The sequence below is a fragment of the Anoplopoma fimbria genome, chromosome 19, assembly GCF_027596085.1.
Source record: "Anoplopoma fimbria isolate UVic2021 breed Golden Eagle Sablefish chromosome 19, Afim_UVic_2022, whole genome shotgun sequence".
In the NCBI taxonomy this organism is placed as follows: Eukaryota; Metazoa; Chordata; class Actinopteri; order Perciformes; family Anoplopomatidae; genus Anoplopoma; species Anoplopoma fimbria.
This window is the reverse complement of record NC_072467.1, coordinates 14128964-14417321: the sequence shown is the minus strand read 5'-3', so window position 1 is coordinate 14417321 and position 288358 is coordinate 14128964. Positions and strand designations below refer to the sequence as shown.

The following is a 288358-nucleotide window of genomic DNA, read 5'->3' as shown; positions in this document are numbered from 1 at the left end:
GAACACAGCACAGGTAAATACTGAGCATGTGCAACATGTTTCAAGCACTCAAAAAAAACCAACCCAAAAAACCCTGCTACATTTCCTTAAAAGAAGACTTCACCCACAAAATGATCATTTGAATTTCAGTTACTCCCTCAATGTAACCTTGAATTCTGTTAGAAAGCTTAGTTTTTGCATCCAAGGTGAACAAAACAAAAAAGTAAGTAAACAGGAGCTGCGTTTAACAACAGCAAAACAAAATCGAAACATCCTTTTACAAACTATCAAAAAAACAAACTAATTACCAAACACATTCGCTAAAACAGAAATAGCAAACTCATGTTCTTCATTTATAAAGCACTACTATTGGAGCCTCCTAGCTACCTTACATCTCTCCCATCAATTTAGATCTAGTAACTTATAGTCTTTCATTCCCCTTGGAGATTGTATAGCTTCATCATCCTTTTTTTTCTAACTTTTTTAAAAATTCCTTTTTTATCATGTAGTTGTGTTTTTTTCTGTTTCCATGAATGTGAATTTTTTTTACCATAACATTCTTTTTGGTGTTTATTGTTCTCAGGTCTCCCTTGAGAAAGAGATCCATCCATCCATTTTCCGTAACCTGCTTATCCAGTTAAGGGTCGCAGGGGTGCTGGAGCCGATCTCAGCTGTCAATGGGCGAAGGCAGGGTACACCCCGGACAGTTCGCCAGTCTGTCGCAGGGCAGACATATAGAGACAAACAACCATTCACACTCACATCCACACCTACGGGCAATTTAGAGTCTTCAATGCACCTAAGCTGCATGTCTTTGGACTGTGGGAGGAAGCCGGAGAACCCGGAGAGAACCCACACTGACACAGGGAGAACATGCAAACTCCACACAGAAGGTTGTCCAGCCCGGGAATTGAACCCTGGCTCCTCTTGCTGTGAGGCGACAGTGCTAACCACTACACCACCGTGCAGAGGATTGAGAAAGAGATCATAATCTTAATATAAAGATGATAAAATAAAGATTCAATCTTAAAAAAAGAATAAGCCACTCTTATAATAGTCCGACTGACCAGAAGATGTTGAAAGACCCCAAAATACTTTGATCAACGTACTCATGCGATGATCAAACGATCCAATATCAATGATGCAAAGTGAAAACATCCACAACCTATCATCTTTTTGATACACCTTTATTTTGAAATTCCCAGGGCGTTTCTGACAATATTAACATCCCTCTTGGGAAATAAATCAGCAGTAGTTTCCACTAATTGTTTTGGAATCATGGCTTCCAACCAACTCCCCCTGGTATCATATCACTTGTTCTTTGATTTTTATCAGATATTTAACATTTTATTTATTAAATCTGTTAGGTAAATGAATAATAATAGAAAGATAAAAAATGAATAACCAAGAACCAAATGCCTGCTGTCAACCAATTTCAAACCTCCCTGTAACGGGTGTGGTAAGGACCCAAAAGCAGTATGACGGACACACGGAGTAGTAGGAAGAAGCTTTATTCCAAGCAGTACACACAACAGGAAATCAGGCTTGGATCGACTCACGTGGAGAAATCCAATCGGTGGAACGCCAAGCCGTCAGGGGAGCAGGCAGATAGAAACCAGAGGAAGCGGAGGCTAAACTCATGGTCAGGGACAGAAGGCTATGGCGATTTACCGGGGCAGAGGCAAGGCAAGAATCTCGTGGTCGGGGATGGAAGGCTGAGTCGTTTACCGGGGCAGGGGCAAGGCGGAGAAGTCCAAACAGGCAGGGTCGGCAACGAGAAATCAGTCAGAGGGTAAACGCTGGAAAGTCTGAGTGACTGGGGTTTAAATACTGAGGTGAGTAGGTGCAGCAGAGTGGGCAGGTGAGAGTGATTGAACTGATGAGGTGGGTGTGGCAGACAGGTGCACTGAATGAACTGATTAGGTGAGTGAGAGATAGAGTGGCAGGAGAGAAGGGGAAGAGCTGTGACAGGCTGGTGAGGTGGGAGTGGCTCAGAGGTGAGTGTGAGGCAGAGTGACAGGGGAGTATGGAAGCAGAACTGTGACACTCCCCTGAGATTCTGTAACTCGTCATCCTTTCATCCATCCATCCATCCATCTCCTTCCGCTTATCCGGGGCCGGGTCGCGGGGGCAGCAAGCTAAGGAGGGTCCTCCAGACGTCCTTCTCCCCAGCAACACTTTCCAGCTCCTCCTGGGGAACCCCGAGGCGTTCCCAGGCCAGACGAGATATATAATCTCTCCAGCGTGTTCTGGGTCTACCCCGGGGCCTCTTACCAGTTGGACGTGCCTGGAAAACCTCTAAAGGGAGGCGTCCAGGAGGCATCCTGATCAGATGCCCGAGCCACCTCAGCTGGCCCCTTTCGACGCGAAGGAGCAGCGGCTCTACTCCGAGCTCCCTCCGGATGTCTGAGCTCCTCACCCTATCTCTAAGGCTGAGCCCAGCCACCCTACGAAGGAAGCTCATTTCGGCCGCTTGTATTCGCGATCTCATTCTTTCGGTCACTACCCAAAGCTCATGACCATAGGTGAGGGTTGGAACGTAGATGGACTGGTAAATCGAGAGCTTTGCCTTTCGGCTCAGCTCCTTCTTCACCAAAATGGTCCGGTACAACGCCCGCATCACTGCTGACGCTGCACCGAACCACCTGTCCATCTCCCGCTCCATTTTACCCTCACTCGTGAATAAGATCCCGAGATACTTGAACTCCCTCGCTTGGGGCAGTGACTCACTCCCAACCCAGAGGGTGCAATCCACCGTTTTCCGGAAGAGAACCATGGCCTCAGACTTGGAGGTACTGACTCTCATCCCGACCGCTTCACACTCGGCTGTGAACCGCCCCAGTGCGTGCTGAAGGTCACGTTCTGAAGAAGCCAACAGAACCACATCATCTGCAAAAAGCAGGGATGCGATTCTGAGGTCCCCAAACCTGAAACTCTCCTCCCCCGGCTGCGCCTTGAAATCCTGTCCATGAAAATCACAAACAGGATTGGTGACAATGGGCAGCCCTGGCGGAGGCCAACACGCACTGGGAACAAGCTCGACTTTGTGCCGAGTATCCGGACACAGCTCTCACTTTGGTCATACAAGGACCGAATGGCTCGTAGTAACGAACCAGGTACCCCATATTCCCGCAGTACCCCCCACAGGACTCCCCGAGGGACACGGTCGAAGGCCTTCTCCAAGTCCACAAAACACATGTAGACTGGATGAGCAAACTCCCATGCACCCTCCAACAGACCTGCAAGGGTAAAGAGTTGGTCCGCTGTTCCACGTCCAGGACGGAATCCGCATTGCTCCTCCTGAATCTGAGGTTCGACAATCGGACGGAGCCTCCTTTCCAGCACCCTGGAGTAAACTTTCCCGGGGAGGCTGAGCAGTGTGATAACCCTATAATTGGAGCACACTCTCCGGTCCCCCTTTTGAAAATGGGAACCACCACCCCGGTCTGCCACTCCACAGGCACTGTACCCGACTTCCACGCGACAGTGAAGAGACGTGTCAACCAAGACAGCCCAACAATGTCCAGAGCCTTTAGCATCTCCGGTCGAATCTCATCCACTCCTGGCGCTTTGCCGCTGAAGAGCTTTTTAACTACCTCAACGACCTCCGCCAGGCATATGGACGAGACTTCCCCTGAGTCTTCAGACTCTGCCTCTTCCACAGAGGACGTGTTGGTCGGGTTTAGGAGTTCCTCAAAGTGTTCTTTCCACCGCTCGACAATATCCCCAGTCCGGGTCTGCAGTTCTCCCCCTGCTGAGCACAGCCTGAGAAAAGCCCTGTTTCCCCTTTCTGAGTCGTCTCACGGTTTGCCAGAACTTCCTTGAGGCCATTCGAAAGTCCTTCTCCATGGCCTCGCCGAACTCCTCCCACACCTGGGTTTTGCCTCAGCAACCGCCGCAGCTGCAGCCCTTCTGGCCAACCGGTACCTGCCTGCTGATTCAGGAGACCCTCGGCCAACCAAGCCCGAAAGGCTTCCTTCTTCAGCTTGACGGCCTCCTTCACCGCTGGTGTCCACCAGCGGGTTCTTGGATTGCCGCCACGACAGGCACCGATCGCCTTCCGACCACAACTCCTAGCAGCAGCTTCCACAATGGAGGATTTGAACATGGCCCACTCGGATTCCATGTCCCCAGCCTCCCCGGGATGCACGAGAAATTGTTCCGGAGGTGGGAGTTGAAGACCTTGCGGACAGGATCCTCAGCCAGACGTTCCCAGTTCACCCTCACTACACGTTTGGGTTTACCGGGTCTGTCCGGCAGCCTCCCCCGCCACCTGATCCAACTCACCACCAGGTGGTGATCAGTTGACAGCTCTGCTCCTCTCTTCACCCGAGTGTCCAAGACATACGGCCGCAGGTCTGATGACACAACTACAAAGTCGATCATAGACCTTTGGCCTAGGGTGTTCTGGTACCAAGTACACTTATGAACCTCCCTATGCTCAAACATGGTGTTTGTTATGGACAGTCCATGACTAGCACAGAAGTCCAACAACAAAGCACCACTCGGGTTCAGATCGGGCAGGCCGTTCCTCCCAATCACACCCCTCCAGGTTTCTCCATCGTTACCCACGTGAGCGTTAAAGTCTCCCAGAAGAACTATGGAGTCCCCAGTCGGCGCCCTTTCCAGAACACCACCCAAGGACTCCAAGAAGGCCGCGTACTCCGAACTGCCGTTTGGTGCATAGGCACAAACAACAGTCAGAGACTTTCCTCCTGCGATTCCCAGTCGCAGAGAGGCAACCCTCTCATTCTCCGGGGAGAACTCCAGAACAGCGGCGCTCAGCCGGGGCTTGTGAGTATCCCCACACCCGCCCGGCGCCTCTCACCCTGGGCAACTCCGGAAAAGGAAAAAGTCCAGCCCCTCTCCAGGAGTTTGGTTCCAGAACCGGTGCTATGCGTGGAGGTGAGCCCAACTATATCTAGCTGGTAGCGTTCCACCTCCCGCACCAGCTCCGGTTCCTTCCCCGCCAGAGAGAATACGTCCACGTCCCTAGAGCTAGTCTGTGATGCCGGGGGTCAGCACGCCCAGGTTTCCGCCCCAGCCTGCCGCCCAGCTCACATTGCACCCGACCCCAATGCCTATCCCTGCGGGTGGTGGGCCCACAGGGTGGCGGCACGATGTAGCTTTTTCGGGCTGGGCCCGGCCGGGCCCCATGTGCCAAGGCCCGGCCACCAGACGCTCACCGGCGAGCTCCCCTACCAGGTCTGGCTCCAGGAGGGTGCCCCGGTTTCCCTATTCCGGGCGAGGTGCCACAACCTTGTATCGTCCGATTCATTGAGGTTTGGTGAATCGCTCTTAGTCTGACCCCTCCCCCGAGACCACTTTGCCTTGGGAGACCCTACCAGGAGCTATTGCCCCCGACAACACAGCTCTCAGGATCACTGGGGCACACAAACCCCTCCACCACGATAAGGTGGCGATTCATTGGAGGAGTTCAGTCCTTTCAGTCTGAACAAAATATAATACATGTTTGTTCCTAGTTGAGGTGTTGTCACATCCAGTAGGCAGCAAACCAAACTTTTTTTTTATGGTACAGACTTCATTCACTGATTCATCTTTTTTTTGGCTTATTTTTGAATTGTGTGATGTTGAGCTACTTTCCTGCACATGTTTCACATTAAAAAGCCTGACAGCCCATTAGTTTCCAAGACCTCGTTAAGTTCTCAAGTGCCTTAATTTCTCTTATATAAGTCTTCCAGAGAGGTGACCTCACTCTGTGCTCACTAGCCAGCTGTCCTAGTTAAAACAGGCAGGGCCTCTGGACGTCCAGTTCATTGTTGTTGACTGTTTAGCAGAGATGCAGGCCGGCGAAGGGCCATTTGTCTAGTTCACTGACCAGCATGAACAATGCAGAGCATTGGGAGTGTGGATCTGCAGAAACTTCATAAGGGCGATAACCTTTACAAGGGCGATAACCTCTGTTATCGCTCTTATAAAGTTTCTCTAACTTTTGTCTGTTAGAGAAATGCTACAGACAAAAGTAAGGCAGCACAGGAAAGTTAATATCACGTGCTGTACCAAATCTGAACAAGAACCTTTAGAAACTGTTCATTTTCCTTTTTAGCAATGCCTGTGATACATCTTTAGGGATCACAGCGATCAAAGTGGTAATGTTTGGTCCAAAACTTTGTTTTTTTCGCCATACATTTGGTTCAGACACTCATGTTCCCCTCAGGATGATTTGTAATAACTTGGAACTTTAACGCAGGACTACGTGCCCCCATCTTCATCGTTGGGATTACAGCAGAGACAGTCAGTGGCTTCAGGTTTCTGACACCATAACAAGGACAGCGAGACAGCGGTTCCTCTTCCTCCGCAGGCTGAGGAGGTTCAACATGGACTCCAGGACACACCGAGTGTATCCTGACCGGCTGCATTGCCATCTGGTATGGCAGTTTCCCCGGCCTTAACAATAAGGCTCTACAGTGCATGGTTAATGGAGGGCCTACACACCCAGTGGCGTATAGGAAGAAGGCCTTTAAGACTATCAAAGACCCCAAACACCAGCCAGCCAGTCTGACAGTCCCGCAGCATCCTGGGACAGCAGAAGACTGCTGAACTCTGGAGCTAATCACTTGGTCACTTGTCACTTGATCATCATAATCTCACTTTACCTTTTATATATTTATATTACTGTTTTACAACCTGTTTTAGATCTTTGTATGTATATAAAATACGATTTGGTCGACTAATAGATGAGTGGATTTGGTCGTTAGATCTGTAAAATTGAGTTTCCAGACAAAGAATCCAACAAAACAACAACCCTTAAATCTTGTATTCACCCAGCACTTTCCCAAAACCAGATTAATTTAAAACCCTGATAGTCTTTTTTTCTGAGAGTGCTGGTTGTCATTTTAAGCTGACTTTGATTAACAGCCCTCCTGCTTCTTCAGCATCCAGTCAGCTGGAGAATTGATCACTGCTGATCAACTGCTGTTCAGATTTCTGATCAATGGTGGGTGAAGAGGTCATGGTCGGCAAGGAAGGCTGTCACTTGAACAATCATTCAAACACATATGCCAAGCTGACGGATGACAGCCAGTCAGTCAGTCCTACAATAATAAAAGTCACCCAACCAAACATCAAGCTAGCATTAAAGTTACATATTATTATACTATGCTAACAGAAAAAAACATTACAGACAGATATCGTACATAAAGGGGTTACATAAAGGGGATCAAATTTCCAGCTTTAAAAGGAAAATTCCAGCCTGTTTTTATTCCCAGGGCAACAAATACTAACGCTTTGTCACAATGCTCTCTTTAGTGTCTGGATGAGACGCAACTTAAATTTAAACCCATCCACGTCATTATTAGAAGCTAAGAGAAAATGCCCTGGGTACACATAGGCAGATGGGTCAAACAATCACAGTACTTTCAACCAGGAGATCAGTGTTCATGTCCCATATAGTTTGACTTGCTGGCCTACACGGTGCGTCGCAAAGTGGCGCAAATGTGTCCCAACCGAGCGTCCATATGTGACGAGTCGGGATGCGGGTATTTATTTAAATCTGGCATATTTCCAATAAATGTGACCATTGCGGGTCATGCTAACTTTTCACTCACCAATTCCACATCCAATGACATCCATACTGATCTATCGACCCGTGAACCATACTCATCCACGCACACAGGTACTCTTAAAGGCCGACATTCACTGTGGTTATACCGTCTTCCAAATAAACTCAAGTCTCAACTCAACACTATTTCATGTGAGCATTACAATATGTGTGACCCTCAAGAAATAAACAAAACCACTTTAACCGACCCCCTATGATCTTAAATGTCCAAAGGTAGCTGTGAGAAAAAGACACAAGTGTGTTGGATACTTAGCCCAAAGTAAAAACATCCCAAAAATCAAAAGAATGGAACGAGATGAAGTGTTTGGGTCAACCTGAGTCTCGCTTTATCGTCCGGCGGTGGTCAAGTCAAACTGTTCGGTTTGCATCTTGTGATTGTGTTCTTGCAAAATCTGAAACCTGCAGGTGCAAACCATTCTATCTCACTACTTTTCTAGCACAAACAAATTCAATGGACAGCAACACCACAGCCTCACACATGTAAACAAACCAATGTGCAAGTTGCTAGCAAAATGACCCATTCCAGGCTAATGTCTGTGCTTGGCGTCAGTAAGGTGTTTCCTGCCCAAGCGGCAAAATATGACGCTTAGGGATGAGATGGTTCAAACAGCCCTCTACTGGAAATCAATTCAGTTTCATATTTATTTATTAAGTAATTTATTCCTTGATCAATCCTAATGGCCTTAAAGAAAGTAAAAGTGAAGACTGTAAACAATGCATTGCCTACAGAGAATACGCTGAACCAGTTTTTTTTTGGATGTCATCTAACGTGACCGAGGGATCCTCGAGGATTGGACAGCAACGGGTAATTTTTCTGCCTCCCAGTCAATCCCAGCTGAGGCCGATGCCAAATCAGCTCATGCAAGCCGACTTCAGCCAGCAGAGGCGTGAATAACATCAGAGAGGAGATGTCAAGCGAGCGCCGCGTGCCACGTGCTTCTGACGTCTCAAGGCCGCAGCACTGATTCACACCTACAAATATAGCCCGAGTAGGTTTTCCCTTCCCCTCCGGGTTCGAGCCGAGACATGACACTATAGTCTAGACCGGCCTCTACCAGTTGATTAACACTGTAGCTGGACTGAGGCAGAATGTTCTTGGGTGCGATTTGAGATGAATCACTTTATTGCCAACTGTCAGGAAATGAGAACTCTCTATGGTTTGTTCCCACAAAGGGTCATATATCCCTTTTGAATGAAGTTATGTAGATGAGTCATGGTCTGGCGAAGAGACAACAGGGGATGGACCCAAATGCAGACAAACACAGGGCGCACAGGGATTCTAAACAGATTTTTTTGTAAAGAAAATACCCAAAGCAAAACTTCCATGGCAGGAAGTTAAAAAGGGATTAGTTTAATATCAAACACTAGAAACTGGCAAAGAGACAAACTAATAGGATCATGTAATTAGGAAAACTTTACAAGGGACACAAGCAGGAAACATAGCAGATGAATCGACAACCAAACAGAAAATACAGGACTATAAATACACAAGAAACCGATCAGACATAGGTCGACAGACACGAGGGCAGGTTAAAAGCTGATTAGTGGAAGAAACACAAGGAAACAGAGCAAGGTTGACTGGATTAATACAACACAGGTGATGCACAAAACATGGAGGGAAGACCACGAAGACAGGAAGTCAAAGAAACACATCACACCAAATAAAACATAAAAAAGAACATTTTGCGTATTCATACTCGATAAGATGAAAAAGTGAAATACAGTTAGAAATGTAACTCAGCAAGCAATACAACACCCAATGGAAACACATGTTTCAACTGTGAAAAAACACCCAAGAAAATGTCCAACAGCTGAATTCCAACTCAAGCAGCGATTTATACCCTACCTAACAGGTAGGGTATAATACAGGAATCATTTGCATTGAGGCAAAGCCTAAACAGAACTGTCCAAGGTGCTGAATGCACTGACATTGCATTGTGCTTCAACCTACGGCAGCATGAAACAATCTGTTGATATTAAAGAGTAAACTGTTGTGAACATCTACTGATTATTTCTCACAGAATTAAACCCTTGTAATCATGTCAACTATTTTAGAATGTTATGTACTGCTGGAAGTTCACCTGGAAATCTGGCTCAGAGGGAATGAAACGTACAGAAGGAGATCTATCTGAGAGAGAATGGCCAAATGAAGCCAAAAGTTGATTGTGTTTTGGTTTGGAAAAATACTGCGGTCCCCGATACATGCATAGATATTGGAACATAGATACAGTGTTGACGATTTGACTGCATGCCAGCCATTGGGGCAGTACAGATCCGCCAGTAAACAAATACAATGAGTAGTGAGATTTGCAGACTTCTCCACAAAATTGACCGTAACTCACAGATTTTTTTTATTTTTAAAACTGGTATTTAAAAGTGACCATGAGCAGTTTAAAACACAAATGAATGTGAAGAGTTGAGCATGATACTGGTTACTTGTAGGACATTTAATTCAGTTACTGTGTGGGTCTAGTCACCTCAATGCCAGACCATTAATCTGAAAAGCCACTAATCTTACCCGCCGACATTTAGGTTCTGATCTTTTAATCGGCAACTTAAAGTGTAAATTAGAATTACAGCTTTCGTGAGTTTCTCCAAAAAAGCAGATTTCTACATACCATTATATTATTTTTTCATAAGGCCACCTTGTTGCTTATTATTTTATTGATAATTAAATCAAATTAATTAACCCTCCTCTTATGTTCGTTTGTCAGGAGCAGCAATAATGTTCCCGTGTCAATGTGACCCGGTGCATGTCTAATCATCCAAAAGTTGTTAGAAATCAGAAAATCCTAATAAATATAGTTTGTACCTCATTACCAACACCATTACTAACAGTTCAATCAGTATTTAGTGGAATGGTGTTATTCACCCCTCACAGATCATAGTTCCATTAGGATAACTCACTCGTTTTCATGAAAAATACATGTTGGAAAAACCTAGATATAAATTGCATTAGTCTTACATAACATATATAACATATCATTTCTTTTTACATTTTGAAACTTTCTTTTTTTAATGGGGTGATGTAGATAAATAGAGATGAGACACCTCTTCTGTTCAGGGTCATATTGACCCACTCACTTAAAATTAAGCCAAATTGGTCGTAAGGATTTGTATTGAAAGCAAACTTTATTTATGTTTATTTATAGTGACTTATAGAACCACAGCAAGGATAAGGAACCCCACATATGCATGTAAATGCGTTTCATCCAGCTGCTTCCACTTCTCCCCAAAAACACGTCTCCCTTCTAGATTAGTCATTTCTAGAATGAGTTTCTGTATTGAGAATGGTGGGAGGGAGTAAGAAATAGAAAGAAATGGTCTAAACTTGACACTTCTGACCCCTTATAGCCTCCACTTTCACTGCCGGGTCAAATTGACCTGAACAGCATCTCTGTAATATAAACTTGCAGGGGGGGGTTGCAAATACATAATATGAACCATTTTTATTTTTAACGTTGATTACACTAATTAAGGCAAAAAGAAGAAGTTTCATACTGAAAAAGTACTTTTTTTTTTTCTAGATTTTCAAAGTTTGAAACGGGTCAATTTCACCCACAACATAACAGGAGGGTGAATAAAAGTCTGGAGCCCTGCCGGGGACGGAGAGTAGGGTAGTAGAAACTACACTCACGAAAAAGTGAAATAACTTTTAAACATTTTTAAATGTACTCTTCCCTGGCTGACTGTGCATTAAGCCAGATGTTTGGATCAGGAATCTTCATTCTTCAGGAGATTCAGTCCCTCCTCTTCTCTCTCTCTCTCTCTCTCTCTCTCTCTCTCTCACTCTCTCCCTTAACTTTGTCACAGAAACAAGATCAAATGTAATCCATTACTTCCACCTCTGAGTTCTCCGACTGCATAATATCACTGTCTATTAAATAGTAATTTCCTTACTTTGAATCCTAAATGTCATCTTTTTGCGCGGTATTCCACACTGTTGTGTGCCTCAGTCGAAGCCAACCAGTTGTCGTTTTGTCTTTCTGTTGAATACATGAACACTGTACCGCTTTTAAAGCTATTATATTCAGCTTTTGTTCTGATGACAGAAAGTGTGCTGTCAGCCCCCCCCCCCCCCCCCCCCCCCCCCTTATTCTCTCACAGACTGGCACCTGTCAATCATCTTGATGAGATGTTGCTGATGTTCCCACAAACGTCTTCATCGGCGTCTCACTCTGCTCATTCTGCGTCCCGTGCATCCTCCGATTCCTGTGTCTTCATCATCCCTGTCTCGCTCTGTCCTCCGTTGTCATGGTGACCCAACCGGTGGGAAGCTGTTGCTGCAGAGCTGATTTTAACGCTCACAACTGACAATCGATCACACTCTAGTCGCTCTGACGACCGGTCTTTTCTCTCCCTGTCACTGTCATGCTGTCAGATTCTCACACACGGGGAGTGCTACAACACATGCTACTTTTTCATTATTTTCTTACACCTCTTATTGTAATATGCAGATAGACATAGATACATTATTGGCACTGTGCAGTGGGGGAAACATGGGTAAAGAGTCTGTTAAATCTTTCGTAGGTTTCTGTTTTGACGCCTGCATTCTCTTTTTTTTCAGTTGATGAATATATTTATAAAATACAAATTCCCTTCAGAATATTCACCATATAGCCATTATCATAATCCAAACTGAACTATTGGTGGTATTAGACTATAGTTTTTACACAACACAGGACATCAAGGTTTGGAAATAGATGACCATAAGGCACTTATCATTTCAGTGAAAGAATTGTGCTTTAGTCTATAATATCAAACACATTTGAAATTAATTGAATCAAACGTTGTCATTGGGTTGAAGCAGCCCCTGAAGGTCTAAGGGCTTTGGGCCAGTGGCATCCAATTAGCCCCGTTCATAATCTAGTTTAGCAACCAACAATCACATATAAAATGCCTTATGTAACATCTCTTTACAGCTGCAGCTGGTAACTGAAATTTTTCGTATTTGCTCAAATTGTCAACATATCCTGACAGTAGTACATGAGGCCGATAATCTGTGAAAAAAATAGGTTCCTTTGCCTCCTTTTAGAGTCACTTACAAACTCTGATCAAACTATCAAACTAAGCTGATCAAATATGAATCAAGATTCTGTTACTTTAAAACTATATAATATTCTATTTAATCTTTTAAAAATGTATTTGTTTCTTTCTTTCTATTTTTTTCTATTTCTTTCTTTCTGTTTTTCTTTATCAAGGATTTGAAGTTTATGCTGGGTTAATTGATTTCCTGTTCTGTTTTGTTGTTTGAAAATAAAAAAAATGTGGGATAACTTTTTTTGTTGCTGCATTTTCTATTTCTTGCCTCAAATGTTATAAGAAACAAAAATAACATACGCGTGCGCCCAGTATTTGGTCAGGTTTAGGTAGCTGGCCTTAGTCAAGAACGTAAGTTACATAACAAATCTACAGTAAAATAAGTCGACACTGACTTGTTTTCACACAGGACACAATCGGTAGTCTGCTGGGTCATTAGCTTTAGTTTGACCCGTCCATCTTACTCCCACACCCCCTATTTCCTCGTTCTTTGTTGCTCAAATCGTCTAACAATGACACGGATGTTATACATTGGAGTTAGTAACCCCTCAAAGTGTTTGCTTACTCCAGTTTAACCAAGATAAGTCTCATAGCTCGTTTAAAGTGTTTTTCAGTGTTTTTCAGTGTTTCTTCTTTTCATAGATTTGAAAACAAGTTGAAAAATGCAGAAACAGACTAGGTTGTATAATACTTGGACTGACACAGTCATGTTTATCCTCTGGGGAACATGAATGTTTGGCCATTGTCATTTTTGGAGCGGCCCCGCTGTTACTGTGAGGCTAATTCAAAACTAAAATACATTTATATTTCAATAATCATCTCTGGAAGAGAGAGTGCTGAAGAAAAACAACCGTTTGACAAAACATGGACCTTTTAGGTATGCATGAAAACGAATGAGTAGCAATAGAAGCAATATTGGTTGTTAGGGTCAGTTAATATACTGTGTGTTTGTTGTGTGTGTGTGTGTGTGTGTGTGTATTTCCCTTCATACACACACACACACACACACACACACACACACACACACACACACACACACACACACACACACACACACACACACACACACACACACACAAAGGGAGAAAGACAAAGACAGAGAGAGGTTGTTTTCTGCCAATCTATCACGAAAACCACAGCCTGGTCACAAGCAGTACATTAACTCGCCATTAGGAATCGATGGTTCATCCATAATGCATTCTGGTCATAGGTACATTAAGAAGTCATGACATTAACATCTGATTGATGTCATCCGAACGGATGGGACCAAACCCTTTTAGCCGAAAAGCACAGGAGAATAAATATAGCTGCAGGAGGCAGTGAAAAAGAGTCAGGAAAAAAGAGAAAAAAAACATGACTGCTACTGTCACATACAGCGTGGCTCTAGAAGTAAATACACACAATACAGCATTATTCTTAAGATATGTATTTTTGCAAATATTGTAAATGTTGGCATTTGGTTCTAACGTCAATTATTTAAAGGACCATTCAATGTTTCAACGGATGATTTCTTAGTTCCACAGTTTTGGCAATCATACCTAACATTTTAAAGGACTGACATATGGGTACACGATGACATTGCAAGCAGACGGATGTGTTATCAAACAATGGGAAATGTAATTATGACAAACAGAACAAAACAAAAAGAGAAGTACATTCCTGTAATTTTTTTTAAAATTTGCATCATAAGGAATGTAAACAGCAGCAAGAAAGACAATTCTCTGGGCACATAAAATGGCCAAACACTGTGTCCACCTCCTCTTGTCCTGCTGTCCGTGTGTCAAGTCCAGCTTGATCCGGGATGAACGATGGATCCAGGTCTCTGTGAAGATGTGGGTTCAACAGTCACCGCCCTCCCACTGCTTTCATCCATATCATTTTTCTGTATGTACATGCGCCACCGTTGCCACACATAAATGAAGATGACGCTCACTATGATGGAGAGCTTCATCACCACCTGCTCCATGGCTATGTAGGCTTTGACAAGGACTAAGACACAAGTATTAATACTTTTTTTTGTTGTATCCTGGGCACAAGGCTGTCAAAGTCTCAGATTCCTGAGCCTCCCACCGACAATGGAACTTACCACAGTACCACTGCTCTACTTTTAGCTCACTGTCAGCAGGCTATCTTACAATTTACAAACAATTTACTACAGTTTTACAATGGTTCAAGGCTCATTGATTGTCATTGAGCAACACACAGTGAAATTAAGTCATAGTCCCTTTATGCTACACAAGGACAACACGACAAAAAGATTAGTGCATTCCTGTGGTGCAGTTTTGGGGAAATTTGCATCAGGAGGTTGGTAAACAGCAGCAACAAAAACACTGGGTTAATTCTCTAGGCAGAAAATATGGCCAGCATCTTTGCATTAAAAATGCAACATCAGGGAAACATTGTCCATTGACCTTTACCATGTTTGAGAGTCGAACATCGCTGAACATTGCCAAAACTCACTGACACTCTGGCGGCGCGGAACAAGAGCCATGATGCCAAGATGGAGGCAGGTTTTTGCAAGTCGTTGGCAAAACAGCCTCCAATGTTGATGAGTGCATCTCTGTCATAGGGCATACTTGTAACAGTAATAAAGACAAAAAAAAGACATACAAATTCAAACTAAAATGTAGCAAAGTTCATTAAATCTATGGCCGCCACATATACAGGGTCCTCTGTCACCATGGGGATTGTGTAAATGTATGTCAATTAGTTTAATTTTCTAGAGTTTATCCTCTCTATTACACTGTGCCTGGTACTGAAATAAGCATTTTTTGCTGTTACACAGCTGGGCCTTTATCAGTCTTTGCGTCCGAAATTGTAATTGATTGCTATCAGAGAATTGTTATGTACTATGCCAAGCAATAAACGATAAGATCTTTATCCAGTGCATTTTCATACGCAGACGACAACGAAATCTATCTAAACATTGCAGCTTGTGTTAGAAACTTGTTGTGCTCTTTTTATTTGGTATCTGATTCATTGCAACCAGAAGTGACACGAGAGGGTGGAGCTAAGTACACCCGAATGCTGAATAAGACATTTTTAGGCGACCAACATGTTTGAATTAACTTTCATGAGAACACGCTGTTGAAGGATTAAAGCACAATGACTAAAACACTAACAACTCCAAGAAACGACAACGCCAATCACAAGTTAGCCACGCCTTAAAAACATACCCTGTTTAATGGTCTATTTGACTCTAAATGGATCATCATTTACGAAATGAAAAATTTAAGAAGACTTTAAACTAGAGATTGAGACCATAAACTCATGTTTACAATGTTTATGGAATAAATCAAGAGAGAAGTAGCGCCATTTTCTCATAGACTTCTATACAATCTTACTCCATTGGAACCAGAGGAGTCGCCTCCTAATGGCCATGCAAGTTTAAGGCACTTTTGCATTGGCTTCACTTTTCAGAACTGGACATTTTTTTACTAATGGAAAGAAAGATGTAAAAATGAATAAATAATTTGAATTGATGTAGCAAGGTTTAGATAAAACTGACACAATCTTTAAAAAATGGTGTATAACAACAAAAACGAAGGCATACACATAAGTATACCTACATGTTAATTCCTGATCTTGACTAAATCAGAGAGCTTTTATTGTAGGTGAACAAAGAATTTGGTTTCATTTTAGAGTTTATTACCCGTGGCTCCTCAGTCTCTTGAGTATTGGAACCCTTAAACCCAGCTGACAGTGTTTATGTGTGTGTGTGTGTGTGTGTGTGTGTGTGTGTGTGTGTGTGTGTGTGTGTGTGTGTGTGTGTGTGTGTGTGTGTGTGTGTGTGTACCTACTGCAGCTTCTCCGCTCCCTGAACTGAACATCAAACTGTTTGCTAAGCCTACAGGTGTTCTTGATCCAGCACAGTTTCATCTGCGCTTTGTAGTGGGGGAAGATTTTTAACCTTTATTCTCAGTTTAAGTGGAGCTTTTAAAAAGCAGCAGCATTATCCCGAGGAGAAAGAAAACTAAATACACAAAGGCAGACAAAGTCAGAGGGAGGGAGCACACACTGTGACGCCATGACTCAGCTATCTGTGTCTGAGGGGATTACTTTGTCAAGGATGTCAGGACTTTGGATTGTCGTTTTAGTATTGGCCTCTCAAAGTGCGTTCAATTTGGTTGAGTCGGTCAATTATGCAGATATTGAAGGAATAATTATTGTAAAAAAACAAAACACATTGGTATTCAACGTTCAAGGACTTTGTCATTTGGGATTTTGGAGAGTCGTTCTAGTTCATTGCTCGGTCTGGCTCATGTCTAAACCCCTACTGGCGGCTCCTATAGGTCTCACTGTTAATTACATATGGTAGTATGACAGTGTTGGATGAACAAACAACACGCTTGTGATGTTGGTATTCTCAAAAGCTAGAATCATAAAAAATCTACCTGATTGAAGTTGCAAATGTGACCCCAGGGGTGTTGGTAGAGGAAACACTTGTGTCCAAAAATAGTATTCAAAGGCAAAAACACAACTTTGGTCTTATTTTATATTATTTGTCCAGCACTCCCATCAATTAAATTGTACTGTTGGCTTGTTTCCAACTTGTCTGGCTGCTCAGAGCTAAAAGGAGGGTGGAATTTGGACTCCAAGCGGATGTGCCTCTGTGTCAGCTGGATGTGTTAAAAAAATGTTTTGCTGACACATTTAACATTATTATTATGTTATATTACATCAATGTTGTGTTGCTCTGCTGCCCCCAGGTGGCCAATAAAATATCCATTGTTATTGATTTACACTTCGGTGTGCCCAAGAATATCCAATACAAAATTTACATTTGTCAGAAATAGACCATATCATGAGCCATGATAAATGTGTGTGCATCATATCAGAGGTGTGGGTCACCTGGGTGTTATAATAATGAACTTGGCCCCAGGTTTTCTGTGGGACTGTTAGTTCAAGGCAGTAATCACAATCATTTTCTACAACTGACCAAGTTATTTTGTTACATTAGAAAATCTTAAAGACAAGTCGTAAATCAGAAGCATTGCTTTTTTTGATACCAGAGAATGGAAGTGACTGACCAGTCAATCACAAAGGTAGCCACGCCGTAAAGCATACTCTGCTTTATGGTCTATTTGACTCTAAATGCACCATCAATTACTAAATGAACATCATGCTGTATTGAAGGAGACTTAAAACGAGAGATTGAGACCATAAACTCATGTTTACAATGTTTACTAAGGTAACAAATGAAGAGAGAACTAGGATAATTTTCTCATAGACTTCTATACAATCAGTGGAGTCACCCCCTGATGGACACTAGAGAGAATGCCAGTTGAAAGCACTTCAGCATTGGCTTCACTTTTTAGAACCTGAGGTTGCAGTTTTGTCACGTCACGAGATTAAATAGAGATTTGACATTGGACAACATTACCCAGAAATCCCCATCGCACATCTATATAAGAGTATTCCTTTAACTGAATCTTTTTTTTTAACTAGTTTATTTATATATAATTTAGTTGAAGATTGCTCCTGACCCCCCCCCCCCCCCCCCAAAAAAAAAAAAGAATAAATAATAAAAAAAACAATGAAACATGACAGAGACAGTTTTGCATTTTAAAGGGAGTATGAACCAATGACAACGCTGAAAAATGTAAGTTCTTCTTTGAAAACAGGTGTATTTACATAATGGTTCTTTGCTCAACTTGTTGTGGGATGAATGTGTGTATGCGTGTGTGTGTGTGTGTGTGTGTGTGTGTGTGTGTGTGTGTGTGTGTGTGTGTGTGTGTGTGTGTTTGGGTCAAATCTTACAATGTGTGTTTAGCTCCTATTATTTCTGTGGGGTCAGAACCATTTCGAAAACACTGCCCGTGTGCGCACCTCTTGTCAGTTGTTTCCTCTCTGTCCAGTAGGTGGGACTTGAAGCTCGGGAGGATGGAGTCTTCCTCTCTCTCTATTTGCCGCCCCGTCTCCTTCTACGTCTCTCCACCATTCCCACCGTCTGGTACCAGCAACAGCGCTAGAGAGAGAGAGAGGGTTAGAGACAGTGAGAGAGATGGAGGGATGACATAAAACGATGCAGAGAGAGGAGGGGAAGAAAGAGACAACCGGACTGCACGCGCCTCAGACCCCTTCATGTCATGGATCTGGACTATTTTCGGGATTTCTTGTTCCTTTTTTTCCTTCCCGGCGGTGCGTTTTTTTAAAAGAACGCACAGTGGAGCCGTGACTGGCATCATCAAAACCCCTGACATACCCCCACACACACACACACACACACACACACACACACACACACACACACACACACACAATATGGATACGCACGGACATTAGGGGGATATGTTTTTTCTTCTTCTTGATTTAACATCTGGACTCCATTGAGAGAAACAGGGAGAGCGCCGGTTACGCATTTGCACTCCCACGTACGCGCGGAGCAGACTATGAACAGGAAGATTTGATTTTTTTTTCTTTCGTCGCTGGCGCACCGCAAAGTTGCGAGGAGATCTCGAATCGTGACAGCATGGACGGCTTCGGCGCGTCGTTTGGCGCACTGGGCGTCCGTCGCCCCCCCGGGGTACGGTGCTGCTGGAAGGTCGTCTTTCTGCTCAGCGTCTTCTTTCGCAACTACCTGAGCTCCCTGCTGGACTGTCCACCCACCTGCACCTGCTCGCCCACGGAGATCTACTGCAATAAGTCCGACAACAGCAAATTCTTCCCGCTGCTGTCCTTCCAGGGCACCGGGAGCGCCGGGAACAGCACCGGGAGCATCGAGGACCTTTTCCAGAACATCACCTCCATGTAAGTGCTGCTGCATGCGGGTGTTGCTTTAGATCAGAGCCGAGGGAAAGGTCCTGTAGCTGTGTGTCGGTGCTCTTCATAATTGTTCTGGAGGTTATCTTCTGATTGCAGAATTTAGGCTTTTTTTAATCTTTGTTTTTTGGGCGGAGACAACCTCCACACTTTGGTGTTTATATTTAGAATGGGGAGAAAATCATGTATTGGATATGCATCAATAGCATATGGGATGGAATCAAACAGATGTCAGTTATTAAAAAAATGTTCCCCAGTTTGGGGGAAAAAAGAGAAATGCATCCTTTTATAGTTTGCTTTTTTGGGGGAGAATTTGTCTTGTGGGAAATAAAATAAAAAAAACTTTGAATAACTAATATATATATAAAGAGGAAGAAGAAGAAAGGTGGTTACAACCTGGGCCTCATTTACATTTTTTACCTAGACTTGAAAGAAAACCTTTGCCAAAATAATGTTAAAATTTAAATAAGGGTAAAAATGGACAATTATGTGTGTGCTACACAATGCAAACATTTGGGATCCAAATTCAAGCCTAAAAATTCTCAATTCACCAATCCATCAACTGGAGGTCACAGGTTACCCTTCTTAGTGTCTATATCAGTCTAAACTGTTTTGATTGTGGGCCATGTAAAGAAAAATATAATGAATCATGGGCCAAAGTGAATGCCTAGTTTTCAACCAGTAACACTGTAAGAAAATCAGCTGATCTTGAAAAAAAAAAAAATCAGTACTGTTAAACTCTGATACAGTGTATGGCCTAAATGCCCCCCAAAATAACAATGTTATGTGTGAATCTGTAAATAAGTAAAGTTTGAAATGAACAAATATTGGTTTTGTTGACTATGCGCCCACTTAAAAGATAACAATGCAAATGTAAGTTTATATCAATAAGACTGTATGTCTAATGTTCAGATGTAACAAACAGAACAGGCAGAAATGGTAAAGATTTCACTAAATTTAGTTGCCATCTAAGATGTGCAATGAAAATTTAATTTATAAGGAATATACTCAAACTATATTCTATATATATTTTTTTTCAAATAACAGTGGGCCATTTAAAAGTTGGCAGCTGGCCGTCGTTTGGCCACCCCGGGACTAAATCCATACATCAACTTTATATTTGTGTACACTAGCTTGAATACTGTATGACCTGGTAAACCAGTACTACATTACACAGGCCATCCTACCTTAAAACGCTTTAGAATGCGTTAACCTTATTTTAACCTAATCCTAATCTATAAACACAACTTCAATGTAGAGGAAAAGGCTCATTAAACTGAGCTCATTGGATCAAGTCAGAGGCTAAATGTCCCAATCATTACTGTATGAGTAATAAGGCAACATACAGGTGTTTGGTCTTTTGATCATATGTCGTCATTTTAAACCTTTCAATCCATGTAAATCCCATCCAAAAATGTTTGAGAAAAGGTAATTATGGGATTCTGTGCCCTTGTCGTGGTCGAACATTCAATGAAATAATCTTTTCCCATAAACCATAAGGTAGATCAGATTTTTTTTCTGGTGGCAGGCAGTCCTTTTCTGGTCAAGTTGACCTTGACCAAAATTACTTAGAATGCTGCAGTTATACATCAATGTGAATCAGATTGTATCTCAAGTAATTGATATTTAAAAACCCTAGAAGTTGATCCTAGTTTTTTTCTTTTTACTTTGAACGAGCTACCAGAAGATGATCTGGGAGGCCCACTTCGTGAAAAAAGTACAGCACAAAAAAGCATTTCCTGATTTATTAACCTTCCCGTTCGCTCACTGCAGTATCTCCCTAAATTCCTTCTTTTTTTGTCTTTTGATGACAGAGAACACCGCAGCCAAAGAGGTAATAAGCCCAGATATCTTCAAACAGCTTTTACATTGGATGATAAAAGCAGTCATGACTCAGTTGCTCACAAGCGCAACTCTTAAGCCTAAATATCAGTTTTCTTGTGATTAACCGCGAACCAGTTTTTCAAATATCCGTGAAAACCCGATATTCCCGGTGTGGGCACTGAATACAAACCACCCGTGGACCCAAATCACTTTAGATACCCTATTTACTTTGGGAGACCAGCCTGAGAACCACAGAAGGCGGAACTTCTCTCAAGAAATCCTTCTTTCTCTGGATGAGAATAGTTCAAAAAGACCCCAAAACCACAATGTATTGTTTGGTTTAATGCTGGGATTTCCCAATAGCAAACCTTTTGTAGTAAATACCAATACCAGTGAAAATCCACAATTTGTGATATACAAATTGATCCCTCCCTTTAACGCCCTCTCTAATATCTATTTCATTCTGCTCCTTCAACCAACTGTGTTTATTCAAGTTTCTTGCCAAAAAAACTAGTTTTACAAGCCTACATTTTAACAAATCATTGTATTTTTTATAAATTATAGATCCCTGAATACAATGTTTTACTGAATAGAGCTTGAACCAATATAATGTAACACTCAATGCAACCTAACAAATTCATGTTGAAATCAGCAGGAGAAAAGCTTGCCCGGTCGGCAACACAGTACTACGGAGCAGCTAACATTAGCAAGCATTCCTCCTGCTAATTTTAAATTTGTTGTTCACAATGAAACATTTTCAGGAAAAAAATAGGGTTTCCTCCCTGGACGCGGGAATAGTGAGTTAACTGCTCTGTCTACGATGGGAAGCCTTTAGTCTTGAGCCCTGACCCTGGTTCTTATGGTACCTGTAGTTCTGACCAAACCAGAGGCGTCTTTACAGTATAAGGTCGATCGAGTCCATCTCACAGGACAGTTATCCTTGTCTGTGTGTGTGTGTGGCCTCCTGCGGGATAGTCCTCATGCATCATGTGTCATCCTCTTAGAAAGTGATCAGCATTCACAATCAGAAGTTGTGTTGGAGCTGAATTCATTAAGTCACACTGAATAATTCATTTGCCATACACTCATGGTTGATATATATGCATTGAGCATTTTCATACAGTCTATCAGTTACAAAACATGATACTTAAAGACACAAAAAATAAATACTAAAGGATGCATCGGTATTTTGACTGACCGCTTAAAGGAAAACTTCACCTCAAAAAAAAAATATTTTATTGATTACTCTCTTAATGTTACCTTGAGTTTTTGAAGGAAACACTGCGTTTTTATTCCTGCATGGCTCCATGGTGAATGGAGAATCAAAAAACATAGTAGTAAATCCTTGATGAATGGAAGTCAATGGAGCAAACTATATCAAAATATCCCTTTTACGAACTCTCAATCAACTTGTGCAGAACAATCCAATTCTAAATCGTGTTAAGTGCTAACTTCCCTGAACACATGAATTTTTAACACTTCCGTTACTACCTTTTGTACGAATAGTTTGCATTGGAAACAGGGCCATAAATTTGACTTTCTTAGACTTTGAGGCAGCTTAAAGGGAACTTGTTCATGGTTTTTGCCTCCCCATACAACTGGAAATTCGGTCAAGTAGTGAAACCAGATTAAGGAAAATCAGTTTAAAGACATATTGGTTCTAACATAACCATTTCAATGTCTGAGCAGTTGCAATCATTCTGGAAGTCGCCTGTGATTTTTATTATCTTGCGCACAATTTCATTGTCTTCTTAAACAGGCCCTATTATGCTATTTTCCGTGTGCATATTTTTATCTCAAGTTACAGTTACAACATGTTTACATGCGTTAATGCTCATAATCCGCCTTGTTTTTCTCATCCTGGCTGTCTTGCACCACCTCTTCTCACCCTCTCTCTGAAATGCTCTGTTGTAGCGCTTGCTCCTCCCTCCAGAAAGCAAAGTCTGCCCTGATTGGTCAGCTAGCCCGCTCTGTTGTGATTGGTCAACGTTTCACATTTCAAAAAACTCTTCCTCCGGAGCTTCAGCTCCGTCTCTCTCTTTTGTTGTTTGAGGGCCAAACTAGCCGGAAGGAGTTTTACGTCACTTCCGTAACATTATGACCTCATAAAGTTACAGAAGTGAAGGAGATAATTCAATGGAGCCGTTTCAGGCAGCTCAGGAGCTTCTGAGGGGGAGGGTAACTCATTTTAGGCGAGGACATTTGGCACTCTACGGACCTTTTACATGTACAAAAATATATATAACACACTAAAGAAGAGTGAAAATTGGAAAAGCATAATAGGGCCACTTTAAGTTATGCAGCCAGCCAGCGTGAGCAGATGTCAACAGTAGTGTTCAAACTGATGCTGGCGGTGTCGCATTCTAACCTTTGTAACTATTGAGTTGTTTGAAATAAAATATATCTAAATCCTTGTTCTGTGTGGAAATACATTCTGAAATTATGCTTAAGCTAAAATGAGGTTTTAGGAGTTTGACTTAGAGAAATCAAGTTGGTATTGTTCATCCTCATTGGTGTGTTTTGGATCATTGCAGATGTTTTGTCACACCTCAGCAATGAAACACTTCCCGCGTAATCTTTAACAGTGTTGGGGCGCTACAAAGTAATGATCACAGCGACCTGTTATTCTCTCAGCGTACATATGGCGTGTAAGTATTATAAATTTAACAAGAACCAATCCTTTTAACAGAAAACAAGCAGAACCATGACAATGCTTACCAATGTATCAGCAGTAGCAGCATGGATAGTTTTTTCAACAGCAGGCAGTGCGCAATTATAAATCTTACTGCATTTCTTGGCAAGACCGGCCCTGGATAGCTGGTTGAGGCCGAGCCGATTGGTTGAGGTCAGGCATTGACCTTGAGTAGGTGTGGTCAGGATGGCCCATTGGTCAGGGCACAGGACTTAAACAAATTGTGTTACCGGTAACTCTGCGAGCATGCTAGTCCTCACATGCTAGTCGTCTTAGCCCAGATAAATTGCGTTAGCTGAGCCCACTTGACAAAGATTTGTGTCAGAACGTGTGCCGACATTGTTCAACTAAAGTCAGGATACGCCTGAACTATTTCATTTGCGATGACATCAACTGAATTAGTCATTTAGCGACCAACAATGTTCAGTGGGCCTCAAACTGCAGATTAGGTTTCAAGTAATAATTTAGTTCTGACAAATGAAGAACCAGTACCAGTTTAAGACTGGTCCATTGGTACCCATCCCTACTAAATTTCCATCCCTTTTTTCCTTTGCCAGTGCAATGAGCTAATGGGAAATAATGGCTCCATCGCGTCATGCTAGAATCTGTGTGTTGTCTGACATTGAGTTTGGGGACGCGCTGCCCTGTACACCTCCGGCTCAGTTCACCTCACTTGGCTTTGGTGGAGTGAAAGTCGAAAACAATGTCGACAGGGCGTCAAGATAAAAGATCAACATTTTTTACATGAGTTTCCTTTTTCGCCACATTGTAGCTGTATTCGTGCATGGATGTGTGTGTGTGTGTGTGTGTGTGTTTCTTTCTGCTCTTAGGGATTTTATATTTAACAACATGTAACCCAGCTCTCAGAGGCTGTAGTCCATCAGGTCATTGTTGTGGTAAGACGCAGAACTGCCACTCTATACCTATGCTCTCTGACCTGTGCTCTCTTATTTAGACCGCAAAACACACACACACACACATGTACACACACAAATTGTCTCTGCATATCAGTGTCCCATCTCTCGCTGCATTCTGCAACTCAGCGGCACTAGCGGTTTGATGTGAGCTGTCACTGCTTTCCTTGAAAGGCCAAAAAAAACAAACCCAGATCCTCGTTCGGATCGCTTCCTCTGTCCGTGTCAATTCAAGCTCGTTGACGCTCACGGTGAAATGAACCCGATCTTTACGCTTCCACACACAGTGACTCATGAGAGAGGGGAGACCCGGGACTGTCAGAGTGCACAGGGAAACACATCACAGTAAAGTGTGGTAGCAGTGCTTCTGATTGAAAGCCTTTCATTCAAACAATTTAGACTATTTACTTCAAAACATTCACATCACTGCTTGAGCATTAACCAAAAGATACAATAGCAGTTATGATGTTTGAATTGGTTTTTCTTTCACCTTCCAGTGAGAGATTGATTTACATTCATTTCAATTTCTAAGGAGATTGAAACTGGCTCGAGATGGATGATCCATCACATCAGACTCCCTGTACTTTACTCATGAAAGGCATTAAGTTCTGAAACATTGAATCCATTAGCTGACTGTTGGTTGAAGAAAACTACTATTATATCATAAAACCACAAAGATGATATGTTGGTACCTGTTATTATATAAAGTAAAGATCTTTAAACCCAAATAAACAGTTGATGAATTGAGAATGAAATCAATTCTGCTGCAGCCTAACCGTGTTGATTACCTACAGGCTACGGGCCGTCCTTGGTGCGAAGGGTGTGCGGCGATTTTTGCAACCCACTTGACCCGTCTTGAAACACGAAGTCTGTCTTGTTTACCGCACATTTTTGGAGCAATTTTTTTCTCTTGTCATCCCCGTTCACATCCGTACAACCAATGTGTGTATGATTACATTTGTTAGGAGAGAAAGAAAATGCCTACAAAGCCACTAACTTTGCTCTCAAAGTGCACCAAATTGATGCATTTTACCTAAACATTTTCATAAAAGAGGACATTTCTTTGTTTTTGTTATCAGTAATAATATATATTAAGACATATTATTACTGATATGTCTTAATATCAGTAATAATATTTAAGTAATAATATATTTTTTTTTACCAATATCGTTCAACTTTAATTGAGATTGTTATTATGTGTTTAAATTGCTACCAGTCGTTATTGTCATTTTTATTTATTCTTAAAAACTCTAAAAATCAGTATCGATCCAAAAACGTCAGTTTCGCTCAACCAATCGTGCAGTTATAATGACAAGTGCTGGATTATGGTGCTGTACTGTAGCCTTTGCTACAGAGTGTGCATTGAAATATTTGCGGGTCTCTGCAAACATCAGGAAGTCAGTATAAAGACTGGCACCCCTCTGTGAAAAGTTCAGCGTGTTGGAGTTCTTTTTATTTTGAACACGCTCGTCAAGTTTTTTCGGGGGGGGGGGTGCTGAGCGTTTCATCCTCTCGCTCGATCATGTGCAGGGATTCACTCCCCCCTGTCTCCTCAGTGTCCCACCACCACCACCATTTGATTCTGTGCGAAGCCTTTCAGCTGGCAGCAGTCAACACACATCACAGTGCATTAGGATCACACAGCACAGCAAATGAAATGGTAAAAAAACAAAAAGAAACAAACAAGAGCTGAAACTGGAAGAAGAAGATCAGTCGCAGTTATCTTTCCAACAGAAGGAGACTTAAAAAGATTCTGTTAGGTGATAGACGCTGATTATTTTGTGAGAACAAAACCTCATTTCATTATTAATCCGTTTTTGCTGCGAGAATATTTGGAGAGAAAAAAAAAGAAAAAGAAAAAGAGGCTGCTGCGGCAGTGATTCCTGTTTCCACCCACCACTGTGTGTAGGAGAGCGCAACACGGGGGCTGCTTCCACACCGAGTGCTTGTTTTTCACGCCAGTCACAGAGAATTTAAGGAAATGAGCATAAAACCCCAGAAAATGAGAGCCGCTCAGCGATAAGGCTGCTTTGTTTTTATCTAATGTCCCCGGGAAGGGCGAAGCGGGAAAGAAAGCGTGAAAATGAAAATAGAGAGAAACAGTTTGAGGTGAATGGAGGGGGGAGAGAGAGGATGTTGGTACATCTGAGAGAAAAGGGAGATGAAAGATGAGAGCAGAGTGAGAGAGTACTGTGCTTTAAAAAAAGAATCAGCACCACATACGTGGACAGCTCCCTGTGACACACACACACACACGCACGCACGCACACACACACACACACACACACACACACACACACACACACACACACACACACACACACACACACACACACACACAGAGTTATTCCCCATCGTTTCTTTTTATTTTCACATACTGAAACAAAAAGCCTCCATTTAGATTTGACATTTGGCAGTCAGCATGTTCAGTTGGCAGGGATGCGGTCAGAGGGTTAACACACTTCCATTTGTCAGTGTAACCTCTCTAACCCTCGCTGCTTGATATAAATAACATGTGCGGCTTGTTTGTTTATGCGATGGGGATGCACAATTTTAGGGCCTCCAAGAATTCTTTAATACAGTGTTCCATCCATCAAAAAGTCCCCCGACAGTGATCTGAAAGCTTTGACTTAATGCTTCACTTCATTTTAACGCATAGCCTCAGTTTTATTTGCCTAGGTTCTGGAGCTAGCGCTAGGTACTTTCATGTGACGCAACTGGACGAGATATACCACGTGTCGTCTTCCACAGTTACCCCTAACCCTAACTGTCCACCATTTCTGCTATTGGGGATAGAAACTGTAAATAACTTAACGTTGATACTCTTTGGTAACTGAGAATATAGCTACCTTAGAAAAACCAAGGCGCTGTTTTCTTCCTGATTTGGTTGCCTGATAGCAAATTTTTAGGGGGATCTATAAAATCCCAAAACTATTATTTGTCACCTGCAATTGTAACTAAAAAAACATTTAAAAGTATACCATTGCCTGGTTTTCTTTATTTGAACGGGAAAAGCATAAATTCATGAATATAGTATATATATATATATATATATATATATCTATATATATATATAGATATATATATATCTATATCTATATAGTGAGTGCGAGACATGATTTAGATAACATAGCCAGCCAGAGCCTTAACAGGAAATCTTTCTCTGGGATTTTCTGCTACCATGTCAGTACAGTGAGAATGGAATTTGTTTTGTGAGGATTAATTCATTGTGAAGTACATTTGACCTTGTTGTTCACTGGAACTACTGAAGTAAACTATAAAAAAACACACATAGTCACGTAGCTGTTAAATTTAGCAAATAAAAATCTCAATATGTTGCGCAAACAGAATTCAGCTCAGCTCCCTTTTTTCAGCACCGAGATCTCAAAAACCTCGGAAGTCAATGATGCTTTTGTGCATTTTATATGATACTATTTTGTGGTATTAAAAGTGGATGTTCAAAAGCACTTTTTACCTTGTGTTGCCACATTATAGCTTTAATGAAAAATAATTAAAAAAAGGATTAAATGCTAAACAAATGCTGCCTTAAATCGACGCCACCCAACCGCTCAGTGCATGTCACGGTAAGTGATCATTTTAGCCTGGCAAAGCATAAAAGCTTCATAAATTGTTCCATAATTCAGGCTCGAGTGTGTTTGTAACTCATGCATTTTTAAATGATTATCGGCGGAATAGCTCTGCAGTGTAATTAACTTTATGATATTAAACAAGGTGAGTGTTCAATGTGGTGACCTAGCCAGCCACCTTGGCACATTCGAAAACAAAAAAAGGAAACACCCCTCCTTAACGGAATAAATGACCCACTGTGCTTACGCTATGTTAGAATATCCAATAACATTAACATCCATTATGTACCACATCAATGTGACAGCCCGCATCATGTCAGCCACAGTGCTGCTATTGTGTGTGTGTGTGTTTGTGTGTGATGATGTGTAAAGGATTAGACAGTCTGGGTTGAGATGCTGTTAAGGCGACACTGAGATTCAGATGGCTATTTTCTTCTTCTGTGCTCATCAGCACTCAGTGGGGGGCAGACTGAAATAATTAAAGAAGACATTTCAGAATCCAGGCTTAATATTACTGGGGCACTGGCCACCCTTTTGCTCTCCCTTATAACCACAATTACTTTCACTGACCCTGACCCATTCAATAAATCAATATAGGTTACTGTTGATTTCTTTATTTCTCGCTGAAGATTTTCTTTGAATGATTCCGGTAACGATGCCGATGTGGTGGTGCAGACGGGGGAGAAATGATGGTTGGCTGACATTTCTTTGTGACTTGTTAAGTGAGTATCTTGATGGCATCTGCTGGAAGGAACGCCAGGCTGCAGCACAAGAAAAAATTACTTACTTGACATTATGTTTAAAAATTTCAACTCAGTTTTATTTACTAATTAATCAATTAAATAACATATACATATATAATACATTTACCAAATGTAGTCTCTTTTTTTTTTTGGGATGAAAACTGTAGCTGACGCATGCTGGGATAGGCTCCAGCCCCCTCTTGACCCTGAACAGAATAATTTAAGAATAGAGGGACAAATAGAGGCTCAATTTCCCTAACTCCCCCTATCAGATACCAAAATGATGCCAGGTGTCGCTGCCGGGTCACTGGGTGAGTGCATTAATGCTAATTTGCAACATGCAGCCAGTGGAGCGGGAGGGAGGAACACTGAGTGCCTGAGAAGGGCCATCAGTGGCTGAATGAAATGCAGTTTTATCAGAGTTGTTTAGCCAGACAAATAAATGTTAGTTAAAAGGATGTCTAATATTGAGACTAGTTAAGCAAAATAAATTATATTAAGTCTATACAAGACTTTAGGGCTAAAATGTTGTCCTCAGTGATTCAGTGGTCGTTCTAGCTGCTCAGCTCAGACTGACATTCAGTTGTAGCGTCTATTCATTGGAATAAAGAAAAATAACACAATGGCAACTGTGATTTCTTATCAACAATGCAGTTCTGAGAAGTGTCTACAGAGCTTTCCATCAGGCAGTATATGGCTCAAACATGCTTCACATACCTGCGGGGCAAAATCAGGGGCCAAAATTGCTAATGCTTACAAGTCCTTGGAGGCAGTATACTATAATGTGTTTCAAATATACTTTGTCACTGCCTGGCCTTTGGTCCCCAGCAATACACTCGCCAAGTGTGAGTGTATGGAAGTGTGGGAAGATATTTCTGGAGATATGCAAAAGACACACGGACGGCTGACAGAGATTTCTTGCTTTATAGTTAAGATGTGTCATTTCAGCACCAGGAGCTGTCCACACTGTGACCTAATGGAGGAAAGCAGCTGGGTGCGTGGCACATTATCAGTTTGGGTGAAGATGGTAAAGCCTTTACATCACTATATTCATATTGTTATTCATATAGAAAAATCAGATATCATTAAGGGGACAAAGGATGAAGGAAAACAAAAGTACCAATGTGTGCTGACATGTACACCTGATATTTATAGTATTAGTGCCATACTGTGTGTGGCTTTTCAATAACCCAAATTACATTATTCTTTTGCAGTGAAAAAACCCATCACTACGGTTTTAATGCACAACTTATTCCCATTCAGAACCTGTTGACCAAACCACGCTAACTTAAAACCATGTATCTAACAGAGCTGTTTGTGAAATGCGTTATGACAGAACATCAATGGCCGAGGGTCGATGCTGCGCTGATATCAATATTAAAATGCTATCAATTATGAAAATGCAAAAAAGAAAAGAGTCAATATTTCCTTCAGTAATGCACTAATGCTGTCTGACAATGTCAATAATTTGCGGCATTATGGATCCCAAACGGCTCAGAGGGGTGTCGGATGTGTCAGTGTTTTTGAGGCCAATGGCACAGGTGGCTTTTAGTGCAATTATCCATATTTAATAGATGAGCAGTTTCTGCTTTTAAACAGCCTTTGGAATAGGCTAAACGTGAGCGCAGTGCTTAACTTTTGTCTAATTCTTTGACTCCTTGTGTTATTTTCTGCCTTGGTGGGACATAGGCGTAGCAATGTTGTCATGTTCCCAGATCTCATAGGAACAATGGAACAAAAACAGTGGACAGATGTTTGGTTTGTCGGCGGTAGATTATGTTATCTGTGAGTGTAGGTTTCCTCACTTGTCCTTGATTACATAAGTATGAGCAAAGCATGTGCATGTGTGTGCGATTGTATGTGTGTGTGTGTGTGTGTGTGTGTGTGTGTGTGTGTGTGTGTGTGTGTGTGTGTGTGTGTGTGTGTGTGTGTGTGTGTGTGTGTGTGGGGAGGGGGACAGAGTAAAGTAGGTCCAGCGTTCTATCTCAGTGATTGCCAGCTACGCGTACTGAGTGCTTGTGCAGAAGGTGATGATGTTTGGTTTATAGTGTGTTAGCATGCTGCACGTGTGTGTGTTTTTGTGTTTGTGTGTGTGTGTGTGTGTGTGTGTGTGTGTTGTGTGTGTGTGTGTGTGTGTGTGTGTGTGTGTGTGTGTGTGTGTGGGTTACGCTGATGTATGAATCCTTGCGGTTCATGGCAATGAATCACTTCCCGCTGCAGCCCACACATAATAGGGTCAAACACATACACACACTCACACAAACACACAACCTTGTGCTTCTATCTTTGTGAGGACCACCACTGACATAAAGCACTCCCAGGTCCCTTACTCTAACCTGAACCTTAAAACCAAGTCTGATCCCTCAAACAGGCATTTTTCAGGTCTGTCCAAAGTGAGAACTGGCTGAAATGCCCTCACTTTCTGAAAATGCCCTCACTCTCAAGGTCTGAAACTCAAATTGGTCCTCACAAAGATTTATTTTTTACTTTTTTTAGATTAGCCTCTATTTCTATCCTTTGGTTGTTCATTCACTCTTAAGAAACTTCATGATTGCAGAGGACCCGTCTTGTAGCTCAACAGAGAACACTCAGCCCTGAGCCCTTTGAATAACAAATAAACAATAACAAAACATATTTATACATGCAACGTTCTGTCAAAGTTTGACAGAAAGTTGCTAAACCCCTATTCATTATTTCCAAAATTGGCCACTGATCTCTGAGGGCCATACAAGCAAAATATTACAATTCATTACATGCTTACATTGATATTATAATATGTTTTCTCCAATTTGTGTTAAAGTAAACCCTCCCCCTTTTTAATTTATTTAATTTACTTTTATTTTATTACACTTTATTCTTACTCCTTTAAGGACATAACTGAATTCTACGTCACTATTTGCACGAGAAACGTGTTGCCCGACACTCCTGTAACTATACTTAAACCTGATTCTAACCTGAACCCTCAAACAGATCTCTCCCAAAGTGAGAGTCAGCCTTTATGTCCTCTCGTCCCAAAATGTCCTCACTCTGAAGGACTAAAACTCACAGTGGTCCTCACAAAGATAGCTGCACAGGCAAACCTACACACACACACACACAGTACTTCTTTATCAGTGATCATGGTTTTCCAGTCGGTGCTATCAATGAATAATGGAAGCTAGAGACACGAATGTAATGTGAACCATAAAGCTTCCATTATCAGCCAGGTCAGTGTTAATACATTTCGTTCCTCAGGGCAAATATAGCTCATTTAACTCACTCCATATGTGTAGGAGGAGTGAATAACAGCGCCCTCTTGTTTATGAGGGTTGACATGAGCTATATTCCTGCTAATAATGGATGTGGTTTGAACTGTGAGGAGAGGTCATGCCTCTTCTTTCTCACCAAGCTGTGCTACTTGGAAATAAAACAATAATTAATAAAATGATCAATTTAGCTAATGCTCACCTTCAGGTTCCAATTTTTGCTGATTCAGATTTCCTCTCTAAGAAATGTTATTGCCAATAAGGCTCCAGACAAACTGTTTTATGACCTGCAGCCAGAAAAAAATATTTCAACCATCCAGAAGTCAGTGTTAACTGTAAAAAAACAAAACCCGTAAATGCTTTCCTTTGACTTTGTTATTTCCATAAAAACTTTTGTTGTATCTTTTAATTATTAAAATACTTGCTTTCATCAAACAAATCTCGGCATTACTAGTTTTAATCATAAGCTGCTTGGAGGTAGTGTTAGGAAGTTTAATATTGCATTTCTAGTTTAACTAGCACAACTGCTATAAGTGCTGCTACATAACAAAGTGTCATTTTAGATTCTCACATCACTTTTAAAGCTCATTTTAAGTCATTGACCAAAACTGCCTTTTTCTTACATGTGCACAATATACAGAAGGAGAGATGAGTTGCTGAGCCAGCAAGATGCAGAAGTGCTTGTTCATGCTTTTGTTTCTAGTCGTCTTGACTACGGTAATATTCTATATATTGACCCACCAAAAGCAGCCATTGGAAAGATATTCATTCAACATTCAGAATGCTGCTGCCAGGGCTTTTAAAGGGGTTTACCTCCTGTTTTAAGGAACCAACACTGGCTCTCTGTACCTTTTAGATTTATTTAAAGTCGTTCTCTTAGTTTTTAAGGCACTCAATGGCACATTAACTATCATTTAATGATGTTCCACCAACGTTAAGATTCTCCTCCGCTGCTCTTTTAGCTGATCCCAGCTTGCCACAAAAACCTTTGGGAGACGCTTCTTTAGGCCACGATGTCCCAAAATGATGGTACACTGTACTTACAATATCAGACTTGCTGACTCAATGGACATTTTTAAATGGCATCTCAAAACAAATCTTTTTAATATTGCTTTTAATCTTTTATGAATATTTATGATTTTTATTTAATTATAGAAGATGGAAACACAAATTGTCCTCCCTTCCTCCTTGTGTATGATTTTTAGACGTGTTTCTGCTGCTAACTTGTATGGTTAAAAAAAATATTTTTTCATTCATACAGTCATACGTTGCACTAATCCAGTTGACAAATTAACAATTTCAACTTTCTTTTTAGTTTCAAAATCAGTCTACAGGTTGCTGTTGGATTTCTGAACACAGAACACAAACTTAAGCTTATATCATATGTGGTCAGGCCCCAAGAGACTGACAAGCACAGACTGACAGAGAATAATAGAAACGGTGAACCTCCCTTTATTTAATTTAGGGTTACGCTGTGGTGAAACTGACCCAGAGAAAGTATGACCCCTGAACCAAAAGCAAAGCTTTTAATGTGAAACGTCTGTACAGGAAGTGAGTTTTGATGACGATATAACACCAAATAAAAACCAAAAGATGAATAGATGGCAAAGCAAAAACAACAAACTTGTAAAGAGAAAGAAAGAAATAAGGAGATTTGCATAAACAACATATCACAATGTAAACAGCTCAGAAAAAATAATATACATTTATTTCTAATTTGGCTCGTTTCTATGTTTCACAAGGTGGTGTGGTCCCCGTTGTTATTTAGAAATAAAGGTTTCAGAACTCCAGCTTCAATTTGTGTGGGAGCTTTTACCAGTATCCATTCTCAGTTTGAATAGATGGAGTGGTTTTTTTTTCTGAGTAATGTAACAGATTTAGAAATAGGTTCACTGTAACGTGAGCATTTTGACTCAAATGCGAGAGGCAGCATTGTATTTCTGTATGCAAGCAGAGACCCTCCATGCCCGCGGCCCCACCCGGCTAAATAATCGGCGGTTCTGACCTGTGTAAACTCTGCTTACACACCCTGGGAGATCTGTGTAAACGTTACTCCACCTATTGAGAGGCGGGTGTGTTTGCTCTCCACTACAGCCCTGCCTGGTCTTCCTCACTGACTGTGGTGTTCCTGTCACATTTACAACAGGCTTTGGGAGTCTGCCGCACAATAAGCAAATAATCACTGCTTGGCATTGTGTTTGTGTGTGGACGTGTTTGGAGGAGGTCCCTCTCAGGCTATTCAGAGAATAGCCACAGTTTTTTTGTGCTTACTAAGAATCTGCTCCCCATGTTCAGGACCCTAAAGCATGTGTTTTATTGTGCGCCTGTGAACTTTTGCATACAAAGACAAAAAAAATGGTAATTTAGCTGGATTTACTTTTCAGCTGTAGCAATTTCTACCTAAAATGGCCAAGACGTTCTCCAGAGCATTGTAAAGCCCAAAAGTTTAAAATGTATTGAAATTTCCGAGATTCACAACATGTCTGTATCTAAGGAAATATTCTGCTTCAGTCCATATTTGTTGGCGTTTAGCCTTTCAAAAACAACATTTTCACTGCAGAAAAAACGGCTCGCTTCTCCAATTTGCTGGATCCTCCCTATGAATAGCAAGCTTTTATGGGAATGGGAGATGACACGCTGATTGGTTTAATTCATGCTATGCACAAAACGCACCTATGACTAATAAAGAGAATGAATACAACCAATTGTGCCTTACTTTGTGACCAGATAATGCAACATTTAACCAGCAAAAGTGGAGGTAAACACACATTTTAAATACACTTGCGCCAGTAACTTTAGAACACTTTGGATCATTTAAATAGGGCCCTTAGTCTTGTCTGTGTGTCAAGTGTGAAGGACGCGTAGTGCCAAATTTCTAAGCAACTTGTAGCAACAACTGTAGGGGGTTCAACAAGTGGCTTTCTCTCCTGTCTCTGCACACAATCATAACCTGATTTCAGCACTATACAGTGGGTACGGAAAGTATTCAGACCCCTTTAAATTTTTCACCCTTTGTTTCATTGCAGCCATTTGCTAAAATCGAAAAAGTTCATTTTTTTTCCGCATTAATGTACACTCAGCAACAACTTGACAGAAAAAAACAGAAATGTAGAAATTTTTGCAAATTTATTAAAAAAGAAAAACTGAAATATCACATGGTCATAAGTATTCAGACCCTTTGCTCAGTATTGAGTAGAAGCACCCTTTTGAGCTAGTACAGCCATGAGTCTTCTTGGGAATGATGCAACAAGTTTCTCACACCTGGATTTGGGGATCCTCTGCCATTCTTCCTTGCAGATCCTCTCCAGTTCTGTCAGGTTGGATGGTGAACGTTGGTGGACAGCCATTTTCAGGTCTCTCCAGAGATGCTCAATTGGGTTTAGGTCAGGGCTCTGGCTGGGCCAGTCAAGAATGGTCACAGACTTGTTCCGAAGCCACTCCTTTGTTATTTTAGCTGTGTGCTTCGGGTCATTGTCTTGTTGGAAGGTGAACCTTCGGCCCAGTCTGAGGTCCTGAGCACTCTGGAGGAGGTTTTCTTCCAGGATATCTCTGTACTTGGCCGCATTCATCTTTCCTTCAATTGCAACCAGTCGTCCTGTCCCTGCAGCTGAAAAACACCCCCATAGCATGATGCTGCCACCACCATGTTTCACTGTTGGGATTGTATTGGGCAGGTGATGAGCAGTGCCTGGTTTTCTCCACACATACCGCTTAGAATTAACGCCAAAAAGTTCAATCTTGGTCTCATCAGACCAGAGAATCTTATTTCTCATAGTTTGGGAGTCCTCCATGTGTTTTTTGGCAAACTCTATGCGGGCTTTCATATGTCTTACACTGAGGAGAGGCTTCCGTCGGGCCACTCTGCCATAAAGCCCCGACTGGTGGAGGGCTGCAGTGATAGTTGACTTTGTGGAACTTTCTCCCATCTCCCTACTGCATCTCTGGGGCTCAGCCACAGTGATCTTTGGGTTCTTCTTTACCTCTCTCACCAAGGCTCTTCTCCCACGATTGCTCAGTTTGGCTGGACGGCCAGGTCTAGGAAGAGTTCTGGTCATCCCATACTTCTTCCATTTAAGGATTATGGAGGCCACTGTGCTCTTAGGAACCTTGAGTGCTGCAGAAATTCTTTTGTAACCTTGGCCAGATCTGTGCCTTGCCACAATTCTGTCTCTGAGCTCCTTGGGCAGTTCCTTGACCTCATGATTCTCATTTGTTCTGACATGCACTGTGAGCTGTAAGGTCTTATATAGACAGGTGTGTGCCTTTCCTAATCAAGTCCAATCAGTTTAATTAAACACAGCTGGACTCCAATGAAGGAGTAGAACCATCTCAAGGAGGATCAGAAGAAATGGACAGCATGTGAGTTAAATGAGTGTCACAGCAAAGGGTCTGAATACTTATGACCATGTGATATTTCAGTTTTTCTTTTTTAATAAATTTGCAAAAATTTCTACATTTCTGTTTTTTTCTGTCAAGATGGGTTGCTGAGTGTACATTAATGCGAAAAAAAATGAACTTTTTCGATTTTAGCAAATGGCTGCAATGAAACAAAGAGTGAAAAATTTAAAGGGGTCTGAATACTTTCCGTACCCACTGTACATATGGTCATATGCTCCACTGTAACCACTCAGAGGTATTTTAAACTGGTGAGAAATTGTTGTTCAACTATATACATTTCCACACAATCAAATGTATATCACAGAATAACCTAAAAATTAGAAGGAAAACACCATTTAATGATTAATTATGCAGATATGGGTTGAAAATCAAATTTCATTTATATCATTTTTTCATCAAAACTGCTCAAATCCCAGTTTTCCTGAGAGGAAAATAAGTAATAATTTAAAAATATAGGGAAACCTTCAACCCAAGTCTGTGTATCACTCATTAGAAAATGACTCCCATTTAGCCCAGCTCTGTAATAGCTATAGTGTGTGTGTGTGTGTGTGTGTGTGTGTGTGTGTGTGTGTGTGTGTGTGTGTGTGTGTGTGTGTGTGTGTCTTGACAGATAGATGAGAAGCTGTCACGCCTTGTGCTTGGGTATAAAAACCTCAGAGAAAATGAACTCCTGTCTGAAGCGGAGGCTGACATTTCCAGCTCAATTCAGAGTCGGAGACGGGAGCTGATTTGACTACACTCGCAGTCCAACGTCGCGTTTTTCACGATCAGCCACTGTCGCGCGTCGCCATCCGTTGGAAAACCCAGAGAAATGGACTGTCTAACTAGTGTCAAAATTCTTTTTTTCAAAGTCACACCTGGCTGTCTGCTGCGGAATCACAGAGAAAACTGAGCCTGGCCTCATGCATGCAAATATCATTCCTGCTTCTACTGAATAGTTTTGTCAGAGAGAGAGAGGAAGAGGAAGTGTGGGCATTTCCTCCCCTCGAATTCAAATCTCATCAGACGTTTTGCTCTTCAATTTAGCTTACTGCTTTTATTCTTTAGCGTAAAATTGTCACGCAACAGAAATGAGGTTCAAAGTGAGTTAGCTTTAATTAATTGATGATTGGTCATGAGCCTTCAGTACTGAAGCCCATATTAGCTTGATTACAAGGTGAACGACACAAAATGATTTGCAGGTACAAGTAAATTATTTTATTAGAAGCATCAAAAGACATAAAGATTATTATTTTAGGAAAAAAATATTGAGAAATAATTAAAATTGGTTGATTTAATTATTCCAAAAATACATTACATGATAAGGAAACCCTGTACATTATTTAGTATTTTTATGGATCCAATCCCTCGTAGTGATGAACCCAGGGAGAATTATCAACTCTGCAGTTTTTTAATTTTTCCAGGAAAGTTCCATTAACATTTCAAATCTCTTTTTCAAGTGCGTCCTTGCCGAACCAGCAGCCAAAATAAATGTACACAAAAAAAGGCACAAATTACAGACCAAAAAAAATAAACAACAGAAAAACAACAGAAGAAAGGCGCTGGGGTTTGTGCTGGCTGAATGCTAGTTGCTATGGCTAAATTCCACTGCCCATAATTTGCTTTAAAAAATGTTAATGAAGTTTTAAAGAGCTTTACTTTGGGAAATGATGGGAATAATAGATACTTTGGGGTAAAAATTCATGACTGTTGACATGCTTGCATACTCAAAACATGACTAAAGTGTGGATAATTGGAGTAAGGCAATTTATTTATTTTAGTTCACTTTGAGCCAGTTTCATAAATTACAGATAAATTAGGTAAATCTGTTCGTCTGCTGGGAATTGTATCTTTAATCTGACTATTCATTCCTCAATGCGTGTTTTGAATATTCTGAAAATTTTCCCAAATTTCCGGCAAGACAATTGCACGTTCAATCCTAAATTATGAATGAGATAACACAATTGCAAGATGGCTTCTTTAGAGTGTAAGGACGGTTGTTCGGAGCGAGAACGTTACACAATCTGAAAGTGAAATCACCGAGTCATGCTCTAAAACTGAAATACCACACACAAGAAAGAAAAACAAGCTCCATATTGTGCCCACTAGTCTCACGTCACCGCTACGAGCACTTTGGAGGTTAACTGATCTATTGGTCTACAAAGTAACCCCAAGTGGACATCCTTATGTGTGTGTGTGTGAACACAGGGATAGCGCACATACATACACACCCAGTGTCCTTGAAGGGCCCTTCTCCACAGAGGAAATGAGGAAATCTTGCTGCAATTGCTGGTCTCTGATTGCCAACACATCATCTTAAAGAGTGACTTTGTGACTGTGTGTGTGTGTGTGCGTCGGTTGCAGTCTAATCACAGTGAACAGAGAAGGCAATTTGTTCAGCTAGAGCCCCTGTTGTGTTGATAAGCCAGTCACACAAGCCACTGTCTGCCATCGGGTCTCTCTCTCCCTCTGTCTGGCTCCCAGCCCACTTTAGCTTCCAGCGTGTTTAGATCCAGGCTGAAACTGGCTGCAAAAATAGCTGAGCCAGCCTTGGTGCAAGACCAGCCCGAAGCAGGCCGCAAGCCTGCAGATACATCCCAGCATTAAAGCTCACTGATTCTGGAGAGAGTCCAGTGTCTGTGTATCGGCCCAGCCTTCATTTGAATGGCATTTAAAGATAGTTTTAGATGTGGGCAGTATTATTTTGAAGGACCGGTATACTGGCTGATGACTGAGTCATGTGTCTCTAAGGTTATCCTTTCACATGTTGTCATGACAACATGGCCTTGTGATGGAATGCCCTTGGTATTAGTTCAGTGTTATTCCAACTTCATTCTCAATGAATAATCCACATTAAACCACTTTAACGCGTCCACCAGGAACTTTCATTTTTCATTTCATTTTGGAGGTCCCTGTGGGTAAAAGCGGTATCGTTTCAGAGCACAGGATCACATTTAGAAAACCTATAAATTTACTGCCGCAGGGTCTGACGGTCTGCTCTGTGCAGTCCTGCTCCTGGTTCTCTTTTGGCTCCCTTGCCTCCAGTGGCCCGGTACTATGGCCTAGCCCCTCAATCCGCGTTGTGTTGGTGTAGGCTCTCAGTGGGGGGCCGATGGAGCAGTGAGGTGAAGCTCTGGCTCTCACTGCCGGGAAGCCCCAAATTGCTGAATAACTTTCTGGTGAAGTTGCGTAATCTCATCTGATTTTGCACCGAATCGGCCATGTGGTACCAATGACAATCATTAAGAATAACTATATAGAAATACCCAATCTTCTGCGTACTTCAGTCCATATTCTGTCATGGCCATGGCCATGTCTCTGGTTATTCCTTGTGTTTCATGTGTTTTCCCTTGCCCTTGTGTCTCCTGTGCTCCCTTGTTTGTTTATCTCTGTGTGTGTCTGTGAGGTGGGCGTGTCACCCCTCTCACTCTACCCAGCTCCCTGATTACTGCCAAGCATACTCACCTGCTCCAAGCCACACACCTGCCTTCAATCTACTCATCAACTCTGCAGTATATCAACCCCGGTCATCCACTCACTCAGGGCCAGATCGTTGCATTTATGTCAGACCTTCCAGCAATTTCCCGTGGACTGATTTCCCGTTGCCGACCCTGCCTGTCTGGACTTCCCTGCCTTGCCTGTGCCCCGGTCAACGACCCCGAGTTTAGCCTCCGCTTCCTCTGGTTTCCGTCTGCCTGATCCCCTGCCTGTTTCCCTCTGTGAGTCATATCCTGCCTGTCTGTCTGCTGAGTTCTCAGCTTTGAATAAAGCTCCAGAACTTTATCTGTCTCCTGGTCGTTCTGCGAGGTTTTGGGTCCAGTTGCTCCACCGCTTCAATCCATGACATATTTCCCCATTGTGGGGTTTAGCCTTTCAAACTAAAATAACAAACTATACTACACACTAAACGATACTACTAACTATACTAAATTATATGAAATGAACGATAACTATAAAGAAAAACCCAATCTTACTTCAGTCAATAATTTTGACTTTTAACTGTTCAAACTACACAATATACTATACTAATATAAAAGAAACTATAACTATATAGAATATGATGGTCTCGATTACTTGTGTAGCTCATATAGAGGCATCAGTACTCAATTGAGAATGTTTCATACCAGGTTAAAAGTTATTCACAGTAGCCTTTACTTAATTTGCTCCTAGCTAATGTCTATTGAGCACTCTATTTATTTCTATACCCACTTCATCCTGTGCAGCGTCATAACTCACGTCACTCACCACGTACGCATCACCTGACATTGTGACGTCTTAACAAGCTTACACTTTCAGTGCTTGAACCTTAACTGACACTTTCAGTGCCAGCACTATTAGCAGTTCTTCGACTCTTTATAGCATTTTAGCTTAAACTGAAACTTCAACTCCTTTCAGTGCTAGCACTATAATCCGTTCTTCAATTCTTTATAACATTAAAGCTTAAACCAACACTTCAACTCCTTTCAGTGCTAGAAATATGAGCAGCTCTTCGATTCTTTATGGCATTTTAGCTTCAACTGGCACTTCAACTCCTTTCAGTGCTAGCACTTCAGGCAGCTCTCCAATTCTTTATGGCATTTTAGCTTCAACTGGCACTTCAACTCCTTTCAGTGCTAGCACTTCAGGCAGCTCTCCAATTCTTTATAACATTTTAGCTTCAACTGACACTTCAACTTATGTCAGTGCTTCTACTTCAACCACAACTTAAATCATTTGGAAGTCTTCTATTAAAAGCAGGTGAGAATTTAGGAGATATTTAATAGTGATAATGGTGTCATTCACCATAATGGAGACATTTCATACGCAATTTGGTGATTTGGTGTCAAATGAACGATACAGGCAATTATTCATATGTTTTGGTCTTGAGAGAGGTGAACATGTTCTGCAGTGTAAATACTGAGCTAGTCCGATCAATTAAGAGTTTTTGCTATGAGTGTTTGACTTTCAGCTTTAAGCCATTTCTCAGCGGGTAAAATTCCGTGCTGGGCTCCATAAATGAAGACATTTCCAAGGCCCGCTCTGACAGGAACGTTAAACTTTTTCTGCTACATGCTCTGACTCAACATTTTCAGCATCAGCCCCTCACAGCCATAAGTGATGGGTTGTAAAATGGTTTTTGCCTTTTTTCTCCCCTCGCTTCTATTCAAATGTGCTTTTTAATTTGGTCTCATTAAGGGATGCCTTCACTTTGCTCTGAGCGCAACTGTGGTCCAATTAAACTTCATTTTGTTCTGTTTTGGCTGGAAGCAGTCCGAGTTGTCCACGGTTCATCCTGGAGTTTCTCATCTGGGCCAACGCTCTGTGTGTTTGAACACAGGAAATTATTCATTTCGAGCAAATTCCTAGATACACACAGACGCACACACACAAAGGACAAAATTCAACAAAACATTTCCAAGTAAAATACAAAGACACAGCTCCATTATTGAAAAAAAGGCATGTTCTTTTCATGTCTCAGGAAGAAAAAGGCTAAAATACTACAGCAATTATAATAAATCAATTCAAACCAGTATCATAAATTGGTAAGCTTTTGTCAATTTAGAAATAAGGACAATGGAGATGCTAGCCCAGTAAAACTTAAAAAATTCATCATGGTATGATACCTTACCATTGGAAAAAAAACAACAACCAAAGGCTGGACAAGCTTCTCGTGTAGTCGAACATGCAATCTGAAAGACTGTTACATTACGTCTCGAGGCAATCATGTATACACCTGCATTAGAAGCTGAAGGGGGTGTGCAGAGGCGGACAGATCCTTAAGATAACCCAAATCCTTGATATTTATCTTCAGCGAGAAAGACAATTAGTGTTGGTCTAGTTTTTCATCTTACGCCACTTAGTACAGTATATACTAGATATTAATTTGCACTGACAAGGGGCAGGATTGCTTTCCATGACTTTTTGCACCTTCCTTTCTTCATGTGTTCAATACTTTTTCCCTGTGTCATTCCATTTTATTACACAGAACTTAATTTCTGAACTTATTTGTTTGGTTTTCTTTGTATGTATGGATTACTTGGTTTGTTACCGACATCTGGTGAAAATTTCATGTCAATAGCACCTTTAGAAATATATTTACTGAGAAAAATGGTTACGTGTTCAATACTTATTTTACCCGCTGTAGAACGAGAATGGGTTGGGAATACAGTTGGGTTGACCCAAGGTTTGAGCCATTTGAGAGTACATTTTACCCAATAATCAAACAATGCAGTATTTGATACATCCACAGTCTGGTGGATTAAGGACAGTGACCAACTCTTTGCCATATAGACAATACCAGATGGTCAACTTATTCAATAGGAACCATCAATCAAATAGCAGCAGCAAAGCTTGTGGTCATTTCACAAGATGTTGTCGAGATATGTAGCTCTGAAGCGTTGGACCAATTGACTGAAAAATAATGAACAACGAGGAATAAAGAAGAAATATACACATGCATGACACCACAAGCCTTTTGGCAAAAATGCAGAATAAAAGTAAAAACCTTGCTTTAGCAGTCTTACTGTAATACATTTATGACAATTTACAGCATGCTATATCATTTCTCTGTGTGAGTTATAAACTGTAACGTGAGGTTTTCAACAATGAGCGCTTGTGCAGTAAATCTTACATATAGGTTAGATATGAACAGGTCTCTGTATCTACCGGCGTTTCTTGAGAGGATTAATGTCTCGGGACAAGACGGACAGCCTCGGAGCTTCGGCTGCTCCTGGTCTCCGCCGAGAGAAATTACACACAGAGCCACATTACGAATTCAAAAGCATGTCCTCCATCATTAACTGAACATCATGTCTGGTGTCTTATATGGACTCCTGTTGAACATTCGTCAACCAGCCACAGTGACTGATGATATGAGCTTTAGCGGACCTTTTACACCACATGCACTAATACTCTGTATATATATTTTTTCAGCCTGGAAACTTTTTCTGACTCTTATTCTCATATTACCCCTGCTCTGACAGTAAGGTGGTAGCTTAGCACTGCATCACAGGTGAGTCATATTAGGTTCAATTCATAAAAGACAAGGTAACTCCAAAGTGATGACATTTTCTGGGCCCCAAACTGTAGGTGTACTGGTTCAATATAAGTTAATATCCATCCATTCCATCCATTTTCCGTAACCTGCTTATCCAGTTAAGGGTCGCGGGGGTGCTGGAGCCGATTTCAGCTGTCAATGGGCGAAGGCAGGGTACACCCTGGACAGTTCGCCAGTCTGTCGCAGGGCTGACATATAGAGACAAACAACCATTCACACTCACATCCACACCTACGGGCAATTTAGAGTCTTCAATGCACCTAAGCTGCACGTCTTTGGACTGTGGGAGGAAGCCGGAGAACCCGGAGAGAACCCACGCTGACACAGGGAGAACATGCAAACTCCACACAGAAGGTTGTCCAGCCCGGGAATTGAACCCAGGCCCCTCTTGCTGTGAGGCGACAGTGCTAACCACTACACCACCGTGCAGCCTTATATAAGTTAATATGTGATATGTGTAAAGAAATAGTGAGGGATCCCATGCCAGATATAAGCAAAGCTACCAGTTTAGATGCCGGTATAACCAAAATGTGACGTTATTACAGAGCGTCAAAGTGTGCAGAAAGGAGGTCGGGTTGGATGGATGGGTAAAAAACAAACATTGGACTTTGACACAGCAGGCTGTTGTCCACTTTCCAACCAAAAGACAACGTTGCCTTTTTTTAAAGCACAACCATCATTGTTCCATAACCTTAACCACCACATTTGTATTATTGTAACTAGGATAATGAAGGTCGAATAACCTTAGAGAAGCTTTCATTTTAAGAGGAATAATATACATAAATTAAAATAATATATATTCTATATTTAGATTATTGATGCATTAATGTGTCCACTTTAACGTTGCTCCTGGTAACGGTGGAGCTAGTTTTAACTACTTGTTTACCCCTTAATAATACATCATAGCTTATTAGTTGATTTATATTTTCTGTTAATAATCTGTAAATGAACCTAACTAGTAACCAGACTGTCAAATAAATCTAGTGGTAAAGAAACAATATATCCCACTAAGATGCAGTGGACTTGAGGTAATAGGTTACATAGTAAGGAAATACTCAAGTAAAGTACAAATACCTCAAAATAACACTTAGTACAGTACTACACAAGTAAATTCACTTAGTTACTTAGTAATTGGAACTAAAGTACAAAGTTCATCATATATCCAGTTTTAATTTTGCTCTCAAAGAGCACCAGGTTTGTGCATTCACCTTTAAAACGTACAAAGTTCAGTCGGAACATGGCCGAAAGATCCCCTAGAGGGTCCGGGTCGACCCACCACAGTCTTACATGGTCCTGTGTAAAATCACTGATTTGTATTCATACGTGCTTCAGTATTTGTAGTGAGGCCAGCGGATCTGGGAATCTGCAATAAGAAGGCAATAAGTTGCTTAATACTGTATGAAGATATCATTAATATTTATAAATTATTAGAATACTAATTGTGTAGAAATATGGAAGAGGACTAGTAACAGCAAAACATTTCGAAAGCTGAGCTGTTTATTTCTAACATCCACCACATCAGTCCTTTAACCGCAGTCTGGCCTTCCAAGCTTTAACTCTGCTTTAATTTTTTTTCTTGATTTGTTATTTTGCTGAATCCCTGAAGGGACTGTACATGTTATTTCAGTTTTATCCCTCACTTCCCTCGACCAGCTTCTTCTACAAAGATAAATTAGTTGCACTTCAAAGTCCTTTCCTTGTGATTAAGGCTGTGGGAGCCTATACTTATGCGGCTCAAGTCAAATTTATCACACGCTCGCTGGAACAGCAGCACTGTAACTAGTAAATTTATAATTACACTAAAGGAAAAAAACCACTTACTTTAAAATCTACAAACTGATATGAAGAGAATGGTTAGAGGGAAAGAAACTGAGGGAGGAGGAGGAAGAGACACTCGGGTGTCCCCTGGAATAGGAAAGGATGCTGGGAGATTGATAGAGAGACATGTGAGGTAAGGCGAAACAGTACAGCTGTTTAGTCAACCCGTTCTTACAACCAACTCCTCTAATAGCAACACTTGATCGGTGCCCCTCGGCGTCTGACATCATGCACCGATGTAACCCTTTAGTGTCTGTATGAAAACACCAGGCTTTCAACTAACCCCAATGTTAACCCGTCAGCGTTGGTACCAGACACTCAGAGCAACCGATGTAGTAAAAAGAGCGAGATTGGCAGCTTAGGGAGGACATCAGGGTTGAAAATTGTGTCAAACAAACAAAGGACTTTCACAAAGAAGAGAGCTGTTCATGTCCTGTGTGAAACCAAGTCAATGTTGACTCATTTTACCTAACTGTCATTGCATAGCTTATGTACTTAACTAGCGCTGCGTACGCAAACGCACTCATTTTGACCCAAACCACAACCATTTCCGAAGCTTAACCAATTACTTTTGTTTCCTTAACCTATGATTATGTACACCTAAAAACTAAGTAAACCTACATTGGAAGTTCATTTGTAAACTGTAATTCTGTAATTTCTCCGTGAACATGGAAGTTTGTTTAAGAAAGAGACAATGCATGTAAGGAGCAGAAATAAGTCCGGTGAACACAGAAGTTTATTTTTATAATACCTTATGGATGTAACAAGTAGAAACTGCTTGTTTCCTATGAAAACAAACTGTCATTGTGAAAGGACACTCTTTGCGTGTTATCAGTGGGAACTGTATGATTCCTGTGAACACGGAAGTTTATTTTGAAGAGACTTTATATATGTAACGAGTGGAAACTGTACTTTCCCTGTAAATGCAGAAGTTTATTTTGAAAAGGCCTTATGCATGTTACAAGTAGAAAGTGCATGTTTCCTGTGAACACAAACGTTTATTTTGAAAAGACTATGCATTTACCAAGCGGAAACTGTCATTTTGTTCATGATATGTCCAAAACTGACGCCAGAGGGTTATCTAGAGCTGTAAATGGACTACATTTATGTAGTGCTTTTCTAGTCTTAGCAACCACTCAAAGCACCTAACTAAAAATCAGCCTTCACCCACTCACACACAGCTGCTCATTGGGGGCGATAAATTCCCACACACACCATGGGGAGCAGTTTGGGGTTTAGTATATTGCTCAAGGACACTGCGACATATAGACAGCAGAGGCCAGGGATCGGATCACCAACCCTCTGATTAGTAGACGACCTGCTCTACCTCCTTAGCCACAGCTGAAGGTGAGAGAGATAAAGGTGACAGAGAGGGAGAGCGAGGTAAGTGAGCTCTTAAATTGGATTGTTACTTTAAACCACTGATTTTAAATGTTTCCAAAAGCCCCCAAATGGAGTTGAAATATGCCGCTATTGCGCTGAAGACTGTGGTAATTATGTTTTTTAGAGCCGCGGTGATTATAGTGCAATCACAGTCCCGAGCAGTGGCACAGCCACAGCCGGCTATAGAATGAGGCTGAATGAGATGAAAACTTTGGTGATGAAAACACTCGATTCGTCCTTCTCCCCGCAGGTGTTTTATGGATTATAGATAGCAGATGAAGCTGCTTGAGAAGTATCACGTCAGTATTATCCACATTCATCTATTGCACACATCGAGTCATTTCAAATTGAGAAAAAAAAACCCTGTTGAATCACAATGTCTCATTCATGGGGTTTTATTTGAGAGGGACAGATATACTAAAGATAGACAAACTGAGGAAAGCTATTATAGTGGATGCTGGTTTGCACCACCGGTCTTTAACAGGGCTTTTGTGAAACTAGGGGATTGGAGGACTGGGCAACATGTTCCTATTTTACAGTAAATGGATTTGGAAGCCGTCCCCACACAACAAGAGGATTTTTATTTTCGGAAGCAGTAGCTTTTTCTGGTTGGTCAGAATATAAAAAAGTGCAGATTTGACTCTTCCTTCGCATTGGCGGTATACCAACTTCAGTAGCCTTTTACCGACAGTTTTTATAGATTTAACATCATTTTAGAAGAAGCCTTTAAGGTCAGTATTTGGTTACGTTTCAAATGATATGACGAAAAAACCTGAAAACTAGTAATTTTTTTGTTTACAGGCTCTTTAAAATAGGATGAGCCAAAAAACGTATTACTTTTTGGAGGACTTTAATCTACCTATAAAGCAAGGGATCTCTGTCTGTCTGTCGGACTGTATGTGTGTGTGTCCTTTGCTTGTCCCGAGAACCGCTCATCCCATCTACCTCACACTTGGCGGCTGTATCGCCGGGGACCCAAGGGAGTGCTTTGTTTAATTTGGATGCAGTTTGGACGTGCAACACATTCGATATAAATAAACTTTGAATAAACATGCGAACAAGCGGGGCAGTTAGCTTCAGCCAAACAGAGATCAAGAGCTTTATTAAGCATAGAAAAGTTTGACGGTGTTCAAAGAAAAGTTGGAGAGGGAGGAGTGGGAGAGATGAGTCAATAATATCAGGGCTGAGTTTTGCCAAAAAATCTGGATATAAAAGTACAAAAAGCTTGAATAAACAGTTTAACTATATTGTCAGAAATATTAAAATGACAGTAATTTGATTTAAAACCTAAAAAGGATTAAAGTACAGTTTGCTCTAACAGATATTCTACAAAATAACTCACAAATGAGTGTTATTGAAAACTATTTCATTACCTAGACAATTTGATATGATTGAGAAAATTAGGATTTCTTGTTTTTTTTGTGAAATATTGTAAATACTGGATTAACACTCCTTATGCACCAAATCGTTGTCTGCCAGAAAAACCTAAAAAAAGAAGAAAAGAAGTTAAAAAAAAGAAAGCGAAGAAGAAGAAGAAGAAGAAGAAGAAGAAGAAGAAGAAGAAGAAGAAGAAGAAGAAGAAGAAACAAGCGGGGACAGGGCTTCAGGGCTCTGCAGATGTCCAGCATGTTTTCGGACTCGGTACTTTTGGCTATACTAAATAGCATCACTCCTGATTTGTCCAATATAAATACAGTCTCAAGGATACTGGACTTGTCCACAGAGGTGGTTTCCTAATCATTTTATTGACCTTCACACTAGGGCCAGTGTCATGTCAAGGTTTCCCCCTCAGACAAGACATTTACTGAGCTCATTCATACTCACCAGAAGAGGATCCTTTTCCCATTTAGGACCCCCTCGAGATCAAAAAGTCAGTCAAGGACCCACAATATCTCTTAATCTACTGTAGAGATCTCCACAGAAAAAGGCTGAGAACCATCATGCTCTCCAGAGGTTGAACCTCTTAAACCCTGTTGAATTTTTTTTTTACATTTTAATATAAATTAGATCTCAGGTAAGCAGTAAGAATAGCAAAATTATCAGCACGTTGTTTGTTCCACTCGAGTCTCTTCTGTGTAGAGATGTGTTCGGAATTATTAGACTCGTAATACATTTACAGATTTCTCACACGGACTAAAGCTCCAGATGGCCAATGAGCGTAATTAAAATCACAAGAGCATCGCAAACTTTTGTCAGCCAATAAATATGGAAGTGTTACAGTGTGAGAGTGCAGTGATATGTCTATATCTCACAAAGTTTCTCAGTCTGTGTATGTGTGCTCCTCACACTTAATCACGCCACTTTTTTCCATCGATAACCTTTTCGTTTCTCAACTCTTGCTGTTTAATACAAGTCTTGTTTCTCCATTCGTTTGCTCGCTACCTTGCCAAACACAAGCATCTTTGCTAAAACCTTACTATTTGAAACACTTTGGCCTGCAAGTGTGAGACGTTTTTTTGCGGCCTTTTGCGTTCTGTCTTTCACCCAAGCTGTAGGGATGAGATCATATTGACGGGAAGGATGGGCTAACAAATAGTGGTTTTCGTCTTTGGTGGGGTTTGTGATAAAAGAAAATACAGCCTCATCCTTTAACTGATCTTTGGAGAGGCAAATGTCACTTACAATTTCTCATTCTAATGACAGTAGCTCAACATTTTGCTCAATTTATTTTGGCTTTGAGCAGACAGTCAAGCTAGAGGAAAGGCCAGGGGGCCAATCCCCTTAACAACAAAAAAAAGAAGCTGTTTAACAGAAGTTTAAGAACTGGAACAAGTACATTCCTCTATGAAGTAGCTGTCCGGATGCCAGACAGTTAGCCCGAAAGAGTTTAGAATGGAGCCAGTAATTCATTGCATCGGCTCCTTCTTGTTTGCACGTCTCTTCTCACTACTAAGGAGGTCTGGATAATGGTAATGGTGATGGCTTTTACCTGGCTTTTCGATCACATTTTAGTGCCCTTGCGTTGCCCTACATCCAGCATCACCTAACCTACAGTCTACACCTATATTTCCTTTTGCTATTAATCGTATGATGATGCCATGCAGGAATTCCCTGATTTCCTCTCCTGCAGAAATCGGTACAGGCTTGTTAATGGCAAACCACAGAGGTTCAGCACTGGACAGCTCCCTTGAGAGGGCCTGCTGCTGCTGGTGCCGCATACGAAGTAACTGTGGAGGACAGCAGATGAAATGCTTATGTGGGTGCATAGTGGTTGCCATGGTTACCTTGGCTTTAGCCCTTCGCATTTGACCAGCTCTGCTTTGAGTAAACTATGGTTGTAACTTGGTTTTCCAATAGGAATAGGTATTCACTGAGGTTTCTTTATTTTTAATCATCAAGTTTGAGTCCCTGTGTGAAAATGGCTCATGTATAGGGCCATTTATCCTTTACTCCTCTTCTCAGTGTTGAAGTATAGATTCCTCCACAGTCTGTGCATTTTTATGTATTTCTCTGAATATGATTCTTGCACAGTGAGAATCAGCAGTTTGGGTTTGAGGACAAGGAGTGAATACAAAGCCGCCGTTTGTCCACAAATGAACAATACACCTTTTGAAAATTTGAGAATTCTCCGGCAGACACTTGCAAACTTTTGCATTTTCAGGGTAATTTGAATGCTCATGCGTTTCATATTGTCTAGTGCCATCAAGATTTAAAATGTAAGAGGAAAGTCTTTTTGCCGTGTTGCTCTAAGTTTTTTGGAGCTTCCGGACAAAAGCCCCAGATCAGTGTGGAAGATGTTTTTGCGCCCACACTTTGCGCCCTCAGCACTATGTGTGAACTGTTGCAGGCTAAATATCCGGTCTATCAGGCAGCTAAAATCAACAAGATAAATAGTAAAGACATGTTGAAACATTTTGTGAACAAGCATGCCTCTGACAACATTGACAAGCATGACTAAGGGCATTGTGAACGTCACTTCTCGTGTGTGTTTTCAGGACAAACTTGTAGTTTTTAGACCAGACATACTCATCGGAGATTCTTCCTGGTGAGAGATCTTGCTGTGTGTGACCCCCCCCATGTCGCTGGTCAGTCGTGTAGTGTGAAAACAACTACGACCTTAACACTCCCCGTTACAAAACAGCTGGTTGTGTAGTGTAAACAGCACAGCGATCTGAGAGCTTTGAAAGTCTTGTAGTGTAAATTTGGCTCTGATCTCTTCTTGTAACCTGAACAGTACAGTGTTATCGTAGCTGATACAATCGAATGAGTCACTGATAAAAGTAAGATCCAAGTTGTGTGCATTTACTTTTTGGTACAAGAACACACATGAGCTGTACATGTTCACTGGATTTGTATTGACTCAGCCATACAATATGTGCTCCTGTCCACTGTAAGACTATGAATATGTGTACGCTGGTGGAAACAGTCATCCTGTGCGCATTGGCGCCCAAATGCATGGGTCCTCCGGCTGAGCATGGGATCTCGAGATATGATCTTAAAACAAAAAGTTGCAATATTATGATATTATATTTGCACCACCGACAACATGGTCATACATTTTTTAATTTCACAAATCATGAAATGGGTTAGCTGCAGCATCGCTGTGCACACAGGCCTCTTTGTCCTGATTTATTGTTGACGTATTGTCTGTCTTATATTATTGAGTTTCATATTGTGTTTACTGATAAGGAGGGATCTCTGTCCATTGACGTGGGTTGATTAATTAATATTGTAGTGGCTTCATAGCAATAAAAGACTTCTGTGCGTGGCATATTGTGATCAACTTGCTTTGCGTATGTAAGTTATGGTGCTGTTAGATTGCTGCTAGAGCGCCTGCTAATACAATGGCGTTCCTCCCTTCAAGTTTTTTGACGGTGAAAATGTTATCTTTGAAATGCTACGAAACCAACAAATATCAATTGGAGCAACATATTTTACTAGGTAAACATATGTTGAAAATTTTGAAACATAATTACACCCGTCTTTTTTTTTTAGATTTTGACTTATGTACTTTTAAACGCTCTGGAGTCTTGGAATTGTTTGGATCACACGAGATGGTAACAATCCTACGCAGTCATATCTGAATTTCTACAAATGGTATAATACTAATAATATAAGTGTAACCTGGTCTTTATCTGACACTATGAAGAAATAAAAGCATTCAAATGTTGATTTAGAATTCTGAAGCCAACGTTGTGAATGAAGCTTTAAAGTGACCAACTATGCAGACCTACATATTACATTGATGAGTTTCCTATTATATGTACTCATTAGTGGGCACTACATTAACTATTTGTCGCTGTTCATTGAAGAGGGGTTCTGAATTTGTGTGAGGGGCCTACAGAACTTAACATAGCTCCAGGGTCTTAAGCAATATTAAGCAATTCTGCATGTGCAGGGTGTAGTCTTTGCAGCTTTCAATGATCTTCAAGTTTGTTAATTTCTTGACATGGATGTTCAGTTGGGTTGAGCTCTTGTGACGCTGTCATTGCAAATGACTCTCATTCAGTTAGCCCTGGGGAAATGTATAAAACCTCTGCAGAATGATCTGTAGCAGTAAATATTGAGTTTCTAGTATGATTTGAACCTACTGGTGTGTCAGCAGCCAATCATTTGTGCAAGTATTCAGTGTCTTTTGGACAGAAACCAGTTTACCCCCACTTAGAGAAAGAGACCGATAGAGTTAGTGTAGCTCTGGAGAGAGAAAAGATGAAATCACACAGCTGCACTGCAGAGATTTTGCTGTCCTCATTTTTTCTCTCTCTCTTCCTCTATCCTCTATCTCTCAGTCTTACGCAGACATTTCCCCCATCTTTGTCATGTGTGGGAATGCCCCGCAGAATCATCTAACCTCCATACTGTTACACTCTGCTAAAGGAATAGATCTTGTGTGTGTGTGTGTGTGTGTGTGTGGGGGGGTTTCTTGTACTTGCTACATAGTGAGGACCGGAACAAGTTTTTAACCACAAAGTGAGGACATTTTTGAAATATGAGGACATTATGGCCAGTCCTCAATTCCACAAAGGCCTGTCTGAGGGTTCAGGCCTGGTTTTGAGGTTCGCGTTAAAACTAGGTTTGGGTCAAAGTCAGGGATAGGGTTAAGCATTTACTTGTGATGGTTAGATGAAAGCTAGGGCAAGGGGATAAGGAATGGTTTATATCAATGAGTATCCTGACTATGGACTACATAAGAACCGACATCGGACGCAGTAAACTCACTATCTACATTTACGATATACAAATACGACATTACGATACCATTAACGTTAGCTGTTAGGAGCCTGTGGGAGGCACAGCCTTGCTTTGCTAAATAAGGGAGCTTGCATCGAGTTACATTATGACACCTCCAAGCTTTATTCAGTGATAAGGAGCTGAGTGCTGGGCGAAGGTAAATTATAACTTTGGTAAGAAACTTTGGTAAGAAACCTGAATACTTACAGTTGTTTGAAGGAGAGGTTTTCACAGCAATATAAAAAAGATATTAACAGTGAAATATGACCTGTTTAACTTCATAACACTAGGTCAGCTAATTGTTTATTGTTTTATTTTAGTTTTTAACTGTGAAATTGAATTGGACAATCGTGGAATTGAACTGGTACTGGTATAGTGTCATCACTAATCCTCACAAAGATAGAAGTACAGGGGTGTGTGTGTGTGTGTGTGTGTGTGTGGGGTGTGTGTGTGTGTGTGTGTGTGTGTGTGTGTGTGTGTGTGTGTGTGTGTGTGTGTGTGTGTGTGTGTGTGACTGGAGCATGAGAGGAATGCAGTTGTTCTTTGAGGGAATATGAAAGAGGCAAGATTTGCCTCCAAACCATTCTCCTCCTCCAAACTCACCCACTTTTTTTTTTTTTTTTTTAAAATTCAAAGCTTTTTTCTTATTATTCATTGAGATGATTGCTTCAAGCAATGGACCTCCTGTTGTTTTAAATATGTTCAGATTTCCCCTCCCGAAATTGGGAACATAAGATATGTTTTCAAACACTGATAACTGCAAAAGTCTATCCCGAGGTTGCTTTGTGTGTTTCCTGCCAATCGCATCATACATGTGCAGTGCTTACGCAAGCCCAGAACATAGTCAGCCTCATGTCTCCTCACAAAGGTCTGTGCAGTCGGTTAGGTCTTTGAAAAATGAAAGCATTGCGGGATGAAAAGACACTCCCTGCTGTATAACTTAATGTCAAGGAAAGGTGGAGGGATAGAGAATGAGGAAAGACGACGAAAAGAAGGCAAGGCAAATAAATAAAGTGTCAACATTCCATCGGCAAACCTGCTTTCCATATGTGTTTTGATCCCTTTCTTTTTCAGAGACCTTTGTTCCTCAGGTAGTTTTGATTGTATGTTGTAGATACGATCGCTAGGTTGATTAGCATTAAAAGTGTTGCCGTATAACATAGGATTGAGAAGTATAAATAAGATAAAAATGCAACTTTTTTGTGTACAGATGGAGAAGCAGGCACATCCTTGATTCAGTCTGAGTTGAAGGATGGAAATGAATCTGTCACCAGATCAAATTTATGTCAACTCTTATAAAGTCAGAGCTTTAGCGGCGTCGAGCTCAACAGATGAGTACACGTTCTATAAACTGTTACAAATTAGGCCAGTGACCCTCCATCATTAACACCTCTCTAACCTCATTAAACTCAAAGTGTGTATACCAACTGTGTTTCTTCCACTATCATGTAAAGTACACATACACATTAAGTTTTCTCACATATGATCTCGCATTATGAGACAATAACATTTTAATGATTTTATTTAATTATTGTTGAAAGCAGATGAGTACAAATTCTTCATACTGTTTTAAATTAGACCTCCATCGTTGGCACTTCTCTCATCTCATTAGTGTCCGAACTTCTGTGAGATTTGCTGTGAAATATTTTGACATTTATGTACTAAGACTGTTACCTTTAAGAAACACAAGTCCTTTAAACCACGTTTCCAACAATCAGTCCGGTTCAGTTTGTTACACATTAAAAGTCTTTTTTTGGAAAAAGTTGTGGAGATTACTTTTTTTGTGCCACCTCCGTTGAAGCTCCAAGGGAAGGTTGCCGATACTAGAAGATGCTGTTAAAACCCTGAAGACCACTGATAGGTCAGAGAAAATGGTCACTAGCTTGACTCATCATGGTTATCCTCTGCATATCTAACCATTTTTAAGTAGCCAAGCTTGTCAATCTGACATTTATTTATTTATTCACTTGACCAAGATTTTGTAAAGAATGTCAGCCTACCAAACTAGGCTAACAACTTGCATGGCCCTCAGATGTTTGCCAATGAAACAACAGTCTACGGCCGTGAATCCCGCTAACACCAAGGTGGAAAACAAATAGAGAAAAACATCTGGCACCAGAAAAGTGACACGAGTCGAGTAGAGCTGTTCGATATAGTGTCTATATACCTGCATAACATCTAACATATATCGTATAAGATCAAGAACATGCAGAATACCAAGTTATAACGGACCATCCTGGTGCAAATGGGAAATCGGTAGCATGTCAGTTAATGAAGGTAAGAGCAGTGGACGGCCGTGTGTAATGACACTGCGCTCTGAGTGGCACTTCTCAAATCACAGGGGGCAGATTTATCACTGTGTGTGTACCGAGGCCTTTAGATGTCTTCAGGGATTTAATGACGTGAAGTAGAACGGTTTCACATAGTGTGTCAAGCAGCTGTGGACAACACATACTGATGAAGCAAGAGAATCACTCATATTCCTCTCCAGATAAAATGCAGTGAGTCCTGCTTTGACCACATTGAACATTAGGGAAGAAAGTCAAGCGTGAACGTCTTATCCTTCAGTGAGGTCTTTATAAGTGCCAATGGCCTTTTTACGAGTTGTTTGAAAAGTGTTGGCAAAAAGTAGGCAGTCGGACAAGGTTGGACAGTTGATTCACTGGTTTATGGCTCTTTCGCTGCCTCGCTTGGGTTGCAGCGCTCTTTTCTTTGTTCGTCAATTTGAAAGAGTTTCAAAGTTGGGAAAATACCAAACTGTGGAAGGGCTGCTTGTGCTGGTTGTTGCAAAAAAAAAAGACACACCCCTGCAGCAAATATAAAGAATAAGAATTAGGAGAGTGATTATGGGGACGGATACCATCCAGATACCCATCTAAATTACCGCTCTTCTTCATTTTGTCACTGTCACTCTCTCTGTGCCGTAGAAGATTAAAGCAGAGACTGCAGTCCATTTCACACCGACTTCATCTATCGACTGTCACAAGACTTCACTAACTAGTCTCGGCTGGTTTTCTCTCTGTCTCTATCTCCCTCGTCACTGCTTAGGTCTCTTGGTAATTCTCGCCTTCTCAGCCCTCCCAATATCACTGGCTCAAATCCTGCAGCTAAGTGAAAGATCTTTGTCAGAAACTTGAGAGACTAGCACATTACATATACCTACTGTGAAGAGTTCACTTATGGTGCACCTTCTGCTAAGCTTTGGTACGTCCACTTGATTAGTATTGAAATTAAAGTTCTTAGAAAACCATGGATCTTCAATTGGCCTTGGATATCACTTGTAGGTGTCTGAAGAGACATTTTAAAGCTTGCATTTGGGTTATTGCCTACTTTTCTTGCTAGCATGTATGCTACTAAAGCCAGAAAATGCTAATTTAGGCACAGAGTAGAGCAGAGATAAGTTTTTGGGGTTAAACAAGTCTTGCATAGCCAGATCTCCATAGCGCTGTCTCATCTGTAAAGAAAAATCTGGCTCCAGATTATGATTCTATTATAGGGGGTAAAAGCCCTTGCCTGTTTGTATTTCTTTAAACTAATCACAATCGCCTCGGGCGGTGTTATGCAGTGACCATGACCTTGCAAAATAGTAATATATAACAGAAGGGGAAGGTAAACCACTGGTAGGCTTATACCCACAGTCTACATTCACTTCGTTGGATTCGGTTAAGACAAGGACAAGGCTGAGGTACAACTCCGTATCTTTCTTTACAAAGTGATCACAGACTTTGCATTTCTTATGATGTGTGTTTTCGTCATTGATTTTGATAAGTGGCGGTGGATCCGGAAAGCTAGTGGTGACAGTATGTCCCTGTGGACACCAGTGTTGGAGGCTGTCCGTCTGCTGAACTTCAGTTGAGAGGTGCAGCTGGCAAAACGACTTAATAAATCAATAAAAAACACTGAAAACCTCCACTCCTAAATTTGATTCACTACCATCAGGATATAAGACATTATTTGTCAACAGAGGATGAATCTGGAAAATTAAGTGAACATTTTCTTTAGTTCCTCCACGAGTCAAAAGTTGTATTTTCATTTTTTTTCTTTTTTTTTTCTTTTATAGGAATCATCAAATTTGAGCGAGAAGATTTCCATTATATTGACTATAGCACATTCATTTTCTCTAGGTGTAAACCCCATCCTCATGGACAATCCATGGCCTTTCCTTTGGCGTAACCATGCCAACAAACTGCCAACTGTCAACTCTTTCTAAAGGTTTCAACTTAGGACATTCTAAATTTCTTTGGGATAAAATCTTCCATGATAACAATGATAAATGTGTAAGCTCTTTTGTAGATAGTCCTAGCTACAAAAACACTAGATGAACAATGGATTCTTTGTAGGCTATTCCGTAGAACCATGTCAATATGAATGTAGCCCTATAATCAGTTTCAATTGAAATTTCAATACTACAGCATCAGTATATTGTTGATTCTGTCACACAAGGGCTCCAAGGGCCGCTAGCTGGTCATTGGAAAAACAAAAATAGATTGCTGAAGGGCTGACGTATTTTTGTTGGCCAACCCCAATTAGCATCTCCCTTGTTCACTCGTCAAAAAGCAGACAGGACTTTCCCATTGAATTTTGGATTATTGCAGAAAATAAACTCAGTTTACGATACTAGCACGTTTTGTTCAGCAAGATAATCTTCACAAATGAACACAATTCTATAGTTTTAAGATTCATTCCTGCGGCATTCTATATAGTACCCACATTAGCAAATTGATATGGTTCAAAGATAACACCTTTCACCCTAGGCTAACATCTATGTAAATAACAGCAACTCGAGGATTCAGGCAGACATATTCGTCTGGGCCATGCAGTAAAAGAAGGCCCTCATGACGTGTCCATCTATCCAGGGAGCGACGAGGAATCCACTCATTTCTTTCCACTCTTAGTACTGGTGTCACACACGCGCACGTCAAAGACAATTTTATATTTAAACGCTTTGTCTGTTTCCATGTCAGCATGTCATCCTCAGTGTTAAATCTGAAGCGGTCCCCCGTATCAGCCCCGCTCACCCTCCCCTATACATACACTCACACACACACAAACATTTGTTGGTCTCTTTAGTAAATTGAGCTTCATGAATGTTTAATGTATTTGAAACCAAACACAGCAATCGATTCAACCCTAACACCTTGCGCACACAAACACACACACCAGGGAAACACAGGTGCAATCACAACCCATTCTCTCTCCTCCCCCTTTGTTTCTTCTTCAATCCATTCTTTCTCTTCTCCACTCTCTCTCTATCTCTCTCTCTTTCTTGTCCGCCGCCTTCTCTTTCTGTTACCGCCGTGCATCTGGCTGAATGTAAATAGCGTGTGATAGCTGAAGATGGTGGAAGCAGCTAGTTGGCCCCCATGGGCTTTTTTCTTTCTTTTAATGACAAGTTGGCTTTCAGAAGGCATGAATACATCAGTGGAGAGAGAGATAGAGTGAGAGTTGGGGGGAGGTGGTTAAGAGACACAGACTGAGAGAAAGAGAGAGAGAGAGAGAGAGAGAGAGAAAGCGATAAAGGATTTTCTGAAGGACACATTCAGAACGTATACATAAATTTAAAAAGATGCGGCACCTGCAGGTGATGCGTTGCGTAGCAGTAACTAACAGCTCCGCCATGTGCTGTAAACAGAATTATATGGGGACCCATGAATTAGACATATGGGGAAACTCTATTTTCACATTGCACCTTCCTCAAGCGCAATTCCATTTTTATAGCGTCTGCACCCATTCGGTCGTTTCCAAATGAGTGTGTCTGCGCCGAGGTGGAATGGCGGCGTGGTGAAATTTTTGGTGCTCATTTGGCACGAAAATACGCTTTTCAGCTAAGACCAAGCCTGACGTACTAGATGATTTTTGTTACACAGGATCATCTGAGAGGCCGTCATTGCAAATGGTTTGGAAAAAGGGCAGGAACTTAAAATAAAATACTTGGCAGGTGATTGGATGAACCATCTGTCAATCAAACTCTTGTTGAAGACAGTGGGAAGAAGAGAAAAAACATATGTTGAGTGTTTTTCTAAACATCAGCCGGAGAAACTTTTACCCACCAATTCCAAGATTGAAAGCAATCATCTGCAATAACGACAAGTTATGGCTGCAAACACCTAATATTGCCTTCTTTGTAATGCCATTGACTGCCTGCTGACTCCTCACTCGCTAATTTTACACTAGTGATAACACATCTCTCTGACCCCCTTGCTGCAATTCTGTGCACAGTTTGTGGAAAACATTTTTTCTCACTTTTGTTATTTTGGACAGTTGTGTTTGTCTAACAGCAAACGGAACTTACAGTTAACACACTGCTGAGTAAATCGGTACCACTCAGCCGCTGCTTGGCGGGCAGCTTTGTAAGTTTAATTTTGTTTTTGGCAAGATTGTATGACCTGTCTTATACAATTAGTTGCATACATTGCTGCTTGTGTTTGAGTTTGAATAGTGTTTTACAACGCCTAGATATTGTGTAAACATCCATCCATCCATTTTCTTTAACTCATTTGGGTCAGAATTCATGGTGGTTGCAGGCTAAGCTACGTAGCACAGAAGCCTCTCTCTGTTCAGCTCCAGTGAATTCTCTAGCTCCTTCTGGTGGATCCCAAGGTATTCATATGCGAATATATGCTAGATCCCCCGTGGTCTCCCACGAGGTGAACATGCATGGACTTCTTCCACCAGTAGACATTCAAGAGGCATTTCGATGACATCCAGCCTCGGGCATGACAATAGAGATCATTTTGATTGTTTTTTTAAGAGCTTGCTAAGATCTTCGGTAATTGTTCTAATGACTGAGCCAGGCCAGAGTGATGAATCTAACTTGCAAGCTTTCGTATGACAGATGTGATAAGATGGCTGTCTAAGTTGTTATATTCTCTAATTCTGTAACAGAAATGCTTCAGGTAGGTGTATTAGTTGCTGTTTTTTCAGAAATAATGTTGGTTCTATTTTTTTTCATTGCTTTCCCCTCTCTTCACCTCCATCTCTTTGGCTCTTACGCTTTGGAGGCAGAGTGCGTAGGAGGCTGCAGTAGTGTTGCAGTTCCTTCTCTTGTCCTGGCAGGCAAACATTGCTGGTTTGTGTGTGGGTGAGGGGGGTCAGTGTCTTCACACACTGCCAAGATCAGGCAGGAAAAGAGGTAGGGGAGGGGGCCGGTGTGTGTGTTAAGGACATGGCCATTGTTCGTCAACAAAAGCCAGTTCTGGAATGGAATTTCTCCCAAACAAGAAGTGGAGATTCATTGAGAGTTTTCCAGTGAAATGCAACCAGTGCGAGACAAGAGGTCCATAACATGACAAAGCATTTCCTTCAGCATGGTTTAGGTAAGCAGTAGTTTTTACGTCCCCAGTCTTGTCATTATACCCCAGGTGATACTGGTGCATCTGGCTCAAGTAAAAAGCAAAATAGAGGATATTCAAAGTTTGGTTTATTAATTGTCACAAAAAATAAATAAAGCTACTGTTTATGGCTGTTTATGGGGCATTCGCATGTTGCGTCAAAAAACCTGTAAAAATGAAGTGATTGGGAGGTTGTGCTACTGTTACTGATCAACAAAAATCTGCACGCTGTGATGACGATGATGCTGAAGTTGCAGTAATTTAGAAGTCACTGACTAATCCAAAGAAACGAAAAGTGTGAAACGAGTAACAGTCTGTGAGACAGCTCGTAAAGATTTGGGCAGCCCCGAACTAAAAGTATTAACTTCTCCAAATTTATCATAGGCAGATATTTACGTAAGAAAGGAACAATATCTGCTTCCGGTGATTGTTTTTCCTCATCAAATAGAAATGACATGTGGGGCCATGTTGTTCCAAAAGTTAGCTATCCTTATCTGGGGAGGAAACAGTCGCGCCCTGTAAAATAGGCTCTCTGGAACAATTGCATGCTGCAACGGTGTCGCTCTCGCTTTTAATCGTGCATACATTGACAGCAATGGATTTTAGGGCGCAAATATTGCGACACTTGATCAAACCTTTATTCTGCCAAAGATAAAGGTTTGACTTATCTTGGTGACTTCATCATTAGCAGTAAAATTGACATCATTTTCCGTTACTCTCCCCTTTCCTCTCGCTCTCTCTGAATGTCACAAATCTCTTTATGCAGCAGCAGAATCTAATCTGAAGTATCTCCATATTTAGATGATGCACAGGCTGCTTGTTAGGACAGAGGAGCCGCTTCAACGCAATTATACAAAACATCTCGGCTCCCTGTCTACGCATGTCAAGCCTGCAATCAAAAACCTTTGTGTAATATCTGACGGTGACCTTTCATTTGAAGATACAAGTTACAAAAGTCCTTTAATCGAGTTTTCAGGAGCATCTAAAAAATCAGGTCTCTTCTTTCTCGGCCTGATCTCAAGGTCATTCATGCTTTTATATCAGAATCTGTTTAACCAAAAATGTTTAATTCATGCCATAAACATGTTTTATTTCCAACATGTCTTGTCTGTATAATTATTAGTATAATTATTATCATTATCATTATTGTAATATTCTTATCTTATTTAACTGTTTTTATTACATATTCTTTTCGTAATTTCTGTTGATTGTATTTACCAAAAACACATAAGCCACTTTGTAACTCCTTTTGAAAAGTGTCAAGTTTATTATTATTTATTATTATTCATGGTTTATTCAGTGGAGGAGACATTATACAGTTTTGCACTCAAGTTCCTTTTTCTCTCGAATGTTTTCAAGCAGAACGGGTTCATTTGAAATACAAGATTTTTACTGACTGGTTGTTTCTTTTCCTTTTTTTTCTTTTCTTTTACCCAGTTTCAAGAGTCTATAGTTTATTTTTATATTTATATTATTTTCATTGTTTAGTTAGTTCTTTCATTCAGGCATTGCAATTGGCTGTTTTTGCCTTGCTGTACTCAATATACAAGATGTTTCTGTTTAAGTCAACAAAGGTCCGGGTGGATAGCTGATGACAATATATGTAATATAATAAGAACAATCTTCAAATGTATCTGCTTGGCAGAACCAGGAAGCGACTGGTTAATCAGAACATGATAATGCACGGTAGAAATTTGTCTGAGCATCCTGTGTTGTCTTGCAATACAGAATAAAGCTGGTGAGTGATTCTATTGTAGCTGATCCTTGTGCTTTGTTATTGTTTTGTAATCCAATAAGGGTGTTTTATTTTTCCAAGTGTGCATCATCAACTGGTTGTGCTTGAGACGAGGTGCTTTGGTGGTTGGTAGCTGGAAGTTTCAGAACTTGTTCGAGTAAAGGAAATAGATCATTAAGAAAGAGAACGTTCGTTGGTGATCAATTTCTTGGTGTTCAAAGGCTACAGGCCTTTTTTTTCTGTAGACATATACATGCATGTGTCAAGATCTTGTTTTTATTTTCCCCTGCTTCTTGTGTCCTGTTTTTTTTTGAATCCCTGTCTTTGTGGTCTTCCAATCCTTTTTTCCCTGTGGATCACCTGTGTTGTATTAGCCTCGTCAGCCTTGCTCAATTCCCTTGTGTCTCTTCCACCATTCAGCTTTTGGCCTACCCTTGTGTCGGCCCGCCTGTGTCTTGCTGACTGATTAGTTTATTTTGTATTTGTAGTCTTGTCTCCTTGTCTGTTGGTTATTGGCTTTTATACTACTCATCCCAGTGAACCCATCTTTTTTCTGGACCTTGGATTTCCTTTTACTCACTTTTGGATTTTGGCAGGTTGTGGACATTTTGTTTCATTGTTTCACTTCGCACCTCCTGCGTAAGTTTTGTTTGGACGTTTTCTTTATTAAAATCACCTTTAGTCATCCTGCTGCTTCTCTTGTGTGTTGCTGTTTGGGCCTCTGTTTTCCTGCCTGCTGCCTTGTGCGGACGTGACAGTATTGCCTTGCCACTTTGAACTCGGTTGGTAAAATATAGGTTCCTTTCACTGTAAAGTTGCCTACTGTACATAAAAATAATGTTACACAGTCTGTTGTAATAAGAAAGAGGTTGTGAGCCGTGTCAGTGGCTGTAATTTATTTAGCCATGGCAGCATTCTGCATTCAGTTTTATTTACACACTGAAGCGGCCCGTTCATGTTGGCACAAGATGCTTTGTATGCCATGCTTGTATGCCAAATGGAAATTATGTGAAACATGCACCTAGGCAGACCAGAAAAGCAAAATAAAAAGTAAAATTATTTATTATATATATACACACACTAGTATAATAAATCAATAAATCAAATGATTCTCTATAGAAACAAATCTTTTGATTTCAGCTTTTAGGTTTTATGTAAAAAGATCATAGTCCTTTGTGTAAGGGTCTGATTTGCCATTCTGTCCATAGTCTGAAAGACTTTAGCTTCCCTTTGCTACACGGCTTTTGCTATTCTGTGATACACCAATAAGGGACCGAGCCCAAGAGTCCTCATTGGTCCGTCCTGTCTCTGGTCTTGATTCTGCAGTGGTAACACACAGAGACCCGCTTTGAAAAATGACAACTTGCATTCACTCTAATTATTGAAGGCAGACATTATGTCTGCTGGGACATGCTTCAAAATCAGGACTGTCTTCATTTCATCACTTACTCGCCAAAACGCCACTAACAGCCACTAACAGCCACTAACAGCCACTAACATCTGGCTTTTGTCTTTAGTGAGAAATGTTACAATCGGCGTTCATTTAGAGACAAATGTCTCTGCGGTAGTCACTATTTATCAACTCCAGCTCCGATCAGCAGTGATGGAAACATGACACCAGGCTGGACACCCTAACTTCCGCCCCTTTTACTTTTTAACTTTGTCATCATAGCTACAAATTTTGTCCGTCTCCTTCCAAGCAGAGCTCGAACATAGTTCCACATTTTTTGCCACCAGGTTTCAAGAGAGACTAAATAAGTAAAAACAATTACAAAAACAAGGGAACAGGGTCTAACCTATTGGGACTATGAATGTGCTCACTACCTCTATATCTCCATATATAGGATATGTCAGGGGATCACTAAAAACATGACTTATTATCCTCTAGAGACCATGAGTAATATAAAGGAAAGTTCAGTAGGTCAACAAAAACATAAAACATAACTTATCATCCTCTAGAGACAATGAATATCTACAGCAAACTCCATTCTACTTGCCAGTAATTGTTGAGCTTTGGACTTAAGAGTTGGATGCACAAAGTACCAACCAACATCACCATTTTTTGCCATCAGCTTGCTAAAATCATTTTCGTTTTCATTGATTAATTAATAATTGTTTTTTTAAGGAAGTGCAGTAATTCACTTCACTCTGTTTGTTAAATCTGTAGTATCGTGTCTTTAAAGCATGAGGAGCCTGTCAGTTATAAGACAGTCTTTTCTCAGTTTGAGTTTGATTTGCTCCAGCCGAGGCTGCTTTTAAGTGTGAGCTGCATTTCAAGAAGGCTGCAGTGTGCTCAGTCCATGCTGTAATCTATGCAAAAAAAGGCAACTTTGTTGCTGCAAGCAAAGAGGATTTAATTTATTACCAAGCAAAGCCGCTTCTTTGACACTGGCCGTTCTACAAGAGCTTATATTCAGAGATGAAAAGCTGCTACAGTGAGTGTGGAAAAAGCTCCCATGCAGAGAGCACTCAATGGAAATACTTTCAGAAGTTGAATTTAAACTGTGATTGTAAATTTGTCCGCTGTGTAATTATATCTAAAAGAATTCCACTTCTGTGCACGTATGTGTAGGCTTACATTTGGGTCAGTAACTGGTGTTACTGACTATTCAGACTTTGAATTGGATGAAGGATCCGTCATTCAACAAGTCAATCAGCAGGCTATATGTTGTCAATGTTATCATATTATGTTTTTTTATACTGATTGATGGTGATAATTATCACAATTTATATCTCATAATAATAGTAGTAATAATACTAATAATGATATTTTTTTGTGACCAATTGTTTCTTGGTTTACCTTTTATTCGCTTTTTGCATTCATTATGGAGGGAGAAATTGTGTTGACATTGCATAATGCATCTACATTTATATCACACATGCATTTTATACGTACTTTAATTTACATTCACGTAGTGACATGGGATGAAATACAAAAATAAATGGTTTACAGTTTCAAGAACAGAACAGCTAACTTCCTGTTAGCCCTTATGCTAACTTCAACGAGGGTAAAATATTTATTGGCATGGCTCTTGTAAACTTTTTCAAACGTTATTAGACAACATTTATCAAATTCTGATAGTGAAACTAGTCATTTGTGCTGGTTTTGGCACTCAAAACTATTTATCGACCGTTTAACAGCAGCTACAGTAGCGATGGATGAGCCCTTTGTCTAGTGTTTCAGGTTAGGAAACTGATTTTTTAAAAAAGTTATTGAAAAGACAGTCATCAATTTCTCACTTTTCTGAAGCAAAATACCAAACATCCAGTTGTTTTTCCTTGTTATATGTAGACGGATTACCTTCTGTATACAGACTGTTGTTGAACAAAAAGTCACATGGGACACCAACCATTTAACTTTTTCTGACATTTTGTTGACTTGATCAATCCCAAAAAATGATAAGGAGATTAATCAATGATGCAAATACTCATGAGTTGGAGCCCTAGACTATTTACACATCCAGTGGGACCATTAGCATTCAAATGGAGTCGTGTGCGTGTGTCCACCTGATGAGTGTAATGCCATCTTTTAGCTCAGTTTTTTGGTCTCCACCAGCTCCTGAGGGAACTATCTGTCTCTTTAGCTGCTAAATGTACCACCGTTTTCACCAGCTGGTCTCTCACTGCGTCTGTCAGCTGCAGAGCAGGTAGCGTACGGTGGCTTTATTGGAACTGGAAACAGCTGCCCACTGTGTTGACGAGGTTGACGGAGGTGGACTTTTCTGCACAGAAGCTTCAGAGTTTACGATCTTTCTCCCCGTGGGTTCATCAATATGAGGGATGCCTTTCTAATGACGCATAACCGTTTGATCCATTGCTATTGTAATTGTTGATGAGTGCAGCTTTAGATGAAATAAAAAGTGAGAGCGGTCGAATTTTTGAGATTCCTTGACTGTAAGCTTGGACGTTTCTGACTTACCATGTGCCACCTGAACACACCATTAGTCAGTTTGAGATCTCAGTGATGCTGTGGGGAAGTCTCATCTGGGCAGAAGGTACAGTTTTAGACTACTGGCTACCAGGCCGCTTAAGGTTCATAGTACTGTACTAGCGTACAGATTTGATAGCTACTGCGTCCTGGCCATACACTCTATATAAGAAATGGTTTGTAGAATGGCGTTTTGAATCCTTGAGTTCGTCGACTTCGCATCGCCATCGTGGAATATGGCCGTCACCATGTTGTAACGGAAGTTACCATATTTGGAATATGGCGGAGTGACGTTCAGACACAGTATATGGCTCTGGTAGCGGCAGCGACCTGTCAATCAAAGTAAGGCCGTCCTTAAGCATACTCGACAGAACTGGAGGTTGCTGCCTGATTCTGGCATGATCGGATGACAAAAATCGCACTGAAAATACTTGTTTAACCGCAGCTACAGACAAGCAATGACTTTAAGAGAGAGAGAGAGAGAGAGAGAGAGAGTAAATATGCAAAGGTGTTTTGGTGTTGAATCAATTCCAGGAAGACAGATGGACAAACAGAACCTCTAACTGATCTTTCCATGCATACCTTTGTAACCGAACACACAGAGGGGAGTGTAGTAGTGTGTACACACAAACAGACACACACACACGCTCAGGGCCAGGAGGAGGTCTCTTGGGTAAACAGATGTTCAGTGTGATGTGATTTGCGTGTTTTGATTTGCTGCCATCCGCTGCCGGATCCAAAATGGGCCACTATCCTGTTTCTGCTACAGGGTGCTCCCACAAGGCCACGCTGCAAAACTTTCACGGCCAACAAACCACAGCAGCCAGTCAGTTCAGACCATGTCTACATGAACACTTAAACACTGTGAAGAACCTCATTAAGGTTTGATTAAACAGTTTACTGAACAATTGTGTTTACTCTGAATTAGAGATGCACATATGCCGATAACAGTTTCGGTGTGCAAGCCCAATTTAACCTAATACGTAATAGCTGTCGATGTTGCAATACAGTATTCATTTCAGCAACATCATCATGTTGTCTATTAAATTTGTTAGAACTGTAATGATATTTTAAAGTGCTCAGATCAGCAGGTTCTCAAATGCTAGTACCCCCAACTCTAAGTAATACGAACTCTCACACTGCGGTACGGTGGTACTCAGCCACCGGTTGCTCCTGTACATTTTTATTCTATAAGCAATACAGGTTTTCATATAACAAAAGCTTACTTTTGTTCAGCAAAATTATTCATTTTGAATAATATCCCAATGTGTTTGTTTTCATAGCTGGATTTTTAGCCTTATGTTAAGGTACGCCATTAGCTGGTATTTTTGGTTGAACAAGTTTTAACCTATATCATAACCGGCGGATTGCAATTGAGCCTTCGCTAAGTACCGCTCATCAAATACAGACGGGCCAATAATAGTGTAGTATTTGCATTTTTGATAATTGTAACAATAAATAAAAACCTACCTGGCTTTAAAGGAGCAGTGTTGTTCCTCAACACCTTTCTCAACACCTTGACCTCATCTTTACCTTTTTAAACCGTTATTACTACTGAATCCCTTTGACATCCTGGATATATCCTTCAAACGCATATTGTAGACCCCTTGATCTGCTTTTCTCTGAAATCGTTTTTTTTTTTACATTTTTCAAAAAATATTTAATTTGAGAATTTCAGACAATAACTAATTAAAGTTCATTTTAAAAATAATTGGCAGAATAATCCACACAGACTACTAATATGTTTTGTTATGTCCTACTTTTCAGACACATTGAGAACTGGACTGGTCTGCAGACCTTGAGGGATGTGGACATGGAGCTCTACACCGGCTTACAGAGGCTGTAAGTAGCACCACACCCTGCTATGTGTCTGTCTGTTCATGCAGTGTTACAATGTTTCTAATGCATATCACGGATAAGGTCTCCTTGCTTGGCTTGGAATACTTCCCTCCATTCCTGTTTATCACACTAATGCCTAAAACACCTTTGTGAATAAGACGTTTTGTACAGATAAGAGAAACGACAAGAATATTGTCAAGAGTTCTGAGCATCTACTGTATATGAAATGAAGCATGAAATGTAGAAATACCGGTACAACAGTATATATTCTATATTATTACATGCAACATAGACATATTTTTTGTCATTATTATTTTCAACTGATTTGCAGTAATTTAATTTTACAACACATAGCATACACAAATACAGCAACAACCCTCCCTTTAGAAGACTGCAGTGACGTGAGCTGCCGAGTGCAAAACCATTGTAATGTAGCTCGCCTTGCTCAGAGGCTTTACATACCATAATAACACTTCTTTAGGAGCAACAGAAGTCTGATGGCGGTTAGAGGTACCATGGTTTTGCATTCACCAAGGTTTAGCAGATCACGTTATAGCAGTTTCACAAGCGTGTCAGAGAACTATAGGTAGCCATCAGGTATTGTAAGAAAGCGAAAAGCTCACTCAAGAGCCAACGTTTGGTTTGTCTATTCCGGGCTACTGTAGAAACATGGCAGTGCAACATGGTGCATTCAAAGACAACCTGCTCCCTATGTAGATATGAAGGGCTAATTCTAAGCTAACAAAAACCCTCTGACTATTGAAAAAGTATATGTTCTAGGAATAGAAAATGATAGATGAGAAGAAAGATCATGAAACATTTCCTGCGTGGTTGAAAGAAGTTTCAAGAAAAACATCTGTATCTCTTTGTAATGCTCAAGAAATAGTCCAATAAGCTGCCCAGACTTCTTGCTGTTAAGGAACAGATTTTCCTTCTCCAAAATGTTGGTCTTGAATAATAAGATGGTCTAGTATACGCCCTCTAAATAACATAACACAAAGGTAGCTGGATGGTCAAAGTGGCAGTCATTTTTACGTGTACCGTTGTCATTACAACCATCATAGAGGGCTGACTTCCGTATAAAACAAACCAATTCACGGCCAGTCCAGGACTTCCTGAGGTGAGGTTTGGCAGTAACTACTACTACAAGCCGTGGCTTAGTATTGTTACGAAGCATACAACTAAACATTTCATCCACACACTCCACACCAGATAAGTGACTACTTAGTTTGTCTCGTTTTATGTAACCAGTTAACTAGCCAGCTTACAACTAACAAGCTAGCTAGCTTACTTATTCCACAGCACTTAAACGCTACACTTGCATTCGTGTACGTATTGTGGAATTAGCTAGCTAGCTATCAAACTAGTGGAAATCTGGCTAGTTAGCCAGCTTGCTTATTTCACCATGCTTCAATGCTAAAGTGGTTGCAGAAAATGAGCCAAACAGCAGGCTGGTGGACAGCGGCATGTTGGTCCAACAGTCTCTGCCTCATTCCCCGTCGCTCTGTAGAAGGACAAGCTAGTTACCTAGCTAACTAGAAACACTGTTTAGCAAATGTCAAATGATTTTGAATGGCCCTGTTTATATATAATTAATTGAGATATTGTTAAAAATATATTTTTGCTCAAGAGGTTTAATAGAATCTAGTTTTTCCTTGTCTCTTAAAACTTGTATCACAGCCAAGTATTTGCAATAAAACAGGAAATCATCACTCAGCGAGGTTAGAAGGGAGCTGCTGTTGTCAGTCAAACAAGGTGTTTGACGTTTCCAGATAACTATTAATCTTAGAAGTTAAAAGCCTTTTTCGAACACGTTTCACAAAGTAGCACTTAAGAGCGGGTGCACTATGTTAAGAGCTTCTTAACATTGGCTGTCTGTGCTTGCGAAGAGGAATGCACTTCAAAGTAACTTGGTGGATTCAACCGCCATGTGCACCGTGCCATACATTAAAACTACTTCAATCATAAAAAGCAGGAGCTGTGAACAATTCAACAGCAATGTAGTCATTTCAACACTTTGGATCATTCAGTGTAATAATGTTGCTTAATGTTCAGTCGGGAGTTTCATCAAAATGCATGTCAGTCATCAGTGTCATTTCAACCAGAAGGGATGATTATAAAATAATTGTCAGGTAAAGATCCTTTAGTGTGATTCAGCTGAAGAAAAAAGGAAAGAGAGAAGGAAAGGAAATCTAGTAGCCTCTACTTTTCTCAGAGTGCTTTGAACTCATCACTGTGATGACGATGGCAGCCTGACATGATGGAAAAAATGGAAATCAGAAACTGCAAGATGTCAATCAGTCAATGGATTGTTCAACCATTGTTTTTCTTATTTTTATTCTACTGTTATCTTGAAACATTGCAGAGGGCATCATTGGTCATGAACAACGTATAGACTTGATACAATTCAACAAACAAAAACAAGGCTGTACATAGACACAGTGGTTCTTTTAGCTAAAGCTAAGGGGGCTCACAATGACAATGCTAACATTCTGATATTTAGATTGTTTTGCAGGCATTTGGTCCTAAATCAAAGTATTAAATAAGTCAAAATGTTGAGCTGCTGATGGGACTATATGAAAAGTCACTGGGTACAATTTTTTTAAGTATCTCGATACAACAGTCGCACATCTACATGTACAATGAAACACTTTTTGGTGGCTGTTATCATTTCTCCTGTCCATCCTGGCCAAAACCCGGTCCTTTCATAAAACAATGTTTTATTTACCCAAAAACTGAATAAATTGATAAATTGAAACCTAATAAAGGCAAGAAACTAAAGACAGATGGGAACATGTACAATGGCTGATCAGGCCATTTTTTGAGCCAAAGGGGTAACATGAAGACAAACGTTACCAACTAAGCAACAAATATAACAAAACAATAAAGTATACTAGCATTATCCCAAACAAAAGCACCAACAACCAAAGCAATATACTCTGAGGAAATCAACAAAATCAACTAGAAATTTCCCCCCACGATGTTGTGGGCACTTGGTACATTCTGATTTAAGAGCTCGGCTTTAAAAAGGGACAACTTTTGCTCGGCCAGACAAGATGTCCTTCTAGCAGCAGGACCTTCAGCACTGATAACTCAAAGAAAATAAACTATAAACGTATTAACTTAACTTATATGATGATGATATGATGTTTGAAACTAAACATGTGTCAATATGTATCTGTATGTGTGGAAAATGTGCATGAGGTCAAAAGCTCAACAAACCCAATGGGGAGAAAATGAACAATGCATCCCTTCTAATGTTCAGCTGAAGCTAATATGAGGCTTCAGTGGTTTCAGTTACACAAAGGAAGCTGCTATCTATGTAAGTTAGGGCCTTGTTAGTGATAATTTACCTCTTTGTTTCCCTTGACAGTGTTTCTGTAGCAACACAGGGGAGCAGAGCTAAGCTATATAGACTTTACTTGATGAAAACAAAGTCCTGTACACATGAGCAAAGGTACTCAACCAGAAGGGTAATGGGGGACGGGTGAAACTAATCAGGGCAGGGTAGAGAATCACACAGGCTGGAAGTATCTGAAACGAGAGACAAAAGACGATTTTCAAAATACACCAGGAAAGGTTAAATGAAAAACCTGGTACCAGTAGCAAGTGACACGTCTTGCTGTTGCTTTGTTAATTAGCTGATAAATGATATAACATGATATTGGATGGGTGCATTGACTCATGCACTCGCCAATACCTGATCTAACATTTTATGCTATATCAGTGGCATTTCTGAATCATAGTTTTTAACAGGTGCCACAATTTTTTGAATGTGTGACATTGACTGAGATCACATGAGGGCTAAAAACAGGCATTTAATATAGTAGAAGAAGAGAAAGTAGGAGAAACAGAAGGACGTTAGTCGCACTGACTCTGAGAGGGGGTGATGCAGCTTATACACTGTTCTGGATGGAATGTTTCCAATGCTCCAGCTGGGCACATACACTGGCTCCTCTCCCACTTACAACTAGCTGATTAAAACTGAGCTGCAGGATCCTCCACAGCTCCGTTTTCACTTTCATATCCAAAGGAGCTATTGTGGGAGATACAGAGAGCACTAATTGGCAACAGTTGGCTGACTGTAGGACTCACTTAAGTCTTAATTCTCAACATACTTAAAAATAGAGCGCAGTAATTTGGTTTTGGACATAGAGCAAAAAATAAAGTGAACCCAGGGTAGCCCCGCCCTAAAACATACTCTGCTTTATGGTCTATTTGACTCTAACTGGACCATAATTTACTAAATGAACATTATGCTGCATTGAAAAAGACTTGAAGATTAAGACCATAAACTTATGTTTACAATGTTTACTGAGGGAATAAATCAAGTGAGAAGTAGAGTCATCTTCACATAAACTTCTATACAATCTTTTTTGCAACCAGAGGATTGGTCCCCTTATGGCCATTAGAGAGAATGCATGTTCTAGGCGGTACCTCATTGGCCAAACCTTTCAAAACCAGAGATTGCCGTGGTCCAGACCTTTGAATCCGTCCACCAAACCGGTTTCTCAGTTGAAACAGCAATCATGTCGAGCACTGCGCACGACTAACAATTAGCCAATCAGCGCCAGGGGTGGGGCTATAACTGACAAATAAGTTACCTTCTTAATGTCCATTTAGATGTCTACTGATCATGTAATATGTCCAAAATGGAAGTAAAAAAAAAAAAAAAAAAAAAATAAAGTATTAGTCACTTTGTTTTGATAGCAAATCTTTCCTTCTTTCGTTTCTTGGGTGATTGTTCCTGTCAGTTTCTTCTTCTCCCTTAACTGACAATAATTCAGAGTGACAGAGCTGACGTTTTTCTCTCCTCTGTGTCTGTCTGCTGCAGGACTATAACGAGGAGCAACCTGCATACCATCCAGGCTCGTGTTTTCTCCAAGAACCCCCACCTGCGCTACATGTGAGTACACATTCACACACACACAAAGGCAAACATGAACAGCACGCATGCATACATAAATAAATACACAAATGCACACAGCCACTTATGCCTGTTCTTGAAAATCTTCTAACATCCCTGTGTTTATCCTGGAAACAAACACAGGGATGTTAGAAGATTGTTTTAGCAAAAACAAATGTCAGCTTTATTCCAATAGCAATTACTGATCTATTTCTTTATATTGAGCTCAAAAGACTAAGCTGAGGTTGGGAGTTGTTGATTAATCAAACCAACGGGAAGCCGGATGATTGAATGTTGGGACGTGACTGATTTTCCCAGTGAGAGAGCAATAGGTTTAAGTGAGCTGTGTGACACGGAGGAGCATCACTGTGACGCAGAGAGGATCCTCCAAATAGTCTACATGAAAACCTGCCTGCCTGAATTATCATCATAAATTTCACTTATTTTAAGCAGCGTTAGTCCTGCCAAAAGCTGTAGAGTCACCAACTTTTTTTTCCACTGCATTCCCTGCAGTCTGCAATTCATTTCATTCATATGTTTGATTTATTCAAGGCCTTACTTTTAAGAGTACAACACTTTAACTCTCTCCACCCCGTGCAGTTTCATGGGGTTTTCCGCTCCTGTCACATTTTAACTCTCTGTGGCCTTGATTTGACACTGCAATATAAAAGTCCTGCACATCTATGGGAACAGCACAATCATGGCTAGAAGTAAAGATAACTCAAACATGTCTTCAGTGCAAAAAAAGTTGAGTTTCTTTGAAAATGTATTTTCAAAGAAATTACATTTACAAAAATTAGAAAAACAACATTGTTCCAACTGTCCACAAATGTTACAAATATTGGAAACAAAAATATAGTGCTATATACATTGATCTATTTACATTTCTACAACCTTTACTTGATGCATCTCCTGTCCTTTTGTGTTCAGCAGCCTGCAGTTTAGTCCAAGTTTCACTGAATTTTTGTGACGTGACTGTTGGTTTCAGCCAAATCAATCATGGCTTTCTAGTTGCGCCGAGGAGGGCATAATTAAATGCTTTTTACAGAATATGTTTAATTCAAATAGTTTATTTTGGGCAAGATTTTAAATGAGACATGTAGGATAAAATGTTTTTGATGAAATATTACAATTTAAGCTTCAATTTGACGCATTTGTCACACATGACGTGTTCAAGGACCGTGGGAAAGAAAAAAATCTAAATATTATGATGTGTAGTTTTGGCGGTTGTTTACAGAAAACATGGATTTTAGGGTTCAGAGGGTTAAAACCATTGTTTATTGTTTGGCCATTGTATTGTCTTGTAATACAATGTATGTGTTCATCTGATTTTGTCCACCCCATTATTTTTTATGGGAAGTGATATTGTTCAAGTGGATCTGCTTTGGTCATGTTTTAATGCTTGTTTGGTTTGTTGCTCTAAGTACCTCTTTTAACACAGCAGGGTTAAAGAGGTACTTAGAGCAGCATAAGAACAGCCTGCCTTCTTCCAGCTCAAGCTTTAACAATAAAATATATTATTCTATTTAATACCTATAACTACAACTCCAAAGGTTGCAGTTGGTAGTGTTGGAGATCCAAAATATTTTTTACATTAAGGAGTTGAAAGATAACTTTAGAAGGGAGCGGTGTTCTCTTGTATCCGGTGAGTTTTTCTGAATTCTGACTTTCTGCTGATCTATACGGACTTTGCAGTGTGTTATTAAATCTTTCATCAACCGTTCTGGTCTGTTTTCTGTGTTGCCATGAATCAAATATGGCTCCCATATGAACAGGATTGTCAACTCTACCATACTTTCTTTCCGCCTCCTCCCTTTATCTTCATCCTACCCTTGTACCATTCTTCCCATCTCTCTTCACTTTTAAAGTCTAAAGTCAAAGTCGCCTGTAAGTGACAAACACAAAGTGATAAAGCTGTGTATGCGTAGTTGTATTGGAGTGCAGTCTTTGCAAACAGCATCTTATCAGTCGTATAAAGCGCTCTGTGAAAATGAAAGTGTTTTTTTATCTCAGGTAGTAAACTGAAAAAAACCACACTCAACGTAAAATTCATTTTTAAAAGCAAACATGACCACTTAAAGTAACGTATTATCACAGTTTAAAGCAGTATTATAATGATATGAGAAAAACTTATAATGTATTACAACTTTAAAATTCTAATATACTATTATCCTAACAAAATAATGTCAGTGAGTGACCAGCAATTATGAAGTATTATAATTATAAAATGCTCTATTGTGTTTTATGATTGTTATTAGAAATCATAATGAATGTTTGAGTGCTTAATACTATAATTAAATAGTGCTTTAAGCAGATAATGCATATTAAGAACTAAGTGTTAATGGAGTTTCTCTGTAAACACAAATTTTATTTATTTATAATCACTTATACTGACTTTGACATTAAAATATGTATTCATGTAGATTCAATTTAAAAATGTTTTGATCCTTATTTCAAATTGTCCGACATCAAACAGAAAAAAAACATGTAAAACCAACATCTTCAAACCAACAAATGAGCAATGTACAAACTTTATGGTGTATGAGAACACAGTAAAGGTGATTACAGAGAGCAGGAGTGACAGAGCGGAGGTTTTACAACCAGACGTATGTTTTCTCTTAGCTTCAAAAGGATTGATTTAGTCAGCGCCACAACTCAGAAAGGTGTTGTCACTTTTGAGGGACAGAACAAACATGGGTCTTATGGATCGAGTTGTTAATGTTGGAGCGCTATCTGTCTGCAGAGAGCACCCTTTTTTCACTTGCATACAGCATCTACCACGTTAACTTTTCATTATTATGTTAGCCTTCAGTATTCTATTCTCCAGCACCAAACGTTGCCAATTTGTTCTACTAATGTGTGTGTTTTAATAAAACCCGTCGACCATGGTAATTTACATCAACTCAAACTCTTTGTCAGCTCATTCTTATCAAGCTGTCACCAAGACATTTCCAGCTAAATTAGACACAAGAGAGAGTGTGCATGTGTGCGTGTGTGTGTGTAAAAGTATGCAACAACCTTAGGGGCTGAGAAATGAAGAAACACTAAAGTGTAAAAAAAGTTCCTTGAAAGGCCACCCCATAGACCAACACAAAGCAGAAATTATTATGTTTAAGAAGAATGAAATTCGGTTATTATTTGATTTTTTAACTTTATAGCACTAATAACCAGGTATTAGTGCCAGCGCTCATCATATCTGTCATATTAGCTTAACACATTGTACTAAAAGAAACATGACAAACAAGTTTTTTTTTTATTATTGATAGCCCAAATTAGCATAGGTAATGTGAATTACGGATGCACCATGCTAACCAAGCCCGTGGCTGGGAACTTGGCGTTTGTGATTCTAACGGCACATGGCCTCGCCAGCTCCACCCTCTTGTCCAAATATGGTCAATTCTTGCTCCAAAAAACCAAGATGGCGACTGCCAAAATGCCCCACTCAAGGCTTGAAAACTGTAGTCCACAAACTAATGGATGAAACCACTGTGACAATGACCATTTAGGATGTACAGTCAGGGTGTAAAGACATACCAGAGCTTATCATGAGAGATTTTTTTATACTTTAAAGCCCACAGGCTACAAAACGGTGCTGACTTGCTGCTGACATTACATCACATCAAGCCAAAGTGCTATAGTGGATTAACCTGTGCAAAGCTGTGTGTCAGCGCACGTTATATTGTAACACATTCACTGCAATCGTGGAAACGGTGCGCGTGCTGCTACTGTATATGCTTGGAATTACATTTCCTTCGTGATTCTTGTGCTGCACAGATTTATGTTCCCCTCCACTTACCTCCACTGCAGAACAGAGGTAACATTCGTCAGGGCTGCCAAGTAAGTAAGCCCTGTTCAAGGTGAGGTGGCCCATAAACCAGGACTTAATCTCCTGTTTCAGTCGGGGGGCTTTAATGGAGCACTGCAGCCAGCAGGGACCAACACCCAACTAATGACGTCTAATAACACAATCATGTGTGAGTGTGTTTGTTGGACGTGTTGGCTGTGAAAAACAGTCCACTGTGATCCTCTGTCCTGCCTTTATGGAAGTATGACGCAATGATCAGCTGCTTTTTGAAGTTTTAAAGAGGAATAGTTTACATACAGATTATGCCCTTTTCTGCCTCTCTGCCAGAATAATCTACCTATGCAACCGCAGTTTGGAAAAAAGCATTTCTTGCCAGTTATTGGATTGGATTGGATCGATCCAGGGCTGCCCCAGTTGTCTCCGAAAGTTACTGACAATCTCTCAGTGCAAAAAAAAGTAAAGCTAGATAATGTTTAAGATTGTTTTTTCTGTGTCACTTTCATGGTTTCACCTCGTGCGTATTTGGAGTAGTAACCCTGTCCGAGAATAGCATGCGAGAGACCTTATCTAGGGCATTAGAGGACATTTGCATGAACTTCTTCAGCCAATTGGCAGGTCACGTAAGTAATTATCAATAGCTGACAGTGTATTGAAATAGACACTGAATAAGAATGTAGAGGAGAATAAGTCGAATAAATGTTTTTTGCACCTAATGCTAAGGGTATAGTAAATAATTTTACAGAAAACAAACTGAAAACTCCACATTATGAAGATGAATGGAAGATTTGTTTTAATTTTGACCACCATGTATTTTAGAATTACTGTTGTCACCATGTCAGAGAGATGAGGACATATGAAGACGAGTTGTATTGAAGCTGCAGAAGAAGAATATTGCGTGTAAAAAAAATAAAAATGAAAAGGGCGGACAAAACACCAGCTTTCATCACAAGCCAGTCTTTCACAATACCACAGTTCAGATTCTAAAGGGTCATAGACATTTTGTTGAAATTTTCGTAATGTTTCTGTCCGTGTTGGCAACTTTCTCGCTAGATTTAGCAACTTTTGTAGCAAGTGCTGCCAGCAACTTCCATTGGAAAAGAGTTAGCCTCACAGGGCCGTGTTTTTAGGTTGGCTAATTTTTTTAAATCTATCGCAGCAAGCCACTAGCTAGCTAAATGCACTGCACAACACTTATACGGCGGTTGTTGCTGACAAAGCCATCCCCTGACCCACGGTGGGGGATTGCGTTGTCGGGAACGTGAATAGACCACTCTCTGGTTTGTCCCAGGGTTAAAATTGTTAGCTCTGTTGCCGCTATTAGCACTGTAAGTGCTGTTCATGCTGTTAGCACTGTTAACTGGCTGCTAGCCTATGTTAGCTGGTAACTTGCTGCCGGCTCCCGTGTGCAGGCGGGCAATCCCAGCTGTATGGGTTCTAGCTGCTGCAGTAGAGATCCATCACGTGTTAAATTAAATTTGAAGAACACCGGATCTGCAAGCTTACAAAAATAATTTGATGCAGGTATCGTTTGACTGGAGACGTTTTGATACTACTTGGTACTGGGTTATTTCAGACGATAACCTTAAAAGTCTTGAGTATCGATACATAGTCCTGCATGCATCAGCTACAAAATATATAAAGTTTTCAAGGTGACATTCATGTTTAACATTAACTTTCCAATCGACACATATCCACATCTGATCAATCATATTTCTACTCAGAGCAGAAAATAACGTCATATTGTGTATACAGGATGTTCCAAATTAAAGAGAGAGCAAACATATAAGCACACATTTAAAACTCAAGCATTTGATTAAGTCTAAAACATAAGGTAATTTACTCTTAATAAGCAAGTTAACACCCCCTTCTTTAGCAACATGAACATGCCTATTTCACGTTTTCAAAAATGCACTAAAACCCAGACACATACTCCCATCTCCCATTGCGACTACAACTGTACAGGGTGTTAATCTACCATGCATACAGTGTGGTACTGAACACTTCACTGCAGCTTCTAAAATTTTCCGTGAACGACCAAAAGAACGGCAAGCGACATGTGGAGGAAAACTGTATGCAGCAACACAATAGCTCTACGTGCTGCTTTACCAACACTGTAGTCACTGTCTTAATAATGTCTGCCCCCAACAATCTGTAATTCTGCCTCAGCGTTTTATTCAGCAACATTAACATAATTGTTAATTTTCACAGTCTTAATGGTCAAAAGACAGCTGCAGGTCTCCTTGCATTTTAACATACAGTGAAGTTACCTGTGTTCATGGCCACCAATCTCAACTTGGACCTGAATTGGTGGATAATTTAATGAATTCACTGTACATGTCATAACAAAAAAAAAAGTGGATTTAGTGTGACGTTCCATTCAAGAAGACAAGCAAACTCTATAATAAGACGCTCCTCTGCCATTGATAACCGTAGACTCATTAATATTAAAAGAGTGCAGCGTGGTAGAAATATCAAAGTACGAGCAAGAACAGTGTTGATTTGTCACTATTCATTAGTGCTGCTAGCTGTACATGCAGCCTGTAGACAAACAGACGGCATTAATCATTTAACACCCTGTAACATCAAATAACCGCGACGCATGTGCCGTGCTGCAATATGCATCGCATGTCTTCGTCTCCCCATGAAGAGATAATTGAAGTACAGCTTTGTGTGACTGCGGCTGATGGAATATTAATGCCTTTGGAATGACTAAACCGACTGTGGAGCAAATAATTTGAATTCCTTTATTAAAGGGTAACGATAGAGCCCTCTCTCCCAGCAGAACATCCACATCCAAGCAGACACATGTAAGCTCATTTTAAAACAGAAAAAGGCTGTTTTTACACACTAAGAGTTTATCAGAAAATCATGTATTAACATCATATGCAGACAAGAATCCATGTAAATATGTGTGCAAAAAAAGAAAGTAGTGGAGTTCCTCTTCAAGCTCAGCGCTTCTCTTCAAAGTTATGACTTAATACTGGCACTAGATATAAGATTCCTTTGACAGAGTGAGACGTTAAAGCTGCATTAAAGCAGAATTCATCACTAATGTACCTTTTAAGTATTAACGCCCATTGGGGTGAATGTAAAATACTACATTTAGAGAGCACATTGGCTGATGTGAGAAAATCATTAGCATTCATTCACCTCCTCTACATCTTGATATCTTGCATCTCCTGGTGTATAGCGACGGTCTCCAAGGAGGAAAACGGCGGGCCAATCAGGGCTTCAGCCGTATTCCTCGTGGGGGCGGCCTTCGTGGTTGCTGCCGAGACTTCCCGAACAGCAGGAAGTGGGCAGATGGTGTTCGCATCTCTCTCTGTGTATGGGTATGTCCATTTGTATGCTTGTGTGTTTCTGTGTGTTGCTAGGAAACTTGGACGTTCTCCCCCCTCTTCATTTCTCTTGAAACAGGCCTATGCCTATTGAGTTTGATTGAAATGTTAAGTATAATAATGATAGAAAAATAATTATGACCTCTTCACTTTCTTAACATTATGCTTTATTTGATCACAATTTCATCTGCATATCTAAAAACATTGGGCATAAGTTAAGATGCGTCACTCCATATTGTCAGAGAGCCAAACTGCTTAAACATATAGCACTGTGTAGCGTTGTTAAGGACTACGTTAAAATAAAAATATTGCTTACGTAAAAATTGCGCACCACTCCTTAATAGGAGAAAATAATAAAAATATGATCAATAATTTGGTAACAAATTATCCAGTCTCAATATCTCAGGCGTAAGTCCTGATTTCAGTGACCTTATAGCTCCCACCTTGAATCAATATGACAACGGCTTGGCGATACATGGGTAATTTATTAAAAAGGGAATTAAATGAATGGATGACAGGATTATTAATTAAAGAACAATACAAAACATGAATAAATGGGTTTCAAATAATCAGGCAATATTATATCAAATAGTGAAGAAAAGTTGAGGTCTCCTCTTTCTCCTATCTGGTCAATCTATATTATTATTCAGAGCTTCTATATCTCCTACACCAACTCTGGATCACAGAACAGTTGAGATGTTCCTTCTGTGTGCCGAGGGGTCCAGATGCCTTTTGCGGGTCTCTGCCGTTGCTTCAGCGGTCCTGGTGGTTTCAGCTCTGCCGTCAGACTTTCCGGTCCGTCGGAGGTGAAGAGGGTGGTGTTGAGGGTTCACGGACCTGTGGCTCTCCGCTGGTTCTCCGCTGTCTCCGGGGTTCTCCCTCAGTCAGCAGGCAAAAGTCTCTGAATTCTTTGTGTCTTGCTTCAAGACGGGCGTTGGATCCGGTCCGGTGTTTGGAGAGGGATGGAGCTCTGAATAGTTTGATAACTCAGGCTACTCGTTGATATTCTCCAACTAACCTCGTTTTGGCCTAAACGATAATAATTAAAGTTGATGTCTCACGAGATCAACAGATGTCCGCTAAAAATAAGGCTTGCTTAAAAGAATGATTCTAAGATGCTCAAAGGAGTTTGAGGAGGAAAAGTATCGACAAAAACTGCTGTTCTAAAATAAAATAACGGGAGCTTGTGTGAAGCTCCCTAACACTTAACAAGATACCTAACACGGACAAAAACGAAAAGAACAAAAGGAAAAAGGAATAAGAGGAATAAGAGAGGAATAAGAGAGTGAACAAATCAAATCTCCTGGTTTTATCTGTTCAAGATAGGTGTGGCTTGATTTTATGGCTTTGTTTTTACCAAGATTTGGGATTCCTTTGTCCCTAGTGTCGGCGGTCTTGTTTAGTGAATTGACTAATCTAACATTTGAAACAAATAACCCACATACTTTTCTTCACTATGAGCTCAATAGACCTTACACACTTGTATGGATGCAGAGATGGGATTTCAGTTACATACATTTGGTATACAGAATTTAACAGAGGTTATGCGTGTCAGATATGTGTTATCACCAATTGACCACTGGAGGGCAATATGGTCACATGATGAGTCCGATCTGAAATATCTGAAAATGAATTTAACTCTGTTTTCCACTCCACAATTGTGGGAAAAAGATGTGTCATCCTGAAATCAAATGACCAATACTTTGGTTGGGGTTATTGAAGGTTTCACAGACTTGTGCAGTATTATACAGGGATACAAGGAATAATTGCCAAGATACTAAGTGTGGTTCCTGTTCTCTTAAGCCAAGGAATGTATTGCTTTGACATCAGTTAGCTTTTTTGGTTTAGTTCCTGGCTGTTGTTTACACATACAAACGAAAGGCATGCTTGAGTGCATCCCTTCATGTTGGCTTTTCCCGACGTCGCGTTATCAGCTAGAAAAGAGAAGGGGAGGTGAGGAAGAAGGTTATTCATTGGTTCGTATTTCCCGGGCTGACTTCGCATCTTGACTTGAGATCTTCCTCTCAGCCTGTGGAGTGTCAGCCCTGATGCCTTTATAGCGTGGGTTTTTTTGGGAGTGTCTCTGCTAAGGTGTATTGAAACCTTCTCTGTAGAGATGAAATACCAGACCTGAAAATATACCACAGATGAAATACCAGAGGGGGGGGATGTCTCGGGTTGTTAGTCACTTCAGGCCTTTCCAACCTCGCTACAACTGTATAACAATTACTTTTGTCCTTGTTTCAAACTGTCCTATATAAGTATAGCATGCTACTTTAGTTCACCCTCATGGCTCTCATAGTGTCGTTATCTGCTGCAGCACGTAGCTGTGTACAGAGAATAAGCTCAGATAAAGCCAACGACACCACCTGCTGAGCAGTAAACAGCAAATAGACACAGTTAGAGACTAGCTGTGAAACATAGTGGAGCATTTAGCAGGTAAAGAGACAGCGTTTTCCCTCAGGAGGTGGTGGAGACCAAAAACGGATCTAAAAGTTATAAAAATTATGCACCTGGAGTGTTGTGTTTACAGCTCGTTTCTAAGGTCAGCTCTACAGAGTTTTTGTTTGCTAACCTGGCTAGTATTATAAAGGCTTCCTGTGGTGGTACAATAAAAGCCCACCACTTTCTGCATTCATTATGATTGTATAGACATTAACTTCATCAGTGATCATTAGCTTGCCCAAGTAAAAGTATGGTGCAGTGTGTTATGAAATACATTGGTGAATATAGCGAAAAAACCAAATAGTGGTTTTAGTACTCAAATACTCAACTAGTTCTCAATCACTAGTTTAAAGTCTTATTCAATATATCATGATGTTCATTTAGTAAATTATGGTCCATTTAGAGTCAAATAGACCATAAAGCGGAGTATGCTTTAGGGTGGGCTTACTGTGATTGACATGGTATTACTATGTCACTTCTCCGCATTCCGAATATGGTTACCTCTGTTCATTGGTTGCGAAAAAAACCCAACATGGCCACGGCTGTAATCCAAGATGGCGACGGCAAAATCGCCGAACTCGAGGCTTAAAAACGGCAGTCCACAAACCAATGGTCGATGACACGATGACTACGTCCACTTCTTATATACATTCTATGGTACGGGCTTTAGAACCTCTGTGTTGTTCCAACCTCAAAACATTCTCAACAATGTGATTGGTTAATGCCTTTATTCGCGCTGCAAACCCCTTCATAAGTGAACAAAAAAAAAACGTTCTGTGTAAAATTTCTCAAAGTCACAAATGTTTACAGTGAGTAAAAAAAATAAACCCTAAACATAATTAGTTTGATGGTGTGTACAGCAAATGACAAGTGTTCATTTGATTGACAAGTGGAACAACTATAGACTGCACTGCGTCACACCCACACAGACACTGACAGAATGACTGACAGTTTTAATTACCATGGCAACACCTGTCATTTCACAGCCCCGTCAGTTGTTCTGAAAATAGCTCTTGCTAATCAAGTGTGTGTTTGCGTGTGTGTTTGTGTCTCTGTGTGGCGTTGTCCTCAGTGAGTTTCGTCTTTGACAGTCATTACAGATAAGAAGGCATAGACAGTCATTTTTTTTAAAGGGAACGGAATTGTGAAAAGTCATGATGATTATGTTGGAGTTGCCATATATGGTGATCTCACAAGCAATGCAAGGTTTTCTAAAGTCACGATAAAATAAGTCCTACAAAGCATACTCAGCATAAGGACTTTGAACAGGGTGGGCGAGTGGGTCAAACAAACAGAGGACTTTCACCCAGGTGACCGCTGCTACCATGTGAAACCAGAAGTCAGTGGTGACTTATTTGTCACGTAACTTCCGTACTTAATTAACACCATTTCCTTAGTTATTTGTTAGGTATTCCGTACTTAAGTAACACCACTTCCTTAGTTATTTGTTAGGTATCCGTACTTAAGTAACACCACTTCCTTAGTTATTTGTTAGGTATCCGTACTTAAGTAACACCGCTTCCGTTGTTATTTCAACCCTAAAACCACAACCTTTTCCTTAACCTAACAAAGTCGTTTTTTTGCCTAAACTTAACTATTACTAAGATACTTTGTTTAATCCAGACCACTTCATTTTCCAAAATCTTACCAAGTAGTTTTGTTATCTTAACACCACAGGGTCTTCCACAGGTGCACTAAACGCTCAGGTTGCTTGACATTCATAGAAAAGTGCACCAAAAAAATATTGAAACAACTTTACTTTTTATAATAAAAAAAACTTTGTATTAGCATATGTTGAATAATACTGTATAGTGCGGGTTAGCAATGTTTGCATGCCAAAACACTACACTGAGAATGTGAATATAATAAGCATTACCAAATTGCTTATATCAGCATGTAACATAAGCAATATGCTTGCAATGACAACGTGATATAATGACACCCTTTATTTAACCTCTTTTCAATAAATGGTCGATATACTTTAAAAATGGGACATAACAAAAAAAATGTATATGCTATACCACAAAAGACATTGCACTCGGGTTTGTTCTCATGCATTGGTTGTTACCTAATATGTGCTGATTGAAATTAAAATTCAGAGTACTTCACAACAAAAAAGGCTGCCATCCAGATCTTTGGTTACAACACGAGTTTGTGTCGGAAATTGGCAATGATAGATGGCAGACATCCGTTCCAACATGTTTGGGGGGGGCAGGAAGCAAAAGAGTGCATAGGAAAAGGAGACCTGAATTTAAAAAAAACAAAACACTGCTATTAATGATGCCGCTGTGTTATTCTAGTTCTCGGTGTCAGTTCCAGAAAAAAGGTTTCCAAGAAGGGCCAGAGAGCCACTACATGAAGTCAGTTGGAAGGCTGTGATGTATAACACACATGTAGGCAGCTCAGGGCCCAGTGATCCTCAGGCAGCATTGAAGGTTAATCAGAGAATAAAAATAACAACAACACAGAGGTAGAATTGGAAATCTAAATGAAATGTGTCGTCCTCGCACTCTCTCTCTCTCTTCTCTTCCCTCCTGTGCTGAGAGGAATACTGATGAGGGCCATAATCTCAGCAGCTATGAATAATAAACATTGTTACATCACCGGCTGAAAGGAGAGGAGGCACACAGATGGAGCTGGAATCAAAGGAAGAGAGTCTGTGACCAGAGCAAAAGAGAAAAAACACAGATACAGCTTCACTGATAGGGACGCTCATTTTCATTACCGACACTAGTGCTACTATCACTGCTACAACTACACCTACTACTACTACTACTACTTTTAGGTTAAATATTCAGACATGCAGCCAAGTTCACCATCATAAACTGTTCATCCCCGTAAGCTCTGACAGCGGTTTCTCTGTGATTTACACCTTGTTGGAGCCCGATGTGTTACAGCTTCTTGATGCGTTCTGCACACATGCAGAAGTGGCTACCCAGCATGCCTTGCGAGAGGACCCTGCCGTACACTAACTCTGATTTTCTGCTAATTGCTAATATTAGGCTAGCTATGATGCTAACCAGAGAGGCTAACCGTTCCAAACAACGGCGTTTAAAAAAAATAATTGTTACAGTTTTGTAATGATTTTTCATCGATAAACTTACTTCTGATCATTTTTGAAGCGAGACATCAATTATGTTAAAATGCCGCCATGGCTTAGTTGCTCCTCCCAGGCATGTCTAGTCAATCCCACCGGTTAGCATCATAGCTGGACTAATGTTAGCATTTAGAAGCCAATCAGAGTCGGAGTGGGGGCAGTTTTTCTCACAAGGCATACTGCGTTCAGGGCTCTTGCACATGCGCAGAATGGATCGGGTATCTTCGGGCTGTGGAGAGCCAATGGGAGGCAGCCAAAATGCTCACAATCTCAAATCTTGCACTTGGGTTACAAGTGGGTCAACACTTATCAGTAGCCCTAAATGAGCCCCTTGTTGATATGCTCCAACAGAGCAGAGTTTGGTTGTGTCCCATTCTACTTAAAGGGTAACCTTGATATTTCTTTAAACCTGGACCCTATTTTCCATGATTTTGTGTATAAGTGACTAATGTTGACAATATTTTTGATTTTGATTTGGTTCGATATTAAGGGGAATGCCGCAGCTGGTAGCCTGTCAGTGGCAAAAACAAACACTTTTAGTGGACATACATTGACGGCCTGGGATGATTATATTGCAAACCGTTTAGCGGCTGTTGGCTCTTTGAGTTAATCTTTGTTTTTTTTATTATGTACTTTATTTGTTATGTACAGATGACTGAATAGTTGGATTACTGTTCTCTAATGAGCTGTCATTTTTGAGAATGTTATAATTCCAATAAAAGGCATTTTGTAACAATTATTTATAGGCTTTATAGCTTTTGAGCACATCAATTGAAATCCAACAAATCTTCATTTTCCAATTGTCCTAATTACACATAAAAATGTGTAAAACATCCATATCTTAGGAAATGACTACTATTGCTATTGGGCAGTGAGTAGTAAAGCTGGGGCATGTATAGAGGTAATGAAAATATGAGATTAAAGGAGAAATAAGATGAAAAGACAAGATGAAAGAAACAATGAGAAGACTCTGTAGGTCTCCAGAGGTACATGGAGGATTTGGTGGGGCTTTACAACAGGAACATATACATTCAACTCCTGTTTCCTCCTCTGCTATACTTATAGCTTCTCCTGTGATCCTCTCCCCTTCTGGCATATTCTTTACTGTCTTCTCTTTGCTCTTATTCTTCTTTTTCATCTTCTTCTTCTGCTTCTGCTTCTTCTTCTTCCTCTTAGCAACAACCGGATTTTATGATAGCAGAAATGTGACATTAGCATGATTTCAAATGCAGGCCAACATGGATACCTTTTCACACTGCTTCCTCACCCACATAATTAATTCAGTGGTTTCAGTGATCGGGGATCAGATAAACACTACAACAGTTCGTTCTGTGTTGCAATCGCTTTAATGTGACAGGGATAGAGAGATTTCAGTGTCACATAAGCTGCCGTCATTTGAGGGGACAGACCCTGTAAACTGTTACTTCCACACGTCATAAAGATGTTGGTACACTTAAACAGGCCGTATTATGCTATTTTCATGCATATTTTTTATCTCAAGTTACAGTTACAACAGGTTTACATGCGTTAATGCTCATAATCCGCCTTGTTTTTCTCATCCTGGCTGTCTTGCAGCACCTTTTCTCACCCCCTCTCTGAAATGCTCCGTTGTAGCGCTTGCTCCTCCCTCCAGAAAGCAAAGTCTGCTCTGATTGGTCAGCTAGCCCACTCTGTTGTGATTGGTCACCGTTTCACATTTTAAAAAACTCTCCCCATGGAGCATGACAAATGTATGACATGTCACAATAGGATTTGAACTACGCTGCCTGGGTGAGAGACTGCTTTTATAACCACTATACCATGGTAGATGTGAACTTTAGCTCCGTCTCTCTCTCTTTTGTTGTTTGAGGGCGGGCCAAACTAGCCTGAGAGTTTTACGTGACTTCCGTTACATTGTGACCTCATAAAGTTACGGAAGTGAAGGAGAGAATTCAATCGAGCCGTTTCAGGCAGCTCAGGAGCTTCTGAGGGGGAGGGTAACTCCTTTTAGGGCCTTTATATGTACAAAAATATATATAACACACTAAAGGAGAGGGAAAAAGTGGAAAAGCATAGGGGTTTAACATCAACCATTTTTAATATCAGTCACTCCACTTGCTTGTAGGGATTGGATTGCTGGCTAAGTGTAAAGCGGATGAAAACATCTAATAATATTTAACAGATCACCATGAAAAGTGGGTAAACATGCGTGATCTTATTGACCTCCATGGTCACCTTAAGGACAAACACTGCGGTTAGCAGTTAGCCCCACTTCTGGTGAAACTCAAAGAATAGCATAGACTAGGAAGAAGAAAAAGCCCCTATCTAGGGGGTTGAAGCGAAACATAAAAGTTTAAAAGGCCATTCGCTTTCCAGTCCCCCCAACCGAAGTCAGGCCTCTGAATTCATGTTTATGTAAAATAATATTATATGACTAAACAGCGACGTTAAACTCACAATAAACTGAAGCAATATAACTCTGGGTGAGCCAGGGCCAAAAAAACAAACAAAAGAAGCTGTCTCCCCAAAAGTGCTGTTTAACCCTAAACAAATAAACAAAAAGACATTATTTAATCTGGCTCCCTGGGACACAAAAACCAGTACAAAAGAAAAATGGCAGCTCACGGTTCCAAGGCTATTTACAGACAAAAGTGGATTATTTAAAGGTCACAGGAATATTCTAAACACAAACTAGGACAATAAGCCTAGCGTTATCCGTCAGGATGCTGTCACCGGATCACTGGAAACATGGCGCATTTTTTAAAAGGCAGGATGTGATTGATGGGCCAGTAAGCAGCAGACACTCCCCAGGCCGAGCCCTACACTCAAGCCAGTTAGAGAGAGGCGCCTATAGGTTGAGGACAAAAATCCTCACAGGACAGAACCCACACTCTTACTCTTAAAAAAACCCAAAATTCAGGCCAACGATACAGCTTTAGAGAAATACACACCCAACCAACCATACCGTCAGGCTTGAGGGAACAGATGTGATGCAAACTGCAAACGTCATGCAAACTGACATGCGTTTGGAAATAGAAAAGAAAGCTGAGTAAACACCTATGTTAGATGGGACATCATGGTATATTAAAAGACTAGCAGCACAACTGACAATTGTAACTGAGAAAGACGACCACATTTTATTTAATCAAATCTGACGTTACTGTGACTTAACCATAGAATGTATATAAAAAGTAGACGTAGTCGTTGTGATGTCACCCAATTGTTTGTGGACAGTGGTTTTGAAGCATGTAGTTCGGCATATTGGCCGTCGGCATCTTGGATTTTTTTCTCGCAACCAGTGAACGGAAGGGACCATATTTGGACTGTAGAGATGTGAAGTAGAGATGCTGTTTACAGCTCTGGTAGCGACTTGTCAATTACAAGGTAGACATAGCCCTAAAGCATACTCTGCTTTATGGTCTATTTGACTCTAAATGGACCATTATTTACTAAATGGAAATTATACTGTATTAAAGCAGATTTGTAACCAGTGATTGAGAACATAGACTCATATTTACAATGTGTACTGAGGTAATATATCAAGTGAAAAGTAGGCTTATTTTGTCGTAGACTTTCATACAATCAGACTTCTTATTGCAGCCGGACAAGGCTGGTCAGAAGAGCGAATGCAAGTTTAAGACACTTCAGAACAAGAGTTTGGCGCCTGGTCGCAACCTGAACTTATGTCATAGCTCAGCCCAATTTATCTTAATAATGTTAATCAGTGCAGTCAATTTTTTAAAAGAACATGAAATGTTGAAAGACTGACCCGAACCCTTCAAAGCTCCAACCGTTGCCGTGGTAATCAACGTCAAAATCAGTATTCAAATGAGTGATTTTATTGATTAAACGTCAAACCAAAAATCCCAAATAGCCCATTAAATAAGGAATACTTCTTAGGAATTCTGTACACAATATTACAGTACAACTCAGATGACTCTTCATGAATCTAGTTTGTGACGATGTTTTCTGTTACCTTTTCAAATGCCCATGCATCATTGTATGCAGCCCGAGAGCACCACGAGTTTCTGCTTAACAACGGCTCCGCAGCGTGCGTTTCATAAATGAGCTGAGTGTCGGGGAGTGATGGCCTCTTGAGCAGCTCTCATTAGGTCACAATGAAAGTCATCTCTGTGGCCTTGTACTAATAGACTGTCACCATGGTTACTCCGAGACAGGTCGTCAAGTGACTTTGTGTGAGAAAGAGAGAGGTAAATCGGGTGAACCGTGCTGTCTCTGTCTAACAGTAAGCATTTAAATATACTGTATATTGACGCAGCTTGATCATTTTTCTTTTGCTCCACCTTGGGTTCTTTCTCAATTGACGTCACAAGAACATCAATAATGCATTTGTTTAAAGAAGTTTGTAGAAATGATGAGGCATGAACAAAATATCATAGATCATAGAGCAGGATAAACATTTTTTATAATGGCCATTGATTTATTTGCTGCTGCTGCACATCTCCCGTCCAAAAGGACCAATACTTTGCAATGCTAAAATACAACAACACTGACATATATCTTGAATCCTATTAAATTGTAGGTTACAGGTGGAAGTATGTCTTTCACAACATACTTGATATTTCTAAGACACTGAATGTGTAAGACTTACTTTTAGCCCAGAAGCTAACTGTTGTGCTGCTTGGATTCGGGCTCTGGTGAAACCGTGTCCCTTTCAAAAGCCTTGAATTGCGTTAGAGACCTTGTGAAATAAATACACAATGATAAATCCATCACTGATGACACTGCCTTGTCTTGAGTCTGTCGACCAATCAAAGGCTTTGTTGGTGACTTTTCAACCAATCAGAGGCTGTGTTCCTTACCTGTAGACTAATCAGAGGCTGTGTTCTTGACTTTTCGACCAATCAGAGGCTGTGGTGCTGACATTTCAACCAATCAGATGCTGTGTTCCTGAACTTTGGACCTATCTGATGCTGTGTTCTTTGGCAGGTCTAATACCGAACGCTTGGCACGATTGAATAACCTAATAACATATATTATGGTAACTGCCATATATATTCGTTGACAACATAAATAAAACACATTTGGGAAAAGGCTTGTAGATTTTATTTGAAAAGAGCTGAAGTACGTGCATAATAACGACCCAAACGATCTGCCAAACCGTCTTGGCGGTCCTAGTTTTAAAAGAATTCTCCACCAATTCAGAATTGCACTTCTGTGACATTATTGAGATACTGAATGTTTGGCAAAATTACTTTAAAGGCTAATCATTTATCTGAATAGTTACTGAGTAATTTTGTCCACTATCTGCTAACAGTCAATGTCATTCCTACCATCACATATGCCGTCTGCACTACCATTTAATTGGTTCTGTTGCAGCTATGCAGCGTGCCAGGAACTGGCTGTGTAGCCTTTATTCCACCTGTACCCCCCACTTAATATTGAAATCACGGTGCATATCACTGCAGCAATGTGAGAAGTTGAACCACTGCAGGTCAACAATAACTAGATAGACTTTTTTTTGCATTTTTCTACACAATAGACCAACCTCCCGCCATCTCTCCGCTCTTATGTGTCAGCTGCTCAGTGCCTACATTTATGCTTTATGCTACAAACTACACAGACACTTTGAAGACGGTCAAAGATGTCCCAGAGGAGATTTAACAGAGACACTCAGTGTGGCAGTCTGTCTGTGGAAAACTGATGTATAACCTCAGCTACTGTAAGTAGCTTAGTTGCGCATTGTCTATGTCTAGGACTTTTATTGTGAAAGGTAAGAGCAAAAAGGGTGGATCTGGTCTGCGCTGTATTTGTCAAGGTTGGAAGTAACAATAAAGTTGCTGTCTTATCTCGGTTCGGACTTCAGTGCCTCCAAGTTGTCTTAAACTTATAGTATTTTATTGAATATGTCCGTTTTGCACAACTTGATTGGTTATTGCTTTTATTTGCGAAATGAAGCTCCGAAAAATTGGGAGAAAAAATATGTTGCTTATTATGGCGGGTAAAATTAGGGTTCTGTGTGAGAGTACTTTAGAAAAACATTTAGATTTATTTTTTCCTAAGTAAGAAAAAAACATGTATAAAGGTCAGAAGCGATAGCATAGCATTAGCTAACAATTTACTATAATTAATAGCATGAGTGCGGTTAGTAACAAATTAGCAAAGGTATCATTATACCGTTAAGGGTCACTCGTTTGTTGTTTGAATGTAATATAATGCCAAGTGAAGTTTGGCATTATAATATTATTACTGCCAGATTTAAATCCATAGGATGTTTATGTTTGTATGTGTGAATTTTGCCTCAAGTTCTAAAGCTAGAGAGTAAATCAATACAAGCAGTTTTTGTATTTGTTTCCAGCTGTGTTACTTTTGTCTTTGAGTGTGTATCCATATCATGGGGTGTGTGCCCCTGACTGTATTCTTTTTACTCTTCTGTCAGTCAGAGTTTTTATGAAGAGTGGTCTGTATGTGTGTGTGTGTGTGTGTGTGTGTGTGTGTGTGTGTGTGTGTGTGTGTGTGTGTGTTGTGTTATGTTGTGTTAAGCAGAAGTGGTAGGAACCCCCTGTTGAGAGATTCAGAAAGATGTGCGGGCAGACTGAAGCAGACAGAAACTGGTGAAATATATTTTTTTGTCTTTTTCTTTTAAGAATGCTCAAATTGTCATTTAAAGTGATTGCATTACTTACAAATAAAGGTAAGTTTTATGGAACGGTGAGTTACGACTAGTGTTGTAGCGGACAGTAGCTGTTGCCCTAACTTCAACCATCACAACTAAATGTCTATCCCCAACCCTTACCCTGAGCATAAATTTAACCTAATTCCAGCCTGAACCTGAAAACCAAGTGTGATCCCTCAAACAGGCCTTTTGAAGAAGTGGTGACCAGCCAAAATGTACTCACTTTCTAAAAAAGTCCTCACTCTGATCACGGTCCTCACAATGTCGCAAGCACAAGAACACACACTCTCACACACACACACACACACACACACACACACACACACACACACACACACACACACACACACACACACACACACACACACACACACACACACACACACACACACACACACACAGATATGCAAACAGAGTGGAGGGTATGATAATAGCACGCTGAGGGTCGTGCCATCATCATGCACATTACATTACATTACATTACATTACAGTCATTTGGCAGACGCTTTTATCCAAAGCGACTTACAATAAGTGTATTCAACATAGGTATTCAAGAGAACTACTAGTCGCCAGAAGTCATAAGTGCATCTCCTTTCTTAAATAGCATCTAAAAGCATAAGCCAGAGCAAAAGTATAGTGCAGAAGCAAATTACTACGAAGACAATAAGTGCAACAAACTAATACGAATACAATAAGTGCAACAAACTAATACGAATACAATAAGTGCAATGAACTGATACGAATACAATAAGTGCAACAAACTAATACGAATGCAATAAGTGCTACGAGGAAGGCTCAGGGTAGTACTTCTTGAAGAGGTGAGTTTTCAGCCTGCACCGAAAGATGGGCAGCGACTCTGCTGTCCTGACCACTGTGGGGCCAGGACAGAAAAAAGCTGTGACCGGGTCGATCGCCCGCAGGGACCTCTGAGCGACGGGGCAACCAATCGCCCCGAGGCAGCAGAGCGAAGTGGTCGGGCGGGGGTGTAGGGCCTGGAGATAGGAAGGGGCTGTTCCTTTCACTGCCCTGTAGGCTAGCACCAGAGTCTTAAACTGGATGCGAGCTCTTACAGGGAGCCAGTGTAGAGAACGGAGAAGGGAAGTTGTGTGGGAGAACTTGGGGCGATTGAACACCAGACGAGCTGCAGCTTTCTGGACAAGCTCCAGAGGTCTGATGGCCGACGCCGGGGCTCCGGCAAGTAGTGAGTTGCAGTAGCCCAGGCGGGAGATGACAAGAGCCTGGATGAGCACCTGCGCCGTCTCCTCAGTGAGGAAGGGGCGAATCCTCCTGATGTTGTAGAGGAGGAATCTGCAGGAGCGTGTGACAGATGCAATGTTTGCTGAGAACGACAGTTGGTCGTCCAGGGTCACACCCAGATTCCTCGCAGTCCGAGTTGGCGTCACCACGGTATCATCAATGGTGATGGACAGGTCTCGGTGCGGGCAGCCCTTCCCCGGGAGGAACAGCAGCTCGGTTTTGTCCAGGTTGAGCTTCAGGTGGTGTGTCGCCATCCACTTCGAGATGTCAGCCAAGCACGCAGCAATGCGTGCCTCCACTTGGGTGTCACCGGGAGGAAATGACAAAACCAGCTGGGTGTCATCGGCATAGCAATGGTAAGAGAAGTCATGCGAGCGAATAACAGAACCCAGAGATGTTGTGTAGAGCGAGAAGAGAAGGGGGCCCAGAACTGAACCTTGTGGAACCCCAGTAGTCAGCATGCGTGGTTCCGACACGGCCCCCCTCCATGTCACCTGGTAGGATCGACCTGTCAGGTAGGATGCAAACAGGGAGAGTGCAGAGCCTGAGATGCCCATTCCCTCGGGGGTGGAGAGGAGGATCTGGTGGTTCACCGTGTCAAACAGGTCCAGGAGAATCAGGACAGAGGAGAGAGAGAGAGTGAAGCGACTCTGTCACCGCAAGGAGGGCCGTCTCTGACGAGTGACCCACCTTGAACCCGGACTGGTGGGGATTCAAGAGGTTGTTCTGATGGAGATAGGAAGACAGTTGGTTAAAGACAGCACGTTCAAGTGTTTTGGATAGAAAGGGTAGAAGAGAAACCGGTCTGAAGTTCTTGACATCAGAGGGGTCAAGTGATGGTTTCTTCAGAAGGGGGGTGACTCTGGCAGTCTTGAAAGCTGAGGGAAAGCATCCCGAAACAAGAGATGTGTTGATGAGGTGGGTGAGGAAAGGAAGGAGTTCAGTCGCAATAGACTGAAGAAGAGGGGAGGGGATCGGGTCAAGGGAGCATGTGGTGGGGCGGTTAGATGTAACAAGGTCGAGGACCTCGTTAGGGGAGAGGGGAGCAAGATAGGGTAAGATGGGGTGTGGAGACGGAAGGGGGAGCTGAGGGGGAAGAGTTGGAGAGGGTAGAGAGGGAGAGGGTGGACAGGGAGAGGGGGGCTGAGAGAAAGGAGGATCTGATGTCGTTTACCTTCTTGTCAAAGAAGTTGGCGAAATCGTCAGGGAGAAGGGAGGAAGCAGGAGGAGGGGGTGGGGGTTGGAGGAGTGAAGAGAAAGTTTCAAAGAGTTTTTTAGGATTGGAAGCAGAGGTTAGGATTTTAGAGCGGAAGAAAGCCGCTTTAGCAGTAGCTAGAGAGGAGGAAAAAGTGGAAAGGAGACATTGGAAGTTAAGAAGGTCTTCCGGGAGTTTGCCTTTTCTCCATTTACGCTCAGCTGCTCTTAAGCTCCGTCTATCAGTACGCACTGAGTCCGACAGCCATGGGGCAGGAGGAGTTGGGCGTGCAGGTCTGGAGGTGAAGGGACAGAGGTTGTCCAGAGAGGAGGAAAGGGTGGAGAGGAAAAGATCAGTAGCAGTATCGGGGGATAGGAGAGAGAAGGATTCAGGGTCAGGGAGGGCAGAGGTAACGGAAGAGGAAAGATCAGCGGGGGAGAGGGAGCGGAGATGACTACGGGGGAGCGGAGATGACTACGGGACATCCGTTTAGTGGCTCTGTGATGATGTCTTATTAAGGCCACACTGAGCTGATATGTTGTGAACCAGAGAGAGAGCAGAGCAGGATAATACAACCACTCACAATGGAGGCAGACGCAGCAAATCATACAAATAAAAGCTCACTATCAGAGTCCATTTTGTATAATAAGAATAATACAATCAATTCAGGTTAAAAGCTCTCCATGGATCCATGCAAACAGCATATCACCAGCATATCAGACATGTATGATAGTGACTGAGTATTAATCTTAAAGGCCAGCCTGTGCATACAATGCCTATAAAAAGTATTCACCCCCCTTGGGTGTTTTCCCCTTTTGTTGCTTTTATACATGAAATCATGGTCAATATAATTTGGCTTTTTTGACAAGAATTTGCAAAAAAAGCTTCTTTCATGTCAAAGTGAAAACAGATTTTTACAAACTGTCAATTAATTAAAAACATATAGTGTAAAATTATATTGACCATGATTTCATTTATAAAAGCAACAAAAGGGTGAAACATCCAAGGGGGTGAATACTTTTTATAGGCATTGTATATTCATGAGCTCTTGTACATGCACAAGAAGGGCAGAATTCCCCTCTTAAGAATATCATTTAAAACAATCTAGATGTCACCCAAAGCCTTATGGGATTATTGTTATGTCAACATGTACTAAGCAGGATACAGACTCCTACTACTACTATGACTCATACAACTGCTACTACTACTACCAATTATAATAATAATGATAATGATACCAATATATTGCCATTTTTAATGCAAATAAGCCTAATTGCAAAAACAGTCCGGTCTAAGAAGAGCGGCGCCAATAGCCACATGCAGTATAATGAAGTCAGAGAGTTGGTGGTAACTGAAGCACATGTACATGACTTTCCAGTGGCAGCAGTGATTGGAGCCAAACAAAGGCATCATCGTCATGCAGCTGCAGAACTTTATGGCCGCGTTCATGCTGCTTCATCATTATCGCAATACCTTTTGTTAATCAGACCTTTGGACGGGACAGATGGTGTCCACAAGTGATGCGCAATTCGTGGTGCTATCAGCGGGCCGCAATCCATTCTTTGTGAATTGGCTACAACTTCAGTGAGAGAGAGAGAGAGAGAGATATAGTTGGTTTTGGCATGGAGTGCTACCACTCTAACCTTCACGTCCTGTAGGATTCTAACTCACGTTTACATGCATGCACTGGACGCTCACGTGTACACACACCTTCACTTGTGCAAGTACACACTGCCTCTGTAAACAGGATAAACATACACACACCGCACAGCCCCTGACCTTCTCATGGTCATGACTCATTGCTCATTCTAAATTGTACTAACGCACACACACACATTCATCATGCATGTGTGTGGACTGTTTTAAATATAAGGCTGCCTTATTGTAGTCAGGTTGACCTTTTCCAAAGGACACCTTCTGCATGTAGAGAGGACTGAGCATGAGTTTGTGTGTGTGTGTGTGTGTGTGTGTGTGTGTGTGTGTGTGTGTGTGTGTGTGTGTGTTAGCTCCTATACAAAGCCTACAGTATGTGTGCCACTTAGTGGCCGCTTTGATCCAAAGGGCCTTCCAGTGTTATGAGTGTGTACATTTATAGCAGAGGACAGAGGGAATTACAGCCTTTCATCTGGTACAGTTAGAGCCATCGCTGTGCCCGCTCACCAGCTTTGCATTGAAGAGGGCCTCATCTAAAACCCTACTCACAGATGACCAGCGCCATTGAGTCAGCTTTTATTCTTCACATGCTCCCACATCCAAGCACAGATTATGTTAATCATGATGTCTTAATAATGTTTTTCTTTTATTGAATGTGTAATATTGCTTATGATGCTGAGAAAAAAATGTGTTCACAGAAAATGGATTGTTAACTTTTTGGGTTATTCATTCATCTTGACAGTTTTTTTAAATTGCTATTAGAATTGCAGGCAGATGGACAACATCATATGTATGGCATGACGATATATTGCTATGGTGGTGGAATAAAATGTATTTATTTTTTGACAGTTTTTGTTATTGTCTAGTGGTGGATGTAGCTATACAAGGCAGCTTTCTCTTATTTTATCTTAATTTTAATATTTTTTGCAAACTTGAGGAGCCAACTACTTAATGTATGTAAACATTTAAAAAATGTCTGTAAACATTTAAAAAATATATTTTAACTTTGGAGGGCAATGCCATCTACTATTAACATTGTCTGTGTTCTCTGCCGACCTCACCTAACTCTACCGTCCTGCTCCTGTCCACTGACACAATATCCAGTTTACCGTCTGCCTGATGCCATGCAAATGCAACATAAACCCTGTATTTGTGTGTGTGTGTGTGTGTGTGTGTGTGTGTGTGTGTGTGTGTGTGTGTGTGTGTGTGTGTGTGTGTGTGTGTGTGTGTGTGTTTGTGTGTGTGCGTGAGTCACAAACCATGTTTATTCCCAGCGTAGGCGTCTTGAGTAACATGCATGTGATCTTGATTTATTCGCATGGAAAGTCCAAACCTCTGGGACCAATCGACTCCAAACACAAGCTGATGATTCATTCTTCACAGCTGATATCTAAACATGTTTGCTCTCAGCCCTCCGGGAGAGAGACTCCTGTGTGTGTGTGTGTGTGTGTGTGTGTGTGTGTGTGTGTGTGTGTGTGTGTGTGTGTGTGTGTGTGTGTGTGTGTGTGTGTGTGTGTTTGTGTTTAGTCATAATTTGGAGTGTAATCCTGTAGCGAATATGCATCCTGGCACTTGACTTCTGCGCTCGACATTTGCATGATAACGCGCAAATGTAACTCACTCTGCATATGTCATCTTAGCTTGAGCGGCGTGTACACATTATGAAGGTTTATTAGAGAAACACGTGCAAATCTGTACAAATAAATACTGATTCCTGTTATTATGAGGCGGTGGTAGTGCAGACCCCTTCCTGGGTAGAATAAGTCATGCGCAGTGTTTAAACTAGCACCAAAGAGCCCAAGGGGCCTTCCAAGCCATGAAAGGGCCCCTACGTCCCATAGATCGGCCTGTGTTTCATTGGTTTGTCACTAGCGCCAGGGGCTCCCTCAGCTGGGCAGCTTGTGAGAAGTGATATTTGTGTAGCTGCTATGTTCCACTCTGGCAAACTTAAGGAGAAGCTAATCGAAGAAATTGCAGCCTCACAGCCCATCGCGGTGGTTCCGTTAACGCTCGAACATTGTGTAAATAAGCTACCTGCATTTTCTCCCACTATGTACATGACATACCAAGCAGCACTTCCCTGTAATGTTCGCATCTGTAATCCTGGAGGCCAAAGACCAAGAGAGGAGTGTGCCCAAAAAGTACAATGATAGCGTCAAAAAGGGACATCTGATCACGTGGCTGCTGGTCAGAAACGTTACACCTCCATGAAGAAAAGTTCCTCTTGTGGGCTTGGGGAATGGAGAGAAAGGTGGAAGTAAAAGTGATTCTGTGACTGGAACAGATAGTAAATTGCAACATCATTCCATACAATTACAAAATGCCCCTTTTTGCACAACATGCACAAGTCTCTCATCGAGGTCATAAAGGAATCAAGGAAGAATTGGCATCATTTGTAACCTCTATCTGCCCCGCCTCAATGTCCGATTTACAGAATAATGTGCTAATGATATGACCATTGACTGTATATAAGAAGTGTACGTAATCACCGCGCCACCACCCATTGGTATGTGGACGACGGTTTTTAAGCCTCGAGTTCCCACATCTTTTGTCATCGCCATCTTGTTTTTTTTGGAAACCAGAAGTGCCACAATAGGATGGAGCTAAGTACAGTTGAACGCTGAATAAGACATTTTTAGGGTGACCAAAATGTTACAATTAACGTTCATGACGGGCCTGGGAGGTGTGGTTTCAACAAATGTTGGTGCTCATGCTCTTTGGGCATCTCATAATTCAGAAGCATTTATGGCTTCATGCGCCAGTGAGCAACACTGTATCCGGTTCTCTGTATACATCCATGGAGAGTAGAAGGAGATATGGTAAACCCCTTTGGCTGATGTTCAACTGCATGCTCCATTTGCGTTTATTCCTTCATATAAAACCCAGTAAAGTGGATCTATGAAGTTATTAGTTAGCGTTGACTCATTTTTGAGAAAAGTCTTTAGCTCTGTTACTATTAGCTATAAATATGGAGTACAAATACTTGCATACAATACCTCAAAACTCTGCTTGTAATATTAGTATGTGAGTTAATATGGAATCGGTACACAAGAGTGTTTCAGGTCTGTTGCTCGGTGTTTCAGTCAGATGCAATCAAAGGAATTCTTTTGGAGGGCTGCATCATTCCCCAGACACAGAGAGGACATTCATCCTCTGGTCCCCATGATGTACTAATGTTGTGCGACAATCTGTCACAGCTAGTATGTGTGTGTGTGTGTGTGTGTTTATTATCTGCTCATCTCCTGTTGACCAAGTTTGAAGGTGACTCTGGAAAGAAACCACATGTCTCTCCTGTTGTTCTCCCGCGAGTCTCTTTCTCATTCTCACCGTCAGTCTCACCTCCTTCTCCTCATTTGTCTTCCTCTCTCTCTCTGTTTTTTTTTGTCTCTCACTTGCTATTATTCTATTTCTGTCCCTCCCTTGTCTTCCTCCTCTCCAGCTCCTGTAACCTCTCAGCTGGAAAGGACAGCAATCAGTATCAACATGCTCTAATTGTGTGTCACCAATGAAAAATAGAAAATATAGCAGGTTCTGCTCTGATGTTAAGTGCAGGTGGGAGGGGGTGGTGGTTGGGTTAAACAAACATAGGACTTCACTTATGAAATTAGCAGGTGGGAGGGGGTGGTGGTTGGATTAAACAAACATAGGACTTTCACTTGTGAAACTAAAAGTTGATGTTGTGAGTCATCTTGTCACGTGACTTGTTAGGCACTCCCTAGTCAAGTGACTCGTTAGTCACTCGTTAGACACTTGTCATAAACTCACTAGTCATGTTACTCGTTAGGCACTCGCTAGTCATTCAAGTTGTTAGACATTCGTTAGACACTTGTCATTAACTCACTAGTCAAATGTCTTGTTAGGCACTATCTAGTCAAATGAATTGTTAGGCACTTGCTAGTCAATTGGCTTGTCAGTCACTCAGTAGTCATTTGACTCATTAGGCACTCGCTTGTCATGTAAGTCGTAAAACACTAGTTAGACCCTCGCTAGTCACCAGACTCATTAGTAACTTGCTTGTCACTTAAGTCATTAGTCACTTGCTAGTAACGTTACTCGTAAGTCACACCCTAGACTTGTGTCTTGTCAGTCACGCGCTAGACATGTGACTCATAACGTACACGCTGATCACGTGATTCCTTAGAAACACGTTAGACACTCTTAGACAGTCTTGGCAGTCACATGACTCGTTAAACACCTGCTAGTCACTGGAGGTTTTAGTGACTTAGTGGTCACATGCTCATTACACACCCAATGGTCACATGACTCTTTAGACACTCAATAGTCTAGGGACACGTTAGCTATTGGTTAGTCACTCACTAGTCTGGTGAGTTATTAGGCACTTGCTAGTCAAATAACTCGTAAGACACCTACTAGTTACTGGAATTGTTAGTGACTTGTTTGTCATTGGAATCATTATACACTTGATACACACGCAACTCGTTAGACATTCCCTAGTCGCGTGACTTGTTATAAATGTGCAATCACATTACTTTTTGAAATTTTGGTTAAATTTGAAAAGACTCTTTGCATGTAACATTGACACGCTGTCCAAGATTGAAGCTAGAGGGGTATCTACAGTGTCATAGTTTACACGTCAAATACCAAAACCTTGGTATTTGACATATTTGGATTAAAAATGTGTTGAAAGTATTTTTCTTAATTTCTACTAGGTTGACACAACTTTCGAAAAATACAAATAGAAAACTTACAAAAGCTTAAAGTGTCTGTGGTTGCTAACTTTTCTGTTTGGTCCATTCATCTAAAATCTGAATTTAATCATCTAAGTGTCTCAAACTATGATCAGTTAAGCAGTTATTTCAGAAATTAATGATCTAATTAGCCAGTGTTAACAAGTCATGATCACAAGATAATGGGCCTTCAAAAGTTCTTACAAACCACTACATTAAGAGATTTAAGAAAACATTAACACTGAGGCATCTAAATGACGGATTAAGGAATTAAGGGCTTGTCATGTATCACTGCGATAAAAAAATTGCAACATGATATTCTAGAAGAAAGACAAGATGAGCCCCTTTACAGAAAAAAACACCAACTGATCTTTTGTGGTCATTCTAAAAATGATTGTCCTCTCTAAGAAGCGAAAGATGAGGTATGGCATTTCTATAAAATTGAAGAACTGGGTTGAATGCATGTCTGACTTCGACACTGGAGACTGTTTTCATACCATAGAGGCAGCAAGTCAGAAAACATTCATATTATTCGATATGGAAGACAGTGACAATTTATTTTGCTTTGCTATGAAGACTTGTTAGACAACTTGGATGTGAAGTGACCTAACCTTAATGCCACCTTAAATGTGTGAAACATTCCACATATTTAGTCCCAGAAAAAGGCGCATTCAAACAACCTTTTGCAAAGTAGGGGTGTAAGAATATATCAGAGATCGGAAGTTACAATTGCAAATGGTGCATCTCTAGAAAATATCACTTGACTCACTTGAGTATTATGATATTCTGTTTTGTGATACTGTGCAGATTATGAATCTAATGATTTTGAATTAACAGATTACATGCAAAGATTTGTGGTAGATCCCACTAGTCTGCCTGCATGTGAAAATAAATAAATCGCCAATTTTATGCATATGGCGGTGATCTGCAAAATTGCGATATACCTGCAATACAGTAAGTATTGCAATATAACGCAATATATTGAATCATTATACATGTATCATGATATGTATTGTATCGCATATCCTATTATAGGGTAATAATTTATGTTGTTGAGCAACATAATCACTGCCTGGATTTTGTTTTTACGTATTATTTTTGGAGGGAATTACTTTTATTTATGCATTGCACAGGACTCTTTTACGACAAAAGACTGTTGACAGTCCTCTATCTAGCCTTAACCAACTGCTGCGAGTGCTTAAATATAACATTAATAAAAGTACTGAAGTTGCTACCACACAATCCAATCTTGTATTGGACCAGATGTTTTGGCAGAAAACAAAAGAAAAACCTCATATAATCAGTATCAACTAAACAACATTAGCCATGTTTTACAAAGTTAACCCCCATTGTTTCACAGCGTGAACCATTTGTTACAAGGTAAACCACATGAGAACTTTCAGCGTCAAGATTCTACGCAAAATGCTGCCCAAGCAGCAAAATATGCCAAGTAGGAATGAGATCTCAAACAGCTGCTCACTTTATCTTTTATCACTGCGTATTCTGCTTCCTACCAGAACTGGAGTCTGTGTAATGTAATCAAACTATCAAGTCAAGAGTGAAATATAATATTTATCTGCCGCGTTTACTGACACCACATCTAAGGTTCAAAACACACACACAGGAGGGTTTAATAATCTCATTGATGTCAGTAAGGAAGTGATTTGTATTCCAGCGGGTGTCTCGTCTCTTCACTCGCACCAGACTGAGCACCTGTCCATAGTTGTCTCCACGTTGCCATGGAGACGAACACCTGTGTTTCCACTGTGTGTTATTGCGACCCAGTAGTCTTGACCTTTCAAATACTGCTGTGTGTGTGATTTCCTCTTTGATTGTATGCGTGTGTTTGTGTGTGTGCATGTGTGCAGGCATCTGGGTAATGTTGGTAAAAAAGCCTTGATTTTTTGACACTGTAAATCTTTTTATTACACACCGCGTTGGTGATGTCACTGGAATGGAAACCTTCAAACACATAATCCTGAACTCCTGAAACAGAGATTCAACAATGTCAAAGACTGTTATCTTCACTCTGATCTCCTGTTGTCATGTAGAAGTGAAGTTTCTCACCTCTCTCTGTCTCATTCTCTTCCTCAGAAACCTGTCCAAGAACCCCACGTTGACCACTTTGTCCTGGCAGATCTTTGAACATCTGCAGCTCTTCGAACTGTAAGTTGACCATTGTTTATTTTTTTAATTTTTGTTACAGATGGCACATTTTAGCCCACACTAGCACCACCATCATCATAGTAAAAAGGGCTCTATTATGACCCTTGTTCCCTTTCCATCAAGCTTGGGTCTAAGAAGAAGATGTTTAAAAAAAATTGCGTGCTACTCTCGAGTAGAGTATCACTGCAGGAAATCACACCAGGCATGTTTATTGGATATGTTGACCTGTATGTGGGTGGTTCAGGAAACTGCTTGTTTTTTCAGGGTAAACTCAGTGAGTGCATCAACACCATTTAGGCAAAGCAGAAAAAGGAGGGAGCGTGAATAAAGAGCTATTGTTGCATGTAATGAAAAGGCCTCATGTGCATTAGTGCTTCTGCTTATTAATATTTGAAGAGCAATCTAGCAGGTTCGGTTCTCTTTGGGGCTGGATCTGAGTTGCCGTGCACGTCAGCTTGATTCTCGTGATATCATGAGACCGCACGAAAATCCTTCTTGTAGGGCTTCAAATGATGAGTTCGGATCTGAACCACAGTGGTTTAAAACCAATCAGAGTACTGGAGAGACTGGAAGCTGTGGGCGTGGCTTAGATGTGCACAAGATGACACATAGAGGCGAACTGTTCGTTCGAAATAACAATAGCGGCTCCTAAAGAAGTTAGCGTGGCTGCTGCAATAGCATCATTTATATCAGAAATGGAGAGTAATTCTTCATTGAAAGAAGATCAAAGAACGAAATAGAAGAATATTTTTTCGCTCTTCTCCCAACTGGTTTTGGTAAAAGTTTGATTATCGGATGGCTCTTCAAATCACCTGCCAACAATATGTTGAAAGTGTCGGCCCTTTCCAAACAGCTTCCAACGATGGCATCCCAGATGGTTTTATGTAACAAACCATCTGGCGGGTCAGGTTAGGATCTGAATCATTATAGGTAGAATCTGTTCAAAAACAAAGAGGTTGACATTTGTTTCCCAAATCTCCCAACATTTTAATGGGAACATGAATCTCAGAGTTGGTATTTCCACAGGCAGATTATGAGACAAATGGCGCCGGGATACAGATATCCGTCATAGGTGTAAGACTGAAAGGGACGCAAAAGGACTACAAGTTTCGCTTGTAGGAAAATACAAATTATTACATAACTGCCAAAGAAAGCCTGAGCTGCAGCTTCTGTTTTCTAGAGCTGGGCTGCTGTACTGATTTAAACAGCTCCACTAATGTGTATTCAAATTAAATATCACTGTAGCCATAGTATGCTGTGCAACTGTAGTATGAAGGACAGATGTATCAAAAACAAATATTGGATTTGTTTAGTTTGGTCTGGTACTGAAAGACTTCTGAATGGATCAGGAGCAAAAAGACAAAAAACCCATTGTTTTTTAGACCATGGTTTTTAAGCCACTAGGTCGGCATTTTGGCAGTTGCCATCTTGGTTCTTGGCCGTCACCATCTTTTTTTTGTAAGGACAAGAGAAGGTGGAGCTAAGAAAAATGCTGAACAAGACATTTTTAGGTGACCAAAATGTTACAATTAAAATTTCATGAACTGAAAACACACAAAACTCATCAATACGTACATACCCTGACTACCAAACAATGCGGTGGTAGCGACCTGTCAATCACAAGGTAGTTTTCTATGCAGGAACATAACTAACACCACCATAACTCACTGTATACAATGTCTAGATTTGCAGTTATTATTTGTAACCTTCATCAAACATTCAACGATTACAAGTTCAATAAGAGGTTACCTTTTATTTTTAACCGAAACAAAAGAAAGTAAAAAACAAACAATAAACTAGGGACCTCATAAATGAGAACTATTTGCTGATGTTGCCTTTAAATACCACACTGGAGTGTGTAAGCATGTTTAAGCATGTATCAACAGATTTATCTCAAATCAGCTATTTTTTTACCATTGTGCCAAACGCTAGCCCTGCTGAATCAGCATATTGTTATAATAATTAGACTTATAACAGCTACTATTCGCTCTTGTTCAGGGAAACATTGCAAGTCTTCATATCAAAGATTTAAATGAGGAGGGTCTCTTCACTCTCTAGTGGCAGAAGACAGGCAACACGCTACACTTCATTTCCATTTCAAAGCTTTCCTCTTTTTCTCCTGTGATTATTGTGTCCTTGTTTCAAAGTCTTTCACACAACGCTGCTGTTGCCGTTTGAAACTTTTGCTGTCTTCATGGTATTTTTTTATTTTTATGCTCTGGAGAGGGAAGGAGAGGAAGTGAGTTGCGAAAGCCTCACCTTTACCAGGCAGATAAGAGGCTGCGGTTGGATCATGTCACACGACAAAATGCAGAACTTTTCCAGCAGAATATGCAGTATCTCTGAGAGGAAGGATCAGTGAGGGGTGACGGGAATCTGAGAAAAGCCTAAACGAAGTGACAACATCAGAAGGGCTTTTATATTTTCATGTCACACCTTGATGTGATGAAAGGAAAACTGGCCTGAAAGTCAACCCTTTGTTACATAACATCCTATCATGTGATGTGATGTCATCCCACATCATATTTGCATATTAAAAGGTTTGCACTTGAATTGTAATTCCTGTTAATTTTTTTTTTTTATATTTTATTTTCAAAGCGTTATTATTTTATTTAAAAAAATAACAATCAAGTAAAGTTAAATCTATATATTTATTTGGGACATTTTGTTTTACAAAGTTAGGAAACCAATGTTTAAAGTTACCAGAATTAACTTAGCACAAGACTCCATTTAGAAAAACTCTAGTTTTACTACACCAGGGGTCTGCCAGTCTGCTAAGCATATTCCTGGTTCTGGTTCATTACCCTTACTTGGAATACCGCAGTCGCTATGTTGTAGTTTTCGCAACCAATGAAGAGAAGTTACCATATTGGGAATGTGGAGGAGTGACGTATATGGATCTCTAAGCCCGCCCTAAAGCATACTCTGCTTTATGGTCTATTTGACTGTAAATGGACCATAATTAACTAAATGAACATCATGCTGTATTGAAGAAGACTTGAAACTAGAGATTGAGACCATAAACTCATGTTTACAATGTTGACTGAGGGAATAAATCATTCAGAATGCACATTTAAGATAAGCTAAGATAAGATAAGATAATCCTTTATTTTTTTTTTGCACCTCGACGAGTCGCCCCCTGCTGGTCAGTAGAGAGCATGCACATTTTAAGACACTTCCACATTAGCTACCCCTTAGCTCAAGACCTTGTCCTAGCCTTCATTCTAAAACTTTGATGGTAACTCGCTTCCATCGGTGGGTAAGTCTTTGTGCAAAATGATTACCATACCGTATCCCATCACTAGATGTCATGTAATTTCATGCTCTGTCATACCATAACAGTGTATAATGTCATGTTATGGCCATCCTGCCATTTACCATGTAAAAGTATCCCCTATCTCAATCTATTTTTGTCCCACTGACATTTCTCCAAAGACAAATGATGTTAACTGAGTACAATCTGTGGACTGCAGCTCACACTTCTCACCTCTTTCTCCACCTCCTTGAAATTCCAGCAAGAAACAAAACCAATTTTTCTACAGCAGAGGTGATGACAACTGCCATCCACTGAATAATGATGCTGCTATAAACAGATGGTGCTCTCTCACTTCATACAGGCGGACACACCTGGTGTTAGACCCTCTACTCAGTACAACTGCAGCGGTCGATGTATCTGTGCAAAAAATATGTATTAAGCTAGCTGTTCTGTAATTTATTAATACATGGTTTACCCAAGTACATTATATAGTGGAAGGGGAATTAATACGATGTGTCCAGAGACAATATAAAACATTTTGGCTGACCCATAGCTGAGCTCAGGTAATCTACTGTAGCATAGCCGTAGTCACAGACAACTCATGTGTCCGTTATTGGCAACAGCTTCTTCTGTTTATTCTGATAATAATTCTATTGTTCTGTGATTTCATATTCTTCCATCTCCCATCCATCGGATGAATGGATAAATGGATAAAAAGATAGAATGGATGGATAGATAGATAGATAGATAGATAGATAGATAGATAGATAGATAGATAGATAGATAGATAGATAGATAGATAGATAGATAGATAGATAGATAGATAGATAGATGAACAAATTGGATGGTGGCTGGATGGATAGATATAGAGATGGATGGATGAATATAAATTGTTGGATGGATATAGAGATGTATGGATGGTTATAGATATGGATGGGTTGATGGAAATAGTGATGGCATGGATTGATGGATATAGAGATTGATGGTTGGGTGGATGGATATTGAGATGGATATAGGGATGGATGGATGGATATAGAGATGGGTGGGTTGATGCTGGATGAATAAAGAGAGGGGTTTGGATATATGGAAAGATGGATGGATGGATAAAACAGATATTCTCTCTCTTTCTCCTTCTCTTTCTCTATGTTTATGTATGAGCTATTCTACCTGTGATATTTACAGCATTTGCTAATGGCCTGTATATCAAGCTATGAGCTGGTTCAGGCTGCTGGTGGTATTTCAGGCGCTGAGTTGGCAGTGTGGGAGATACGCACGCACACACACACACACACACACACACACACACACACACACACACACACACACACACACACACACACACACACACACACACACACACTCTTAAACACAGGTCACTAGAGGTCACCTCACCCCTGAATGTTTGTACTTCTGTATCTGTATGAGCTATTTCTGGTTTTATGAATTATGTTTTCACAACAAGTGATGAACAGTTTTTATAGACATGAGAACATGTGGAATTCATGTTTTTATAGCTACAAATATGGACTTGAGTGACAGTATATTATACTGAGCATCACATGATTTCCATCCCTTTCCTCTCCTCTCTCCCTCTTTTTCCGCTTCCGTGTTTCAGTCTGCGTTTTAATCCAGCTGCCAAACTCAATTCAGTCAAACCTTTTTAAATGTCATGAAAAATAAAACTTTCCTGGAGAAAGGCACATAAGTGAAAGGAACATTCCGCAGAAATGTGGAAGTTCAAGTCTTTTTTAGTAGAGATAAGTTCCTGAGCCACTCTCAGTGGACTTATAGGCGTGTAGTTTTGAGGACAGCAGTGTTAATCTTCACGAGCAGCCGGACTGGTTGTCTCACAGGTTTGACACACAGCAGCTGGACTGGGAAAGCTGCTGCGAACAGACTTGACTTATTAAAAAAAAAAACACCTCATCATCTCACCACCTGTTGTATTTGTATTTTGACTTGAGCGAGAAAGAATGAAAAATATATATATATATATGTAGTATATGTGAGTCAATAAGTATGCATAAAAAAAGGTAATTGTTAAATGTTATAATTCATTCAGAACTAACAATTTCTTAAGGTAGATTAGAAAAAACAAGAAGGCTATATTGTAATAGAATGTGTTTGAACAATGATAGAAATCATATAAACAACGTTTAATATTTATAATTTCATACAAAACCCAACATGAAGTGAAATAACCTATTCTCATCAAATCAAACAAGTACTCAGTAATTTTGACTAAATCATTTGAAGTAAGGCTGTGTTGCTGTAAATTTTTCAATCAAAATGTAGTAGAAATAAAATGAAAAATGTTTGGACAGTTTGGGATGTTTGTAAAATATCCAGTCTTGATGACTTGAGGAGACTTATGGATTGCTGATTTTGCAAGGGGTACCAGAGTTTGCTTTTTTTTCTTTGTTTGTGTTTTTAACGCTTCAACTTTATGAGTGGATTTGTTTTTCTTTCATTTTTGTCATTGATATTGCTGGTAGTTTCTTTAGCTTTTGAGAATATTTTGATTGTGAGGGATTTGAGTGTGAGTAACAATTAGTAGATGTTGGCTAGATGTACATAGGCGATATACATAGATAACCCTCAACTTGCATTCTCTCTACTCACCATCAGGGGGCGACTCCTCTGGTTGCAAAAATAAGTCAGATTGTATAGAAGTCTATGATAAAATGACCCTACTTCTCACTTGATATAACAGTAAACATTGAGAACATGAGTTCATTTTCTAATGTTAATAATTAATACAAACCATAAAGCAATGTATTCTTGATACACAAGACAGTTGTTTAGGTTTTTGTCTTAGAACTTTAATCCTTTTACAGTGTGTTTTCAGTTCATGAAAGTTAATTGGAACATTTTGGTCACCAAAAAATTTATTATTCAGCATTCGGTTATGCTTAGCTCCACCCTCTTGAAATCCATGATGGCCAAGGTTGATATGCCGAACTCGTGGCTTCAAAACAGTAGTCCAAAAACTAACGGGTGACCTCACTGTGGCTTCCTCCACTTTGATATACAGCCTATATTATAAGATGATAAATTATAATTGGTCCGAGAAATAAACAAAAAACCCCTCTGTTTTAGCACAGTTACAGTATGATAATGTTGGACGTACTAAATTAATTCTAAGGTGTTGTAAAAATGTATAAAATCTTAATAATTTATTTACAATTTATAATCCTAATTTGAGTTTTCTTTTTTACATTTTACCCGGAGTAAGATACATTTTAAATGTTTTGTTTCCAGCTACAGAGAGAGGTCCAGGGTGCATTTAGCCTAGCTTAGCACACAGGCTGGCATCAAGGGGAAACTGCTATCTTAGCTCTGTCAGAAATGAAAAGAAAATGTAAGTATGTATGCACATGCCTCACAACAACTACATGTAGTCTTTTTTTATTGCTCTGGTGACATTAGCTATGAAGATAACATTAAGATGGACACTTTTTGACCCTGGTTCCAGGTTAAGTGATTCTACCAACCACTATCACAGCTTCTGTGAAAAACCTAAAAAAAATAGCAAAACTTGCTACTGATATAACTAAATATAACGAAATATGTACCCCTCCCACACATAATTATGTTGATATGAACCCAACATCAGACATCATTGAAGTGAAACAAAATGGTACTTTAGTCTGACAATCAGGCAAGTTAATAGCCATACAACTAAAATGGACACTGACTTGATTTAATAATTCCAAGTATTATGCAATGAGACTGCACCACAACCGTTCATATTTATACAACAACATATCTATCTATCTATATTTGCTAATGATATATATTTTGACCATTGACTATCTTTATTGACAAAATGCCACAGTCAAACATGTATTTCAAACATAATGAGACATAGCAAGAGACAGAGAGTACTAGAGGATGTATTTTAGTCTTTTGAAAGCAGGGCAGCTCCTCAGAGAAGAATGTGCTGTGCTCTATGGAGCAGATATGGATACAAATACTTACAAAGATGCAGTTCTCACAGTAATATGCACATACACACCGCACACGCATGCATTAACACAAATACTGCTGCTAACACTGATAGCTCAGTGAGTGTTATAGGGACTCAAGGGAAGATATTTTTGGCTAGTCCTCACTTTGGGCACCTTCAGCGGTGCTTTAGGGTTTAGACTTGTTGTCCGGGTTCAGGTCGGAATCAGGATCTGTTTAGGGCAAGGGTTGGGATTGTGGATGTTAGGTTTAGGGTTAGGGTAAAGGGAACATGTCAGTCAGGGAAACATTATGCAAATACAGATGTACAATCATACATGTGTTTGTGCAAAAACCTAGGAAAAATCCACAGAAACTCTCAGAGGCGAACATTCATGCTCAATATCCAGGATTGCATTAATATTAGCACAATAACTGTTTGAGTATGCTTGCCAAAGAGTCAAGGAAGGGAGGTCAAGGGGCCCTGCATTCAGCAGCATGCAGAACACACAGCATGTAGTTTGAGGTTCATAATGTGGAACCAAAGTTCAGAAGTGCGAGATCCATCCCTAAACTTTTAGCAGTACGCCGTTAGCAACATGTGCTGAGGTTAGTTCCATGTGCTTAGGTTAGCAACTCAAGCTGATTAGCATGCCAGTCAGTCACAGTGGAGAGAGCAAACTAATAGCTGTAGCTGAAATAACGCCCCACGGGTTCCCAGTCAGCTACAACAGCAACAGAGATAGCATTGTTAAAGTGAAGGATGGTGTGTTGCCATTGCTCCACCGTTGTACTGGATGTAAATGGAAACTCTTCCAATGCATGTTCAACAGCATCACACAGATGTGCCAATCACTGGAACGAAGAAAAAACAAACTGGAGCCCACCTAATCATCTCAACTTATTTCAACCAGTTTCCTTTACAATTTCATATCATAAGAATTCCTTTTCAGTTTCATAGCCTTTTGACCGTAATATTTGCTTGATCTAGGGTGCTTCCGCATCGTGTAATTTAGTAAGAACCAATAAATGTAGGAGCCGAACCTGGCTGGAAGCCGAACCTGGCTGGAAGCCAAACGGTCCGATCGGCACCGATTTCACAGCTGATAGAGATAAAAAATTAACATTCATTAACCAGTAATCAAAATAAAACTTTGTGTCTTACCTATTGTAACATTAAGACATTTCTCTCCAGTGCTTGACCTTGATGAATATAATCCATCCCCCTTGTCAAGAAAGTTATAAAATGACCTCCAGGTTTTCTGTTTTTTGCTCTCTTGCTGATTGAAACAGCAAGGCACCCGACTTGGACATGATTGACCATATGAACCATGGGTCCGAACCTGTACGTGTCTTGGGTACTATGGTTCGGGTGGACCAGTGAAGAACTCTGGTGCGAAGATGAGGTGGAAAGAACGAAGCGCCAGAGTGCTAACTTGGAATGGTGGAGAATGACCAGACCTAGAGAGTTTCCCAGAAATCTGGGGAAAGTGAGAATGTCTGAGACTGATGGAGGGGACAGTGAGACAAGTGTCTACACAATTTATGTTAAGGTTTAATTCAACGACAAGTTTGGGACTGTTTGGGCTTAAATATAGTCCAGTTGGAGCTCAGAATAGGGACTTGCGCTGGTTTGTAAAACACCTCCTGTTATTCTTTTTATTTTTTATGACTTTTCCTCACTTTTCAATTCAAAACTGCTTTTAAAGTCAAAGTTCTCTGAACTGCGCTTGGTTCTGAACCAAAAGCTCATGTCACCTTTCATTTTCATCAATACAAGTCACTGTTGATTGAGCAGCTCAACATTTTGCACCCTGATGAGACCATGGGATTAAATACTCGTTCTCAAGTCAAGATGACTGAGAGTGGTCATGCCTTAACGGTGCACAAATGTGGCTTGGGACCCAACACTGGGAAAAATCTCCAACAAATGACCATCAGAGCTCATATTACGGTACAGATAGAGGTAATGGGGTTTGGGAGATGTGTCTGAAGAACAAAATGAGAGTTTTAAACGTGTGTGATGCTAAATCTTATCTTAAATGCTTGAAAGCTTTTTAATGTGAGTGAGGCATTCTTGCAATCTAAAATAGGAATATCTGAATACCGGGAACAAGTTATCAGTTGCTGGGTAAAAGGCCATAAGACCCTCCATGCACATTTGATGTTGCCAGAAAGCATTGTTTTTAATGGCTTATTCTGAGCTGAGAGATTTTCTTCTTAATTGTTGATACAAAGATCAATTGTAAGCACCAACACACCCAGATCCTGAGGGCCCTCGTCAAGAAAGACCGAAAACCCATAAAGAGACAGAATGTACATTCAAATACAGCGGGTAAAATAAGTATTGAACACATCACCATTTTTCTCAGTAAATATATTTCTAAAGGTGCTATTGACATGAAATGTTCACCAGATGTCGGTAACAAATCAAGTAATCCATACATACAAAGAAAACCAAACAAATAAGTTCAGAAATTAAGTTATGTGTAATAAAATGGAATGACACAGGGAAAAAGTATTGAACACATGAAGAAAGGGAGGTGCAAAGAGGCATGGAAAGCCAAGACACCAGCTGAAATCTATCAGTAATTAGAAAGCAATCCTGCCCCTTGTCAGTGCAAATTAATATAAACTGGTTCAGTCCCAACTGATGGCCTATAAAAAGGTGTCTCATTACCAAGGTGTCACACAAGAAACATCTCATGATGGGTAAAAGCAAAGAGCTTTCTCAAGACCATCGCAACCTTATTGTTGCAAAACATACTGATGGCATTGGTTACAGAAGGATTTCTAAACTTCTGAATGTTCCAGTGAGCACTGTTGGGGCCATAATCCGGAAGTGGAAAGAACATCATTCACCATAAACCGGCCACGACCAGGTGCTCCTCGCAAGAATTCTGACAGAGGAGTGAAAAGAATTATCAGAAGAGTTGTCCAAGAGCCAAGGACCACTTGTGGAGGGCTTCAGAAAGACCTGGAATTAGCAGGTACAATTGTTTCAAAGAAAACACCATACCAAAAGTGAAGTTTGGAGGTGGGAACATCATGGTGTGGGGCTGTTTTACAGCATACGGCACTGACAAACTACATATAATTGAAGGAAGGATGGAAAAATGTGACGAGACATTCTTGATAAAAATCTGCTGCCATCTACCAGGATGAAGATGAAACGAGTGTGGACAATTCAGCAAGACAATGATCCCAAACACACAGCCAAGGAAACTCTCAATTGGTTTCAGAGAAAGGAAATAAAGCTGCTAGAATGGCCCAGCCAATCACCTGACTTGAATCCAATAGAAAATCTATGGAAAGAACTAAAGATCAGAGTTCACAGAAGAGGCCCACGGAACCTTCAAGATTTGAAGACTGTTTGTGTGGAAGAATGGGCCAAAATCACACCTGAGCAATGCATGCGACTAGTTTCTCCATACAGGAGGCGTCTTCAAGCTGTCATTACCAACAAAGGCTTTTGTACAAAGTATTAAATACATTTCAGTAAGTGTGTTCAATACTTTTTCCCTGTGTCATTCCATTTTATTACACATAACTTAATTTCAGAACTTATTTGTTTGGTTTTTTGTATGTATGGATTACTTGGGTTGTTACCGACACCTGGTGAAAATTTCATGTCAATAGCACCTTTAGAAATATATTTACTGAGAAAAATGGTGACGTGTTCAATATTTATTTTACCCGCTGTATATCATTTTCATGGAATATATCCCTAGATACAATGCAACATAGCAACACAATGCTGTGAATTGTGAATTATAACTAATAAAGTAGTAGTTTACTCAAAGCTATTGACAAAATGGGAGCAGAGAAATAGCTCATGGTCCATGGCCAACTCTTATTTCCATATTAACAATTAAATGGGAAATAATTGGAAATGATATGAATCATCCCTGACTCAAACATTATGACAGTCGGTATGCAAATCCGCAAAACATGATTAGGGAGAAAGACATATTGCTTCCAACACCTACAAATTGTTGAATGGCTCCCAGGCGGGTGACCTTCAAGTCAATCAGGGGAGAAACCTTCAGGGTTGAATGGGTTTAGAATGAATTAATAGAGAATCAATAGATCAGGCTTGTTAGACTCAGACATGTGTTGGCATTGTCTGCAAAACTTTCTATCATAATAACTGGTCATGTCCTGTACTTAAAGCGCTGTGGGAGAAACAGACCCATTCTCTTGAAGTCTTCCTGAACCGCTCAGGCACAAGGGATTCGCTACTCTGCCTCTTTAACTACATGTCTCAAGACTCCTAGTCCAAACATCATAAACAAATACTTCTATGACAAACGAAATAATTACTGCAGTGCATTGGAAGTGTGCAGATTTATGGGAGGTGATCAGTATCAACGTCACAAACCTTGTCTAGCTATATAACGAGGAAGAATCTGAGTGGTCGAAGGTGGTTGAACTGATCAAGGCAAATTCCACTCTTTCCTAGATCGGACAAGCAACCGTGTCTTGACTCGTCTTAACTTATCCTCATACGATGATTGAGTTATCGTAGAAAAAGTTATTTTGTTATTTTTCATGTGTTTTCTTAAGAATGTCCAGGAACATGAGCGATCAATCCGCATATGCAAGCCCTTGCAGTGTTTAGGCAATACTACTTTATTAGGTTTAGGAAAACATTGTGGGTTTAGTCTGAAATAACAATGTAAGTGGCGTGTCTTAAGTTACACTGCAAATAAGTCAATGTTGTCTCCTGGGTAAAAGTCCTGTTCTTTTTGTCCCACCCATCCAATCCAACCTTGTTTATTTTTTATTCCGTAGAATGAGGCCAAACTGTACCTGAATACCATCAGCATCTTATATCTGATCACATTTTGAACCACACCACCTCCAGATGTGGTCTGCGTAGGCTAAGATTGCAATTTATTCTCTTTGCATTTACTTCTGCTTTAACATTTGTTTTTAGCGACCCGAGGGGTCATATCCAGGTACAGATTGGAAACCCACGTTAATGCCAGGTGTAAATGCAACCCGTACAGCATGATCACATTCTTAAGAAAACCACTCGACTCCACTACCAGTAGTTGCAGTAACATTGAACTGGGACACACTGCATTTGTTGACAACTTGGCCATCCCTGCTTTAATCATTTGTGTGTTCAAACCAATCAACAATCTGGGCACAATCAAGATAACGACAATTCATTTTAATTAACAGTACGTTGAAATCAAATGTTGGTTTTCAAATGAGCTCAGTTGATAGATTGAGATTTAATTAACCCAGATAAAGACTGTGAATAGTAAATTTAAGGCTGTGGGGTGTCGGAGCATTAAAGCCCCCCCCTCCATCACTTCCTGCTGTCAGCAGTCATTGTGAACCATTCAGCTGCTTTGTGTGTGTAAGCAACACAGATATTCTCCTCCATTCAGCCGACGTTGACCCCTGTTGGTCTTGCTATGACTCCCGATAATGGATACCTATTCAGCTGCTCTGCCTGCAGCCACACTGTGAATGACTGACTCGACGCCACGTTGGGTCTTGTGGCAACAGAGATCACCCACATGCAGACTGACCACACTTCCCTCACTTATGTGTAGTTGAATTCTACAAGTGGACCTGTGCAAACACAAAACAGCAGCGGCTGCAGGCTTTTTAAAGGGAAAAAAAAATCAGCATTTCGGTAATGATATGAGGGTGTCCAGTAACACTGCAATGCAGTTTACATTTCTTAAACAGGCCCTATTATGCTATTTTCCGGGTGCATATTTTTATCTGAAGTTACAGTTACAACATGTTTACATGCGTTAATTCTCATAATCCACCTTGTTTTTCTCATTCTGGCTGTCCTGCAGCACCTCTTCTCACCCTCTCTCTGAAATGCTCCGTTGTAGCGCTTGCTCCTCCCTCCAGAAAGCAAAGTCTGCCCTGATGGGTCAGCTAGCCCGCTCTGTTGTGATTGTTCAACGTTTCACATTTAAAAAAACTCTTCCTCCGGAGCTTCAGCTCCGTCTCTCACTTTTGTTGTTTGAGGGCCAAACTAGCCGGAAAGAGTTTTACGTCACTTCCGTTACATTGTGACCTCATAAAGTTACGGAAGTGAAGGAGAGAATTCAATGGAGCCGTTTCAGGCAGCTCAGGAGCAGTGTTTCTGGGGGGGAGGGTAACTCCTTTTAGGCGTTGACTTCAGGTTTTACACTCCACGGACCTTTTACATGTACAAAATTATATATAACACACTAAAGAAGAGGGGCCACATTAAGAGAAATAACAAATAATTGGACATTGCAGTAATCAAATGGATCTCTCTGTGTCGGTTCTGATCTGTTTTTGCAGTCTAGAGAGCAACTACACTCTAATGTCAATAGTATCCCCGTAAAGATCAGATCAGTTCACTTTGCAGTGTATTTGAGCGTAAGTCTGTTATCCGTTTTGGAGAAGCTCTGGGTTTTGACAAATGGTGTCAGTTCGGTTCAAAAGAGATTCACAAAAAACGCTACAAGCAGCCGCTCTGAGGGGCCTCGGAGTCGGCCTCTGCTTTTCACTTTGCCTCTATATTTACTGCTCTTTTCCACAACCGGCGCATGAAATGTCAAAACATTTGCCAGGCACATCAATCCTTAAGGTCAGGCCGTGCTTGATGCATGTGGTATATCAACGTCTCCCGGTGCTGATGTGGTCCACGGGCCGGCCCGCTGAGAATGAAGCCTAACAGCAAACACCCACGAAAAAAAAGGTCAGATAGCGATTACTTTTCACACACACACCACAGCCTGAAGCATCCATTTGAGAATGACCTGTCATTCCATCAAGGATGTATTCAGCCTCAAAATAGGTCTGCACTTCACGGAATGACTGCAGGTGAAAGAACGGCTGTGTCTTCTTCAATTGGATCAGATTGTTGATGTTTTTTTATGCACTGTAGATTTCTGTGCAATAGAAGTCAGGTGCTCCCTTTTATACTCAACTCTTAGTGTCATTTTTTTACTAACATGCTAACAAGCCTTTTGTTCTAGGAGATGTATCAATGTCTGACATCTGTGAAGTGTTGCTATCTGTCTAGCACTTCAACTACCCGTTTCTTTTATGCTATTATATTTGGTGTTTTTTCACTTCCATCCATCCAAACACATTTGCTGCCAATGTTGCCAGCAAGTTGCTCACAACATCAAACTAGGATCCAAATCGTAGAAATGTGAATATCAAAATACGAGCGAAATATATGTGTATGTCATAATTTTGCCAGTGCAACTGTTTGGTAATTAATAAAAGTGTCTTCGAACCCCTCATTTATTTTCATCATGAATTATTTTTACCCCCATTTGTAGTGAAAATCGAATATGACCAAGAACTTGAGTGTGACCATGAAAAATTTGACGAAAAGGAAAAATGTTACTAAAGCTCCACTTCCTAGCTGCTAGCTATTTGTCATAAATTATTTCCTCAGATTGTTATAATTACTCGGATTCTCCTGATTAAGGATATTTGAATTGTCCTTGTATATTTTTTTAACACATGGTTAAGAGTTCTGCCTCAGGAAAACTGTCTACATGACAAAGTATCCTGATGATCACTGGCTGAAATTCCATCGGGTTTGTTGTGGATTTCCAAAATGTTCACTTGTACAAACGACATGTCAGAATGCTCACCAGATAATGTAATCTGTTTATTATACAGTACCCAAGTTACTTTACTATTTCTCATTGTACTTTACTTTTTGGTTTAATGTCAAATGGCAAACAGATACCATAAACTCTTAAGAGCATCAGCTTGGTTTCAGATATTAATTTTATTGATGTTGATGAACTCTGGATGGAATTAGTGAATACAATGTTTAGTGGGATTAAAGGCCTTTACACAAGGGGGGGCATTACGAATAGACGACCCAAAAACACAAAAAAAACGTTATTGTTTTAAATTTTTATTGTGAAAAGTGTGAAGGGAAGAAGTGTGTATTTTCGAAGGCATCTTTGTTAAGGTTGAAAGAAGTGATAACGTTTGCCGTCTTGGCTCAGTGTTGTCATTTCAAAGATATAGGTTGAACTCTACCTTTATAGCTAAATTTGTTTGGTCGATGCCTTTATTTGCGCTGCGAATTCTCTGGAAAAAAAAGTTGAGAAAAAAAAACGTTTTCATATCAGTAAAAAAAATGTTCATGGATCAAAAATATATTGACGTTAAAATTAAAGTGCCCACGTCGTGAATTTTTTTTTATTCACAAGTGACTCAACCTGCTAGTGATATTTATCATCACTCTACTGAACAGTATCCCAAAAATGGGAATGAAAACATATTTAGCATCAGCACCATAAATTACTTTTTTCCCCCTCCTGTATTCCTTCTCCTCTCCCACATCTCCCTTGTCTCTCTGCACATCTGCCCCACACTTATAATGAAAGTGCGAGGTTATCTGCGCTGTATGAGCGAGAGGGAGGTTATCTCCGCTACAAAGTGGTACAACTCATTTACATCACACTCCCCTGGCCAGGTAGATGAGGCAGTTAATTAAGTCGGTGTCAAGAGGAGCAAAGATTGCGTTTTGCTGCGTGTCGTCAGATAAACTGGGATCAGCCTGAGGGGGTGGTGACGAAATGATTTTAAGGCCTCAAAGAATCCGCTAATGAAAGAAGTTTAATTAAGTCGTGCTTAGGCCACAGGGTGCCACATAAAGACAAGTGTAGCGCTGGATGAATCACAGAGCAACACATTGGTTGTATTAATATGTTTGGAACTCAGTAGTCATGTTTAATTACCCAGTTTTCCCACCTCCGTACAGTGACTCATTTTCTGCATCATTTGAAATTGCTCAATCACAGTTTACATGAGAAATAATCAAAAAAGACTATTACAAACATTTAATTATTTTTTTATTCATATCCTGTAACGTTTCACTGAGATTGCTGGACCCACTTGAAGTGACGACAAGGCAAAAAGTGTTTAAACTGAGGCTTTACTTGAGAAATGAAAATACACTCAAAGGTAGAAAGAAAACAGAGACAAGGCTCTTAAAAAACTGAGAATAATAAACACTGAAACCAAGGCACTCGCAAAACTGTTTGACATAGGGTCTCCATAGAATGTTAAGATCAAGCAGCGAAACACAAACAAGACAGGATTTAAATACTCTACTGAATGAAGGTAACGAGGCACAGGTGTGGCACAGGCTTCTTCGCTGGTGCACTCCCTAGGATGAGCTGCACTCTGCTGCCACCCGTCTCCTGGGATGTCTTGTGACATATCCTTGCCTTATCATTATTTTTATTCCACTATACCTTTCTCATTGAACACTTCATCTGGTTTTGCGTCAAATTGCTTTTTATGTCCCTCAAACAATCGATACTGAAAATTCTTAAGAGTATCAGTTTGCTTTCAGATATATAGCAATGTTGATGAACTCGGCATGAATTAGTGAATCCAATGTTTAGCGTGAAAAAAGACCGTTACAGTTTAAATTAAGAAGAAATGTAAAAAAATCTACTGTATTATTTGCCAATAAAAATATCTAACTAAAGTATTATAACTATTACTGCTAATTACATATGGCATTACTTTGAGCATTAGTGAATCTTATATTGGTAGCACTTTCTATGACCCCCAAGTCAATAAATCATAAACATACCTATAATAGTAATAATGCATTGTAATCTGAGTCAATCACTGTATAGTTATAGTTCCAAGCACTCAACAATCATAACACAATAGATAACATTTAATAACTCTACACATCACTAAAAAAAATGTTGTTGCAAGGATCATATGTTTTATACTTTTCATGGTTGTAATACATTATAATCTTTATGTAATTCATTCTAATCATGGTATAATATAATATAATGTGATTGTAACTTACTCTAAGTGGCCATTGCTTGCCTTAAGTAAAGTGAAAAAATGTTGATACACATTACGTGTGCTTGCACAGATTAAATACAATTTGTGTCACTTCACTTAAAACAAACAATGGCAGCTGATAACCTACAATTACATTATACTGCATTAATAAAGTGATTATTATGCTTTTTTTTTTTTAATGCACTTAGATCCTTTTATTTTATGAAAACTGACCTTATCAGTCATTTTAAAATGCTTTATGATATGTTGTAGGAGTGCAGGGATGAACAAAGTTCGTTTGTCTTTTTGGCTGCACACCTCCGTGACCATTTAATCCACACACAACAAAACATTTCCTTACTCTGCCCTCACACCACCTTTAACCCCCAAATGACCACTACAGCGACCATTAGTCCACTACAATGTTATGATTATTGTTATGAAGCATTTTGAATAATTATGAGTGCATATAACTATAATTATACAGATTATAGACATGGGTATTATTATAGACATGGGTGTCGTAGAAGGTGTTGATGAATGTTTCATTTTATCTGCAGCTACATGCCTGGTTCTGCCAAGTAGCTGGACAAAATCCCGGCTAATATGTTGGGCAGCTGCACCACGAAAACGTACAAAACGTGCAGATCAAACAAAAACAGGTCGTTCAGCTCACCCACATTCATCTAAATAGATTTTTCTGGGACCCAGAGCAATACCGTGGTCAATCTCGGCTCCCCTCCAGAATCTCCACAGTGTTCATTGAGAGGCCAAATGAGCTCCGAGTCCACGGTGCCAGACCAGAACTGGCCCCCAAACAAAAAGCTTTTGAATCCAAGTCTGCTCATGACATCAGCTCCAGAGGAAAACACAAAATAAGAGCAATGAAACAGCTCAGTTTTTCTATGAAACAGCTCAGTTTTTCTGCCTGCTTGTGTTGTTGCTCGCTCAGGTTTGAGAAATTCATAGTAGTCTGTTCGATATTCCCTTTGTACAATATGGTGTAAATTGTGACCTCATGATGGTTGGACCAATCAACATATTTAGCCCTGGCTAACTTTTGCAGGACAATATCATATTTTTTGTTGTATAAAAGCTTGAATTGTATTTGTTTTTCCGGGAACCGTGGACTGCAGTGTTTGATTTGTGTAGTTGCGGTACAGTCCAAGGTACAAAAATGGACCCGAGTAGATCGATAGACAGTTTCATAACCTGCTTGCTTTTCATTTTTGTTAAAGTTACAATAAGGATTTTTTTTTCGGTAGTGTTTCCGAGCACCAGATTCCCTTTAGAATACCTCTCATTTTACTGCAGCAGGCATCTGACAGTCTTCCCTGCTCAGTCCTGGTTCTGGTTTCCCTGTGCCTCACTTCCCTTTAGCGGGCCCAGCAATACGGCCTGGCCCTCCCAGCGGGCAACGGCAGAGCAGTGAGGTGAAGCCCTGCTCCTGGCCCCTACCCTCTCACAATTTTTAACAGCCCCCTCAGTCACCTCTCCTGGTGCCTGTCCTGGGTTTTATTAAATTTAAATGTTCAAGTGCTCAAGGAAGGAACCAGGACGCAAAGCGCTGTGACGTTAAAAGGACAAGGACAGTGGACTTCCAGACGCGTAATAAAAAATTAAACAAGATATGGCACGACTTTCTATTCTGTTATTTCTTGTTTGAGCTATGATGGCATGATGGTGACTTTCAAATATGTTGATTGGTCCAATGGCAGGATCGTGGCGATAGAAAAAAAGGAGCAAATAACAAACAGCCCGGTTCGTCTTGACCACCTTGGTTCAGTGGGTCCACTGACCCTCTTGAAGTTTGATTGACGGCGGGATGGGATTGACCTCTCATTCAGACAATATTGATCATTTGTATCCTTCTTTTACGCGTGGCAAACAGGTACAAGCAAAAGACTGAGGCATGGTGATTGGTTGCATTGAGTGCTAGAGTGATGATAGAGGGCATGACTAAAGTGTTTGATAAAACGTTGAATGATTAATGTTGCCTTGTGGTAATGCTGTTTGTGCAGTCTCATCGCCAGTTTCCTGTCCCCCGTCCCCCTAGCATTTCACAGTGGACATTGTTACTGGGCCTATGACTGACCCACTCTGCTACAAGACACACTCACAGATAATAGAGCCTTGTTCAGATGAAACCAATAGATTAATGCTTCGTAATTGGTAAAGAGATGCGTAACAGATTTTGTAAGCAAAGTAAAGATATCACAACAGCTTCATCAGAGCTGATCCCCCTTCAGCAGATAACACTGATGCCTCTCTAATTATAAGGCACTCTCCTTTTGTCATTTAATAATCCCACTGTTCTTTGGTTGGCGTGGAATTATAGAATCAAGTGGTGCCACGCCCTGACTCAGACATGTTGATGAACACCAGCAGAGTTGGAACCGATAGATCTGCACACCAAGTGAAAAAACACGAGTTCATGGCATCAATTGCTAGTTTGTAGTCTTCTTCAAAACAGCGTAGTGTTCATTTATTTAAATTATGGTCCCATGTAGAGTAAAGTAGACCATAAAGCAGAGAACGCTTTAGGGCGGGGCTACCTTGTGTTTGACATGTTGCTACCACGAGGTTGTCCAGTCTTGGAGTTGTCCATGCTAAAACTTAACTTTCCACTTAATGAAAGTTAATTGTAACATTTTGGTCACCTAAAAATGTCTTATTCAGTGTTTGGTTGTACTTAACTTCACCCTCTCATGTCACTCCTGGTACCAAAAAAGCCAAGATGGTGTCGTCCAAAGACCAATATAGCGTCATCCAAAAACCAAGATGGTGACAACCAAACTACCAAATTCAAGGCTTCATAACGGCAGTCCATAAACCAATGAGTGATGTCATGGTGACCACATCCCCTTGTTATATTCAGGTTATGGATTTTCCCATTAGATTTTGGATTATTGTGGCTTTTGAAATATTCCTAAAGACAGAACAGAAACCCAAGCTGAGGAGCCCTTTATTACCACAGTCCATGCCTCTGGAAAAGCCTATGTATTTGTTTCAACTCTTCTAGATACTGCTTTAATCCAGCCTATCTTCTTTTTTCATTTTTTGTATCGGTTCTTATCTAGCTAATTAATACAAGCACTAATACAGTACAAGAACACTGTGACCCTGAGAAGAGTTATTTGTCATTTCTTTTCTCGGCTGAGATTCCACTTTTCATCAGCGGTAACACCTCACAGAACACCCATGCTGAAGGGCTGTACCGTGAAGTGTGAAGAGTGTGTGAGTTCCTGGATGGTGCCGGCTCAGGTGCTTTCAGAGATGAAGGCATATCTGGAATTGTATCCCAATCACTGACTTTTATCTGGATCGAATGCATGCTCGGAGGTACGTGCACATGTGTGGTCTCCTACTATGGGTGTAGGTTCATATTGATGTTGCAGATGTTGTAGGAATCATTTTCCATATAGGCCTTTTTAAACAAAAATATGACCGAAGTGATCAGGGATATCTAAACCTGTAGCAGCCTAAGCCGTCACTCACTCATTTTAAAAATAATGCCTCCTGTTTCAGATACTGTAGATGTTCATCCATCTCCTTTACATCACTGGTTGGTACTGGTTTGTTTTGGTTTTGACAAACAATACCAGACAGCGTAAAAACCCATGTAAATGTTGCTAAAATGCACCTGACAATGTATAGATAACATGCAGTCTCAAGCTCACCACTGGACGCATTGTTTCAATTTGCCATATAACTTGTTTTTCAGTTGATATTAGATTATACAAAGTGGCAATAGAAATTTTTCTTTTTGCTACTTACAGATAGAATGAAGTAAATATTTATTGTACAATGTTATCGCCATGAAGAAATGATACCATTGGTGTTTAGATTGGTTCTCTATTAGCTTTGCTTTCACTATGTAATTCCATCTTCTACCAGGCAGCGATCTCCCAAGAAAATAGAGGGTCCATTGACACGAAGGAAGAGGATGGCGCTTGAGTTGCTTCTATACTTATGAAGGCTATTATAATAACACAGAGGCTCAGTAGTCTGAACCAGGACGGCAAACTTATTTTAGCCTCCCACATTGTCAATAACAGTGCGTTATTGCTGCACTGTTCCGTTTTAGCTTTCACAATAAAGACCCTAGAGATATACACTGCATCACTGCTTACCAAAGAGCATTTTCCTCGGAGGCTACTCAACTAAATAGCGTACAACTCAACTAAATAGCTATCCCCAGTAGCTATAGTAGCTATCCCCAGGTGCAAAGTAATGTTAAAGTTAAAACTGTACCCGGCAAAAATAACCACATTGATGGAGGAGTCAAAGAGGGTGGTGAGGGAGATAGATTAAAAAACGTTATCACAGCACTGAGATCACGGTTTCTAGTTCACATTGGCATCTTTACGGTTGTTTCTTGTTTTGGACGGTAGGCCGCTAGGGGTAGCCATGATGCTAACTACGTCGTTGGTCAGGCTGGTCTAATCCAGCATGTGTAGCAATAGCTACGAAAAATACTGCACCGTAATCTGTAGATATCCCAATGAGGCAGAATGAAGACCGCAAAAGCCAACACAGGGCGGGAGGAAACGGAGGTGGATGGGTCCAACAAATGGTGGGCTTTTCATAAGCCTAACCAAGTAGTTTTGTTGCCTAAACCTAAGACAGAAGTTTATTTTGATGAGACAGTATGCATCTAACAAGTGGTAATTGACACGTTTTGCTGGCTTTCGTAGAAAAAGGCCAGTACCTTTTTGTAGGCCATCATGCTAACTGTTGTATGAGGATACATTGCGTTGGTAGTTGTTAGGCTCTGAAGAAAATGAAGGTGATGCGGTTGTTTTTGTGACAGCGGCGCCAAAAATAATCCCAATTGTAAAAGGTAGAGGGAGATAAAGTAATGTTATTTTGTGCATTTTTTTCTATGGCCAATTATATTCAGCAGTTCCTCCACACTTTTAATTGAAGTGATTGAAGTGACTGAGCTAGAAAACACATAAATATGTTTTTCCTTCAAATTCACCATATTTGTCAAACTTACAAATAACAGAATAATGCAACTGAATGGAAACTTTTTAAAGCTTTTTTTTGTGAGAGAATATGTAAAAAAGTAAATATATTTTCCACTGTGTTTCAGTCTGGCCAGTAGTGGGGGCTGCAGCATACTCAGCACTTTTCTTCACACGCTAATGAACAATTGCCTCTGCAAAACTGAAAAGAAAAAAAACTTTATAAGGAGAAAACTATTTTCTTGCCTTATTGGGAAATCAAAGTTTTTGAGGATACCCTTTAGTTTGCTGTTTGGCTCCATTCAAGTCAGTTTTTTCCTTTTACTCTGTGTATTACAGGCTGGATTCCAGTCCTGAGGCTTTTTTACCCCTCTGCAGACAAATCCAATTTGTTGTATTTATCAAACCTGTGGCTGAGGCTGTAATAATGCACCTATTGATCTCAATGTTTGGTATAAGCAGGGGACTGTGTGTGTGTGTGTGTGTGTGTGTGTGTGTGTGTGTGTGTGTGTGTGTGTGTGTGTGTGTGTGTGTGTGTGTGTGTGTGTGTGTGTGTGTGTGTGTGTGGTGTGCAATCAGCTCGGGGTTCAGATCAACAAATGTTCATTACTCTTGCCCCTTCCCCTCAGCAGACATACCAACACAAGATAGCTAGCATTCATCACCGCACGCCTGCAGGGTGGTGGAGAAATACTCCATCTCTGCTGTGTGTGTGTGTGTGTGTGTGTGTGTGTGTGTGTGTGTGTGTGTGTGTGTGTGTGTGTGTGTGTGTGTGTGTGTGTGTGTGTGTGTTAGTGTGTGTCTGTCTGTCTGTGAGTGTATAACACAGTGAGTATACTACTCTCTGAAGTCTGACAAAAGGTACAAAAAGGGATTGTCAAGCAAGTCAACTAACTAAAAACTCCAAAGTATTTAGATGACAAGATGCTAACACATTTAGTTGGAAATTGGAAGGATTGCTTGACAGGTATAAAAAAGAAAAGTAAAAAAAGAAAAAGGAATTAGTTAAAATAAAATAAAATAAATGAAAATAGATGAATAAAATAAAAGATGCAAGATAAAATAAAAATAAAAAGCTATATAATGAGACATTGATAAATGATTAGCTATCGACTTTAATAATGTTTATAGGTGCTTTACAAAGTATTTATTGCCAAAGTGTTACAAATATCTGGTCCATCTATCTATGAAATGTTTATTGATTTTATGTTTATTGACAAACTCATTTCTTAAAGGTTTATACATTATTTGGTAATCATCAAAGAATACTCAATACAGTATACACAATGATACAATGTGAGCAACCATAAACTCTTAAAATAATGTAAATTAGTAAAAATCATTAGAAAATGTACTTAACTAACTGAACTAAATAAACTAAAGTTTAGCATTTATTATTGTTGGTTATGATAGGCTGCAGTTCTCCATCTACTCAGACACCTGCTGGTACCTGCCGGGTGACCCGCAAAAATAGCTGATCTACAGGTGGTATTTTTTCTTTATGTTATGTCCAGATCATTTTTGGGTAAAACATTGAATATGCTGGGCTTGTCGCCCTTGTCGGTTAATAAATAGGCCCATAGGCTATTCAAATAAAGTGAAAATAATGATGATTTAGTGCAGATTGCTTTCTGTGTCGGCTCCGTTTTTCTCTGCCATATGAGAGCAGCTTCAATCAGGGCCCTTAGCTGTGGAGATGTGCTGCTCCATATTATCAGAATAAGCCAAACATATTCATTTTTTAATTACACTCGTTTGAAAATACAGTATTTTATTTCTATGTATGAAATGGCCCAAAGTGATCACTTCACACATGCAGCCTAATTGAATTGTTTAACAGTGTATGGTTATTATAGTATTTGCGTTTCCGGGCTGTGGGGCGGAGCTTGTGTTGACGGTCCGGTTGGCGGGGCGGGTCCCTGGACTCTGGTTTGTGCTGCTGTTAATAGTGGGGCCCTCCACCTCCCAATCACAGCCGAGTCTTTGCAGATTCATCCATTTCCTCAGGCTACCAGTCTCATTATCAGCCACCACCCCCAGATTCTGGACTCCATGGGGGGAATTCATCCCGCTGCTGCTTGTTGCAAACGCCCCTCCATTACAAAGCTCCCCACAGAGTCCAAGCCCCAAAGATTATCATCTGTTATAATAAACAATTACCTTTTCTCCATTCACTTGTCTCCCATGATTGAAGCGACTGACGTCACACAGGAGGCACTAGAGATCCTCCATATTGGAACTTTAACTTAATCTATTATTTATTAATGTATTTGGTTAAATTTTTCATTGATAATCTCCTGCTTTTTGTCAGTATTGAAGACCCATGCGTATGTGTCCATGCACACAGTATTTATTCCTAACCCATTAGTGTGTGGGACTGCATGTGTCTATGTGTAGATGGCGACACAATTGTCCTTCACCTACAGCTGTCCTCAGTAAACCATCCAGACGCTGTTATTCGTCAATCTCACCCCCGTCAACGGGACAATCAATTCAAGGGTGTGTAACTACTTGTTTCACTGAGGGGGATAAACAAAAAAACAAAAAGACGCCACCTCGTTCCCTCTCACCGTCCTTCACACCTCCATGAATCTCACATATACAGCCGTGTCACAAATCTCCCATCAGCCACAAAGAGTGACATCATGGAGGAATAGCTGTCCACTGATGATGTATGTGACAACACAGGACAGAGATGCCAGAGAGGAATGCTTTGGAGTGCATGTTCATCAGTTCAGTAAGATACAAGGGTGGAAAATAAAATGTCTGACGGGACCGAATGGGACTCGATAACGTCCTGTCTTTGCTCTGAAATAATGTCTCAACCCAGAAACTCAGCATGAGAATAAAACCCTGTTTAAAGGGAACTTCTGGTATTTTTATCTGGTTGCTTTTCTGATATGCTCTCGGGGAACAGTCAATGGGAGCATGGAGGGCTTTTGAAATTCAATTTAACAGAAATTATCTCTAATACTTACCTTTAGTCCAACTGAAACAAATACAGATGGTCTTACCTGGAAGTTTCTGTAACTGTTTTAGTGAACTGTACAGCAGATCCAGAGGAGTTTTAAAGTCAGCACTGTCAAGGCTGCTTGCTCTTGGTCAATGGCGGGTGAAAAAGTGGTATAAACTCTGGCCAAGTGAGAAAAAACCCCAACTACAAATTCATTGGAATGGATAGAATTTGCCATTTTAAATGGTGTTGTGACCAAAATAACTTTCCCATACATCAAGACTGCATTGTCAATACTTATTTTCTCACAGATTATGTTACGTTTTTCACGTACCGCTAATACGTTTTTCAGTCCGTATAGAATGGATGTGGATGTGTGGTCAAGAAAGGACTTTAACCAGGAAACCGCCGTTCATGTCTACAATATTTTTCATTTGGATTGAAACTGATTGTTAATACTTTTAAGATGCTTGCTAATCATAAACGAAAGACCCTGACTTACTAAAAGGCTATTGTGGATTTGAGTTTCTTTCAGTTTTCCGTGCATGATATGCAAGTTGAAAATGTAAGAAGCAATGTTTGAACATAAAAAGGTAATGGTACTCCTGACCATGGGAACTACACAGCATGTGGCTTTTATTTCAATAACAAAAGTGTATTTGAACAGGTATGCCTAGGTATGTACATCCGCTTTTCATTTATTTACGTAATCATTTTTTTTTGTATTATTACTTTTATTATTTAAAGGATGTGGTTAAAGCAATGGCTCCCAACCTGTAGCAGACATCAAACTCAGGTGTAACTAATAACAGGCAACCTAGCCAAGACAGAAGGTTGTCAAAGAAGAGGAAGGAATGGGCAATCAGGCAGGCAATCAACGACTAGAACACCAAGGGCCCGACAGCAACAATACGTACAATTTAGATAATTTGAATGGAATTGTCGTGGTTTTAAAATGATTGTGGGGATGAGTAAAGATGTCCTGCCTGGTGAGGATTCTTTCTTCCTGGCATTGTATGTTGGTGGTGCTAAGACAGGAGCAATGGAGGACGGAGGATGGAGAAACTGTTGCCATGACAAAACCATCATAGGATGATCGAGCTGCTGTCGCCGTCCGTACATGGGCATTATCAGCTTTGGAGCTCGGGAGGTTGGCCATCTGGTTTGTATTTACTGTCCAAATTAATCAAATGTTTGAGAAGAAGAATGACAGTATTGATCAGTTGGTCAAACACTTTGTTTACGCTTTCCTAAAACAACTTCTGGTTTTAGGAATAATGGCTCACAAAAGGCAAAGCAAGGCAATTTGATTGGTATAGCATACTTCAGTACAGCTCGATGAGCCCTCCAAAAGATATTGATAAAATGGAACAGGGTATAGAGATCAGGAACAGGAATAGTGTAGACTATGCAAAAGTGTATCTCAGACACTGACAGATGCTGCACTGGGTCAATATGATCCTGGTAGTTGGTCCTCCGTCTGCATCAAACTATTAGAACGTTTTTTAGTGTCACAGCAGTCACAAATTCACATAGCTTTTGGTATGAATACTTTTGATGTGAAATTCTGGTGAGTATATTCCTTTATTTGTCACATCTCCCGGTTTGTAAAGGCCTTTAAGTGTATAAATGGAGCAAGAAGCGTCTAAATTGGAAAATAGGGGTTTGTGGTTCCCAGTTTTGTTGTCATGGTTATAAGAAGCCAATCTTTGCCTTACCTTAGCGAGTTACTGCTCCATGTTTATTAATCTTGGTTACCCATCCAACTAGTGCTAGGAGTGGGTAACAGGTTCGTCCTCCTTCTAAAACCTATTGTGAAGCCACTCTTGGCATAGTCATATTGGAAAACACAGGGCCCGTATCTCTCAAGCCCCTATTACACTCACCCCTAGCAGTAGCACTAGAAATAAACAGAGGACTAAAAAACCCTCCTACTTTGGACAGATACTCATAAACCTTCCTGCTCCGAATTTCAGCGAGGTGAAGGATTAATCCTAGAGACGGTGAGATGTCGCTGTTCTGTCACACTGTCAGCCGCACTGTAAAAAAATGTGATAATGCAGTGTCTTTTTCTGACAAGAACTGTGCGGAATTTAGAAAGGGTTAGAAATGCATTATATAGCACTTTGTTATGTTTAGATGTCATGTGTGCTGTGTAATATTTCATATCCAAAAGGTATGATACGCAAATTTACCAGTAGGGAATTGACTTAGTACCTCTAGTAAACATAAGGATCCTGTATAATCACATATGTTTACAGTGCCTGTAGAAGATTGACGTCTTGCACAAATCATGCAGTATTGCACATGAAGAGCGCCCAAGTCAGGACGTTAACCACGTGTTACTTGTCATGTCACATGACACGTGTAACAATGTTAACCGCAACATCTCCCAACGATAACCATGCTCAAACCTGCTCCCTCAAGATACTGGGTGCTTTGAATGTGCTCGGAATGCTCAGACTTATAAAAATGTACATTCAAGTAGTTGCACTGTAGTTTAATCTAAGGAGGTTGTTCTCTAGCAGTTTCATTACCATTTTCTGCTGTCAGGAGGTACCAAAACTATCTGAAATGCCCGCTGATGACTGATGAGAAAGTTATATTTTAGAATGGTTACTGGGGTGACACATTCCACCAGAATTAATACACAAAATACACTTTTTTGCTGAAACCCCCCCAATGCTCTGGGGGTGTTACATAATCACCAATCTGTGAGCTTCCATTCATTCCAGGATTTTTATTTTTATGCCTGTGTGGGATGAAGTGCTGTTGAATTAACTTCTTCTCTGTGTGTGTGTATATCCACTTTCTGTCATTCTCTGAGCCGGCAGTGTGTGTACTTTAGGCCAGAATAGTTCAGGCCCACTGGGAAATACTACATTTACACACTCAGCTGTCTCAGCGTGAGGGGGTGTGGGTGTGGGGGGTCCCTGTGGGCCTGCTGAAGGTGTCCCCCATCACTTCACCTAACAAGGGTCGAAGGGAAGGTCTCGGGTACTCGTTTGCTCAGAGTCCCGCCGCGACTTTCTTCAGGAGTTTTGACTTGAAGAACATGCTCCGCCCCCCCAGGTGTCCAGTTTGTAGGTGATTTCAGTGATGAGATTTATCACGTCACTAATACTGCCAATGCTCTCTCTCTCTGTCTTTTTTTTTGTTTTCCCTCTCTCTCCAGTCATTTAGAGGAGGTGGTGTTCGACTGCGGCTGTGAGATTCGCTGGCTGCAGCTATGGCAACAGAGAGGAGAGGCGGGGCTGAGCAGCCAACAGTTGTACTGTGCTGACGGCGACATCAAGATACTGCTGCAGGACATGAACATTAGCAGTTGTGGTGAGTTTAAAGAGTGCACAGACACACAAACACACCTGGGAACCTGACTGCTGATTTTTGTGTTAGAGCTGATTAAAGGATAGAGCTGCAGTTATTCTATATCTTTCTTATTTTTGAATAAATCACACAAAAAAGAAAGAGAAAACCAATAATGTGCCAACCCTACCCTGACTTTGGCTCTCAGCTCCAAGCCCATTGGTTTCCAATGGAGGCCTAAATCTTCTGAAATGACACAGAAAATATTGTTTCTGTGGATATGGATAGAATTATATTTTCTCTCCTTGTCTCTCAGACCTGCCAGACATCAGCGTCAGCCACAGCAACCTCACCGTTGTTGAGGGTGACCGAGTGACGGCCATCTGTAACGGCTCCGGATCCCCGTTACCCGAGGTGGACTGGCCCGTGAATGGCTTGCACTCCATCAATGCACAAGAGGTTGGGAGACACACACACACACACACACACACACACACACACACACACACACACACACACACACACACACACACACACACACACACACACACACACACACACACACACACACACACACACACACACACACACACACACACACACACAGTGAGGCAAACACCCAGCCAGACTTGAGTGTTGCATTTTACATGCGATACCAGCAAACTGCTGGCAGTAACCGATGTGTGTCTGTCTCGACATCAATCATTGACACGCTTTCCAGCAGAAACAAACATCGTACAGTAAGGAGAGCTTTTCCCAGAAGTGTCAAAGTCTTATTTTATTAATGGACTTTAGCTTGTTAGATTGTGAGATCGTTTAGGACAAAATGGCAGTTTTGTCTTCCATTACATCCATGAATTCCACCATCTTGACTTCCGTACTGTGGTATTGTTAGAAATGTCTTTGTGAATTCTGTTAATTCCTACAAAGACCCTGTCTACACTGAACATGAACTGGTCGAGGGGTGGTTGACCCCCACTTTCAAAGAGCCTGATTCAACTGCCAATCTCAGTCATCACAGTGGCAGAAAAAAGTGATTATGAAACAAAGGATCATTCCATTCTATGGTATATGGTGGTGTTCATTTTCTCCCAGTAAATCATGATGTACAACCTATGTTGGTATAAATAGCATCCGTTTAATTTGACTGTTAATACAGATTTGTGCTTTCACCAATCTCTTTTGTGTATGAATAAATCACTGTGTAAACTACATTCCATTATTCAAATTTGGCAGCAACATCTCGGCGACAGCCTCAGCAAGACTAAATAACAATAAGATGAGGCTACCGTTTCAAAATCCAAGAATACACTTATTAATCAGAGCACTCACATAAGAACGTTACACTATGGAGGCACTAGATACATTTTTAAAATTCAGCAAATGTAAGTAGGACTGAAAGTTCTACTTACAACCATGAAAAGCAATTAGGCTAACAATGCCTAGCTTGTTGCACCATTTCAGCACTACGGACAGCTCCGCATCGACACACGCATATACACAACAAACAGCTCTGTCAATTGTTTTGGAACGACAGCTAAATGATAGTCACATGTAATGTTGTTGTTTTTAATCATTTTTAATAGATGAAATAAGGTTTAAAGAAAAAAAAAAAACGTCAGCCTACAAGTTGTGATTCAGGAAACAGACATTTGGAATTTCTGACAGCTACAATATCCTTTCAATAGCTGGAAATCCTCCACCACTGGCAGTTACATCTACAGAACATAAAATTCAATATTAACACTCAAACACACACAGCTGGTTTGTATGTGGTTTCCCATGTTGACGAACCACTCCATATATGTAGTGCTGTAAAAGTAGCTAATGTAGGCTATTCAAATGCTGTGAGTACAAGCTTAACAGTGAGGATATGGTTGAAGTCAGAATAACACCATGGTAACTAGTCCTTCCCATTCGGCGAACTTGGCTTGACACAGCATAGTGCTAACATTGGCGCTATAACCTTTGCTAAATGCTGGCTAGTTAGCTAGCTAAGATGCTTATAACCTTAGTGAAGCTGCCTGCTGTCATTGATAAGATAAGATAAGTTCAGACGTTCTGTTTTCTCCACCCTGCCGTCCCCTCCAGGCCAGAGTCTATGACAACACCATCCACTCCATCAACATAACGCTGGTCAACGTGAGCCGAGAAGACAACAACTTCCTGCTGACCTGCACCGCCACCAACATCGTGGGCATGACCAATGCTTCCGTCCAGCTAAATGTTCACTGTGAGTGTACACACACACACACACACACACACACACACACACACACACACACACACACACACACACACACACACACACACACACACACACACACACACACACACACACCACACACACACACACACACACACACACGCCATTGTCTGGCTGTAACATCTTCAATTTAATGGTGACTCTAGGAAAACACTTATTAGTGTTATCATAGCGCTCAACAGGCCTATCCATCATCATTACGGCGCATACACATCTGACCTCCAGAGTATGTGTGTGTGTGTGTGTGTGTGTGTGTGTGTGTGTGTGTGTGTGTGTGTGTGCCACGCGTCGGTGTGTTTACATTCATGTGACCTACAAAAGGAGCTGTTTGCATGAATGGGTCTGATTAATTATCCTGTCACATGGCAAATTAAAAGGCCACAACAAGCGTTGCGCCTATAGTACATCATGGAGGACAACGCATGCGTCAGCTGTTGAATGCACAGTTGAGTCTCATTACAGCTAATGATAACCTGATTATTCATTCAACCTTTTGAATGGCATCTTTTAAAAACACTTTTTTAATTCAATTACATGGCAAATTCTCATATTCTAATTCATTGTATTTATTTTTACTGAACAATTTACTTATTTTCCAATATGACGATTATAGAGCATCTATTTTGCCAGGCCACTGGGTCTTAGCCTTGGAGTTGTCAGCACTCATTAGCTTGAATTCACTAGCTTGAAATGGCTATTACATTTTGCTTTACAAGAGCTCTTTCTGCCAACTAAAGACATTTTTCTTAATTGCACTTAGGTTAAAAGAAATTGTCATTACTCCAAAATATTTGACAAAAAACCCAACATTGTGTTAGCTCTTCCTTCAATACTTTCTGAATAAACTCCTCTGAGTGTGGCTCTCAGTGCCAATAGGCTCAACATTTACTGTAGTTTATAAGTTATTCAAGAGGAAAAAGTGCATCTGTTGGGGATTTTTTTTTCACCTTTGGTGCTTTAGTGAGTATCTTCGTGTGATTGAGTCAAAATAAAGTACAGTGTTTGTGGTAATACTTATAGATACATTCACTGTTTGGTTTGGCCTGGTATTTGATGAGAGAAATAAAAATATGTAAAATAGAAAAAAATAAAAAAAAAATATAATATATATATATATATAGAGAGAGAGAGAATATTGCAAGCTTTATACTTTAACATAGTTACACATGTTCCATATTATCTTGAATGTACAAACTACACATTTGTTTAGGGAAGCATGTTGAGAGTTTCTACAAGAAGCTTAACAATAGCTTTCATACGTGAACGTTAAGCACTAGAATTTAAATCATAAAGGGACAGTGTGTAGCATTTAGGGGTATCTATCGGCAGAAATGGAATAGAAGTATTGAGAATATAATCGCTTGAAAACGACGTCTGGCGTCTGTCAGCATAGTTCTCCCACAGGCTTGGCAAATGGGCCAAGTTTCAGTTGGCTGCAATCTGTAACTTTACCACCAGATGGCTCCAAATCCTACACATCGGCCCTTTAAGGAGCCAGTGGATCTTTTGTCTACGTTGCCGTTATGAATTTCTTCATAGCTTTCTAAATAAAGCACTAATCAAAGATTAAGCTGAGAGACAGATCCAGTGTCTTTTTACTAAAAAGCATCATCCAAATACAGCACGAGCCCTCTTGGTTAGTCCAGCAACAGCATTGACACCCTTTTTTGTGTATTTAATCCCCATAAATAAATTTTGAGCTTTTGACATTATGTGACAAATTGCAGGTTAATGCCACTAACCTATAGTACATAAAAGCAGCAGTGGAATTATCATGTCATCACAAATGCTGCTATGATTATTACACAATAACGGCAGGGACCCGACAAACCTGTGGATGATAATGTAACACACTCACTGATGCACAAATCTATTCTCAGGGCGAGCTCCACCCGCGCATCATGCATATATATCTGACTACACCCAGAGGCTTGAATTTTTTTTAACACGGGGCCACTGAGGAAAAAACTCCAAGTTGCTCTGAACTGGAAACTTGTTTTTTGCGGATAAGCAATATGAGCCAAAATTGTGCCCACTGCCTTCATAAGCTCACTGAATTTGATTATTGAGCATTCCCCTCATGGAGCACTGGCAACTATTTGAAGCTCGGGTAGTTTTAATGGCGGGACCGGCAGGACAGATGACTCAGACCATAACATATTCATCACATTACAGCCGTGTGTCTTTGTGCATCTGGACACAGTTGGATTGCTTATTGATTCATGAGCAGTGGGTATACGTGTAATGATATAGCAACAGGGATGCAGTCAATAGGGATGAGAAATGGGCTATGAAGCATAAATACAATATGTATGCTGGCTGAGGATAAACACTAAATGAGAAGAAGAAGAAGAAGCAGAGAGTGAAGCGGCAGCCACAATCTGCAGGACGACACACTGTTTGTGATTTTTATTTCAACCATTTAACTTGACTTCTATTTCGGCTTCAAATACAAAATGTTGCCATATTGCCACGGGTTCAGTTTTCTTTTAGACTTACTCTGCAATGTCTCGTCTCATCACCATGAAAAAAAAACACATGAACAAACAGAACATGTGCCCTCCCCCCTACATTATGTGTATCACGTTGTCGTATTGCTGATAACTCCCAATGCTCTATTACAAACTTGGAGCATTACAAGCTGCGACAATGGTTCAAAATGGTATACACTCTGTCACGGATGTGGTGTGGACCCAAAAGCAGTACGACCAGGAGACAGATAAAGTTCTGGAGCTTTATTTAAAGCTGAGCACACAGCAGACAGGCAGGCAGGCAGGGTCAGACTCACATTGGGAAACAGGCAGGGGATCAGGCAGATGGAAACCAGAGGAAGCGGAGGCTAAACTCGTGGTCGGGGACAGAAGGCTAAGGTGGCTAACCGAGGCAAAGGCAAGGTAGGGGAATCCGGTGGTAGGGGACAGAAGGCTGAGTCGTTGACCAGGGCACAGGCAAGGCAGGGAAGTCCAGACAGGCAGGCAGGGTCGGCAACGGGAAATCAGTCCACGGGAAATTGCTGGAAGGTCTGACATAAATGCAACGAACGATCTGGCAGCGAGTGTGTGAATGAGTGGGGCATCGGCAAGGCTCCTCCAGATGTGCCGCTGGCTCCGGTGTCTCTGTGGTTGTGGTTGCAGATGTTATACTGCAGGGTGTAGGTGCAGCAGAGTGAGCAGGTGAGAGGGATTGTGCTGATGAGGTGGGTGTGGCAGACAGGTGCACTGCATGAGGCTAATTAGGTGAGTGAGGGAGAGTGTGGTGAGAGAGAGGGGGCTGGGCTGAGAGCTGGAAGTGGAACTGGCCGGAGTGAACTGAGAGAGAGTGACAGGCAGGTGAACAGAGTGAGCCAATTAGGTGAGTGAGACAGAGTGACAGGGAGTATGGAACTACTGACAGTATGGAGGAAGAACTGTGACACACTCTTTGTCTCCAAAATGGATCTGTTCAAGGCATGATTGCCCACAACCCCCATTTCCCCACCTGGTTTTTAAGTTATGTGAGCGTTGTTTGGATGGATGAAAGCAGTTTGGTTTATATTTGCTTAGCATATTTATATTTTCGCTTCTCTAAAATAAGATATTTACAACGCTTACAGCCATATTTCGTCTGGGGGCTGTCCTGAACGTAAGTGAGTGACCAAAGAAAGGTCTCAAACAAGATTATTTTCTCGTGTGTTGGGAAAATGACATTTTAGTGCCAGAAGTTGCTGAAGATATGTGTTTTTTGAAAAATGGGTCTAATACTTACTTTGGTGACTTTGGAGCAACTGAATTGGTCATAATCTTTGTTAACATTCAGTACACCCATTGGAGTTACCGACTCAGGACCTGGTACAGGACTGGCTACTTGTTAAATTGCTATACAAACAATTCAATTGATGGAGTAAATAATCAGAAGATTATTATATGATGAGAAAAACTGGCCATAGCCCCTCCTGAAACCCAACCTGGTTCAGTGTGGAACAAATTGTAGGTTGGACACGTACAGAAAGAAACCAAAAGCAATCCACATTAGGTGATATTTATGCACATCTTTCCCGGAACAGTTTGAGTTTCTGTTTGTTCCAAAAGAGCGATGGTATGTATTGAATTGGCAAATGTCTTTGGTCTTCTTCCACACAATTACATTGCACACATTCCCTCGATATTGCATATTGTGTCTGTCTGCCATCTGTTAATGACTGTTAATGGTAGCTGTGTGCTAGATTTTCCAGCTCGTTGTTTGACTGAATTTGTGTCTTGCTGACAGCAGTTACATAGTTAATTTGACATTCCCCCACCCAAAAATAAATAAAGATCAGCTGTCCACAGTCACTTTAGGCTAACACACAGATGTGCATTGAATTTGGTGATCCAAACGGTTGACGGAATGACGTATTGGTGTTTTCTCGTAGATTTACTCTCTATCGCTACTTATTTGTTTCAAAATTTTCACTCATTGTCTAACTCTTTGCATTTGTTTTTTTCTTGTCTTAATAGTCTTTGAACACAAAGGGACCTCACAGCTGACCTCCCGTGCTATGTCCCCACTTCTTCTGTATGAGTGCCGTTTATCAGCCCACTCAGTTCTCCTAGACATCGAGCACACAGTTAGCCGCCGTAGTTACACCCCCATTCATCCACGTCTCGGGCTTACAGCCAATGTTGTCCCGTTCATCGATTCCCCCGAGAACACCGAGCTGTTCTGCAGAAAGTTGCTTCAGCAGAGGTGGACTCATTGTGACTGGAAATATATAATAATAATAATAATAATAATTACAGGGATGATTCCTGGGGAATATAATTATGTGTTGAGTTTATGGAAAAGGCCATGCTGCATGCAGGCCAAAAACAAAATTGTTTAATACTGACATTATAGCATTGACTTGATTTCGTGTTCAACACATGACATGCTATGAAACACGGTTGAGTGGCTTTTTTTAATTTATTATTTGGTACCAAATGCATTAAACATGGATACAAACATTCAGCACAGTCAGAGTGACATTAAAGGGTATGTGTGCATAAAAATGTAATCAAAGTTGTTTTCATCATTATCAATACAAAGCTCCCTTGTGTGAAATAAAAAAAACAAAACTGCACCACCAGCTGCTACGCATCTGCATCTATGGTTTTAAAGCAACATATGGGCTTAATTTTCATCAAAATTGTTTCATGGAAAATCATTTATGTGAGCGTTTTTTTTTTCTGGGTTTGCTAAAGGTTCCCCGTTATGAGAAGCCATGAGATTACTGAACACTGCAGCACAGGAATGCACTATTTATATATTTTTTTCTTGTGAAGCATAAAGTGACTTCAGCTGCAATTTGTTTTGCAACCCTGTGTTTTGCAAGAAATGAGCTATGAACTCCTGAGATGATGAGAGATTGGCTTGTGCCCATTGGTGATCAGAACGTATGTCGCCAATAGTTTTTTCCAATGTTAAGGTGCTTTAACTAACTAACTTTAAATATTTTCTCTGCGCTCCATAAGAGTAGTTGACGTTACTGGGTAAGTCTGTATTGATTGTCTTTTTTCTTTTCTTATTTTTTCTCATTCAATCACATTCAATAACAATAGGGATACACATTTTTATCGCAGTGAATAATCAGTTTTTTTAAGGCTAAACACCAACAAATAAGGATTGAAGCAGAGTATTTCGCTACATCAAAACATTTTGGGAATTTTGGCTCCCTGGTGATCGATTCAACTATCAGCCATCTTAATCAGCCACGATCGGACATTATGAAAATAGAAACGATTGTTAAACCCTCATGTCAAACCAAATATTTATGGAAAGCTTCAAACCTGATTGCGGGATTTCAATGAACTTTACTCTGGATGTTATTGGTCTTCAAAAGTTTCCTTTTGTATAAATTTAGTGACCCCTGACCCCACCTTTGCTCTAGCAGTTTTCAAACAAAACATCACATCTTTTGAGGCTTATGCATATAAAGCCTTTGCCAAGGATGAAAATAGACCTGTATTTGCTATTGGCTGGGCACATTTAGTTGTTCCTGCAACATCAAAATGTTTCAACTTGAGTGAATCCACAAAGAAGACATGAAGAGGGGTCTAACAGAAATTACATGCAGAGAACACATGGTCTGTGTGTGCAGGGAGTGCTAGCCATACAGCTAAAACACGACAGTAGTTACCATTATTTTGGCTACTAAAATGGTGGCTTAAACATTACTAATTAATTTTAATGGGCGGTTATTAACACCCAAGGGTGCTTTTATCAAGAGGTCTTTTTACTCTCTGATGCATATACTGTATGTCAGACATATTCTCTACAAATCGTTTTGAGCATCTGGAGCTTGTGAAACTTATCCCAGCAACCCTGATGATATATCAGTGTGTGTGTGTGTGTGTGCGTGCGTGCGTGCATGCGTGCACATTTGAGAGGATAAATTCCATTTGTGGCGGAATGACTAACAACAGCAATCGTCTTTCTCTTGTGCTGCTTCGAATTTCTCACTGTGGGCCGCGGAAAGACGATGACACTGTTTGCAGCAAGCCGCAAAATTGTGTTTGCATTCGGAAACCGTTTTGTTTGTCAACAGGGAGAAACACGAGAGCAGGAACACACACACAGACACACACACACACACAGTCCAAATCGATTGGAACAGATTGTGATGAGACGAGCATATTAAAATGATAATAAAGGTCTCTCCCGTTTTTATCACTCCCTATTTCCTCCCTTTTTCTTTCATGTGCTGCCACAATACATCCAGACAATATAAGCTTCACTAGTGGTGCAAGTACACTGAAATACTTTTATGTCATCCTCTGTTTCAATTTGAAAAGTGAAGTGCTCATCTGCCCTCTGCTCTCTGTGGTCTCTTCAGTTCCTCCCTCCATCGTGAAGCTGAAGGAGCCCGAACGCCGCCATGACACCTGCATAGAGTTCACCGTTCGAGGGTCGCCCCACCCGACCTTGCAGTGGTTCTACAGGGACAAGGTGGGTTTGTTTCATCCATCAGTGTGTTACTAAATCACGATCCAATCAATCTATTGTACAGTGAATATTTTCTATATCATGCTTTTTATTTCATGGCTGCTTTTTCTCAGCATTCATGCGTTTACCTGAAAATAATGAAAATCTTTGCATGAAAGAGAAACCAATGCATGTATTAGGTTTTGACATGGAACCGCACTATTGAATTAAAATAAATATAAAATCACAGTACATTCATTCACAAAGTGCATTTATTGATTGTTCACCTTGTTAAAGAGGCTGATGACATGTTTTGTATGAAAAAATAACCAAGACCTTTAGCTGTCAAATAAATGGGTGAAAGCTGAGTAAAGTTAACAATATTTCTCTCTGAAATGAAGTGGATTAGAAGTTGTGCGGAAATTATCTTTGGTTTATACAACCGTCCACACCAACGGGCGCAGGTTTGCCATCCTGCTAATCAACGGTGGACAAATTGAATTGAAAGACAAATCTGTGTTAGAAATTGGCAGGAAGAGCGCTAGTATGTGTTAGCTGTTAGCTTAGCATTTAGCAACCAGTGGGCAGCACAGTCCTCCTTGGCTAAATAGCGGAGCTAACGGCTAACATTAACCGAGGGTGCATTGAGTTACATTATGACGCTATCAAGGTTTGTTCAGTAAAAAGGAGTATTAGGGAAAGGTAGATTATAATGTGATCATGATGTGTTCAAAGGTAATTTTGTATAATTCTGTTCTTGGCGAGAAACTTGAATAAATACAGGCGTTTGAAACAGATGTTTTCAAAGCAATATAAAATGGATAACATAGCTGCAAGTGGCCAGACAGAATGAATCAGCTCATGGCCAAAATCAGAGCTGCAGGCGCCAGCATCTGGTGTCGGGTTTCACAGAGCTGAGGAAAATCACTGGTTTAAATTATTGTTCTTTTTTTTGTACTTTTCACCACAGTTCTTACAAGTTGAGGATTTTGCATCAGGTAGGGGGTTTGGGTTTGCTTTCAAAGGATTGACAGAAAAAAAGTTTGGGAACCTCTGGTCTATGATGATACTCCAGAATTGCTATCGGGAAGAAAAAAAAAAAGACCTCAACATGTGTTTAGTTGGTAAATGTCATCAGATATAAGTCTTTACCCAGGGCTTCATGACACGATGTCACCGTTCTTTCTCTCCCCATTCAGGAAATATCCCACACTGAGTATGTGCGTCCTGATATGGATATTTATCAAGACTACATAGAGGGCTGCCTGACCTTTAAGAACCCAACGCACCACAACAACGGCAACTACACTCTGACGGCCAGCAACTATCTGGGAGTGGCCACCAGTACCGTGTACGGGCACTTCCTGGACAAACCGTTTGCTGGTGAGTTGGGAGCTTTAGGGGCACGTTGAGTTTGTCATCTATCAAAGAAAAACTAATTGATAAACAGAGAACTATCTGAACCTACTCCTTTTAAAACCATCAAAACAAAACCATGTCAGTCCTTTAGTGCTAACTGCTATTGACATATTAACATACCATGGCAGTACACAACTGCTTACATTGTGACTTTGTGTTTGACCTGTGTATGGTTGGCTGTAAAACATAAAAATCTAAGTTTTAAGTTTAAAATTGTCATGATACAGTCTAGTAGCTGGCGTTTTGCTTTCCTTGTCGTTCTTTAGATATCTGTTCTATGCTTACAAGCAGCTACAATAAAAAGTACCAACTTCCTTCAGATTTCACTCTGTTGGAATACGGAACCATTAAACATTATTTTGCATATCTCTTTCCCATCTCATTTTCGCCCAAATTTAAGGTTGCCAGCTACTTCCACAGAGACACAATTGATTGATTGGAATATACCTACGTATATCTACGATAAGTTAAATGAAACAAAAGTAGCCCACAAAAAAGGTTATGTGAAGCCTTTAAAATAATCTAAACTTTTGGCACTGCTCGGGGATGATACTCAATGCATGTTCCAGGAACAGTCAAAAGGCCCGTACTTGTAGTTCTGTTGATCGTGATCAGTCAAGCAGATGTGTCATCACATCATAACAAGAACAACTGCAATGGACAATGTGGCTGGCTTTGGTCAGAAATAAAGCACAGGCAGAAAGGACAGGAGGAAAAACGCATTAAAAAGAATGAAATGTGTTTATAGTAAAGGAAATGATCAGGATGCACAGTTTGACTGACCATTGGGAGAAATATGATCTGAAAAGATTATTTATTTCCAAAATCTAACATATTGGCTTGAGTCATCACAAGAGGCCATTTTTTCATGCCTCTCCGCCTCTTGACAACCGTGGCTGAACGTTTTCGGGTTGTCTGTTCTTCTGTCTGATCCATTCGCATTAACACGATATCTCATGAAGGCCTGGATGGAATATTCTCAAATTTGGTAGAAAACATCCACCTTGATTAGATTTTAATTGGTCAAATGTCAAGGTCCCCGTGACCTCATGTCCGTTCCTTTCTCATGATTGGTTTAGCCCTCCAGTCGACACAGCGCTCCAGTTCCCCCCATGTGATGTCAGCCTCTTAGCAGCTGCACCCCGGCTGTGTTTGCATTGCATGATGCGGTGACATAAAGCTTATATTTAGTCTAAGTGTGAAAGAGATGTGGAGAGCTAAGTTATATTTGGACCAGAGGCGAAGATCTCGTTAACTGTGTTATTTCTGGTGTTTTGCTCTTTTCACACCTTACACCCAATGAAAACATTTGCTCCGCTTTAACTATTTTTATCTCCTGTTATGCTGTTCTCACACTCAGATTCCATACTTTACCTTGTCTCTTTCATCTTCCACAGAGGCAGACAATGACTATGATTATGGTAAGTGATGTTTTTTTTGTTTTTTGTCAAGAAGGAGTCAGCTCTACATCATGACATCCTCTACATATGTATAGGCCACGAACGCTCACACTGACTTACATTTAGTACAATAAGCTTGTTATCATTGATATGATGTTATTCTGTCATAGAACATGACTCGTGACCCGAAAAATCCCACAGACTGAAAGTTCTTGAAGGCATGCATTGCAGGCAGAATGTTTAGTGGTCTCTTTTTTAAATATAGGTTCACCTATTAAGGCCAATGCAATCCAATACGACAGCTCAGCCATACATGCTACACCACTTCCACCACTGCAAACCTAATAATAATAATAAACGTAATACTTCTCTGTCAATCATACAACAATTTTTATACTTGCAAATGCAGAATATATGGCTGAGCAGTTGTATTGGATTGCATTAGATTTTACACATGTACCTAATAAAGTTGCGACCGAATTGACAAAGAATGGATCGCGGCCGCTGTTGGCACAATGAACGGCGCGTTGCTCGCAGCCTACATCTGCACCGTCTCAAGGTCCAATCCACAAAATAATGTGATAATGATATACCAGCGCACAATCGGCCATGAAGTTTTTAGCTGAGTGCAATTTGCTAAAAATGTTTGCCATCTTATCGCAATTACTCATGTTTTTTAAGTTTTGTAGACCAGGCTCAGATTCAGACTCTGTCATAGTGCCTGTATACACCTCTGCACCGAATAGCACTCGTATGCGGGTGATCTTAATGTTGTGACATTAATAAGAAAGAACTATGAATTCAATTCTACTTATTTTTTTGAGACAGTTTTTGAGTAACTTTGATACTGTCACCACTGTGTAAGAGGAAGTCACAAAAACTTTACAGGTGTGTAGTTGAGTTTGAAGATGGGTGTGGTCTGAGCAAGTGGGGGCGGCGAAGGAGGCCATTGTCCCCCCAACTTTACGCCCATGGTCTGAATTGGCATTGCAAGATGGCCTCTGGTTTGTTATTAGGTTTATTATTATTTAAATCTTGTTTTTAGTTTACATGAATTTTAGGAATGACATGTATTGGAGCTTTATTTATTTACTTGTCATGATGCTGCTGTCAATGCATCCCAAAAATAAATTAGTTTGATCGGACAGCTCTTCTAAATGCACTCAAGTCACCACTAACTCTCTGAAGGAGTTAATAATTTCACTGCTACTGCGTGTGGCTATTAGCTTGGATCTGAATGTGAATTGGACGTTTTTTGCAACTGGGGTCATTTGCATAAAAAGGGGGACCATTTTGAGCTTAATGTCTGCATATTACCCAATTTTTATGAAATATAGAATGCTTAAAAGCAGCTTAGTAAAGACTGCATTTCACCCTTCGCAGGTGCTTCGAGAACTATACATTTTCTTTTTATACGTCTATAAGTCTTATTCATGCAGGTTTAGCAGCTGCAAAAGCCAATTCCTTTTGTGAATTATAATTCAGTCTTAACTAGAGCCTTTTTTGGAGGCTAATACTGTTATTGGTGCTTGAGAATAATACATATCCAGTATATCAAGGGTCATAGTTTTCAGAAACATAAATAAATACTCCTAATCTTATCAAGGTATGTCTGAGTAAATATGTTTAGCATTTGAACAATACACTTATAGTATAATGGGAATGTTTTATTTTGGGGATCATTCTATTTTCCCAGAAATGTGATCCTTACAAAGATATGGTTTATAGTAGGACTTGGACTTGCTAGTATAGATGATATTGTGTCCAGCGTCTGTCTATTAACTGGCCCATAACAACATCATTGCATGACTTTCATCTCTGAGTTATGTGTATTTCTCCTCCTTTTGTCTGCAGCTCTCTGTTCACATTGATTTGAGTAGTTTTTTTTATTTACGTGATGACTTCTCTGCTCAGTTTCCCTGCAGAAGCAGCAGACCTGTAAACTGTTGTGACTTTCAAACCCAGTATGTATCTTCTTGTGTTTATCCCACCAGTAACCCCGACAGCAGAGACTCACAAACCTGAGGAAGATACTTTTGGGGTGAGTGACTGAAATCTTAAACATGTTGCGTGTTCGGAGGGGATTTTGTGCTTGTGTTTTCTTCCTCTTGCCCGGAAAGCGACAAAGCCCATTTTGGAAAATCAATGCTAAGGCTGGGGGAAATATCTAAAGGCAATTATTCCGACCAATATTGCCAAACCAGTTCTGTGAATTACCTTCTGGCCTGTATTTATGACTGTATTAAACAAGGGGAAGTTTTTGAGCCGAGCATTATAACTCTTTTAACTAGTTTCTACCTGAAAAGACTAGTTGAGGTCCTGCCATTGTCAAAGAAAAGCCTCAGTAAACGTATTGTAGCTGGTTGAATAGAAAAAAGACTATTCGTTCATTCAACCTAAGGAGTCTGATTCCACTGCCGATCTCAAAGTCAAATCATCACAGTGGCAGAAAAATGTGGTTATGAAGCAAAGGATCATTCCATTCTGGCTACATGGGGTGTGCTGAATGTCTTGCTTGGTCTCTCCCAATAAATCAAGATATAGAGTCTATTATGGTGTAAGTATCAGCCTATTAGTAATACTGTTAATACAAATGTGTGATTCCATTCAGTCTCCTTAGTGTGTGTTAATAAACCGTCATGTAGACTTTGTTCCATGATCAAAATTTGTGGGGCCATCACAGTAGCATCTTGGCGATAGCCTCAAAAAGGCTAATTACCAACAACATAAGGCTACGGTTTCAAAGTCAAAGAAGTAATTTATTATTTAGAGCCCTCACATCAGGACATAGCGCTATAAGAGGGCAAAATGTTTTTGGAATTCATGAATGATTCACTAAAATCAGCTTGGAGGGATGCATAGAAACAAGTGTTTGAAGATTGGGTTTCTCTCTCCTTAACTGTCCCTTCACTTCCCTGTTATTTCCCTTCTGTCTGTGAATTGCTACACTTTCACCGTTGTGAAAGTATAAACATATAACTATAGTTCTAGACACCAAAACCACTTGGTTAGGTTTAGGAGTTAGTGGTGTGCCATTAGATCAGTACTTAAAATACGTAACAAATGTAAGGTTAAGTAAGTCAATGTTGACGTTTGGTTTCACACTGGACACAAACAGCGGTCCCCTGGGTGAAAGTCCTTTTTATTTGACCCATTCATCCACTCCGTCTTCCAACCCTACGTGGACGTATTTGCTCATTATGCTACTCCACCTGACTTGCTCCTTTGCTCCCATCGTAATTACAACTTATTTACCAGAATTGCGTCTTAAACGTATTTAAACTTGTTACAAACATTATGTTAATGTGCCAGTGCAAAGGAAGACAAAAAAAAGATATGTATCAAAAAAGAGTAGAACAAAAAACAGAAAAATGTAGCTCAGGAAGTGAGAAGTGTCGAGAGCGGACGGTGCTATTTTAATCCTTTTCTTCTCCGCTGTTCGCCCGCTGCCGGTTGCTGCTATCTTTCTGAAATCCCCTGGTGGCTGGTGAGCCTGAGCGTCGGTTAGAAATGTAATTGAGTTATTTTTTCCCTGTAATTGACTGGGAAAAGATAACTGTTGAGGCTGCGGCTTTGACGGGGCGTAGTGGGTTAGTGTATGTGTGTGGCTGCATTTTTAACTTTTACATAATTCTGTTTTTAGAAAAATCCGAATAATTGCATCTTTAGATTCAAGTGTATGACTGTGACAGATACTGTCAAATCTAAAGCCCCGCGAGCGACCCTCTAGAGGCTGCAGTGTTTCATTCCACTTAATAATATGAAAGCATCTCACCAGTAGTGGGGCTACAAAATAGAAAATTGGTCCTAATAGTGGTTGTTAGAGGAAAGCACGGTCATGGGCTAATTAAATCAAAATCATTCATCCCCTCATGAATGAGAAGAAAAATAAGTTCTTAATTAATCCTTCTTTGGGGATTTTTTTGTTTTGTTCTCTTGTTACACACCAATATAGGGGCTGCATACACACATTGGACCCATTGACATGCATTATTGTTGTGGAGAGATGGCAGAGAGATTGGGCTGCTGAAGTCAGCCAGTGCTGAGCAGTTTGCGGTCCGCTGCCATGATAGAGGGCACCCGCACCAGGCCGTTCTGTATGGATAGCCCTGGAATTGAACTGGTCGCCATTGGGAACCCAAGTAAAGTCCCTACAGACCGAGCTATTGCCTCCCAAATGTGCTCCACAAATAATAAGTCTAAAGTGAAAAGTGGTTCATCTTCTGGGGGCTTAGTTGAGACCTGATGCTGGCACCATAGGAAACATTATTTTTCTTGGAGGGACTACACAAATTCACATCCAACTGTAAAGGCGAGCAACTGCTTTGAAAAAAAAAAAGGACTATAGTATTCGAGGAAAACAAGATGACGACGTTTGGAACTTTGCGATCGCCATCTTGATTTTTTGCAACCAGAAGTGATACAATAGGGTGGAGTTAAGTGCAACCAAACGCTGAATAAGAACTTTTAGGCGACAAAAACCTCTCATGATGTGAAAACACACTGTGAAATGGTTAAAGTTGTAAATGAAAAACAAGGACAACTCCAAGACCGGACAACGCTGTGGTAGAGACCCGTAAATCACAATGTAGCCATGCCCCTAAAGCATGCTCTACTTTATGGTCCATTTGACTCTTAATGGACCATCATTTACTAAATGAACATCATGATGTATTAAAGAAAACTTGAAACTAGAGATTAAGACCATAAACTCATGTTTACAATGTTAACTGAGGTAATAAATAAAGAGAGAAGTAGGGTCATTTTCTCATAGACTTATATACAATCTGATTTATTTTCGCTAGTATTCGCTACCTGATGGCCATTAGAAATTATTTTTAAGCTGTTCCCCTAAAGGCTCTTATTCCTGTCTATCCTCGCAATGGTCCTAACACTATGTTCCTTTTTACCTCCCTGGTCTGTAGGTCTCCATAGCAGTAGGCCTGGCAGGGTTTGCCTGTGTGATGCTGGTCGTTCTCTTCCTTCTCATCAACAAATACGGTCGACGCTCCAAGTTTGGCATGAAAGGTAAGGAGAATCTTTCAATGTAGTTGTTCTGTCTTGTTGAAGATGTCTTTAATCAGACTCGCAAGGTGTAACGTGGCAATATTTACGTGGTACATCATTTGGTGGACTGTATGGAAGGATGAAGGAGTTAGGAGGGATGGGAAGGAAAGATGAATCAAGAGCTGGAAAGAGGGAAGGATGGAGAGCACGAAGGGAGGAAGCAAGTAAGGTTAGAAAAGGAGGTTCTCCCTCGTAGTTTTGTGAAAATGGAAAGCATAATTTGAGTTTAGCAAAGGAGAAGAAGCGATATCGATGGTACAGTAAGAAGAACGGTAGGAAAAACAATGGAAGGATGGTTTTGGTGTGACCTTAGTTTATTGATGTCCACTGAAGGAGCTGAACAGGATTTAGCATGGGGCTGTTTTACATTTATATATTCTTCTTACATCTCCTCTGTCTTGCTTATTCTGTTTGGTTTTGGTCATCATATACAGAAGCCTATAGTTTGGTTCATACTCAGGCTCAGGGTTTTTTAGGCTCATCATGATGACATCACAGCTTATAACTGTATCTTGGTATCCTGAGAAAATGAACACTGCTCATATTTAAGAAAAAAGTCTTAAAGGAGACGATGTTCGTTTTCAGGTTCATACTCCACTAGAACATGTATAGATGCTTTAGTGTTAAAAAAAAATCATTCTTTTTCTCATACTGTCTGTCTGAATATACCTGCATTCTCCCTTTATCTAATTAATAGTATCTTAAGTGATAATAATTAACTAGTATATAGTTGTTATCATTCAATATAATAACTACACACTATATCATTATTACTATTACTTTATAATAAAACCGTTATGTTCGTCAGCAAAAACAACATCATTTGTTTTTGTTTTTAGAAAAGAAAATAACAGACCTGTTTTGACATTTAAATAAAATTGTATAACTTAGTTATGATCATAATGATTAGCCAAATTACATGATATGAGGCATTCATTTCATTATTATGTTCCTAATGTCTATAAGGAGCCATAAGAAAATATATATTTTTTAATTTTACAGTTTGTAAGAGGTAATATATATATATATAGGTAGTTCAACTTCTCAATAGTTTTTAATTAACTTGAATCACACAGAAAATCTTTGACTTTTTTTGCCATTTGAAAGTTATAATGAGAGCGCTTAAGGTTCAGAGAAAGACTACTTGGATTATTTTTTATGTTAGTAAACTGAATAGGGCCTTATTCACTCTTATTACAAAACAAAGAATTCTCAAGTAGGGGCCAAGGCCTCAACTACAAAGATAGAAATGAAGGGCAGATTTAGATGCACATCATAATAAAACGGAATGATTTTTTACTAATAATGTTCTTCCTAAGTAACCTGAAGGCATCTGTAGAGGAAATATGTGCATGGCATTTTGCAGTCTCCAGTTGGTTTTTTTCATGGACCTTCATTAATTATTCAAATCTTCCTCCACACCAGGATCTAATATTAATTGACCTTCTCACTGATGAGCTGCTCCACACATTCTCAGAGTCATACAGGGAGATCTCTTTCTGGTTCTCTCTTGTTTTTACTTAAAGCAGACATTCATCAAATTAGTCAAACAAACAGCAATCTCTTATGCCAGAAGACTGTGGTTCCTACCGCGTGTGAAACCAGAAGTCAATGTTGATTTATTTGAAACTTAACTTGTGTACTTCAGTAACTGCACTTAGTGTAATAGTTTTGTTACCTCAACCTTACTTAGTATTTCTCAATCTTTTCCCAAACCTACCTTAGTATGTTCGTTTTCTAAACCTAACTAAGTATATCACAACCTTTTCCTACACCTAAGTAGTTTTGTTTCCTTAACCTTACTAAGTATTTCAAAAACAAATTCTTAACCCAACTAATTAGTTTTGTTAGCTAAACCTAACTAAGTATTTCATGATCCACTCCTAAACCTATTTAAGGAGTTTTGTGTCCTAAACCTAAGTATTTTACGATCTTTTCCTAAACCTAACCAAGTAGTTCTGTTGCCTCGACCTAACTAAGTTGTTTCCTGTTAAGACGTAAGTTTATTTTGAAAAGACTGTATGTATGTAACGAGCATAAATTGACAGGTGTTACAAACAAATTACAAAACAATGAGGAGTAACCTTTCCCATGATATCATACAAACCGTTCTATCGTGATTTTGGTTTCCCAAAACAGGTTTTTTCCCTTATTTTTTCTGGGCAACCACCGAATGAACGCTAATGATAGGTTAGCACAAACCATAAACTATATGCTTCATAATAATATAGAAGGCCATAAAAATAGGTTTGACTCTGCTGTTCCACTGATGGCACCGACTTAGTGTAATGCTAATGTGTAATATGCCATATTTACCATGCAAGCGGTTGTAATGCAGGTAATTCCATCACTCAGTTTTATTTTACCCTGAATGGCATTGATGTAAATACCGGCTAAAGTGAAAGTAAAGTATTGAAGAAATATAAGAATATTATAAATATGGACATTTGTTTCAGATGCTTCAAAATATACTTTAAAGCCCTGCTTCCTTTCACTCAGAGTTGATCTAAATTCAATGTAGCTTCGGATTACAGATGAATCTTTTTTCTAAATATGTGCTTTTTCAATTGATTGTTTAACATTTTAGCAGGGAGTGCATCTCTCTCTCTCTCTCTCTGTCTCTCTCTCACACACACACACACACACACACACACACACACACACACACACACACACACACACACACACACACACACACACACACACACACACACACACACCATGTCACACACACACACACACCATGTCTTAAGGGCACACACACACAGAAACACCATATCAACCATCTGTTGATTACTTCCATCTGTTCATTTAGTGCCGCCTTACAGCCAGCCCACATTACTGCCTGTAGGGTGAGTGTGCACACACACACACACACACACACACACACACACACACACACACACACACACACACACACACACACACACACACACACACACACACACACACAAACTCTGCCATTTGACTCCAGCACACACACACAGAGATGGAGTGTGCTGATACGGAGTCTCAGACACCCAAAATGGATGCTTTTTTAAAGAAGACGGAGCCGAGCAAAACAGCGATGATTCTATTAATTCTCCATAAGTCCTCCTGCTCATACAGTCTGCTCCTCTATTTAAGGAGGAAATGATATCTCTGTTTTCTCTTTAGAAGGAATATTGTCATCTTTATCACTCTGTAATCTCCAATTTAGATCCAATAGTCTCTTAATGTCCAGAGAGGACTGAGAGATGTCTATCATGTCTGCCTGCTAGCGTCCATCTCTCTTTTTCTCTCCATCTCTGTCCCTTTTGAAACTTTATGGACACGATGGCATCTGTCCTCTGGAGCTGAAGCGGAAGTGCATTACCCATGAGGCTCTACTGGTTTAGCTTCACATGGACTCAGTCAAAATACTGACTGAGCAAACACCTGTATGCAAAATGTTATCATGTGAAAGTGGTGTTGTCAGTCACAATTTCTCCTCCTCTTCTTGACTGCGTTGTTGAACTCTGTGGCTCCACTTCTTCAGATACTGCAGATTATGGAATGCTGAATACAGAAATCAAACTCCTGCATTACATTTAGGTTGTTGCTGTGACAACAGAAAGTCTCCTCTCTGAGTCATCTGTCCAGGCCCTGGGAAAAAGCTCAAAAGGGTTTTGACCATCTTTTTTTTAGATTTAAACAATCGCTGTGTGGTATTGACAATCCAACACGTTCCACTCCAAACTCGTCCGAATACCGACGCTCGGTCAGTGGCCCTTGGCGTCAGATAATGTGGCACCAGGACACATTTTAGCATCTGTATGAGAGACATCAGGCTTTCAACTCCATTGTAAACCTATCCGCGTCATTATTAGATAGTCAAGGCAACTGATGTAGTATAAAGAGTGAGAAAGTCTGCTAAGGGATGAGGTCTAGGTGGATGGTTTGGTCTAGTTGTGTTTGAAACTGACACGCCATCCCTGACACGTCCAAAACTGATGCTAAGGGAGGAGCCTAGAGCCTCATAGGTTGAAGTGTTGGGCCCCTGAACAAGCGTCAGAACTTAACAAGTTGGGGGTTTGAATGTATTGGCCATTTGGATTATTCCTGGAAAAGAAAATATCCACTTGGAGAGGACATTTTCATCTAAATGGACGATCACTGAGGTGGATCACAGCCAAACTCAAATCCAACATTACCAGTTTAAGGCAGTTATAGTCCTAAACATGTTATGCGAAATTATGTGAAAATTGATCATTCTTAAAGACATTGCATAAAAATACTGATCAGCAATTCATGTATTAACCTTTAAAACTCGAACTGACCCTCAAAGCTTCTGTACTTTTGACAGAGCTGGCTGTTAAACACATTATTTTGAACTGTGTTAACAGAGGTGAATTGAAGTTGTAGAAAGAGAAGGGGGCATTAGAGGAGTGAAGGAAGTGCATAGAGAAGATAGGGGATTGCATATGCTTGGGTTACATATTTAGGTATTTTCTCTCTGAGATGGAGATGCTTTCGATTCACATTGCTAGGCTGTGAAAGGCTGAAAATGGTATTACAATTTTCTTACCTCTGGCAACCGCCTGAGCAGCTGGCCTGAGGCTAAACAGGCTAGCCAAGGCTATAGCCACGGGCAAGCAATGAAACACCACTGGAAACATACAATACACTGATGAGTCCATCATTACATATAACAGTCTCATCCTTACCAACCTTGATTCTTTGATTTACGCCTCTAATTGGCTGTGTCTCTAATTAGGTCAGGAGACTTCAGAGTGATTTAACAGCTTCTATAAAAGCTTTAGGAAGAACGTCAGGCAGCCTGATCTGTTAGCTGCTATCAAAGGCAACAACTCACATATGCAGAAAAAAACTTTAATTGAGAAGTCAGGGTAGTGTGCGAACATCCATCCATCCATTTCCTTCCGCTTATCCGGGGCCGGGTCGCGGGGGCAGCAAGCTAAGGAGGGTCCTCCAGACGTCCTTCTCCCCAGCAACACTTTCCAGCTCCTCCTGGGGAACCCCGAGGCGTTCCTTAAACATTATTTTCAATGGACATCAGGGCGCGACTCCTAGTTGCAATAAGAAGTCTGATTGTACAGGAGTCTTTGAGAAAATTACCCTACTTTCATTTTGGTTTATGGTCCCAATTGCTAGTTTCAAGTCTTATTCAATACAGCATGACGTTCATATCATAAATTATGTTCCATTTAGAGTCAAATAGACCATAAAGCAGAGTACGCTTTAGGGCGGGTAATTGACCTTGTTGTTGACAGGTTGCTAAAGAGCCGTATATGGCGTCTCAACCCTGGCGTCACTCCTTCGCAGTCCAAATATGTCCACTTCCATTCACTGGTTACAAAAAAAAAAGACAGTGACAGCCATAATCCAAGATGGAGACGGCCAAAATGGTCAAGTCCTTTATCAGATGGTTTGCAGAAACCTACCGTGCCAATTTTGTTTTTGCTATTAGGTTGCTGTCCTGAAACCTCGAGTTTGGCAGTCAAGATGCAGTCGCCATCTTGGATTACAGCCTTTGCCATGTTGTTTTTTTGGCCACCAATAAATAGAAGTTACCATATTTGGAATGCGGAAGAGTACCATAGAGAAGTCGTATACGGCTCTGTTAGCAACAGCGACCTGTCAATTACAGTAAGCCCCCCCTAAAGCATACTCAGCTTTATGGTTTATTTTACTATACATTGGCCATAATTTACTAAATGAACATCATACTGTATTGAAGAAGACTCAAAAGTAGCGATTAAGACCATGAACTGATGTTTACAATGTTTACTGAGGTAATAAATCAAGTGAGAAGTAGGGTCATTTTCTCATAGACTTCCATACAATCTGACTTCTTTTTGAGTCACCCCCTGCTGGTCAGTAGAGACAAATGTAAGACACTTTGGCATTGGCTTAACTCTGCGAAACTGGAGGTTGCTGCCTGGTTGTGTGTAAAGATGTCAGGTCCCTTTCAAAAAAGGCTTCTTTAGATGCTTTGCACTTGCGAAGGGCGTGCAAAGACACCTGGTTCGTCCGTCCGTCCAGTCCATACTAATGAAAGCAATATCACTGGAATGCCTGGAGTGAATTTCTTCAAATTCGGCACAAACGTCCACCTAGACTGGATGTACTCATAAGAATTTCATTTTCAAAGGTAAATGTGACTTCACAAAACACATTTTTGGCCATAATTTAAGAAACAATATGCAAATTATGACTATTTCACACAAAGGACTAATAGGATAAAATGATGAAGTGATGACATTTTGGCCAGACATGGATGTAAACATAAAACTTGACTGGTTGGTGGAGGTGTACAACCCCAAGGTTCTCCATTTTGGAGCGGGCCCAACATTTTGAATCTGTGAAGACCTCAATCCTGGACTCAGTCCCAACCATTACTTGGACCAATTCCTACATTGTTGAAATCAAACCAATAAAGACAAATAAATAATTTTGTTCAGGCTGTGTTGGTTTAACTAGTGTTGATACATGACTATGAATACATTGAATTTAAATATTGTATTGCATTATGAACACATTCTACCCAGAACTTGTATAAAGTATAGAAAGAGAAAGTGGTGAAACAGAAAAGAGAAAGTAAAGGAGGAAGCATTCTTCACTTTGTTATTTCTGACTCTGTCTCTCTGTCTTTCTCTGTGTCCCAGATCATACTACCATCTGCTCTGGTGTTTTATTAAAAACCAAACAGCCTCCTCAGGGCCTGCTTTACTTATTCACACACAAACACTGACTAACACTGGCTCAGGCTGCATCTCTGGGATCATTCTCTGGCTTCTGTGTCCGACCGCTCAGAGGTTTGCAGAGATTTAGGACTAAGGTTTAGTTTTTTCTGTTTGTTTACACAAGTCACTTTACTGACTTTTATGTAACTTTATTTTTGTATTTCCACAGTTGAGTACCATCCTTACATATGAGACAAAACTAAAAATGTAAATAACATAATCTCCATATGCCTGCATTCATTCTAGAAAATGGGATTACAGTGTAATGCAACATGGGATTACTTGAAGTATATACCTCTCTGACAATAATCGAGTTCTAAAGCACGAAGGCATAAGCTATAATATATATATATATTTTAGCAGGATTCATGGTCTTTCAAATATGACAGTCATATTCAACTAAGTTGCATTGGCATATGCCTTTTATACAGTTTTAACAACATAAAGTTTATATTAAGAGTGTATATTACACTGTGTATGCGGGTTCGGCGCTTGCAGGATGCAGTGTTATGATATTTTGCGAAAGTGAAGGTATATATAGGCTTACAGGCAGGTCCAGGTACTGGGTCAGATAAGAGGTCAGGTTTTGGTGGCTCAAAGCAACATGGCAACTTTGATGATCTGACAGGGAATGTGACACCATGTATTCACTGTTACAGTCTGGGTCTCTAGTAGTTATATCAGACTGTGGCTACAAAGAAAAAACTTTTATGGGTTAGGTTTCATTATTTCCACCAGGAGATTATGTATCTAGCCGTGTGTATATGTGCGTGTCTCTCTCTCTCTCTCTCTCTGTCCGTCTGTCCAGAGCTAATCTTGCATACATGTGGCCCTGTCGGTATAATATTTTTTGTGCTCAGTCTTTACTGTAAGCTCAGGGACCTTTCATGGTGGAATTGATTCACACTTTTTGACAACATATTTTATTGACAACATATTTTTGTACTACAAAATGTTCCTCTCTTTGCATGCCTAAATCAGACAATAACATGCATGTTGAGCTGTTGGTTAGCAAATGACAAACTGAGTTGAGCGCCACCTAAAACGGAGCTTCTCCTCTTATGTCTTTAGTTAACGGCTAAAAGGGCTAATGCCTAACAGGGCCAATGCCTAACAGGGCTAATACAGCTAACAGGGCTAGCATCTAAAAGTGCAAGTAAAGCCAACAGAGCTAAGAACTAACAGGGCTAATGCAGCCAACACAGGTAACAGAGCTAATGCTGCTAACAGAGCTAACAGAGCTAATACAGCTAACAAAGCTAACAGCTAACCAACCTAAACACATAGCAGGACTGTTTCAGTGCAGAGGAAGCTTTCAGTAGTCATCATGAAACATTAAACAGTGAACTGCAGTTAAGCTGCACTGAGCCAGTGCAGACAGCTGCATAGATTAAAATGAGAGTGTATCTGTTGCGAGTGAAAAACACATCTGATACGCTTGCGGTCTAGACTGGGGGGTTAGACAATAATGGTTTGAATTCTTTCAATCAAACATTACAGCAGTTGTTATTGCAGACACACTTGACGGCAATCTGGAATTTACTGAGTGCACTTTTCTAGTTCTTAACATCATTCGTAATTCATTTGTATCTATTTAGGGCAATTATTGATGCTAATTAAAAAGAGAAAAACAAACAAACACTGGCCTTTAATGGTAATGCCTAAACTGGCTTTGGCCTATGTCTGATGACAAGAAAAAGAGTAAAAGGCACCCACGGTTGATGCTACATCTCATTTCTACATCACTTAATTACATGGCTCATTTGTGTGGTTTTATCAGTGAACTGAGTATTTCAACATTCATCCATCCAACAGGATGTCAGCTTATTGGACAATCATAACATGAAGTCAACTATCACAGTGCATTCATGTGACTCGCTCACATATCAGAACATTGAGACACTGATGAGTTAATGAGCTGTGACGAGATTCCAAAGCAGCACACAGTACTAAGTGTTGCTGTAATAGAAAGTAGCCTTCTAACATAGCTTTCATAACATGTTAAACTATATAGACTGCCTTGATAGTTTATCTGTGCGGCAAATACTTGCTTTGTGATCCATACATTCGGCTGTGCAAAAGCTCGGATGGCTTATGATTATAATGATGCAATATCTTTACATTTAAGCAGCTGTGGCGTTGCGGCTTCTGAAATTCTAATTAAGGGAGTGAAATCAATACCTAACAAGAAAGGGGGAAGAAAACAGAAATGAAAAGAAGAGAAGAAAGTGCTCCCCTACATGAGTCACAGCAGATGAATGAAGGTATTTATCCCGCACACGTCCCCTTAAGGAGGACTGCACGCTTACTGTTCATTACCATTTAAATGGGACCATCAAACATATACATAATTACACTCTACTTTTATCACACAATTTAGCTTCTCTCCTTCTCCAGTGTAGATTTAAATATCGCTTTGTTACACTACGGCAGTGTAGCGCCCTTACAACACGCACACACATGCGGTATCTCCCCAGACAGGGCCCTCATTGGTTAACGCTACCCAGTGGTGAAAGCCTATGGGAAAAAAAGGAACTGGCTCATTACAATTAGAATAAAGACTTATCATCGTTTCCTCATGACTGGCTCATGCGAACATTAGCAGAGTTCAGAGAGAATCATTTTGTGTTCTTTCCGGCACGTGCCACAGCCTTATGAAAATCCTGCATTTGATTTTGTCCTTTTGATATACTCTTCTGGCTAATGACTTGTGTGTAAATGAAAGGCAGCAGACGCTGGATTTGATCGAGGATTTCTTTGCTTGGATCTTCAGTGGAAAACCTCCTGGGAATGACGCCTGCTTGGAAATAACTAACACAGTTTTGTTCCATGAATACGGGCCGGCCTGTATTCATGTTTGCCACATAACAGTTTACATAGCTAAAGGGCTACCTTTAACTAATTGTACTCAGTTAATATCATACCCTGGCGTTATTATGCCTTATCGCCGGCCCAGTCGTTTCTGGAGACGTGATGTTTACGGGTTGTTAGTTCGTACGTCCCATGTTCCTGATATGTGATATCTCAGGAAGGCCTTGAGGTAATTTCTTCAAATTCAAGTCAATTTGGACTCAAGGATAAACTGAATAGATTATGGTGGTCAAAGGTCAAGGTCACTGTGCATCTCGTCCGTGAGCGAATTTGGCGTAAATGTCCACTTGGACTCGGGGGTCAAAGGTCACTGCCTCCTTACAAAACACGTTTTTCACCCTAACTCAAGAATTCAGGTGCTAAAGTTGAGGATTTCAACCATGGCTTTAGATTGAGTGTGTTTGGTTTTATATGGAGGTACTTATAAAAGATCCAATAATTGAATTCCACAGTAGAATTAGTGCAAGAAGAAAAATACAAATAATCTGTACCAAGCAAGACATTTATAACTTTTTAGAGCCTTACCAGAAGGCTGATTGTCAGGACAAGAAACAAGAGGACAACACTCTCTCTTTTTCTGACATTTCTCAAAAAAAAAATGATTTTGGCAAAAGGAAACATTGCTACCCAGAGTCAAAAAAACACATCTCCACAACACAACTTTCATTTTTTAAGAGTAAGTCCAATTTCAATGGACAGTTTATTTTTTTAATGCGGTTCATTTTTAATGAGGTGTCTGATCTTCAGACACACTTCAAAATGAATTGCAATGAATTAAAAAATGCAGTTATGTTGCTTTTTTTATTTATGCTAGCAGTGGATAGTTAGCCTGGAGGTTTTCCTCTTAAAACCCTAATATCTGGCTTTGGCCATGTCAAAAAAAGATTCAGTGTCTTTGTTGTTTCTATCGCTAAAAGGCATCTCTGTCTATTTTCTCCACATACAAAAGCTTTTGCCCTCGGAATAATTTGAAGGAGTGTATAATCCCATAAAAGATGATACAGGAGCTTTTAAATCATTAATGTTATTTAAAATGAACCCTCTTGGTTTGATTTCTTAATTGAGATAGGAGTTAATCCATTTTTCACGGCCCATGCTAAATGCAAATGCTGTAGATGCACCATGAATATGCCTCTTAAATTGCTCAAAAACAATGGGATGTTTGAGATTTTCCGTAGCAGCACACTCCTTTAGACTGACAGTGATAAGGCAGTGCTGGGGGTTGGCTAAAGGTGAACAGGAGTGCTTTATAGTGGACAGATCGGTTCCACACAAGACCCTGGAATGAATTAATCTGACAGAAATGTGCAGAACGGGCCTCCAGACGATGAAATATTAGCATAAATAAATGTAAGAACAACTCTTGGCTTGTGTTACAGCAGGTGCTTGTTGGAGTGGGAAACCGTTTACAGCATCACTCTGTTTTGCTCTATTAGAACAATCTGCATAAGAAGTGAAAATGTTTGGTGTGAAGGGGATTTGATTGCTCCCACTCGTTTGTATAAACGGTTCTGAAAAAGTCACATCTGTTGACACTCCTGGAAATTATATACAGTGTTATGAATACTTTTTTCCAGACCTGTCAATGGATCAATTAACTTATCACTCAGCATGCTTTTGTATACTTTTGTGTTACATATTACATCTCTTGTTTATTGAAAATATGCAAATTCATAGTAAATTTGAAATCAACCACCAAGTTGATGTAGCAGCAAATACATTTCATATTCAATACTTTTTTTAATTGGATCACAACAGTAATACAAAACATACGACGGCTATAACAAGTGAATGCAAATGTCTTCTGGGAAAAACAAAGGTTGAAATGTTGACTATTGACCTGATGAACCAAATTTCATGGCAAAGACCCATATTATTTACAAGTCGGATACTGATAATAATGCTGACCAGCCCCCCCCCCCCCATGTGGATATGCTGTACATTTTTTTTTTTATTCTTATTTCTTATTTTTATTTTTATTCTATTTTTATTTTATTGTATAATATGTGTATTTCTTATCTGTTTCTATGTAGTTGAGCTGCTGCAACACCCGAATTTCCCCCATGGGGATCAATAAAGGACTATAATGGTCCCCCTGACATTTAGGCAATATAGTAACATTTCTTCTCAGTCCTTTATGAAGGTGAAGTGCAGCCTGGGAGTCACAAGCTCGGTCAAGGAATTCCCTACATAGTTAATTCTGACTTCAAGTAAATGTTAGTTGTGTATTTTTCAACGTATCTTTATACGACGGTTTGAATGATATCTTAAGAAATATTTCCATTACTTGAAAATCAACATTACTTTGGTACGGAAGTTACGTAACAAATAAACAAATGTTGGGGTTGAAATAACTATGGAAGTGAACTTAAGTTCTGAAGTTACGTGACAAATAAGTCCTCAAATAAGCTGAATTCAAGTTTCACACGGGACACGGACAGTTTTCTCCTTGGTGAAAGTCCTGTGTTATTAGACCCACCTCCTCTCTATGTAGACTTTGTTGATCTTTATACTACTCCACCTGTCCCCGCTCACAGTAGCATGGATTACATATGAATGTATAATGTGGCTTACATACAAATTATATTGCATTGTTTTTCATAGGTATAACTATAAACAGTGTATGAAAACTGCCTGTTTTTCTTGTTCATTTCTTTCCATTGCTAATTTATCTCTAGCAATTATCTTTTATCCATTTCATAATTATCCATTAATACTTTTAAAATGGCTAAATGACAGAACTTTTTTTGGCTACACTGTGACATGCACACAAACATTTTATTTGGCTCAGGTTGAAAATGGCAGCGTGTGCTTTCTGAGTTTGGTGGCAGCTGCAGTGTGATTGCTGTTCTGACTGTAGCAGTCCACAGAGGAGAGGTTTACTTTGCTTTGCTTGACTCTACAGTGAATGCAGGATGACTCATAACAAACCTCACTGATTTTTTTCCCCTGTCACTCACCCCACTTTAGCTTTCTCTCTGTTCCTACACCTCAGTAAACTAAATAGAAAAATAAATAGGACTAGGGCTGGGCAATATATCTATATAGTTATATGAGACGATATATCATGTGAGATTTTGGATATCGTAAGGTGGCATAAGTGTTGTCTTTTCCTCTTTTTAAATGCTGTATTAAATAAAGGTGATGTAATTTTCTGAACATAGAATAGTCTTCTAGCAGTTCTATTATTTGCCTATACCCTCTTAGTCATTATATCCTCTTTACTGATGATTATTTATTAAAAATATTGTTTAAATATTTTGAGAAAGCAGCAATGGTCAACCCAGCAATGTCGTATCAACATTGATATCAAGGTTTTTTGTAAAAAATATTGTAATATTTGATTTTCGCCAGGCCCTAGCAAGCACCAAGAGATCCTACACACATCCTCTTGTGTTGAAGAATAAGCTGAGTCTATAGGCGACGGTCTTGATACCACTCATTGTTCTGTCCATGTACTGTATACCTCCATACATTAAATGTAAAGTATTTTCAGATGTGAGGCACATTATTGTAGAACAAGTGCTGTTCATAGCTCTTTTCCAGTCCAAACTCCAGTAATAGTCAGTTTCGACTTTTTAATTTCACCTGCAATTTGACTTGAGGAACTAGTATCACATCTGTCCTGACATTGGAGCGCTCATCAAATCTTTGCACGACCCAATAAACAGAAAATCGTAAATGATAACTCAAAGTAATATTCATGTAACAACTCCAGTACTTAAAGTTACTGTGAGCAACTTTTAACTGGTTAAAAAATAATTTGGAGTTTTCTGTCACTGTAATGAGGTCATTACAGTGTCAGTTTGGGTAACTTTTCGCCTTACTGGTTGGCTCTACTTCCTGATTTTCTTCTCTGACAGGATGCTAAGCCTGCTCATCTGTACTCAGAAAGCATTCTGGGACCTGTACTCTAAATTGAATCTGTGATGTGACACCAGCATCTGCACTTACACACATTGCCTTCCGAAAGTGGTTGATTATTGCTGTCTACACCCCAAATACCAGATGCTCAAGATGCTCAAGGGAGAACTGAAAACAATTAAAGCAATCACCAAGTCAAAAGATAAACCAAAATAACCCCATGCATGAGACGGTGAGGTGTGAAATGAGGACACCAAGGACAAGAAGGATTTGTTTCAATTAGGTTGTGCCTCATACCAGAATTTAGCTCTCTGACTTTAGAAGTACCATCATCATCTTTAGATTAAAGCTGCATGAGACAAAGCTTTGGTTAAAAATGCATCTGTTTTACCACTCAGAAGTCAGGAGCACTGATTAAAAGAAACAATGGCGATGTTTGGTGGAAAATAGAAACTGATGAGTCTCTCCTGCCAAGCTCACATATTTACAAGCTTTCCAACCACCACCTGTCTGAGAGGTGCATGTCAAACTTGTTCCAGAAAGAGATCTAATTCATGAAGTGGTTGCCAGCGGTCCTTGACAGTTAAAATTAGGCATTTAAGCCCATTTTTGGCCCTAAATGCTCCCAATTCTCCAGTGTATTTGCCATCTGGCCACATATGTCAAACCGAACTCCAGGAATCTTGGCTTTATATTTAATCCTCAATTTAATTCGAACACCATCTCAATAATTGGTTCAAACCTGTTTGGGTTTTTCAACTGCTCAACATTGCAAAAATGTCTCCATTATTATTGTTTTTTGATTTAGAGGGTTTCTTTCAGGCCTTAATATTTTCCCATCTTGACTTTTGCAATGCCCTTTTTTATTTGCATTAGCTGAAATGCCCTAGCCCGTCTTCATCTTGTACAAAATGCAGTAGCTAGGCTCTTAACTAGGACGGACCGTGGATTTCAAATCACTCACAGGAAAAGGGATCCTTCCTCAATTGCTCTCCTTGAGATTTCTTGCTTTTTTTCCTTATCCAATGCAAGGGTCCAAGGAATAATAAAGTTGTTTGTTGTACAGATGTGAAGCCCTCTGACGCAAATTTGGGATTTGTGAAATTGGGCAATACAAAGAAAATCTAATAGAATCACTCTTACTTTAGCTTCACTGCCAGTGAGGTTGAAGATAGATTTTCAGATTCTTTAATCACACATAAGACCAAGGCTAAGCTCATGCCTATATATTGTAAATTTCCCCGCTGCGGGACTAATAAAGGATTATCTTATCTTATCTTATATCTATATTTTTACACTAATATATAGCAATTAATTCCTTACACCATCAATTGTCAACTGCAGTCTTCCAACCAAAACCTGTTTGCTATACTGCGTGCCAAACATAAAACCAAATTCAACAGTTCTTTTGCTGTCCTAGCTCCCAGACTTTGAAACAATCTACCTCCCGTTCAGGTTAGCTCTGTTAGTCTGTGGACTGTTTCAAGTAACATCGAAAAACCCACTTCTTTAAGCTGGCATTCCTATAATTTCAAAAGTTTTATGTTTTTATTAATGTTATAAATATTCAAGTTCAAAGGTTGATCTGTGGGTTAACTGGTGGCTGTATGCTTTTTTTGTTAAGTGCGTTGCGTTTGCATTCATCTATAATTATTGTTTTTTCTTGATTGCACTGTGCGCTTGGAATTTCTTTTCTTTACTGATGTTACTGTAAAGCACATTGTGCCTGTGATAATGAAGGTGCTATATGGATAACGTTTTATTTGACCTACTTACTATTTGAACAAATAAGAAATGGTGCTTTCTTTTGAGGAAAGTCTTCTTCATTGGCAGCCATACACTAACTCATTCAGGGTAAGTCGTTATGCAGTAAGTACAGGTCTTCGACAGTTCACTGCACAATCAACCGAAGCCTGTTGCATCAAATCTGAAACACATTACAAACTCAAGTTCATTGTATGGGTTAAAGCTCTAGCCTTATTCCCTATGGTCTATAGACAACACTCCAACTACAGTATATCGGAGTGTTATTCACAGATAAGGCTCTTCTCTTTTATACGCTCTGAGTTAATGAAAGCAGCAGAATATGTACGCGTCGTTTCTTTCTGTCTCTCTACCCCAGACCTTCAGATCAATATTTCAAATTGTCGACTTGTGATTACAGAACTATTACCCGTGCTGTGCTGAAAAATTAAAACTCTCACTCATCAGGCATTCAATGCACTTCCTCTCATTACTTGCCTGGCCTGGAGGTAGAGAGAGGGATGGGGGGGGCAGAGTGCATTGAATGAGAAATGCAAGGCCATGCGATATCTGGTAGCTGTCAGGGTGGATTTTATGAACAGCAAGGTTTCCTGTCGAAGTGTCCTTGAGCAACACGGCAAAGGCCCTGCGGCACTGGTTCACTCCCAGAAAGTGTGTCCTCTAAAGGTTCAACTACAGTCTCTGAATGTTAACGTGGACGGTGAAAGCATTGATGAAAATGGAGGGTTAGTAACTACTGTGAAGAAAAGGGTCTTTTGCAGTTGTTTGCACCGTTACTGTGTTAGAACCATTAGCTTCTAGCTGCCGGCTCAGCCATGCTGAAAGCTGTTGAGAAGCAGTAGATATGCTCTGAATTTCACATACAGCAACTTTATTATAGGTTTACTTGGTTTCACACAGTACACAAACAGTGGTCTCCTTGGTATAAGTTTGTTTGACCCATCTATCAACCCCAACCTGACTTATTACTTGCTCCCTTCATAATTATTAGGCCACAATGGGGGGTTTCTTCTTGTATTTGTATAAGTGATCAACCATGTGAATAGATGATAACAGTCTTTGGAACCTGCTAGTAGGTGTAGAAGGCCCATTCTAACCCACATCTATAATTGTCTTTGAGGACTTATTGGCTATAGCTCTCAGGTTGGACTTTGTAAGGAACAAAACAGTGATTCCTTGGTATATGTGTCTGCTCTTTGGCTTTATAGGTGTTAAATACCTTAAATATTCTATTCTGGTCTGAATATAATTTGCATCCATCACAGTGTTAAACATTCCCACCATGAAGTTAGAATGACCACATACATTATTTGAATTAACACAGCTAAAATCTGTGCCATGTGGCATTCATTTCTTCCACAAATAATGTATAAAATGGGAAGGATACTTTTATTTCATCAATCACAGCTCAATGTCTTGGTTGTAAAAAGACTTGGTTTTATCACGAGTCCTCTCAGGCAGCCCCCTGTCTCTGTAGCACTGTTATGAGTGTATTCACACCATCGCAAAGCAAACTTTTTGGGGCAACGGGTTTTCATACACAGTCGATGCAAAGTTCACATCATTTGTGTATCTGTTGGATTTGAAAACTTTCTATTTGAGCGAGAAATTTGCATGATACTTCTGTTGTCACTGATGTCCTGATGGTCAATCAGAAAACTTTGGTTGTGTCTGTGAATTGTTCTGTGAGAACCAGATGACCTCATATTTGTACAGAGACCAGACAAAAATCTCTATTCTCTGTGTACAAATGTATTTGTATGAACTAACCATGATTAAATATTGAAGCGAGAATGAAGAAAAAAAGGAGGGGGAGTTGAATGCTTGTGGCAATAGTGACAGTGTGTTCAGTAAATAATCCTTGGGCTTGCTTTTGCATAGCATAATGTCGATTCAAATGAACCCTTCAAAATGTATACTGATGAACTAATAACACACTTACAGGTGTTTTGAAGGGCATGAATGAAGATACGTACCATTGAAAATCTTGCATTCACCCGAATTATGACTTCTCCTCTCATTTTGTACGAGTCCATGAACCAGTCCATTCTATGTACATGATCAAGAACATAGTAAGAGAGGAGCAATACTGAAAGGCAATTTCTAACACCATAAAAGACACACAGTGGGCCCCAAATGCAGATTTTCCGATCTCCAAGGGGTTTACATATTAGTTTTAGTCATTTGTGATGTGATAGTAATTTGTTCCAATTCAGCCAGATGTAACAGCACCAATACTACAGTCAGTTAAGTAAAACAATTTGAAAGATTTCACCTGTTTCTTTTATTTACATCTTATGCCAAATTCGAAAATGTCCTCACTGTACTGGCAAAAATTATGAATTGGTGAATGATGGTAATGCCAGAGTCTGTTTTCCCTTCTTTACATTAATACATTTCTTGGTGGTATGGCTGAATAAAGCAGCAGGAGTGAAGGTTGTGAAGATGCTTGCTGAGCGATCAAACAGCTGCAGTATTGGCAGAGCGCAGGGAGAGCTGGGTAATTCAAACAGCTTGAATAGACCTCCAACTTTTGGATGGTTGATGCTCGTTATTTCTCCGGAGTGAACAACAATATCCTTGGTTTTCATTATATTCCAAGGAGTCTTTTTAGAGTGTAAAGACTGAGTGAAACACGACTCATAGACACACAGTTCGAAAGTTAAGCGGGCAGCTCAGGAGGCAAACAGTTGCCAAGGGGTAAGCAGTCAGATCTGGAAATTCGGAACAAGCCGGCAGCTCTGACTTCTCACCCTAGGTTTTTTTTCCTGAAAATGATGTCGCAAATACCTTGACTAATGCTGTCTTTGTACTTATGTAAATTTAGAATGTATTTAAATAGATGAATAGCAACATCCTCTGAACGAATTGTCATAAACAACCCTTTAGAACAGAAACCTTCCAAAATAATTCTAAGATTACTTACAGTTTGCTAAGGTTAATGGAAACAGTGTGGTTTTGGTAGCAGAGGTTCTTTGCTAAGGTCATGGAAACATTGTGGTTCAAGTAAAATTTGCTCAGCCACGACACCAAAACAATTGAGTTTTGGCTCAATGCGAGCTGTTGAAATCGACACATTAATCTGAATTGTTAAATTGGTACACGTTTACACAACCACCTGCATTGTCATGAGACAGAGAGAGGGGATGAACCACGGGAAAGCTTTCATCCCCCATACACTTCACCTCTTATTGTTCCAGTTTGTTCAATATAAATCCAACTCTGGGTGAGTCAGTGTGCCTTGTTTTTGCAAAGTGCTCTGGCAAAAAAATGCAATGCGAAGTCAAAAAATCACTACCAAACACCCCGTATTGACTGGTACCTGGAGCAACACAACCGCTATCATTTTGTAATCTCAGTGCTGTTTCCAGTAACAGACAGTGTCTGTTACTGGAGTGAGGGAGTGTGTCGGCCGGCCGCCACCCAGTCGGTGTAATTGTTTCTTGTTTTGTTGTTTTTCTCCTATCTGTCTACATGGCACTGCTTTGCTGTCAGCCCCTGTAACATCCTCCTCCTGCCTCCAACAAACACACACACACACACACACACACCCCACAACCCCAGCCCCCAAAGCCCCAAGCAGCAAACCAATTATGAAAGAGAGAGAGAGAGAGAGAGAGAGGGGTGGTGGGGCAATCCGGCTGCTCTGGGCTCTCAGATGAGAACGCTCTGCCTGCCTCTATCGTTTAGCATCAGAGTGTTAGAGCGACACGTGGAGGAGACGGGCAGCAGAGGGAACGAGACGAAAAAGAGCTCGAGTGCGGACAGGGACAAGGGAGAGAGGATAGACAGAGCGAGGTAGATGCAGTGATGGGGGATTAAAGAGAGCGAGAGAGAGAGAGAGAGAGAGGGCACTGAGGCAGAAAGGGTAAGAGAGTCTGCTGGGATCTCAGGCCTCTGGGCTTTGGGGACACTGGGAGGTGTTAAAGGTGAAGTAATTATCAGCCATCATTTAGCAACACTGTGCAGAGCCCCCCAGTGGATAAATGATGTGCTATCAATTTACACACTCACCCCCCCCCCCTTGTGTACGCGTGTGTGTATTCTTGGACTGCTATCTTGGTGGGAGCCAATTTTAAGTTTGAGACTTTGAGAGGTAGGGCACGTTTTTGATGGGAAATAATTCCAGCTGGTCCCCAACAAGGATGTATTAAGAGAACTGGATACAGCATTGGAGGCTCCCGTTCAATACTATGAAAGTTGCATTGGAATGTGAATAAACCGTAACTTTAGTAAATTGTAAAAAAAATTAATGCTTTTTTAAATTTCCTTCTAGCAAAATGCTCTGAGTGAATTAAAGTTCCCTCTGGGAAACACTGATGCTGTATATGCGTCTAAGGCTTTTATTGTGAAAGGTAGGAACGGAAGGAGTGAGGCATGTTATTTATTTATTATCTTGTAATATAAAAGTATAGGTGCAAGTCAGGGCTGCACGGTGGTGTAGTGGTTAGCACTGTCGCCTCACAGCAAGAGGGGCCCGGGTTCAATTCCCGGGCTGGACAACCTTCTGTGTGGAGTTTGCATGTTCTCCCTGTGTCAGCGTGGGTTCTCTCCGGGTTCTCCGGCTTCCTCCCACAGTCCAAAGACATGCAGCTTAGGTTAATTGAAGACTCTAAATTGCCCGTAGGTGTGAATGTGAGCGTGAGTGGTTGTCTGTCTATATATGTCAGCCCTGTGATAGGCTGGCGACCTGTCCAGGGTGTACCCTGCCTTCGCCCATTGACAGCTGGGATCGGCTCCAGCACCCCCACGACCCTTAACTGGATAAGCGGTTATGGCAAGTCAGATTTCATTGGCAATTGTGTTTGTTTAAAAATGTACAACAACTCCCATGATCCCACGGTACTTCTTGATGTTATCAAAGTCCGCCTTTGTGGCAAAAATGACTAACTGTGAGTTAAAGCTGCATGTTGTTAACTTTGAGGTCATCATAATCCTTATCTTTCAACAGCTGCTAGCTCTGCATGTTTCACAATTTCTAGCCCCAGTATTGAATGTTTTGCCAATAGTGCCTTTTGGCCTTCGCCATCTTGGTTTTAGATTGTTGCCATCATCAAGTATTTTTTTATGCTTCCCGCCAGCAAAAGCCGTCGCTGGAGTCATTATGTTTTTGGGTTGTGAAGATCATGTGTACCGTGCTTATCGTTAGATAATGTAGACAATGGAGCATACTAACACAAACATCTGTGTTTGTGCTGTATCATAGATGCTAAAGGGCCCAGATGCCTCACACCAGGGTGGAAAACACACACACATACACACATATTGTGAATATTGCTCTGTGATGGATGCTTGCAGTCAGTCCTCTGCCCGATTTACATCATTCCGGTGCATGTGAGGGAGCGAAAAGGGAGGGCTTATTAGTTTGTTCGTCTGTGTGTTTGGCAGGGAAGGGTGTGAAGACGCATTTGCAAAGTGTCTGTCGGCAGAATGATTTACAGGTTTTGGGAGAAGAAGGTCTGAGAGGATGACAGGAGGGAGATGGAGGACAGAACCCACGGTGATCATAGAGCTCTGAAAGGAAAGTGTCATTTATATTGACGTTGGTGCTGCTACCACTTGTACTTTGTGTAAAAAGAATTGTAGAGGCGTATGGTTTCACTTATTGTGCAAAACTACTATAATGAATGTGGAAGAACACAAAACCCTTTTACCTTTTCTCCACGCTCAACAACTCACTTGCCTGTTTGCGGAGGACGCAATATTTTGCTTTCCTCATAGCAGAACATGTTCTGATTAGAGTTGACCAAACAAATTTCTTGTATTACCACACCAGGGACGGCGGTTCAGTTTCTGTTTGTTACAGGCAGGAAGTCTGTTATAAAAAAACGTTCCTGTTCACAGGAAGCACACAGTTTTCACTGATTACATGCATACAGTCTCTTTTCAAAATAAACTTCCAACGTATCCATCAGGACTAACTAAGCATTCACACCAATCACACACCAATGGCATCTCCCTTCTGGATCAATTTGGGGTTAATTGTCTTGCCCTAGGACACATTGCCCCGTTGTTACGTAACTCACATTTCAATGTGAGTTACGTAGCAATCGTACTTATTCTATGTAACAAACATATTTATTTTAACCCAAACATTATCTGTTCCTAAACCTACCTAAGTCGTCTTGTTTTCCATATGTAAACCTTAAAAACTAAGTAAACCTACGTCGGAAGTTTATTTTGAAAATGCACAATGCATGTAAGGAGCTGGAACTGACACGCCCGTCCCTGAAACATCTAATATAGACTCTAGAGGTGTACATAGAGCGCCATAGTTTGAGGCGTAGGGCCACGGACCAAGAAACGTTTTCTAACAAATTGGGAGTGGGAATGTGATAACACCCTTTTACCTTTGTCATTCAGACAGAAAGTCACCAAACTCCTTGCGATAAGATAAGATAAGATAATCCTTTATTAGTCCCGCAGCGGGGAAATTTGCAGGCTTACAACAGCGTAGAGTAAAGTGCACACAAGAGACATACTATAAGAAGACAAGCTAAAAATAAAAAATAAAAATAAAATAAAACAAGTATTATAAATAAGCAATAAAAAAACAGTAGAAAAAACAACAATAACTGAAATATTATATTTACAGACAGAGAAAAAAACAACAACTATTTTAACTATTTTTAACTTTTTAACTATTATTGCACAGTGTAATGTGTAATGTATTGCACAGGTTTTTATTGGCATGTTATTATTGTCATGTGGTCATGTGGTCTGCTGGGAGCAGAGTTGGTTGTGCAACCTGACAGCAGCAGGAAGGAAGGACCTGCGGTACCTCTCCTTCACACACCGGGGTGAAGCAGCCGGTGGCTGAAGGAGCTGTACAGAGCTGCCAGGGTGTCCTGCATGGGGTGAGAGGTGTTGTTCATCAGGGATGACAGCTTGGCCATCATCCTCCTGTCTCCCATCACCTCCACCGTATCCAGTGGACACCCCAGCACACTGCTGGCCTTCCTGACAAGCTTGTTGAGTCTCTTCTTGTCTGCTGCTGAGATGCTGCTGCTCCAGCAGACCACTGCATAAAAGATGGCTGATGCCACCACAGAGTTGAAAAAGGTCTTCAGGAGTGCTCCCTCAGTCTCCTCAGCAGATACAGTCTGCTCTGACCCTTTTTATAAAGTGCATTTGAATGATTAGTCCAGTCCAGTTTATTGTTCAAGTGAACACCCAGGTACTTATAAGATTGCACAATCTCAATGTCCTGTCCCTGGATGTTCACTGGTTCCGGAGGACAGTGTTTATCCCGGCGGAAGTCCACCACCAGCTCTTTGGTTTTACCAGAGTTGATCTGGAGGCGGTTCCGCCGGCACCATCCTATGAAGTCCTGGTTCAGTTCCCTGTATTCCCTCTCATCGCCGGCGGAGATGAGGCCGACGATTGCAGAGTCGTCAGAGAACTTTTGCAGGTGGCAGGTAGCAGAGTTATATTTGAAGTCTGATGTGTAGATGGAGAAGAGGAATGGAGCCAGAACGGTTCCTTGTGGGGCCCCCGTGCTGCAGGACACCCGATCTGACTCACACTCCCTTATCCTCACATACTGTGGACGGTTGGTGAGGTAGTCCACTATCCATGCAGTGAGGTGGTGGTCCACCCCGGTCTGCTCCAGCTTGTCCCTCAGAAGCAAAGGCTGGATGGTGTTGAAGGCACTGGAGAAGTCGAAGAACATGACTCTCACAGTGCTTCCAGCCTTTTCCAGCCCCAATGTCAGTTCTTGTTTGTTTTTCTAAGGAGATCTATTACAACTGGGGCTCAGTGGAGAGCAGGGTCGTCCTCCAATCAGAGGATCGGCGGATCAATCCCCGGCTCCGGCAGTCCATGTCGATGTGTCCTTGGGCAAGACACTTAACCCCAAGTTGCTCTGATTGGCAGGTGGCATGCACCTTGCATGGTATCCCCTGTCACCAGTGTATGAATGGGAGTGAATGGGTTAATGATGATATGTAGTGTAAAAGCACTGTGAGTGGTCGTAGGACTAGAAAAGCTTCCCTGCTATACAAGTACAGTCCATTTACCATTACTTTGTTCAACACTGTGGACTACAAATTATTAATTATTTGTTTTCTTAGGAATTCTGCAGTAATGACAAGCTTCAGTTATCTCGAGAAATTATTTGTTCTGTAAATCATCCATCACCCCCCATTTCTTGCCTTTTTTGCGATCCTCCATTACTTTGTCCCAACTGCACTATGACGGTACATTTGTCGGCCAAACTTTGCAGTGAAATGCATGTGTGTCCTGATTTTCCCCCGAAATACCCACAATGAAGCATCTTATGCTCCCAAGCCCCATAGCATTAACAAAAACGGTCCCTTCTTTGGGTAAGCATGCTGATGTGAGGACATTTAGTTTGGTTTATGGACACTTCCAGAGAAATATCTTGGACGCTCCAGTGCTCAGAACCGGCAGAGCGACGCTAACAGCTGATCAGGTGATTTATTGAGGTAATGAAGTCTGTCTGACTGTTCTCTGAGCCATTGAGAAACAGGTATCAATACTGGGGGGCCTATTAGATTGATGTGAGTAATAAAGTGTGATTGAAAGACTGTGCCGCCAATTGGGCACTAAGGAAAACGGAGGGGATGGTCGTGTTGTAAACTATAGCATAAATCACCATGACCTAAGGACTTTTTTTTTTTTTTTTTTTTATCTACAAGTGGATTCCCTGGTAGTTCCAACAAGCCATTAAGGTCTCTGTGTTCCAGTAAAATTGCAAGTAATTGGGTACTGATGCCCTTGGAAGAGTTACATTTTTGTTGGTCACTGCATCACTGCAGCACCGTTGCATTCTCTGAAAGGATTGTGTCATTTCCATTCAAACACGCAAGCAATTGCATCATTTTGAGGGTTTGAGGTTTTTGTATCAACAGTATTTATACCCTGTTGTTGCAAACAATTACCAATAATTGCATTATTATGACAACTTAGTAAGGAAAAAGTAGAAACGTCAGAAAATGTGAGTGGTTGAGGGAACAGTTCAACTTGTGAATGTGTTCACAGTCTTTACTGTATTTACACAAGCCAAAGTCTTTAAATGCATCCAATTTTGAGTGCCAGGCATGCCCCGGTGTTCTGAATGTGAAATCTGAAAAAGGAGGGTGCCTAAATGGATTTGAGGTGTTACATCAAATGTTTCCCTTATTGACTAAACTGCAAACCCTGGGTTCTGTGGCCTTACTGGTGTTTGCACCCTTGATTGCAATTATTACAACTATCACTGTTAAGGCACTGCATGCAGACTACAATTTGAATTAGTTCTTAAGAATATAGTTGTACTGTTAAATATGTTACTTTACAAAGAGAAAGCCCAACATGCATCCTGTTTAAGTAGAAAGATGCAGGTGCAGGTGCAGCTCTGACTGTAAACTAAAAAAGACAGACGCTTCCACTCAGTATTCCCAGTTCATCATTGGGTCTGCCCATTGCTCCACTAACACCATTCAACGCCTGACCTCTGTGCCCCATGAAAATTGTCTACCTCACATCTTCCTACCATTCTCTATTCCCCCATGTATCTCCTTCACTCACTCCGTGTCCTTTCTTATCCATTATCAGCTGACCGTTCAGCCCACATGTCAGCTTGTCTGACACATGGCCTAAATATTAACATAGGTTGTGCAGTAACTGACAAAAGGTCAGAGCCAGTTCCCCTGAAGCGGCCAACATGTCCATCAATAGTTCATTTCCAGTGTCCTTCAGCATGCGTCAAAATCCCCGACCTGCTCATTGAGATTCCCTGTGAATGAAAGAGCTGCTGCAAACCTGAGCTGGAAACAATGTACATATAAAGGGAAACATTACAAGAATATGCAATTCAGCATATTTGATGTCAAACATACCTTCATTAGTGCTAACCTAAGCCAACATTTAGTTCCTTTTAATTGAACTGTGGTAGTGTGAGCAGTTGTGAACAAAGTAATTGTACTCTGGTCCGGAACAAAACAACTGGTCCAAGACTGCTTGTGAGAGATGTTCTCCGTCCATTTCCGTTCCAACCCTGGTGCAGTTTGATTGCACTGAGAACATAATCCAACTCAATTGCAGGAAGTGAACCAAAATATTATGGATAATGATTTTATGGGCTGCCTGTTCAGGCATCTATTGAGATAGACACAGCTAAACGGTTGACAAGTGGGAAAAGATTCTTTTGGCTTTTGCAAAATATAACAAAAAAAGCCTATTTCCAAATATGTGTAGCTGTTCTATTCCGGTACCCCCCATAGGACATCCTTTACATTTGTCCAACACTTGTTTGTTCTGGTTTGTAAAAAGTGCTATAACCTCAGTGGGCTGCAAGTAGGACCTTTAGACTCTTGTCATATCAAATGGTGGTTAAGCAAAATATGTCTGCGCATTTCTGTGCGATAGGTAGTTATCATTACATGATGGGAGTCCCCTCCAAGACGCTCTTCCAGTGGAGAAAATATAATGAATCACCCTCTAGAATGCTCTTCCAAGTGAGAAAACATAATAATGTGCTCTCTAAGATGCCTTTCCGGTGGAGAATCCTGGATGTGCCTGATGGGAATCCCTTCTAGTGGAGAAAAGATAATGAACTACCTTAAAGGGTACTCTTTACCTGCAGGTGGCTCATTGCATGTAGCCGGTGACCTTTTAATATTTTTTGCCCCTGCCCTGGCTGTGGCTAAATTGTAGAGCACGTCGTCCTTCAATCTGAAGATCAGTGGCTTGATTCCTCGGCTACTGCAGTCCATGGCAATGTGTCCTTGGCAAGACACACCCCAAAATTGCTTATGCAAGCTGTGCCTACGGTATGTGATCGGATGTGAATGTTAGTCTAATGGGCAGTTGGCACCTTCCATGGTAGTCCCTGCCATCAGTGTATGAATGGGTGTTAATGGGTTAATGCAGTGTAAAATTGCTTTGAGTGGTCGTAGTACTAGAAAGTCAATATACAAGTACAAGTCCATTTACCATTTACCATTTACCATATACCATCAGACAGCTTGAAGCCTACTGGTTGCTGTGCATGTATGAAAGGGTATTTAAATTAAGTCAATGTTGGACTCTTGTGGTCTCTCAGAGGTCAGCAGTGTCAAGATAGTAGTTGTTCAACGACGTAGCCAACATCAGACTGTACGTAAGAGCTCAGTACAGATTTAGTTCACCTCCATGAGTAAATCACTGGATTGATGTGGTTGTCTCAAATGCTGCTCTTGTGAATGCTGACCAAGCCTTTGTTATTTTTGGGGGGAGATCTTTGCATATAATTGTAGTCACAGGTATAAAGTCTGTAATTTAATCAGTGCCCATAAACCTGAGAGGCGCCCTCTTTTCATGTGTTGCATTCCTGCTGAGATCCAACGTCACAGTTAGTCATCCTGCCACCTTCCCTCCTTTCATTCCATTTTTTAAATCCTTTTATCCATGCTCTTATAGGTTGATGTCTTTTATTTCCTTTCTTCCTCTCTCATCATGTCCTCCTGCCGTTTCCATCAAATCCCCTCCTCCCCCAACACCACCTCACAGCCCAAAACACCCCCTTGTTTTCTGTCAGCTGTGAAGGTTGACTGTGTCGGTCGTATTAACTGCAGGCCGATGTGTTCACCAGAGAATACTGACGAGTCCACATCAGTGGCTCTCAACTGGTGTGTTTATATCTCAACAAGAAGGAGAAGAACAAGAAGCTAATGAGGATTACATAAAGGAGAGCAGAACACATGCACTGCAGAACAGGTTAACAGAAAACATGGAGAAACAGAAGCATCAAAATCAGTAAAACCAAACATTAATATTCAGCGCAGACAGTGAAATGTAAATGTGAATCAGTTGGTCCCTGGCTTACAGCTTTATGTCGGTGAACCAATGAGGCAGACACTTAAACAAAATGCATCATCTGATGCTGTTGCCTTTCCTCTTTCAAATGTTTGTCTTTGATATGTTTTCACATTTGATTGGTTTCTTTTTACTCTCATGTGACATTTCAATCATCATAGATACCAAATAGAGATAACATCAATTTAGAAGAGAATTCAAAAGAAATATAAATGATAATAAATACAAAGACTGTAAGAAATAATCAAATTTGTATCAACAATAAGAATTCTGTCTAAAACTTTAAATAATATATATATTGACCATTTAAAAAAAGTACCATCATGCCATCAAAAACAATACATCAATGGCTGATTGTTAATATAGACACCAATGATTAATTATGACTATTTATCTTTCATTTATTGGCACTCTTTTGACATTTCTTGTTGGTTATTAGCCAAATCAGGCTATGTTCACAATGCAAGCGTTAGAGCTCAATTCTGATTTACTGATCTGATTTTTTTGTTTGACTGTTCACATTATCTTTTTAATGTGGTTAATATCAGAGTCCAGTTTGAACTGGTCACGGTTACGAACTGACCAACATGTGCAAGAGTCAATAACAAAGACGTCACACACAGGACACTGTCGTTGGGTGGTAAACATGGTAGCTTGACCATTGTAAGGCAAATATGAATTACAGTGCATTACTTTTAAAAGGTAAAGCTACGAACAGTGTGTGAGAACAGCCCAAAAAGAGTGGACAGTTTAGATTTATGTGAAACATCATGGGTATAGATGAATAAGTACAAATGGAGAATAAATTACATAATGAGAAGTGAGATGTTGCTAATGTCATAATGGCCCCAAACAAACCAATGAATTTAAGGTAATACGTGCTTTGTGGACTGGGTCTCATTGAGTTGGACCAATCTCCACCCTGCTCTTTACTAAGTCAATATGTTCCCAGAGTACTCGTTGTGGGGCTTCCAGAGCAAAGACATGCAGCTCAGGTGGATTTGGGTCTGAAAGTCTCTCTAGGTGAGACAGGGAGTGTGTTTGTGTGTGTGGGCTGTGAGATGGACTGGCAGCTTGGCCGTGCTGTTTACCTGCCGTCTCAGGTCTCCTGTGAGTTCAGCTCCCGGCAGACTGCACTATGTGGACTACAAAGCAGACTCCACCTCATAGTGCTGCTCCTGACCTGCTGGCGTGTACTAGACTAAATAAGAAAATCCACATGTCCATGGAAGCTCTTAAATAATCTTCCAGTTTGTGCTAGATTTTGTCAGGTCTTGGTGCTAAATATTTATATATTTTTAACATTTATACATTAATATGTATTTTTTATATTTTTATATATTCTGTTTTCAACAAGGACAATCATCAGCCAAATACATAAATAAATAAAAACCCATTTTACACAGCTACATTTTTTATCTAATGAAATACAGAGACATAAATATAGTCAAATAATAAGATACACTTTTAACTACACTCAATCTCTCAATATTCACAAAAAATATATACAGAGTGGGTTTTTAGGAGTCGGGTTTTTTTTTAGAAAACAAATATAGGTATGTGAACGCTATTTTGTGCATACATCTATCAAATAACACACTGGAATAAACTGTCAACTTGTCCATGGTGTTATTTAAATGACATCATAGATGAATTGTCACTTTCTTAGACATCTTGTATCTCATTTATCCACTGACATGATATTGCAGTGTGTTCAACAGCAGATCATGCAATTGAATGACCGTCAAATTCTGTGTATTCTAAAAAATCCTCTCCTCCAGTCCACTAAACCACTGCTCTACTTCTAAAGCTCCTCTTTTGCCTTTAAACCGCCTGCTGTATCTCTGAACCTCACCCTCTGCATCTCAAACCACTGATGTTACCATTAAAGCTCTTCCTCCACCTGGTAGAGCTCTGTATCTATCTCATAAAGTTCCGCCAGACTCTCCACATCTAAACTTCCATCACTCCGTTTAAAGGCGAGCTTCGATATTCATCAGTTTTTGCCATCCTTCTGGTCGATAAGAAAACACTTAACTCACTTCATTGCTGAGACCCGGGGATGCGGCCCTCTGACTGATAAGGATGATGGCCGAAGCTATGAATATAAAACTTCGGTTCATTTTTCTACTTCTAAGCATCCTGTATCTCTAACCTTTGTCCTCTGCCCCAATCTCCTGCCTCAACATCTGAACCATAGACTGTTTATAAGAAGTCGATGTAGTCACCGTGTCCATTGGTTTCTGGACTACAGTTTTGAACCCTCAAATTCAGCATTTTGCCGACGGCATCTTGGTTTGTGGCCATCACCATCCTGTTTTTTTTGCAACCAGAAGGGTTGCAGGTTGGAGCAAATCACAACTGATAACCTGTATTAGACAGTTTTTGAGAAAATCTAAATGATAGAATTACCTTTCATGAACTGAAGACACACAGTGAAAGTAGTAGTAATAGTTCTAAGAAGAATACACGGACAGCTCCAAGACTGGATAACGTTAGCCACCTGTCAATCACAAGGTGGCCACGCCCTAAAGCATCACATTTTTTATGGTCTATTTGACTCTAAATGGGACCATGTTCTACTTACTGAACATCATGCTTTATTGAAGAAGTCTAGAAACTAGTCATTTAGACCATTAACTCATGTTTACAATGTTAACTGAGGTAATGAATTAAATAATAAGTAGGGTAATTTTCTCATAGACTTCTATACAACCAGATGAGTCGCCCCCTGATGGCCATTAGAAATAATGCTAGTTTAAGGTACTTCAGCATGAGCTTCACCTTTCAGAAACAGAGTTTGCCTCCTGGTATAATACCTTTTTTCTGCCCTAACTCCATACTTTTTTTTTTATTAGATTTGTTTTTAGCTGTTTCAAACTTTCTGTAACCCCTCTCTGTCAAACCAAACCAACTGAACAAAGAACTGGCCCCTGTGATCAGTAGTGTGAAGTGAAGCACTGTTATAAAGTAAGGGCAGTACAGAACTCTCAGTGGAGCCCACTCACATCAGAGAATGTGACATGAGCTGACTCTCCGTTGAGTTTCGTTTGCAGAAAATCAGTTTTCCAGAATATCCAGAAATTGGACAAACAATACTTTATTTTTGTTGTTTTGGACAGGAATGGCAGTTTGGAGATTGGTCTATATTTGATGTATTTTTCAGCTGCAGGGAAATGGGGGCCTGTTTAAAGTAGCCTGTCACAAGAGAGCTGTTCATAATTGAATCGAGGGCCGGGTGTAGGTCTTTCTTCATCTTTACATCAATTAGTCATCTGCATTTGGGAGTTAATCTATTTACTGTCACAAAGTGTCTTAATCTACGCTCTAATACGTTTTCAAAGAATGGAATGGAAAATTTGAGGACTCTATAGCTGAATTAATCTGAATGACAAGATGGTATTCATCATCTTCTGTTCATTCTGATTACAATTTTGATTATCACACCCTAATATGTCTGTTGGGATATGATGACGATTAGTTGACTGGCTAACTACCCAGCAGTTTTGCTGACTCACTTACTGAATAATTGATACACATTAGAGATAGCATGATTTAGTGACTGGATGACTGACAGTCTGGCTGCATACATATTTTGCTGACCAGTTCAATAACTAGCAACTTTGATTCTGGATTGCTGACGGATAACGTTGCAACTGATTGACTGTCGGTCCTACACTATCATTCTTCTTCACTCCACTTCCCATTCTTCCTCTTCATAGTCCCTCCATCCCTCATCTTCAATTACAAACCAGGATTTCTATTAGAAAATAAACGTTATCTCAAAGAAATAATTAACACTGCATTACAGAAACATTTGATAATATAATTTATGTTTAGGAAAAAAATACATAACTGCGTAATTTTGAATGACTGAAGGTTTGCTTTGATATAACGTAACTTACATAGCCATTGCAATTTAACAAAGTCAACATTGACTTTAAACTATGACATAAACAACGGTCTCCCGTTTATAGCTCATCCATCCATTTGTCCCCAACCTGTTCCCCATGGGGACTTTGATTAAAATGTATTTTTGTTGAACTTGGGAATTTGTGTGTGCACCATAACAAAGGTTGATATTCCATTGCCATTATTTCTTTTCCATCACCATGTAATATGCTTTTAAGAGGCTGCGGTCATTTCACGTATTTTTGTTGGACCAGGCCACGTAAATATTAAGCTAGAATTTATGAAGTTTTGGCTTTTGTTTGCCTACAGGTATTAAGTCTGTGATTCTGTCCTTTCAGGGCCGGTAGCAGTGATAAGTGGTGAGGAAGACTCCGCCAGCCCCCTTCATCATGTGAATCATGGGATTATCAGCCCCTGTTCAATGGATGCCGGGCCGGATGCCGTGGTGATCGGAATGACCAGGATCCCTGTCATTGAGAACCCACAGTACTTCAGACATGGACACAACTGTAACAAACCCGCCACGTGTAAGTACATATTTTTGGATGGACCCACATACTGTGCCGGTGTTGTAATATGTAGTATGTTTATGGATCTTTTTTTAATTTTCACAAATTTCATGCCTTCTTGCCGGCAATAGCTGTGGCCCGAGGCTTTATGTATTGAGAAAAAAGATAAATTGTTGGCGTGTTGTGTTTGTGCCGTACTCTATTCATTTCGGCAGTCAAAAGTTGTACCCCTCAGACGACACAATATGTCTTGTTTTTGTCCTGTTATGCCTGTTCAACGTTATTTATGTGTCATATCCAGTGTTAATGATGTTTCATAATGCAACCAACCTCCATGAACATACACAAAAACTAAAAAACAGTTACTGAATGGTCCAGGTATTAGGATTTGGCGGCATCTAGCGGCGAGGTTGCATATTGCAACCAACTGAAGCTTCTCCCATGTGCAAAGCATGTAGGGGAACTGTGGTGGCCATCGCAAAACGTGAATTGCCCTATCTAGAGCCGTTGTTTGGTTTGTCCGTTTGGGATACTGTAGAAACAGGTCGACCGCCTTTAAGAAGAGGATTGGATCCGTATGTAGATATAAACTGCTCATTCTAAAGTACTAACACACAATGACTATTATTTTCAGTTGGTTTTACACTACAGAAAAAATACTTAATAACGATATATTTCTTGTTTGCAAATAGATCCCCCTTAAACGTTACACATTGTACCTTTAAATGGCGAGTACCTTTTAGTACCTTACCTTCCTATCTTAGTATCTTACCCCCTCTGGTCAGTTGTTTTCCCCACCCATCTGCTGTAATCCTGGCATCAGATAAGCTTTTGAAGGAGAAAGGCAGTGCAAAAGCAGGTTAAATCAAGGCAGTATGACCTGTACAGTACAGTAAATCCAGGGATCAACACAGCAAAGTACTTGGAGCAGGTGACAATGCATATGCCAACTAGATCCCTCATCCCAACTCATGATATTGTGCAGATTGGGCAGAAGCCTACAGGGTCACTATAATGAAGCCGGGGGCAGCCTTTTGCATAGTGTCCTTACGTTTTGCAGGTGGTTAACGTCTTGAACCAGTTGCGGGTAATGTAATATTTGGTTCACATTGCGGTAGCCTAATCCTAACCCTAACCACTTTGTTAGAGTTAGATAAAAGCATTGGTACAATCAATATTGGCTGTTGTTTAAAATTTCAGTTAAAGATTCTGAAGATCAGAGGCCTACATATGTAAACAGTCTCTGATTTGGGAATATCAGAGAATGCTGAAATGCAGAATGCAACACTTGATCCCAAATATACCTCAAATTATTGCAGGGCCCATGCTGTATGAGATTTAGTTGTAGTCTCACTTTATACTAGTTTTGACCTGGGGTCCATAAGGTGCTAATGATAATGATAACAGTCAGTCCATACGAGTTCATAGTTTTTTCCTTTGATTTGGACCAAATTGGACCAACTACAAATATGAAGGACCTCAATCACCATGGTTTTACAAATGTGTGTGCACTCGACAACAAAGCTACGTTTTTTAGCCAAAAGCAGCAGTGTCAGAATAGACAACTTTATTTTTAATTCAAAGAACGTTTTACCGAGTGAAGTTTTGACTTAGTATTCGCCATGTTACCATGAACAAAGCCTTTGGTTGAGCCCAACTTTGAACTTGATTCTAGTGCCAAACCCAGGTTTTGTTACCTAAAAAATCAGCTAAACTCTTATTTGATTAACAGATTAAAGACCCATAAGCATACAAGTCAACAGTTATTTTCTACATCTATGATGCAACACTGTAGGTGACTCACAGTTGGGGCACTTTGAGACATGGTTGGACAGTCCTGATTGAAACATCAGTACAAAAACAGAACAACTGTCTTAGAAAATATCTGGTTCACAAAGGGACAAGGAACCTGTGGGCATACAACCCGAAAGAGCGAAGTCAATTAAGACAACTAAGACAACTAAGAATCTGAATGTGCATTTCAGCAAGTAACGTCCAAACACAGAGTTTTAAATTCAGTTTTGTTCTCCCTTAACAGCAGGCTGAGGCTAAAATGTATCCTTTTATGAATCTAATTAAAGATTCTGCAGCTCAAATGAATTCACGTATTGACTCTGAACTCAGCCAATGTGGTGCTGCGCAGCATTCAAGAACAAAACATTCTCAAAAACAAAGGCCAGGAGTTGCTTGTGTTTTCACTTGTGGCTTCCATTTGGCTTATATCCCCCAACTGTCACCTCACTTTGACTCCATAAGTTATTACTATCCTCTGAAAAGTAAACCGGCGCTCCAAGAAGCATGAATCAACAACTCCTCTGAACCCCCTGAAGTGCCCGTCAGACCAAAAGCCGTCTTTCCATTCAATTGTCATGCAACTTTTAAGCGAACCTTTGACATTTTGCAAGAAAAATAAATACCTATTAGGTGTGCTTGGCACTGTAGGCTTGCATTGCTGTAATCCACCAGTAAATATACTAAAAGTGGAAAGGACTGCACAGCCCAAACAAAGCAAGTCGCCTAAGTCATCTACAATAGAAACATAGACAGATGTCGTCAGGAATTTGTTTCAATTGGGCAAGTTTAATTGTTCTTTTATGTCAGCTAGTATTGGCCATGTTTCATGCTGGTGTAAATAAAACCTATTTAAATAAATGTAGGTATAATCTATTTATGCAAATCATCTGTTAACACCGCAGGTATTTTCCCTGATCAAAACAATGCCTCATCTCTACGTTAGCACCAGTCATCTGGGCAAACGCAAAGAGGCTTTGTTACGGTCCTGCCTTTAATTGTTTTCAGAAAATGTGGTCTATTGCAGTCCAATATTACTATTACTGCTTATAATCAGTTATTTCTTTGCGACACCAAAATAACATAAGTGTGTTCCCTTAGTCAGAACCCAGCTATTGGTGTGAAAGCACCCAAAGAGACCAAGGGAAGGGACTTTTGTTCGCTGAGTTTTCCTTAAAGGGCCAATGTGTAGGATCCGGCCACATCTAGAGGTGAAGATGCAGATGAAACCAACTGGGAACTTCCTGTCCGTTCTGGCCTACTGTAGAAACACGATGGCCAGTTTTATGCAGAATACCTGCTCCATATGTAGAAACAGCTTTTTCTATGGTGTCGAAAACAAAAAGATTCTTATTTTCAGGTGATTATACACTTAAGAAAACACACTTATTATTATATTCCATTTCTGCCAATAGATCCCCCTAAATGCTGCACAATGCACTAATTGAGGTCGTTGCTGAGATTTGGTAAGGCGCTGACATCACTAAAAAGAAGTCAGATGGGTCAAAAAAACTCAACCTTCAGATGATCAGACAGTTGGAAACAAATCATTCTCCATTATCAACTGTCTGTTGCAATGAAGGACTTTTAACGACATTTCTGGTGTGCTCACTTTCAATTTGTCGTACATGATGTGGATAAACGCTCGGGCTTGTTTACAACCTGTCTGATCGTCTGACTGCTCTCCGCTCCACTAGCCTCCAACTGACGATGACTATTCACACCGATACTTTTCTTGTATCTGCTAAAATGGCATTTACAGCAGAAATTTGAGCGCCTTGTCATTGTAAAAAGAAAAAAAAGATAAAAATGATTATTTACTTGTTAACATTCAACAACATCATTTCCCATGAATCTTAGCCACCGTGGTTCTGTAAAAGCCTGAGATTAGCTACCTGCTCCTTTCTCTCTTTCTCTCTCTTTCTCTCTTTCTCTCTCTCTCTCTCTCTCTCTCTGTTATTCCTAAAGTCTCTCCACCTTCTCTGTGTCTCTATTGAACACAGATAGTATTCTGCAGCGGAGCAAATCGCTCTTTGACTTTACAGCCACATAAATCTCAGCGAATCCCCTGGGAGACAACACATACACACCAACAAACTCACACACATACACTCGCAAACAAACCAAAACACCACTGATGTTGTTGCCAATGGCGATGCTGATCCATCACAAGATCCACACGATTATCACCAGCTGTATATTTCCACTGGTGATGTGTGTGTGTGTCTTAACTGTGTTTCTTCCAGCCATGTGTTTGTGATCATAAACCCATCATAATCTTCAAAACTAAAAATCACACACACACACACACACACATAGAATACGCTTTACCATTCTGATGTTAGTTTAGTATTTTCTCACATGGGCACATGATCTTGTATGATGAGTTTATGACATTTTATGCTTTTAGTCTATTACATTATATTTTTGAAATATTTTTTTCCCATAATCAACAGTTTTTTTTTTTTTTTTTACGGTTATTATCATGCAATTCTCACTATTGAGTTCACTTTCAACTCTGCACACAGTCAGCACAACAGAACAGTTTTCATGCTTGAACACAAAATGCAGTCAATGACCACAGCTTTCAAAATCAATGAATTGTCTGCTCACTCAAACCCAACCACCAACCAAATCTCAGAGCATTTACAATCCATTTTAAACATGTTTTTATAGTACTGTAAACACATTTCAATTTAAATTAGAAAACCTAATAAAGAAATCATTTTAAATTAGAGTTAAAGACCTACGACCTCATGGTTACTTGGCTCTAAATTGATACTAACAAAGAAAAAGTGACACATGTGACCTTGTGGCACAGTTTCAGTATACTAATTAATTAGCTATTATGCTAGCAGAAGTGCTGAAATGACAAAAAAACCATCATGGTTACGATGGAGCCTTCAGTTCCAATGAAGTGTATTATGTATTTATTATGCTGCATCACATCAAAATATATGCTCCATAACATTTTGGAGATGAAACAATTGTGCTACCGAAGTATGACCCAGCGATGGTCTATTGCCTTTGTTAAATAAAATCATCACACTCGTTACACTGCTCACTATAATAACTGTCTGTCTTTATGCAACCATACCAAGTTTTTTAATCATCTGCATCCTAATTTGTTTATTCCACAGGAGCCCCTAATCTTGTTTTGTAAAATCAACAAATTCCAATAGAGCCCTTTTTAGATGTTTTTGGAAAAGCTTCACATTTAATTGACCCTCTGCCAAGCCCGCCCCCCTTGTTGCTATACCATCAATCTGTCAGAGCGCCCATAGACCCACACTGTCATGAACTGCAATCTAATCTTTCGAGATTATATCCAGCGTGTCAAAATGATTCAGCAGTAAAAACAAGTTTACAAAAAGATAAAAATAGAAGTTAAGCCTACAGATCAACATGTAAAAGTAAACCATTACATCACCTGGTGATCAGAAGACAGAAGATAATGAAATGAACAGTGTTCCTGTAAAGCCGGGTAGGTCTTACCCGCTCCACAGGTTTCTAAACTTAAAATTTTAGAAACGTATATCTCTTTTTAACCTCTCCGGGTAACGAGTATCACCGTTACACAATGTTTTACCAAGACTCGGTCCAAATCCACAAAACCGGCCTAGAAATGAAGAACATCTAAAACCATTGCATGAGAGTCTATGGAGAAGTGCGAGTTACTTGTCGGACCCTTGTTGGAGCTGGCTGACCAGTGTTACATCACAGGAATATTAGTCTTATAATATACTATACGGCTACTATATTCCCATTCATCCACAATGTTCTTAAGATGCATTAGAGACACCAGTTCAAGTAAAGTGTTGTTGAAATGATTGAGGGGTCCTTTGCTGGTGCAGCTTGCTCCGCTGTCCTTCTCCCTTGTTGGAGCCTCTATATAGCATCTATATGTATGCCGCTGGATGATGCGAGTCCCAGAGCTCATTACAGCCTCGCTAATTGCAACCCAGTGGCGGAACGGTCAAGTCATTCAGCAAACCATCGTTGAGGACGTGTGGGTGTTTGTGGGTGAGTGTACAGTAAAAGACACTTGCAAGTGGTTTGATGTGTATTTTGTGTGTGTGTGTACCGCACCCCCCCACACTGTGCTGAAGCCATTCAGCCGTGCAGACAGCACTGCCAGCTAGAATGCAGTACAAGCAGTGCGAGCTCATGCAGGGGAGGACTTTGACAGTCTGTTAAAAGTTAGAGGTCACAGCGCTGAATCTTTCTGTGAGTTTCAGGCCCAGTTGGATGCAGGCTGTGATGAGCACATTACAGCATCCAGGGAGTGAGACTCCCTCGCCAGTCCTCCAGTCTGTCTCACAGGACTGTGCAAACCAAGTCGATCCTTTTTGTAAGAAATTGCTGCACATTTAAAAATAAATAGGACCAAACGTTTTGTCAATTGCGTTTAAATGCTGACTTCTTATCGGTTGTTAAAAAGTTTGAGGAACAGGTTCGTCATAGTTGTTTGACCATTCAAAGCCGCCACAAATGCCAACATCATCCAAAATGGCATCTGATAAGCTGAGTCACTTCGTCTATTCATCTTCTAACCCTGACCCTACCCCTAACCCTTGGGCAAGTTACTTAATCACAGTTTGCCCCCGTGCCTGCGGTGTATGAATAGGTATGAATGGATAAGAATGGTTAGATAGTACTGATGGGCAGGTGGCACCTTGCATGGTAGCCCCGTCAGTGTATCAATGGGTGGGAATTTAGCAATTACACTTTACCAAAGCAAAGGATGTACTACCAGATGGTAGTGATTTGGCTCTAGACAGGCAAAAGCTATTTGCATAAGTAATTCATTCATTAGCCCCATTTAGGACTAGCGCTATCATTGCACCCATGTAATTAATTCAATTTTGTCTAGTATTACATATATATACATTTTGCAACCAATGGAGTAATATAATGCAACTGTTTTAATGGGATGACTAATTTAAACACATACAAAAATGTTTACTTGGTGTGCTAAGGCCTTAACACAAGATATCTGTCCATCCATTATCTGTAACCGCTTATCCTAAAGGATAAACCCTCTCTATTGCGTGATCTTTTTCTCAAGCACCACCCCAGGACAAAATTTTCAATTTAATTTAATTTGTACAGCCCAATATCACTTACCACAAATTTGCCTCAGAGGGCTGTGCAACATCAGCATCCTCTGTCCTTGGACCCTCCCATCCGAAAAGGAAAACTCCCACCCAAAACCCCTTGGTGCCATGGTCATTCCTTAAACACTACTCTCAGACCAAATGTTGCAGTTTGAGCCCCACCATTGTGAAGGGTCCAGCACACTACATGGTTAGAATTATGTGGACACATGAGAGCTGTTGTTGATAGTTTGTAACCTTAGTGTTTTTCAACCTGGAGTATCGGGGCAACTCCTCACTGTCAATGTACATCCACTAAAATAATTGTACCATACAATATGTACCAGCGGCTGCCGGTCAGAGTTCTCCGTCATCACTGGACCGCTTTCAAATATTGTTGTCCCCATTAGTCACTTAGCTCAAAAATATAGAAAAATAGGGTCCAAGTGAAAAAATACCAAAGTTACACTTTTAGTCTTAACTGTTTCTGTGTTTACAGCCTCAACATGAAAATGTCCCAATGCACAAAGCTTCAGCTGCCAGTGCATTTCTCTTTTTTTTTCACGACAATCAAAGAAATGTTTTGATTTTAATAGTTTTCATACCTGCAAGTTGACCAACAAAGAAACCTGTACAGCTGAACCCATTATCTCAACATTTCTATAGCATTTTTTTTTCTGAAAGACGTTCATGGATGGAGTCAGCTAGATATTTATGAAGATGACATTCCCGGTCTAAGTCCCACCTACAAAGCTCTAATTAGTTGCCTGCGCTGAAATAGTTATCAATGACACCAAACACATTTGAATCACTTAACGGATCCTATAAGATGGCAGTGATTCAGAGGTGTGGTAGAAAAAAGCCTTCCCAGAAATCTTAAGGCTTTCCCACCAGCAGATTAATGCCCATAGTTTTGGAAGGACCTGGCCATTTGGTTTATAAAAACTCTGTGTACTGAATATTTTAGTCTCTGAAGGCAAAACAACATTGTTTGGAATGTTTATATCCGTCACAGCCTAAAGCTTCATTCCATTTAGCTAGAATCTATGTTCACATAATAAAACAAATGTCTCTTGGGGGGTTAAGGAACAGTTAACAACTAACAACTAACAACTAACTCTCTTAAGACCAATAGTCACCATCCCTCAGTGAAAGTGTATTTTAAAACCAAACATTAAAGTTTCAGTCGAAGACATGCACTAAAGTAACACTGAGGATAAATATTACACCATTAGGCATTCACGGTCACACTTTTTCATCAGCAATTATTCATATTGAGTTCTGAGGGCTGTGAAGCCTGAATGCCAGGGGTGACAGCACATCCCAGGGCAATTATTCCATTACATAAGCCAAGTAGTTAAGTACAGTAATTAACCCTCTCCCCTGTCCTCTTCCCTGTCCTCCATCCAACCTGCGGAATCATTATAGCCGCCAGGATGTTATGTATTCTGTTCTGTGTGTGCGTGTGCATCTCTGTGTCTGTCTTTCCACGGTTAGTCTTGCATACTGCTGGACCAATCAGTCTAATATTTTTGGCAATTTATGACTGTATGCCCAAGGACCTCTCATGGTTGACGTGATTCACACTTTATGAAGAAATATTTTATCGACCCTTTTATTCCATCATTGACTGCTGACTCCTCACTACTCTTATCTGGCCAATGGGGGCCACAATCGATTAACGGCTGCTATAGTGTTGACTCTTGTTTCCGTTTCCACGGATTACAAATTGTTAATCCCTTAATTTGCATGCCTATGTGGGACAATTGCTTGTTTTTATGTGTGCATTATCATCACTTAGCAAATTACAAACTGAACCGAGGGCTGACAACGGTTGAGTGCGGACCACAATCAAGCTTGTTCTTTAAGTTTTTGAACTTAAAGCAGAGCAGGACCGACCTCATAAAAATAATGTTCCCATACAGTGAAACTTTGTTGTGAATTACATTTAAGGGTAAAGTTTAGTTCATTGTTTTCGTGAGATGATTCACAAACAAGTTTCAAATCAGTCCACTTGTCCGCTTAAGTAGGAGGTCGGATTGGTGGATGGGTCAAAAAACAAAATAATTTCACCCAGGAGACTGCTGTCTGTGTCCTGTGTGAACCAAGACGTAACATAGTTGCAGTCTTGTTGCCTAAACATAACCAAGTAATTTTGTTATTTTAATTTCATTCCCTTTCATTTTATTTAGTCAACGGTTTTAAACAGTGACCGTAATCCTGGAGATAGTAAGTTTCCCTCAAAACGTCATTGTGAGTTCAGTTAAGTGGTATGGGAATGTAATTTTGTAGGAGACAGGGTTGATCTGTTACGTAGGAAAAACACATCTGATATGCTTGTATTCCAGATTATTCATTCTATCAGACATTACAGCAGGAGTCATTACAGACACACCTGGCAGAGATCTGTGCTCTACGGAGTGCACTTTTCTAAAATGTTTACATGCTTAAGGATCTTATTTCAAATGCAACAAGGACTAACTGGTTAATATCTTTACAAATGCCCTAAATGAGCTGTCCCTCAAAGCCCCAGACTCATAAACATACTCCTGCTGTTGTCCTGCAGGGACCTGAGCTGAATACAGTTTGTTGTTCATCTTGAGACCCACACTAATTAGTACATTTTTTTTTATGTTATCATATGAGGGCGTATCTGAAATATGTGTCACCCAAAGAACAGTCCTAACCTCATTAAGAAGTATTAACAGTGTTTTAGATCAGTTTGGGCCTCTCAGGACTACTGGAGGCTTGTTTTCTGATTTCACTCAGCAGCCAAAGCATAAAAAGCATGATTTCGAACTATTCTGACTCCAACAACTGGTGTTCCTCCAAACTTAAATTAATTTCTCTAGGTGGAACCTTGTCAATTATGACACACAATGCGAAATTCTCCAATAGATTAAAAAATCCTTATTGCTACAAGTCAAGTCGATTTTATTCATAGAGCCCAATATCACAAATCAAAAAATCTGTCGAGTGATTACGTTCTCTTTTGACGTATTACAAATGTTGAAAGTCGGGTTGGTGGATGGGTCAAACATCCAAAAGGGTTTGACCCAGGAGATACTGTCTGTGTCCCCTGTGAACCGAGACATAATCAAGGCAATTATTTCTATGAAACTATTCATTTTGCTGTTATTTTGTTTCAATTTCGTGTTAATTTCAAGCAAAACCATTGCTTTTTTTTCCTAATCCTAACCAAGTAGTTTTGTTACCTAAACCTAACCTTAATTCATTTTAAAATAAAATACTTGTTTTTTCACCAGCTCATTTATTCAGTTAGAAATGATTACCAGTTCATCTCTTTCATGTATTTCATAAATATCATTAGTACTGCAAGTTAAGTCTATATAAGTCACACAACCTAATATCACAAATTTAAAAAATTGCCTCAAGGGCATTTTTGGTGCTACTGGTGATTCATAACATAGAGTGTTGGGTCTTGTGGAGTAGATTTGAACTGTAGCTTACCTCTTTTAGTGTGAGTGTTCACGATACACATTGAACCAATTCACTGTGCTCACAATGAACAGCCCACACCAAGAAAACTGCGATAAAGGCTTTGGGGAAACAGTAACGGAAGCCATTCGATCAGACATGAAGGCCAGATATCCTCCGACAAGCTGAACCCTGACACCTGTCACCTTCAGGCGACAGCGAGGCAGTCAACCAAGGAATGGAACTCTTTTTCAAAACCCTTTTTGAAAAGGCTTTTCAATGAGGCAACCAAGCCACAATAACCCGGAGAGCATCAGTCAAGGCTGAGGACATTGTTCTTTGAATGAACATCAATGAAGCTGTCAAGTGCGTTTGTGCGGAAGTTGTCAACAGCTCTGTCAGTGGCAGAAAGACTTAATATATAGTGATAATCCATGAACCTGAACAGAGCTGACAGTAGAGAAGGTCATGACAGGTAGACCCCAAACCAGCAGGCTGTTGGGTTAATCCACTAACGAGGATTAATAAACTTTCTATTGCCAAACCCACCAACCTCACAATTTCCTATAGCTATCCTTAAAGGTGCTTAATACCTAGTTCAGAACAGTTCTATTGGATTTAATCCAATAAACATATTATCAAAACGTACACGGATCATACAGCCCCTGGTTGGTGGCACAAACGCATGGGCATTTCCGTAGATTTTTGCGTATTCTTTCCCCGCTGTTGTTTGCTTTCTTTCTTCTTGCTCTTGATTACTTAGCATACAAGTCTCTATTGCAAAAGCAAGAGTAGAATAAGAGGAAACAATATAAACAGTAGATTTATTTTTCAGAATTCAAACAGAAAATCGTCTGACAGATAGAAGAGACTGGGACCATGGTTGTCATGAACACATACCGTATACACATATCACGTGCACTTAAGATAAGTCCCCCATGTGCAAGACAGTGTTCTTTTAAGCGTATTCTTACAGTAAAGTGTAGTAATGTGTTTGTGTGTCCGTGGATGGATTGTTTGTCTACCATAAAGGTTAATTAGTAAAGTTACAATAAGCTAGGGTTAATGTTGACACAGAGTGAGGGGGAAGTCACCTGTCAGCAGTTAAACACACACGCACACACACACACACACACACACACACACACACACACACACTGGCGTGGGTATGCACAGAGGAATCCCCTCCAATTCCAAACTCACTCACTGAGTACATGCTCATGCAACCGTGATTTTTCAGACGCATACACACAAAATCACTCAGCCTGACAAGCACACACACACACACACACACACACACACACACCCACACACACCCAAACACACACACAATGATATATACAGTATAACCTTGCAGCTTTTTGCTGAACACTTAATAATATCCACTCATTTTGCACGGCTACCTATTTATATATACCCCTTCACATTAACCCAGAAAGGGTTAAACACAGATTTATATGTTTGTAGTTGCATTTGTTAACACCTACACAGGATTTTATGTAGAAGTACGTGACTCTCAAATCAGTTATAGGTGTCTATAAACGTTAAGAGTTTAAAGAATATGAAAATTGCTGCTTTTTGCCAGGGTCCTGAAAAGTGAAGCCAATACCAAAGTGCATTGAATTTGCATTCTTTCTAACGGCCTTCAGTGGGCGAATCCTCTAGTTGCAAAAGGGATTTTGATTGTATAGAAGTGAATGAGAAAATGACTCTACTTCTCTCTTTATTTATTACCTCAGTAAACATTGTAAACATGAGTTTATGGTCTCAATCTCTAGTTTCAACTCTTCTTCAATACAGCATGAGTAAATTATGGTCCATACTGGACTTCCAAGGATATAGTGTCTAGCCCAGACCTGGGCATTGTACGGCCCGCGGGCCAAATACGGCCCGCGGGATGATTCTGACCGGCCCGCGAAAGATTACATGATAATTAGAAAATAAAACATATTTTCTAATTATCTTATGGGTGGACTAAAACCGCATTGCTTTTATTTTGAAGCCCATTTATTCTCACAGTGCACGCAATCGTGCACGTGAAATGCGTGTGATTGACAACCTGTCTACCTTCCTTGTCACCCCCTGAAACATGCGAAAATGTCGGCTCATGCCAAAAAGAGTAAAGTGGTGCCGAAAGGAGAACTTTCAAACAAATATGGACTATGTTCTGAAAACATTAAATGTTTAATATAGGCATGTAAAGTCAAAAAGGCTACAAAACTGGGACACTTTTCTTTACACAGTTACACAGTTCAGTGACATGTCTTGTTTATTTTGGCTACAAAGATGATGTGATGTCTTTAGAAAGCTAAGAAAATCCTTGTTTCAATAGTATATGAAACTCAAAATGCCCTTTGTTATTAATGTGACTGAAAATGAGTCAAATGTTTCACATTTTGTTTATCATTTTGGAAATTCTATTTGAATAAATTATATTTTTGAAAGCTAACCTCACCTTTTAATTGCCAAATAATAACATACACTCTTACCAGCGGTCAAAACAATGCCATTTACTGCTTTTTATATAGAAATAAAATGTATATTATGCATAATTGAGTTCGGCATTTTGGCCCGGCCCTCCAAAATATTTTCAGTTGCTCATTTGGCCCCCTGGGAAAAATAATTGCCCACCCCTGGTCTAGCCAGTCAAGCGCATGTGCCCAAGGGTGTTTTACTGTGCCCCCTTGAGTTTGTTTCTACTAAAAGCTTGTACAAACACATCCAAGCTCGGTTACTTCAAAACAACATGCATCGTTGTTTTCCTTTCCTTTTTGCCAACCAAGCACAACATATTTTTTACCATGTTGAGAAAATACTCCAAAAATTTTTTTAAAATTATATTCAATTATATTAAATACAAGCATCTTAAAGAAGTTTATGCTTGAGGACGGGGCTACCTTGTGATTGACAGGTTGCTACCACTGCATTGTCCTTTCTGGGAGTAGTCCTGGTTTTAGTCTTAGTACTTTAACCCTTTCACAGTGTCTTTTTAGTTCATGGAAGTTAATTGTAACATGGTGGTCACCTAAAAATGTCTTATTTAGCATTTGGTTGCACTTAGCTCCAGCCTTTAGTGTCACTTCTGGTTGCAAAAAAAACAAGATGGTGACAGCCAATGGGGGACGTCACGGTGACTACGTCAACTAATTATTTACTATGGTTTGCACTGAAAATATGAAGACGGACTCCCAGTTATCGTGCTGGAACTTGGATTGAACCTGTCACCTGTCCTCATGAACTGAAACTCAAGTTGTATCTTAACTATTTGTTTTTAGATATGTTCTGAGGTTTTGCTTCCACTCCATACATTTGAATTGAATTCAGTGGTGCTCAAAACATTAAGAAACAACACTTTTAAAATTCAACTGCAGCTTTCTTTCTTTCCAGAAACATTGTCCCAATTACTGCAGATAATCCCAGACCTCTTTTTGTTTCTTTCGTTAAAAGTAGTTCCAATGAAAAACTGTTGAAAGCCAGGTTTGTAATGTGGTTGAGCTTGGATTCACGGGAAATAAAGCAATGGGCTCCACCAAATATTAAACACAGTGTGGGAATTAGGCATTGTGTAGGAACATTTTGAACCTTCAAGATGCTGTGTGTAAACATTTAAAAAAATAAATAATAATTTGTAATTTATGTCAACCCAGGCCCTTTTTCTTTGTCCCTCTCAGATGTTCAGCATATTAAGCGGAGGGACATTATTCTGAAGAGGGAGCTGGGAGAAGGAGCCTTCGGCAAGGTCTTCCTGGCTGAATGTTACAACCTGAGCCCCACCAAGGACAAGATGCTAGTAGCTGTGAAGGTAAGAGATAGAAGCAAGTGTGTGTGTGTGTGTGTGTGTGTGTGTGTGTGTGTGTGTGTGTGTGTGTGTGTGTGTGTGTGTGTGTGTGTGTGTGTGTGTGTGTGTGTGTGTGTGTGTGTGTGTGTGTGTGTGTGTAAATGCGTCTAGCTGATGGAACAAGTGCGTTCCAGCAGGCAGCAACAGTCAGCTGCATCTCAAGGACAGATGCTGACAAGCTGACATACACAAATGAACACACAGCTACTGTGTGTTTTCTGTGCAGTTAAAAGGCTCCAAAATTACAGGCTGATTGGGATGATTTTCTTTTTATAAAGGCTGGTTAACTGGTTCTGTGAGGTGAATCGGCCGTGTAATGGTCATAAGTGTTGCCTTGATGATGCAATCGTTCAGTTTGGCCTGACTTTTATATACAGCAAAGAAAATGTATTCAAAGAACACTCTCTTCAAACCACAGCACAATGAGCCAGTTATATTTGCAAACAGACACTGACACAAAATCAATTTTAGGTTAACCTGAGAGTACAAATAATACCCCCTAAAAAATGCTAGAGCAGCACGTCTGCTCATTCAGAGCAGTTAAACACCAGCGACAAAGCTACAATTCAAGCTGGGCATTACTTTGAAAACGATGTTGGTTTTGTGAGAATGTCAGGTTAAAGCCTTTTTAGAGTTTTAAATTCAACAGCAAGTCACATGGTTTTACCTTTTTTTTAATCTGAAGCTATTCCATCTCCCAGGCTACTCCTGTCAGTTCACAGGAAATTAAGATAGATGAAGTAATACTTCAGACTAACCCAGCAGTGGAATAGTGGATCAACTACTGAATATCATTGTGGAACCCTGTGTTGCATAATACCAATAAATTATCTTTCAAACCTTAAAATAAGAATGCTAGTTAACTCTGTGAGTTAAGAACGTACGTTATATAACAAAACGACTTGGGAATCAGGCGGGATACTAATACAGGTCTCCTGAATGAAAGTCCTGTGTTTGTTTGTCCCAACTGTACACCCCAACCTCCTCACTAAGCGGACCTTATTGCTCTTTAAACAACGTCAGATTATCTGACCGTGTTATACTGATGCGGGTGGCCAGTGCTTCTCGTACAGAGGCTTTAGCATCTGTACGAGAAGCACTGGCCACCCCTGCATCAGTATAAGCACTGGCCTCCACACCAACCAATCGTTGCTATTTGACAAGTTTGGAGTGATAACAGGTTGAAGTGACAGCTGGGTTTTAATGAGCTCCAGTTTCCAAACTGTTAAATTTCTATCGAAATTAAACATGAAACGCTTTCTCTGTAAATGTGGAAAGAGAACCGGAGGATGTGTAGTTGGAGTATATTGAGGAGTTATGTGATGGTACTCTTCGAAGTTGCCACCAGCAGCTCCTTCTGTCAATTGTTCTACAGACGTTTGGGAAAAGTCCAGATTCCCTTAAACGATGCACCACACCAAGAGGATGCTCAGTTTATTGGACTCTACATACATATGTTAGCAAACATTTTCTTTGATGACGTTGAACAAGATTATTCCACCTCAGTGATATACTGTAGACCTCCAGCACAACACTCCCATCTGATCCAGCATCACTTCTTCAGTCCAAGGCCCAGCATCGCTATCCCAATTAGGGATGATATCTACTGAAATTTTATTTAGACAAAACCCATTTTAATGCTGATTCACTTAAGTGATCTCAGTTAGGGTTTGGTGGTACAAAAGAAGCATGAACTACAAAAACAGCAGGTGGGGAGCTTGAAATACTTTTTTTCTGCAAATGTGATATACATATGAAATGAATAACCGGGCCTGAATACTTTCAGTCCAGTTTATAACGTTGACACTCTCAGTAAAACTGCCATATGGATATTATGGCATGGATCGGTTTAACATGACATATGTCGAAGACAGAGAATCTGTTGTCAATGAGGCAGCAGTTATTAGTGGAAACATTGCCGCCACATTGACCTGCAGCAGACAGGTGTTAGTCTTAGTGAGGATATAGGGGGATTACAGCCGCAGCCTTTTTAATCCCACAGGATTTATTGCCCTTTGCAGCATTATGCTATTTTTTGCCATCCGTACAACCAGCCAGCCCGATGTCAGACATACGGCACACACACACTCATTGTGTGTGTCAGGATCAGTTTTTATCACGTGTTCATGCATAGACGTTTCTTCTGAGTGACGCAATGCGGGACAGATTACAAGGCTGTTTGTGTGTTTACTGCATGTTGTTTTCTATAGTTTTACAATACAGTATCTACAGTACTAAAATGTGCATATGAGTCAACTGTTGTCTTAAACACTTATACTGGTTGTATTGTATACACAACACACTGTGTGCTTCATAAGACTGCACTTGGCTACTATACTTATGGAAAATGCCCGTAGCCCAGTATCCTAAGAAATACGTACATATTGGACATACTTCTCCCTTACAATTGAAATCCACTGTGAATGTTAGTGTAGGGACTCATGGGCCGTTTATTAGGTCAGAAACTAAGTTGTGTGGAGGTCAGGGTTGGTGTTAAGCCAGACTTACTTTTCTTCTTAAACAAAACCACAATCTTTCGCTAAACTTGGGCTTCAAGAAGTTGCCATGTGCAGATATTGTAGAGTGTGGTTTAGAGTGTGAAAACGTGTGGCAGAAATCCCCTGGTTTTCGAAATCGTCTATTTTTGTCGTTTTTTTCTAGCGATAGATCTAGTAATGCATTGTATGTAGTTTTAAATCACTATAGGATATACTTCTGGAATTCTGATCTCTACAGTTTGAGCGTAAAGACAGAACCCATACAGAATCAGCTGGTGATATTGTGAAACAAACACCTCAATCTCAATATAAAACCTTATTATAGGGGAAACTTAAAATGAATTTGCAAATTAAGATGAAATTGATGGAAAGACCTTTTGATATGATAGCATTTATTTAAAGTGGGCTACATTTCAGTGAGCATTGAGGTTAGATTGTTTCAACAGCATTTTTGCAACAGTACATGTAGGGGGTGAGCTGGATCATCTGGGCATATTTCATGGCAAAAAGTCTGCAAAAGGAAGTTGGATTGGTCAAGCAAATACCTGACTTTCACCCTTTGTCCTAAACCTAATGAAGTACTTTTGTTCAGTAAGTAAACCTACATTTTATCAAACCAAAGTTTATTTTGAAAAGACACTTAATGCATAGTTTGAAGCATAGGGCCACTGACCAAGCGTATTATGCATATTCACAAGTGAGATACCACCACATAATGGAATCTTGTTTACTTTTGCTCAGAATCTGGATAAGTCTATACGGAAATTCTTATTATAATGAGATTTAATCTGAAATGTCTTGACAGGAAGGTTCAGGAAGCCATCTCACCAATTAAATTCAAAGAGTCGCAATGCTTTCATAAATATGAAGAACATTTGTAAGCATATATATTTATGCAAATGATTTCCTTAGCATGTTTATGCATGACATGGTAATTAGTATTTATAATAATTGTGTCACAGGTCATTTCATTTTTAAGGACCAATGAAGGGCAGGCCAATCCCATCTCTAATTAAATCAGTAATTACTAGCAGCTATAACATGTCCTCACTGCAAAGCATTATGGGAATGCAGAGTCTATCCACCTCCTCTGCAGTTAGCATGGCAGGAACGCTCATTTACATTACATTACATTACATTACAGTCATTTAGCAGACGCTTTTATCCAAAGCGACTTACAGGAAGTGTATTCAACATAGGTATTCAAGAGAACTACTAGTCACCAGAAGTCATAAGTGCATCTCCTTTCTTAAACAAGCATCTTAAAGCATAAGCCAGAGCAAAAGTATAGTGCAGAGGCAAATTACTACGAACACAATAATTGCAACAGACTAATACAAATATAATAAGTGCTACAAACTACTACGAATAGGATAAGCGCAGTAAACAAATACGAATTCAATAAGTGCAGCGAACTGATACGAATACAGTAAGTGCAACAACTAATACGAATGCAATAAGTGCTACGAGGAAGGCTCAGGGTAGTACTTCTTGAAGAGGTGAGTTTTCAGCCTGCGCCGAAAGATGGGCAGCGACTCTGCTGTCCTGACGTCGGTGGGGAGTTCATTCCACCACTGAGGGGCCAGGACAGAAAAAAGCTGTGACCGGGTGGATCGGCCGCAGGGACCTCTGAGCAACGGGGCAACCAGTCGCCCCGAGGCAGCAGAGCGAAGTGGTCGGGCGGGGGTGTAGGGCTTGACCAAGGCCTGGAGATAGGAAGGAGCTGTTCCTTTCACTGCCCTGTAGGCTAGCACCAGAGTCTTAAACTGGATGCGAGCTCTTACAGGGAGCCAGTGTAGAGAACGGAGAAGGGAAGTTGTGTGAGAGAACTTGGGGCGATTGAACACCAGACGTGCTGCAGCTTTCTGGACAAGCTCCAGGGGTCTGATGGCCGACGCCGGGGCTCCGGCAAGTAATGAGTTGCAGTAGTCCAGGCGGGAGATGACCAGAGCCTGGATGAGCACCTGCGCCGTCTCGTCAGTGAGGAAGGGGCGAATCCTCCTGATGTTGTAGAGGAGGAATCTGCAGGAGCATGTGACCGATGCAATGTTTGCTGAGAACGACAGTTGGTCGTCCAGGGTCACACCCAGATTCCTCACAGTCCGAGTTGGCGTCACTACGGCATCATCAATGGTGATGGACAGGTCTCGGTGCGGGCAGCCCTTCCCCGGGAGGAACAGTAGCTCGGTTTTGTCCAGGTTGAGCTTCAGGTGGTGTGTCGCCATCCACTTCGAGATGTCAGCCAAGCACGCAGCAATGCGTGTCTCCACTTGGACCAGCTGGGTGTCATCGGCATAACAATGGTAAGAGAAGTCATGCGAGCGAATAACAGAACCCAGAGATGTTGTGTAGAGGGAGAAGAGAAGGGGGCCCAGAACTGAGCCTTGTGGGACCCCCGTAGTCAGCATGCGTGGTTCCGACACGGCCCCCCTCCATGTCACCTGGTAGGATCGGCCTGTCAGGTAGGATGCAAGCAGGGAGAGTGCAGAGCCTGAGACGCCCATCCCCTCGAGGGTGGAGAGGAGGATCTGGTGGTTCACCGTGTTAAACGCCGCTGACAGGTCCAGGAGGATCAGGACAGAGGAGAGAGAGTTCGCTCTCGCAGCGTGAAGCGACTCTGTCACCGCAAGGAGGGCCGTCCCTGACGAGTGACCCACCTTGAACCCGGACTGGTGGGGGTCCAAGAGGTTGTTCTTGAGGTTGTTCTCTCGCTCAAATTGAAGGTACCATACCTTAGCAATGATCATAATTGACCCCCTTTCTTACTGGAACCAGACTGAATGTTCCCTCAGAGGGTACCTCGGCAGGTAGCTATTACCCAGTGAAAGTGCAGGGAAATGTTTCTGGAACAAGCTGTCGTGTTTTGTTTTTTTTGTTTGAAAACCTGAAGGAGATCCAATGACAGAGAGTAGATTGTTCATGCAGTCAGCTGCAGGAAGGCCTCATGTTGGTGTGCCAGGGAGGGATCGTCAGAGGGTTGGATAAGGACTGATCAGACCGCCTGCCAGGCCTATAGACAAACAAAGAACGCATGCATTCAGCTCTGCCAAACCTTTGTGAGTGAGGGGACATTAGTGGGGTGAATGTGTAGAGCAGTAAATGACGGGCAAAATGTTTTCTTTTGTTCACTACTGAATGCAGACACAGGGTGGTTGTGGATTATTGTGACTTGGAGCATGTCATTTGTTTGTAGTTTCGTCCGTTATTTCTGTCTGTGATAGTAACACTATACTCAATGAGTTAAATGCTGAAATCTTGGAACACAACATTACTTCAAAGAAGTCAAAAAACAAGAGCAGTCAGTTGATCAGACCGGCAGCAAAACTACTTGGCAAAGTTTAGAAAAAAGTTCCCGCTTTGTCTTGAAGTAAGTACGCTTCTTACATAACTTTAGCTGTGGCCATCATTATCGTCACGCATCAGAACGTCTTCAGTAGAATAAGACAACTTTTTGATTTCACATGGGACAAGAACTCTGGTCCCCTGAGTAAAAGTTGTTTAGTTAGCTAGTTTGACCCATCCACCAAACCTAATTAGGGAAACTTTTTGGCGAAGAGTAAAATTCTTACCAAAGACTAATGAGAAGAACAACATAATTTATCATTCATGCACACGTATACATGACTGCTTAGAATAGTGACAGGTGAAATCTTTGTTGACCAAAAAGAGAATGAGAACACATTTGGTAACAAAGTGAGAGAGATTTTTCAGCAAAGATCTTTTTTTTTTACTTAATATTTTTTCCAACCAGGTATAATTTTCCTAATTTCAATACCAGCAACTACCTATTTATATGAAACCAATTGACACATTTTGTGTAAGAATGCATTGATTCTTCTGAGATACTCATATACTGCTAGAATCAGTGTTACTTAAGGCCTTTACACACCAGGGGTGTGAGGAATGAATGACACAAATGCAAAATACTGGACTGCAATTATATTTCACATTTAACCATTCATACAGGCAGCTATGCAAAGTTACGACGGTTGCAAAACATTCTAGATCATTCTAAAAGATTTGCAAACACAGAGGACATGTCTACGTTCCTATCGGACCAAAACAGCGTATGGCAGTCTGTCTGAGGTAAACTGTTGTATAGCCGAAACTACTGTTAGCTATTTTATTGAGGTTTATTTTAGGGCAATGTTGAGTGAAATTGAGTTTTCTCTGGTCCTCTTTTATTGTGAAAGGTAAGAAGGGAAGGAGTGGATCTGGTCTGCGTTGCCTTGAAAGAAGTAAAAAAAATGTCCCCGCATTGTTTCGGAATACGCATTCTCTGTGTTGTTGTACACTATAGTGTCAATTTTGAATATTTCCGTTCTGCAAATCTTGATAGGTTTGTCTTCTTTTATTTACTCTGCTAAAATTCAGAAAAATGAATGTAGTCACAGAAAAAAATAATGTCACTTTTTCCCCCTGTAGTAGTCATGTTTTGTGTTAAAGTGCTTATGACAAAGACAACAGTTCGAGAAAATTCATTGACGCACAAAAAAATTATGGTGATGATATCTGTATCCATGGTTACAGTGCAAACAGCAACTGCTACTGGGCCATTTTATGTTATAGATTCACCAAACTGTAAAGAAATACAGGCTATAAATGTTAACATTTACTTCCTGTTTATCTCCTCCAAAGCATGATGGTGGGAAAACTTGCAAAAATATATTCTTCTCATGATGAAAATAAAAATAACAGGCATGACAAAATCCATTTACTTTTTATTCTTGGTATTACACTAGTATATATTTATTTTGGTTGTGGATGTATCGTACCAATTGCATGGCAGCTGATTGGTAATAGCCTTATTTACCCTGAAAAAGCCCATAAGATTAGTGACTAAGCCATTATCCATAAATAACGGGAGCAAAATGGAGCCAAGGTTTCAAAAGGTCACTCAACCACTTATTTCTCAGGCTTTTTCTCAAATGAATAACTGTAAAAGGTTTTCGAATTGTTCACACCTCATCTCACGAGTGATTTGGATCAGTCTGCATATTTATCTCTTAGCCACTGATCCATTGAATATAATGGCTCTTTTATAAAACTATTTTCAAAGACCTACTCAAATTTGTCCATTACGACTGAACCACAGGTTTGTTCTATATAGTGCCACTTTGTTAGCATTACCTATATAAAAGTACATCATTCCGCTCATTGCGTTCATATTATATGAACAGAAGAGCTCTGAGAAGGAAAGAGAAGATAGGCGAGCGAGATAAAGGAGAAGGTTACCATGGCAGCAGTAATTCTATTAAAGCTATTAACAGTAATCTGAACATTTCAACCCATTATTGACATTCGCAGACGAAGAATACACAGCTGCCCTCTGTCAGATGGTTTGTCCATGTTAGTCTGCGTTATGAATGGGTATTTCTTTTTTCTCAGTTGCATGTTTTCTCTTTACTCTGCCCCTTGAGAAGCTTTTTTGTTTTTTGGTGTTTTGAAAGGAAGTAAGGTACACTGTAGTGTTAAAGAGAACAACTGGGAAGGATAATGGGAGAGACAAAGAAATGGAAGGTGAACAAAGGTATGTTTATGTAGAGTAAACATATTTGTGTGTGCTGTGCTGTACTGCACTGTGAATGTGCGTATGCTGTTGTTGGAGCCGTCATTTTTTGCTCTACTCGCCCAGATCAATGCAATTCTTCATATTGGGCTATTACATTTTGCATATTGCCATTAAAAGTAAAGTTTACATGTTTTTCTCCGTTTGGTCCTAGTTATTTAAATTGGTCTGCAATTTTTCAATTGATCAGTAAATAAAAAATATAGTTCTTGGACACATACATACAGGTTCGGCCCTCCTCCGGTCCAGAATGCACCTGACTGTTAGGTATCTGCCAAAAACACCAGAAGAAGAAAAACAGAGCTTGACAGTAAGGGTTGTCAAGTTGCCATTGGCAACCATTTCTAGAAATTGTCAACCGATTGTAGTGCTTTGGTTGCCATTGGTAGCAACCACTTCCTACTAACATTTAAAAAGTAGGGGCAGTAAGCCGCTGAGAACAGCAGGCTGTGCTATCATTAACCCCAGCGATCTGTGAAGAACATGGATACAGCAGCACTACTGCTATGTTTTGTACCATGAATTGAGGGCGAACACGAAAACAGATAACATTTAAGATTATATTTCTGTTAAGCATCAGATGAAACACAAGCTCCAAAGAATTTCCTTCTGTTACTGTAACCAAGCTTTTATTCATTTATGTTACATTTTCTTTATTAAGTTGACGTATAAATGCATAGTATCGTAATTCTAAGGTAACTAAAAATGGTAACAAAATTGGCTGATGCTTAGTTGTTATTGGCGGTTATGAGCTTATAGATATGGTTTATGAAGGAGCTAGGTGTGGTCAAGTTGGCGGCTGCGTCCCATGTGTGCACCAAAGAGAAACAGGATCCGGTACCTGAAATAGAGCCGTGACCTACTTTGTCTTTTCCATGATCTACTTTATCTTACACCTTCAAATGCCACATTTGTTTGTCTGTTATGCAACTTAAGTCAAAGTCTAAAGGGAGGTGTCATGTATCATCTATCACATTTGGATTGATAAACAAAGAGATATTTTAAAGATACCCTTAAATTGAAGAAAATTATAATTAAAAGAGATATAAGAGATACATCAACATAAACTGTAGCTACTGATGGCTGTTCTTTGTCCCCCTCCCTCTTTGTCTTTTTCATTTTCCCACACTAAGTTGCCGCCATTACTGCTGCCAATGTTAACCAGTATCACATTTTACTCCAGATGTTGTTTGCTAAAGCAAATTGCAAGTGATAGAAGTGGAATATAATAACACAGAGGAAGGGATGTTTCCATAGCTACCGAAGTGCAACCCTTGATCTGATCATTATTTTGTTGTGTAAACCACTATAAGGCTCTCTCTCTCTCTCTCTCTCTCTCTCTCTCTCTCTCTCTCTCTCTCTCTCTCTCTCTCTAGACACTGAAGGACCCCACTCTTGCAGCCAGGAAGGATTTCCAGCGCGAGGCCGAGTTGCTGACCAACCTGCAGCACGAGCACATCGTGAAGTTCTACGGGGTGTGCGTGGACGGAGACCCTCTCATCATGGTCTTTGAGTACATGAAGCATGGCGATCTCAATAAGTTTCTCAGGTGAGTTCAGCTGAAAGGCAACAGTTTGTAAGCTGTGAGTTGATTGACCTTGAATGGCTTTCGACTTTTGGACTTTTGGGAGTAGAGCTCCCAAGTGGGAACTAAAGAGATGGCAGTGAAACTGATGAATTTTGTATTTCATTTGGCCCTACATAAAATGTTCCATTTCCATAGGGGAAACCAAAACTTTTACATATTATGTGAGTATTAAGTAAATATTAAAGGGTGTTAAGGAATGTGAAGGATATTGAATACACAAATTGTACTATTAAGTTATTGTCCTCGCAATACAATACTTCGTAGACCCATTGTTTTTTATAAGGATAAGGCCTTAATGGGCATTACCAGTTGTTTCGCCCGATAGCAACTTTCAACACTGATAACCATTTCCTAATTTATGCTAGCAGTGCTGTTGTTTTATTATACATTCTTCCTTCCTTCCAGGGGCCATTGGCTCTGTTTCATTGTAGTCCACTATCGAAATCAATGTTACTTGTTTTTAATGTTTGAATAGTTTTACATCCTATGAATCCATCCTAGTGGTGCATTCACGTGCTGATGAGAAAGTCTGATAATGGAGCTTCATTCAGCTGACGATAGCGTTGCATTCGTACACTGTGATGCTTTGTAAACTCAACTGGGAACACAAAGGTAGAGGTAGAGCTGGTCGTCTTGCAATCGGGAGATCAATCCTCGGCTCCTCAAATCTCAATATTCAAACGCACGTATGCCAGCTGCCGCCTCACATGGTGTTTGGATGTTTGTGTGTGAATGTGTGCTTTGAGTGGTCTGAAGACTAAAAAGGCGCTTTACAAATGCTATTCCATTTACCACGTCTTACGATAATATGGTGTTGCACTCGATGCTGAAATGGTGACGGAGAAGTTCAAACCCTGCCTACTCTGTCATCTCCACACAGCTGTCTAATCACATAGCTCAGGCATCGATTGCCATTCATCTGTGATCGTGTCATAGTGGCACATGGGCCTGGTGTAAAAACTTTGAAGGACCCAGTGTAAAGCCAGCTTTGTACTGTGTTATGTTCTCTCCAGACATGCTGGTTGTGTGTGGTTTATCTTGTGTAACTGAACTTCTGGAAGATGGCTGATAAATATAGGTATCTTCCACATGGTCCTTACATGTCTGAAAACAAAATTTAGTATAAATACTTTAATCATATAATTATGTATGCTAAAACTAAATAAAACCTGATCTGATTAGCAAACTTAATATTTTACATTCACATTCATACAGGTGATGAAAATACTTTAAATTCCTTGATCAAAGTATAACATAATCCATGATAGACCAATTGAAAATGCATACAAACATAAACATTTGTTATAAAAAGACAAGATTTCAATTGTCTTTTAAATACCACCTCTATTCAACAAAATTGAAGAAACAGAAACCAAATGTGCAACTGCATTCAGCAACAACTCTGTACACAAATCAGAGCAGACCGACCCACGGAGCAACACCACAGGTGACCATGATTTCACCCAGTTTGCCCGACAAGCCTGTAATAATTAACATTTTTAAAACAGACTTGCGACGAGTCATCCCTCAGTTTCTTCTTTTTTTTCTTCCCTTCCCCAAACCCCTTCTGCCTGCAGCATTTAACATGGCCATGTTAATTAGTTTCCCTTCAAACAGCGGCTGTGTACGTAGCATCGTCGCTGGTTATCAACCACAGAATCCATATCGAGCATTTACAAAACTGATATATCTTTAATTCTTAAGATCTCACATCTTAAGATGTGATATGAAGCATTGAACTTGACTGAATTTGACACAAATTTCCCTGAACACTATTTGATTTCAAGCAGTTACAGAATCTTCCCTTTTACCTAATCTTATTTTGTAAGTCATTTACAGATGTATGGATTTTTCCAGAGCTGAGGGATTTTTTTTTTTATTGAAGCAGAAGAACTTTGCATCTCAGCCATCTTTTGATGTGAACATCACAGAATAAACAAATTGAAAGATGCATAGCCCACTGTCTCAATGCCACTGGACATAGAAGTATTCAGATCCTTTACTTAAAAGATGATTTTGGTATATTACCACTTTTTTTGTTTTTTGTAGCTCTGGCCTTTGGTTCTAATGGTTTAACATCACGCTCACCAAAGTAACTTCTGAGATCAGGCCATTAAAAAAATTATTAAATGGTTCAACAAAGACAAGCAGTCAGACAATCCGACTGAAAACAGACCTCTCTCAAACTGTCTGTTGTAAACATCCATCAGTTTACATCCCCACATCCTGCTTTAACTGTGACATGATGTGCTTGTTGTAGTGCCGATCATACAGTTGTCCTGTGTTATGAGGATTTATAGGGGACATGTCATGTGTGCATCGATTTCCATTTGATCACGGAATAATAATCTGGATAAACATTGGCTTGTTTTCAACACACTCTGGTGTTCATCCTAACACATTCAATAAAACTACCATGAAAAATACAAAGTTGTAACAAACTGTAATTGTCCTGTGAATAAAAGTAGTAGATGCACAACGTAAAAATATCTATTAGACAAGTCCTCCAAGATATTTACTTAATCAAAATAACTAGTAAAAATGCTAAATAGTCATTTTGGCCACAAGAGGCTGAAGTATACCACTACCCTATGTTCTAAATTGTACAAAAAAAGCTACTTTTCTACCAGGCGAGATTTAATTTACAAAACGTTCTGGCACAAAAACTGTGTACTGTGTTGCGAGGAGAAATTAAAACTCACCTTGAAGAAAACGTGAATTATTTTAGTCCTATTTCAAAAATGGGGTAGTGGTGCACTTCAGCCTCTTGTGGCCGAAATGAGAATTACAATTTTGCACCTGTTTTCACGGATGTAAAACAAAACAAAAGTAACTCAGGGAAATTATTCTAGCAAAAGTTATTATTCCACCTTTTTCACAGATAGAATAAAAACATCTTAGAATGAACAAACTTAGAATGATTCATCCAGCAAAACCTTTTTTAACCTGTTCTTAATTCATAAACACAGGAGAGAAAACATTTTACATCAGACTTCGAAAATTGATCACTAGAATTTATTTTTCTCGCTTGCCTCTCAGGGCTTCGTTTACGTTGTTGTAGACTTTTGGGTATTCAAACCTGTAACAATGTATTATATTTCCCACTCATATATTGGTCATGTTGTTATATATTTCACATGTAAAACCTGAATCTGCAAAGAACAGTTACTACTAACAACATTTTTAATTAAATGCAGTCAGGAATTATCTTTCCCTCTGAAATGTATAATGTAATAAGAAGCATCAATTGTACTTAAGGACAGTACTTTAGTGGAAAAATAAATAAGAAAACAATGGTGTTAAATGATCATGTGTAAGCAGTATTTATATTGTGCTGCCAGTAGCAGTGGAGCTAATGTACGTAATTAATATCCTGAGCATAAATTCTTGACCCTGAAAACACAAATTAAAAACAAAGTCAAGATGTGAATATTGTAACCTAGTAACTGAACCGTGAGGTAAAACGTTTTGCTTTTCCTATGGTTAGAGGTTTGTCTTCAACATTTTATATTTTTTTATATTTAATGTTTTGTCTCTACATTGTTAATGTACCAACTCAGTAGTTAAATGTTGTGGGGTAAAAAGGACAATATGTTCCACACTGTGCCATTAAATGGAAATACCCAAGTACATATTATTTAAAATGAATACAGTAATTGAATAAATGTACTTTGTTACCATCCACCACTCTCACACTACTCAGGTGTTTTAAAATACCAATGCCGTGCCGGCTCACGAGTATTGGATCTTTGTCACCTGTCTTGAATTTCTGACTTGACTTTGTTTGACTCTACCGTGCTATTTCAGAACTTCATTGGCTCCGACCAGTGATCAAACTTCCCCTCATTAGTACACAGAGTATTACAGGTCTGCAGAGGTTGACCTGAGTGTGGTCACAGAGAGCGGTGTGCCAGCTCGTGAACCCGGAGTGATGGATGGGCCCATTTCAGAACCTCTGCAGGTTGTCGCCTTAATTTGAACCTCGTCACCGACTACAACCCCCCACTGCTTGTTAGGCACTGTTCCTTCTTCCTTTACACCCTCACTTTCCTTCTCTAAAGGTGGGAGTGAAGCCGCCGCGGACTCCTGCCTGGCTATTTATGAAAAATGCTTTTTAGTGAACTGCCTGTTATAAATTTATAAATATAAATGACAGACTCAGCTCCCCCATCAAATATAGTCACCGCAGTTTGGCGTGCCTCGCTGCAAGAACCTTGTTAGAGCCCCGTCGTAGGCCGTACAAGTGCGATCCATGGTGATTGATGAATGAGCCTGTCTGACAGAGTGACATACTGACAGCGGGAACTGTTCCACCCGGACCATTATGTAAATCTCCTTCAGCCTTAAGTAAGAAATAGTGTGGAGCTACTTTAGCTGTTACATGGGGATTGATGGCTGGGACATAGAAAATAGACAGATGCCGGTGTATCTTCTTGGTGTAAATCAGTGTGTGTTCAAAGAACTGGTGGTGTCCTTTTGGCTAAACGTGCCCCCACCCCACCAACAGTTTGGTCCATTCAAAGAGTTTCTAACAAAACTAATTGATGGCTAATATCCTCCAGATTTGTTTTGTCTATTGTGTATATTCTTTCTTTTAACCCCCAGCACTGTTTTGGTCAAACTATTCCCTTACACATATAAAATCTAACGGGCACATTAGTATTACTTTAATTAAGCACAGTCCTGCTCACCAGAGGATGAACTCCATTATCTTTCACCCAAGCTAAAAATGACAACATAGTTAAATAGTTTCTTATAGTTTTGATTTGTGTTCATTGTTGTTATATTGACATGGGTCAAAGATATGTGGCTGTAGTGAATTTCTGCCCCCTATCTATTAGAAACACTTGTTCAGCAATTATACATGGCACCTTTACGGTTATAAAAAGATGGCAGCTTGTTAAAATATTTGAAAATTGAACAGTGACACTAGTAAGAAAGTGTACTGTTTCAATATCCAAACAACCGTTAATCCTTTCACTTATCTTAAGCTAAGTGCAATGTAACCTAAACTTAACCACTCACAGGATGTAGGAACCAGGCCTCGTTTCTGGTGTCAAATTTCAGAATTTTATATACCCACCATGCACCACACATACCTCACCATGATCTGTTTGAGGTAGATGTATGCAGCACATCGTGAACTCTAAAAAACATCCCCAGTGAAAACAGTGAATGCACTGGATTGAAATAATACTTGAAATAATACTTACCAAATATAAGGAATTTATGAATGGGCAAACATGAGCAGTAAATCTGGGAGCCATTACTAAAACTTTTTTTTTTACCTGCAGCTGCTCTGGATGAGAGCTCAAGCTAAATGCCCAAATTGTAAATTGCGGTTGGTAAGCTAATGAGCAGCATTATGTCTGCTGTGATTAGATGTTATTTGCTCCCAGGATGCTTTGCCCCGCAGAATAGAACATTGGTACTTAGTCCGCCGCCAGGAAGGGAAGTCTACCGGTGCTTTTGCGTGTGTGTGCGTGTGCAAGCTCATGCTTCTATGGGACAGTGTTTCAGCGAGTCTCTTTGTGCCTCGGATGCTAATTTTGACTCAGTAATTGTGTTTCCATTAAAGTGCTGGCATCAATTCTTCCAGGACATACTGCTAATTTAGCCAGCACCCGTTGCCCTCCAAATCACCATGGTCTCACAGACGCACACACACACACACACACACACACACACACACACACACACACACACACACACACACACACACACACACACACACACACACACACACACACAGAAAAAAAAAAAAAACGGGCACACAACAAGCTGCTACTTCATTGGCATCACTTCCTCCATTAGAGATTTAAAAGTCAGTGAAGCTGAAAAGACACACACACACACACACACACAAATACACACACACGCACAGGTTGACTACTGGGAACACTTTGTATTTAACTTCACACAACTCACACTCCCTCACCTTCCTCAGTCTTTGAACCCCATCGCTCCCTCCAAAACGGCACTAACATATTGTCCGAACATAATGTGCATCGTTGACGCTGAGTCACAACTCAGAAGTGTCACCGACTTCCTTTTTTGATGAATCATCATGTAGTGAACATTTTATAAATGTATGCCATCCACTGGATCAGGATGTTAATAGTTAACTGTAACCTACAATACAAATATAAAAAAATACAATAAGTTAAACAGTAAATATATATATGTCATATCTTTTTTTAAAAGCTGGGCAAACTCGGCAGTATGAGAATAGGTGGTCAACCTGTAAAGGTTAGGCCACCTTAGGCCCCAATTACACCAAGAAGTGTCTCTAGAAACGCGTCGCCCACATGACCAGTGTTCAGTGTATTTTTTTAGCGGCATTTAGATGCACACAAGGTTACAAATATAAAATCAGTACCAGGCTTGGAGTCGCACCGCTCGTCAACGTCACACGTGCCAAAGCAGCCAATTGAATTGTGCAGAAGGCGGGCTTTACTACTTTACCGCTTACATCCAGTTTTGATGCTGGTAGATGTGGTAGGAACGGATAAAAGCAGAGGAAAGGTTAGTATTAGCAGTTTCATTCAACAGCAGAGCATTGGCAAGAGCTCCCTTTCAGTATTACCTTTTTTATGCGTTATTTAATTGTGATTCACACTGCACTGTTACGTACACAGCTGTAACGTTACCGCTGCCATTAGCAGCGAGTATGATGAATCAGAAACAGAGTTCACCCGGCAGACACAGACCTGCTAAACTAATCGATGAGTTGGGGACTTAATGGGAAAATGGCTGCGATTGTCAGCAACAATGCACGCAACATGGTGGCTGTTTACTCTCCCTGACAGGTAAACAGGGGACGCCCCATTACCTTCCAACCCAATGTGCTCACACACACAGAAACACTTGTGTTTCTGTGAATATTGGGGACATTACATTGACTTACATTCATTTTCTAGAGACAAACTCTAACCCTTAACAGCTACCAGCCTAATCCTAACCCTTACCGTAACCTTAAACCAGGTCTTCACTCTAAAATGTAATGATTTACATGGTTACTATGAGCAATTGACCCCATTCGTCCACAAAAAGTAATACCAATCCCTGCATTTTGACTGTGATTTATGTTCCAACAAGATGGGTAAAATGCACCCACACACTCATATTCACAATACTGTAATACACACAACAAGCTTGCGCTTAACTTGTATCTCTTCTCTAACAAAAATTAAATGTCCTTATTAACCGAAATATATGTCTGTGGGCCTATTGAGCAGGATATTTCACAGGAGAAAAAAAATAAAAAATAAACTTCTTTTCATAGTTTTTTGGTCAATGACACTCAGATGCAAGGACTGATCCATCTCTAAATGCAATCATAAAATGTACCCAAAATTCATGAATTTCTAGGATACTACTACATACATCAATTGTACATGGCAATAACATTTTCAACAATAAATGAATAACCATTTATTTATTTATTTAGCCATCATTACTTGTTGGTCTAAGGCTAGAAGCCGGAGGCCATACTCTGGTGGTTGAGCAGTCTAGTCAATAAGCCCTCTAGCTATTTAAGAATGTTGCAAAAAACATCATTATTAGCCAGAAAAGAATACAAATATTGAGAAAAAAAGTGCCATTCTTTTAAACCAACTCAAGCTAATTTTTACCGACAGCTATCCTAAAGCCTCCCCATTGGGCCTAAAATGTTCTTCCCTAGATATTTTTTTTACATTGTGTATTGTCAACCTATAAGGGGCCACCAGAAAATCCTCACATATGACGCATATGGGGTGTTACATCCTTTGCTCCATAGACAAAGACTGCAGGCAGCTTTTTTTCATTAATCCTCGCCCATTTCAATGTATGATTTATGTTAAAGTAACAACTGAAATGTTTAACACAACAATAAAAAAACACATTAAAATATGTATTGCAATGCAGGAGGGGCTTGCCCTTAATGGACCACATGCCACTGGGAATTACCTATTTTAACTCACTTCAAGGGTCTACAAGTTCATTTGCATATTATACAAAAATTAACTTTATACGATTGCTACCTAAAGGAAGAAAATTAAACTGGTTGTATGTTGGCCAGCAGTCATGTGCAAAATACATAATTTGGAGTAGATGGGCTACAATGTGCAAAAGCAGCAGTACAACACATTTTCTGAGCTCCTACCTCACTCTCTAACTTCTTCCTCAGAGCCCACGGTCCAGACGCCTTGATCCTGGTGGATGGACAGCCTCTGCAGACCAACGGGGAGCTGGGTCTGTCCCAGATGCTTCACATAGCCAGTCAGATCGCAGGTGGGATGATCTACTTGGCGTCTCAACACTTTGTGCACCGCGATCTGGCAACCAGGAACTGTCTGGTGGGGAATGGACTTCTGGTGAAGATAGGAGACTTTGGCATGTCCAGAGACATTTACAGCACAGATTATTACCGGGTAAGAACCGTTTGTTTCTTTTGTTCTTTTCCCTCTGCTTCTTTACCCTAAATGAAAAATGAATTCTGGGATACGGTATGCATGTCTCATTTACACATGTCTCAGTTAAGAGAATTAAATGAACTAAGCACAAACACCTTTTTTCTCAGAATCTCAGAACAAAATGTCAGCTTTTACATATTTGCACACTGAACATTATCTAATTCATACCATGGTCATTGAGAATTCCGCATTTTGGTTGGCTGTTGTAGATTAACTTTTAGTTACCAGACACTTTTGCGATTCTAAATGAATGCGCCAGTGTCAAACTTCAGCTAAAGACAGCAACAGTGATGCTAAGCTCAAGAGCTTGGTGCTAGTGTTTTTTGTGTAACCAATCGACAGCAACCAAAAATGGCTTCATACTGAGAAGCAAAGAAATATAATTTCAAATGTATATGATATTTGTAAACCTGGACCTCCAAAACCAACCGTTTCTCACTGCCAATTGTGCCGCTCAGCGTCTGGCATCAAAGTAAGAAGGCACCCATAAGCGTCCGCAGGATATAAACCAGGCTTCCAAAAAACTCCAATTTAAATCCATCCGCATAAATGTTAGATGGTTAGATTAACTGACGCAGTATAAAGAGTGGGAAAAGCCCAGAATGGCAGATAGGAGCTGAGGACGGACGGGTAAAACAAACATAGACTTTCAACAAGGAGGCCACTGTTTGTGTCCTATTGACATATTTTACATTAGTTTGGTTACGCAAGTTCTGTACTTAACTCATGCCAGTTATGTAAAAAACAAAATCATTTTACCTATCAAATGTAGGCTACTTAATTTAAACCAAACCTTAACCTTTTCCCCAAGTCTAATCAAGTACTTGTGCTTTTTTGAAAAGACACTGTGCACGAAAATGTTTTTTTAAGAACTCTGAAGTTAATTTCGAAAATACACAATGCATGTAACGAGCAGTAACTAGTGGAAAGTGACACGCCGTCCCTTTACACGTCCGAAACTGATGCGGCAAAAATTTCATATATAGTTCCTTCAACTTTACGTGACCCTTTCTTCATTGTCTAATACATGTGCCTTTAGTTATGCGTAGGGGCGAATTACATGTCATCACCCATGCAGACTCGCCTTTGGAGGTTTCCATTGTCTGCTGCCCTAACTGGTTTTGGACGACCTTAGTTTTGTTCTCAAAATGTCAGCAGTGGACAGATGGAGGATGGACGTACGATTGACTGGCCATCACATTATGAGTAACTTTATAGCTTCTCTAAGTTATTTAGCCTGCAGCTGTTTTTTAAGGATATATAATATTTTAATGAGCCCTGAACGAGATGTTGAAAATGATCATGTGGGTCCCTGATGGAGAAACGAAGAAGCCCGCCCTGTACGTGTCCTGCCTGTGCAGAAGATGTTTGTCTCCATAGATGCTTGCAACAGCGGCTCATAGGGATTTTCAGGAGACTCTTTCAGCGCTGTAATTGGCATGGTGGGAAATAATTTGTATTTCGCAGTAAATGTCAATGGCTCCATCGAGTCCCATCCCCCTAAGTAGCTTCTGTGGACTGCTTTCTTTTTAATGGCTGCTCCAGTGTCTCAGTGGGGCCCGCTGGTAGACAGCAACAGCAAAGGCTGACTGACTCTCTTTTAATATTAACCCCTATCAGCGGTTAACTGGTTCAGTTTCACTCCCTTGTTTATATCCTTCACCTTGCAGCATAATGTTGTTTAGGTTGAATTTGTTGTATACATTTGCATGTCACTGTCTAAAAGCACCTATAAACTGTATGTATACATACAGTTTATAGGTGCTTTAAAGGTGCCATGTGTAAGATCTGGCCATATTTTAGTTTGAGAAACATTGAACTAATGAACATTATCAACAGAATGTGAATAGATTACAGTGTTGACGTTATGTCATAGCCTCTAAGTATTTTTTTGAAGAGATATCTACTTAAATAAAAATGCTAACCAGCTAGCCCCAGCCTGTCCAGTCTTGTGATATCACGACTTCGCTTCATCCTTCCAGCCATTAGGAAACTACTCCAGCAGTAGGAGGGCAGGCAGCCTACCCGGTTAGATGGACAATCCTTCCATGAATAGATGCCTTTAATTCAGCCAAATATGCACTGGATCGACAAACTTTCTGTTGCTACCAATACACAGGTTTGACCAGGCGCTCTACCAGCCCACTGTAAATCAGGTTTTCGGACAAATTTTAGCTTGGCTTTTATTTTTTTTCACAGAAGCCAACTGAAGATCCAACCCCCGGGGCCGCTGCATGCACCCCTCTAGGCGAAGCAGTCCCCTATCTTCAGGGAAGGACATAAGAATAGAATATAAGTAAAAAACACATTCCCTGACCCAGGCCGCTATCTACAACTATTAAAGCATACACAAACCGTACAGTTAGTATCACGGTAAACAAACAGATGGCTAAAGTAAGATGTAGGTTGATCGACATGAAGATTATAAGTCATTTTGACAGGCTCTCAGAGTTTTAGAAGTTGTATTTTGAGTATTCTTGCCCTTCTGTTAGTTAGTAGTTGGCTTTTATTTTTTTATATAACTGATGACAAAATATTGAGATTGTATGGACCCAGTAGTAGAGGTGCAATGCTGCCCCCTATTTCTTAGGAGCATGTGGTTAGACATTACTCAGTGCATGTTTAAGCTTAGTGAAACATCTTTGTTTGGGTTTAAATGAATACTTCATTAAAGTCACAGGACCTTCGTTGTCTTGGTCACAAAAATAAACACTTGGTTGAGGTTATGGAACGATCATGGTCACGGTTAACGAGAAACCAATATTGACTCTGTGCTGGAAACAGGAAACAAAGAGCTGTGTTCAAGTTAATTTATTTACTCATCTTTCTTTTTTTTTGACAAATGTAATTTACCCCAGTTCCTGTTTTAATTGGTATTTTTTAATTTAGTTAATCTCTTGTCAAGTGAGCCAGAAAATTCCTATTCCAGACACGGGGCCACATTTCCTCCCAGCTGTACGCCGTCTGGGAGGACAGAATGACTGGCTGGCTGATTAACATGCATCAGCTGTCTACAATTCAGGCTCAGACAGCCAAAGTGACAGAGGATATCATTTTCCTACAGTGATCCTCCTCCCTGTGCAGACTGTTTGCCTGCAGTCAAACAGAACTCTGGGAACTCTGTCTGCAGCTCAGACTGAGCAGATAGCACCGAAGCATACAGGACTCCAGGTTCAGATAGAGTGCACACACCTCTGTGCTGCGTGCTCGCGGCTGTACCGGGCTTCCCAGACTTTACAATGTAACAAAACCAAAGCTGCAGTGTTTTTGTACTGAATATTGATGCTTTACCAAGACTCTGCTTGCTACTTAATGTGTGAAAAAGTCTGAGGTGACTTCTTGCATTTCTTGTTTTCTTTGACCAAATGTCCAAAAACACATAGATTAAATAAATTAATTTACAGTGACAATCCAAAAAATCTAAAAGCTTAATAAATGACTTAAATGAATAATAATTTAGCATCAAGTAACAGTTTTAACTCTATAATAAAGTTTTTTACAACCTGCTAACAGTTTGCTGTGACAGGGTTGCAGGAAGTAAAAAAGGCACTTGACAATGACAAATAAATATATTTCTTGATATTTAGTAGTAAGAATATTTTGTCAGTATAAATAATCCAAATTGATGTACTAATCTGATTTTCTTTTTTTTCTGTGTATGTGTACAACTGGCTGAGATTTGTTGCTTATTTTTAATTTTAAAAAAAAGTGATCCATCACAACCTTTTAGGTAGGAATGAGCATGGTTTGCAGCAGACAAATTGTAAGTATTAAATTGACTTGAATCTTTAGGGCTATAACAGTTTTTTAACAAACGGAAACAGGTACCAGGTTAATACATTTACCAGACATTTGGTTAGCTGTTTTAGCAGAAAATGCATTCTCCATGAACACTGTGCCTTAGCTGTAAGCTTAGTGCTGCACTGTGGAAGGTGGTCTAGATTAGCCTCAGGCCAGCTCTTGGCCCAAGGCTAACAGTAACCCTGGGATTAAACATGAAGCCTGAGAATAAATGTAATTAATTAAGCGCTTTTGAAAAGGACTCATCTACTGGTAAGACAGGAAGAAATCCATTGAGGTTTTTTTCTATATCTATTCAAGAGCATGGACTTTCAATTTAAGGACATGATAAATTGATTTCCTTTTTCAAGATATGTAATGCTGTCCCTTAAAACTTTGCTTCATCATGCTCAAATAGTCCATGCTTGCGTTTGGATTTGCTCTGCTGCTGTTCAAACTGTATGCTTGCACTCAGATAAATTGTTGCTTGCTCCAATTTCCTGCGCTTTAGCTTCACCCCTTTACTTCACACTCAGACTGCTTCTGTGCGCTCGAAATGTGGGCTGACAGATTTCTCCACTACTCTTGGATTTTTTTGTTCAATAACCTTGTCAAAATTACCCAACTAATAGAATGCCAGATGTAGTGTTGAAAACCTGATTTCTCAGAAACAAACTCAAACTATAGACAATCTTGTGATGGGATCACATCAGCCGCAACGCCAAATCATGCAAAGTGCATAACGTTAGGGGCATTAGCCATTCCCACTGTTTGTAATGGGTTTACACAACCAGCCAACCCTCCCACTTCATAGCTCTGTTAATTGTCTCCACAAGCATCGATTCTCAGACAACGATGTGCATGATATCTTACGAAGAGTTATCCTACGATTGTCCAGCAACTACAGCTATGAGTACGCCTGGGCAAGCCCCTACAGTACAGAACCTCTTAAAGCAACACAACCACTTAGATTAGGTTTGGAAAAAGATTGTTGTTTAGCTTAACATAAGTACATTTGTGACTTAACTTCCTTACGAAGATAACTGCATAAAATGGGTAACTAAAGTATGTACATATAATTCAATGTTGACTTTTAGTTTCTCATGGGACAAAAACATCAACCTCCGGTATGAAAGTCCTGTGTTTGTTATGTAACTTAGGTAATAAACTAAAGTTGTTACCTAAATTGGGTAAAACAAAGTATGTTAGAATAAGTCCGGATTGACTTATTCTAACGTACTTTTTGACTTATTCAATGTTGACTTATCAAAAACATTGATCTCCTGGGTGAAAGTCATGTGTTTCTTTGACCCATCCATCCACCCCGACGCTGACTATGTCGCTCACCTACTTCACCTGACTTCCTTTGCGGCAGCTCTGCAGGCCTTGGCTCAGGATTACGTGTGATGTTTACAAATTATAATTATAGTTACTTTTTTTAAGTAATAAGTATGAAAAGTGAATGAGAACAGCCAGCAATGAGCCATGACAGTGAGTCATAATGCACAAGACCAGAGTCTTAGAACTGGGATGCAGCAATCATTAATGTTAATAATTACACTGCTCTGACATGTGGAAATGAGTGCCATGAAAAAGATTTATGGAAGAGCACCTGTTGGACTGAGACAGACACTTTGTATTGAGCTATAGATATTTTTAGATAATTTTTTTTATTTTCGTGTCATGCACAAAAACGTGCCCAACCCTCATGGGTTTACAAGACACCAACAATACAGCTGCAGTGGATCCACATCTCATCAGGTCACATTTGATTACAGAATGACATTATAGTTAAAATATGAGTTTTGGAACATAGTGAGCTTATGGATCATCAGCAAGAAGTAATGTATGCTGTTAGAGACTGAATGTTTGATATTCTCTCACCAAGACACTACCCATCATAATTAGAATACATTATTGCCATGATGGGTTAAAAATCCAATGCAAAGTGCAAACTTTTTAGAGCATTATTTCTAGTTTATAGGGGTGTGTTTATATCCATCACCAAACTTGAACGTCAAGTGGAATTGTAATGAGGCAAAATCAATGCATGGTGATGTCATGTGGTTACGCCGCCACTCTTCATTCACTCCAATAATGACTGATGATGAATTATAACGATCATTTTCTGTTGACAAAACTGAAATACTGCCAAATCTTAATCCCAGGAGTGAATGAGCTGTTAATGAATGAGCAATCATTCACAAATTAATTTCGTTATTTGAAGGAAATGGATTGAATGAAGACACAGCTTTACCCCTAGGATTTCTCATGCCTGGAAAGTATTCAAGTCAGTGTATGTTAATGATTAGAGAGAAAAAAGGGCTAGAGCACGTTACACACAGCAATGATCACTAATAAGAGATTAAATTAAAGTTGTAAAAGTGCTTTTTGAATATTGAAGAAATGACTAATTCATGATGGAGAAATGGGTAGAGGATGGCAGGACAGGAGGAAGAGGTGATGGGGAATCAGACATTGGATGAATGAGGGTGGAGGGGAGGGGGGTGCAGGAAGGGCGATTAGTCACTGGAGGTCATTCATTATGTGAGTCGTGATTAGGAGGCACATATTTGACTAAATTAGTCAAGCTGCTTTATGATTTCACAGCAGTCGGAGAGCGGGGCAGGAGCAGATGAATAATGATTCAGTCTGTCTGATGTACACGCTGTCGGATAATAGAGAAGACATTCTGGGCCGCGCGTCTTCTCATATCCTCACCATTACTCATGTTTGATTAGCGGAAAACTCCACCCAATGACAGAATCCACAGGAAGTGACCGCCCTGCTGTATGTAATAACTTAGTAGGCTGTATTGAATTTTTATTGGATCCTCATTATTATCATTGTGCGTACAGTTTTGTATTTAAACACTCATAATGAAATGCCACAGGGTGCATGTGCTATTGAATTGAAGCTGCTAGCCAGAGAACAGTGCTTTTCAAATTATTCTTTCACTATATACAGTTTTAAAGAATGTTATTTGTGGTATTAGCTCTAAGCTTGGAGGAGGTATGTAAATGTACAGGAACCCAGCCTCTGGAGGTTCACTGAAACTCTTAGAATTATGCATGTGCACTCTTTTTATCAGACAAGTGCAGTGTAAGATCAGAGCGGGCATATAGGTCGAAAATTGACCTATATGCAAATCGAATGGCTTATAAATTGGTCTGGACCCACAAAATCCAGGACAAAAAGGACAGAACCATTGCAGCCATTACATAGCCCTCAAAACATAGCAGGTAAAACAAAGCAGTATCATTCAAAGATAATTTACAGAAGACAGGGTTGGACGTCCTCCCAAACATATTTTTGGACAATGTAATAATACGCACTCTTTTTTCATTTGGTTAAACAGGTCCAGTCAATTACTTTGATGACTACAGTTTTCTATTGTTCCAGAAAAATATAATGAAATGTGTGCTTGTGCCCACTTGTAATTTCGAGTAACTTGTGTATGTCCCTTAATAATTGTAGCGTTTAAATGATGGCGATATCATCCCCCAAAGGCATCATGTGTATTCATCATACACATTTCCATGCTCATCTGTGAAATTTCTTTCTTCTATGTGTGTGTTCAGGTGGGAGGTCACACCATGCTGCCTATCCGCTGGATGCCTCCGGAGAGCATCATGTACAGGAAGTTCACCACAGAGAGTGACGTGTGGAGCTTCGGAGTCATCCTGTGGGAGATCTTCACGTACGGCAAACAGCCGTGGTTCCAGCTCGCCAATAATGAGGTATGCTATCTTGTCTTATTAATGTTCATACTGTCTGTGTGGTAGAAGTCTATTTTAAGTCATGTATGACTTTTATTAACCACAAATAAGAACTTGATTTAATGAAAATTATAGTAAAATTTGGGTCAGCCGTCATTCCTTTGTTACAATGTGATTAACCTGGGTGATTTTCATGACCCCTCAGCAGGGTCATTGAGGACACTGAGGTCCAGTTCTCTTTAATATTTCTGGCTAGTTGGAAAATTTAATTGCATAAAAGGGAGTTTCCATTCCACAATTTCACACATATTCAACATGTTTGAATTTTTTACTGTTTTTAAGCAGAACAAAGAAAATAATTATAATAAACCCATTTAAAATAATTGGGTTTGAGAATGAAAACACATATTTTTTTAAATATTCAGAACATTTTAGTTTGGTTGATGCCAGTCAACAACTTCTAAGTGGCTATGGTTTCCTGTGCCGATGTGAGGGTTCCGGGACAGAGGATGTTGCATGTGTACAGATTGTAAAGCCCTCTGAGGCTAATTTGTAATTTGTGATTTTGGGCTCTACAAAATAAACTGAATTGAATTGAATGGTTCTTAAACTTCAACTTTATTGTTATAGAGCTCCTATACAGTGATGTTTAACCGACAAAAAAACGGTAACAAGAGATGAGTTATAGCTATGTAGTGCAGAAAGACTACTTCCTGGTACTAGTGCTTTCATTCTCAATAGTACATTATGGTTCATGGACCTGGAAATTAATCTTGGCCTCTACATTCTTTCAGAAATGTTAAGGGGGATTTTTATTTTATTACCATGCCATATACGGAAACAATAGAATTGGCATTCAACAAGTCTTTTTCGTGTTGTTAGGGGGAAATATGCTCTGACACTGGCGGCTTGTTCGTCCTAAATCACTGAGCATGTGAGTGAGTGTAGGGAGAGTCCTGGCATTTCCGTAAGTGGGCACTTTTTCTTCCAAAAACAAAGGATGGACCAGAGAGGCAGCAAGCTCAGCAACTGGTGGAAGAAATTGAGTCAGTATGTATTGATCAACAAGCCTTACTCCGTGCAGATTCATTATGGTCTGTTTGTGCTCTGGGGAAATAAAAATAGGGACTTGTGAATTATAGAGTTGGATTTTGAAGGAAAATCTCACAGAGATCAGCCTGACAAACAGAAATATTCTTTGGAGTGTGAAACACACAGAGTTGTAGAATCACATTTTTATGAGGCTTCAAACCCTCACAGACATCATGGGTCCTGTTCAGATATTCATGCACACCCTCGCATCTGCTGTTTTATCATCTCATCCTGGCGTAAGCCAGCGGGTAGATCATGCGTTTGGCCGTTTGCGTTGTTTGTTTGTGCGTGTACGTGATCTAGCATACTACTGGACCCTGTCAAAAAAGTTAAAAACTTTTTTGATTTATTGTTTTCTTTACCAGTCATTGACTGTGTACTCCTGACTCTTCTGATCACCAACTGCTACAAAAAGCATTTCCGTCAATCGACTATTCTAAAAACAAGCCTTATCTGTTCAGTTGTAGGACACAATTCTGGCCTTGATCAAAAACTAACATCCATAATCAAATTTGGTCTCATTTTGAACTGAAGCATCTTTGAAATATTTCCATACCGGATATGTTATGATCCACTAATGAGAGGCATGATACAAGATGAAGAAATTCCAGTTTTTGTTATCTTGGTCTATTACAGATGTCTTCTAAATGTGGCCCCAAGAATCCCATTTTCATCAGTCTGCCAAGACCCTAAATCACTTTTTTGTCAGTTGTATTGATTTCTTGAGGGAAATCAGAAAAGATGTATTCACTTCAGTGATCTCAGCAATCAGTGCTTGTCTCTCTGTCTTGTATATTCAGTTTAACTGCAGAACTGCACTTTGGAAAGGTGTGATATTGCAACAGCTGTCATATCCAATTTAACCCTAGAGAGTAAATACATCCTTTTATAAGACAGGACATGCATGATCCGTTTTTCAAAAGCAGACAGAGCAATTCTTCTCGCTGATTTTCTTTTTACAAGCATACCAGTTTGACTGAACATTATCATACAAAAGCCATTTTTTTTATTGTACCCGGGGGAGAGGCCACAACGAACAATACAAAGGTCGAAAGTCGAATGTCATAGAGTCATTGGACAGGTATAGAAATAACACTATAATATTTCACTCAAGTAAAAGTAAAATTATTGTGTAAGAACGTGGTTAGATAAAAGAAAATGCATGTGTGTAAGTGAAAATAACAGATTTATAACATACTCACCAGTCTGCTGCTCTGACTTTATGAAACATAAGTACTGTTTTCATTCATTAATTGCTTCTGCTTTGCCATCATATTGATTGGCGTTAATTACTGTTAATGAAAAATAAAACACTTCTTGCTGAAGTTTCAAGTAAGCAAATGAATGTGCCTTTTCAGCTACTGGAAGGCTTTTAACAGGAAACATCAGTGCCAGTGCCAGAATTGTTGAGCTTCGTTGACAGTAGCTTCACAGCGAACCACCAAGACAAGGCAACAGAAAATAACTTGATTTCTATTCAAGATAGAAAGTGCAACAGCAGAGTGGTGACAGAGTTGGTTCTGTAGCAATACAATTCTTCAGTCCATAAAGGTAGAAGAGCCAAAGCCAAAGTAGTCATTTAAACATCACAATTCACCAGTGGCTGTGATTATTTGTGCCTCTAATATTATAAAGTTTTGACAAAGAATCTGTCCTTAATGCAAGATTTAGACTATTATCACAAAAAATCGCATAATTGAGTAGGCTGTATTTCTATTCCTACTCTTACTTCCTGGTCATATGACCTGAGGGAAGACATTTTCATGTGGAAAGTGTCAGTGAGGCTTTTTTTAAATGACTGCACAGAGGAAAACAAAGAGGAAATGAAGCTCTTACAAAAGGTGCTGAACACATGGAAAATATAATAGACCCTATTTGACAGCAGGGAACAACAGATATGACTGAGTGAGTCTGCCAGAGTAATACTATGTGTTAAAAACTCATGCAGGAATACAGTTAGTTCACTGCACTCGGTGTAGATTTCATCATTGCCATCTTACTGTACCCTTGTTGAGATAATGTAATTATTAATAAATATAACAGATGCATTTAATTGCAACAGCAACCACGTTCACTATTTAGTCAACATACCCTCATATATATAAACACAACTGTTCACATGATATTTGCAAAATTATTTATGATGTTTCTTGTGTATTCTCTTACGAATGTCAAACAAAACATGGCAATTTTCACCTTTTACATGCATACAGTCTTTTCAAAATAAACTTCTCTGATCAAAGTTAACAACTTAGTTAGTTAAAGGAAACAAGGTTTAGATGTAAGAAAAGATCATGATTTGTGTTAAAAATTACTACGGAAGATGTGATACAGAAGTTATGTGACAATTAAGTCAATGTTGACTTCTGGTTTCATACGAGACATGAACAGCAAACTCCTGGGTGAAAGTCTGGGGAATTTGGTTTTTGTGTTTGAAGCTTTACTATCCATTGTGTTTCATATGAATTGATTTTGTGGAATATACACGAGTTACAGTGCGTTACTTTTCGTAGGTATAGCATTGGAGTGTTTGAGACCAGCATGATGTAGTATACCAATAAGGGATTGGGGCATTGGATCCAGACAACAAAATAACATTCTTATTGATATCATGACTTTTTGGTTTTGGGTAATATGAACATAATTTGATAATAATTTCTTAATTCAGCGAAACAAAAAAAATAAACACTGTGGTCAACACTGAACCCAGGTTATGAGCAGAAAACAGATATCCAGATGGGCCTATACTCCACCTTCACTTTCAACTGTACCATAGGCAAAGAAAGCTTAAGTTCAGTCAGAGACACTTGGGTCAACAAATATACCATTTATTGCAAATGGTTATATAGTTTGGCTTGATGGAAAATGCTCTGCTGTTTAATAATTATAATAATGACTTAACTAAGTAGACAACAAAGACCCATAGTTTTCTAAATAAAGATGGCCGATGGTATAATGTGATAACTGGTACTGAGCAGTTTCTAAAACCCTGCAGGCTGTTTGGAGCTTGAAATGCTAAAAACATCTTATTAGCTTCCTCTCGTTGATACTGATAATAAGGACAGAAATAATTGGCTGAGGTGTTGTGGACCATGAACTGCATTTGCTCACTTGAAGCATAGCAGCATTAGGTAGTAGTCAATATACAAGTGCAAGTCTAATTGAGACTCAGTTTGGAATAGTTGAAGCTGTTTCTGTGACACCATGAGTCCAATGCAGTGCAATCTCTTTAATTGGAGGAATCTAATAACCCTGTGGCATATATTGTATGCCTCAGTCAGGAAATAGTCCAAGCTTTTCTCTGCATGCATCAAAGTCAAAGTCTGTTTAGCTTCTCTTTACTGCTGACTGACATAACATAATAACTCAACCTGTGTTCAGTACAGACAATACAACATTAATACATAACCTGCCAACCCAAGTGTGGGTTAGAGTAAAACAATTGTTCCCAATGTTACATTACAAAAGCAATATACCATCATAAAAAGCCAAAGATGATGATAAAACAGCATGCATTGCAATATTATTTAGTATGGCACAATATCAAACATAAAAGGAAACTACATGTAGAATCACATTTTCATAATACATCAAAAGACCCGATACTATATACAATAAATAAATTGTGATAGAAATACTCTCATCTGTTCATCAATTCAAAATTATATTTTCCTATTTCTCACCATCAAAGTGTTTCAACTCTCCAGAAAAGCAGCAGGTTTATCCACATTTCCTTCCTGGATTGGCACACATGGATTACTGTACCTTGAAAATACTTCTGTCTGTGTGATGCGTCCAGTCAAATGACCCATTCTGCAACGCAGCCAATGTGTGTTGCAGCACATGTCATTTCTAATTGCAGAACCAATGCTTCTTGAGAACAAAGAAATATGTAGTTTCCTCTTTAACAGTACGTCTTTCTGTCTTCCCAGGTGATAGAGTGCATCACTCAGGGGAGGGTACTGGAGCGCCCCAGGCTCTGTCCCAAAGAAGTCTACGATATGATGCTGGGCTGTTGGCAGAGGGAGCCACAACAGCGCCTCAACATCAAAGACATTCAGAAGTTGCTGTTCACTATGATGAAAGCCGCGCCGGTCTATCTGGACATACTGGGATAGGAATGGATACGAGGGGAAAGGATTTGGATGCGTTTTGGTTTGGACTAGATCTTCACTGAAATAAAAACGAGTAGACTGGATCATAAGGAAACGGATTGCCTTGGGGCGGAAGTCTGGCGTGGACTCACAGCAAAGTCTGTGATGGAACCATGTGGATTGGGGCTAGAAATGGACTGTATTGCATCCAACTGCCTGACATTAAAGTGTGTTTAACTGGAAAAAGAACTGGATTGCATTGCATCACATTATAATCAAAGGAAATCTCTTGGACCTTACCTTACTGGTTGAGCCGAGGCTTCTTAGGTCCAGTCTTGCTACTTTGTGAGTGAACTCATGACTAAAGGACTATGAAGATTGGATTGCATCAAACTGGACTGAACTGGATTACCCTGATTGTACTGGTCTGGTATGGTTGGTTTTCTTATCCTAATGATTTAGGTACCATCATGTCCTAGCCTAAGTGTCGTCATTTCACTCTGTCTAAATCACTGCAGTTTTGGTTCTATCTTGATGAAGCCTGACCTAGCTTGGTAGAATCTGGCTCAGCTTTGATACATTTCAAACATCCTGTCCTAGGTTATATTGACCTTACCCTAACATGGATTTATCTGTGTCCCTTAGGTCAGCCAGGCAATAGTTCAATTTAGCTGGGTTTCACAAACCCTAAATTGGAGCCATCTGAATTGCTAGGGCTCATTTGGCTTGTACTTTTGCCTGGTCCTCACACAGTATAGCATTCTTGACTTCTTCTGTGTAATGTAGAAGTTCAGAAGGTTGACCTGCACAGAGAAATCTAAAGAAATCTCTCCACCTTTTTAAACAAAAGTGGAAGCTCAACTTTACATCAGTGCTTGGCCAGATTGGACTTGATCTTCATGACCCCCACAGTTTAGAAGTACTAAACATTTTTCTAAAGTAAATCTGTGAGGGTTAAAATTGGCCTGAGAAACAATAATCTTTGAGGGATGGTTCCTAGAGAAACCATGAAGAATGACCTTAAGTGCTGCATCATTTCATTTTTGAACCTCTGTTGGCATGCCTACTCCTGAAACCGGCAGCTTACTTGTGGCTGCATTCGGACCTTTCCAGATACGAACGTCAAAGAAAAAGGCTTAAATGCTGACGAAGTAAAACACCACATTCTAGACATAAATCAATGAAAGAAGGACCAGGCAGTTCTTGCTAAACGTTGATGGAATGGACTCTTCCCTTGACAATCTGTAGGACAGATTCCACTTCCTCTGTGGTCATTGAAACATAGAGGGAGTGGGTAACAACAAAGGACATTGGCATAAATCAAACATGTCGTGTTCAGCAGCCGTTGTGTTCTTTAGTCCTAGTCCAATGCTTCTGTGTTTTCATCTGCCAAGCCTTCAGAGATACACATTCTAATCCTTGACTCACAGAGCTGTTCTTTTCTGCAAGAGCCCGACCAGACCTTCCAATCTTGAGCCTGGAAGTGTGGCCTAAGTGACTGTCTGTCGCCATAGAGATGGACCTAAGTGCCTCCTACTTATTTCTAAACACTGAAAACTCAAAAAAAAAGTATTTCAAAATAAGAGCACTTTTACATTTTGTTTACCTGCTTAAAAAAATGTACACTAGCTGTAAACCTTCCTTGATTTTCTTACAAACTTTCAGCACTCTATGTATTGCAAAAAAAACAACTCAAAAACAAGAATAAAATGTTGAAAATGATACAGAAAACATTAACCCTGGGAGAAAAAACTAAAATTGATGAAAACTTTTTTGTACCCTTTGCAGCTTGACAAGAACGTTTAACTACCCAAGGTGAAGTTACATTTTCTGTTAAAAAAAACCAACCATATTCTATATATTTTGTATTTATTTTTATTTCAAATCAAAGAGCGGACCTCTGCCATGCTCCAAAGCCATTGGAATATTCTGCCACCAGGTAGGAAAGAACTGATCAACACTAAAAGACAGGCAATTGGCTGGGAGGAAGCCTTCAAGGATTATTTAAAAGAAGCCTTTTTGTGTAGTGTTACATGCCTGGATCCACTCTGACGTCAGCGAGCAACAACTGCTGCATGGCAACAGAAAGTCTGGACTGACAGGAGATGGACGGAGCTACCGTCAATGAAAACAATCTTTTTAAAAAGAATGTACATACTGTAAATCGCTCCGTCTTGAGATATGTTAATTTATTTCCTTTTCCCCAGTTTGATTATTTTCAGCTTCTTGATGTGTTGTTATATGGTTCAGTGAAAGCCAATAGATATTTTGATAATCTTTCTTTCTAGTTGAAATAACTGTTTGTTTACTTTATTAAGTCATACGATGTCTTTTCAAAATTTTAACAAAATAATCTAGGTTAAAATCAGTTATGTTCATTATTCTTTTAGTTGCTCATTTGATTGTTGTGTACGAGTCAAGACAGTAGAAGAAATATCTAAAGTTTTTGGGCCGCAGTTTAGTAAATCAGCTTCTAGTTCAAGTGCTTTTCTAGGATAAGGGACATTCTTCAAATTTAAAGGAACAGTTAAACATTTTGGGAATTGCTTCGTTTGCCACTTACCAATCAGAGTCAGAAAAAGGATTTGTCCATTTCATTTCTCAATTACACTAATGGTGTGTTAAGCCTATCAAGGACATTTTTATCTGTCTTCTCAACTAAGCATTGGTTCTAAAATAAGCTAGCAAATTTAACCAAAATGTTTCACAAATAAAACTCAACATGTATCTTTTAATTCGGGCATTTTGGGATCCTTTTTTTTGAAACTTTTAGTTATATTACACTGTACATTGTTCTTGTTAAAATGTTTTTTTATCCTAACAGTTTTGCCCACGTGGTTTGTAAATCTTTATGATCAGAAAAGCACTATTACTTTCACACTTTTAATGAGAGGCGTGATAAAAATGACCTTGGTGCCAGACACTTTTAATATGTAGTTAGCCTCACTCACTCAACTCAGCTTTCAGCTATCTCTCTCCATACCTACCTACATATTAGAGGTGCTCATGCAGGTGACTGAGAAATTTATAACATTATGATTTAGAATACACCCATTTACAGACAATGGTCCAGTCCAACCAGTAACGACAATTCAGGGCATGAGGTTGTTAGCTAGACATTCTCCCAAGGTTTGATAGGTATGCTATTCTGTCAAAGGCAAAAACATTGGGTCATTGAACAAAGACTGAGTTTAGCATTGGGTGTCTGGCTTAGCTGGCATCTTAAAACAATCAATAACAATTGTGTCTGTCCTTATTCAATGACATCAACCAGCAATTAAAAAGCATTAACTTGACAAACGAAACCCATATAATGCTCTTGTTGAGTCAACTTAACAGCAAAAGGACAAGCCATTGCAGGAGTTTTGTCCTAGCCATAACTGAATGGCTAGGCCATAACTGAATTAATGTGTCATCTGTGTCAAGCGTCACAAAGCTGAAAGAGACTAAGAAAGGCTGAGCAGGGTCTGACTGGTTTCACTATGCCAACTATATGTAAGCCACTGTCATACTATTCAGTGTTGTTTGATTGTCATGTATCTGAAGTCAATGTCTCAGAACTAGTCGCTCAAAAGCACCTTTGTGCTAAAATAATTTAACTCCAAATTTTCACCTGGCATTAAAGTCGTAATGTTGATAAAAGCTTATCGAGATTGAGCAGATGCAAACACCGGTGCTGCCTGACGAAATATTATCAACACTTTCTCATTCCAACTCGTCACTTTCTAACACAATCGGTAGCAGTTAACAAATGGTTAACGTCATGAATTCAAACAAAAAACACTTGCTTAGGTTCAGGCAACAAAACCACTTAAGTTTGGTTTAGAAACATTCATGGCTGGGATTAAAATAACTACTTTGCATAAAACGCAAGCTACAAAACACAGCTCTCCTGGTTGAAAATCCTGTGTTTGTTTCTTCCTCCCACCCAGTTTGGTTTATAAGTCTTTCTACTACGGCATTCAAATTTTCTCAGATCGTTCAATAATGACGCAATTGTGTTCACATAGTAGTTAATTGAAAGCCCGGTGCGTCTCATACGGACGCTAAAGGGGGCATTGCGCATCATTATAAGACGTCGAGGGGCATGACAAACCATTTGGTATTTCACGCCCTGGGAATGAGAACTTGCTGATATTATAGGTAAATCACATTCCATTGCTTTTGTGTGCAGCCTTGGGTTTTACTTATTTACACATTCATGTACAAATTACTACCCTAATGCCAGGATGAAATAGGGCCAAAGTTATCTTACAGCTTGTGTAAACCTCGCCCAGAGTGTAAACTTTCCCAGCCTTTTTCTTTCTAAGACTTTCCAAGAACTACTGTATGATACCATTACTATTTTAATTATAAGTGGCTGTTTTCTGATTTAAATGTAACCATATTAAACGGCTATATTCCATAAGTATGACTATTTATGAAGATGGCGTTATAGCAGGGATAGAAACTCCTGTGAGCTCAAGTAGCTCTTTTGCAACAACTCACAGCTTCTCGTCTTTTACTCTACTGAAAAATTCTGTTGGAGAATCTAGAAACCTATGTGGTGGGTCAGTACGGTATATTGCATCTTTCTCACTGTGAATTTATTTTTCCTCGATGTCCTCCAGGAAGTCCGGTTTTTACCAATGTCTACAAGGTGCTGGGGAGAAGCAGCTTTGTTAGAATGTTTATAGGTTAACAAGCAACTTATAAAACAGTGAATGGGCACTGTTTGTAGTCCTAAGGGCCTTGGATAATGGTAGTTCAGCGTGTGCTCACACCCCTGGGGTTGGTTGCTCAAAGTTTGTCAGGCCTACGTTTGACCGGCCTTCATTTGGCTTTCAAGAAGTGCTCAGGCTGTAACGCAAATACATGCCTTGCATTCTTACCAGAATTTGACCACTGAAGTTTTTTTGCTATTCAAATGTAGAGACATATATTCACGGAAAATCCTACAGTGGTTACGGTGTAATTTTTTATTTTAAGTCACAAACTCCAAGTGTTTTGCATCAACGCCGCTCTGTAAAGCCTCGGACATACTTTCTATCGCACACTCCATTCCAGTTGGTGGCAATGTAATAATTCATTTGGCTGTTCATTTATAGGCAAATTATATAAATGTGGGTAAAGGTTGATCTCCTTGTGCAGGCTTGCTTCAAACCGGCATCCATTTGTTATCTTCTTCTTGGCAATCAAGCTGTGGTCCGCGTGCATAGCAAAATCCCAGTCGTGGTATCAGCCTCAGTTGCAAGATGACGTTGCAACAGAGAGGAGTGTCTAATCATCAATGAGTTAGTAGCAGCAAATCCGTTCTTTTCTTTGTCAAATTAGATTGAATTGTCCGTACCCCTGGTTGAAGAATATCTACTCTGAATCAAGAAATTAGCAAAATATATTCTGAGAACCTCTACTGTTCCGACTAACCAATATTTTTTTATCTTCAATCTCTGTGATATCCTTTGGTAAAGTAAATCCTGACGAACCTCAGGGTTGGTAAACATGACTTGCTCGACATTGGTCAGTGTCCTCAACCAACAACAGGACTTTTGGGTACAGAGGTTGCAGCTTTTCCCAAGCAGTTTGGTCCAATTCAAACAGGACAGGCTTTGAAGACTTAGATAGACCAGTTAGCTAGCATAGCTATCTCTCCCTAACTAGCCTTAATCTTTCCCAAAACTTAATTACATCAAAGTTGCATACAAAATCACTTTGAAAACATTGGCATTGAACCTTACAAAATGTTGATATTGAAAGGAATCCAGGCTTTGGCTGAGTCGTTCAATATCAACATTCTGCCTGGCGGTCGAGTTAATAATCTGCTGAAGAATTCTTTCTTTTGGCCATATAGGGAGAGGGAGGAGAGAGTCGGTGTACCAGCATCCCAAAATTACAGTTCGCCAGTAAGTTTTTAGGGTTTGTTTTCTCTCTGATGCCAGGATTTAGGTGAGCTCTCTATAGACAGTCTTGTTTGCGGAGGTTTAGCTGATTTGTCCTGAGGAGTCTAAAGGAGGCAGCCAGGCCGGAAAACAACCGCCGCCAACCTGTCCAGTATATTGTCTTCTCCTGTTGACAGCAGACATGACACAAGTTTGACATCTTCCTGAAAGAAAGTGTGCAGAACACCTTATGCTATGGCAAGCCTTTTAACATTTAATTGAATCACACTCCTATCTGTAATTGCATTTCTCCTAGTAAAGATTGTATTTACACTAGTCAGTAAGTTACCCACAATAACATTCTTACTATTAGAAATTGTATTTCAAAATACCTACAAATTTGATTGTTCCAGTCAAAACTACATTTACGTTATCTTTAAATCTTTAAAAAAAGTTGAATTGCTAGACTGGATATATTTTGCAGGTATGTCATTTAATTCTTCAAAATGTATTCAAAAAATAACATTTATCTATTCTCAAATATATTTTTGATAACAGTCTGGATATCAGCAATACAATTCTGACTAGTAAATCTTTTATTTCAGATATCTAGAATCCAATTGTTACTAATCATTACTGAAGTAGGCCATTTTGGCCTATTACTATCATTTTTGGATACCCAAAACAGGCAACAACAATGCATTTGTGGATATTTGCAATCTTGTTGTTACTGTCCATGATTCTAATTGTAGATATCTGAAATTGCATTTTTACTTGTCACAGTGTACTATGGATATTCAAAATTACATTCTGGGTATCTGAAATGTTTTTTTCATAAAACTAAATTATGACGCGTAACAATTGGAGTTTTTCCCTGATAGAAATTCTGTAGTAAATATCCAAAATGTTTGCTCAAATTTTTCCTATAAAGAATGAGGTTCTGGATAATTGAAATGACAATTGTGGTTAAAAATAATTTTACTATCGACATCTGAAAGGTAGTTTTTACTATGAAAAATGTAGTCAACGATATTTGCAATACATATCCAGTCCATCAATTTAATGGTAACATAGCTTGCCATACTCAAACTGTCAAATATTCTTAACTGACTCATCACGCTGCTAAATATGTCCTGTATCATCACAGTTTAAAGCTGTCATTGAGAGTCTCAGTTGTATACTTCACATATTTTAAAAGGCATTAGGGTCAGGATAATTTGTTTTGTCTCTTTCAGTTGGCTCATGACATCACATTTATTTATTTCCTTTTTTTGGGCATTATTGTTCTTTCTCTATCTTGTTTTCCCCATGGTATTTAATCAATCTTACTTGATCATGTACTCTTTCAACCCTGCTTTCTCTTAAGCATTTTCCTGCATCATGTTTCTCATACAAAGTATTTAAGCTGAATATGTTAAAGCCATCATTATTCAATAATAAGTCAGTGTCTTTCTCCTGCTCTCTCTCTATCTCTCTCTCTCTCTCTCCCCCTGGGTAAAGTGTTGTATATCTGTCTCCATACTATCATTTATAACTCTATGTATTAGAATAATTTGACAACTTGTATAATGTCTTTTTAAAAAGCTGAGATGTGGTGAACTTTTAAGGTGGCTCTGTGAATGATTCTGACTCATTAAAAGTTACTTCATCTTTGAATATCTGTCCCCTTGTTATGTGTTTTGTTGTCTTTCCTTCAACCACCACCTATTCAGGGAAAGTTAGAGCATGTCTTTATTTGTGAATACAAATCCACTTTCACATTTAATTAATTATATCAATACTTAAAACATTTATTCTCTGTCTAAGTTTTGCACCATATGATTCAAGCATCTAACAAGTTTTTTTTGGTCTTATTTCAGGTTTGTCAGAAAGTTAAAAATGATCACTAGTGCTATTCTATTGTAGTTTAAGTCACAAGCTAAATTTGCCAGTTTAGTAAATTCCACATCCAGTAACTATAATTGCATCAGAACAAAACTATCCCGATCTGTCATTACTGCTATCATACAGAAAATGTGTAAAAGGGTTTGTGGCTTTTCTACTAACTTTTCAGGGTACCATACAATGGCTTTTTATAATTTTTTTGACGTAATACACTAATTTGATACTTTTAGGACTGTTTGACATACTATGTTGTGACTTTCTTTAAAATCATATATGATATGTCTTTTTATGGACCCACTAAAGGTGTGATTTTTTTTTGACATACTTTAACATGACAATTTTTTAAATACCATACTGTGGATTTTGAATACTTTTTTGACTCACTATACTAATGCTTTTTTATGACTCTTAGTCATACCATACTTTAAGGACGTTTTGCGATGTAAAATACTATGGCTTTTAAGAACCTTTTACGACATATCATACTATGACTTTTTTTGCCATGCTATATTATGACTTCTGAGGACTTTTTTGACATACTTGGACTTACTAAAAGATTACTTTTTAGGACTTTTCTCAACAAATTACTATTATCACTTATTTCAATATACTATACAATGACTTTTAAGAACTTTTTTTGAACACACAATACCATGACATTTTGACGACGTTCTTTTTTTTTTTAATAATATAGTATGACTTCCTATACATTTTTATAGTATCCCCAAAAACTCATGCCATAGAGTCTATGGCATGAGTTTTTATAAAATTTGTGTGTGTCGTCCCCCCTAGCTAGACAACAATGTGCTATGAGGGTACTGAAACACCAAGGTTTTCTTTTGTACATATGATGAAGTTGAATAAGGAAAACAAGCAATGTTTGCATTTAGAAAAAGTTCACTTTGATAACATTAACCACAAATGGTTCCAAACAATGATTATTAGAAAATATCAAACAAAGTTATAAAAATTCCAAACACTGTATGTATAAAATCAACATAAAAAAACATGTAAATTCATGATAAACCAACATCCAAATGACCCAAGTGTGTGGGTGTGTGTGCTTGTGTTTCAGTGTGTTTGAGTCCGTGTTGGTTATTGTTTGAATCAGTGTTTCTCTTTTTGACAAAGAACACATTTCCTATTCTGTGTGGAACCGCAGGAAGCAGTTGTTGGTGAATGTGAAGCAGATGTGGACATCACATTTCTTACACTTGGCTTTTGGTGTACCTGTGCACCCTGGTACTTTGCATATCCCCTTCTTTTCAGCCATTATCATCCAGATAGCTGTGGCATCAAGGCGAACATCAGGGATTGGAATTGGAGCAGCAGGCCCTGATCTCCTCTTCCCCTCATACTCGCCAGCAATTGTGGAACTGGGACAACCTTTCCTGCGCTCCAGACTCTTTCCACTTCTGCATAGGCATTCAGCGATGTATGATTTGAAGGTGTACAGCTTAATTTGTTCTTTCTTTGTCATTCTGGTCCCTTCACAATCTCTTCGGTAGAGCAGCCAGGCAGTCACAATGGTTAAACCCTTGAGGTGGAACACCAGTTGGTGGTACCATTTGTATGATCAGATTTTTTGTGTCGTTCGGTGCAATATAAGGGAGTCCAGAAGATCCACTCCAACCATATTTTTGTTGTATAATTTCACCACAGCAGGGCAGGGGACTTTGAGGAGCATATTTTTCTTGCGATCCCACCTGTCAACCTCTGTGACTGGGTGGGCTCCAGTGTAGACACTCAGAATAGTGACTGAGTGGTTGTCATACCACTTGACAAGTGCATGGGGGTTTCTCCAACCATGGCCATCTTCTGCTCAAAGGATCCACGTCCTGCTCTCTTCAACTCAGCATCGCTTATCAAGCTGACAACTGGTAGTCGGTTGCCACGAACATTACCAGTGCAGTGAATTCCCTGCTGTGCCAGTGTGAGCCCAAGAAGGACACTCGTGAACCAGTCATCAAAGAAGAGCTTGTAATTCTCTTGCTTGGGTATAGGCTCGGCCAAGCTGAGGACAACATTGCCACTTGTTCCCACATCTGCTAGCTCAGGGGTTGCACAACTCTTCCTGTGTAGATTTCAAAGTTATGCAGGACACCATCAGAGCCGGCCAAGACGAGCATCTTATAGCCCCATTTCTTTGGTTTTGATTGCAGGTATTGCTTCAGTCTATTTCTTCCTTTGAATGGAACCATCTGCCAGATTCTCGCCCTTTGGGATTGACGTCAGTTTGGAGGTTAGATGAGTGACCAGTGGTCGGATCTTGTGGAGTGGATCATCATTTCCCTCCTGCCTCTCTTCATTGTTACTGAAGTGCAGGGATTTTTTGATGGCCTCCCATCTATTCAGTGTCATGTATCGGCTACTTGGGACACTCTGAATGCTTTGTTCCAAAACATGCGGGTGCCTGGTAAACCAAACAATGACATGTACACCACAGTACCCAGGAACTGCTCCAGTTCCTTTGTACTGAGGACATGATTTCATTACAACTGCTACAGCCCTGCCATTCTGGGCGAGCATTGTAGGATGCATTGTGGGGTAAGCGTGGTTTATCAACCTCGTCAACCCTAAATGCTCGATCCTGTTCCTTAAGCACATAAAATGTTCCTGTGTCCATTTCCTGTAAATATCAGTAGATAGTAAAGCAAAAAGATTTACTATGGTCATAATTATGCATCTGAGCACATCTCCACACTATGGCATAATGGCCTGAACAAAAGTGGTCCAACTGCACAATGTTGCCCTGAGGCAACGAACAAAAAAACACAATGTTAGTATAGAAATAAAAACAAAATAAGTAATTAAACTATCAAACATACTTCTTTAGATACTCATGCAAAAAAAATAATTATGAATTGATTTCAATTTAAACAGGTTAAAAAGTTATATTTATATTAGAGATTTGTGGCACTGTGTCCCATGTAGCTTTGCAGCCTGAAAAGACTGCTTCACCCCAAGAGAAAAGGCCACACCCACTTTGGGCCCTCTTTTCATTGGACACAGACATGTCTGGTGACTTTAAAAACAGGCAGGGGATCAGGCAGACGGAAACCAGAGGAAGCGGAGGCTAAACTCGGGGTCGGGGACAGAAGGCTGAGTCGTTGACCGGGGCACAGGCAAGGCAGGGAAGTCCAGATAGGCAGGCAGGCAGGGTCGGCAACGGGAAATCAGTCCACGGGAAATTGCTGGAAGGTCTGACATAAATGCAACGATCTGGCCCTGAGTGAGTGAGTGGATGACCGGGGTTGATATACTGCAGAGTTGATGAGTAGATTGAAGGCAGGTGTGTGGCTTGGAGCAGGTGAGTATGCTTGGCAGTAATCAGGGAGCTGGGGAGAGTGAGAGGGGTGACACGCCCACCTCACAGACACACACAGAGATAAACAAACAGAGATAAACAAAAGGGAGCACAGGAGACACAAGGAATAACCAGAGACATGGCCATAGCCATGGTCATAACAGCGTGAGGGCAACAGCATGGCTTTTTATAATTTTTGACGTAATACACTAATTTAATACTTTTAGGACTGTTTGACATACTATGTTGTGACTTTCTTTTTTTTTTTAAACAATACCATGACATTTTTATGTTCTTTTTTTTTTTTTAATACTATAGTGTGACTTCCTATACATTTTTTGGGGATACTATCATATGACTTATTTCTATACTCTTGACTTAATTAAGATTTTTTTTGACATACTCGACATACTATACTTTGGCTTGTTATAACTTCTTTCTGTATCCTATTCTATGACCTTTTCCGAATGACTAAACTATAAATATCCAGGACTTTTTTCCACATACTAAACTATGACTTTATTTAGACATACTATATCATTTCTTTTCATGGCATTTTACAACGTACTATACTATAACTTTTTAATGATATTTTTGACAAACTATACTATGATTTATTGAATTTTATCTTACACTATACTATGACTTTTTATGGCTTTATTTGGACTTACTATACTAGGACTATTTGACATTTTTCTAGATACTTGTGATGGACCAGGGTATGCATAAAGCTGGGAGAGCAGGTAAAGGTGGAAAAATTAGGGATTTTATTCACCTAAAGTATTTACAAAATGTTATTTCACACATATTATTCTGGCTGTTTATTTTACTACTTTCACCGTTACAACCCAATATTTTTATTTCTTGATTAACTTAAATATTAATATTATTTTTGTCACACTCATCTCCAATCCAAACTCCTTCTGTTTTGTGATGATTTAATTTAGCTCCAGATGCTAGTAAGAATCTAAAATATAAAACATATTCTGGTTTGTTGAGCATTAGTTTGTTTACCACATAATTCCAGATGTGTTCCTTCAAAGTTTCTACAATGTAGAAAAAAATAAAAATAAACATAAAGAAAAACCATTGAATGAGAAGGTGTGTCCAAACTTTTGACTGGTACTGTATACACAGACACTAGACACATCTAAAATACAGACATTTCACTTTGTGATTAAAGGCATCAGGGAAGCCGTATGATGTCAACACAGCCCTTTGACGAACCTCCTCCTCCCATGCATTAGGTGTCCCTGCTGTTTTTGCTTATATGTCGCAGGTGCTGATTGGAGGGTCATCAGCTGGATGAGCCACACCTGAGCCAGTGTGGCTCTGCCATAAATACCTTCCTCATTCGGCAGCCTCGCTCGCTGGGAGAGGAGATCCTTTCTGCCATTTGCATGATAGTGTTCTTTTGGATTTAGTATTCTGTTTATTAATATACACTGCCACACACACCCATACATGCACCTCAGGACTGACAACTGATATTGTTTCAGTTATGTTAGTTGTAAAATAAAAATGCTTTTCTTGGCAGACAGCTCGCTCGTCTCCCTGTCTTGTTGCAGTCTCTGAGTCGGGCTGTGACATATGGGGGCTCGTCCATTTCTTGTTGATCCGGTGTGACGTCAGAGGTCAGCTGTAGTCGCAATTGTAGCGTAGTCAGCTGTGCGCCTCGTGTTACGTATGGGTTTTGCAATCTGGTTGTCTGGGAGACATTTGAGTCTGGTAAGTTAGCTGTTCTACTGTGGTGTGATTAACGTGCCCTGTATATATGGTAAGTTAATTGCTGTTGTTCTGTCCCGGTTAGGCTGAAGAGCGGACTCCCTTTGGAGTTCGTTGGGGGGTTTTGATAGTGTGGTGGCAGCGTGGTTGGAGCAGTTGCCTCGGGGGCACGTCCGAGGCTGATTTTATTTTCACAAAACAAACAACAAAAATAATATGTCAGGTGGGTTGCCAGCATATGGTGGCTTTACCGGGCCTGCAGGTTTAAGTGCATAAGTACCCACTACAAGTAGCACCTGAAGAATAGGAGGGAGTTTAGTTATTCTGGTTAGGCAGTTAGAGGGACGGGACTACGGTGATGCTTTGCTGTGTATGGGCCGATTGATCTCTGGCTGTTGGTGGATTAGTGTAAATTTTCTCCCTTATGTTCTTTTCGGTTTTGTATGTGTTGGGGCTGGTAAGAAATAATCCTCTTTTTATAATGGCTACTGTTGAAGACTTCTTGAGAGCTCCGTCGGAAGTTATTGGAACGTTGTTCCCAAGAGCAGTTGATAAAAATTGCTGAGCATTATAAGATGGATGTGGGGGATAAGCGTTTGAAGGAGAACATGAAAAACATCCTTGAAGAAAATCTGGTAGAAGTGGGTGTTCTCCAGTCTAAACTACATCCTGGTGGGTCAGCTGCGGACATGATTTGTGCATCTACCGCTAGTGAAGCTGGCTGAGTCTGTTTAATACTATTCAGTAACTACAGAAATGCAATGTCTGCACATGTGACGTTGAATGGGAGTACACGGCCAACAATTTGCACCATTCATCCTCTGTCTCTACTAGGTTAGGATGATCAGAGTAAGGCCTGTATGCCAAGTACGCTGTCCTAAAGATGTATTTACATAGGTACAAAAGTTATTTGATGCTCGGACACGATGCAGTGGCCGTGAGCTCCCCCTTCCGGCCTCTGCAGGCATGACTAATCAATCACCAGTGTCATCTGCAAATTTCCCCGCTGCGGGACTAATAAAGGATTATCTTATCTTATCTTATCTCTCAAAAAGGCTCAACAAGTAGATCATAGATTAACTCCTAAGTTGTTTTACCCTGTTAACATTTTTAACATTTTAACCTCTTTCACAAGACTTTGATTTTATAGGACCTTTTTACATGTAGTTATGACCTATTTATACATGAATTCCGTTTTATCCCTGTGACCTTTGTTATTGCCTATTGAATATATATCAATGATCACCTTTCTAATAAAATCAATCTATCACACACTCCCCTGCAAAGTTAGATGTCGTCCCGACATCACAACGTTCACGAACCAAGGGTCCTCAACCTGGTATGTTCTAATTGTCTTAATGGTGTCTTGAGGGTGATAGCAATGTAGTGACTGTTTTCGGCATAACGATAAGTATGGATGTACTGCCTATATCTGACTCCACTAACTCTAGTGATCTTTTCTCTTCAGTCAAACAGTCTCTCTCTGTACTGAACAACCCAATCTATGTTATGCCTGGTATCGCTGCATGAATAAGGGTTGGTAAACTTGGAATGGATTCGTCCACATTGTCACTGGCTGAACTTCTCTATATAACCTTGGCTGATACGTGTAAAGCACTTCATTTGCATGTGCTGCAATATAGCATGCTGGAGTCCCAAGTTGGTCATAGGTGATTTTTGGGGCTCTTCTTTCTCTCCTTGGTAGGTCATGTCCTTCACCTGAATCTGAATACGGGGAAACCGGACTCTCGTCCTGTGCTTCTTCAACAGGTTGTACATTTTCACTCTGATTATCATCTTCTTGCAGCACATTCTCCTCGTGTGTCTCAAACTCATTTATGTTTGTTATGGGCCTTTCTTCAACCACTGACCCGTCAGCGCTCAACACTGGTGTCTCTTGGTCACTGTCCTCTTGTGTGTCGGCTAGCTCCATGGTCCTGTCCGCAATGGGCACTTGAGGATGTACCAGTGGCTCATAATAGTATCTACATCCCTCTTCGTCATCTTCCTCTTCCTGATTTGCATTTTCTGCGGCTGTCGCCGTCATCCTTTTCTTTTGCTAAGATGCTGCTTTTGGCTGGATTTCCATGGGTAAGTGATCACGTGGTAGCAAAAGGTTGCGATGCATGATTCTCGATCTTCCTCGCCCCTGCTCAGGGCTCAGACTTAATAAACTGGGATGTCTTCTCCAACCTGGCGGATCACAACATGGATATTCTCTTCCCAATGACTACGAAGCTTTCCGGTGCCTCCTCTAGGTGTCAGGTTCCTAACAAGGACACGATCACCGGGGTACAACACTGAGCTTCTCACTTTTCCATCATAATGTCTTTTACTTCTCTCTGTTGACTTCTTTGCATTCTCTTGTACCATTTCATATGCTTCCTGCATCTCTCTTTTCCATTTCTCCATGTATGTTCGATGGTCTGTTTTCCCTGTCTCAGTGGTGAGACCAAACAGGAGATCAATAGGTAACCTTGGGGACCTTCCGAACAGAAGGTAAAAAGGGGAGAAACCTGTTACCTCGCATCGTGTGCAGTTATATGCATAGATCAGCTTGTTCAAGGATTCCTTCCAGTTTGTCTTCTGTTTATCTGTAAGAGTCTTTAGCATTTGCAGCAATGTTCGATTAAAACGCTCGACTTGCCCATTTCCTTGCGGGTGATAGGGTGTCGTTCGCGATCCTAATACACCACAGTTCTTTTTCAGCTGGGCGAATAGCTGGTTCTCGAATTCGCCGCCTTGATCGTGGTGTATTCGTGTCGGCAGTCCAAACTTCAGGGCATAATCGTTGAATATTCAATCAGCGACTGTCCTGGCAGAGTTGGAGATGGTGGCGTAAGCCTATGCAAAATGTGTGAAGTGATCAAAGATTACTTGTATATACTCATATCCGCCACTACATTTGTCCAAGTGGAGAAAATCTATCGACACGAGTTCAAATGGCGGTGTGGTGACAATACTCGTGAGAGGTGCCCGTGTTTCTTTGCGTGGTGTCTTTTGCTTCAGGCAAGTACAAGTCCTTGCTACATAATGTTAAATTTATTTTTGCATATAAGGCCAAAATAATCTATCTCTGATCAGTGATGTTGTTCGATCAATGCCTTGATGGCCCATCTCATCATGCAACTCTTTTAGTACAGTGGTCGTATACCTCTCAGGTAATACAAGCTGTGTTCTGTTTGTTGTCTTCCTGCGAAGAATGCCATCTTCATCAATATGAAGACTTTCCCATCCACGCAGTAGACACTTGCTTTGCTTACTGAAGGCATTAAGTTCCTGTCCTGATGGCTTTTTGTCCTTCAGTTTGCACTGCATTACTGGACCAATGTTTTTGTTGTCTTCCTGTGCTTGTCGAATCTCAGCAACTGAGAATGGTTTGTGCGTCTCTTCACTGACTGCTGTACATTGTAGAGAGGCAAGTACAGGACAGACCCATGGTGAGATGGAGTCTTGGGTCTCAACAGCTTGGGTTGCCACTGCCACACAATCTGATGTCATCTCTTTGGTACACTGTCCCATCAGCTCCTCGATATTTACAGGCATTCTTGAAAGACTGTCAGCATCCACATTTTCTTTACCTGGATGATATCGGATGGTAAAATGGAAGTCTGCAAGCTCCGCTACCCACCTGTATCCAGTTGTGTTGAGCTTGGCACTTGACAGGACATAAGTAAGTGGATTATTATCACTAAACACAGTGAAAGTAGGTGCATAATAGTGCTGTAGCGCTGGTTTTTACTATTTGCTCAATGACATTAAAGCCTAAGATGGGCTGTGAAAGACTTTCATCACCAGCATGGGGACAACAATTTTTTTGGGGTGGGCTCCCTCTGCAGCTAACCCAAAAGTGACTTCAATGAAACCCTTATAAGGCATGCTCTGTCTGTTTTCAAATTGCCATTTTCAAATTGTCGGGTGCATCAAGTAACTCAGAGACATCTCTTAACTTCTCTATCTCTTTTTGCAACCCTTCTCTTTCTGAAGGCTGAACGACCTGCTCTTGCACCAAATCTGTCTCTTTGGCATCTGAAGCTACCTGTTCTAGTGCACTATTTTGAGTAGCCTGTTGCAACTCAACAATTTTATCATTCAAAATCAGTAGCTCTGCCATACCCTGATCCTCAAGTTCATCTAACTCTTCTCTCTCTATTGAGTCTAGTGCCTTGTGACATGTGAAATGAGAGAGGAGCGTCTTTTACCTGATACATTTTCAAATTCTGAACCAGCAATAAGTAGAAAATCACAAACTTCAATCAAAGCATCTCTTGTCAATGTGTACAGGGCGCCACCAACTTATAGTTTCAAGTTCTCTAGCTCCGAAGAATCCATTTCAGTCTCTGACCCGAGGACAATGTCAATGTGATGCAGAACCTTCTCTTTGTAGATGAGACAACGTAGCTCTCCTGGCACCCGTGGATAACCTCAGATTGCATTCAAGTCTCTCTACGCAGTTGCTGAACCACCACAGGCTATCGTCCACCCTGGCTGTAGATGTGAAGGGTTGAATGATGATCGGGGATGTCTATCTGGGACAGCTGGTCCTCGTCACATTCATCCCAGCGGTGCCTCCAAAATGTTACGCCCTGAAAAGGGGAGACATCAATAAAGATGCTCGGACACGATGCTTTCTCTCTGGCAACTTCATTGAGAATGTATTATTTTCAAAGTATTTACATAGGTACAAAAGTTATTTCAATATACAATATTCCAACAATGATATGCATGTTCTTTAATTTCAAAGTCAATTTTCCAATCTAATTTTCTTCTTTTCCTTCACTTTTCTTTTACAGGTAAGTAAACAATTTTCTTTCTTTGCATGTGTGTCTTACTGAGCTAAAACTCGATCAAAATGCGCACAATATGTGTTACACCTGTGCTGGTCACATGCCGCTCTGTGACGGCCACTGAGGAGCAGAGTTTAGCTAGCTACTTAACAGTATACAAATTAACAGTCTTAGAATCACAATAACACTGCCAAAAACACTCAACATTCAGTCAGCATGTCAACAAAACAACTTAGCAAACATATTCCAAAGTTCCAGAGCATAAATACTCATTTCGTACCTGAAAAGGGGAGATATCAATAAAGATGCTCCCCCTTCCGGCCTCTGCAGGCTCCCCCTTCTGGCCTCTGCAAGCATGACAATCACCAGTGTCATCTCTCAAAAAGGCTCAACAAGTAGATCATAGATTAACTCCTTAGTTTTTTACCCTGTTAACCTTTTTAACATTTTAACCTCTTTCACAAGACTTTGATTTTATAGGACCTTTTTACATTACATTTACATTACGTTGTTATTGGAGACTTCAAAATTTGTCTGAGCTGGAGGGTAATCTGCATCTGAACCCATCACAATTTCCCCGAAGGGTTCTGCCTTAGCAGTTGAAAGCAATTCATTTCCTGCCATGGTCTCTTTCTTTGGCTGTTGATCAAATGTTGGAGATGTGCAGGCCTGCACTTCTAACTGAAGCAGATTGAACTGATGCTACAATGCTTTAAATTGCTGTTCTTGGAGTGTTCTTTCTTCAGCCAATTGGGCATCAACTGCTCCCTGCTGCTGCCCAATATAAGTAGTCGGTAATGGTGGGCTCCGAAAACTCTGAAGAGCTGGCTCTACCTTCCATAAACTTTTAACCAGCATCAGACTATTCCTTCAACTCGTGCTGCTTTCGAGTGGCCAGTGCATTTCCTCCTCTTGCGACCTTCTTCCCCACTGCCAGCATATGTGAAGGACCAGGGTATGGGTTATTTATTTATACTATGCTCTGTGTATTTATACTATGTTCTGTGTATTTATACTGTGTTCTGTGTATTTATACTATGTTCTGTGTATTTATACTATGTTCTGTGTATTTATACTGTGTTCTGTGTCCTGCTCATAAGCGCAGCGCACCGATTTCTACCGGCGAAATGCATTTGTCTTATTAATTATTAATTACCCCCTATATTAACGTCTGTATGTTTTTGAAATTTGGATTGTGATGTCATTATTAAATAATCAGAATATGATTGTTTTCTCCTAAACACTGGAATTAATTTATTAGGCTCAATGTTTCGGGGTAAATTGGAATTACATAACTCATCAACCCGACACTGAGGAATTATTAGCCTCATATGAATGAATGGAAATGAAGATAAATGATGTAAAAAGTGTTTTTAATGACAAACAGACAGACTCTCCAACTCTTTAACTCTCTTTCTGACTTTTTAATCCATTCATGATGATCTGTTATCACTCTGGTATCAATCTCCAGTGATGATGAGTTATATCAGATCAGTACGATCAGCTGCAGTGTCCAATCAGATAACTGATGAACAATGAGGGGGCGTGTCGGCCCTCACAACACTTCCTGAAAGGATGATCTCGTGCATCCTCGCTCATGGCTCCTCGGAGATCCCTCCTCGCTCCTCGATCCTCGCTCCTAAGAGCTTTGGGACGGCCATCAATATGGCGGCGAGGAATGACTTCCGGTTCAAGCGAGGATCGAGGAGCGACGAAACGACAAATAAGAGACTTGAATGTGAACTTCCCAAGTGACTCCTGAACTTCTCAATACGTCAAGTATGGTCAAGTACTGGACTTACAAACTTGCTGTTCAGACAAACGGTCCCGAATATGGGAATGCATTTGCTCCGGTCATTTTGCAATATGGATGCATTGTGAGCGAACTTGATGATTGTTTTCACCAACGTCACTGGAACGTCATTTAACTCAGCGAATTACGGTCCCGCCACTGAGTTATTATTCAGTCATATATATTGACAATAAAACGAAATCTGATATAAAACACAACCCTGCCAGTTTTCATTTAGAAAATATTAAAATATTAATATGTATATATTTTGTGTTACATCTGCAACCACAACCACAGAGACACCGGTGTCGGCACATCTGGAGGAGCCTTGCCGAGATCAGGCTGCTGTCAGCGATGCTACATGAGCACCACTGCCCGGTCAGCCCTCTCTGGGCCTGCCCATTGACAAAGCTGGCCGTTTCTCATATCTCCGACAAACTCGGCGTACTGTTCCAATATTTTCAAACAGTGCTCTATCTTGATAAATTGACTTTGGACGCATATTTTAAGTCTTAACAACTACATTCTCGCTAAAAAAAAATCTTAAAACTAAATTTGTTAAGACTTAAAACATGCGGTCAATTTATCAAGTATTTATTGACAATGATATGACTGAAGATTGGAGTAGTCTGACCGCGAGCTGAGTTGGTGTCTCGTGTTTGCTGGTGAAATGCATTCAAGTTCGCTTGGCTGTTCCAATTCAAAATGACCTCCTCCGATGCATCCCATCCTGGGGAGTTTGTACTCCCGGGTATTTGGACCGTATCCAAGTCTGAACTTGCAAGTTTGCAAGTCCACACTTGACCATACTTGGTATTGAGAAACGGCCTCAGAGACTTGAATGTACCCCAAGAGACATTGCCCCTCATCTTCTTCTTTGAGGTTTATTGGCGGTTGGCAAACAACAAATTGGTGCATTACCGCCACCAACTGGTATGGAGTGTGGATCAGGACGTCTATTACTGACTATTTAATAACAAAAATCAATAAATCAATAAAATGATAATTTAAGAAAGAAAAAAGAAAAGGGGCTCATATTCTCTCAATAACATTAGTTAGTCTAAGATACCTAAATAGTATTTCATAGCAGTTACTTATTGAGTTCTTCTGCAGAATATCTATTAAATCAAAATGTACTTCTATCTTTCTGAGATTTCCAATTAGCTGCCTTCTTTTTTTGCTCATACTTCTGACAGTGTACAATGACATGTTCTACTGTTTCCTCTTGCCCACAATAGTCGCATTTGCCTGTATCATGTTTTCCTACTATTAGTAGCGCACTGTTCAGCCCAGTGTGTCCAAATCTCAGTCTTGATATTACTGTTTCCTCTATCCTGTTCCTTCCTGCACATCTCATTTCTCCCACTTTCCTCTGAAATCGGTAAAACTATCGTCCTTTTCTGTCTTCCTCCCATTGCTTCTGCCACCTTTCCTTCAACCTCTGTTTAATAATACTTTTTGTTTCTGATTTACTGAAGCTGACTACAACATCAGTGCAGCCATTTTTTGAAGCCTTTTTTGCAGCTTTATTTGACATTTAATTTCTTTGATACCAATATGTGCTGGTACCCATAGGAATACTATTGTCAGACCCATCATTTGAATTCTATATAATGTTTGTTGTATTTTGATAAGTATGTCTGGTCTACTGTCTGAATGGCTGTTCTGTAAGCTGGTTTATGAAGAACTTGAATCTGAACAAATGATTGCCCTCAATGGTCTTGTGTCCTCTATCCATTGTAGTGCTAACATTTCTGCCAACATTTCCCCTATGTATACTAAAAGTCCCTCAGTTATCTGTTTACCTATTTTGACTTTAAATTCTGGAACAATAAATGCTACTCCTACCTTGTTTACTAAACTCTTTGATGCATCTGTGAAAACCTGAATGTAACAGTGATATCTGTCAATATGTGCCTGTATTTTATGTAAATATGACATACCCCCTCTGCCCTCTTTTTAAATAATGCAACGTCTACTGTGGCTTCAGGGAGTATCCATGTACTGTTGGATTGAAATTGACTGCCCCTCATCTGCTAACTGCATGATTATTTATACTATGCTGTCCAGTCCATAGTTGATTGCAGGTTGAGAAGAGATTCCTCTTCTGTGGTGCAGATGTAGTGACTCTGTAGAACACCCCTCTGGTTGTGGTTGAATGGTCCAATTGTCCAGGCTAATCTATTAAAGCAGGTGTGATGCAGCAGCTTAATCTTTGCCAGAAGGATGGTCAACTACAGGACACTGACAGGAAAGTTGTTAACCCATTTATTAACCTTAACTCAATTTTAAAGGATGCGTGGATTCAATCTAGAAAAATAAAGTGGGTCTAAACAATTGTCTTTATGTCTTGTATCTTGATGTTATTTAAAAGAACTTGGAAACATCACCTTCCTTATGCCTGTTTGATGGTATGGTTGGTAGTTGCAGCCGCAACAATGCTATACTATTACTTTTGTCCACATGCTCTACTATTCCTTTTTTACGACTGTTTTCGACATAGTATATATATAGTATATAGTTTTTTGACACTCTTATGTCTCTTTAATGACTTTTTAGGATTTTTCATGACTTTTTCGACACACTATCCCTTGACTTTTTATTACTCTTTTCAACATTCAATAGAATTACTTTTTAATACTTTTTTGCTGGACATACTATACTATGCAATTTTCAACATGCTATACTGTGACTTTTCGACATACTATACTTTGACTTTTTATAACTTTTTTCGACATACTATACCGACTTTCTTCGATATAGTACAGCCAGAGATCAATTGGCCCATACACAGCCAAACATCACTGCAGCCCTGTCCCTGTAACTGCCTAACAAGAGACTACTACTACTACTACCCCCCCCCCCCCAGTTTTCAGGGGCTACTTGTGGTGGGTTCTAATGCACTTAAACCCACAGGCCAGGTAAAGCCACTATATGCTGTCAACCCCTCTGATGTATCGGATGTGCCCCCGAGAAAACTGCTCCAACCACTTTTGTCACCATACTAGCAAACCCCCAACAAACTCCAAAGGGAATCTGCTCTTCAGCCTAACGGGGACAGAACAACACTGTTTATAGAGGGTCACCCGGACTCTGTGCCACAAAATCACCTGCATAACAGCTCGTAGACACAGAACAAATCAGCATCTTGTTAAACCACCCAGCTGCTTTCATTTACCCACAAAGCAAAACAGCCTAGTTACCTGACTGAAATGTCTCCCAATCAACAAAATACATAACCCATTTCTAAACCAGGCGCACAGCCTACCACGCTACAGCTGCTTCTGATACTACAGCTGATCTCTGTGGCCAACGCCGACACCGGGTCAACCTAGAATGCACGAGCCACGATATGTGACTATGACTTTTTCATATGTTTTTTTTGACATCCTATGCTATCACATTTTACAGCATACTATAGTATGACATTTTTGACTTTGTCAACAAAAATTAACTATCACATAGAATCGACATATTACTGTTCATTTTTTGGCATGACTTTTTTTGTACTTTTTTCAACGTACAATCAATTACTTTTTTCGACAAACTATACTCTGACTTTTTTCGGACAATTGTTTTATACTATAACATCACTTTTGTATAGATATTATACAATGACTTTGTATGTCTTTTTTTGACTTACTATACTGTGTGTTTTGACTTTTTTGGACATACTACACTATGACGTTTTATGCGAACTATATCATGACTTTATTTTACTATTACACAAGACTTTTTTCTAAATACTTAACTATGATTTTTTATGACTATTTTAAACATAGTATACTTTAACTTTTAATTTCTTACTAAACATACCATGCCATTTTGACGTACTATACTGTGACTTCTTCATCATTATTTCCTATGCCTTTTTTTGACTTACTATACCTTGACTATATTCAACACTGTCATATGACTTTTTGTAGACACTACCCTATGATCTCTTTCGACATACATATGATTGTGTATGCCTATACTATCTGTCACAGATTTATTTTTTATGTTGTGACTGGACTGTGTTGCATCTTTCCAGAGAATATTGTGTTTTGGATCCTCTGTTTTTTCCTTGTTTCATGTTTTTTATTCAGGTCTCCAGTTTCCATCTTTTTTTTTTTATATGAACTATTCTTGTATCTTATGTGTCTTATTTTACCTCCTGCCTTTTGTCTTACCACCTTTGTGATTGTCTACCCCCAACTCATTAGTGTCACCTGTGCTCCTGCTCACCAGTTCCCACTTATCCATCATTCAGTCTCTATTTACACCAGCCCAGGTCTTTTGTTGGTTTGTCTTCATTTGTTTAGAGATCTGTTCCTGTTTGCCAGAGTCCTTTTCTGCTTTTTTCCTGCCTGATTTGTCAGACACAAGCTTGTTAGCAATTGCTATCATTGCATAGTTTCTGCCTGCTTCCTACTCTTTATCTGTGTTTGGGTCCCTCTCCTTTTGTCTGCTCTCCAACTGGGACAATATCACCCCAGTACCGGCCCTTCTTCATTGGCTCCCCTCATTTTAGAATTAAATTTAAGACCATTCAGATATCTTTCAAGGCTCTTAATAGTCAGTCCTCTTCTTCATAACAGACATTATTCAGTGGCACCCAGCCCCTAGGTCTCATAAATCTGACGACAAATGTCTCCTGCATGTCCCACAAACACGAACAATAAGGGATTTGTTGCCGTTATACAGCGGGTAAAATAAGTATTGAACACGTCACCATTTTTCTCAGTAAATATATATATTTTTTTTATTTAATACTTCGTACAAAAGCCTTTGTTGGCAATGACAGCTTCAAGACGCCTCCTGTATGGAGAAACTAGTCGCATGCATTGCTCAGGTGTGATTTTGGCCCATTCTTCCACACAAACAGTCTTCAAATCTTGAAGGTTCCGTGGGCCTCTTCTATGAACTCTGATCTTTAGTTCTTTCCATAGATTTTCTATTGGATTCAAGTCAGGTGATTGGCTGGGCCATTCTAGCAGCAGATTGAGAGTTTCCTTGGCTGTGTGTTTGGGATCATTGTCTTGCTAAAATGTCCACCCTCTTTTCATCTTCATCATCCTGGTAGATGGCAGCAGATTTTTATCCTTCCTTCAATTATATGAAGTTTGCCAGCTGTAAAACAGCCCCACACCATGATGTTCCCTCCTCCAAACTTCACTGTTGGTATGGTGTTTTTGGGGTGATGTGCAGTGCCATTTGACATCCAAACATGGTGTGTATTATGGCATCCAAAGAGTTCAATTTTGGTCTCATCTGACCAGACTATACTCTCCCAGTATTTCACAGGCTTGTCTAAATGTTGTGCAGCAAACTTTAAATAATAATAATAATAATAATAATAATTAAGCCTTTATTAGTCCCACAATGGGGAAATTATTTCTCTGCATTTAACCCATCCCGGAGGAGCAGCGGGCTGCCCGGGGAGCAACTTGGGGTTAGATGTCTTGCTCAAGGACACCTCGGCATGTTGCTGGTAGAGGGGTTTGAACCACCAACTTTGTGGTTACGGGACAAGCGCTCTACCTCATGTGCCACAGCCGCCCTAAATGAGCTTCAACATGCTTTTTCTTCAGCAATGGAGTCTTGCGTGGTGAGTGTGCATAAAGGCCACGGCGGTTGAGTGCATTACTTATTGTTTTCTTTGAAACAATTGTACCTGCTAATTCCAGGTCTTTCTGAAGCACTTCACAAGTGTTCCTTGGCTCTTGGACAACTCTTCTGATGATAATTTTCACTCCTCTGTCAGAATTCTTGCGAGGAGCACCTGACCGTGGCTGGTTTATGGTGAAATTATGTTCTTTCCACTTCCGGATTATGGCCCCAACAGTGCTCACTGGAACATTCAGAAGTTTAGAAATCCTTCTGGAACCAATGCCATCAGTATGTTTTGCAACAATAAGGTTGTGAAGGTCTTGAGAGAGCTCTTTGCTTTTACCCATCATGAGATGCTTCTTGTGTGACACCTTGGTAATGAGACACCTTTTTATAGGCCATCAGTTGGGACTGAACCAGCTGATATTAATTTGCACTGACAAGGGGCAGGATTGCTTTCTAATTACTGATAGATTTCAGCTGGTGTCTTGGCTTTCCATGCCTTTTTGCACCTCCCTTTCTTCATGTGTTCAATACTTTGTCCCTGTGTCATTCCGTTTTATTACACAAAACTTAATTTCTGAACTTATTTGTTTGGTTTTCTGTGTATGTATGGATTACTTGGGTTGTTACCAACATCTGGTGAAAATTGCATGTCAATAGCACCTTTAGAAATATATTTACTGAGAAAAATGGTGACGTGTTCAATACTTATTTTACCCACTGTATATTAGAAGTGCTCCCTCCATCTCTGTTATATTAAATCTAGACCAAAGACGTTTTTTTCTTCAATGGCATTTTTGGCCCAGTGTTTGTACATCGCTGTGTTTAAATATGCTATTGAAATAAACTCTACTTACTAACTGGAAAAAAATAGTTTATTTTCTAGATGTTAAATCTGTTTTGTTGAAATATTGTAATAAAGCCCTTTTAACTTGTCCTTTGTCACCTGTCTCTGACCTTTGATGATCCACAGCCCATAGCTACCACCATGCCCTTCAGTCTTCCTCTTTCTAAACTGAACTTTCTACAACCTATCAGTTCATGTTTAACAGTTTCCTTACAGTTACATGTCTTACATTTTTCTGAAACTCTTTTTCATAAAGTAGCACTGAGCCCTGTATGTCCTTACCTTAATGTAAAAAAAGTATCTTATAGGATTTACTAGCAATTACTTCTTACTTTGACAGACTTTTGGAATTTGTGATAATCACTACCTTTAATGTTGTTCAGTCTGATTAGTCCGTGCTGTCTGATTTTGCTTCTCATCTCCCGAAACAAATCTCTTCTATTAAAGTTCATCTAAAACTGTGATGCTTAAAAAAAGAAAAAAACACAGAGAACAAAGTGAAGTACAAAACAATCCAAAAGTTTACTGATAACTTGATTAACAAAAGACAAAACAGGCAGTCAACGGAAGGATCTACGTTGCATAAATAAAAGGCTCAACCAAAAAAAAAAGCGGTCACTAAGAGTTAAGGAAAAATAAAGAAACTGGCTACAATCAAAACCTGCAAACAAGCTGAGGTAAATTACTTGAATCAAACACTGACTGGCTAGTCTTGTGCAAAGAACTGAGAAAATCTGGCAAATGAGTTTAACGAGTGTGGTAAGGACCCAAAAGCAGTACGACAGACACACGGAGTAGTAGGAAGAAGCTTTATTCCAGGCAGTACACACAACAGGAAATCAGGCTTGGATCGACTCAGGTGGAGAAACCCAACCAGTGGAACGCCAAGCCGTCAGGGGAGCAGGCAGACAGAAACCAGAGGAAGTGGAGGCTAAACTCGTGGTCAGGCACAGAAGGCTATGGCGATTTACGGGGGCAGAGGCAAGGCAAGAATCTCGTGGTCGGGGATGGAAGGCTGAGTCGTTTACCGGGGCAGGGGCAAGGCGGAGAAGTCCAAACAGGCAGGGTCGGCAACAGGGAAATCAGTCAGAGGGTAAACGTTGGAAAGTCTGGCATGAATGCGGAGAACGATCTGGCAGCAAGTGAGTGAGTGACTGGGGTTTAAATACTAAGGTGAGTAGGTGCAGCAGAGTGATCAGGTGAGAGTGATTGAGCTGATGAGGTAGGCGTGGCTGAGAGGTGAGTGTGAGGCAGAGTGACAGGGAGTGGCTGGCAGGTGAACTGAGTGAGCTAATTAGGTGAGTGAGGCAGAGTGACAGGGGTGAGCTACTGACGCGAGTATGGAAGCAGAACTGTGACAATGGGTACTGAACATCTAGGGGCAAGTAGTGTAAGGGTCTAATGAGGTACTGGAGCACAGGTGAGGAACAACAATGGCGGGAAACTAAACAATGGCAGGAAGTAAAGCAATCTAGAACGCAAGGAGAAAGTGAATACTAAATAAAAAGTCCATTCGAGTCGCCACAACAACCTGATTTTCTTATAGTCCAATGTGCTCTGGTATCTAATAATTATGAACGTCTACTCCTGGTTGCTGTAGATTCAATGGACACATGAACTCCAATTAAAAGATCCTCTCAAACTGTTTCACTGTATTTTATATTTTGTATTGCAGCAGCAGATACTGAAAATATCGCTACTTTAATTGGTTTAACCTGCTCTATTCACTGAAGACTGACGGTTATTACTGTCAGTTCTGCCATGCACACTGTAGCCTGTTTCAAATTTATTTAACAATTCCTTTGTCAAAGTCTGGCATGTATATTCCCACTGCTACATGCTCATTGTTGAAGTGTTTGGACCCATCCGTAAAAATATTAATTGATCATTATAGCAGCTTTTCTTCAAATATCTCTGAACCAAGTACCGACTCTCTCCTCTTTTTATAGTATTTGGTTTTCGAAGAATTCTGCATCATGGATAGGTTAAGCGGCACAAAAAAAAGGAATGTTAAGCAGTTTGTGCTCAGCTTGTTACAGCACAAGAAGTTTCGCTTATCTGGATGACGCTGTTTCCAAGGGAGATGATTAGCTTTTTTAAGCCAATTTCGAGCCAACACTTCGAGCCAACATTATGTTGTTATGCTTTTTTTTCTGTCTGTTATCTGCATTTTTATGCAGTGAAACAAGGCTGCAACCATCGGTCCTGCCAAGATAAGTGAATCCGGAAGTGTCTTAAAACTTGCATTCTCTCTACTGACCAGCAGTAGGCGACTCCTCCGCTTCTAAAAAGAAGTCAAATTGTATGGAAGTCAATGAGAAAACTTCTCACTTCATTAAATCCTTCAGTAAACATTGTAAACTTAAGTTTATGGTCTCAATCTCTAGTTTCAATTCGTATTCAATACAGTATGATGTTAATTTAGTAAATTATGGCCCATTTAGACCTTAAAGCTGTGATTGACAGGTCGCTGCCACTGCCGGGGACGTATACAGCATCTTGATTTCTCTGCATATGGTAACTTCTGTTCATTGATTGCGAAAATACAACATGGCCAAAGTCGTATTCCAAGATGGCGACAGCGAACTCGATGCTTCATACAAGCAGCCCACAAATCAATGGGTGATGTAACGATGATTTACATCATGACGACCTTGTAAAAACAAATTAATGGGATTATTCTGGCTAGATAAAGTTGGTAGTGATAAACGCTAATCCTCTAATACCATTTAAAATGGGTGGGATTTATCCGTAGGCATACCTTGGGGCATAAGTGTTGAAGTTATGTGATTTGTGCTCATAACCACGGACCCCAACCTGCAATATCTCACTTTAACATTCGACGAGCCAATGTATCCAGGCAGACATTTAGTTTCTCCAAATTTATATACGAAAACTGGTTAGCTGTATACTCTCATAAATCATAGGAAACAGGATTTGACACAAGCGCGCTGACACAGAACACTTTCTCATAAGTAGTTTGCTGAGATTGTCAGTTAAGTTTATATTTAAATGTTTTTAAGAAATTCTAAAAGTGTGCGAGATTTAACCAAAGTGTATCCCGAGGCCTGAAGATTTTTCTCACGTTCTCCATCTATAAAGGGTGGAAGTCTGTGCATGTGTGCCTGTGGTTTCTTGCTTTTCTGCCTGAGAAAACCAGACTGTGTGTTTGTTTGTCTCTAAACTATGTTACAGAGGATATTTCCCTTGGTGCCAAAAACAAACTGTTTCTCTATTTTACAATACACTCTTCTCTCTTGCATTCACCCGTCTGCCTTTTACACATTTTATTCTCTCTCTCTCTCTCTCTCTCTCTCTCTCTCTCTCTCTCTCTCTCTCTCTCTCTCTATATATATATATATATATATATATATATATATATATATATAGGACACTTTCATTTATATACTGTTTTTTTTTTTTTAGACAACCTGCTAGAGTTGTTCCACCGCTTTGGTCCAAAGCCAAATACCTCAATGTTGATTGGGTTGCAATTAAAATTTCAACTTCATCTATTGCAACTTTTAAATCCCATCCTTCACAAATTGAATGAAGTCCCCATAATCATAAATTGACTATATGTTTGCTTTTATTTGGTCTGCTATAGTCAGTACCCATTATTATATATGATTTAATTGTTTAATCATCAAATTGATAAAAAAAAAAAAAAAAATTTAGTCAACGCATTTGTTTTTAAATGTTCCTTATAAATACTTTGACTTTACCAAACACAAAACACAGCAGATGCCGGTCAATGAATATCATTAGTTATGCAGGTATTTGGTTATTAACCAAAGTATTGGACACAAATGAAAAGCAGGAGAAAGCAGATCATATCAGAATCAGAAGCTGTTTATTGCTCAACAATTTATTAAGTATGTTACACATACAAGGAATTTGGCTAAGTGATGAATTGGTGCATACAGTAAATAACAAAACACAGTGCAATACTAAAGACATAATTTAAAAATAGAAATATGAAAAAGAAAATATATATATGGTAAAACGTTAACAAGTCAACACATAAGAGTATGTTAAAGCAGGTATATTATATTATTAAAGTGACAAGATGTGCAGGGTTGTAAACTGTAAGAGATTGTCCTGGGGATGTATCATCTGTAATGACAGTTCTCTCCAATAATTGTAGAGAAATTTCACTCTCTACCACAAAATTGTCAACCTCGTTGTGGCAGTAGAGTCAAGGTCAGGAGATCACCAAAGCTAGCAGGATTCATCTACTGGACAATGAAAATGTCATGAAGTCAAAATGCAATGACGATCCATCCAGTAGTTGAGATAATTCTGTCTAGATCAAAGTGGTGGACAGGCTGACATTGCCTTCCCGTGAGCCTCCACCATTAGCATGACTAAAAAAACCTGAAAGGTGTTCACAGGTCAAGGGCGATCTCCTGGTCCTTTCTTTTGGCCTCCTACTTCTTCAAATCCCAGCCCTGATGTTCTGCCCGTAGAGTGAAACTTGATTTAAGTGCGTCTGTGCAGCCGAAATCTTTGACAGGAAGAGACTTAACACACTTGTCAAGAAGGCCAGCAGTGTGCTGAGGTGTCCACTGGATACGGTGGAAGTGGTGGGAGACAGGAGGATGATGGCTAAGCTATCATCCCTGAAGGACAACACCTCCCACCCCATGCAGGATACCCTGGCAGCTCTGTACAGCTCCTTCAGCTGTACAGAGCCTGTGAAGGAGAGGTACCGCAGGTCCTTCCTTCCAGCTGCTGTCAGGCTGCACAACCAGCTCTGCTCCCAGTAGACCACAAAACACTTGAAACCTGTGCAATGTAAATACACTGTGCAATAATAGTTATTCTGTCTGTATATATAATATTTCAGTTATTGTAGATTCTTTACTGTTTTTATTGCTTATTTGCTTATTTATAATACTTTTTTTTTTTTTTTTTACTATGTCTCTTGTTTGCACTATACCCTATGCTGCTGTAAATCCTGTAAATTTCCCCGCTGCGGGACTAATAAAGGATTATCTTATCTTATCTTATCTAAACTGTCATTATCTTGCAACAAGGCATTTCTTTGTCATCACTTTGCTACATTTCTCTCTCGTCTCTCTGCTTTCCAACTTGCAGCTAAGCCACAGCACATAGCTGAATCTCTGCCAGGGGCACACAGTGATTGGCTCTGCTGCTCTACACCATTTACATTATCACAGGCCTGTCACACATACTAAACAGCCTCTCCGACAGATGAAGCATGGGGCTGTAGACTCGTGTCTGCCTCGACCTCCATTTGCATGATGATAAAACACACAAATTCACAAATGGATTGCGCCTTGCAGAAATATACCTGCACAAATAAGACTAAAAGAAAACCATGTAATTCTCAAATCACCCACCGAGCGTATAACGTCTCGTTTTCAAATTAGGTATACTGCGCAAAAAAATCTGCCCCTTTCTATGCAAATTAGCCTCTTTGAAAAAACAGTCCAATTCGCAAAGGTCAGCGCAAATAGCCATAAGCAGTTACGGTGACATTACGAACGTCTTCAGAGACTTGGTGGTAACTGAAGCACATTTATAAAGGATGACATGCCCAGACTTTCCAGTGATCGTGCCATATTAAATTATGCTTCCTCTATGTCACGTTTAAATTCCTTGTCTGAAGCTTTGAGGAATGCCTCTGCACTTCATTGGTCGTGACCTGCAGTTTGCCATCTGACATTTTTTATTTTCTCTCAGCCATTGTTCTGCCTACTTTTAATACTTTGCCATATGGACGATTGCAATCAGATGCAAAAAACAAGGGCAAATTGCACACAACACATTATGGCCCGCGTTTGCGCTGCAATGTCATTAGCGCAATCATTTTGTGAATCAGACAGGGCAGATGGTGGTTGCAAGTGATGCGCCATTCACGGTGCAATCAGCAATTCATCCATTCTTTGGAAATCCATTGTATCTCAAAAAACAAAAGCAATGGTGACATGATGTTAATACTTATTTCATGAGAGCAAACCATATAGATACATTCACCTGTTTTTAGTTTTTATAAACATCCTTACAATAATGTAAATGCATTTGTTTGTTTGAAATAGCTTGTCAGAATATTCCAGTGTAAATTGTAAAAGGATATTTGTTGATATCGTTTACACTACATTTGTCAGCATCACCCATTCTCAAACATCTATAAACTGAAGGGAGGGACTACCATGCAAGGTGCCACCTGTCTTGCTCAAGGACACATCAACATGAACTGGAGGAGCCGGGCAATTGGAGGGGCGATCTTCTGATTGGAAGACGACCTGCTCTACCTCTGAGCCACAGCCGCTGTAAATTCTGTATTGCATAGCAAACTTTTTTAACTTGTCATGTTGGTAAAAGCACAGGTGTTACTATTAAAATTGATCATGTGTACCAGTAAGCCATGCAGTGGCTACACACAAAATTATTTACAAGAGAAAATGAAAGTGAACAGTAAAACTTCTACCAAAATGCTTAGTTTCTTGACCGACTTCCTGCTTCAAATGGGACTTATACTCACTTTGGTTTTCACAGTTTTCCTGTGTTATTAGGTGTTATTTGTGAAATGTCATGTCTGTATCACTTAGAGTTCAACTGGTTTAGATATTATCTGTTGATTTGTTCACAACCTGATCATTTGACGCTCTCAGTCCTTTCCTAATCGATGTTACCGCTTGTTCACAGATCTCAACAATAAAAAGGCGAGTGCAATGTTTTCACAGAAAATCATAAAATTAAATGAAATAATTATTTGACAGACAACTAACCTCAGTGTTAATAAACATAATTAATAATGTTAACGATGCTAAACCTAAAATCATTACATGTTGGCTTGTTGTGTTTTGCTGCTTCTTCAGCTCTCAGAGCATTTGCACTCACAATTTCAGTCGTTTTCTCTCTCCTGTCATTCTGTTCTCTTCATTTATTTGTCTTTGTCTCTTCTTCCCTCCTCTACAATTCCCCTTTTATTTCTCTCTTCCCCTCTCCCTCCCTCTCCCTACCTACAGAATGGGCTGAAGTTGTTTGGACAAGTGCATGGGAGGATTGAGCCTTAGAAAATGAGAATTGCAAGGCTATGCCAACTTTTTTTATCTATGTGTGTGCGTGTCCGTGCTGTTAGCTAGACAACAGAGAGAGGAGAGTTGACCTCTGGGAAATGAGCCTCTGTCGGGCAGGTTGGCCAATTTGCTCAGGAAAGAACTCTGTGTGTGTGTGTGTGTGTGTGTGTGTGTGTGTGTGTGTGTGTGTGTGTGTGTGTGTGTGTGTGTGTGTGTGTGTGTGTGTGTGTGTGTGTGTGTGTGTGCATTTGTGCCTTTCTGTGTATGAGAGAGAGAAAGAGATGAACAATAAAGGAAAATAGAGGGATGGACGAGGAGAGAGAATGGGGAAGTGGAAATGATAGAGGGGGAAAAAAGAGGGTGTCAGTCTGACCCAGGAAAGGAGAGGAGGAAAGGAGAGGAGGAAAGGGGAGAGGAGGTGACAGTGTCACATGGGGGTTTAGGCCAGATGGGGAGAGAAGACGAGGGGAGCGGCAAGGAAGATGAGGGGAGATGTGGATTTTGTGTATGTGATAAATGCCAGGATATACTGTATATGCATGTATACATTAGCAAGTATTTTGGAGTAGGAGATATGGGCCCACTGGACATACTCAACTGCCCCAGAATGCATTGCGAGGCAGAAAATATCAATAATTAACCTTTGGACAAAATAATAACAAATGATGGATAGTGACGTTGAGGTACAGTTAAGAAGAAAAGTGTGGAAGCTCACATCTATAATGTACTGTAGATATTTAACACTTTTTTAAACGCGAAAATATAAAATTTAGTGGAAGAGGTCATTCAGATTTATATTTGTAGTCGATCATTTTAATTTAAAACAAACATGAGCTACTTATGTGTACAGGGGCAGCCCATTTAAATCTGGGTCTGGGATTTCTGGTAAGCATATTCACATTCCAACAAGCTGTATGCTTAACCTACATTGTCTAGTGTACAGATCAGTTGAATTGTACATTGAGAGAGCATACAGGAGATAAATATAACTTAACCCTGACTTTATTTGGTTGTTGGGTAATGTAATGAATGTCATGTTTCATGACCATTCCAAATACCAGATTAACTTGTTTTGTATTGTTGTAAATGACAAAACTAGAAAGAAATGCATTTTTCTAATGAATGAACCAAAACACTACATCCTTTTTTGACCAACTTCATGTGAAACAGCTTCTGTGTTTTAAGTGGCTTTTTTCTGTGTGTGTAGCTTGTAGTGTAGCCGCTACTTTCTATACGAGTGTGGTGTTGCTGTAATTAAACTACTTCCATTAAAGAGTATAATTTCCCCCCCTGACACTGCGTGTGTGTGTCCTTGTGCACTTGGCCAGATGTCAGAGAGAGGTGACTTCTGGGAAATGAGACTCTGTCAAAGCGGGCAGGCCAATTTGCTCAGGACACCGTAGCATGTGCACTGTATGTACGTGTGTGTGTGTATGTGTGTGTGTGTGTGTGTGTGTGTGTGTGTGTGTGTGTGTGTGTGTGTGTGTATATATATATATATATAAAACACCACTGTCATTAATGTATTAATGTCATTTTTTTAATGAATACTTTGCATTTTTGGCTCCATACATTGCTTCCCCTTTCTCATCCTTCTTCTATAGTCGGCTCTCCTATCATCTCTTCTTACTCCTCTCCTTGACAGCTTAGGATAACACATTAGAGTTGCACACACACACACACGCTTTACATTTAGCATATAGACTAATGAATTCACACACATGCACAACATGTGCAAGGATGCACTTGCACTCGCCTACATGCACAGGTGGTGCTCACTCACGCACATTTTCAAACACTTTCTATGCACGTCAAACACGTGCATAGAAAGACACACACTTGAATGCACACGCAAACAGTGCAATGGATCCACCTAATCAGTATTCAGATCTCTACCCGTATCTGGCTGGTCAGTAATTAAGAAGAAAGAGACGGTCCAGGGGGAAGGGGTTTTATCCTGATATCCCTCCTCTCTGGGAGGTTAGAGTAATGAAGTGACGCCGTCGTGAGTGCTCTTCAGACTGTGACAGAGAAATATAGCCGCTCGTGGCTGTACTGTGGCCCAGAGAAGAGCAGCCACCAAGACTGCAGTTTTCTCGGTAGTATAAAGATATATAGAGGCCAATATAGAGGCCAAAAGGGGAAAAGGAGAGTGGAAGGGAGACGGAAGAGAAATGGTAGAGGACAGTAGGTAGGAATTAACAAGATGCAGGATACGTTACACACTTGTAGACAGTAAATCAGTAAAATGAAAACACTTCAATTAAAACTTTGATTTGATAACCACTACATTTTATTAATTTAAGTTCATTCATATCTGTTTATTTTTTCTCTCTGTTAATTATATTTTTACAATTTTAGCAAAATTGTATGATCTATTTTTTAATCTTTAAAAATTGTATTTAACTTACCTTTTATATTGCCTTGTGTCTTTTTTGTCTGATCTTAATGCCTTTTTATGTCTTATGTAAAGAAATTGGAAATCCCTTGTGTTTGAAAGTTGCTAAACAAATGAACTTGCCTTACCTGGCCTTTCTGCTGCCATTCCCCTGTTGATGGACAAGCTGTAAAATACCCTTCATTGGCAGGAGTGGAGCCAGATGTTTTAAACATTAGGGACTCGGTCCATTTACAGTGGCTATATTCACAATGTTTCAAGCCATTTCAGACAATAGAACGTAAAAAAACTGTACATTATTTGGGAAAAACACGATAGAGGAAAACAGTCATCCTGGAGAGCCTCGATCCTTTAACGTATATTGTATATTTATTTGTATGTAACATTACAAAGGTAGGGTAGGAATTTGGCATGTACAGCATTACTAATCTTGAAACCTAATATTTTGACACTTTTCTGGAGTAGAGTTCACACAGGGAATGTTACAAATCTGCAACATTTGAATCCGTATCATAATAATCTGAACTGTAAATCAAGGATCATAAACAATCCAAGTAAATTTGGTCCTCAATAGCCTGAATAGAATATTAGGCCAACAGAAGAACACTTGATCAATAATATTTGATTTCTACAGGGTTTAGCATAGTAGTAATAGTAGTAGTGTAAGTGTGTTGGTCGAGTCAGAGAGACTGAGGTGAGATGACACAAAGTTGAAGGTATTTTAAAACCTAAAAGATTCAGGGCTTGTTCAGAAAACATTCAGGGCTGGAGCCCCAGAAGCCAATCTTGATGATTGAAATGATTCAAGCTTAAATTCTACTGATTGACTCATCATCATCATACAAAATAAATGACTGAAAATACGTCTAAATAGGGAATTATTCTGCATAGCTAACTCACAGATTTCAAAATGGCCTCACTAGATTTTTATGCATTGATGAAGTAGTTAGAAAAGGTTGCAGCAATCCATCTCCATATTACAATTTGTGATTCTGGGCTATACAAAATAAACTGAATTGAATTGAATTGAATTGAATTTAACAGTTCCTCCATTTTAAAGATGGTTTTATATTTTGTTCTGGTTAATTATGGTTGTCTTGTTTATCTTCCAGACATATTTTCATCCTGATCAACAGTCTATCTTATGATTATTTCAAATAAATTATATTTGTATTTTCAAATCCACGTCTACGATTTCAATTGCGGACTTACCTGCGATTCAGAGAACCCCTGGTTTTGAGAATGAGAAGAAGTTCATGGTGAGGAACTGAATCTGAACCAGAACGTATGGCTGTATTGTTTGGGTGAATGTCAAAAGGTGGTGTAGCCGAGGCCTCCGCTGGCCCAGTTACACATGGCTTTCCTGGATCCAAATGAGACAAGCGGATTGCACTTGAATAAAACATGTTTGAGGGGGTAAAGTCTTTAAACCCCCAGATAACATGGGTTCTTAACTTCAAAGCAAGCATCACGTCACATAGTGTTACTCATCCTTCACAACATCACAGAGCGTGTGGCAGCATTATGACAAGTCTTTCACTCATTAGCCAGCATGAGCAATACCAAGAACAATGTGTCATCTTTGTAGGCTTGAAGTCTCTTACCATTAAGTTTTCCAAACACGTGCTGTATCCTGTGTTAGAGCGTACTCTGTGAACAGCTGTTTGACTTCATATGGCATGACTTCAACAAAGCCCAATGGATCAGCAGATCAGCTTGACCACTCGGCCAACTCCTATAACGCAGATGGGTTGTAAAGTGTTGACCGTCATGAGGTTGAGTATAGGTATGCCCACCTAGAGAACATACAAATAAATATATACGTTGCTGCCTAGATGAACCAGGTTAATTTCAATCCCATTTGCAACTCTAACCACATGGTTTGTGTGGGAAGTAATCCATTTTACCAGACTTACTGCTGTCTCCCTGTGAGCATTAGTTGTATGGTCCGAAAAGTTGACCCGGGTCCAATTCAGGGCCTATGCATTGATAAATTTGAAATCAGACGTCGAGCTGTTGCAAACATGCTATTCACTTCTCTTCTATGTAATGGAATCTCTACGATGGTTCTGTCCCTTTCAGACTAACTTAATGCACTGTAATTAACTTAAGCATGACTGTATAATATCATCACTTTAGGTTTAAAGTGAATGAGTGGTTTCCAATACTGCAATACCAACCTGTTCTCTCCCCCAACTCGTCAAATAACTATGCTTGGTCAGTGACCCTTGACGTCACGCTTTAGTGTCTGTATGAGATTCAAACAGGACTTCAATCCAGGTGGCCGCTGTAGGTGTTCAACGTGAAACCCAGTCAATATTGTTTTACCTTAGAATTGTTACATAACTTACATACTTAAGTAATACCAGTTACGTAACAAACACTTATTTTAGATCTCTTCCTCAACCTAACAAATATTTGTGTTGTAGAGGTAAACTTTAAACAATACGTTGGAAGTTGAAAAGAGACTGTATGCATATAACGAGAGTAAACTGTGAACACCGAAGTTTATTATAAAAAGAGTGGGAAGTGGAAACTGATACCTAGTGTCTGTTTTCTAAAGGATTTACGCTTTGAAAGCTTAGTGTATTCAATATTTAGTTTCAATCATTTTCCTGTGATCTAACAGGACTGCTACTGCTGTGGTCTGTGGTGATGATCTGTTCTTTTTAGTATTAGTTCTGCTCATTTTATTCATTGAACTCCATTTTTCTGATCATAGCAGTTCAAGCCCAAATTGTAGCCATTATGATATGTGATATTTGTATTTGCATAGTCAATTACTAATTTGTCATGCAGCCATTGTTTTATTAAATGTGAGAAATCACTTATGGAAGAACCTTCTATCTTTGGACTTATTCTAAGTGGAGACTAAGTTAACTAGTATTGGATGGTCCCTCTCACATATCAATTATAAATTATCATGTCTTTACTTATTTTTTGGTAACTAAAGCTTCACTATTAAGCATGAAACTGGTCCCCAAATGTCACACACACAAAATCTATACTGGGTGTTATGATCCTAACTGTGTAGAGTTACTGAGTATGGATCCATCATTCACACACACACTGCTCTCCGTGACCCTTTAGTTTAGAGTTGCAGGGTAAATGCCTGCCTATCGATGGAACATGTGGTCTTGGGTTGAATTTATCAGCAGCAATGAGGGAGGAGTCCTCAGGTTTAGTTTCATTAATATTTAAAGTGAGACAGCAGACAATTGACTGACCACAAAGAACAGAGGGCAGACTAGTTCAGCATATCATTTCTGAGACATATTTACTGTGCTCACCAAATTTATGTGTTTAAACCTATTCAAGACGACTGCTGGTGCATCTGTAGCTACACATGGCTCTTATTCTCCCTCTACTGGTGTGTGTGTATGTGTGTGTTTGTGTGTGATTGTTATTTCCTTGCTGTGAGGAGCTCAGTTATGTCTCAGTCTTGATTCGAGATCACTTTCAACACTCACAGTCATTTGGTAGTATCTAATGTTTCATTGAGTCTTTAGCTGTATCGTTTTCACTGTAACAGACACAAAGTGTACTCCCTTTAGTGCCCACACACACACACACACACACACACACACACACACACACACACACACACACACACACACACACACACACACACACACACACACACACACACACACACAACACACACACACACACACACACACACATTGTTATTGCTACAAGTGACTGAATGGTGCTGTGTAAAATAAAGAAGTGTAAAAGTTAAAATGTTTTCCATTCCGTACTTTAGAGTAAAATAAGTGTAGATCTGGTTAAAGTCAGTTCGAGAATAGAACTCAATAGTGATTAGTCTAAAACTAGGTTTATGTTCAACAAATCGTCGTATAAAAAACAACTTGGTAGGGTTTAGGTAACAATCGTAGTTTGAGTTAAAACAAGTCTGTTTGTAACGTAAAATAACTATGTTTGTTGTGTAACATACGTTGGTGACGTTAGCTAATCAGGTAAAATCAATCAACGTTGAATTTTTGGTTTCACATGAAACACAAACAGTGGTTTCCTGGGTGAAAGTCCTGTGTTTCCTTAACCAGTCCATCTACCCTGACCTCCTCCCTACACTCTAAAAAAAGCCCAACTTCAAAATTGTTATCCTTACACCTTTTTCAAAGTTGGGTCAACAAATAGCTTTGAAAAAAGTACTAAAAAAGAACTAACCCACAATGTCAAGTTTACTAATAAGAAGCGCTATCCACTGAAAATGTTAAGTCAAGAAAACTTTGGATAGTGGTTTGGGCATCTGCTGAGGTAACTAAGGCCACTGCGCATGGGTAGACATGAGTAAAAACACACGGGTGACTTGAGTTCACTACTTTAGTCTTATATTTTAAATAATAAAATAAATACAATCAAATAAATAATAATTATTTTCTGTAGCCCCTGTTTAAGATTCATTGACTTTTTGATACCATTGTTTATTATTCTGCTTAGATACTTTATTTTTTCAGATATCATTTGATTGACATCTTCCTTTTCTACCTGAATCTTAATGTATAAGAATGTCCATGCCCTTAACAGAATGTCTGTGGGTTCACAACGCTCAGTAAAGAGATGAGAGAGAGAGTGAGAGAGAGATAAGGAAAACGTCTACCACTGCGCATGTGCACTTTGAAATTCAGAAAGTTCGGTAACAGATAACAAGTCCACTCCGCTCCTCGCCTTCTACAGTGTTGCTGCAGAATGCCTTCTGCCTCGACAACACATGAACCAGGTAAGGCTGCGTGTGTTCTTGAGTGAGTTAGCTAACTGGTAAGTCAGCTAATGTGTTATTTTCTTAATACAAAAGTAAACATTGAAACATTGACATTTTTTTTTTAGCTAGCTAACGTTGCTGCTTCGTTAGTTTTGGATGGCTTTAGCCTGCCAGTTTGCTTTCAGTATTGCCTATTTTGTGCAATTTAAAAAAAAACGGGGATGTGAAGCTCTTAAATTTGCATGCATTTTTGACAATTATGCACATTGTTGACATTTTCTTATCTTTCCTTGCTTCATAGGATTTGGATGCAGTGCAAGGAGTGCAAGTTTTCCCATCCCAGTCAAGATGTGCTCCTAAAGCACTACAGACTACAACATTACCAGGGGCGATTCTGGCCACTCCCGTGCCTGTATGCAGACTGCATCTGCACCTTCAAGACAACTGGTGCATTGAAAGTCTAGTAAACCTGAAGTGAACGGCACATTTTGTTGTGAACTGTGTGACTTTAAAGACCACTGCACGCCAGCAAAATACATAGGCCATCTCAGGACTCATTTGAAGCAGCATGTGACTGTTTGTTGTCCTTTCAAAATCCTTCAGTAGTCATATAAGCCGGAAGCACAAATCTTACAGTGTTAATGATTTTAGATTATCTGTAATATCCCCAACTGATCTACCAGAAGCAGATGAAGAATTGCCTGCAGAGTACAATGATCCACAGCCTACTGTTGGTTTTTCTGAGATAGAGAGCAGCGCATACCTAGAGCCTTTGGTCAATTGTACAATTGAACACAAACTTGCATCATTGTTTCTTTACATGCAAACTGTTTTGCATGTTTCTAAAAGTGCAACTCAGCAAATAATAAGTGGATTTAGTGATATTGTGTCATTCTCCAAATTTACAGCCAAGCAATCCATCAAGGACATTTTGAAAACATTTCAAAGTCGTATTGACGAGTCTTTTGCAGAAGAACTAATGGAGTTGATTTTAGACTCATTATACAACACACATCCTATTCTTCTGGCTACAACAGAAAAGGGCTGTCTCTCGACTGATTATCGTAGGACTAAATATTTTAAAGGACACTTTTTGATCCTGTTGAGTATTTTTATAATAGAGCACATCAAAACACTTTTGTATATGTTTCATTGTTTGAAGTCCTTGAAGTTTTGCTCAACAGACCAGATGTCTTAGAAAAAGTTGTCTTTGATGAAGATTGTTTACCAGGGCAGTACAGGTCTTTTTGGAATGGGCAGTATTACAAATTAAACACACTTTTAGGAGGCCAGAGAAACTGCATTTCATTAGGTGTCTACATTGATGACTTTGAAGTCTGTAATCCACTGGGGACTTCAAGAAAGATACACAAGATTACAGCAGTATACTGGGTGCTTTTAAATTTGCCTGCCAAGTTCCGTTCGACTCTTCCCTCAATACAGCTTGCACTGCTTGGTAAAAGTGATGATGTGAAGAAATTTGGGTTTCAACATTTTTTCGATCCACTACTCAAAGATTGAAGTCGTATAGAGCAGCAAGGTGTATGTGTCAAAGCATTTAATTCACATTTGAAGGGAACAGTGTTCTGTGTATTTGCTGACAATCTTGGAGCCCATGCTCTAGCTGGCTTCCAAGAAAGCTTTCAAGTGCAAAATCTTTGCAGGTTTTGCTTAGTCATTAAAGAGGACATACAGACCAAAAATTTCACCCATTGTGAGTTGAGAACTGTTGAGCAACACAACTCTATTGTAGCCCAGTTAAGAGAGACTGACTGCCAAAGTGTACTTGGTGTTAAAAGAGAATGTGTCCTCAGTAAGAACTTGTCTTACTTTCATCCTATAACTGGGTTCTCGCCAGATCTTCTCCACGACTTTTTGGAAGGAATTGTCCCGTTTGAGTTATCTATTTGCTTAAAAGACCTGATCTCAAAGGGATTCTTCAGTCTTGATACTCTGAACAGTCGGATTATTAACTTCCCATACAAGGACTCTGACAGAGTGAATAGGCCCCATACAATTTCCAAGTCCAGCTTTTTAAAAGCAACAATAGGTGGGAATGGGCATGAGAATTGGGCCTTACTGCGATTACTGCCATTGATGATAGGTAATCTTGTCCCAGAAAATGAAGCCTCTTGGGAGATATTGATGGACCTGAAAGAGATTGTTGAGTTGGTTGTATCAGCAGACTTATCAGATGCCAGCTTGAGTTTCCTTGAAAGAAAGACTGGTGACCATAGGGAGTTACTCAGGGAGACATTCCCTGACCTGAGATTACGACCAAAACACCACTTTGTGGAGCACTATCCCCAGTTGATACAATGCTTTGGGCCATTAGTAGACCTATGGACCATGAGATATGAGGCTAAACACAACTTTTTCAAAAAGGTTGTGCATGATGTCCGCAACTTCAAAAATATTCTACTAACCCTGGCAACCAATCACCAGCTAATGATGGCTCACTACCTAAGTGGTCCAAGCCTCTTTTCACCTTCCTTGTCAGTGCAGAACATCAAAACAGTCAGCACATCTAGTTTAGAAGTCCCACAGAGGAATGCAGTGATACCCACACCTGGAAATTTTGTCTCTTGCTTCAGATGTACATTTACATGGGACCCACTTCAGTGAAGGCATGATTGTATCCGCTGGGCAATTCAGTGGCTTACCAGAGTTCTTCAAACTTGTTACTGTTCTTGTTAATTCTTCAAGTAACAAGGTCTCTTTCTTGTGCAGAAAGCTTTCTTCGTGGTATATTGAACATTTCAGGTGTTACGAGGTGTCTGAAACAACTGACATTCAAATCCTTGAGCCAGAAGACCTTAATGATCACTATCCTCTAACATCTTATGCAGTTCAGGGAAAGGAAATCGTCTCGCGGAAAAAGTTTCTTCTTCACTAAAAGGTAGATTGAGAACTTGTAGCAGTTATTTCTTATTTAGAAATATTAATTGATAAATTAGTCTATCAGGTTGCAACTATTCTACATGCAATACTATTTTTCAGTTTTACTTTTGAACATCTAAAAATTATGGCCAGTGCTACGTATTCTGTCTTGACCTTGCTCTAATGTACAAATTATTCTTTTACAGAACATGTTGCTACGTGTCTTCGTGTCCCCTGATAACATCAGGAGAGTGGATATTTCAGAAAACCTGTCTTCAGTTGAGCAGTTAAAAGAAATTCTTCAGGAAAGGCTCGAACTTAAAGGTGACTTTTTGATTCAGTTTGAGGACCCTGATTTTGGAAAATAACTTTGCAATTTAACAGACATTAAAGAGCTTCCTCAAGACAGAGCTGTGCTGAAAATTCTGTGGAAATTATCAGGACAACCAGAAGAAGCACCTTCTCTATCTTCAATCTCCTCCCTCTCTATGCTGGAATCTGAAAGCATCTCATCATCATCTTCAGCCACCAGTACAAGCCAGGGTACGTCAGTACAGCTTATGCAGCGTGAGAATGCCGAACAGTGGCCATCTCCATTCCCAGTTCAAGTGTTCTCCTATGATGTTGAATTGAGGTTAGCAAAAGGGAATGAGTTGTTCAAGGAAAGTGGAGCACTTCTCACTACACCAAGGGATATGAGAATGGACATTTTAGACAACATAGCTAAGGCTGTTTTTTCCCACAAGGCTTACCCAAATAATCAGGAAATTGAATCAGTGGCTGCTGCGCTAATTGAGAAGCACCCATGTCTTAAGGACCCAGGAGTGGGAACAGGCTATCATGGGTGGGTCATGAGTATCAAATATAAGCTTGGCAACTATCGTCAAAAACTACGGAATGCAGGCTGTAGTGAAGTAGGCATAAACCGGAAAAGAGAGGAAGAGGGGAACAGGCGTATAAAGAAAGCAAAAAGATGTGAGGTGAACTTTCTTCCAGACAATCCAGTAGAGGAGACTGATGAATCTCTTGAAAGTGAAAGAAATGCATTGCAGGAAGAAACTAAAAAAAGACATCCCAACAAGGCCATCATTGACTCCAAAATGGAAATTACTTTTACTCTGCGGAGGAAGGAAATAGTGGATGAAGAACCACTTGTTGCCGATGTCATGGAGAGGTGGCCTGGGTTGTTTTTACAAGAACAGGTTGGTATCTTTTTAATGTGTTAACAAGATATTTTTCAAATGTTCTCCCTTTTGTAAATCATTTCAAAGGTTTAAGTCAATTGTACATAAGATTTCAGTTTGATATAGTTTTGGACATTGAGCATGTCCATGAAAACTGTCACCTTTCTTAGATCTGTGCAGAGTTCTTCAGAATAACTCGAGTGGACCTGAAGAAGACCTTCCTGTCATCATTGGATGCACACTCATCGCAGCTTATTAAACTGTACAGAAAACGAAGCGGAACACTTGGAAAGGACATGAGGATCCTTCTAGACAACTTCGACGAAAAGGTAATCGATAAGTAGGAAGTAAACCCTCAATTAGATTTGAAGTGGGACCAAAACTATGGGGCATTTTCACAACAGTTTAGTGTGACACAAGACATCAATTATAAAACGGACAGAATGAAAGGAAGCATATTGTACTGTGCTGTTGTTATGGTGACACTTATATTCATGTAATATTATGGGTAGGTTTGGATATTTGCTGCTAAATATGATGTGGTTGCTACTTTCCACTTTTAAGAACTTTTTGCATTATAATTGTCAATTGGGTAAAGGTGTGAGACAAACGATTTTATTTAGGCAATATGATATTTTTAATCTTCATTTTGCATTTTTCAGACAACAGATGTGCTTGCACATAGAAAGACTACAGCTCTAAAAGGTCTACCTTTCTTCGTGAGGGACAAGCCGGACGGCTTTCTGAAGACATGTCTTCACCAATATTTTATCAGCTGCATTTTCCCTCCAACACTTTGATTCAAAGCAAAACAATTGAAAACAAGATAACTTACAATAATGAATTGCAAATTGTTTGTAAAATGCACCATTAAATTACAGCATTAACTAAAAGCATTATCGGTTAGTCTTTATGGTAACACATTATGCCCTCTAGTCATCATCAATAATAAAAACATATATTTAATCGATGTAAAAAATGTATTGTAGTTATCAGCAAATAGTATTTTTATTCAGTGTTTTTGTTAACAGATAACAAATAACAATCTAGTAACACACAGCTGTAGTGATATGAATAAAAACTTGGCCTTTTTTTCTTCTTCTTTCTATTATTTCTTCTCGTTCGAGTTACTACCCCCGCTGTATAGGAGAATAAATTATTGTTGATTAATACTAGAGATTAATAACAAATTCAATTTGATTCAACAAAATGAGTCTGCTATAAACTATTTATTAAACGTTAGTATACTGATGAAAAGGGGGCTTAAAGTTAAATGTATATATCTCATTTTATAGGTTTACATATATTGTACTGGATATTCATGAATAAAGCTGTTTAATCTGTCGATCAAAAGAAAGGAAACTGTGGTTCAACTGTGCATACTCCTTATATTGCAATAATTTATAAGGTAATTCATATCACCTGACATAAAACAGTGATACCTGAAGATAATTTTAGTAGCAAAACTGGATATTCAGTCTAGGAATAATATCCAAATATTGAACTTTAGGCTATAAATTAGATTGCTCCTCCTCTTTTTTGGAGGCAAGACGGATATCATAATACATATTGGTTGAAATAAAACATTACCAAATCTCAGTATCATTATATATTTTCATATCTATCATTGTTTTTTTTTTCATTGTAAGAAAAATCCTTCATTGAAATACTGATTCAAATCTTTCAACATTGCTCCTTTAGGGCAGGACCATCCCTATCAATTGAATGTACTTCATTTTTTTAAATACTCATCTGTTTTGGTCAAAACATGTGAAAGGACCCTCCAAAGGAAAACATCCTCCCTGAAAATGTTGATATTGCGCGGTCCAAAGATGATTGACAAATATCTTCCTAAATTCTCTGCTACTGTATTATAGTGCGATGATCTGCCGGCAAAGCTAAAGATAAATACAGTAGCATATAAGAAAAAAAAACACACACATACTTTTAAACACATCCAATAGGTGCTGCTGAACTCTGCTCACCCATCATTGGACTGACAGTCATCATTGCGTACACGATGCTATTTGACGTGTTGAAGTGAACATATAGTAAATTAAATAGACAGGAATTCAGATAGTCATTATAATCTATTAGCGTATAAAACAACCACCAGACTCCAATCAGACAGTTTTCTAATTTATGTCATTTTTTTCCCCCACTATTTCTAAATCAATTATTTCTTTGTCTCTCCGTGTCTCTCTCTCACTCTCCTCCCATTTTGTGGTCGCAAACTCCATTTACAACATTTATCTTCTCATCTCCCACCCTCCCATCCATTTCTACTCAACATCTATGAGCTGGTTCAATGATGGTGTGTGTGTGTGTGTGTGTGTGTGTGTGTGTGTGTGTGTGTGTGTGTGTGTGTGTGTGTTCTTGTGTGTGTGTGTGTGATTCTTGTCAGTGTTTTTAATCTCTACCTTTCTCTCCCTTTCATCACATCATCCCATGAGAGTCTCCTTGTATCAATGACACACAATCTGCCGTCAGTATGGACCACTTCTTCTGCACACACGCACACAGTCACACACACAAACACACTGTTTCTCTCACACACATCCAGGCCTACTCTTTTACATTGTGAATATGTGATACAGATCCGACTACATAAAACTCCAGAGAAGCGACAGTTTTAGTCACTGTGCTCCAAAACAGAGAAAAGTAAAGAATAAGGAATTTTACATAGTGCTGGAAACTGCAGTGGACAACCTTAAAAATTGCAAATAAGTACACATGCATCCAAAAATATCTGAATTGTCAGCATTCAGTTTCCTCCTCTACTTGAAAAAACATTGTTCTTCTATGTTCCTAATTCACTAATGGAACTGAATCACCAGACCAGAGCTAAAACATGTAGATTTTCATCGATTTTATCACTGGCCTCCACGCTGCTTTCTATTGTTTAAAAAAACTGTTTTCCGTCACGTGTGACATTAAACACACCAGAAAAAAAGATGAAAGGCTTTCAATAAAGGGCTTTTAATGGGAAAGAAGACTATCCCCTATTTCTGAGGGTTTTAATATAAAAGAAACTGCATACTTGCGCTAATTTTGGTTTGAAAAAGGATAGCATAGGTTCAGACACTCATCCACCAACAGGTGCTTCTAAATATGAGACCTATACCTATTTCCGCTGGTGGTTCAACATATAATATAATTACTGGCTTACCTGACACAAGTCGGAGCAGCTCTGTCATCAATTACAACTGTCTTCAGTCCGTCGCGACACTGCATAGATTACAGCAGAGGCCTCTGTTCCACAAAGATATCCGACAATTAGACACATTTAGAGTGTCATTTGAAAGTTTTTGTGAGTCAGAAGTGTTGAGTTTGGATTCACCTGTGATCAAACAAGAAGAAGATCCGGCGCAAAGGACTTAAATACAAAGATTGCCAGTCTTGATGCATAAGCAAGTAATTGGTGTTATGATTCTGCATAGAGTTAACAGTACTCATTAAAAAATAAGAACCAATCGGAGACAGAATCCAGTTTGTATGGCTGGAGCCCTTATGCTCCTACATGTGCATTAGAAATCTGTAAAAAAACAAACTTTGGTCTGAAGTAGTGGACACATTGTCTATTGGACAGCTCTTTTTTATTACCTCTACTACTACTACCCTCAACATGTTACAGGTTTTGGTGAGAGTGGCCAGGCCTTTGGCTGTTAAAGCCCGTTGACTTTAGGACACTTGGAATCAAGCAGAATACGTCTTCTTAATGGAATAGTTGGACATTTTGGGAAGATTTGTATTAACTAATAGCCTTTCTTCATCAGAAGTAGATGAGCTTAGAGGCTTCAAAACTAAAGTCTACAAACGAATAACTACGTCAACTTTTATATAAAGTCTATTGTTAAACCACACCAGATCTGCTACAGTCTCTGCTCACTTTGGTTTTGCTTCCAGTGTAGCTTGAGGGTTCTTCTTCTAAATCAAGACAGGGCTTATCTCAGATCCATTTTGAGTGCTTACAACTGAAATAAATGGATCTAACTGTAAAAGAGAAACACAACACAAACATTTTAACAAATCTGGTTCTCCAACATTTACACGAAAAGTTGACAAGTTTGGAAGCAGTAAGAATGGACTTGATAACCAAGCAAAGTATGACTTCATATCAGTGTGTCTGTCATTGGGGTTAGGCAGTATTACATTTGCATGACTCACTATGCCCCTTGGTAATAGGCCTTACCGTAGGTAGAAGGGCTTTCAGACTACTAAATAATTCAATAATCACAAATCATAGTACAAATTTCATACCACACGCTCCAGTTTCATATTTTGTTTTGTTAAAAACCTGATATAGGTGATATTGGGCCTCTGAGGAGCTGCTCCCCACACCCCCTGTCTGCGTCCGTGTCTCTCTCTCTGTTGTCTGTCTTTCTCCTGTCGTGCCTTTACTCTTTCCCTGCAGACCCATTGGCCATGGTAATGTGATGCCCAAAGTAGTACGGCATGTTGTTCTGCGGATTGTGTGTCTGTATACCCACCCCCCAACCCACACTGAATGATCCCACCCTGAAGCATCTTCTCATATGCTGTGAGACACTTCTCTGACCTTTTGGACACTTCCACAGCATGCATAATTGCTTCCTCCAACTCACTGTCAAATGTTCAGAGACTTTCTGTTAATGATGCTGCAATTAAGAGCCTTGTGTCCAAACTCGGAGTAATTTGTCAGCGTACGCATAAAATGTTGTGGTCAATTTTCATCGATGAGCTGTCAAACGCCATGGGCTGCATCTTACATAGAGCGATATGATTAGGGCTGCAACTATTTAAATGGCGATGAATCTATTGATTGTTTTACTCATAACATGAGCTCAAAGGAATGTGTTTGAATTGAAATCCAAAGGGAATCGCTTTTAAGAGAAGCAATGAAGCAGTACATCCTCACATTAACCAGCAGACGATTGGTATTTTTACTTCATAAATGAGTTAATCAAACTGTCATTGAGTAGTTTTCAACTGACTGGCTTGCTAACAATCATTTCACCAGTGAAATAACTTTTGAGAAACTTGTTTTGTCACAAAAATTAAACAGAAACCAGGAAGTCTTGTTTAATATTGAGTGTGCAGACAGCCAAAAAACAACAACAACCAAAACTGATCTAATACTGCAGGCCAACCCATTATCAGTGGCAAAGATTCCATCTCTCAACCTGCTTCTCATTACATTGATCAAAACACTAATCAATATCATCAAAGATGTCATCTTACATATAAGACACCACCTGTCATTACCAGGATTAATGAGACACATTGGTGATGCATTATTCTTTAGCATGATGTTACATCCTTATATATTCTAATATCAAACAAGAAGGTCATGAAGGAGCGAACCACTTTTTTGCCAGCCAAGTCACCAGGAAAAGAATGTTGGCATTGTACGTTTCTGTAAACGGTTGATATAATGAATGTCGACGTTTTTGCATTCAGTCAGCAAGAGACGTAATGTTTAAAGCTACTGTTATTGAAAGTAATGCAATATAATAACAATTCAAGTGAGAATGTCCACTAAGGGTGTGAAGTTGGGGTGTTGGATGGGTCAAACAAACAGAGAAGTGTTTCCTACTTTTGTTGTAGTTGTTGTTGTTAAATCCACTGACATTGTCTGACCTCTCAGACAGACTTGAATGATGTTGTAGATGGGAGAAATTTGTGATTTTCCAGTGCCCACAGCAGTGAGCAGAATATTTTATAGCTTGTAGGTATCAGGCTGTGCAGCTAGTGCATTGTGGGCCCTGCGGTTTTTGTGCATGCCCTTACTCTCTCACACATTTGCAAACACACACACAACCTGAAACAGTAGCTGTGTCAGTGAATGGGCCTGTGGGATCGGACAGTTAAACGACCAATTAACTGAGCCGATCAATAAAACTCCCTCCTGACCAGCCTAATTAACTGCTACTGTAACGAGAGAGCTACATGTTTACTGTGCAGTTAAGTGGACAGCCGGGATGTGTTTTCAGAGAAGATACAAGGGTTGTATAGTTCTCAGTCCAGAGTTCTGGATATTTGGGCCTACATTTGTTGAGTAACAAGCTTCTGCAAAGAAATTTACTGGATTGCAACTTCTTGTCTGCTTTTAGCTCTGTCCTAAATCCACACACACTAGTTAACTGCAGCTTTGGGTCTGTTGGGTGTATAATCAAAAAAGTCAGTATGCATTCTAAAAAAAAAACAGAAAACACAGAATTGGGCATTAAATTCATCAGATACATTTTTATGTATTTGTGAAAAAGAATTCACAACAACAGACTGATATGCATCATGTCCTGTTAGTATGACATGGTAACGTATGTTGATATAATTAGCCATGGTATCAGTGTGGCTCAATGGATGGCGATGGCAATGGCACATTGGTCCAGACCTACAAGTCTCCACAACATGGATGCCATGAAATTTAGTACAGATACTGGTGTTGACAAGAATATGAATCTCAATGACCTTGGTGATCACCCCACATTTATTCTGTCATCACCACCACGTCAAAATATTTACCCCTCCAGTGTAATATCTCAAAATCTACTGGATACATTGGCAAAACAAAATGGTACAGCCTTCCATGACACTGAGAATATGAATCCCAAAGACTTTGATGACTTTTCTTCCAATATTTACATACATAACAATGATGACATCCCCATCAGCTTCAGCAGTACTTTGTGTTTAGAAAGCAGTACGAAATTGGGACACCATTAATACATCAAATACTACTTTCATCAACAAAACTGCCTACACAACAAAATATTTTACCCTTTGAATACAGCTACAACAGTGAACGCCAAAGCTCCTATATCATGCATGAAAATAAGATAAAATATGGGCCAGTTGGGGCAGATTTCCTGCTATTGAGATACTTGGTAGCGTAAATAGAGTCAGTATACATATATGTTCTTTAAGGCCTGTGTTGTCGCCAGTGGGCTACACATACAGACTATAGGCCCCTTTTCATAACAGACATTTTAACATGTAATAGCAGGGTAAACAAAGATGTCATTGGTCAAATGTATTAAGGTTGCATTCTATTTTGTGTGTCACAGCCATTTCAATGAGCCAGCATGCACAATACCAGGGCCCTGGCCAACCTAAATCAAACATGACCATAATTAATGTTATTAATTAGACCTGTGTTTAGCCTGCATTTACAATGGCATTATAGGACAGTCTGTCATGTTCCACGCTTAAAACTCTTCATAAGAGTAGATTAGGGTGACACTTTCTTTAAGAAAAAAGGTTACTTGTATCGGACCATTTCCCCAATAAAACAGTAACAAAAGAGAGAGGCGCTACAGGAGACAGCAGACATTGAAGTTTCCCCTTCTGACATATCAGCCATCGCTTGCCATCATGATTTTCCTACATCTCTCCTTCCATCTTTGCCATAACTAGAAATATATGAAGGTCAGCACTGGAGCTGATTGGTCTCTGTAGAATTGATTGAACCAATCAGGGAACAGATTGGCAGGGTCGGCGGGTCGGAGGGTCAGAGGCGGTATCAGATGATGGGTTTTCTGCTGTCTGACTGCCTGTCTTTTAAGTTGTTTTTTTCTCTCTCTCTCTATTGTGTCTCTGCTTTTCCCACTCTGTCATTTATTTTGTCTCTATTTGCCAATGTCACTGTGAAATTTGCTCGGCTCTCGCCTGTCTTTCTTAGCATCTCTTTTCCCGTTCTACACCCTCCACACTATGATGGCCTGTGTCAAAGGCTTTAGTCTTTCATCAACAGACATACAGCATGTAATCTTCAGCATCCTCTCTATATTGGTTTTATGATTATAGGGTTCTAGACTGCAGACTTTCCACCACTGCATTTTCTGTCCTCTGCAGAAACAATGCTGGATCACTGTGGTCATTCAGGGATTTATTGGGGATAGACTGAATTGTTTTACAGGGACATTTGCTGTTTGAATTTTTGTCTGACTAGCAAGAGAGTCTAGGTGGTGATGGGATGTTAACCACTGGTCCGTCTTTCTCTTTCTTCAGCGCTTTGTTCCAGAACGAGACTCCAAGCCAGATTGCTATGAAATTTGATGCGTCCCAGGAGTAATCCTAATGGTTTTGGTGGGTCGCTGATCTTTCTTACTTGCGTAGTGCCACCAAAATGTATACTGACACTCTTAAAATACTTCACTTGATAAACTCCCTTGGATTTTGAAGAAAACCACAGAATGTTTCTTGCCCATAAAAATCACTTCAAACAATAAATCCATTATCAAAACATTTTAGTGTGGGGTATAAAAATCACTTAGTGGCTTCCATGGTCCTTCAGCTATGCAGATTGGAATTTTCAAGTTCAGTTTTAAAAGTTAACAAAATTTGTACTAAGTTATACTAGGTATCAGTACTCTACAACTTTAAGGTATCCAACAAAATAACCTAGTGCTAAGAACTATTGAAACTTTTTCAGACAAATGATTGATCAATTGTTTTAATGCCCATATCTAGAAAAAATGGCTATTGGTATGTTTAACAGTCTTTTACACTACAAGCAGTCTTCAATTGAATGTGACGTGTGATCTGCCCACTACCGCATTAGCTAAAAGCCATACAGCCAGGAATGCCAAAACGGGAGAATCAGAGGATTGGATTAACGCAACCGTGAAAACATATTATTGCCGGTAACCGCTGTATGAGTGCTGTGCAGTGGGGCAGTGATTTGCTAGCAAAAGGGACTAAATCACAGTTTGCATCCACATGATGTGTATCAAATGATATTATATTGGTATCGGTATCACTGTTTTTCAAAATAACAATTAACCTTATCTAAACATATGGAATGGGCCAGACTATATATTGTTAAGAAAGGCTGTGTTTATTAGCGTTGTTGCATCTCAATAGGATTTTGAAATATGTTTTTCTCACTGCTGTAAGAGAACCTGGAAGTAAAGCTTTCACTTTTGCTCACTGCCATTGAAGTTCACACTTAGCTTTAGCAACAAACCTTGGTGCTGGAAATATTTCATGTTTTATTTAGTTTTTTCTATTGTTAAAATCATGAAATGTTCAAATTCTAAAAGAATATGAAAAGTTGAAATTAAAAATAAAATGCATTGAGTTACAGAAGCAAGTGGAAAAGTGACTAGACTGGAACTGATATGAAGACTTTGAATTTCTGAACACACTCATCAAGTCTTGTTATAAAATTATGCATTCAAGGTTAACCTTGTTAAACTGTACAATGCTGTACTTTGAAATGTAGATAGAACAGATAGAACAGGTATTCAAATTATTGAAATTAGAATGGAATATAAACAAAAAAAATGCCCATTAAATAGAACAAACTATATAAAAGTAGCAATTAAAAGGAAAACTAAATTAATTTCCAAAGATTATATTCAGTTACATAAAACATATATACCTAAATATAAGTGTTTCAAATTGTAGTGTTGTTAGAAAACTTTGTGGGAAAGAGTGTATGGCAAGAGGTAATGTATGGTAATATGCAAAACCAGCATAACAGCAAGTCCCATGTCATTTATTTATGATGGAGAATGGAGGATGAGTCTCACAGCCTGATGAAAGAAGCTCCTCTGAAGTCTGGTACTTCTATATCTCTTGCCAGGTAGCATCAGGATGAACTTGCTGTTTCTGGGTTGGGTATTTTCTTTGAGATTCTTTAGGGCTCTGCGCATGCACCTCACCTCTCCAATATCACTGATCACTGGTAGATGGTTACCAATGATGTTCTGAGCGGTTTTAATGGGCCGTACACATCCCATGTCCATTTGTAATGTTTCCATTCAGGAAGTCTTTAACTGCTCCTCTGGAAAAGTTGACAAGACGTTTTTTGCCTCCTTTTTTCTGAAACCAACAATCAGCACCTTGGCTTCGCTTAACTTTAGCATTAGTTGTTCTCTGAGGAAAGATCGTTTATTTCCTCTGGATACGAATTCCCATCGTTGTTTGTAATCCAGCCATTGTGGTGTCAACCCAAAACTTCACAACAGAATTCTCTCTAGGTTGAGGGTTGCAGTCATGAGTGTACAACACCAATACATCAAAGCATTAATACATTCTAAAATTTTATTTGAAATATGCTTGTTTAGACTCTCAAACAGCATGTGTTGCTGCTCCGTTGTAAAGCTTTGTGCCAGAAACTACAGTAGTTTCATCATGACATAGGGATTATGTTCTGCCTCCACTTCATATTGGATTTATAATTACAGGGTTTAGGAGTGGGTTGGGATATGCCATTTTAGTTCTGGAGCTCATGAGCAATTATTTTTAAATATGGACATGGGACTTAAAATCAGTTTTCACAGCGCAACACCTGTGGCACAATATTTAACCCGATCTATTGACAGAAAAGAATACACAAGGCTCCCCTTATTATAGCCAGGGTGCCCTGAAAGTAATAGGATAAAGGAACAAAGACAAAATCTCTATGAAGATTTGGGTTAGGGTTAGGGAACTGTTTTTAAAGAAAACACGGCTCTGCTCTAGACATAGCATCATATAATGTACTGAGTACTAAAAAGAGTACCCAAAGCTAATCCAAGAGTTTATAACTGCATCACACAGCCGGGGACATATATCACAAAAACTGAGGATACATCATTACGGAAATCAATCAGAAAATTGAAATAATGGAAATGACGTAGCTATATTTTGTGCCTTTAACAAGTACAAACAAGCAAGACAAGCATTGAAGGACAGTTATTTCTTCCCTTTTTTCTGGTATTCCATGTTGTGCAATCTTTCTTTGAACAAATTAAATTGCGATGCAAACCTCTGAATACTTAAAGTTACTGTGAGGAACGTTTAATTGGTAATGAAACTGTGCACTTTTAATACTGATGCCTCTATATCACAAATCAGAAACACAACAGCTTTTCAACAGGGAACAAAAAAAATCAACATACAATTAAAGTTTCTCCTAGTAGCTTTAATAAAATGAACAAGATGAACAAGTGTGAATACAAGATAAGAACATTTGCTTAATGTGCTATTTTCTGCAGTGAGATACTGTGTCTTGCCACTGTAATGCACTTGCTCACGTGCACGCCTGCACACACAGAAACCACTGAAGCTCATTGTTCTTCATGCAGCTTGCTACGCTATCACTCATGTGCGTGCACAAACTTCACAGACACAGAGATTGCACATGTTCAAGTACACCACTGCACACATACTCGCACACACACAATGGTGCGATCTATAATTCAGAGCATTAATAATTAAAATGCTTGTCCAGAGTTATTGATGTCTATGGCCGTCAAGCTGGCTCCCTGAATACATTCCTGTTCCACAGCGCATTAAGTGTTTGTGTCCGGATGTTTGTGTTCATTCGTACGCCAGCCTTTGTGCCCGTGGATGTGTGTTTTTGGTGCATTTGTGTGACTGTCACGCTGTTCACGCAGGTGAAATTACTCTACCGGATTTATGTTTTTAGAGAGGGCCACTTCATATCACCATGATCAGTACAACACACCCTGGATAGACTGGGAAGTGCTGATCCAGGTTCACGCACAACTGAAATAAGATGAATCAGATTGAAACTTTAATGATCCAGAGGGAAAGATGGGTCTTTGCAGCAACCAAGGACACAGTAAAGAACAAAAAAAATTAAAAAATAACCTGAATGTACTGTGTCTTTGCCTCCCTAATACACTGTTCCTATTGGATTGAAAAGAGGTGGATTAAATTTAGATTAACAGAATCAATCGGGTTGCTCCAACGAGGACGTCAGTCCAGTCAATGATAAAGGTAGATTTTTTTTTAGGTTTTAACACTGAGGTTGACTTTCCTGCTTGCACTACAATGTTAACAGAAATTTGACAAAACAAAATTTGATATGATCCCGGTATGAGCGATCCATATCTAATAAGATTGCGTTTCCAACCACAGCCAGTCAATATATTGTTCATCATATACTGCTTTTTTTTACAACGGCTGTCTTATCAGAGTCAACCATTCAGTATGAAACTAGCCTTTCTCTGTTTTTAGAAACTGCTAGCATTATGGTTTTTACTGTTAGCTCTTGATTTATTCTTTTCCACCCAGACAAGAAAACTGTTTGGAGAAAACACTGAAGTAATTGAGCAACAATAGCTTCTGCAACCCTTTGAATTTTTAGTGACATATTGTTGTTCAACTGAGTCAAAAGCCTTAAATATATGTAGGAATAATGCATCAAAGCATTCTTTTCGGGTCTATTGCTTTTATATGTCATTAAGGACCTTCATTGTAGCCAGATAGTATGAAATCTAGATTACCATGTCTTGACAATAACTCTTATAATTTGTTACTTCTAATTTTATTTATTGGCCTATATTTGTGAGGGTTAGATGGATCACTGCCCTTCAGTAATAGGATAACACGTTCAGCCTTCCAAACTGGTAATCAAACATCCTCACATGCATGATGTGAAAGAAAAGGATGAAAAAAAGACCAAGGGCAAATGATCAGACACTGACAGCATGAAAGCTGCTAATATAACAGAAAGGCTGGCTGAATGAATTGTAGTGAAAGAAAAGCCACTGTCTGTTGTTTTATTTCGTTGCCTGATTCAATACTTGGAACAAAGGGAGGTTTTCAATCATGAAAATACATGTATATTCATGAGAACTTGTGGTGAAACTGTTCTCTAAAGCGGTTACACAAATAGAGCGAATTCACAATCCTTGATATGTGCAAACATGTAGCGCAATCTTTATCTAACTCTTACATGAAGCTTCATTGGCTGTGTTAAACAAATCAATATCTCCCAGAGTAACAGCCTTTTTTGTATAAAAAGGTGAAATACTGTACTAGAAAGACCAACTTTAAAGTTGTTGTAGCTGCCCTTTTAAAATGCACCGAAGAACACTTCATGGAGTATCACTTAACTCACGTCATCACACATATAGGGACCATACAAGAGAGAGACTTAGAGAACCTCAGGAGACATTATTGGAGGAGTCTATAGCGTGGCAAGAGTCCATCTCCCTCTGGGGATGATATGTATTCTACCTGTATACAGGCCCTATTAACCCGTTTTCAGCTCCCTGCAAATAGACCACCTCAGGCCACGTCCACACTAACCCGTTTTCAAATGAATCCGCATATCTTTTTCTCCGTTTGCACCGAGCGTCCACACTACACAGCGTTTTAGGGCACCGAAAACGAATAAGTTTGAAAACGCTCCCGAGGACGGAGAAGTTTGAAAACGCCGCGTTTTCATGATAGTGTGGATGACTGAAAACGAAGAAGTCCGAAAACGATGACGTAGGCACCGGCGTTCGCTATTTGATTGGTTCTTAGCAGTTATGAGGTGTCATTCCCTGATTCATCACCCCCTTACCACGTGACCCCTTTCCATAAGAGAACAACAACAGCCTTGATACCGATCGACTACCAGGTTAATTCAACATGGAGAATGTGGTATTTGTTACAAATGTTTGTACATAGACGTTCAAACTTGTAGGGACTTAGGACCCAGGGGAGCACAGGTGACCCATGGCAACCTGGAGGGGGTTAGCTCTTTGTCTTCAGCTGGAATCAGCTGTTATTGGAGCGATTAGAGGGGCGTGTCCCGCGGCCTTATCAGCCCTACAGAAAGGACTTCTGACGGACTTGTGTTGACCAGATGTATGGACCCATAATCTAGTAAACTTCGTTTAATGACTGTTCATTTAAAGTACATGTGCTGTCTGTGTGGGAGAGATAGAGTTAGACCTGCAGTGTTGTAGCTAAGCTTGAAAAATAAAACTTCTAAAAACTTCCACGAAATGTGTCTGTTTGAGTTTATGGAGGAAGATTTTAGAGGAAGTTCTTAAGTATCAAGCACGACGAGTATCAAGAGTAGTGTAATCGTATTATCTGTAACCAAGCAACCAATGTACTTCCTGTTTACACCGGCATGCGCATGCCCAGTGTACGTGAATAGTCACGTGATATTCGTTTTCAGGGGAGCAAGTCTGGACGCACATAATTTCGAAAACGATGCTGAAACGCATGTGTGGACGGAGATCTTAAAACCCTGTTTTCATTTGAAAACGAGTGAAGACGGGTTAATGTGGACATGGCCCTCATTTTCACGGCTGGTTTAACACCCATCCAATTGTGTAGCAATCCTAAAGCCCTTTGGATGGAGTGTGTGTGTGTGTGTGTGTGTGTGTGTGTGTGTGTGTGTGTGTGTGTGTGTTTGTGTGTGACACGCAACAGATGTGTGATTTGTGTGTGCCTGTGTGCGTATATACAGTATGATGTATGTCTATGGCATCAAGCTTTTCTTTCCAATCACTGGATATAACATGGATAAGAAAAACTTAATACCCTTTCAACATTGTGGTCAACCTAATTTGATGCGGATTAATGTGATTTAAGGAAATAATTCTGTCTCCAAGATCATTAATCATAAATTGTTGCATCAAAATAAAACCTGTATGCACTACTAAATTCGATTATGTTATGTATAATATCAAGATAATAATTAAGATGATGCTTTTTTTAAGAGCTTTTTATGGTGCTTTGCTCTGCTATGTTATATGCTGTCATGTATGCTTGGCGTTCTTTTGATATTTTGGATATATGTGGGATTTATGTTGCATATGGGTGTATTAAGTGCTACAAACCCCTCTGCATGAGCTGTGAATCTCTCTTTCTCTTTCTCTCTCTCTCTCTCTCTCTCTCTCTCTCTCTCTCTCTCTCAATCTCTGTGATTCCAGGAAGTTGCTTGGTTCCAGCCAGACTGCTACTGCTTAAGGCCAGCCCCACCAAATCAAACTGTTGTGCAAATGCCAATAGAAGGCAGTTTTTTCACAAATCATCTGTCTCATGTATTATTGTTTGGTTACAGTGAAAGTTTGAGCAAATATTAAAAGAAAAAGATTGGATTAAAAATTACCAACTGTAGCTCTTACGTCTTTGCTCCTGTTTTTGTGGTAGCAGTAAGAGATTTGTATTTTTGTTACTTTTTGTATGGGTAAGTAAATATTGGTTGAATGACTTTAGTTAAAAAAAATGTTATTTGCATGTAATAAATACTAGAAATGGTGTTGAAAATTCTTGTTGCTGCTGGTTCTTGGGGATGAGGAGAGTCTCATTTTTGTGCCACGCCAGGGATTCCACTGAGCCAAGAGTCGTCTTGTTTGCCGCACTTCGGCTTGTTTACTATGCTCTTTTGGCTGACTCCTTGGAGGCTTGTCCAACGGATTGAAGCAAAGAGCTTACGTCATGTCATGTGATACAAGCCTACTATTTACAGGTGTAACAGTTCCGTGAGAGGGTACAGTATGACACAGTGCTTATGTGAAGACTAAAAACATTGGCAAAACGTTTACAGGCCATCCACCTGCCCTGGATATCTATGGGAAAATTAGGGACCTCTTCTCTAAGATCACAATTGGCAACCTGTCCAAATTGCAAAATGCTCAGAAAGTGTCATGGGTGGATTTCTGAATGATAAATACCTGTGTGAGGCTGATGACCTCCACACATACGTTCTGCCATGTTTCCTTGTCTGATAAAGGACAGATTACCGCTGGGATGCAGAGCAACATTCACACTATGGTGATAACACAGTCAGGTTCTGGAAATCAAGAACTACTGTAATTGGCCGAAAAAAGGCTTCAGAGAATCAGTAATTGTGAAAAGCATTAAGTACCTTAACCCAAGATGGATGGCTGAATGTAAGGAGCTGCATGTGCTGCAAATGAAAATAATGTGCATGTAGATTCGGTGATGTGCAGTGACACCCTGGGAGAATTTAGTGAGTCGAGTGCCTCAGCTAGTCCTGAGGCTAATCTCATAGCCAGGCCCAAGGTGAGAGAGGATTTTCCATCAATACAGGAAATGATCATTGGAAAATAATCTACACCCCTGAGAAATCAGTGGCTGAGTATGCTGAGAAAGCAGAAGCTACAAGCAACTAACCTTCAGCAACAATTCCCACAGTTTTCACCAAAATGAAAAAGAAAAAAAACATTTCTGCAAGAGAAGTGTAGATGCTGTAGATGAGAAGGATTCAGAAATGTAACAATAAGCAGTAGGCCAAATTTCTTATTTTTATTAAGTCAAAAGAGTCTTTCTTCAGGAAAGGTTATTTTAGTTCAAAGATAAACAGAGCACACAGTATTTAAAGTTAGGGTTATGCAGAACCATTAGTGCCCACCATTAGTGCCCAATGAAATTCAATGGTTTAATCAAACCATATTGCATGCTATTTATGCAATATGGTTGACATTGAATGAAGAAATGTATGATGGCGTTAAGGGATTGCAAGATAAGAGACAGCGCAGAGCCGTCTCCATCTCTAGGTTTATCCTTAAAGTCTGGAGGCGGGCCGATGGAAGCTCCCAGCAGGAGTATATCAATATGAAGATTTTACTGAGGTGAGGTCCGTGAGATAAGTCACAACCAAATTGTTATTCCTGAAGGTCTGAGGTTAGAAATGGGTGAAGCCCAGAAATGCAGTTCTTTTAGGGAGGAAAAAGTAGGCCGGTTCGGAACTGCTCTCGCCTTGACATGGTCCAACTGGATGCTCCCGTCCTTGATGACGAACACTACAGACGACACCTCTGAGACATGGAATTCGCACTTCTCGGCCTTGACAAAGAGTTGGTTCTCCAGAATCCTCAAGAGAACACAATGCACATGTTGCACGTGCCCCTGCTTGCATTTGGAGAAAATAAGGATATCTTCCAAGCAGATGCTTGTCCAAATATTCATAATGACCACGGGGAGTATTGAAAGCAGTTTTACATCTATCCCCCTCTCTAATACTCACAAAGTCATATGCATATCTGAGGTTGATCTTTTTTAGAAGTTGGTGATGGTATGCAAATGCAGAATTTGGAAGATGGGACACCGGGCAGATGTCCACTCCTCTTTTCTGGAGAATTCAGATATGCTGAATACATGACTCTTTAGGTGTGTGTTAAGCTAGGGATAGTTGCTTGCTAATAATATTTGGCTAATGTCTCAACCTGACTCTAAGGCAACTTCAAAGTGGGAGACTGTTTCAAAGATAAGATTAAGTAATGTATTGAGCAGAAGTAACTGAATTAAATACATAATTAAGTATCAAGTGAGCAAAGCGGGCAACAGCAGAAGCCCCCACACAACGTTTGCTGAAACACATCTGGATTTTATTTAAATATGACACTTGAAATGGGAATGGGGTCTTAGTGACTGAATTCAAATACTAACATCTAGCAATCTGTGAATACATTCCCTTCTGCATCTCAGGGCGAAATTCAGTCAAACCTGGCGCCCTGCCACCAAGTATCTCTTTGACTACATCTGTGACCTCTGCAAGGGATATGGATGAGTCTTGCCCCGAATCTTCAAACTCCTCTTCCATGGAGGACATGCTTGTGGGGTTCAGGAGTTCCGCAAAGTTCTCTTTCCACTGCTCAACATCTTCTCAGTCCGGATCTGCAGTTCTTCCCCCCTGCTGAAAACAGTTTACGTAAAGCCCTCAACAGTGGTTTGCCAGAACGTTCATGAGGCCAAACAAAAGTCCTTACAAATAGATCCCCCAAACTAATCAGTTTGAGCTTTGGCGTCTGCATTTTTCACAGACCCTCTGGGCAAACCAAGCTTGTAAGGCCCCCTTCTTCAGCTCTACTGCCTCCTTCACTGCTGGTTTCCTACAGCGGGTTCCTTATTGTTGCCACAAGACCAGCTTGTACAGGAGTTTTGTGGCAAGTTAGCCAAACTATGTCTAGTTGATACCATTACATCTCCTTGACCAGTTCCCCTCTTCTTTCCCTGCCAGAAAGTGACTTTATATATCCCCAGGTCCAATCTGTGATGTCAGAGGCTGGTACATGTTTTCTTTGGGGCTGTGCCCTGCCGAACCCAATATGTCAAGGCCTCCACTCCCTGGATTGAAAAGGGAGACTGGGTTTTATTTTTCAGGGCGAGCTGCTACAACTCCTTTCTGGCCAAATCATGTAGGTTCAGTGAATCACTCTTGATCTGGCCCCTCCCCTGGGACCACTGTGCCCTATGGGGACCCTACCAGAAGCTATGCCTCCACCAACACCGCTCCCAGGGACACTGGGGCACAAAGAAATTGGAGGAGGCGAACAACTTGTTAGTAGCAGGCAAACTGTTGCTGAGTCCTAATGATAATAGAGCATATTCAGGCCTGAAATGTCACTAATAATCCCTCATGGCACAGGAAAAAGCTAGCACTATGTACACAACGACAGTAAGTACAGTGGGTCAAAGTTGAAGCATAAAGTTGGCCTGTAAACTATGATAATTATACTGTCCCAAATAATTTTGTCTAACCAGGAGGTTTGTTGGGCCTGTCCAATCATTTGGTCTTCTCTCTTGACTTATTGAATGTATGTTACAATATTGCTGTGACTAAACAAAAAAAGTAAAACCCACACTAGTTTTCCTTGAACTGAATAATAAATTTATGTTTTTAGAAATATGCTTATTTTCTTTCTTGCTTCCATAGTCTGTGTGGTGTGTGAGATCATGTGCTTTGTTACACCACCTACACAATAAGGTATTTTATATTTCACTGTGCTTTTTTGGGGAGAAAATGATAGGTTGAGATGGAATGTGGTTTAAGTTATAAATGTTTGTGACAGCAGGACAGAGAGATGACTTTATTGTGGTAATCATTTATTGTTATCATGCTATACATTGCCACTTTTCCATTTTGACTTGGAGTGAAGAACATGAGAAGCTCTATGTTCGGTTCTAGCCAATCATGCACTCTCAAAGCTACTAAAAACTAAGTTGAAATAAACATTTATTTAGCTCCTGCAGGTCTGGAAGTGCTATATTATACTGTGATATGGTGGCAGGTTTACAGGCACAGCAAAAGTTCATGAATAGTTTAACAGGCAGGAGCCCCAGATACATGTGCCCTATCCAGTAGGGTGAAAGCACTACAATTCCCTTCACTGTGATTAAATCCAACATTACATACATGATTCAGAGGGAGGAGAGAAAAGGCTGGTGAGAAAGGAGAGAGGGTGAACAAAAAACATTGGAAGTAGAGAAAGGAATCTGCTTTTCCCCTCATTTGGCAGCAAACACAACAAGGCAGAAAGAACAAGCTGGGAGAGGAAATAGAAAGTGTGAGGAGAGATGGAGGCGTCAGTCCACACGAGAGCTACCTTAGGAGGACAGAGGAGGAGAAGGAGAGGGAAAATAAATTCAAGAAAATGGGTTTCATGGTAGTGATAATAATGGCTGTGCTTTATGAAGGGAAGAAGATAAAGGATACTATAATGCCCTGTAAAATCTATATGATAGTCAATGTGATACCCTTCCAAATGATATACAGCATTTTTAATAAAATCCTTCAAATCTGAATACTTGTGAATGAATAAAAGTGACAGGTTCGCAAATCAGGAACTTTTAAAGCTGTACTAAGCAATACTTTCATATGAACAATGGAGACAATCTGAATTGTTGCTTGTAGTGACAAACCCACAGAGAATGATAGCCAACTCAGCTGTTACCATGAGCTCCACAGCGCTTTTCAAGCTCATACACTGTTTGTAGATATAC

General features: G+C 40.0%; 1 protein-coding gene across 1 annotated transcript; it reads left to right on the top strand.

Moving 5' to 3' along the window:
- The first annotated feature begins 67953 nt into the window (after positions 1 to 67953).
- Positions 67954 to 224889, top strand: LOC129108280 (NT-3 growth factor receptor-like). The gene is made up of 17 exons (XM_054620015.1): positions 67954 to 67989; positions 72821 to 72892; positions 103081 to 103152; positions 131253 to 131407; positions 131700 to 131842; positions 133475 to 133616; positions 140479 to 140591; positions 141767 to 141950; positions 143384 to 143407; positions 145381 to 145427; positions 148312 to 148414; positions 179727 to 179915; positions 193894 to 194024; positions 203504 to 203676; positions 211886 to 212129; positions 219533 to 219691; positions 224695 to 224889. Exons 1-17 carry the CDS (start codon positions 67961 to 67963, stop codon positions 224878 to 224880), a joined length of 2166 nt encoding a protein of 721 aa, XP_054475990.1. The 5' UTR covers positions 67954 to 67960; the 3' UTR covers positions 224881 to 224889.
- The last annotated feature ends 63469 nt before the right edge of the window (positions 224890 to 288358 follow it).

Coding starts and splice junctions, on each gene's coding strand:
- LOC129108280 (XM_054620015.1), top strand. CDS start 67,961: ATGGAGCTCTACACCGGCTTACAGAGGCT. Junction 133,617..140,478: donor CGTCCAGCTAAATGTTCACT/GTGAGTGTACAC, acceptor TGGTCTCTTCAG/TTCCTCCCTCCATCGTGAAG. Junction 143,408..145,380: donor AGACAATGACTATGATTATG/GTAAGTGATGTT, acceptor TTATCCCACCAG/TAACCCCGACAGCAGAGACT.